The sequence below is a fragment of the Lissotriton vulgaris genome, chromosome 1_2 (genome assembly GCF_964263255.1).
Source record: "Lissotriton vulgaris chromosome 1_2, aLisVul1.2, whole genome shotgun sequence".
Lineage (NCBI taxonomy): Eukaryota > Metazoa > Chordata > Amphibia > Caudata > Salamandridae > Lissotriton > Lissotriton vulgaris.
The window spans coordinates 169,637,595-169,925,952 of NC_141686.1; the positions used below are offsets into that span (position 1 = coordinate 169,637,595).

General features: G+C 46.6%; 1 protein-coding gene across 1 annotated transcript; it reads left to right on the forward strand.

Moving 5' to 3' along the window:
• Positions 1-33,174: 33,174 nt before the first annotated feature.
• On the forward strand, positions 33,175-209,119 carry SLC37A3 (solute carrier family 37 member 3). Its single transcript, XM_086953054.1, has 15 exons — positions 33,175-33,274; positions 72,475-72,801; positions 82,479-82,593; positions 116,860-116,952; positions 122,089-122,172; positions 122,658-122,803; positions 144,979-145,075; positions 145,544-145,628; positions 157,502-157,686; positions 162,171-162,312; positions 163,685-163,786; positions 167,572-167,619; positions 193,694-193,845; positions 195,790-195,855; positions 207,181-209,119. The coding sequence occupies exons 2-15, from the start codon at positions 72,704-72,706 to the stop codon at positions 207,271-207,273; spliced, it is 1,506 nt and encodes a 501-aa protein (XP_086809180.1). The 5' UTR covers positions 33,175-33,274; positions 72,475-72,703; the 3' UTR covers positions 207,274-209,119.
• The last annotated feature ends 79,239 nt before the right edge of the window (positions 209,120-288,358 follow it).

A 288,358-nucleotide genomic window follows, 5' to 3' on the forward strand; every position in this document is an offset into this window, starting at 1 on the left:
TCAGGGTGAGATATAGTGAAATGGAGCAAGTTGACCAAGTTTGAGGTTCTGTGATTGACACTAACCTCTCTGAATGTGTTGAAGGGAATAGTTTGGATACTGAATGTTTCAAGTTCAGAATTGCTAAGTGAGGTGTGGTAGGATAAAAGAAGGGTGTGAATATCATCTTCAGACAGCTGTTCCATATTCCTATGTGGCTTGGAGCAGTGATTAGAAGGAGGCCTAGTTTTCCTGTGTAAATCTAATTTGCTTTCAGCTGTTCACTCAGTTGATGCTTGGCAATGGTGGGATGAGAAAATTAGTCGTGGAGGATAAGAGGAGGTTCCAACACTTCTCCATTTTATAGAGTGAAGTGATAGGTTTTGAAGCTCCTTGTTTAATAGATGTAATTCCTTCTTGAGGTCTGTCAACTTATTCTTAATGTGGAAAGGGTGTAGGTAGGGTGTGGATGGGTGTGCTGACAACTCACCACGGAGGGAGCTGTGAACAACTCAGTGAATATCATGTAGTCAGGAAGGTTAATCAATGGGGAGGTGTTGGAAGGTTGAGTGCTAATGTTTATAGGGGGTGACCGATTGGGTATGGGGGGCCAGGAATCAGGATGCCATCTTCCCTGGGTGTCTTTTGCAATGGCTCTTTAGAAACCTGAGTGTTAGTGTGCATACTGTGTGTGTGTGCGATGTTCCTTGGGGCAAGGGTGGGGCAGGGGAAGAGACAATAGCTGAACTCATAGTATTCGCATTGTTACTGAGAGCTGTTTTTTGACAACTACAGAATTCATCAGCTTCAAGACACCTCGCTTCCGCAACTAATGATCTTCCATTGCTTATTTGTAATTTTGATTCATACTTGTATATGACTCTGTTCCTCCCTTTTTTATTTTATTTTTAATAATTCTTTTTATTACAGAACATCGACATATCAAGCGATTATTATACACAATTAGGAGACAGCATAAATATCAGGCATTTAAACTAGTAAACAGAATTTCTTGTACATAGTGCAACATGTACAACACTTAGGGGTGTGTAAGGTGCATGTCTTCTTCTTGCGGTGCTGGCGGGGAGCATATGTCTCCCCTGTCAGAGTTCTACAATCCCCAGACCCTGTTCCATTTCCCAGGACATCGCCTTGCTACATAGACCGACTTTCCGCGAAACATGCACCAGTCTAAATCATCCCTCCACTTCCCAATCCTAGGCACTTGACGGGCTCCCCAGTTCTGTGCAACATTTCTTTTTGCAATCATTACGGCTAGTGTTGCCCATTGCTTAGGGCTTGAATTGAGGTCAGTTGGCTCCCAGATGTTTAAAAGGCATCTTCGAGCTTCAGGGTGCAATTCTATCGTTAGGACTTCGCTAAGTGTGCGGTGTATAGCTTCCCAATAAGATTGTACATGTCCATGTTCACACTCCCATAAAATATGGAAAAAGGTGCCTTCTTTCCCACATCCACGTCTGCACTCCCCACTCTGTGCTCTACCCATACGCACCCATCTGGGGCCATCTACATATACTTTGTAGTGAATCTTAAGCTGTACCAACTGCAGTCGTGGCTGGATTGCCACCTACCTCGGGATGAGATTGCGACCTGCCAGTCCTCCTCATCTAGCTCCAGCCCATCTCTCTCCCATTTTCCTTGAGTGACTGAAGTGGATCCTCCATGTTGTTAATTAGCTTTTTATATCAATGAAATAGTCTTTTTTGGCAGATGGCCACAAAGAATCCTGTCTTCCAAAGGACAGCTTTTGAAGTAAGGTATGTGTGAAGGGCATGGCGGACCTGTAGATATCTATAATGTTCTGTGTCTGCCAGGCTATATTGCGTCTGGAGTGAAGTGAAGGGGACGATTGCATCCCTGACCCAGAGATCTTTAATCTGGGATATCCCAATCAGGTCCCATTCATCGAAACCCTTGGTTTGCCACAAGTTCCCCAGCTTTTGGGAGTTCCAAAGAGGGGTTGCCAGGGTAAGTCGCCCCTCCCACCCCAGATACTTATTCACGACATGCCAAACATGTACTGCATGCGCAGTCGGCCAGGTTAAGTGATGTTTACCAGGTTTGAAATAAAGTGCCCTGCCATAGTCACCCCTGGTGAGGATCCATCTATCCATGGTGTATCCGGGATCGCCCAATTTCCCATAGGTCCCCTGGTTGATGGCCGCCAATTGGGCTGACCAATAATACTTTTTAATATCGGGGAGGCTGATGCCTCCATCAAATCAGTTCAGGGTAAGTTTGGTCAGTGCAATACGAGGTTTCCCATCCCACAGAAGATCCCTCTGCAGACCCTCTGTTTCCTTAAAATACGATGCTGGGACTGGATCTAACGTATTCTGCAGGGCGTAAAGGAGGCGGGAGGGCCTTCATTTTAAAAACGGTGGCTTTACCCAACAATGAGAGAGGCAAAGCTTTCCAATGTTTTATATCCTTTTTCAATCTTTGTATAGGTGGTAGGAGATTGCTTGTAAAACGGGTCAAAGGACTCAGGGAGACAAAGATTCCCAAGTATTGAAAGCCCTCAGTCGCTATCTGGAGTGGGCAGTTCCCTGGAAGCGCAGGAGGAGCCCCCCGTACGACATAGACTACCAACTTTGTTCGATTTATAGTAAAGCCGGAATATCTGCCAAAGACTGCAAGGATATCAAATAAACATATCAAGGAAGCCCTTGGGGAAGTTAAATACAACAGAATACCATCCGCATATAAGGATATTTTGTCCTCTCAATCTGGTGACCATGAACTACTGGGTCCTTGCGGATCCACGCAGCGAGAGGCTCCAGGGCCAGAGCAAATAATAAGGGGGACAACAGACATCCCTGTCTTGTGCCCCATTGCAATTGGAAGGCTGGTGACGAGCGGTTGTTCACCACTACTTGAGCCAAGGGTTTTGAGTACAATAATTGGATTCAACTCACAAAGCTGGGTCCAAAACCCATCTCATTCAGTTCGGCGAACAGGTACGGCAGCTTCACCATGTCGAACGCTATGGTGGCGTCCAGCGAGACTAGGACCACCGGCTCTTGGATGGTTTCCACTGTGCCCAATACCCCATGTACTCTGCGCAGGTTCAAGGCTGTATTACGGCGTGGCATGAAACCCGATTGGTTGGGATGCACTGAACCATGGGTACTCACAAACTTTCTCTCGGGCCGAATTTACAGTGTGGTTTGTGGCCAAGGGCCGCACCGGTGGGGGCGGGATCAGTGGGGAGGGGGGCGGGTCTAATGCAAAAAAAACTGTGACCATGAGGTTGAACACAGGTCCCTGCTGCGGACGCCTTCGTCCATTGAGCCACCGGACCCGGCACACACACACACCTCTCTCTCTCTCTCAACCTCTGTCACACTTACTCTGACTGTCTCCCTCTCTCTCTCTCTCTCTGTCTCACTCCCTCTCTCCCTCTATCACCCTCTGTCACCCTCACTCTGACTGTCTCACTCCCTCTGACTCCCTCCCTCTGTCTGTCTCCATTTGTCTCCCTCCCTCTGTCTTCGTCTGTCTCCCTCCCTCCCTCTGTCGCCCTCCTCCATCTGTCTGTCTCCCTCCCTCTCTCTGTCTGTCACCCTCTTTCAACCTCCCTCTGTCTCCTTCCCTCTGTCACCTTCCCTCTGTCTCCCTCTCCCTCTGCCTCCCTCCCTCTGTCTCCCTCCCTGTCTCCCTCTCCCTCTGTCTCTGTCTGTCTCCCTCCCTCTGTCTCCCTCTCCCTCTGTCTCTGTCTGTCTCCCTCCCTCTGTCTCCCTCTCCCTCTGTCTCTCTCCATCTGTCTCCCTCCCCCGTCTCCCTCTCCCTCTGTTTCCCTCCCTGTATTCCTCTCCCGCTGCCTCCATCCCTCTATCTCCCTCCCTCTGTCTCCCTCTCCCTCTGTTTCCCTCCCTGTCTCCCTCTCCCTCTGCCTCCCACCCTCTGCCTCCCTCTCCCTGTCTCCCTCTCTTTCTGTCTCCCTCCGTCTGTCTCCCTCTATCTCCCTCCGTCTGTCTCCCTCTCCCTCCCTCCCTGTCTCCCTCTGTCTCCCTCTCTCTCTGCCTCCCTCTCTGTCTCCCTCCCACTACCTCCCTCCCTCTGTCACACTTGCCCTCCCTCTATCTCCCTCCCTTTGTCTCTGTCTGTCTCCCTCCGTCTGTCTCCCTCCCTTTGTCTCCCTCCCTGTCTCCCTCCCTCTGTCTCCCTCCCTCTGTCTCCCTCCCTCTGTCTCCCTTTCCCTCTGTCTCCCTCTGTTTCCCTCCCTGTCTCCGTCTCCCTCTGCCTCTCTCCCTCTGTCTCCCTCTCCCTCCCTCTGTCTGTCTCCCTCCGTCTGTCTCCCTCCACCTGTCTCCCTCCATCTGTCTCCCTCTCCCTCCCTCTCTGTCTCCCTCTCTCTCTGTCTCCCTCTCTCTCTGCCTCCCTCTCTGTCTTCCTCCCTCTTCCTCCCTCCCTCACCCTCGCCCTCCCTCCCTCTCCCTCCCTCTGTCTTCTTCCCTTCATCTGTCTCCCTCCGTCTGTCTCCCTCCCTCTATTTCCTTCCCTCTGTCTCCCTCCCTCTGTCTCCCTCTCCCTCCATGTCTCCCTCTCCCTCTCGCCCTCTCTCCCTGCCTCCCTCTCTGCCTCCCTCCCTCTGTCACAACTCTCCCTCCCTGTTTCTCACCCTATGTCTCCCTCTGTCTCCTTCCCTCTGTCTGTCTCCGTCTTTCTCCCTCCCTCTGTCACCCTCCTCCCTCTGTCTCCCTCCCTTTCACTGTCTCCTTCCCTCTCACTGTCTCTTCTGTCTCCCTCGGTCTGTCACTCTCTGTCTCCCTCCCTCTGTCTCCCTCCCTCTCTATCTCCCTCTCTCTGTCACCCTCTGTCTCCCTCCTTCTGTCTGCCTCTCTCTTCCTCCCTCCCCCCCCTCTCCCTCTCCCTTTGTCTCCCTCCCACTGCCACCTCACCTGGCGTGCGTGTGGGGCTGACATAGCTTCCCGGCCGCCCCCAAGTACTTCACAGGTCTTTAAAAAACCATGTACTTGCTAATGAGGCTTTGTTGTATTTCACCTCTTCTTAGCGCCCCTGCATCTCCACTCTGACCTTAGCTGGAATCGCCCAGGCCCCATAGAGCGCTGCTGCAACCGGCAGTGCTTGCGGACTATCTTTTTAAAAAATTACAAAAACACAGGTAGGATGTCTGCAAGATCCGCGGGCCGCCAAGGAAGGCTAGTCGGGCCGCTGGCAGCCCGCGGGCCGTAATATGAGTAACCGTGCACTAAACTACCTATCACCTTTACCTGATTGCCAGGATCTTTGCGCTGATTTTGGATTCTGCGTTGAGTAGGGATATTGGCCTATAGGAGGCACAACTAGTTCTGGGTTTCCCTTCCTTATGAATAACCACTATACTGGCTATCCTTTGGTCCAAGGGGAGAACTCCCTTGTCCCTGCTGTCTTTAAACATCGAATGGAGATATGGGGCTATTTTGTCTGGCCTAGGTTTGTAGAGTTCGACTGGCAGGCCCTTGGGGCCTGATGCTTTCCCAGAAGGCATCGCTCGTATCGCTTGGGCTACCTCTTCATTAGTGAAGTCAGACTCCAGATATTCCCTAAAGTCGGTTGTCAGTGTGGGTAGTAAGATATCTCGGATCAAAGAGCAGTTCTCTTTAAATGAGTATTTCCCTTCCGCAGCATATACTGTTTGGTAGTATTCAGCAAATCGGTCAGCGATTTCCTGGGGTTCAGTGATCAGGCCAATTCCCTCTACATGAAGCTCAGGGACCAGGCACTAGTCCATTCCTTCCTATCTAGCCATGCTATCAGCTTTCCTGCCTTGTCCCTGTGCTAGTAGATCCTGTTTTGTGTTTCCCTTCCTTGGACTTTGGCTCGGTCTGTTGCAATGGCTTTGTATTTGTCTTGTTTGAGCTGCAAGATGTGCAGCTTCTCAGGGGTAACTGATTTTTCTAAATCACTCTCTAGTCTGAGTACTTCGTCCTCTACCTTTAGCAATTCTTTCTGCTTCTCTTGCCTGCGATCAGCGACAGGGCTTGTCCACAGATCACGGACTTATAGACTTCCCACAATATTTAGGAGGACTCCACCGTGCCCTCGTTTTCGTGAAAGTATAGGACTGTACTTGGTTTCTTTTTTTACGGGTGTCAGGGTCTCGGATGTACCCTGGGTTAATGGGGGCAACCTTCCCCGCTCTCCTCTGGCCCAGGACTACTTGCGTCCAGATCGGTGAATGATCCGAAATACCTCTATTCAGATATCGTATGTCTAGCGCAAGAGCAGCAGGAACAATTATATAATCAATACGAGAGGGACTACGATGGGCACCCGGCAGTTAGGAATACTGAGACATGCCTGGTTATATGTCCTCCAACCATCTACTAGTCCCATGGCATCTAAAAAGTCAGGCAACCATCGATGTGCGGGTCTGATGTCCCACGGAGGGTGACGATCCAGTGTGCCAGACACCACTGCATTGAAGTAGCTCCCCAACAGGAGGAGACCTTCTGGAAATGTCAATAGTATTGAACGTAGATCTTTAAATGTGTTGCTCTGAGTGCCAGGGGGGACATATATTGAAACAAATGTGACGGTTCTGTCCTCCCGGAGACCAGAAATACCTATATATCAGCCCCTTTTATCGGACCTTGTGGAGTGCAGAGCGAAGGGAAATTCGTTTTTAAGTAATATGCCCACTCCCCGCGACCCAGTCATAAATCCTGCATGCGCTAGCAGCTTATATCCTCCCCTATTCGTAGCCTTACACAAATTCCCAACCAAGTATGTCTCCTGTAAGAGAACAACGTCTGGGGCTTGCCTCTTGATGTACTGAAGGACCATGCTACGCTCGTAGAACTGAATCTGTGTTCTAGACACTGACTGTTATTCAATTGTATCACCTCATGTGCTATAGACCAACGTTTATTGATCTTTATGAAAGACGAGATATTTATCAGCATATCTGAATTGTGTTGTTTTTGTACCAGTCTTTGCACATGTTTTATGGCGTAGAATGATTTCAGAATGCATGTAGATACGATTGCTGTGCGAATGTAAATTACATAAATATTTATGAGGTCTTCTTATAATATGGTGTTGTTCTCCCTATATGTTCATGTAAAGTTATATTATGTTAACTTTGTTTACATTTGAATTGCCCTAGGTGTCTACACTATTTTCCATCCCGTTAGATTTGGGGGTCTCTAGTTGGCACAGTTAGGTACTTGTGACAAATAGGGACCCTCTCCTCCAGTCAGGATAAGGGGAATTACACTCCTAAAATAACCCCTCTTCACCCCCTTGGTAGCTTGGCACGAGCAGTCAAGGCTTATCTCAGAGGCGTTGTAAGTTAAGCAGTTGTGACCACATTCATTAACCCAGTGACAACACTACAAATGGACACCACACAGGTTTTATATAGAAAACTAGCAGCCCGCCCCAGCGTTGCCCGGGGCAGAAGGGGGCTGGGGGCAGCATCGCAGCAGGAGAGGCGCAGCAGAGCGGCCGGGAGCAGCAGAGCGTACTTACAGTGTTTCCTTGCTCTGGTTTTGTTGGTCCTGGCCGCTTCTGCCCACGCTCGTGTCCGCTGTTTCCCCCGACATCCCGACTTTGTGGAAAAGGCTTCCGAGCACTCATGGCCCCCGCCCATCCCTCCGCCCGTCCCTCGGTGCGCACCCGCGGCTCTTGTCCGCTGTTTCCCCCGACGTCCTGACTTTGAGTAAAAGGCTTGCAAGCACTCATGGCCCCCAGCCCGTCCCTCCGCCCGTCCCTCGGTGCGCACCCGTGGCTGCTTCACTTACCTCAGCCGCCGCTCCTCCCCGCGCAGCTGAGTTTACCCTCCACTGCTCCTCTGCTTCTCGACGCTCCTCACCGCTTGTCCGCCACTCGCCGCTCCTCCCCGCCTGTCCGCAGCTCCTCCCCGCGCTCATGTCCGCCGCTCTTCCTCTTGCTCCTGAACGCCGCTCCTCCCCGCGCTCCCGCTGTCATCACACACGTCGCGGCCCGCGCTACTTGCAAGGGACTACTTTTTTTTTTATTCCTACATTTTTTAAAGAACGTATATTTTTTATTTTTATATAGCCTATGTCCTTCTGCTTACCCTGAGGTTTTCAAAGATGTCTTGGTGTTTGGATTGGTGGTGTACTTTTCGAGTTTACCTGGCTAAAAGGACACAGTTCTCTCTTTATAATAGTAGTATAGATAAGTAGACTTTATATAGAGTTACCACAAGACCATAAACGACAAAAATACACAATACTATTACTTTAAGATGGTAGATTTAAGCTTAGTTCAGTTCAGTTCTTAGATGTGACACTTTGTGTCAATGTACCTTAGGTTCCGTTGCGCTTCCACGACACGCAATGTTGCAGCGATGGGAAATGCTGCAAAGTTCAGATACAAAGAAATAAAGACGTGAAGATCTTCCAGATGCGGCACGCTTCTCTGGGATACGAGAAGTTCTCGGTTTGATGAGTGGACTACAGCGGCAACATCCAAGATGCGACGGCAGCAGCTCCAGAGGCGACACTCTTCTCCCACGATGCGTGAAGCTTCCGCACGATGCGACAACTACAGCGGCATTATCCTGCTTTTACTCGACCTTTTAGGTAAGCGCCGCTTGTGGAACCTCCCCTGACCCTTAGATATCTCGCGTTTTTATTTTGTGTGAACCTACCTTTTCACCATGCCATGTATGCTTTGACCCTCTAGTTGCCCATCACAAGAAGGCTTCTTTGAAGGGATATCCCTATTCTACCTCGGAATATAACATACTTCTGCAACATCAAGTTAACCTAAGGTAGATATTGTGCCTATTCAGAATCGCCATATCGCTATGTTAGGGATTTATTTTCCACCTTTCCTTCGTTAAATGAACTATTTATAATATAAAATATTTGGTTCTCTTTTTTACATTTGGTCTTTAGATTTTATCGCCTCTTATACCTACCAATTCTGTGGACATTCTCTATTATAAAGCTTCCGGTAGCGCTCTGACGATACATTCAGGTGCGTAAAATGTGTAGTGTGTAAAATTGTCTCTTTTTACCTTCTTAGACGTTTATTTTTCGTTTATTACCAACCGGCACCCAGGTTAATTCTGTCAGGTGTTGGTTCCATCTGTGTGTTGTCACATAACTCTAAATCTATGAGCCATTAGCTTCCCTTTATCGGTATGTTAGTGATTATGAAATATGGAAGTTTTGTTTTAGAATTCCCCACACTTTATTTTTGGCTATAAATAACGCAAGCCCTTTACATGTAGCGTGACACTGTTTATTTATCGATTGTCCTTTATCTGATACTGATCACACCAGATATGGGTATAGATCCGCCAACAACAAGAGGCATCATTATGTCATCTCCTCTTATTTGTGATTTTGGCAGACCTCGGTCATCGTTAATCCGTTGTTCTTTCCATTTTGATTTCTACGCTCCACATGTCTGTGTTATTTGATGAAATGTCCACTTGTTCTATAATAGTCTATTGCTCATTTAGCCCAGAAACTGCACTTCATTTGATTGTTTGACATTTTGTATACTTTAGGAACACAATCGGTTTGGTGATCTTTGTATTTTTGACTACTCAAGAAACTGATCGCTTACCAAGTGTATACAGTTTGGGCCAAATCTCTGACAATAGTGAGTAATCTGTACTATACTATATATGTCCATTTTTTAATAACATCCATGTATAAAGGAAATGTGAATAATTTGGATGGCGATATATATGTACAAATTGAATGAACTTATATATATAAAGGAAAGAGTTCCCATCACTATCATGATTGCAAATTTGCTGCATATTACATTCTCTTATTAAATTGTAAAATAGGTTTCCAAGTGTTTGTAAATAGGTCTGTCTATTCTTGTAATTAGAACCCCCCCCCCCTTAGTTCCTGAGTACGGCACAATCGTCTTCATGATTATATCAAATTGTTGTGGCAACAACATATTACATTTAATCTCTTGACAGTGATTACTTTGGTCTTGTGTATATTCTTGTTCATGAATACACGTTTTAGTGTGTCCTTTGTGAATTTTTTACATAATGTAACATGAGGTGTAAATACATTGTTTTGATATTTTTTAATGTGTGTTTCAGATATCACTACTTCTATGTGGCTCCTGAAGAAGGCGTCCTTACGCCGAAACGCGCGTCGAGTTTTACTCGCCACAGTGTGATTTTTATAAATTTAGTGACATTAATTCTTATATGTATGCTTAAATAGTAATGAAATGTATGTTTTTTAAGTCTTATGTTTATATTGTGCGGTTATGGTTATGCCATGTACCTGTATGATTTTTTTATTGTCTATATTAAAGCTTTGATTATTTTTAAATTTCTTTTCTTACCTAAAGTTTCTACTGTCATTTGATATTACTTGTTTTGCCACTGTTGTTGACTGCCTAGGCTTTTTGCTCACACATTATTGTCCCTGCCCTAGGAGTTCACTGCTATCAGTGTCCAGGGGGTCCTTGTTTTTCGCAATCCTACAACTACAGCGGCGACATCCAAGATGCGACGGCAGCAGCTCCGACGGCGGCACGCTTCTCGGTGAGGCGAGGTGCTCTTGGTCGATGCGGTGCAGTGTGACAGTTCCAGCGGCTACACCCTCCTTCGGAGTTGCGACAGCAGGCACAGCGATGGCGACACACTCCGACCTCGTTGCGAGATTCTTCTCCTGATGCAGTGCAGTGTGACAGCTCTAGCACCGACACCCTCCTTCGGAGTTGCAACGGCAGCAGCAGCGACACTCTTCCTCTTTGTTGCAGCACACTTCTCTCCAATGCGGTGCAGTGCGACAGTTCCAGTGGCGACACCCTCCTTCGAAGTTGCAACAGCAGGCCCAGCGACAGCGACACGCTTCTTCTCGTTGAGTCGCGCTTCCAGTTCCTTGCGACACGCAGTTCCTCAGAAGGCCCAAAACAGCAGCAGGCACTTCCGAAGAACTCTGGGGAGCTGGGGGGTGAAGTCTGTTCTCCCTGAGACTTCAGCAGGAGGCAAGCTCTTTTCCAAGCCCTTAGAGATCCTTCACAAATTGAAAGCAAAGTACACAAAGTTCATTTCTCCTTCCTTTGGCAGTAAGGCAACCACTGCAGGCCAATCCCCCAAGTAGCACTTCAGCTTGGGAATAGTCTCTCCTCAGTTTCTTCAGGTTCCTCTCCTCAGTAACGGTTTCTTCTTGTGGTCCAAAAGTGATCTAATTTCTTGGGATCAGGGTCCCAATATTTATACCTCAAAATCCTTTGTTCTCTGAGGGGAGAGGGGCCTTTGCCCAGTCCAAACCAGATCCTGAGCACTCTGTTTACCAGACTTCTCCTTTCCTTTCACAGGGCAGGGCAGAAACATCAGACCCCCCCCCAGGAGGTGGAGCCAGCATTGTGGAAGGCAAGTACAGTCCTGGAGCACTTTGTTTACAGGACTCCTTCTCTTCTTTCAGTGTGCAGGGTAGAGACATCAGCCGCTCCCCAGGGGGTGGAGCCAGCATTGTGGAAGGCAGGCAAAGCCCTATATGCAGATCTCTCTATTCACCACTGGGCGACTCAGCCTGTCTCTTGGAATCCCCCAGCCCTGTCACTCACAAAACCAGACAAAGGAATACACAACCTAGCAGAGGCTGGTTTGAATGGTTAGACAAGCAAATACATACTTTCTAAAAGTGGTATTTGCAAACACAGAATATCAAAATAAAGTTCACTAAAAGGTGTATTTTATTATTCTGATTCCAGGCATACTAAACTCAAATTCCTACCATGTTCTCTCAGTCTGTTAGGATTATAAACATGTAATAATCTAACAGCCCATTCTGGCCTATGGAGAACAGGTAGCCTTGCAATAGTGAAAAACAAAAATGGCTGTAATTCACTATTAGGACATGCCACACACATCAGGGCCTGTCCTACCTTATACTTACAATGCACCCTGCCCTTGGACCTACCATAGGGGTGACTGATATGAAGAAAAGGGACGGTTTAGGGACTGGGAAGTGGGTGCACTTGCCCAGTCAGCATGACAGTACCAGACTGCACACAGGCTCTGCAATGGCAGATCTTAGACACATTTTACAAGGCTGCTTCTGTGGGTGGCACAACCAGTGCTGCAGGCCCACCAGCAGCATTTGGATTGCATGCCCTGGGCACATTCAGTGCACTGTACTAGGGTCTGACAAGTAAACCAAACATCCAATCATGGAATCGCTAATCCATATATCAATTTACAACAGGGAGCACTCGCACTGTGGCACTGGACAGCAGTGGCACAGTGCCCAAAGCATCTAACACCAGCAAAAATACATGAGGCAACAGCAAAAATGGAAGAGAGACCCACGCCAATGGTGCCAGGTCTAACACATCCGGAATTTCAAAACATGAACAAAAGCCTGGTGTTTTTCTTTCAGATAGGTGGCACCCCTGAAGTGGTCCCTCTGCAGCAGGAAGCCGACTTCCACAAGGTCCCCAATGATTTTCATAAAAAGAACAAAATTGGATACCTGAAGGAACATTTTAGTCTGCTGACAAACCAGAAACCTGTGGTTGAATATACGGTATTAGGAAGGGTGTAGACTTGCTGTGGTATCCACCTTTGTTTCTACGCTATGCTTGGATGTCCTTCTACTTCACAGTTGCCTAATTGTGAGCCTTCGGAAAGAAATGTTTGAAATGATAAGAATTCCAGAGGCAGTATGTGAGAAGTCAGGTACACAGAAGAAGAATGCAGTCTACACCCAAACAGGCTCTGAGACTAAACCTGGAGAACTTGTCTGCTACTACTGCAACTGATGGAGACTCTCTTTTGTTACGACGCTGGAGCCAGTCCCGACAGCTACCACCTGACACAACCAAATGAAGTTACTGAGTCCCTCATCACGTGCTGCCAACAAGTCACCCACGAGGGAGAGTGCTCAGTGACGCACCAATGCCATGGTGATGAAAGAAGACTAGACTGGAAAGCCTAGGGTGGCAATGCTTCAAGTGATGCACGGCCGAAACTTTGCTAGTCGATAGAGCTGAGGGATGCTCTGGAAAACTAGGGTGACACGGGGACAAAGCAGGTCTGGCTCCAGGAATTTTTATGTGGATGGGTCAATGATGCATTTGGGTGGGCCACTGCCCACCCAAATGTCACTTATATGACTTGTCACTTATATGTTTAGCCAGGCCTACTTCAGGGCCCTCCTTTATCTCACCTTAGTGTTACAAGGGCCCAGGAAAATGTATCCTTTTCCTTCCAAATCTCTTTCTAAATGTAATGTCCGTTTGATGGGAAGACAAGGTTTCTGAGGTGGGACTATCAGGCAAGTGACACTTCTCAGGCTCTCCCTCATTACCCCCTCCTCGGATTCCCTCACTGCCACCCTCCACCAACGCCCCTCTTTTCTCCGTAGCGCCCCCTCATGGACCACCTTCTTGGATTTCCTCACTGTCCCCCTCCACCAGCGCCCCTCGTCTCTCCGTAGCCCCCCCATTAACCTCCTCCTCAGACTCCTTCACTGCCACCCTCCACCAGCGTCCCTCGTCTCTCCGTAGCCCCCCTCATTGGCCTCCTCCTCAGATTCTGTCACTGCCACCCTCCACCAGCACCCCTCATCTCTCCGTAGCCCCCCCATTGACCTCTTCCTTGGATACCCTCCTCCAGTGCCCCACATCTCTCTGTAGCCCCTCCCCCTAGTAACCTCCTTCTCAGGCACCCTCACTACCACCCTCCTTCAGTGCCCCACATCTCTCCGTAGCCCCTCTCCTATTGACCTCCTTCTCAAACACCCTCACTACCACCCTCCACCAGCGCCTCTCATCTCTCTATAGCCACCTCTCTCATATGCATTTCATTTGTTGTATAGCGCTACTCATATCCTTGAATTCAAACCTCGTCCACTCTGTGAGGCTTATTGGGATAATATAGAGGGTCCGTTTGACCGAAAACTGTATTTCCAGTTTAGAACTGGGACTCTTCCTGTAAAAGCTTTTAGCTATAAATGGTCAGCAATCCGGGATAATAAATGTCACAACTGTAAAGATCTGACTGAGAACATAGCCCATATGTTGTTTGTATGTCCCCTTTATACAAGCCCTCGTCGTAAGTGGCTAAAACCAACGTGTATTAACTTGGGCACCCGGAGGTATATTGAGGCTCTAAGGATATTAGAGTCAGATTGTTCACCCTGTATAGCGATTGCTGTTGCTAAATTTTTAAGGTGGGCTTTACACTTTTCAGTCCCTAGAAGCTAGCTAAAGAACTCTAAGACATCTAAAAACGCAAGAACGATCTTCATTTTATGCATAATTTTTAGTTGTTTAAAATACTCTTTTAAAATTTTTAATTCTGTAAATGACAGCAATTAAGATTTAATATACTTTTTAACATTGAATTTTGCTATGTAATATTTATAGTGTTTGTGATGGGATCTTTACCCTGCTTTTATGACATGCTGTCGAATAAAGCTTTGAAAATTGAATTGCTATTCATATTAGTGTAGGGTGTCACAGTACTTCTACACCACACACACACTATACAGAGACAATGAATCATAAAAGTATGTGAATCAGTCTACAGGGAATGTCACATAAGCCAATGAGGATTACAAGGTGTAGGAATCACGTCATCCACTGGTGGGCAGTGTATTTTAAGAGGGTTTGGTCTGGAGAAGCGCAAACACAGGATTTAAAGAGTACTCCAGTGGTTGGGGGTTAGCTTTACTGATAAAAATGTTTATCTGCCCAAACAAACTCATTTCAGCAACATTAGAATGAAAGACTGGGGAAGTTCCAACTATATGACAACACAAAATAACAAGCATTTACAAAAGCTATTGGCATTGTAAATGACAACATTTTTATTTATGTGTTGGTTTTGAAAACAGATAAATAAATGGCATTGTCATTTACAATGCCAATAGCTTAATCTCTCGCAATGCCACACACACACACCCACAGAGAGCCCCCCCACACACACACAGAGCCCCCCCACACACACACCCACACAGAGCCCTCCACACACACAACCACACAACCACACAGAGCCCCCCACACACAGCCCCCCCACACACCCACACTGAGCCCCCCCCACACCCACACAGAGGCCCCCCCACACACCCGCACAGAGCCCCCCCACACACTGCGAGCCCCCCTCACACTGCAAGCCCCCCACACACTGCGAGCCCCCCCACACAATGCGAGCCCCACAAAGCACATATTACTGCAACCAATTGAGGAGATAATAGGTGCAGTAACAGCAAATTTCACAGCGCCTTACACTGGGGCAGAACTAGCCCGTGAGGATGGCAATGATGCTCTGAATGCCAAACCAAAATGTAATGAAGGTGGGGCCCAACTAAAGGGGGTTTACTAACAAAATAGGCGTAAAGTCACCTGTACAGCCATGTGTCTGCGATCGCCTACAAGAGGCGGTGTGTATGCAGGCAGGCAGGCACAGGGGGGTAGGTAGGGGCACATCAGACATGCAGTGGGACAGGCTTCTCATGAGATGTCAGCTCTTGGTTGCGTGCTGCCAAGTTAAAAGAAATCCCCCCCCCCCCCGCTGGGGTCTGCATGGGAAAGGCACCGATCGCCCTGTGCGCGGTTCCAGGCGCTCGGGGGTGCCCACTGTACTGCTCTCAAGCGGCAAGCCCATGTGCCTCCTGCAACCTTCCGAGCCCAGACCAGACCCTCAAACAGTCATGTATGCAAGCAAGATATACCTCGCTCACGTCAGAGAAGTGGCAGGGTCTGCAGCCAGCCCCGCCCTCCCACGCAGCTGCAGAGCCACCCGGCAGCTTTGATTCACAATTCTCCCGTCTCGTCTACATTCCCGGAGCTGGGGGAGGGGGCAACTAGGAATGTAAAATGTCACTACGCTTCAGTAAAATCTATCTGCAAGAGCTGCCGACTTTGGAACGGGAACTAGGTTCAGTCTCTGCGCCAGCGGGGACACGTCAGTGGCTGGGAGGCCGCATTGGGCGAGCCGCGGGTTTTGCCACCCAGGAAAACCGGGCGAGCCAGGCACAGGAGTGCAGTCCGGACCAGTCCCAGGGATCGCTATTGCCCGGCCGCCATCTTCGGAGGAATGACAAAACAAACCTTGGAGAGGAAAAAAAAAAACATCCGCCCACCGCCGCATGGCGTTGTAAAAGGGGCGGAGAGAGAAAAAATCAGCGGAACGCCCACGAATCTGCTCGGACAATTACGGACAGATCTCTCTTCCAATGGCTAGTCTCCATTTATGGAGCTAGCCAATGGAAGAGAGAGGTGGGAGAAAGCCCCGTACTGCTAAACAAAAGATTTCGCCTGCGCGACACTGCTGCGCAGTGGACGCCAGGCAAAACCTAAAAAGCTATGTTCTAAGTATACAATTCAGGTTTGCATGCAGCTCTTTGATGACAGTTCATAGGTCACTGTAATATGATAGGATTGTAGCTTCTCAACTGCAAGTAAAACAAACAAGAATCCCTGTGACAAAGGCAGTTACCCACTGAGCTACCCACATAAAATACAGTTTATCTGCATTTCCAAACTGCCAACATAGAAATGGTTGCTCTCCAGCAGGATCATAAATCACCAGAGTTCTCTGGTCATTTTTTTTATTGTAAATGAAGCATACACGAAGTATGTGTCTTGCTGTGCCTACCCTGAATTTAAAAAGAAGAACAAATAGCCACACATTATCTTACCTGCTCAATTCCTCGTCACAGCCCAGTCTGCTAAGCAATTGCAGGGGCTAGGAAAGGACAATCAGGATAATTAAACTTTTTCTCTCCAGCATGGAATAGAAAATGAAATATTCACGGAGCAAGAAGGTTAAGGTTACACGGTGCCAAAGAAAGGATTTGTCCCCTTCCCATGCCTCTATTTTACCTGCACAAGTGGGTGGGGACATAGTCTACTTTTCTAAAAGATGTGTGATTGGGGGTGCCTGTGAGAGAGAGCCCTGGCCCAATCACTCAACTCTCAGAACAGGAAGCAAAACAACATTCGGAGGAACGTTTTCAGTCAAAGTGGCCATTTCTACTGGCCTTCGTGCCGGCACTTCCAGGGCCAAAGCTCATGTTTGGGTGGGCCAGGCTCATGCTTGGGTAGGCCTGGCTCACTCGGCCCACCCTCTAGAACCGGGCCTGGGAAAAAGTGGGGGATATTTAAGTATGGCGACATGCCTTTTATTGCTAAGAGGCTGAGTATCCCAAGATTCCTTGGGTTCACCGCAGGAGGGAGAGAGAGTGTGTGTTCTTATTGAGATGAGAGCCAAACTATCCAGTTCTCGTCGCCAGTGTGGTAATTAATGAATCACTCGAATGACCGGCTTTAGTTTAACAGCATATTAGATTCTTTATTAGTAGAAAGAAGATCCCATTCAATCCATCAATCAATCAATCAATCAGTCATTTGTAAAGAGCACTACATTCCCGCGAGGGTCTTAAGGCGCTGGGGGGTGGTGGGGGCGCTACAGATCGAACAGCCAGGTCTTGAGCATCCTCCTGAAGGTCAGCAGGTCTTGGGTCAGTCGTAGGCTCAGTGGGAGGGTGTTCCATGTCTTGGCAGCGAGGTGGGAGAAGGATCTGCCGCCTGTGGTTGTTTTTCGGATGCGCGGGACGGTGGAGAGTGAAAGGTCGGCGGAGCGGAGCTGGCGGTTGGGGATGTAGAAGGAGAGCCGTCTGTTGAGGTAGGCTCGGCCGGTCTTGTGGAGTGCCTTGTGTGCGTGGATGAGGAGCTTGAAGGATATCTTTTTGCTGACGGGGAGCCAGTGCGGGGTCTCAGGTGGGGGGTGATGTGGCGTGGCATGGTACCTCGAGGATCAGTCGTGCAGAGGCGTTTTGGATGCATTGTAGTTGTTTGATGAGCTTGGTCGGGGCCACCACTTAGAGAGCGTTTCCATAGTCAAGTCTGCTGCTGATGATGGCCTGGGTGACTGTCTTTTTTCTATCTGTTGGGATCCATCTGTAGATCTTGCGGAGCATGGGGAGGGTGTTGAGAGAGCGCAATTTGAATGTCGAGTATATCGTAGCCATATTTAGACGTATATGTTATAAACGTAGGAATGAAACGCATATCGTAATGTAAAGTTGACAATTATAGAATGAAGGCCAACTAACGTGATAATATAGTATAGGAAATGTAAATGTATTCACATGTTAAAAATGCATTAGATTTAGAAGGCCCGTATACATGATGGGTAGATATAGGAATGTGTAGAAGTGTTTACGAAATGTAGAACGTGCACAGTAGAATTCGTATACATGTGTAACTTTAAAATGGAGAAGCGGCGAGAAATATAACGTGGAGGAATATAACGTGGAGTAATGTAGAGAACGTACATGGCAATGTAACCAAGGAGAATGCACAAGTTATATTCTATGCAGTCGTATTCTATGTATTACATATATTTGATGTAGAATGTATTTAAGTATAACTAGGGCTTTTGCTAAAATACGAATATATAAATGTATGCCAAAGGTTATACTGTGTAGAGGGTTTCTGTAGGAATGCTGGAAGAAGTTTAGGTCATTTGTGATTGTAACCTGACTGGTCAAGAGTTCGCAGGAACATAGTCAAATGTATGTAATTTAGTGGGCTTGTAAAAGTCGTAAATAGTTTGATGCGGACGTGAGAGCCAAGAAGTCTAGCACTTGTTAGATTTAAGGTGACAATGCCGGACGGAGCTTATTGCTCGAACGTGAGGAGAGACACTTTTGAGGTGGACTATGTTTTGACAAGACCATTTCACAGGATCTAGAAGGTTAAGAAGTTGTACAGATAAGTTAAAGCCTTGTCTAAGTTCATATGTCATGCGATCTGAAAGAGTCAATAAAAGTCGACGATGAGATGATGAAGATGACATTCAAAGAGAAGGGTCAACTTAACGGACGACGCAAGGAATGGACCAATGGAAGAAGCAGGAAGTTGACATCATCGGGGGAAGTCCGTGGTGGGCGTCAAGGGGCGTTCCACCCACACGGTGATTGTGTATTTTAGGGACAGCACCCCGGGGAGAAGATAGCAAGAACAGCGAAGGGCTCAGGGCAAGCAAGAGCGCAGATGACTTGAGCAGATGCGCTGAGACATCAGAGCGCAAGGGAGCAGTAGGCCGAGGACCCTTAGAGAGAGCGGATGGGTAGGCAGATAGGGTACTGCTTCTGAAACTTAAGATTTCCTTTAGAGGCTAAGAGAGTTTGAACTTCTTTGGGAGTCAAACTGCTGACACCTTTTTAGGGAAGAAACTTGCGAAGTAGGGTTGTCACATAATATAGAGTAGGGACAGATTAACTTGATGATTTTATCTTACTGCAGATGACGCAGAAGGAACCACTTCACACCGAAGCTTAAGCGGCTGATATTGTAACTGATTTTGTATTTTGTATACTTTGAGATTTTATCCTGAGTGGATTGTATCGCATTCAAATTAACTCTATATAAAACTCTTAAACTTTATCAGTTGTAAGTGGTTCTTCAGAGTGGCGTCAGTTAATGGGGTTTGTCTAACCGATGCGGGGGTGGTCCTTTCCTCAATGACAGATACGAGCGGTCCAAAACAGATGAATGGGATTATTTATTAAATTTATCATAATCATAAATTGATATCAAAATCTCATTCCCCCCAGTTGGTAGCAGAGTAATGATGGTTATCTTCTTGAGGAAGACGACCTAGGCTAGGTTAGTTTACCCCAAGGTCCCTAGTCATCGTCGACCAGAAGAAGAATTTCAGCCGAAGACGGTGCTGACGGTGCGTCGAGAGAAAAAGCAGCAGAGTCGGTCGAGAGTGAGTATAAGGGTCATGCGTTGTAAGATTGCGGTGTTTCGTGTTGTTCCTGTGTTGTAATGTCAAGCGGAGTTGAATGCCTGTAGTGTGATTGGGGGAAGGTTGTGAGCGCGCGCAACCGGATGAAATCTTATGTCCAGAGGACTTAAGTGGTTCGGGTGTATCGAACACCCAGAGTAATTTGTCTACCATTGAAAGGGGGTCATGAGGTACCATTGATTTCCCGACAGACCGATGATAGGGGGAGCGTATGTGTGAGTGAATGAGTAGCGGACGCTGGTCGTACGTTTACTGTGTGTAAGTAACCTATCAGTTGAGGCAAGTGTCCGACCGTAAGAGGAAAGACGCTGTGCCAGTTGAGGTAGCAATTACAGTTAGACTGTGGCCGTACAGTCAGAGAAAAGTGATCGCTTGGACGGAAGTAGTCATTTTTCAATGTATGAATGAAAACGCATGTGAGATCGTGAGACGAGTTGAGAAACGAGAAAAGCTGCTGAAGAAGAGAGAAGTGACGTCAGCGTAGAGCCGCGCTGAGATTGGTCGGTTAGCATAGAACTGTGCTGAGATAGGCTGATTAGCGAGAGTCGTACAGGGATTGGTGGTTGTTATCAAGACGCAAATAAGTAAGAAATATCATACGTGATCAAAATGAAGTGTTTCAAGGGTTTAGGAAAAATCTTTAAAAGAAAAAGGAGAAATTTATATGCCGGAGAAGAAGCTCCACCAGAAGGCACACCAGCATATCATATGGCAACCAACGTAGGCTTACATTCGATATTATGGATCTCCGAGTGGCACAGGCTAACCGAAGGACAAAAAGAACTGGCGTTTCCAAGATTCGGAACGTTTAAGTTAGAAGTGTTGAACCAACTGAAGGCGACGATGCTTTCAATGAGACCTTTACCGAGGCCAACACAATTTGAAGCTCTTGGTGTGTGGTTTAGAACAGCACACGAAAGGGGCGTAAAGAGGCGCCAAGAAAGAGTGAGAAGATCGGTAAAAGCAGTGCAGGATGCTAAATGGGACGATGAAGCTAAGAAATGGAGGGTGCAGAAGATAGAAGCAGATAAACTGTACCCGATGTTGGAAGTTACGGGAGAAAGGAAACCTATAGAACAGGAAGATGAGGAAAGCGAGTCGGAGGAGGATCTGATAGAGAGGCTATTAACAGACAGACCACCTCCATACAGCGGTGAACTTGCGAGTCCCATATTACCGCAAACAGACGGAGCTAGGTGGGGGGAATATAAGTCGATCCCGGTAACAGAGTGGGACGCTAATAAGACTGAGGAAGTACCCCAAACTAGTTCTGAACAGAGAGTAGTGGGAAGATTTGTGGTCCAGAAGGTTCCAGAGACGCAATGCGCAAGGTCGTACCAAATGCCAGACGCGTTGCAGGTTCCGGTTACCATAGGGCCTATTGTGTCAATCTACAACCCGGAAGGAGTCCAGCAGGAGGAACAGGCACGATGGGACAATGAGAATAAGAATGCCACAATGAATCCCCACAGGCAAATACGAGCACCAATAAGTCGGAGTACCCCATTAGATTCTGCAACAGGTCCCAGGGTAGAACAGGGAGGTCGAAGAGGACCAATGGATTTGAGGGGTCCTAAACCGAAAACCCATAAGGAATTAAGGGAATACCTGAGAGAATGGGACGCTGCCGAAGAAGCTCGGAATAGAAGTTTAGAAACGGGATCCGAGTGGAGAGAGCAGGATAACAGGATTCTCTCTCATTGTGGAGCTGGCGAAAGCAGCCCCGAGTGGGAGAGAGGAAGCCAAGAGAGCAGAAGAGATACCTATCCTACTGATAACAGCAATAGGCTAATGTGCGAAGACAGAAGTGCAGGGTGTGGCGAAGTGCCTCGCGTCACCTTCAGTGAAGGGGAACGTAGGACACAGGAGTACCGGAATACTTTTAGGTGCACACACCATGCCCCAGGTGAGGATGTGAGACATTGGAATCGCGGAAACATGGAGAGTCGCGAAGCGTCTCGACATGCATCCGGTGATAGTGGAAGGAGTCATGAGAACCTAGGGAGTCGCGAAACATCTCGCCATGCATCCGGTGATCACGAAAGAGATCACGGGAACACGGAAGACCGGCGAGGGCCTTTCATTTTATTAAGCGACACCAGACAACAAGCAGGGTATAAAGGGTTAGAACAGAACGGTGGATCCTATCTCACATCTGGAGAAACCGAGCCTAAAAATCGGAACCTAGGGTTGGGGGACGGAGCATTATTCCACCATACCCCACGCGAAGATGGAAAGGCTTGGGATCTAGAGGGGTGGGAACGAAGGGAAGAGAGGAAGACTCCTCATAACTCACCTGTGCTCAGGCGTAGGGCGCATAGCGGAGGTGAGAGGGATATGAGAGAAGAACACAGAACTGAGATGCTGAAAGCGGAAATAAAAGCAAAACGGCTTGACGTAATGAGTTTGAAGGCAGATCTGGATGAATTGATTGATGGTACAGTGTCACTAGAGAGATTAGCCTCGTATACACCAGATGAGATACTGTTCCTATCCAAAGATATTACTCGAAGAGCGAGGTCAGCTCATGAGAACTTATCTAATTTGGCAAACAGGTACATGGTAGACCTGTCACGAACTAAGGCTTTACAGAGTAACCATAGGCTAACTTGCACGGATCAGGATTTGGATGATCGCAGAACGATCGCGCTGAAAGTACACATAAGGGAATTGATCGTAAGTATCAGAATTTGGAGAGATCTGGATAGATGGGAGGAAAGATGGTCCAGAAAGGGCTCCGTTAGACGGAGTGTGCTTGAGGAGTCCCAGGACGCAGGCTTGATGCGAATGGAAGCCTTCCCTTTGCGAGAAATCGCGAATGGAAGCTACGTTCACGTGCCCTGGAGTAGGGGGGATTTGGCGGCATTCACCAATTCCTTCCCAAAGCTTAGAGATAATCCCGTCGAGTGGTACAAACAGGTAGAAAGATTCGTGAAGATCTCGAAGGTACTGTGGATCGATTTGAACACACTGTTCGATATCGTAGTACCCGGAGACTTGTGGACGGCATGCAAGCTCAGTGTTGAATGGCCCACTTGCGAGCCACCGAGAAATATTCGGACAAATGGTCCATCAGTTAGAGTCATGGAAAAGTACGAGAGGGTAATAACATGGCTAAAAGAGAAAGTGCCGGTGCAAGACATCGACTGGGTAAAAATAGATCGAACTACTCAGGAGCCGAAAGAGACAGTTCATGAGTTCTATGAGAGATTACTGAAAGCATTCAAGCAATACAGCGGGTTAGATGTGATGGATCCCAAGGACATAGGACAGTTTGTTTCGAAGTTTGTCCTCGGATTAAGACCAGAAATATGCCTAATGATCCAGCAGCATCTGATCTGTTGGCAGAACAAACCTTTAGACGAGATTCTGAGATACGCAAGGTACTGTAGTGACGAGATAGATTCTAAGGCCAAGAAGCTTAAAGAAAAGTTAATGCTAGTGCAAATGCAAGCTGCTGGAAAGGATAAACAGCGGCAACAGGGAACAGGAACGCAAGCAAAGAAACAGAACAATCAGAGCAGAGATGAGGAAGAAAGACCGAGACCGAGAATGGATATCGCGACACTGAAAAAGACGACGAGATGCCATCAGTGTAATGAGGTGGGACACTGGCGACGCGAGTGTCCTTACAATGTTGAGTCAGGAGAATTAGAGCAGGAGGAGGAAGAGGTTCAGAACAACGTGGTTAAGGGAGCCACAGTCCCGAAGGGCAGGTTTGTCAAAGGGGGGACTCAGACTCCTCGAGCCCCGTTTCCTCAACCACCTCGCATCTCAACCGGAGGGAAAACCTACAGACAGATGCCATTGTTTGTAGGAGGAGAGGAATGCTACTACGTTGATCCTCTTACAGGGCAGCGGGCGAATAGGGAGGAAGATTGTACTCTAGGAGCCGCTTTGGAGGTAGATCAGAGAGGACCATACGTAGAGGCTGAAATAGCGGGATGTCCTACAACCTTTTTGGTGGATACGGGGGCCACTCGATCCACGTTGAGATCTGCGGTAGTCCCGGGTCTGCCAATATCAGGAGAAACGGTACAGGTGGTAGGAGTTGCGAACAAAAGGATGACAAATCCCTTGACCGAACCAGTGTCAGTAAGAATAGGGAATTACAGCGACGAACATCAGTTCGTGATCTGCGATTCTAGTCCTTTGTGCTTACTAGGGAGAGATTTGCTGTGCAAACTGAATTGCACGATACATTGCACACCAGAAGGAGTAGAAGTGCAGACTAATGATGAGGATGCAGATTTTAAAGTCGTAAACTCAAGGGAGTGTGTGGAACTATATCCTACCTTAACAGTGGAGGAGCTTCCGCAGGACTTGAGGGAGAAAGTCTCAGCTGAGGTATGGGATTTTACGGGAGAAGAAATAGGATTGATCAAAGGAGTAGAACCGGTAAAAATCTTGGTAAGACCCCATGCTGAGTATCCAAGAACACCACAGTATAAGCTAACGCCAGAGACGATTGCAGGAATAAAGCCTGTGATTGAATCCATGATTAAACAGGGAATACTGAAAGAGATCGTGGGTAGTCCATGTAACTCCCCGATCATGGGTTTGCAGAAACCTAGTGGAAAATACAGAATAGTGCAGGATCTTCGAAAAATTAATAACATTGTTGTCTCATGTTGTCCAGTGGTACCGAATCCATCAGTGATATTGTTTCAGATACCGTTCCAAGCTGAATGGTTTACCGTGATAGATTTGTGCCAGGCTTTCTTTTCGATACCGTTAGACGAAGAGAGCCAGTATCTTTTCGCTTTCAAGCTGGAAGATCGCGTCTTAACATGGTGTCGTATCCCTCAGGGGTATACAGAGAGCCCATCGATCTTTAACCAGTTATTGAAACGAAATCTTGAGAGTCTAGTACTGCCCAAGAAGTCAGTTCTGGTCCAGTACATAGACGACCTCCTAGTTGCGTCAGAAACTGAGGAAGCATGCAGAGAAGACACCATCACCTTGTTAAATCACTTGGCCGAGAACGGACACAAGGTGTCTCCAAGTAAATTGCAATATTGTAAGACTGAGGTGCAATACTTGGGCCATAGGATTGAAAAGGGAAAGCGGAAGGTGTCTCCAGACAGAATAGAGGCGATTATGAAAATGAACGCGCCTACGACACAAAGAGAAGTCAGGATGTTTCTAGGCATGGTTGGTTATTGTCGACAGTGGATAGCAAACTTTTCACTGAAGGCCAAACCGTTATTACAACTGACGCACAAAGGAGTAAGTGATCCGGTACCATGGGACAAAGAGTGTTTGATGGCGTTTTTGCAGCTGAGGGAGGACTTATGTCGTGCCCCGGCTTTAGGAATGCCAGATTACACCAAACCATTTTTGCTTTACTGCTGCGAAAGAGAGGGATGCGCTTTAGCAGTTTTAGCTCAGGTCCATGGAGATGCGCGCAGGCCAGTGGCGTACTTTTCGGCTACATTAGATCCAGTAGCCGCAGCGTTGCCCGGATGTCTCAAATCCGTAGCTGCAACGGGTGTCAGCATTGAACGATCTGAAAGCGTAGTTATGGGTCATCAGTTAGAAGTGTATGTACCACATTCTGTAGAACTGTTAATGACCAGGACGAAGACTCAGCATCTGACGAATAGCAGGCTCACACGCTACGAGCAAGTCATACTGGCTGCCGAGAATGTGACCCTAAAGAGATGCTCTGTCTTGAATCCTGCAACCTTGATGCCACTTCCGAATGAAGTGGACGATGAAAACTGTACAGATCATGACTGCCTCGATGTGACTGAACTATGTACCAAACCAAGACCTGATATCGTAGATGAGCCATTGACAGACCCAGACGAAATTTTCTTCGTCGATGGTTCATGCGTAAGAAGCGATGTCGGTCAGCTGAGAGCAGCTTATGCAGTATGCACGATTACCAGAGTTATAGAAGCCGCTTGCCTGGAAGGAGTACACTCCGCACAGGTAGCTGAAATTGTGGCTTTGACTCGCGCTTGCTTAGCGGGCGACAGACTTCGAGTCACCATATACACCGATAGCCAATATGGTTTCGGGGTAGTTCACGATTATGGGCAGTTATGGTCTCAAAGAGGTTATATGACCTCCTCGGGTTCTCCCATTAGGAATGGAGAATTCGTGAAACTACTGTTAGAGGCTTTGCAAAAACCTATGGCCATAGCCGTGGTCAAATGTGTTGCGCATACTAAAAATGTTGACTTTGTATCACTTGGAAACAGATACGCAGATGAAGTAGCGCGTTACTGCGCAGAGCAGGGATATTCTCACACTGATGCAAAAGTGGGGGGAATCCAGGAAAGAACTGAATTGACCATGTTACTAGATACTGTAGATACATGGGATGAATTGAGAGCAGTACAGGAAAATGCACCAGATGAGGAGAAAAGGAGCTGGGAAACAGCAGGTTGCGGGAAAAGTGAGATGAACTTTTGGGTTTCTGCCGACGGAAGGGCAGTTTTACCAAATGAACTCATTAGTCCAATGGCAAGGAAATTGCATGGATCAGCACACATAGGAAGAGATGCTATGGTGAGAGTATTCAGACAAACGTGGTTCAATCCTAAGTTTAGAATAGCGGCAGAAGCAGTGTGTCAGCGATGTACGATCTGTCAGCAACTAAACGTGGGAAAGAGAACACCAGTTACCTTGAGTCACATAGGAAGGTCGGGGGGGCCTTTCAATAGGATGCAGATTGACTTCATAGAAATGCCTCCATGCAACAGACTCAGATACGTGTTAGTGATTGTCTGCATATTTTCTAGATGGGTTGAGGCTTACCCTACACGTAGGTGCGATACACTTACAGTAGCAAAATTGTTACTTAGAGAGTTGATACCGAGGTTTGGGGTGCCATCCTCTTTGGAATCGGACAGAGGAACTCATTTTAATAGCGAAGTGGTGAAGATGCTGTGTTCAGCTTTGAATATCGATCAGAAGTTACACTGCAGCTATCGACCAGAAGCTTCAGGGATTGTAGAGCAAATTAACAGTACTATCAAGTCCAGACTGGCTAAAGTTTGTTCATCGACATCCCTGAGTTGGCCAGACGCACTTCCAGTAGTTCTTATGAGCATACGTAGCACACCTGATAGAAGAACAGGTCTCTCTCCACACGAAGTGCTAATGGGGAGAGCTATGAGATTGCCATCGGTTCCGACTGCAGCGCTAGTGAACATCACAGACGATTTGATCTTGGACTACTGCAAGGGACTATCTGATGCCGTTAATTCTGTGTCCCTCCAGGTCCAGGCTGCAGAGGTTCCATCAGTACAAGACTTGTGCCATGACCTGAGTCCAGGAGACTGGGTCCTGGTGAAGAAGCATGTCAGGAAGAACTGCTTAGACGTGCGTTGGCGAGGACCGTTTCAAGTCATACTTGTAACGAATACCGCAGTGAAGTGTGGAGGTCTGCCAAACTGGATACATGCCTCACACACCCGAAGAGTGCCAACACCTCCAGAAGAAACAGCTCCCCTCTCGGACGAAAATCCGACAGGAAGCGGAGAAGCCATAGAGGGGGAAAGCCAAGCTGTGGAGGTGATCGAAGAAGCTGAAACTGTGTTGGAACAGGACGACGAAGGTCAGGACACTAGTGGGACCGAAGTCGCCTCAGGAGAAGAAAGTAATTGGGAGTCCGACACAGATATCGAGCAAACTGAGAGTGACCAAGAGACGGGTCCTGGAACAAGGAGCGGAAAGACGAAAAGTAACGAAGCCAGTTGGCCGGAGAGAAGGAAAAGGCCAAGTTCGGAAAGGAAGAAGGAAAGAACTCTTGCCCCGATCGCTGAAGAATCGGATCAGGAGGAAGAGACGACAGATTCAGGAACTGAGAGTCCACGAAGATCGAGAAGGGTACGTGTGCCCTGCAGAAGGTACGCCACCCCAGAGTGGACTTATCTAGCAGATGTATTGGGGACAGAAATCTGGGAGAGTGAAGAGAGTGAAAGTAATCGATCTCGATCCATTTGTGGCAGTGGAGATATGGATGTTGGCGCCTGGACTCGAGACTGAGGGGTTACTGACTTTCACACTTCCCATACCCCCACGTTTGAGTAAAATTCAAGATCTAGTGCTAAAAAGATTACAGTTTCCAACAGCTGGTCAGCAAATGACAGAAGAAGAAGAAAAAGTTATTCGCTTTGAACTATTGATTATTGTTGTGAAAGCTGCAGGTCCGAAAATAATTGTTGATGCATAAAAGACCTTTGTACGTATGTTATAAAGAAGAAGATAACCTAGCACCGAGTGGAAAGAAGAATAAAATTAGGGATTACATTTAGAGGACGGAGAAGGGCTAGGGTTGTCTGTTGCTAAGAAGAGAAAAAGACATTGTGGTGAAAAAGATACCTGTTGATAAAAAGCACTTTTAAAGACTGAGAAAGCAAACAAGCAACCAAAGACTGGAAAGAGAATTTTCGCTAGAGAACGAGGTACACTGTTTGACAACATGGAGAACGGCAACCCAAACAGAAAAACTAGATGTATAGTAGGTACACTTATAGCAATAGTGATATTCCTCATAATCATAGTAGTAACGATATCTTACATGACAGGACATGAGAATGATAAAAGAATAGCGAATGTAAAAATTGTAACGACCTTGAAACCTGCTCTTGTGGGAAAGAAGGAGGAGAGCACTGTTATACGTGAAAAGGCGTTACTTGCGGATGAAGCTCGTAGATTACATATAGACGAGTCACAGGGAAACTTTAGGTCAAATGCATATGCCAAATTATTGTACGAATATATCGATGCCATGGAGGCCAAAGATTGCTACGTTTGTATGCAATTGCCGGCTTCTGTAGACGAAGGCATTAGATATCACCATCTCCCATTAACTTATGGGATAACATGTAGTTTACTGCTTAGTATATTTTATGGTAGAGAAGGATTTGAGTACTACTTTTCAAATTATGATTCAGTACTGCCTGAAGTTCCGAATTATAAGCAGATGAATAAGTGGGACTATTACAAAAAGGAGGATAGACTAGCTAAATTATTTCTTCCTTGGGACACATTAGATACATCATATGCGCGTAGAAATAATCTGACTTGCAAAGTATCTGAGGTAGAGAAAAGGTTTATAGCACAAGTAGATGACCGATGCAGACGGCAGAAGATTCTAAAAATGTCAGGACAATGGAAAATAGACTGGACAGAAGAAGAGAAGGCACATAAAAAGAAAGGTAGCAATGGTCCAATAGCATTGGATAGAACGCAGAAAGGAAAGTTATGTTTAGCTCGAAGCAAAACGTATTATGAGAGTGAATTTGTAGGTGAAGTTAGTTGCGAGCACTCGTTTAAACTAGAGTACTACACGAAAGATTTTATGAAAGGGATGCAAGCTATTCCGAATGTGTATTTTGTATGTGGGAGAAATGCCTATGTAAAACTTCCAGACAATTGGTATGGTTCGTGTTACTTGGCAATTGTCTTCCCCAAAATATATCATGCAAAGGATTTAGCGATCATAGAAGGAAAGGCTTCGAGGAGAACGAAAAGGGAAGTAGGAGATGCAGAAGTAGTAGGAGATGTATTTGGAGCGATGTTTCCATTGTTAGGTTTGATTCTTAACGATGTTAAGATTAGAAGGTTAGCGACAGTCGTGGATAGATTGTCTGCCAGTACTGCAAGATCATTAATGTTAGTAGAGGGTGAGATGCAGTCGATTAGAGCAATGGTTTTACAGAACAGACTTGCTTTAGATGTGATATTAGCAAAGGAAGGCGGAGTTTGTAAAGCTTTGAAAGTTCAGGAATGTTGTACTTATATTCCTGACAATTCAAAACCACTTGAGAAAGTCATACAGAACATTACACAGATTCATCAAGAAATTGAAGATTTATCAAAAGTAAATGTTTGGGAAAAAGTAGGAAATGGAGTGGGAAAGGTTGGAAGTTGGTTTGCAAATCTTGGCAAAAGTATAGTTTGGTATATTTTAAAGCCTGTGTTAATAGTATTAATTTGTATAATTACATTATTAGGATTAGTAAAATTGTATAAGTGGTATAGGTCGAACAAGTTACAAAGATCGATGAGAGACCAGGAAAGGACACTAGCTGTTCTACAAGATCAACAGTATAAGAGTTTGAGAACACTTGAGTCGATAAAGAGAGGAACTGATGTAACGAGTTCTGTATAAAAAGACGTATTCAAATTGCTTTTAGTGATGACTCCTAAAAGTCATCAAAGGGGGGAACTGAGAGAGCGCAATTTGAATGTCGAGTATATCGTAGCCATATTTAGACGTATATGTTATAAACGTAGGAATGAAACGCATATCGTAATGTAAAGTTGACAATTATAGAATGAAGGCCAACTAACGTGATAATATAGTATAGGAAATGTAAATGTATTCACATGTTAAAAATGCATTAGATTTAGAAGGCCCGTATACATGATGGGTAGATATAGGAATGTGTAGAAGTGTTTACGAAATGTAGAACGTGCACAGTAGAATTCGTATACATGTGTAACTTTAAAATGGAGAAGCGGCGAGAAATATAACGTGGAGGAATATAACGTGGAGTAATGTAGAGAACGTACATGGCAATGTAACCAAGGAGAATGCACAAGTTATATTCTATGCAGTCGTATTCTATGTATTACATATATTTGATGTAGAATGTATTTAAGTATAACTAGGGCTTTTGCTAAAATACGAATATATAAATGTATGCCAAAGGTTATACTGTGTAGAGGGTTTCTGTAGGAATGCTGGAAGAAGTTTAGGTCATTTGTGATTGTAACCTGACTGGTCAAGAGTTCGCAGGAACATAGTCAAATGTATGTAATTTAGTGGGCTTGTAAAAGTCGTAAATAGTTTGATGTGGACGTGAGAGCCAAGAAGTCTAGCACTTGTTAGATTTAAGGTGACAATGCCGGACGGAGCTTATTGCTCGAACGTGAGGAGAGACACTTTTGAGGTGGACTATGTTTTGACAAGACCATTTCACAGGATCTAGAAGGTTAAGAAGTTGTACAGATAAGTTAAAGCCTTGTCTAAGTTCATATGTCATGCGATCTGAAAGAGTCAATAAAAGTCGACGATGAGATGATGAAGATGACATTCAAAGAGAAGGGTCAACTTAACGGACGACGCAAGGAATGGACCAATGGAAGAAGCAGGAAGTTGACATCATCGGGGGAAGTCCGTGGTGGGCGTCAAGGGGCGTTCCACCCACACGGTGATTGTGTATTTTAGGGACAGCACCCCGGGGAGAAGATAGCAAGAACAGCGAAGGGCTCAGGGCAAGCAAGAGCGCAGATGACTTGAGCAGATGCGCTGAGACATCAGAGCGCAAGGGAGCAGTAGGCCGAGGACCCTTAGAGAGAGCGGATGGGTAGGCAGATAGGGTACTGCTTCTGAAACTTAAGATTTCCTTTAGAGGCTAAGAGAGTTTGAACTTCTTTGGGAGTCAAACTGCTGACACCTTTTTAGGGAAGAAACTTGCGAAGTAGGGTTGTCACATAATATAGAGTAGGGACAGATTAACTTGATGATTTTATCTTACTGCAGATGACGCAGAAGGAACCACTTCACACCGAAGCTTAAGCGGCTGATATTGTAACTGATTTTGTATTTTGTATACTTTGAGATTTTATCCTGAGTGGATTGTATCGCATTCAAATTAACTCTATATAAAACTCTTAAACTTTATCAGTTGTAAGTGGTTCTTCAGAGTGGCGTCAGTTAATGGGGTTTGTCTAACCGATGCGGGGGTGGTCCTTTCCTCAATGACAGATACGAGCGGTCCAAAACAGATGAATGGGATTATTTATTAAATTTATCATAATCATAAATTGATATCAAAATCTCATTCCCCGCAGTGTTGAAGCAAGAGGAGACGGCGATGATCTGCTTCGTCATTGAGAGCGTTGAGTCGGGATGATTCTCAAGTTGCGTGCGTGGTCGGTGGGTGTCGGGGCTATTCCCAGTACCGTTGGCCACCAGGAGTCGTCCCAGGCTGAAGGGTTGGAGCCGAGGGTGAGGACCTTCGTCTTGTCCGAGTTCAGCTTCAGGCGGCTGGTCTTCATCCAGTCGGCGACGGCCTTCATTCCTTTGTGGAGGTTAGATTTGGCGGTGATGGGGTCCTTGGTGAGGGAGAGGATCAGTTGAGTGTCGTTGGCGTAGGAGATTATGTTGAGGTCGTGCTCTCAGGCGACGTGTGCGAGCGGGGCCATGTAAATCTTGAACAGTGTCGGGCTGAGGGAGGATCCCTAGGGGACGCCGCAGATGATCTTGGAGGTTTTGGACCATTCAACTGTCTCCTGGCATAGCCTCTCAGTTTCTCCACTACTAACATTCCATATCATCCCTACACATTCACTCTGACAGTATAAGTTCTCTAATAGATATTACCCATTTCATACATAATGGTTCACCATATATGGGACGTGAGCTTAAGTGGAACCGTTCTTCCCTTGAAGTCATTCTTCATTGGTTTTAATATCAGCTCCTTTAGGGACATTCCTCTGAGTGAAAGGCCTTCTTTTTTATTGCTTCCAACATGCGACTGTTTTGTTTTCGTAGTTTTATATCACACGAATTCAACCCGAAGGCACTGGAGCGCTTTACATGAGCACGTGGTCCTACTGATTAATTCAAGAATGGGAACATCAAGTTATTCATACAAAATCAGCAGATGTCGTGTCAACACCAGAACTCGAACCTGACTTTTAAAGTTTATGTATATATTGCGTAATAGTAAAACATACAGTTCACAGTGTTTAGAAACAGCAGTGCGGCGAGAAGCGCTATGGAAAAAAGGGACGTAAGGGTATAATCTAAGCAGGTTTACTAGAATGAATGCGCTTCGTTGCAGAGTAAGAAACTTTGAAAACCCTAACCTAAACAAAGTGCAACCGCAAAACATAGTGTTCGACCATGTAAAGTGATTCAGACACTTTGCATCCTCCACAGTAAGTCTGAAAGGTACACTATTCTTTACACTTGTTATTTGTTTGCACATTTACATAGCGCGAAATGGCCCGAAGGCGAGTTCCAGTGACAGAAATTAAACTCGGGCGTATACATCGATAGATTCGTATAGTACGAGATACCACATGAGAAATTTGCAGCAGTTGGTAAAAGGTCGAAAACAGTTAAAGCATCATATGGAAATCCTGACTCCGGGTCGGATTGGGTCAGCACTAAACAGCAATCGTCCAGCCTCTTGCTTGGGTTCTCAGGATTGCGACACTGAAGACTTTTTAAAGCTAGACCGCACAAGTCACATACAGGCGGCCATGTTGGGTGTAGATCTCGGCGGGCTATTTGTAGATTAACGTTTTTGGGGGGCCCTGGTTGCTCATTTTTTCTTGCTATATAGAATACTCAGGTCGTGATTTCCACTGGTCAACCGGGCTCAGCGCCCCCGACCAAGGAATCTACCACGGCCGCTTGATGACTACAACTCCCAGAGTGCAATGGGACTGAGCCGGAAGTACTTGATGCGAACTAGTCAGCCGGTTACGTGGCTGGGAATGTTATTTTATTTGGATGGCTCCACCAAACCAGAAGAAGCGCCGGAGAGGAAGGAAGGGATGGTAAGTGGGACAAAGGGATGTGCTCAGTTCCGCCGTCCGTGGGGGCTTTAGGTGGGCACCCACTGATAGCTGGAGGAGAAGGTGTGATTGGAGGCATCTGTGGAGGCGCGTGATAACAAGCCAAAATTAAGGTTCTTGTGGGAAATACTAGACGCCAGATGTACGCACTGGGAAAACTGCATTTTCCATGTTACAACCCTGTTTTGCTATTGGTAACCTATTACCAACTCGCAAAATAGGGCGTGCGTCGCTTTTAAAGCGTCCCTTCCAAATAGCCAGTCGCACTGGTAGGTATGTATGTATTGTGAATGGGAGTGCCAACATTTTTTCAGAGCCGGGCAGTGGTCCCACGGACCACTGCCGACTCTAAGAAAAAAAAATGAAAAGAAATCTTTTATTCTTATTTTTGAAATGCATCCTGTTTTCCTTTATAGAAAACAGGATGCATTTAAAAAAATAAAACTGCTTTATTTGAAAAGCCCTCACAGACATGGTGGTCTGCTGACCCTATCAGACCACTATCCCTGTGAATGTCCGCAATTCCCAATGGGTCGCAAATTGCGAACTGCCTCATGAATATTAATAAATCAGGTCCCTTGCGACCCATTTGGGAATCGCAAACAGTGTCTGAGACAGTGTTGTTCTTCTGGTTTTGCGAGTTGCTAGAAATCGCCATTTCCGAGTCTCAAAACCTTGCGTTCTACATGTGGCCCTAGATTTGATGGACATTTTGGAGCCAGGTTAAGGAGGGGTCAGTTAGAGCATGGGTTCATGAGGAAGGGGCAAATAGAGACAGGGTTGTGTAGTAGTTGGAGGCCCATCAAATTCAGACGCACCATCTGAGCCATGAAAACGTTTGCCATGTAAATTACACAGTTAACATTATGTAAAATATGAAGAAGTTGCTGCACAATTAAAAAAAGTGTATTTCTTTAGCGTATAGAAGCTTGGACATTAATACATCACGTTATAGAACAGCATTGAGAAGTCCTAATTAAAACTGATTTTCAGATCTCGACCTACAATATTGCTTTAGCAATATTTGTTTGTCGAGATTCTAATAAGGGCTTTTAAAAGTCTACCCAAACTGCTTCGGATTCAGTACAGTTCATGTGAGCCAGGCGTGTGCACAGGGCCAGCCACATCCCACACCATCTGTCTGAGCCTCGGCAAAGGAATCCGCTCCCCCGCGCATCGGACTTCAAAGGAACGTGCTCCCCTGCCCCCTTCCGTGCAATACCAGAGCACCCTCACACGCTCTGCACCCTCAGACTCTGCACCCTCACACACTCTGCAATGGAACATACACTCCAAATACCACTCAGTGCCACATAATAACACGCCACATAATTACACTCCACTGAATTCAACACACACTCCATACAATACCACTCAGTGCCACATAATTATATGCTACATAATTACACTGCGCTCCATGCAACATACACTCCAAATACCACTCTGTGCCACATAATTACACACCACATAATTACACTGCACTCAATGCTACATACACTCCAAATACCACTCAGTGCCACATAATTACACGCCACATAATTACACTGCACTCAATGCAACATACACTCCAAATACCACTCAGTGCCACATAGTTACATGCCACATAACTACACAGCACTCAATGGAACATACACTCCAATTACCACTCAGTGCCACATAGTTACACCCCACATAATTACACTGCACTCAATGAAACATACACTCCAAATACCACTCAGTGCCACATAATTACACACCACATAATTACACTGCAGCCAATGCAACATACATTCTAAATACCACTCAGTGCCATATAATTACAAGCCACATAATTACATTGCACTCAATGCAACATACACTCTAAATCCCACTCAGTGCCATATAATTACACGCCACATAATTACACTGCACTCAATGCAACACACACTCCAACTCCCACTAAGTGCCACATAATTGCACCCCACATAATGTCAGAGCACTCCATGTAACATACACTCCAAATACCACTCAGTGCCACATAATTACACTGCACTCAATGCCACATACACTCCAAATAACACTCAGTGCCACATAATTACACGCCACATAATTATACTGTACTCAATGCAACATACACTCCAAATACCACTGAGTTCCACATAATTACACACCACATAATTACACTGCACTCAATGCAACATACATTCCAAATACTACTCAGTGCCACATAATTACACGCCACATAATTACACTGCACTCAATGCCACATAAACTCCAAATACCACTCAGTGCCACATAATTACACTCCACATAATTACACTGCACTCAATGCCACATAAACTCCAAATTCCACTCAGTGCCACATAATTACACTCCACATAATTACACTGCACTCGATGCAACATACATTCCAAATACCACTCAGTGCCACATAATTACACACCACATAATTACACTGCACTCAATGCAACATACACTCCAAATCCCACTCCGTGCCACATAATTACACAGCACTCCATTCAACATACACTCCAAATACCACTCAGTGCCACATAATTACACGCCACATAATAGCACACCACATAATTACACACCACTCAGTGCCACATACACTCCAAATACCACTCAGTGCCACATAATTACACTGCGCTGAATGCCACATACACTCCAAATAACACTCAGTGCCACATAATTACACGCCACATAATTACACTACACTCAATGCAACATACACTCCAAATACCACTCAGTGCCACATAATTACATGCCACATAATTACACTGCATTCAATGCAACATACACTCCAAATAATACCACTCAGTGCCACATAATTACACGCCACACAATTACTCCACTGAATACAACATAACCTCCCCATAATACCACTCAGTGCCACATAATTACACGCCACATAATTACACTGCACTCAATGCAACATACACTCCAAATCCCACTCAGTGCCACATAATTGCACGCCACATAATGTCACAACACTCCATGTAACATACACTCCAAATACCACTCAGTGCCACATAATTACACGCCACATAATTACACTTTTGGCCGCCATAAGTGTGGTGGGGTATGCTCAGACGTGAGTCCCTTGCTCACTTTGCCACTGTATTCAAGAAAGCCGGGCTGAAGGCGGTTGGAATACCAGAAACCGGTCCTCGGAAGCTTGTTTCCGGTCCAGGAAGACATGGCTTGGCAGTTCGGGCTGGACTGTTCCCATGAGGCACAGGGTCAGACTGATTTGCATATAGCCATGTCTGAACTGGGGTGGCAGAGTGGGCTAAAGAACGGTGATGGATTAAACCCAGATCTTTTGACTGGGTGTGAGTGTTTGATTGATTAGGATGCTCCCTCCATCACCACCCCCTTTTGTACCACTTTTGGCTGCCATAAGTGTGGCGGGGTATGCTCAGACGTGAGTCCCTTGCTCACTTTGCCACTGGATTCAAGCAAGCCGGGCTGAATACGGCTGGAATGCCAGAAACCGGTCCTCGGAAGCTTGTTTCCGGTCCAGGAAGACATGGCTTGGCAGTTCGGGCTGGACTGTTCCCATGAGGCACAGGGTCAGACTGATTTGCATATAGCTATGTCTGAACTGGGGTGACAGAGTGGGCTAAAGAACGGTGATGGATTAAACCCAGATCTTTTGACTGGGTGTGAGTGTTTGATTGATTAGGATGCTCCCTCCATCACCACCCCCTTTTGTACCACTTTTGGCCGCCATAAGTGTGGCGGGTTATGCTCAGACGTGAGTCCCTTGCTCACTTTGCCATTGGATTCAAGCAAGCCGGGCTGAAGACGGCTGGAATGCCAGAAACCGATCCTCGGAAGCTTGTTTCCGGTCCAGGAAGACATGGCTTGGCAGTTCGGGCTGGACTGTTCCCATGAGGCCCAGGGTCAGACTGATTTGCATATAGCCATGTCTGAACTGGGGTGGCAGAGTGGGCTAAAGAACGGTGATGGATTAAACCCAGATCTTTTGACTGGGTGTGAGTGTTTGATTGATTAGGATGCTCCCTCCATCACCACCCCCTTTTGTACCACATAATTACACTGCACTCAATACCACATACACTCCAAATAACACTCAGTACCACATAATTACACTCCACATAATTATACTGCACTCAATGCAAAATACACTCCAAATACCACTGAGTGCCAGATAATTACACACCACATAATTACACTGCACTCAATGCAACATACTCTCCAAATACCACTCAGTGCTACATAATTACATGCCACATAATTACACTGCATTCAATGCAACATACATTCCAAATAATACCACTCAGTGCCACATAATTACACACCACACAATTACACTCTACTGAATACAACATAACCTCCCCATAATACCACTCAGTGCCACATAATTATATGCTACATAATTACACTGCACTCAATGCCACATACACTCCAAATACCACTCAGTGCCACATGATTACACTCCACATAATTACACTGCACTCAATGCAACGTACACTCCAAATCCCACTTAGTGCCACATAATTACACGCCACATATTACACTGCACTCAATGCCACATAAACTCCAAATACCACTCAGTGCCACATAATTACACTCCACATAATTACACTGCACTCAATACAACATACATTCCAAATACCACTCAGTGCCACATAATTACACGCCACATAATTACACTGCACTCAATGCAACATACACTCCAAATCCCACTCCGTGCCACATAATTACACAGTACTCCATGCAACATACACTCCAAATACCACTCAGTGCCACATAATTACACACCGCATAATTACACTGCGCTGAATGCCACATATAATCTAAATAACACTCAGTGCCACATAATTACACGCCACATAATTACACTACACTCAATGCAACATACACTCCAAATACCACTCAGTGCCACATAATTACATGCCACATAATTACACTGCATTCAATGCAACATACACGCCACATAATTACACGCCACACAATTACTCTACTGAATACAACAAAACCTCCCCATAATACCACTCAGTGCCACATAATTATATGCAACATAATTACACTGCACTCAATGCAACATACACTCCAAATACCACTCAGTGCCAGATAATTACACACCACATAATTACACTCTACTGAATGCAACACACTCTCCACACAATACCACTCAGTGCCACATAATTATATGCTACATAATTACACTTCACTCAATGTAACATACACTCCAAATACCACTCAGTGCCACATAATTACCCTCCACATAATTACACTGCACTCAATGCAACATACACTCCAAATACAACTCAGTGCCACATAGTTACACTCTACTGAGTGCAACATAAATACACTACATCTATCGGTCTATCTATCGCCCTCACTCTATCTATCGCCCTCACTCTATCGCACCATCACAACATCACTCTGCACCACCCAGGGGCACCACAACATCACTATGCGCTACCACAGCATCACTGAACGCTGCAGCATCACTCGTCGCCACCACAACATCACTCAGCGCCACCACAGCATCAATCTGTGCAACCATTCAACAACAACAACTGGTTCAAACATGTTCTCTCAATGTTTCAAGCTTTATTACAAATGTAACAAAAAGATGTTAATATTTCACTTCTGTTCTTGGATTTTCATCACAATAAAATACACTGAACATAATCTCAACACATATTGCATTACAAATGCTATAGGTGTCACATTTGCGAAAGTTAAAACTTTTGACATTGTAAATGACAAAGCTATTAATTTTTTACTATTTTCAAAACCAATATATAAATAAAAAATGTGTCATTTACAATACAAATAGCTCAAACTTTCCTAATGCGAGACCTATTGCATTACAAATGCTTGTTAAACATGAACTTGGAACTATTCTCGACCCGTCCTGACGAAAATGCATTGGTGAACAAAGAGGCAAGACAGGTTTTCATGTGAACCCCTTATGTGGCTCAGGTTCTTATAGATGGAGGTAAAATATAGTCTATTAAATCAAACAGAATAGGTTTGCATACAGCTGGTAGTCTGAACTCACATATTTGGATGTCCTTTATTGCAATAATGAAGAAAAAGGAGAATCCATGAAATGAAATCTTTGCCTATGATCACTCAGTTTGGTAAAGCTGGGAAGCAGCGATCAATTGAGGTTTAACAGTTTCACTTTGTACAAATTAGCCATTAAAAAAGTATCTGTTTGTCTCACCTTTTTAGGTCTCGCTGAGCCAGGACGCATGCGCTGCTTGGAGAGATTTTAGTAGGTGAGTTTTCAAAGTGCTACTGGCTGGCCTAGCACTTGCGTTCACGCGCGAACCGCCAGCCTTCAGCGCCATCTGTCTCTTTCCTCTCGCTTTGTCCATGCCTCTGCCCTTCGCCCTTACAAGCGTAATACCCTTTTCACTCTTGTTTTTCTGATGCAACAATGTCAGGCGATCAAGGAATTGTTGCTTTCCGTACTTGCTGGGGATACACAAGTCTCATGCATACAACACATTATGAAAGAACGGTTTAAACTGTGCCAGAGCTACGTAATATCTTTCAAGGACCATTCCACGGGCCCCGTGTGATATTCTCCGGTCTCTTGAAGTGACGAATGGCGAGGTGCAAATACTTACGGAATATATTGATAAGTTATAAGTTTGTCGTCCCTGAGGTGCACAAACTATCCCTGTATCTGTAGCTCAGACCCTACATTTGTCCTCAGCCATGTTTCTCAGAGCCAAACCAGCTGGATGCTAACCTTCACCATAATCTTGCACTGACTGTCCTCTGGCCATCTCCCTCCCACGGTTGGCACCTCCCTCTGATTGACCTCCGTTCCCTTAGATTTTTCCGCCGCCAAGTTTGCCAGTCGACGCAGTGATCTCTCTGGGGGTGGGCTCAGCCAGGCCGCCCCTCCTCCAGCGTCCGTGTGATGGTCGCAGCTCATAAATGCACTGGTGTATCCTGGCCAGCGCGCCTTTGGTGTGTGAAGTCTGAAGGGCTTTGATGTGAGGGCCGTGTGTACAATTAATGAAGGCAAAAGCTGTGGGATATTTGTAAACATGGAAATAAAATGAGGGCCGTGTTCTGCCTTTTGGATGTCTTCGTCCTTGGTATGCTGCTGTTGCCTCCACCAAAGCAAACGGCAAGGCACAACAAGCACTGGTAATGCTAGCAGATCTGGCTTCGAAGTGCAGCCCCCTGCACTCACAGGCTCACCTGTTCACCCTGCAATTTCCCAGGCACACCCCCTCAGTCACACAGGCAACCCCCTCAGGCACACTTATCACCCCCACGCCTCTCTCTGCACTCATACTGGCACACCTCTCACTCGGAGTGTGAAGGTGGGGCGCACACACGTTACTCTCACACAGCGCTTGCATGAAAAAAGCGTGTAACGGGTACACACCAGGTTAAGCAGCACAATGCTTTGGTTTTCTGAGCTAGGAGGTGAGGGTGCCAGCATGAGACCTGTAGGTGACGTCACATGCATCCACTTGTGGCTCAGTACCCCAACTCTCCAACAATTGGCAGTGACTTTATCGTAATAATGTTGACATGTTTTCACATTGGCTAGGCCTGTGTCTCAACTTGCCTTTTGAAACATTTTTGTAACAAAGTACTACCCTTTTTTTGCTGAAAAGCATCTTCAAACTTATTAGCGATTTAAAACAGGACTGAAGGCATAACGTTCAGTAACAGTACATCAAATGTAGCACCCCAGGTATATTTGTCAGCTATGCTGCGCTGGTACCCACTTATTTCTCAGTTATAGAATTGTCAGCGATATTGTGATTGGATCCCTCAGGGTTGGTTCGCTGTCCAGTTTGGTCCACCTCTCGACCGCCTCAATTCTGGATGCTATTAACACACAGAAGTTTGAGGTGAACAACTGAGGAAAGGGATTAGCGGGGAAGGAGACCTGCTACAAAAGCACACTTATCAAATTGCTGGACAATCTATATAATACGCTCATTGGCACTTTTCATAACTTATGCAAGTGTCCCTGTCTTTCCTGTGATTTAATTAACCACTGATAAACCAGCACTCCGAGGTGATTAAAAAACAGAGAGCAGCCTTCAGTGAAAGGCAAGGGATTACGTAATTTCCCAATCACATTACTTAGAATGCTCACTGCTCCTTGCTCACTGATACCAGAGATTTGGAAGAACAACAACCCCTTACCAAGAGCTACTGCTTAAGGCAGTGGGGCCTCACTTTCAACTTACTTCAACCGTCCAGTCAAGGAAGGTGCATTATGGGAATAATCTCTGTAGCCTGACAATCAGGAAGTGGAGTACCCCGGCCTGGTTGCTGAATATAGAAGATGGCGGCCGGTGGTGCTGCGGGTTTCAACTAAGGTGGGTAGAGGAAGACTGTCACATAGGTGACTAGGATGGCAAGCAATGATGAGCTCCTGGGCTCGCCTAATTGACAGTCTGGTGGGCTCCCTGCATTAAGGTCCACAGATTGTGTAAAGCCTGCTCGCACCCTTCCCATGCAGGCGGTGGTCTCAGCAGGTCCCGTTGTCCCAATGGGGCAGAGCCAGATGACAGTAGGCAGTGCTTGCTGATTGTGCCCACTGTGTTTATAGATGAGCCCGCATCTGTCCAAGAAGGACATTCTTATGTATTTAGTCATGAAAATAAAGTATGACTGGGTAAATTCCATGCTTTAAAACGTATGAAAGAAAGAGACTGAAAAAGAAGCAGCCTATATAGAAGAAGAAACCCCATTAAGTACCATCATCTTGGTTTGCTCATGTGCACCAGCTACTGCAGCTCTACTATATCATCAGGTTTCAGCTTGATTGCAGTCATGGGTAAGGAGAAATCCCTCAGACCTTTAACACCATGGTGGGGAGCGAGAATTATGCCTTAAACCACAGAAAATGAGGGGGTTTACCTAAGCCTCTACTGTAAATTCAAACAATGAATGTTGGTTTGAGGATAACCAAAATTGTCTTAGTTTATACTGACATCGATTTATGTCATTTTTCTTTTTACTGAATCATCAAATTCATTTTGTAACTAGACAGAACAAAGATTGTCGTCAACCTCATGTGTTGCCATATAATTGAACACACTAGAAAACAAATCATAAATATTTACAGTTACAAAACTCAAATGGTGGACATGTGATTATACAAACAACATAGTGTTATTAAAATTTTGCTAAAACATGAAACAATCATGACTGAAAAATTCATTGATCAATCATCAGAACAAAACACAAGGTGTGAAGGAACTTATCAAATATCACCCCAATTCCTGATACAATGTCAATCTATTCGTATTCAAATCAGGAAAATAAATGCAAATTAATGAGCAAATATCGCTGGCATTGAATGTCATTAAAGGAAGAAATGCCGACGCGTTTCGAGTCCCACTCTCTGATTCAGAGGACTCTCATCAGGGCGGTATTAATCAGGTCCTTGGGAACTTGTTTCTCCGTGGCCAAGGGTGTGCTTGCTTTAAGGTGTAGTCAATGCCGTGGGTGTCAACTAAAATCATCTTGCTCTTGCTGCGTATCTGCTGTCGTGTGGATAAATAAAATTTTCAGATCGGGTCACGTCTTCGTGGAAAAGCCGGGAGGCGCGGGATAGGATGCCGCTGTTACTTTGCAAAGTTTCAATTCGTTAAGGGGCACGGCTGACAGCGTTAATCAGTATCACTCCAGCACGGATTCAATCCGTGCTGGAGTGATTGTGCTTGCTGTCCTTCCACCCCTTTCACCCTCTCATTGCTTGTGCTTGCTCTCCTGCCCCCCTCGTTGCTTGTGCTTGCTCTCCTGCCCCCCCTCGTTGCTTGTGCTTGCTCTCCTGCCCCCCCTTGTTGCTTGTGCTTGCTGTCCCGCCCCCTCGTTGCTTGCGCTTGCTGTCCTGCCCCCCCTCGCTTGTGCTTGCTCTCCTGCCCCCCCTTGTTACTTGTGCTTGCTCTCCTGCCACCTCGTGCTTGCTGTCCTGCCCCCTCGTTGATCATGCTTGCTGTCCTGCCCCCCTCGTTGCTCGTGCTTGCTGTCCTGCCCCCCTCGTTGCTCGTGCTTGCTGTCTTGCCCCCTCGTTGCTCGTGCTTGCTGTCTTGCCCCCTCGTTGCTCGTGCTTGCTGTCTTGCCCCCTCGTTGCTTGTGCTTGCTTTCCTGACCTCCTTCGTTGCTTGTGCTTGCAGTCCTCCCCCCCCCCCCCCTCATTGCTGGTGTTTGGTCTCCTGCCCCCTTGTTGCTTGTGCTTGCTGTCCTGCCCCCTCGTTGCTTGTGCTTGCTCTCCTGCCCCCCCTCGTTGCTTGTGCTTGCTCTCCTGCCCCCCCTCGTTGCTTGTGCTTGCTCTCCTGCCCCCCCTCGTTGCTTGTGCTTGCTCTCCTGTCCCCCCTCGTTGCTTGTGCTTGCTCTCCTGTCCCCCCTCGTTGCTTGTGCTTGCTCTCCTGTCCCCCCTCGTTGCTTGTGCTTGCTCTCCTGCCCCCCCCTCGTTGCTTGTGCTTGCTCTCCTGCCCCCCCTCGTTGCTTGTGCTTGCTCTCCTGTCCCCCCTCGTTGCTTGTGCTTGCTCTCCTGTCCCCCCTCGTTGCTTGTGCTTGCTCTCCTGTCCCCCCTCGTTGCTTGTGCTTGCTCTCCTGTCCCCCCTCGTTGCTTGTGCTTGCTCTCCTGTCCCCCCTCGCTGCTTGTGCTTGCTCTCCTGTCCCCCCTCGCTGGTTGTGCTTGCTCTCCTGCCCCCTCGCTGGTTGTGCTTGCTCTCCTGCCCCCCCCCTCGCTTGTTGTGCTTGCTCTCCTGCCCCCCCTTGTTGCTTGTACTTCCTCTCCTGCAACCCCGTGCTTGCTGTCCTGCCCTGCTGTCCTGGCCCCCCTCGTTGCTTGTGCTTGCTGTCCTGGCCCCCCTCGTTGCTTGTGCTTGCTGTCCTGGCCCCCCTCGTTGCTTGTGCTTGCTGTCCTGCCCCCCTCGTTGCTTGTGCTTGCCGTCTTGCCCCTTTGTTGCTTGTGCTTGCTCTCCTGCCCCCCCTCGTTGCTTGTGCTTGCTCTCCTGCCCCCCCTCGTTGCTTTTGGTTGCTGTCCTGTCCCCTCGTTGCTTGTGATTGCTCTGCTGCCCTCCTATTGGCATTGTAAATGACAATGCGGTACAAAAGGGGGTGGTGATGGACGGAGCATCTGAACCAATCAAACACTCACACCCAGTCAACAGATCTGGGTTTAATCCATCACTGTTCTTTAGCCCACTCTGCCACCCCAGTTCAGACATGGCCATATGCAAATCGGTCTAACCCTGTGCCTCATGGGAACAGTCCAGCCCGAACTGCCAAGCCTTGCCTTCCCTGGACCGGACTCAAGCTTCCTAGGACCGGTTTCTGGCATTACACCCATCTTCAGCCACAGGGTAAAGGATGATTTGCATATGGCCATGTCTGAACTGGGGTGATGTGGAGAGCAAAAAAAACGATGGAGTTATGCCCAGATCTCTGCACTGGGGTGTATGACATTGTTCTGCATTCTGTCCATCAATTGTCCAGCAGCGTGGGGCGCCTCTCGGCATGCTGTGATAATTATTACTTTGGGGCCTCATGCTGTGATAATTCTATCCCCCTTGCCCTCTCTTCTCTCAGCACTTCCTCTCGCTGTCAGTCTCTCCCCCGACTCACTCCCCTCTAGGTCACTGCCTCTCAATGCCCTGTCTATCTATCTCCAACCCGCCTTTCTTAGTTCCTCCTTCCTTAGTTCCTCAACTTCTCACACGGACTACAACTCGCAGATTCCAAGAACATAAACTTGATAGATAAGCTGCAAACTCACGAAACTGGAAAACCTGATATCTGTTGAAATGTCGAAACCTCCATGGCTTTTCTTGCAGTAGAATGAACGATGCTTCACTTTTGCTCTGTTGTTCAGAGAGACGACTGACGTCCTAAATATATATATTGGAAAGTGTTTACATGTTCCCAATTAAAAATGGACGCTACGCTTAACATTGCTTCAGGGGGTGTTGCTGTGCAGTCCTTTCTCTAGTTCTTTAGTTCGCCTAGTCTCCTATGTTACCGTGTTTGTGTCAAGGAGTAAGTAGTAACACAGCGCTTACTACCCGAGACGGGACTCGACAGTGAGAGAAGGGCAGAACACCGGACAGGGTAGTGCCGTCCTGGCATGTTTGTTAGTGGTATGTTTTTTAATATGATATCCTTGGCGCACCCAGTGTGCGAGGCCAGCTGTCTGTTGTGATCGCTTTTCTACCCCCCCCCCCCCCCCCCCACCCCCCCAACCCCTGCTTTGGGGGTGCAGGGACTGTATTCGTATAAACAAATAATTGATTGCGGAAACTACACGTATGATGCTCGAGTCTCGCACTTTGAATGAAGATCGTCATAGAACAGTCTTCAGCTCTGCCAGTTTCAGTGGGGCACCATTATAACTCTAATTTTGATAGCGCATATCTGTGAGTCTTCGCTTTTCGCTTTAATCTTACATTTTGATTTCTCATCCTTAGTCTTAGTCACTTGTTTAGAGCAATGGATCCTGAAATCCAAAGGTATTTGTAAAAAAAAACCTCTGGCTTTTGATAAATGATAGAAGTATGTCTCCGCATGCGATCCCTCGTATGAAGTCTCTTGTTGTGTGTATGCCCCCCAACCCCTGTTGCTCACTTTTCTCCCCCCCATCCTCCTGTTGTGTGTGGGGGGGGGCTCTGTGTGGGGGGGCGTGTGTGTGTGTGGGGTGGCCGTGTGTGTGTAGTGGGGGGCCGAGTGTGTGTGTGTGTGTGTGGGGCTGTGTGTGTGGTGGGGGGCTGTGTGTGTGGTGGGGGGCTGTGTGTGGTGGGGGGCTGTGTGTGGTGGGGGGCTGTGTGTGGTGGGGGGCTGTGTGTGGTGGGGGCTGTGTGTGGTGGGGGGGCTGTGTGTGTGTGGGGGGGGGCTGTGTGTGTGTGTGGGGCTGTGTGTGTGGGGGGGCTGTGTGTGTGTGTGGGGGCTGTGTGTGTGGGGGGGGCTGTGTGTGTGGGGGGGGCTGTGTGTGTGGGGGGGCTGTGTGTTGGGGGGCTCTGTGTGGGGCTGTGTCTGGCTGTATGTGTGGGGCTCTGTGTGGGGGGGCTGTGTTTGGGGGGGTGGCTCTGTGTGTGTGTGGGGGGCTGGCTCTGTGTGTGTGTGGGGGGCTGGCTCTGTGTGTGTGTGGGGGGCTGGCTCTGTGTGTGTAGGGGGCTGGCTCTGTGTGTGGGGGGGAGGCTCTGTGTGTGTGTGGGGGGGCTGTCTGTATGTGTGGGGGCTCAATGTGTGTGTGTTGCTCTCTCTCTCTCTATGTGGCTCTCTCTCTCTCTGAGTGGCGCTCTGTGTGTGTATGGCGCTCTGTGTGTGTGTGTGGCGCTCTGTGTGTGTGTGTGGGGGGCTCTGTGTGTGTGGGGGGCTCACTGTGTGTGTGTGTGGCTCTCTGTGTGTGGGGGTGCTGTGTGTGTGTGGGGGGGTCTCTGTGTGTGGGGGGCTGTGTGGGTGGGTGCAAATGCAATAGGTCTTGCGTTTGCTTGCAAGAGCTTAGGCTGTTGACATTGTAAATGACAATGCCATTTATTTATCTGTTTTCAAAACCAACACATAAATAAACAAACATTGGAAATGCAATAGGTCTCGCATTAGAAAAGTTGGAGCTATTGGTTTCGTAAATGACAATTTTTTTTAATGTGTTGGTCTTGAAAATAGCCAAATTAATAGCTTTGTCATTTACAATGCCAATACTTTAAGCTTTTTCAAATGTGGCACCTATAGCATTTGTAATGCAACATGTTTTGTATGTACGTGACTTGGATGTATTCATCTAACAAATACAAATGGCTTTTAATTTTTTTAAATAATTAATACTGAAATTAAAAAAATCGTAATTTATAATAGCAATAGCTTAAACTATTGTAAATAACTGAAATCTGACAGCAGGTTCTGTTGACTATTAGTCTTGGGCACTACTGTTAAATTCCCTAGTGGAGAGATAATCATGATTAAAAAGATGGCAATGAAATCAGTTGGTGTTCCTTGTCTGTACAACTGTGCAGATTTCTGCATTTCTGTATATGCATTCACGTTTTCTAATGCCATATATGGGAGTCTATTACATTCATGCTTTCTAATGCCTGCAACATCTGTGTAAACGTGGGGGTCATAAGTTCAAAGTCTGTCAGGACTGAGGTAGCCTTTCATCCCTTTGAAGACGTTAAGATTTCGTGCAAACAGGACACTGTATAATCAAGCAGCCGAGCAATTTGATGTCTTCAGACACAAGACACTCGGAAAGAAGACTGGGAAAGCGGATGGGTGGGGGAGTGCACGCGCGCGAAGTTGTGAAGATGAATTATAAAAAAAAAAAGACTGCCACGCTCTTGAGATTGCTCTGAAGTATTTTAAACACCACCTCAAACAGAGACAAGCTAACGAGGGGGGAGGGGAAAAAAGGAGGGGGGAGGGGGTAGTGAGAGCAAACAGCAAGAGGGTGGGGCGCATGTATTTCCATCGGAGGAGGGCTGCTTTGGGTTTCCAGTCCAGCCCTGGATTAGAGGGAAAAGGTAGAGCAAAGACAGCCTGTAAGTATAGAAGAACAGCGTAAGACTGTGAGGTCATGCAGAGGGCTCGTGCGGGGTGGAGGAAGGCCAGGAGGGCGCGAGGAAGGCACAGTGAACCTGGGGCTAATCTATTCATGTCGAGGTTTTCCATATTGCGCATCACTGCAGAGGACAATGTATCACAGCGTGTGACAACATGACATTTCAAAGCAGCACATGGTGCAGGTCAGGTTAGCCTGTAACCGCGTGCAGTAAATACAGCGCCATGCAGACATTTCCACCTCAAACTAAAGACGCTGCAAACACGTGCGGCCATGTATTTATTTTATTTAATGCCTGCTGAGCACGCCTTTGGGCCGCATGCGGCATGTGCTCTGGGTGGCCGGATATACTGTTTCTGAGATCCGGGGCACAGAAGGGGTACATAACGGTGCTGCCTAAGGATGGTGCACATCTGTTTTACAAAAATAGCAAAACAAAAAATAAACGATTGAAATATAAATTAATTAAAAAAACTGCAAATAATATTATTAAAGAAAACATAAAAGCAGACTTTGGCCCACCAGCCACGGCTCTGATCTGGACTACTTTCTAGGTTGCCTGCACATGTCTAAGAGCAAAATGCTGTCACTCTCGGTGAAAAAAACAAATGACCAAAAGGGGCGGACATGTTGCCCGATGATGTAGGCTAAGCTGCCAGAAGCCAAATGTGAATGGCGCTTGATTTCAGCAATGGCCCTTGAGAGTTCTGTGTGGTTATATACATGTGCGTTTTTTTTATTTATTTTGAAAAATATGAGGCTGGTTACACAGGTACAGCCGACTCTGTGCCAAATAAAAGAGGGGGACAAATGGCACAAAGAGAAGGGGAAACAAGGTAAACAAGTAACGCTCTAATCTGCGACTTACTTTGAAAAGTAAACGCTCTGGGGGTCCAAACCTGAGCGGCAAGGTTGTGCTGGGAGAGAGAGAGTGGGGAGGGGAGGAGGGGGGAGGAGAGTAGGAGCAGGAGGGGGGAGGAGAGTAGGGGAGGCACGGCCTAGCGGCCGTGCAACCAAGAAGTGAGGGGGCGGAGCTGGGGGAGGCTGTGAGAGAGAGAGTGGGGAGGAGAGTAGGAGGAGGAGGGGGAGGAGAGTAGGAGGAGGAGGGGGGCCAAAAGAGACAAGACGGAGGGAAGGCACAGAAGGGGAGGGGGGAGGAGAAATGCGACACGGCGGGCAGGGGAGGGGGCGGAGCGGGGCGGGGAGAGGATGTGAAAGCAGCAGGGCAGGCGGCTGGGGGCATGTGCACGCGCTTTCAAGCTCAATGCGCATGCGCATTGAGCTTGAATTTCACTGGCACTGCAAGGAATCGCCACGATTCCTTGCAAGTTGGTTAAAGACTGTTTAAGCCCCCATAGTCTCGCAAGCTCGATGCGCATGCGCATCGACAGGCGAGACCTAAAAATGTGTCATTTACAATGCTAATAGCTCTAACTTTGGCAAAGGCGAGACCGTTGCATTGTAAATGCTTGTTGTTTTTGCATTTGTCACCCCGAGTGGGATGGGTATGCTCAGACGTGAGTCCCATGCTCTTCACACCACTGGAGTCAAGCTATCCTGGCTGAAGACGGCTGATAGCCAGAAACCGGTCCTAGGATGCTTGATTCCGGTCCAGGAAATACATGGCTTGGCAGTTCGGGCTGGACTGTTCCCATGAGGCACAGGGTCATGGCTGATTTGCATATAGCCATGTCTGAACTGGGGTGGTGTGGAGTGCAAAAAAACGATGGATTTAGGCCCAGATATCTGTACTGGGGTGAATGTATGACATTGTTCTGCATTCTGTCCAGCAATTGTTGTTTTTGCATTTGTCACCCCGAGTGGTTTGGGTATGCTCAGACGTGAGTCCCATGCTCTCCACCCCACTGGAGTCAAGCGAATCCGAAAAAGACGGGGTTTGAACAGAGTGATGCCCCTCTCCTCCAATGGCTGGCCTCCTTTTAGGAAGCCAGCCAATGGAGAAAGGGGCGGGTTCAAGCCCCACTCTAGGAGACATTAAATCTCGGAGTGAGACTGAGCAAGCGTATCCTACGGTCAGAGACCTAAAAAGGTGGGGTCCACATTCAGCATGCAATTCCAACCCAAATTTCACAAAAGCACTTATGCGAATAAGAACTTTTTCAGCAAAGAATACTTTCTGCACTACACATGCTAGAAATTACATGGAATTTCATAACTCTACGTGTGCACGATTTTTTATTTTTTTATTTTTTTTAACAAGTTCTTTCTGAAACTCATTTTGATATCAACACACTAACCTGTTTAGCCCCGAGCTACATTGTAAAACAAGGGGAGGGGCAGGAGTAAAAGCAACACGAGAAGGGTAGTAAACAAACAACGCGAGTGGTGCACGTGCGTGAGAGAGAGGGGGAGCAGGAGGTGAGCCCGGGAAAGGTGCGTGCATGCGCAGTCTGCTCATTTTCAAGCACTGCACTTGTGCTTGTGGCGTGCCCCTGCTCGCTCCCGCAAGGTGGATGCTGCCACAAGCACAAGTGTGTGCTTGAAAATGAGCAGAGCGATGGCTAAAGGCCCTTCTACATAGGCGAGACCTAAAAAGCCCGTGAGTGGTGTGCGCGCTTGTGTGAAATCCGACACAAAACAGAAGGCACACTGCGCGCCTCTGCTCTTAGCCGCAAGCCCTAGGCCTATTCACATGCACAAGCGCGTGAAAAGTCCAGACTGATTACAAGAAGTCGCTTTCCTAGAGCAGCGCATGCGCGCTGCGCTAGGCTCGACTTACTAAAAGGCGCTTATGGAGTAGCTGGGCATGGAGAATTGCTTGAAACGGGGGTTCCCTGGGAGCACACACCATTAAGATAGCTTAGTGGGCTGCTCACATGCTGTATAAACCTGTGTTTCTAACTCACTGGTCACGCCTCGAATCTCAGCAGGCCCGGCTGAGGCGTTCATTCTTCCTAATTCTATCACTGTGAAGTTGAAACACTTGTTGTTCAGAGCACCAAGAGGCTGTTCACTTTACTGTTGTGTGCCTTTGGAAAGGCCAGTACAGCACCTCCTCTAACGCTGGGTTAGAGTCTGAATGATTGATTCCGCTGAGGATACGTTGTAGGTCTGAACATCCATATACATAGCTATTGCATTCCAGGAGTTGTTGTTACAGTGCTTCGAAAATGAAGGACCTGCATAGCAATTGTGGGGGTGATAGAACTGCAGATCTGGGCCTGACAGGCCGCGTACGCGGTGACTCAGTCACTTGGTAACCCTATCCCTGTTTCACACCAGCAGCTCCCTCAGACTAGTTATCTGACAGGATGAGCAAACTTATTTTCTGTCATTCCTGCCTGATCCCAGGGTAGGACCTCTCCTCTGAGAGGAATGTGCCACACAAAGCGATGGCTCAGAACAAAGGCAGCCCTCTGCGTGCAGGCAGTGGTTATTTTTAGGTTTTGACTGGCCATGCGCGTTGCGCATGTGCCAAAAAACCTCTTGAGTTGTGTGTGTGGGTTTGGGTCGGCCCTCGTCATTCATTGGCTGGCTCCATAAATGGAGCCTAGCCATTGGACGAGGGGCCTGTCCGTCAATGCCGGACCAGACACTGGGGCGTTCCCGACATTCTTTGGCTTTTGCCGACGTCACGCGACGCCTGGAACGCCCCCGAATCTGGTCCGGCATTGCCGGCACTTCTGCGTCTCTCCTCCCCCGTGACTGGCCGGCCGGCCAATCCTAGCGCGGCCGGCCGGAAGTGCCCGCCCCCCGCAGCCCGGGGGAAGAAGGAAGACGGCAAGAAGTATGGCGGCGCCCGCGGGGCTCCCGTGGCCTGGAGGGAACCCCGGGAGATGCGGAGGACGTTGCCGGTCTCCCATGCCGAAGAGGGAGACCGGAGAAGTGCCAGAGAGATTGCCGCCGTCGACGTTGCCGGTCTCCCATGCCGAAGAGGGAGACCGGAGAAGTGCCGCCGTCGCAAGGTGCAGGTGAGTTGCTTTTCTGCACCCTCCTTTCCTCACGCCTGTCTTGTGCTCAGATCACCGGTGCTAATAGTAGTATATTGCTGACTGCAGTATTGCCTTGATTTGGGAAAAACCAGCTTCAGTTTATACAGCACTGCATAAGAGTGCATTCCAAAAGTCTAGCCTGGAAACGACGAGAGCATAAACAGCTAATTTCAGGTTTTAAGATTGTAATTTGTTAAATAGCATGAATCAGGCTCATGCACGCCTTGGAACAGTGTAGAACCGAAAGTATACCACAACGAGCAATCTGTCAAGAAATGAAAGAGCAAGTACGGGAATGGAAATTTTAAAATGTAAACTTAATTACCAACATTCACTGAAAGCTAAAAATGTAAAAAAAAAAAAGTTCTGAAAATATCTTCTTCAAGCCAAAGGCCTGGAGTTCTGGAACTAATTGTTAGTGTGTAGGTAACACGTTTCTGAAAGATGGGGCAGGCCATTGGAACCGCTCTTTCGGAGTGATCGGTTTCGAAAGGCGGTTTCATTCTCACACTTTAGGCGAATATTGAACCTTCAGAAACGGGGTATTTTTCAGCCGTAGGGCCTGCTCGATTAGGTAAACGAGCCTGGTACAATCTTGGCTTCCAGTGGTAAACTGTGTTACGCTCTGAAGTCTTTTGTGCTTGCACAGTCAGTCGGTGGCTGCTGTGCAGCCCGGAGCCATCATCCGTCCTGCTGCAGTGTTGCGCTGGCGAGAAAACATGGTGCACAGATGAGGACCATGCCCCCCGCCACATCTGGGAAACTGTGACTGTGAATCTGAAGCAGTGTTTGGTGTTCTTGCGTCGTCGCATCGACGCACTGATGTCATGGTGACAATGCCGTGCGTGTTACCTCACAGTTGCAGGTTTTTGCTGTGTCCGTGGTGCCCACCTGGCCTTTGGTGATGTGATAGCGCACTGCGGCGCTTTTAACTCAGTTTTACGAGTCTGTGGTTCTTACTAGCCTAATTTCAAGCTCATACTTGTATGTGTGTGTATAGGCCGCCACCGATCCTGGCAAAAGGTGCGCTGGGGGGTGGGGGGCGGGGTGGGGAGAGTTGTGGCCTAATGGTCAGAGCTGCTGACTTTTGAGAACCAAGTCAGAGGCATGAATGGCATTGGGCCAACATACTGTGATTCTGGGCAAATCACCTAACACCGACGTTCCTCAACATAAAAGGAATCTGACCCTGTGTAATGTAAGCTGCTGCTCATGGAAAGCGCTCTAATGCATATGTCCACACTATACCAGGATTGGTTTGGGTTAAAAAACCGTCCCGGGCACAACAAAAACAAGCATTGGAAATGCAATAGGTCTCGCACCATTAGAGTTAGTGCTTGTAGAATTGTTTATGGATTTATTTTGTAAATGTTTAGCATTTTTGTTTCCTGTAGCCAATGCTAAAGTATTACAAATAAAAAAAGCCATAAACATTTCTAAAAGCTCTAACTGAAATGGTCTGAGAACTATTGCACTGTGTGAGGGTGAGTGAGGGTGAGGGTGAGTGAGGGTGAGGGTGAGTGAGGGTGAGGGTGAGTGAGGGTGAGGGTGAGGGGTTGAGGGTGAGGGGTTGAGGGTGAGGGGTTGAGGGTGAGGGGTTGAGGGTGAGGGGTTGAGGGTGAGGGGTTGAGGGTGAGGGGTTGAGGGTGAGGGGTTGAGGGTGAGGGGTTGAGGGTGAGTGAGGGTGAGGGGTTGAGGGTGAGGTGTTGAGGGTAGGTGAGGGTGAGTGAGGTGTTGAGGGTGAGTGAAGGTGAGGGTGAGGTGTTTTGGGTGGGTGAGGGGGAGTAGTTGAGGCTGAGTGAGGGTGAGTGAGAGTGAGGGTGAGGGGTTGAGGGTGAGGGGTTGAGGGTGAGGGGTTGAGGGTGAGGGGTTGAGGGTGAGGGGTTGAGGGTGAGGGGTTGAGGGTGAGTGAGGGTGAGGGTTTGAGGGTGAGTGAGGGGTTGAGGGTGAGGGGTTGAGGGTGAGTGAGGGTTTGAGGGTGAGGGGTTGAGGGTGAGGGAGGGTGAGTGAGGGTGAGGGGTCGAGGGGGAGGGTTCGAGGGGGAGGGGTTGAGTGAGGGTGAGTGAGGGTGAGGGGTTGAGGGTGAGTGAGGGTGAGGGGTTGAGGGTTGGTGAGGGGTTGAGGGTGAGTGAGTGAGGGTGGTTGAGTGAGGATGAGTGAGAGTGAGGGTGAGTGAGGGGTTGAGGGTGAGTGAGTGAGGGTGAGGGTGAGGGGTTGAGGGTGAGTGAGGATGAGTGAGAGTGAGGGTGAGTGGGGTTGAGGGTGAGGGGTTGAGGGTGAGTGAGGGGTTGAGGGTGAGTGAGGGGTTGAGGGTGAGTGAGGATGAGTGAGAGTGAGGGTGAGCGGAGGTTGTGTGTGTTTGTGTGTGTCATTTGCGAGAGATAAAGCTAGTGGCATTGTAAATGACAATGCCATTTATTTATGCTAAAAAAAACATAAATAAAAATGTCAAGAGCAATGCCAATAGCTCTAACTTTAACAAAGGCAAAACCATTGCATTGTAAATGCTTGTTAATTATAATCCTCAAACCGGGCAAGCAGATATTATCGAGCCGTCTGGGCCGCCACAGCTTCCTACGAATCTCTGGGCTCGACTTGTGGCAGGAGAGCTGGCGGCGGAGATACCAGGCCGCTGCTGGGGGCAAACAATGCGACAGGGAAGGTGGTAATGAAAGACGCTCTGATGTCTAGAGAAAATACTTATCATGAAGTTGGCGTAACAAACGGTGCATCCTCCGCCGTCACCATGCAACTCTAAATCTGGCCCGGCGTGGGAACGGGCCACACAGAGCCTGTTATGAGATTGAATATGCCCCAATCTCCCCTATTCCCCCCCCTCTCTCCCCACTGCCCCAGAGTCTTTCAGAGATACCTGCCTGAAGGTTGTCTGCCTGAACGTCTGCTTGCATGTATCCGCCCCAGCCCTACTAGTCTTCCAGATGCAGTGGCGCAGCACAAAATTACCCCCCTCCCCCCGTGCAGGAGCGGATTATGAGCCCCCTGAGTGCCCTGTATTCCCTGGCCTTTGGCTGAATAGCGGCCCTCCCCCAGGGTCAGGCCCCTCTGTGCTGCATGGGCTTGAGTTACCCCCCTGATCAGATGTACTTCTCTGACGTGTGCCTGTCTGCCCCATCTCTACAGCTTACTTATGTTCAGAGGGACTGACTAGATTGCGACTGACTCTACCTCAGCCTGTCTCATCTTTAAGTGGGACTGGTCCATGGATGGCACCTGAATAAATGAATCGAGTTTTTTGTTTTGCGCTCAACCTTCACTTCCTCTGATGCATCTTGTCTCGGGGTCATGAAAGCAGCAGCAGTGACCCCAGCTTGTACTTTACCCTGCTCCTTCCTTGCACGTCTTCTAACTTTACAGCAGCCAATTGAAGTGTTTTTTGGGCTACGGGTGGGTCAATGGGTCAAGTCTATGGTGTCATGTGGGACCGGGTGCCTGCTGGCGTTTTCTTGACTCTACGCCCATCCACTGCCCTGACATACCTAACTGTTCTCAGCTATCCTGGCTGAAGATGGCTGATAGCCAGAAACCTGTCCTAGGATGCTTGATTCCGGTCAAGGAAAGATATGGATTGGCAGTTCGGACTGGACTGTTCCCATGAGGCACAGGGCCAAGACTGATTTGTATATGGCCATGTCTGAACTGGGGTGGCTTGGGGAGCAAAATAACGATGGATTAAACCCATATCTGTGACGGGGGTGAATGTTTTGAAATTGTGCAACATTCCGTCCGTCATCTTGTTAGTTTAACTATTCTCAGAGGCACCTTGGCTGAACTCTCTGGCCCAGCCCTACTGGCCTCTCTGCAATCCATCTCGTTTCCTTATAGACCAGTGTAGCAAATCCTTGACTGCATTCCTATGCCGAAGCTGATGCCATCAGGCAGGCATCCTCTCTGGCTGCCAGGGATCTGGTGTCAGGCCTATTGTGTGTCTGATCAAAGCAACTCTGTTCAATATTATATCATGCGAGTTTCCACCCAGCCAGCCCTACCAGGAGCAGGAAGGCGTGTGAAACCCCTGCGAGAATGAGGGTGTTGGGCAGCAGGGGTTTGAGCTGCCCCTCACCCAGTCCTGGGTTTCACTTTGCATTCTGGTATAGGCCACCACACGTTTTATAAAAGAGGAAGCAAAAAGCAAAATGCAAACCCAAAGTTTGTTTGTCAATTTTCTGAATGATCACATGTAGTACATTGTGCACAGCACAAATTAATATTTTCTCTTGGTCATTTTAATTAATATATTTCCAGGCAGTTCTTCTAAAAGTAGACTGACAAATGGCGGAAGCCTCCCATGTGTGTCACCTTTAGCCAGTCCTCCCATGTGTGTCGCCTTTAGCCAGTCCCAGCTTTTAGGCCTAGCACTTTAAATTCTGTGACTTGTAGTTTCGAATTTGCTATCCTAGGCACTGCTTCCCTAGTCCCCACCACCTCACGTGCTGTTAGCTAAGCCAGGGGTGTGGAATTTAATAAAATATCTACTTGTCCATGGGGCAGGTTGCTTCATAAAACTACTTGTCCTGTAACAAAATCCACTTGCCCCTTCTGTGGCATGTAATGCGGTGACAAATTACGGCAGCAATCTAATTAAATAAGAGTTCTGATATAGCCTCTTTAATTATGCCAGGGCTCGTACGATAGTAGGGTTTGAATACTAGCCATTCCCTTCTGTTGCTACGTTTCAGCAGGTCTACATACTGGGGCTGAAGGTAGTGGTAAGCAATAGTTCAAGGGTTGGAATGCCCTTTTGAGTCTGTGCAAACCTACTAACGTGCATGTTTTAAGGGGGTTTAACCAAGTCTTTTCTTATCTTTTCCCATACTGACAAAGGTTAGAATGTTTTCTTGACAGTGGAAGGCGTAAATCTTTTTCCAGGGTTGGGAAAAATGTGGTTGGAGGAAAAGTGAACTTAAAACATTCAGATTTTCACATGAGCAAATCTACACATGCACATTTGTTCATGCTAAAATGTAGTTCACAAATATTTTCGAGGAGTACTATTTCTTGGCCTACTTCTGTAAATTCTTGTGAATTCACGGATTTAATAAAATTCTGCCTTTCTCTCGCTCTGTCTGTCTACCATCTGGCTTCACTGTGATTTAGAGTATTCCTCTCTTTTACAAGGAGCATATTGGAACACAATGTAGTTTGGATCAGTGCCAGGAACTACTGGGGTGATGTGCTTTTTGAGACCGAAAATATATTTTTGCTTTTGACAATGCTTCTTAGAATTCTGCAGGTTGAGCAACTCCCACACCAATAAGGTTTTACAAAAACCATCCATGCTTAAACAAGTCACACATTGATAAAACCAAAGGGTGACCACCAATGTCAGACCTTCTGGCTCTGCCAATGCTTGTTTATTTCTGTTTCCCATAGTCTTATTTAAACTTGTTGATTTTCCATTATGAATATTTTTGGGAAATACAAGCATATGTCAACATGTTACTAAATGATGCTGCAAAGATATGGTAACTAAACTTATAGTAGTTTAGCAAAATGTTTTTTTCTTACTTGCATTTTTTGTGAACATTTTATTTTGAAAGCAAAGAATTATCACTCTTGCTTTCAAGCTTCTGCAAATATTTGCATATAATTAGAGCGCATTCTGAGAGCATTATACATAGCCTCATATTACTAAACTTTGAAAACGTGTGTACACATTTATACTGGAACCACGTTCAGTAGTGCAGGCCGAGCTTACAACATTTACTTTTAGTGCACGCCCTAATAATAAAGGCTTTACATTAATCAAGCATAAATACAAGTTTGAACAGCATTAATACATGGACACACATATTACCTTAACTGCAAATATAGTCCTTCCCTTATCCATAATGTGGTACTGCAAGCTGGCAGCCAAAGGTTGGGCCTACTGGTCCCAAGGACAAAATACACATGAAAACGTGTTGCCCTTGACCCCAAACAATCTGTCCTGGGCGTCTAACTCGGTCTGCGTTAGCACCTTAAATTAACAGACACAGCCCGGTATTTTATTTTAAAGAGTTTAGCTTGTAGGGTGCAATAAGCAAAAACAAAAGAATCTGGTGCAGCCAGACTGCAAACTGTAACCATTAGTTGCTGGAAGATTAGGTGGCTGTGATGAGTGACGTGGCGGGCAGGAATGTGAAGGTGACCTAAAGATGGACTACATATCCCAGTGGAGCAGCACAAACTACGCTACAGAAGGACACTGACCAGTTCAACAAGCTGTTGAAACACGTGAAAGTCTAAACTTCAAAGTGCTGTGAGTTGAATTGCTATCTCTTCGAGCGCTGCGTTAAGTGACAAGTCTGTTGAGGCGCTCGTGGCCTCAGTGGCGTGCTTGTTACTCAAAGTTCTACGTCATATCATGGTGGCTTTTGCCCAGAGTATCTGCATTCCTACAAACCTCTGCCTCAAGAAGCGTAGATGGCGACTCGGAGCAGGGGTGCTGCTATAGTTCTTTGGATGACGGATAGGTGATCAGACGCGCCAATGAGCTGTGAACAAAATAAGCCTCAGTGTCTGGTGTGGCGCTGTCGTCGGAGTAGCGCCTCGGCGTGTAGCGCCAGATGGCTCTGAACAGCGCCTCTAATTAGCCTCCATTCACTGACATCATTGATACAAAGTGTACAGGTTGGCAGCACAGCCAACCTGCACACTTTGTATTGTAAATTACAATGGTTTATCATTTTTAGGTCTCGTCTTTATCAATCAATCAAAGACATTTGTAGAGCGCACTACTTACCCGGAGGGTCTCAAGGCGCTAGGGGGGCGGGTGCTGCTACTGCTTGAACAGCCAGGTCTTGAGCTTCTTCCTGAAGGAGAGGTGGTCTTGGGTCAGGCGCAGGTCGGTCGGGAGGGAGTTCCAGGTCTTGGGAATGGGAAATGGGGAGAATTCAAGTCGGCAAAATCCTCTTCAAACCACGGGCTTTCAGCCGCGGTTTTCTGTAAGTTCACGTGAATCACGTGATTAAACATGCACGCGCATCGGCAGCATTTCTCCTGCAGGCTCGCAAAAGGCTCTCCTCCCTCCCCACATCAAAGGGATCAATCACCCTCCCACAGGCTTCCCCAGCGCTGCCCCGCCCCCTGCTTCACAGCCAGGCCATCTGTTCCCTGCCAGACCTCTCACACCTCCGTCACAGCATGCCTGTGTACTTCAAAGGCTTATCACTTCACACGGCCGGCCGCAGGCCGTGCAACCAGAGCACTTCAGTTGGTGTGCAGCCCCCTTCCCAGCACTGCCTTGTTACTCTCGGCAGCCCTGAGTCCCTAAACACTTTTTATATTTAATTAGCAGCAGCAGCATTTCTCCTGCGCCAGGCCACATCAAAGGCTCTGTGCCACTTTCACCCACACAGCAACACTTACAGACACGCAACGCCATTCACACCCACGCAAGCCCACTATCATCCACGCAACACCACACTCACCCACGCAACACGACACTCACCCACGCAACGCCACTCACTCACTCATGCAAAGCCACTCACGCCCACGCAGTGCCACTTTCACCCACACAGCACCACTTTCAGACACGCAACGCCACTCACACCCACGCAAGCCCACTATCACCCACGCAATGCCACACTCACCCAAGCAACGCCACTCACCCAAGCAACACCACTCACCCAAGCAACACCACTCACCCAAGCAACACCACTCAGCCACGCAACACCACTCAGCCACGCAACACCACTCACCCAAGCAACACCACTCACCCAAGCAACACCACTCACCCAAGCAACACCACTCACCCAAGCAACACCACTCACCCAAGCAACACCACTCACCCAAGCAACACCACTCACCCAAGCAACACCACTCACCCAAGCAACTCCACTCACCCAAGCAACTCCACTCACCCAAGCAACACCACTCACCCAAGCAACACCACTCACCCACGCAACTCCACTCACCCACGCAACGCCACTCACCCACGCAACGCCACTCACCCACTCACCGCCACTCACCCACTCACCGCCACTCACCCACGCAACGCCACTCACCGCCACTCACCCACTCACCGCCACTCACCCACTCACCGCCACTCACCCACTCACCTCCACTCACCCACGCAACTCCATTCACCCACGCAATGCCACTCACCCACGCAACGCCACTCACCGCCACTCACCCACTCACCGCCACTCACCCACGCAACGCCACTCACCGCCACTCACCCACTCACCGCCACTCACCCACTCACCGCCACTCACCCACTCACCGCCACTCACCCACTCACCGCCACTCACCCATGCAACACCACTCACCCACGCAACTCCACTCACCCACGCAACTCCACTCACCCACGTAACTCCACTCACCCACGCAACCCCACTCACCCACGCAACCCCACTCACCCACGCAACCCCACTCACCCACGCAACCCCACTCACCCACGCAACCCCACTGATCCACGCAACCCCACTGATCCACGCAACCCCACTGATCCACGCAACCCCACTGATCCACGCAACGCCACTCACACACGCAACGCCACTCACCCACGCAACGCCACTCACCCACGCAACGCCACTCACCCACGCAACGCCACTCACCCACGCAACGCCACTCACCCACGCAACTCCACTCACCCACGCAATGCCACTCACCCACGCAACGCCACTCACCGCCACTCACCCACTCACCGCCACTCACCCACGCAACGCCACTCACCGCCACTCACCCACTCACCGCCACTCACCCACTCACCGCCACTCACCCACTCACCGCCACTCACCCACGCAACACCACTCACCCACGCAACTCCACTCACCCACGCAACTCCACTCACCCACGCAACTCCACTCACCCACGTAACTCCACTCACCCACGCAACCCCACTCACCCACGCAACCCCACTCACCCACGCAACCCCACTCACCCACGCAACCCCACTCACCCACGCAACCCCACTCACCCACGCAACCCCACTGATCCACGCAACCCCACTGATCCACGCAACCCCACTGATCCACGCAACCCCACTGATCCACGCAACCCCACTGATCCACGCAACGCCACTGATCCACGCAACGCCACTGATCCACGCAACGCCACTGATCCACGCAACGCCACTGATCCACGCAACGCCACTGATCCACGCAACGCCACTGATCCACGCAACGCCACTCACCCACGCAACGCCACTCACCCACGCAACGCCACTCACCCACGCAACGCCACTCACCCACGCAACGCCACTCACCCACTCACCGCCACTCACACCCACGCAACGCCACTCACACCCACGCAACGCCACTCACACCCACGCAACGCCACTCACACCCACGCAACTCCACTCACCCACGCAACGCCACTCACCCACGCAACGCCACTCACCCACTCACCGCCACTCACCCACTCACCGCCACTCACCCACGCAACTCCACTCACCCACGCAACTCCACTCACCCACGCAACTCCACTCACCCACGTAACTCCACTCACCCACGTAACTCCACTCACCCACGTAACTCCACTCACCCACGCAACCCCACTCACCCACGCAACCCCACTCACCCACGCAACCCCACTCACCCACGCAACCCCACTCACCCACGCAACCCCACTCACCCACGCAACCCCACTCACCCACGCAACCCCACTGATCCACGCAACCCCACTGATCCACGCAACGCCACTGATCCACGCAACGCCACTGACCCACGCAACGCCACTGATCCACGCAACGCCACTGACCCACGCAACGCCACTGACCCACGCAACGCCACTGACCCACGCAACGCCACTCACCCACGCAACGCCACTGACCCACGCAACGCCACTCACCCACGCAACGCCACTCACCCACGCAATGCCACTCACCCACTCACCGCCACTCACACCCACGCAACGCCACTCACACCCACGCAACGCCACTCACACCCACGCAACGCCACTCACACCCACGCAACGCCACTCACACCCACGCAACGCCACTCTCACCCACGCAACGCCACTCTCACCCACGCAACGCCACTCTCACCCACGCAATGCCACTCACACACGCAACAACACTCACACATGCAACGCCACTCACCCACGCAACGCAACTCACTCAAAGCCACTCACACCCACACTGTGCAGTGCACAATAGGTCTCGCAGTAGGAAAGTTGGAGCTATTGGTTTTGTAAATGACAAAGCCCTTAATGTTTTTAAAATGAAAACAAAAATAAAAGGCATTGTTCCACCGCAGCTTGTGCTGTTTGTTGTGGAGGGAGTGTCCAACGCGGTACAGAGCCCTCCACCCTCACTTCCGGGGGCCATCTTGGAGAGCTGACGGTCTAGTGGTTGTACTAGGACCGTCAGCAGCCTCCTATTTAGGGCGAGCACTTCCTGCCGCGATAGAATCTAGAATTTACCGATACTGATACTGAAACGCTGTTCTCAGTCGCGCTGCTGACCACGCTAGCACGCATCTGTTTGCACTTGAAACTGCATTATTTTAAAATCACCGCTTTGCTGCATACTTGCTAATAGCATTATTTTAAAATCACCGCTTTTGTGCTGAAATTGACTATTATTTGCACGGTACATTTTTAATTGATGTGGGCGCATTAACGAAGTCACCTTGCTAGATACTACCGCTTACCTCCCCGTTCCACCGCAGCTTGTGCTGTTTGTTGTGGAGGGAGTGTCCAACGCGGTACAGAGCCCTCCACCCTCACTTCCGGGGGCCATCTTGGAGAGCTGACGGTCTAGTGGTTGTACTAGGACCGTCAGCAGCCTCCTATTTAAAGCTCACATGGAGCAAACGCGCAGCGGTGACGCGCAGCGGGCGCGCCATTGGTGCGCCGGAGGTTCGCCAGAGGTGAGCCCATCTTTGCCCATCCGTGACCATCCGGGGCCTGGGGCCGGAACCCCTGCCCAAAACGTGTTATATTCTAGGGATGACTTATTGCAGCTCAACTTGGGCAAGTCTCATCTTGAGCCAGCTACTATACATCGGCTGGCTTGTGAGGGCTTGTTAATCTCACCCAGGAGCATTAGAGGGCGGCAGCGTTCGTCTAACACCCATACCCTGAGCTACGGCTTACTGAATACTCGCTCTCTGCAGAGCCATAGGTTGGAGGTCTTCACACTCTTGGAAGACGGGGAGTTAGATGTCCTCGCGCTCACCGAGACATGGCTGGAGGATTGCTCAGCGCCAGATTTAGTGGCGGCCCTTCCAGATAACTATCTAGCCATTCATCTCAACAGGGCGGGGGCCAAGAGAGGAGGAGGAGGAGGAGTAGCCCTCTTATATCAGTCATGCCTCCATGCGGATAGGTTCCTCTCTGAAACCCTTGGAGGAGCCGAGGTCATGGGGGTTAAGCTTAGGAGGGGAGCGGTCTGTGTGGTGTTCTTGGTGGTTTATCGGCCACCTTGGGCGTCGCCAGATTTCCCCACGCTCTTTGTAAAATTGGTCCAGGACCTATGCACAAGATATGATAAACTGGTGATCGTTGGGGACTTCAACTATCATTGGGAAATATCCCCCAAGGAAGGACAAGCGCTACAGATCGAGGAGGCGGCCTCCTCACTAGGTCTTATTCAACAGGTGAAGGAACCAACACATGACAAAGGTCATGTACTCGATTTAGTCTGGACCAATATGCCAGTCCAGGGCAGCACGGAAATTCTACCCTGTGCTTGGTCCGATCATTCTTTAATAAAGGTCAGACTTATACTGAAGGGCCCTCCGCTCAAACCTGGGGAGGGCTGGAAAACGGCCCGCAAATGGAGAAATCTAGATGGAGAGAAATTGGTCCACCTTTTAGAACACTGCCCTCCAATAAAAGAGCAGGATGCCAACGTTAACGCTCTATGTGGTCACCTCCAGCACAAACTGAGGAGTGCCATTGATGTGGTAGCACCTCTTCGCAGGATAAAGAAGGTGGCAAGAGGAGCTGGGGCACCTTGGTACAACGATTCCCTAAGGGAGATGAAACGTGGGGTGAGGAAGAAAGAACGGGCATGGCGTAAAAAATACAACGCCATCTCCAAACAAGAATATGTCTCATCCTTAGCCCAGTATAAACTAGCCATACAATCTAGGAAGGCTATTTTTTTCGAGGAGAGAATAGTGGCTGCAAAAAACCCACAAAAAGAAATCTTTCGGGTTTTGGCAGAGCTCAGGGTCAACAAAGAGCAAAGTCCCGAGTTTACTCAGGCGGACTGCCAGAGGTTTCAGGATTTCTTTGTAAAGAAGATATCTGACATCTTACACGAAATTGAGGAAACTGTACCCCTCGATTGCCCTTGCCTACCGGACCTTATCACCCCATTAAACATCCCATCATTAGTTGAGTTCGCCCCTATGTCCAAACTAGAATTACTTAACATCATAGGCCGAGTTCAATCGGGTTCCTTGGTAGACCCCTGCCCTCCTGACATATTCAAGGTGGCAATGCCAGGAATAGAGGAAGAGGTCCTGCACTTATTGAACACCTCTCTTCGCACAGGACAGATCCCTCTAGCCTTTAAAGAGGCTCGCCTGATCCCCTTATTGAAGAAACCCGGTGCAGACACAAAATGTCTGAAAAACTTCCGGCCCATCTCTCAGTTGCCTTTCTTGGCCAAAGTGATTGAGCAGCATGTGTTAGCTCTTCTCTCGGCCCATCTAGAGAGTAACAACCTGCTGGAGACCAATCAGGCAGGGTTCCGTGCTAATCATAGCACGGAACTAGTTATGCTATCTATTCTAGATGAGCTAAGAACCCGGGCTGATGTAAAAACACCAAGTGCCCTGATACTATTGGACCTCTCCGCGGCGTTTGACACCGTGTGTCACAAACAGCTCCTGTCGCGGTTGAGATCCTTTGGTGTCATGGGCACAGCACATGCATGGCTTGCATCATTCCTGCAGGGTAGGACACAACGAGTGCAGCTGGGCGATTTACTCTCCACCCCCGCGCCGATCACCTGCAGGGTCCCACAGGGCTCTGCTTTGTCACCCCTACTTTTTAACATCTACCTGCAGCCATTAATTGCTCTCCTGAACAGGATGGATTGCCTAGTGTATAACTATGCCGATGACACCCAGATCATCATCCGGCTGGATGATGGCCCAGGAGCATCCACTAGGCTACAGGACATACTGAAAACCACAGTTAACTGGATGTCTGAGAACTCTCTGAAGGTCAATCCAGACAAGACGGAAGTGTTGCCCATTTCCATCTCGGGCAACCCCTGGAGCGATAAATTCTGGCCTAAAGAGTTGGGTACACCACCAAAACCGGCAGCCGCAGTCAAAAGCTTAGGCCTATATGTGGATAACAAATTATCCATAGAAAAACAGGTTTCCACTGTAGTGGGCACCTGTATAGGCCTCCTAAAACAACTAAGGAAGATCTCTGCATTGCTTTCATTCCCTACTTTGAGACACGTGGTCTCAGCCACAATTCTGGCTAGGCTGGACTACGGGAACTCCCTATACCTAGGCTTGCCTCAGCGGCTGCTGGACAAGCTTCAGGGAGTTATGAATGATGCAGCTAGGCTCATATTCAAAAAACCCAGAACTGCCCACGCCTCTCCCCTGATGCAGGAGCTGCATTGGCTCCCAATACGTCAGCGAATTGTATTCAAGGGATTGTGTATTGCTCACAAGGCTCTGCACGGCAAAGCACCCAAATATTTGAAATCCCGAATATCCCCCTACACACCGGGTAGGACTTTGCGTTCGTCGGACGCCACTTTTCTGTCCCAATCTCGCTTCAAACTGACCACGGTGGGGGGCCGTGCGTTCTCCAACGTGCTTCCAGCTTTGTGGAATAAATTGGATTCAGATCTCAGGAAGGAAAGTAATTTACTTCCCTTCAGAAAAAAACTAAAAACTGTGTTGTACAAACAAGCATGGAGTAGCTCTTAGGTGCACAGCTGATTTCAAGTGAATGTAACATCTCATTACGTAACATCTTTCACGTAAATCTGGACAGACAGCGCTTAGAGACCCCTGTGGTTATAACGCGCCATACAAATTAAATAAATAAATAAATAAATAAAATATTTGCAATTGTAATAGCTCCAACTTTCCTACTGCGAGACCTATTGGCAACGCCAGTGCTTGTTTTTAAAGGCATTGCCATTTACAATGCCAGTATCTCCAAAATTCGCAGTTGTGAGACCTATTGCATTGTAAATACTTGTTTGTTCTAAGTATTTACTTTTGTTACAATCGTGGCACTTGCACTAATCTTTACGATGTTGAAAGCTACAGCTTTGGTGCCGCTATATCATAAGGGCTCGCATTTGCGAGAGTTGAGCTGTTGGCATTGTAAATGGCAATGTCTTTCCTTTGTGTTTGCAAAACCTGCAAGCTATGTTTACGCACTGCTTGCAGGTTTTTTAAACACACAAATAAGCAATTGCATGACCTATTGCATTGCAAATGCTTGTTTGCATTGTAGGTGGTGAAAGTAAAGAGACAAGGTTATGCAACTCATCCGGTATGTCTATCTCTCACACCAATCACACACCATATCACTAGGCTCTAGGTCCCAAGACAAGAAACGTGCGCCTCTCTGGTCACTTCCACATCACACAACAATTACAACGTAGGCCCACAAGTAAGACAGCACTTTTCCAACTGTTCAAGTATCTTGTTGTTGGTCCTGGAAGGTGCTTTTCCGCCCCACACAGGAGAATGAAGCACTGTGTAAATGCCTCAGTCAGCCTTTTGGAGATAAAACAAAAAAGACACAACGGATGAGCTGGTTTAAACAATCTAGGTGTTAAACGGCTCCATATGTATGAAACCCTAAGCCAGTAACGGCCTTCTAATTGTCAGCGTTTTTCATTCCGGGATGATAAAAGCGTAACTTCAAGTTGCAGTGTGCTATGCACATAAAAGGTCAGGTCGAAGATGAAGGTGTCACGTGTAATGGGGCCGATTGTCAGTTGTAAGACAATTGACATGCTATGACTAAAGAGGCGGTACATTGTAGATATTGCTGGTAAGTGAGTACCTGTATTTGGGTGTTAAGGATCATGAGCTAAAATACTGTTGTATTTGGGTATACTTTAATTCTGTTGTTCGGGCGGACTGAAGACTAATGTGATGGATTTGACTGCACGCTGCCTATGATGTGTTCAGTAGTAGACCACTTATGAATGAATGATGTGGAATTTATATAGCGCGATGGCTACCCTGAGGCCTCCCCGCACTGCGGACGAGTACAGAGAGACCGAGAAGGAGAGAGTTATGTATGGCTCTTAAAAAGAACGGTTTTTAGGAGCCTACAGAATCGCAGCAGGTTAGGCTCCTTCTGCATATGCAGTGAGAGGGCGTTCCAAGAGATGGCAGCATTATGCGAGAAGAAGCACCTGCCCCATCTGGCTTTCCTGATTCTGTGTGTGGCGACTAGGAAGGAAGACTTGAAGCGAAGATCTCTGAGAGGTTGGTATGGGGAAATCATAGATTGAATTATCGCTGGGCCCTTCCTTTAGAAGGCCCCGTGTGTCAGGTACCTGGCTTTAAACTGGATTCTGCCTTGATTGGCAGCCAATGAAGGCTCCTTAGTGCTGTTTTTTTCAGGTTGTCGACGAGGGATCTGCAGGAGCATGCGAGCAGCACAGTTCGGGAAATTCTGGAGCTTATAGATGGTAGATTGGGGCGCTCCCAGATAGAGGGAGTCCTGTAATCCAACCGAGGGAGGATGAGAGCTTGGATCATGATCATTCTTGCTTGGAAAGGGAGAAGGGGGAGGATCTTGCGAAGCATCCTCAGAAGGCCGTAGCAAGTGGCAGAGATCTTAGCAGCCTGGTAATTAAAGCTGAGCGCGTGGTCGAGCCACATGCCAAGGCTCTTAATCTGGATCTTCTGGTCTGATGTCGGTCTGAGGCAGTTAGGCCAGAGCAGAGCAGGATTGAAGGAGTGGGAGTTGCCAAGGAGCATAAGCTTGTTCTTATCCCCGTTGAGCTTCATGCAAGAGAGCTCCATCCATCTGGCAACTTCCTCTAGGCAGGGGCCTAGGGTGTTAGATGACCTCTCTGGGTGGTTCGGTGCCACCACGAGCTGTTTCATCTGCATAGGTGATTAAAATGTAATGCCAAATGGTTGGACAATCTCCGCCAGGGGTGTCATATAGATGTTAGCCTGAGCCCTGAGGCACCGCACAGCTGAGAGGCAACTGGTTGGACATAACATCCCCTGCAAATACCTGAAAGGATTGGTCGCTGAGAAAGGACTGTAGCTAGGTTATAGCAGTGTCAGTCACTCCCACATTCTTTAACCGGAGGATCAAAGTGGTATGGTTGACAGTGTCGAAAGCGGCACTAAGGTCAAGGAGGATGATCGCTGCCGTACCGCCTTGATCCAGTATCCTCCTTGCTTCCTCAGTTACAGCAAGAAGGGCAGTCTTAGTCCCTAGTTGAGGGCAAAAGCCAGTTTGGGAATGGTGACGGTCATTAGATTCCAGAAAATCTACTAGAGTAGTATTTGTTTTTCTAGAATCTTGCTCATCCAAGGGAGGAGCGAGATAGGGTGGTAATTGGCTAAATTGGACTGGTTGAGGTTGGGTTTCTTTGAAAGAGCCTTTACCAGTGCACATTTCCATTCCAAGGGAACCGTTCCAGATGAAATGGAGGAGTTGATAAGATCAAGGACTACCTGGAGAATGGTGTCGGTAACCAAGGTGAGAGGCTGAGCCGGGGCAGGGTCATACGGGGAGCCCGAATTTATTTTTGCCACGATCCAACCTAAAGAGATCGGATCCACATGGGGGAATTGCCCTAATGACGTTTGTGCTCCTGCAATTGGCTCTGGGGTCGGAGTCACAGAATGTTGATTCTGGATGGCCAGAGGGATATATATATGTTATGGATTTTCTGTTGGAAAAACTCTGCCAAATTATTGCACCTTGTGAGAGCCCCCTCTGATGTAGGTGGTTTCTGCGGTAAATTGGAGAGGGCTTTAGCGATTCAAAACATTTCTTTGGGGGAGTTTGCAGCTGAGATGCTTTTCTGCTCATAGAAGGCAGCTTGTGCAGCTTTGATTTCAGATTTATATGATCTGATCGCCTCTCTATTTAAGTTTCCTGGATTCTGAGTAATTTTGTCTCCAGGATCGTTAAAGTTTCCTACACGATTGCTTTAGTTCTCTTAGCCTTGGAGAGAACCAGGGAGCAGTCTTCTGTCTGCTTTTTTGTGAATAGATGTTTTAGGGAGAACTAGATCAATGGAGCTTTGGATCCAGTGATTCAACTTTTCGTTGCCTACAATGGAGATTGCGTCACTAGCTGGTCTGGTAGCTTCAAGAACTGAGATCCAATGCTCTGTTGGAAGCTTGCACCAATTCCATTCCAAGGCTGGGCTGGTAATAAGGGAAAGCGTGGACCTATGAATCTCCCAGGTTATGGGGATTAAGAAATGGTCCGACCATGGAAGTGGGGTGGGAGTGCCTATAGTAAGCTCTCGAAGATTGCTAAAGACAGGATCCAATAGATGACCTTTACTATGCGTGGGTTCAAGTACTGTTTGAGTAAGCTGGAGTGCAGAGAGATTTGATATCAACTCATTAGCTGAGTGGTCAGAAGGGTCATCGAAATTGAGATGAAGGTCCCCCAGCACCGTGAAATTGGATGGTGTGCAGGCTAGGTTAGAAATCGTGTTGGGGAGGGCAGTGAGAAATTGGCCGGGTGATCCTGGGGGGCGGTAAATTAGCAGCCCATGATAGGCATTGGTTGGGGAGTAATCTATAGAAAAGGCCAAACTTTCACAGTCCAATAAAGGTTCTGTAGTGATACGACAGTTAAAAGTGTCCTTAAAAACAACAGCTATACCCCCATTTCTACCGATCTTATCCACCCAATATCGCAGCTCGTAAGTTGTTGCCAGACGAAGGGGAGAGGGTTCCTTTGTGGGGACTATGGGGTATATGTCCTTTGGCAGATCAGGCTATGTTGACACTTCTGTGCTACCCAATAGGGCCAGTTTGCAGGATTAGTGGGAGGCAAGGCAACTTCAGAATCTCTGCAGTTTGAATTCCATCAAAGGCACTCACTTGGTCCTTTCTAAGTGTTTGATTTGTTCAGTACATATCAATACCATTACAGTAAAAATGTAACTAGCAAAAATGGTGACAATCATCAGTAAAATGCTTTGCTCAATGCACAAAAATTGCCTAGAGCAAAACATGAAGCCAAATTATTCGTGTATGCAGCAGTAAAAATAACTGTGGCGCATTTATATACAACATCCTGTCGGGGACAGGAACTAAAATGTTACAAAATAAAAAAAAATTCTGTTGCTCTCCGCCTGGACACTTGCATCTTTCTAAAAAAAATACATATTTTGCACAACGATTTTCTGTGAATGCATTCATTATACCCTGGTATTTTCCACCAGAAGGAAAATAACAACTTTGACACACATTTCATTAACTTTTTTTCTTTGCACAACATTGTCATGCACGTTCTTGTACCCGAAAGTAAATACTGCACCAAATATAACAATATGAGCACATTTTCACTTCCACCAAAACACAGTGCAGACTTTGTCCTTGTGATATAACATGTTAGTTTTGAAAAATACAACACACCAGCAGGACGGGCAGTTTCAACTAATTCATATTTTTAGGTCTCGGACTAACGTCCCACGCAGTGGGCGGAGTCCGAGATTTTATGTTTTGGCAGTATGGGGGCTTGAACCCGCCCCTCTTCTCCATTGGCTGGCCTCATAAATGCTGGCCAGCCATTGGAGGAGAGGGGCGTCACTCTGTTCAAGCCCCGTCTTTTTGCGATTCGGTGGCGTTTTTTTTGCAGTTTTTAAGCCGAGACGTCATCCGTCACTCAACTGCTAAATACACGCCCCTGAATCGCGAAAATGGCGGCGCTTTTGTTCTGGCATTTCCCCCCGACCGCCGCCAGAAGAAGTCGCTGAGTCCTCCGCCCCAGCTGAGTTTTCTTTCTCTTCTTTCTTTTGGGGCAGGTAAGCCATCTTGTCTTTTGTCCCCCCCCCCTGTTCCTCATTCTGCTCGTTTTTCGTCCCCCCACCCCCCTGCCCCTCGCCCCGCTCGCTTGTCTGCCACCCCTCCACCCCCCTGTTCCTCGTTGTGCTCGTTTTTCATCCCCCCAGCCCACTGTCCCTTGTCCGCTCGCTTGTCTGCCCCACCCACCCCCTGTTCCACGTTGTGCTCGCTTTTCATCCCCCCTAGCCCCCTGTCCCTCGTTCTGCTCGCTTGTCTCCCCCCCACCCCCAAGCCCCCTGTTCCTCGTTGTGGGGAAAAACCACCTGGTGCACAGGAGGGAATTACGAGACATTTGCTAGAGGAGGACTAGAGTGCATATTTGAACCTTTTTACCTTTGAAACTCCTATGAATATTGACGTTTAGTGGATATGGTTGGTGTAGTCTAGATCATTTTTGCATTACTGAGCAACATTAATATACGTCATTTTCACCTTCCTTTCCGCATAGTTCTTACTCCACTGCCCCAAATTTGACCTTTTACCTCACACCACCATGATAAAGCGTGCACATATTTTTCCCGGCATTTGTTGGAGAGCCGTCGTTTAGGACACAACTTCGGCATGTTTCAAGACCTTCCCTTCTACTGCCCCGTTGATTGCTGGCTGCTGCTTGTACAGATTTGTAGGGAGTGAAGACTTAGTACTAGCACTACAATTTCCGCGAAAATGCTTCAAAGTGGAGAATTGGGTCGTTTGAAAAGAAGGCTCTGCTTTTTCTTTAGTTTGGAGCTTAATGTGCTTTGATGCCTCGAGAGGCATATAAAGCGCTTTATAGATCCAACTGCATTATAGTTCATCACAGTTGCGCCTCATGGGGAGGAACAGGTCTCATGTTTCGAACTTTATGGGCGTTTGGGTAGACTAGTTAACTATTATCGCTTGGAGCCGTCCCTAGCGGGGTTACAGCCAAGCCCCCTCATAGAGGTTGGCGAGCAACTGAAGGTTTGAGCAGAAGCCCGGCTGTGGCTCGGACCTCGTCCTCGTGGACCCTCGAGTCTAAAACGAGCCGAGCCTTCGTCTGCCTTCCGCGCCCCTTTCGTGCACTATGGCCTCTTACTCCTGTGAGTAGCAGAGGAAGCGGGCGTTGAAGTGACCGGGTCCATCCGGCCTCAGGCCCAGTAAGTAAAAGCGACATTGAAACGGGTTTCAGACCTTATTTCATGTAATTGAATTTACTGGCAAAAAACACTGACAGATTTCTGAACAATTTGTGTTAAAACGTTAAGGGAATACATGTCAGTGATACCGGTCGAGGGGCACTATTAGATACAATTCAATGCAATACACTATTAGGATCACAAAATGTCAGCTTTCGTGTTTGAGCCACGCCTCTTTCAGACCCCCGCCTTTCTATACTTACATAATAAACATTCAAACCCCTTGGCGCTGCCCTCTTCTCGGATACGATGATGTGAGAGTGGCTAGTGGAGGAGAGCAGGGTCGAACTGGCCAATAGAGTCATCAGGCAGGGCCCGATTGGCAGGTCTAACAGGTCATTGCGATTAAGCTATTGGTAATGTAAATGACAATGCCATTTATTTATGATTTAAAAAAAGAGAGAGAAAAAAATCATGAGCAATGCCAATAGCTCTACCTTTAATGCTGCCGAGACCATTGCATTGTAAATGCTTGTTTCTATTTTCCAGAGAAAGAAACGGTGCACATTTATTTGTCATGCACATTTATGTCCTACTGTGTAAGCAAGTACAAACTTATGACATGTACATTTTTAATATAATTAGCTTTCTCAGCTGAAGCTTAATAAACTTAACTTCTTGTTTTTAGCACACAGTGTGAATACTGCCCTTTGCCTCCCTGCAGTGTCCACCTACACCATACAGATGAGGACTGCTTGAGGGCTGGTAATGGTTCTGACTGAAGAATCTCCATGGTAGCAGTACCAGATGAGGACCTGTACAGTGCTGATCCAGGCTGATGAAAGACTGTCCTTTTTGAGGCTACACCAGATGGTACACATTGACAACACTACCTTAATTAGCCGCTCTTTGGAAGGATGGCAAACCCTGACATTTTTAGAAGACCAGCTGCACGCGGCTTCCTGGCAACCTATTCACACCATCACATCGCAGTTTTTCTTCTTACTTTCTTCAGGTATCTCTAATGTTTTATTTTTAGTTGTAGAGGTGTGTATCACATGTTGTACCATTAATATGGCCTTGGAGTGGGAGTTCGGGTACCTTTGTGGCCTGGTGTGAAAGGTTCCGTTATAGACCGGAGTTTCATTTCTTATTTTTGAGAGTGAACAATCAGTATTGTGGGTTCGAATCTAATGCTGCGTTTGGGTATATGTGTGGGCACACGCGGTAGGAAGTTGTATAAGAAAGTGATCACTGCCTGGAAAGAAATCCTTGGATTACAAGCCTGGGATGCTCTCCAGGAAGTATATCCTTGGGATGACCAGAAGTCTTTCTGGTCTACTACTAAACCGCCTTTTCTTAAAGATAACAAGGATCGCTTGACCGACTCTTCCATTACCGGTCTTGACTGGTCTATTTTCTGTTTTCTGTAGGGAAGTTTAATCCACTGGGAAAACCAGTGCTTCATCTGTGGTCCCAGAGGTGGACTTTCACCCCAAGTACTGCCCATCACTGGAAGAGGTAATCAAGTCCAGTCCGGGCTGCAAAGCTCCTGGTCAGGATGGGGTCCCTCTGGACCGCTTTACGTGCAACCTAGAATTATAGACTCCTGTTGTTGCCAATGCCCTTAGATAAGAGAGCCTATCCATAAAGCACCCTCCTTGGTCTACACCTCTTATTGTCCTGATCTTTAAGAAGGGTAATCCAAAGGACCCTTGCAGCTACTGTCCCATCTCCCTCCTGCACTCGGTTGTGAAGGTATTAGACCGCATCCTCCTAGCCCACAGGCAAGTCTTTTGTAATGTACTGTGGTCTTAGTTGGATCCAAGGCCAGTTTTTAAACTCCAAGCATCCCCTGTTGCAGATGTGGATTATTTTAATTATGTGCTAACTTTATATTGCAGGGGGTTTTGGTTTCCGCAGATAGTTATCAGTAATCAGTTTGCAAGAAGTATTAATATAGTCTTCCCCTTTGCTGCTAAGCTAGGTGTAGGAAACTGGTTCTGTATATGCATACCAAAAAGAGTTAGTGTGCACAGAGTCCAGTGAGTCCACAAAGGTATAGCAGAGGATGAAGTAGACCTGTTAGAGGCTGGCCTCGTATATGATGTCCACTAATCTAAGTGGGCACCTTGCACCAGTCCAGACAACCCATATGGTGATTCAAGAGTTTTCAGACAACCTTGGAAATCTATCAAGTGGTAGCTGTGGAGAGCAACCTTCAGGCTTAGTCTTGAAGGAGTGTAAAGCAGCTTGTTTTACCAGAATGCAATCTTATAGTCTAGATTAAATGAAAAAGAACCACACAAAGTATTTATAAAAATATGTATTTATTATATAACACTCTCTAGTAGGTTACAGTGTCTCCTAAACGGAGATAGACACAAAGCACACAATACTTTAGCAAACAAATCACAGTAAATAGCACTAATATCATCAGAGGGCCCCAGGAGGAGAGCAAACCATATACTAAGAAAGTGATATAAAAACCATGACTCGAGTCAGGACAATGTCGAGAGGACTTAGAATTGCTGGGGACCCACAGAACCACCTAAAGTAAGTAAATGGGGACCCCACAGAGAGCGTGTACAGTGTGTGAACATGAGTGCGTGCTCCTTACAAGTCTATGTGCAAGTCGCGGTTGGATTTTTAAATATTAGGGACCCTTCCCAATGGATCTTGAAGAAACGCTGTGGAAGACAGAAGGTTGGAGAGTCATCCCACCCCACCCGTGGATACAGTAATACTCAATGACTTCAGGAAAGTGCTGCTGCTGGAAGAGGAGAAAGTGTCCGGAGGAATCCAAATGTGGATTCTTGAAGAGCAGTACCTGAAAGCAGAGGGGACAGCGTCTATGTCACTCAGGAGTGATTAGGAGACTTGAAAGACAGATGCCCTCCGATGTCGGGTGCTTCAGGAAGGATGACGGTGACCATGACTCTGCTGAGAGGACCAGGCGACGCTGAAGACGACCAGGACCCAGATACGAGCTGTCCCACGAAGGATGTAGAGTGCTTGGGGGTTGGTGTCCGACGGGAGCACCAACAAGCCTTGACAAATGCAACCCACGCAGGCAGTCAAGGTGCACGGTTGGGACCAGCAAGGTCCAAGAGACTCGCCACAAGCAGTGGAGTCGGGGCAGGCCCGAACACTCTGGGGAGCCCAATGAAAACAAAGGTGACCCTCAAATGGACCCACAGGCCGGAGGCACAAGAGTCGCAAGAGTACCTTGAGCAGGTAACCAACAGGAGCAGGCCACGGTGCCTACAAGGCGGTGTGGCTGAAGATCTTGGTAGAAGAAGTTGCCTGAGGTTGGGGCTACTTGGAGCCCAATGTACTTGTCGCAAAAGTTGCCAACAAGCGTATGCACTTGCAAAAGTACGCGGTGCACAGGGGTTCGGTAATCCAGCCCCCTGGGATTCTGACCGCAAACTCGGTGAGAGGACAGCTCAGGCTTCGAGAGACTTAGATAACCACCAACTCTGTTGTTGAACCCTACTGAGTCCGCGGGAGCTCGGGATCAGCAGACCGATCAGCAGTGTTGAGGTGCCTACAAATGCAGGGAAGTGACTCCTTCACTTCAAGGGAGATTATCTTCAAGTGTCTTGGATGCTCCACAGGTCCTGCACGGATCCTGAATGGTGATCAGATGATGCAGCAGACTGAAAGGGAGATTAAGTCAGTCCCAAACGAAGTCCTGAGTGCCCAGACGGTAGAAGTGCAGTGGTGTCAGTTCTGAATCTGGTCAACGACGAAACTAGGGACCTACATTCAGGTAAGCCCTTAAGTACCCTAAGGAAAGGGTTAGGAAGATTCAGGGGACCCTCCCAGGGTAGGGTCCGGACAGGGGGGGTTACTCTCATGTCCTTTGTCCAGTTTCACTTCAGAGCGGGAGCCAACTTCCAGCAGCACTGGTTTGAACTGGACTATGCACAGGGACACCAAATGTGCACCTCATGCAGACTTTAAGGCGCTGGCATGCACACTCACCCAGCCCTAATACAGTAAATCCTGTCTGGATGGTGGTCACACCTCCCTGTGACAGGATACCTATTGTTCTGCCTTCCCCTGCTTGAGCTTGCTCAGCAGCAGGAGAGCAGAAATGTGTCTCAGGTCGGCAGCAACCATTTTGTGCTGTCTGGGACTAGAAGGCTGGTCCCGGTAACACTGAGAGCCTAACGGAGGGCTCTCCTGGTGCTTGGAATCATACCTCCTACACAGTTACGATGTGGGGGTATGATTCCAATATGTTTAAAACTAAACATGATAGGATTCGTAGCAGCTGTTTTCGAGATGGTCATCGTGCGGTAATGCGATGCTCCTTTATATAGTATATGGCTGCTTCACTGACAACCCAGGAGAATGGACTCCGTAGGCTGCAGGGGTGTCCTCATGCAGGGGGACCCTCTCACTTAGAACCAAGCACCCTGCCCTTAGGATTGTAAAGGCCTGCTAGAGGGGTGACTTATAGGTTTTAAGTGCAGTGACCCTTAGATCTAGTAAACCTGTATGTCTAGTAAGTGGTGCAGCCACCAACTTACACAGGCTACAATGGCAGGCCTATAGTTCCATTTTAAATGGTCTCCCATGGGTGGGATAATGCATGCTGCAGCCCATGGGAGACCTCTGTGGTACCTATGCCCTGGGTACATGGGTACCATATGCTAGGGACTGACACGGGTACCCTTGTATCCAATCTGGCATGTACCTAAGTACTGAACTCAACAGTTTGGGGAGAAAGCAGATCGACTCGGGTCCTGATTAGCAGGATCCCAGTCAGACTAGTCAAAAACAGCATCACATCAAGCAAAAAGTGAGGGTAACCATAAGAAGCAGATCCTACAACACCTTACTCCTAATTTAGTGGTACAGGGGTGAGCAGTTAGGCGTATCGGAGGGCAGTGTGAAAGCATTTGTTGTACATACTCATTCAAGGTTGGAAAACACACTCAATAACAAAATTCCAGACCAATAGTTGTAAAAATATTACTTTAGTTAATTTTATTTTAGGCAAAAGTTGCACTCAGTTATAGCTAAGTAGACTTGTCACTTATGCAATACTTTCAAATTATTATTGGCAAAAGGTCTGTATAGCATCAAACAATATTTTACATGTATTCCAATGTGGAAAAAGATATTTTGTATTCAGGATCAACACTGAGTATAATACAGTGAGAGACCAATGCAATCCTGTGAGAGGAAAGACGGGCGAGTAACTTACCAATAAGTAAACGGTTTTCAGGTTCAGTCTCCGAGGGTTTTGGTCAACACTGGGCAAGGGTCGGTCCAAGTTAGGTACTGCACCACCAGCGGCACTGGGGCGGCCGGGTGCAGAGGTCACTGGGCCAAATGTCCATATCCTATGGAGGCTGGGGGCACCTCGAAGATGCACAGGTTGCAGGCAAGTAGCTGCGGTTCAGGGACACAGGCCCTGGGAGTTGAGGTCAGCACTGTAGGGGCCACCAGGTAGCACTGAGTGCACCACCTCAGCGACACAGGGGTGGCTGGCTGGGTGCAGAGTGCAAAGGAGGCGTCAGATGCCCTGTGGGAAGCAATGGAGATCCTGGGTCGGGGAAAAGGAATGTAGGCTTGTTCCAGAAGACCGACTGAAGGAATCCATTGATTCGAGAGGTAAGTTGGATATTGGGGAGGGGAGGCCGGGGCACCGTTGGTTGGGCACTCCAAGGCCTGGGGGCTCCGGGTGCAGGGGTGTCTTTAGGCGTCGGGTTGTCTTACCGAACATTTCCGGGGAGATGCTGCGGGCATCATGGGGAAGTTCAGAAGAGGTCATCAAATGCTGGATCCTAGGTCAGGATTGCCGGGGGTACTTCACTTGATCAGTGGGCCACCTGGACTGTGGTTGTGGGCATGGGATGCAGAGTGGTGCAAGGGTTGCAGATCCGTCTGGATCCGGATTCCTTGGGTTAGTTTCTTGCTGTACAAATCAGGTGTCCTCTGGAGAAAAGAGTCTTTGTTGAAGACAGCCCAGGTCTCTGGGGTTCTTGGAGGTTGCTGGCTGTGGGCCCAGCGGATTCTTGGAACAGGGTCGCTGAAGGAGGAGTCAGACCGGTGGAGCTGGAGCCAAATCAGTTGTTGTTGTCTTCTTCACTGCTGCACAGCTTTTCAGTCCTTCTTTGTAGGTAGTCACTGAGGAACAGGGTTCAGGGAAGTCCTTAAATTCAAAATTTAAGGTCATTACTGGGGTTGGAGGGCAGTAGCCAATGGCTATTGTCCCTTAGGATGACTACACCCTTCACATATCTCATTCATTTGGGTGGAGGGGCACAGCCCTATTCCTATTTGGCCTAATTCTCCAATCCAAGATGGCGAATTTTCAAGAGGGGTTCGCGTCTCGCTCTTAACTGCGTTGGATGATTGTGTTTGTTCTGTTGGTTGAGTATTGCGATTGCTAATTCTGGTTAGTAGAGTTGTAAGCTCACTGACAAACAACTGCATTCTATATCTGAGCTTTGTTTTGTCTGTCGTCAGTATTCTATTTTATGCGTTCAGTCTGATGTTGCGTGTTTCATAGTGAAAGCATGATTGCACAGCGACCTTGGTAACTTGGGATTCAAGAGTGTGTTTGGAGGTTTGTGCTTGCCTCCGATATGAGAGAACCACCAAACGTGGCAAGCATGGAGGAATAGCCTCTGCTTATTGCTGCTGGGGCAGGCCCTGGTCTGGAGCTTCTCCTGTGTCTAAACTTAAAAATAAATCATTACTCACGAAAAAACTACATGTAGTTTCCTTCCAAACTGGATTGACTTGCATTTCTGTACACTATACAGCCTTCCTTGCAGTGTTCTGTGCTAATTTGCAAGGTTTAGTGTGTGTGTTAGGGGGTAATGTCAAAAACAATATGTGCAAAATATGTATGGAATCTCCCTTAAATGCAGGTCATGACCTCTTCCTGCTGACTGCAGTGCTTGCATCCATCCCTCATATGAGCTTCAGCTGAAGTCTCTACTACTGCCCTCAGACAGCAACCAACATTTGTGTCTTATTATACGAAGTGCCGTTCCTCGGTGGCCATTAATTTTAAATGGGTTTTTCTCTACAATTTCTTCATTTGACCTAAGCCGTATAGCAATTGGGCTTGTTCTGAAGTCTGGATAAGATTGCAAAAATTGTCTAATTGTGAACTTTATTCACATTAATAAATTACAATGCAAATGTATCAAAATAAAATCCGAGAGCAGCATTTGTAAAAGGCATAAGGTGGTGGTGGCTTAGTTTGTGGTTACTGGAGATACGGACAGTGTAAAAGAGCAGAAATCGTAGCTGGCATCATTATAGACTGACTGCTAGTGGGCATAGGGATAGTGCTGCGAAGTTGGTTGTGGGTCCTTCACCACACTCGCTTCTTTGCCTAGCACCTACCTAACGTACCTCTGAAATCTTCGGCATTCGCACATGGATAATACCCTTGAGGGATGCACACCAGAAGATGCAGGGAGATTCAAGCTTTTAGTTCATTGACGTGCTTGGTCTTACATTTATTAGCCATGTTTCACCTGTTTTACTGTGCTTTATCAAGGTTAATACATTTAGTATACTATTGGCTTAGATGTTGACAACTATGAAACATTTGCATTTGAAAAGTAACCTCATTATCTTAAGGTATTACAATTGTTAGTTTGAAAGTTTAATAGTTTCCAAGTTTGATGTTGCATTATAAGAGGCATACACCTGTTTCTGATTGTAAGAAATGGGGCGGATTACGGGTTGAGAGAAAAGTGGAACTTTCAGTAACCGGTTCAGCTTGCCATTGTTAACCATGCCCATATGCTCTTCGCGTAGGAGCTGACTTTCAGTGGCTTCACACATTTCCCCAATGGTTCTGTTAAAGCGATTTATTGAGTGATTGATTACCCGGAGGTGTCTTGGCGCTAACTGCTCAAGAAAACAGGATCATACCACTAATTATCAAAAAAGCCATCTTTCTAGCTCCTTTCTAACTAATATTAGGAAGGGAAAAGTCCAAATGTAAGAAGGAAGAAGATTCCACATCTTGGTCGTACCTGTTTTTTTCTGCTGGGTTCATACCATTTAAAGGCCTCCTTCAGACATTCAGGGCAGATATCATGCAATGCCTTATAGGCTATGCAAAGGGCCTTCAACTTGATATGGTTTCTAAGTGGTCACCAATGCAGCTTTTGGATTGCACAAGAAACGGATTTAAATTTGTGAATTCCCAAAAGCAGTCTAGCTGCAGCAATTTGCAAGGTTTGTGATTTAATAAGATGTTTTCCTGTATATTTAAATACAAACCATTACAATAGTCAAGTTTTGATAGGACTAAAGCCGCTATTACAGTTTTTTTGTGTGCATCTAATGGAATATCTTTTTTTTTTTTTTTAAATCATTCTTAAGGTGTAAAATTAGCCTTTCTCACTGGAATGATAAGTGATCCCAACTCCTCTGGCCACCAGTATGGGGAGCACACACAAGTGGAGTTTCCAAAAAGGATCATCTCTGTTCCAAAATGCAACTTTTTGGGCAGTTTTTGCTCCTCCATTTGCTGAAAGCTAGCATGCAACCATGAAACCTAATGCCAATGTTATTTTCGTTGTTATATACTGACACCACAATTTGTGTGTTATTTGCATAGGAGGGAAGGGTGAAACCAAAGGATTTAACACTTTCCGTGCTCGTGACGGAACTGTTCCGTCACAAGCCTCGGGTGGGCTGTGCTGGTGACGGAAGGGTTCCGTCACGGCCCGCTCGCCGCGCTTGCGCGGCTGGAATTCCGAGCCTGTGCTGACGTTCTAAAGAGCGGGCGGGACCGTGACGGAACCGTTCTGTCACAAGCACAGCCCACCTGAGGGCCGTGACGGAGTGGTTCCGTCATGAGTACGGTAGCTCCTCGCGGCCCGCCTCCCCCTTAGCGCTGCGGCGGAATAGCCGCCTCAGCTAAGGGGTTAATCAAAATTGGCAACACTGTAACATAAACGTTGATCAACGTTGGAGTAAGCGAGGATCCTTGTGGGACTCCGCATGGCAGAGAGAGAAGTTTTGAGACAAAATTATCAAGAACCACACACAGTTTAAAGCGCCCTGATATTATTAGATCTTTCAGCGGCGTTTGATACTGTCAGCCATGCACTGCTCCTGGACAGACTGGCTAGGTTTGGGATAGGAGAGCAAGCCCTCAAATGGTTAACAGCTTTCTTAACAGGAAGGACGCAGAAGATCCAGTTGGCAGACCAGGTCTCAGACGTGGGCATGTTAGCCTGTGGAGTCCCGCAGGGATCAGCGCTCTCTCCGCTCTTATTTAATCTTTACCTACAACCATTGATAGAGTCCCTGGCAAACATGAACTGTAAAGTTTTTAACTATGCCGACGATACTCGGCTGTTGCTGAGTATCGACAATACACCATCGGCTCAGTCCATGGCCCAAGACATACTACGATTTACAGTGAGCTGGATGTCGTCCAATTTGCTGAAAATCAATCCAGATAAAACGGAAGTCCTCGTAGTCTCAACCTCTACTTCCCCTGGAATGATTTGTTTTGGCCACAAGAACTAGGACCCACCCCAAAACCGTGCCCTAGTGTCAAGAGTCTTGGGATGAAAATCGATCAGGAACTCTCAATGGCCAACCAAGTATCCGCTGTAGTTGGTTCCTGCACCAACCTGATCAGGCAACTACGTAAACTCGCCGCCCTGCTCTCGAGGAATATGCTGCGAACCATTGTCTCAGCCACAATAGTGTCTAGAATAGACTATGGCAATGCGTTGTACCTCGGCCTTCCAAAAAACTCCATCAACCGTCTTCAGGTTATCCTGAATGACGCAGCACGTCTGATTTTTGGAATGCCGAGGAGGACTCATGCCTCCCCTCTGCTCTATAGGCTACATTGGCTGCCTATAGTGCAAAGAGTCAAATTTAAGAGTATGTGTATCTGCCACAAAGCAATCCACGGACAGGCGCCAGCCTACATAAAAGAAAGGCTCGAAATAAACTAACCTAAGCGCGCCCTGCGATCGTCCGGATCTTTTCTGCTATCCTGTCCACGTTTCAAGCTAACAACAAAAGGAGGCAGATCTTTTTCAGTTCAGGCTCCTACCATCTGGAATAAGCTACCGGAGGCGCTTCGCAGAGAACCCAATCTTCTCCACTTTAGGAAGTCCTTGAAAACCTTACTCTTTAAAGACGCATTCCCATCTCAATAGTCGGTTACTAGATCAGACACCTCTATATCCTTATTTCATCTTTGTTGCTGTACTTGGTCAGTAGCGCTTTGAGACCTGTCGGTGAGTTGGCGCGATACAAAACCCAGTTACAAATTACAAAGTTTACTCTCTACCAGCAAGAAAATAGCTCAACAGGGCAAGCGCCTTCCCTTTGACACCTATGTTCCTTAAACGGTCAACCAAAACCTTAAGGCGGTCTCAGTTCTTTGTCCAAGTCTGAACTCAAATTGAGTTGGTTCAAGAAGTTGATCTTGTATAAATTGTGTCAGCTGTTGATTCATCACTTTCTCAGTGTTTTTTGCATTGGCTGATCTTTTGTTGCTGTTTGCAGGCTTGCTTCTAGCGCGGAGTATTACGCTTCACTTCCCTGCTTCTTGTTTATATGTTTGGGGTGCTGAGTGCAAGGTTTCACTTCTCTACAGTTTCTTTGCATTTCCTAATTCTTTTTCTGTAGAATGAGTTCTGTGTAACCTCTATTGGTTCTCTTTTGTAGTTATGCATTGCTCCATGCATCCAGGAAAACATTTAGTAATGTGAAGGTCAGCATCTCCAGCCAGTGGACTCCTTCCAGCCTAAATACCTCAGTCTTCGTTCTTCAGCCAAATGACGTAAGTATAGCTTTCTACAGTTTTAAGCCAATGTTGTGCTCTTCTCAAGGTTGAGAGCCCTCCTGCTTCCTGTGCAGGGTTTGTTGAATTCCAGCCACAGCATTTACCGAGCTAGTATTATTTAAACTTGCTTGGGTCTGGAGTCCTCCTTGTGCCTCCTTACCTGGATTGTGTTGGGTTGCATCCCCTTTTGCTGCCAGTGGTACCTGGCTTTGGTTGGTGCAGGGGTAATCCTCATGATGCCATTTTTAACCGGCGTGGAATAGGGTACATGCCATGATGTTGGTTGATTGAGGGATAGTCTCTTTAATGCCAGTGTTACCTAGTTTCTTACTGAGACCAGGTGGTGCTACTGTTTCTCATTTTTGTTTAGGGGAGCTGTTCTTACGGGTGTAAGTATTATTGCATCAGGGTTGTGACTTCACGAGATGCTCAGTGCTGATTGGCTTCAATTGACTCATTGCTGAAGCTCTCTTGCTATTTTTGTTTTTCATATTAGGACACATTTGTAAGTCCTTATGTTAAAGGTGCTCATTGGAACCTGGCTTTACATTGTTGCCCACCATATTTTTTTAGAAGCTGATGCGCTGTTTTAATCCAATGGCTGCATTGATCCAATTGTGCACACACTTCATGCAAGCTGTTCCCTGTAGAAAATATCTTGTAATGATGTATTTGTTATCACTAAAAAAGTCTGGTACCCCATATTTGAGGTTGCTGCTTGTATTATGTTAAAATGCTGCATGCCCTGAGCAACACTTAAGCTGGTAGATCTCTCGTGTGTTTTTTTTCTTTTTTCTTTATTGGCTGTTTATCACCAGATCGATTTTCATGTAAACATACAGCTGTGAATTGTGAGAAAGTATACAGGAATCAGAATGTTCACAGCCACTGGTGTAGAAGAGTTGTGAGGGTGTTCCGTGCTCCAGGGTATCACTCTCTGAATGTAATGTATATCAATAAGGCACATCCCCATATCCATGGGGTGTGTCCCCCGGGCACTGGAAAAAGTCCTTCCCAGAGGTTTCAACTTTTTAATATGTAGTTCAATGAAACACGCTATTTCCGTTGGTTTCAGTATTTTTTAATATTGTTGTAACATCACAATATTATCTCATCACTTTCTCAAGGACTTCAATTCCCAGAATACAATGTCTCTAGTGAGTTTGTTTCACAAATCCCAAAGTACTTCAGTCCCAATGCATTTCGGCCATTGGCCTTCGTCTGGGGATTATCTGAAAATTAAATATTGTCTACTTAAAGTCTATTCATACAGAAGAAGGCATTTGAGTACCAGAATATAAACAATCATAGCCGTTAAACCCATGAGTGACATGAAGGCGATAATCAATATAATGCTATATATTCAGTGATGTGTGTAAACTAGTCACTCCGCGAGTGATAGGAGGTGTGTCACATGCCGTTATTCTCCAATGCGCATGATTATTGGTACACCGATCTACCAGAAAACTATTGCTGTTGAAGGCGTGTTTAAAAGCCTGAAACTAGTGACAATGGTGCCTGTTAATAACGTGCAAAGAGCTTTGCGTTAATCCACGGTTTCAAAATTAATGATATTGTATGTGAGACGAGGGTGCCATTAGGGACATAAGTCCCGTGCAGAAAACAGAAGGGAGTGCTCTACATTAATCCGCGTTCTCACTTATGAGAAAGTGTCATCTTTTTTGCATGGTATGCCCCACTTTTTCCTGAATTGCTGATGTACTTTGACTGAGTGTGCCCTGGGTTCCTGCCAACCAGGTACCCAGGGCCGGTGTTCTTAGCTAAAAACTGTATTGAAACCTAAACCCCATTGGGTTTTGTGGCACTTTTTTGTGGCACTTGTTTCATGATTTCCCCCCCCCCCCCCCCCCCTTCCCCCTCCCCCCCCAAATTGCTCACTAAAGCGCCGGGACACCTCAGTGGAGGTAGCTGTTGCGCTATATAAACTTCAGTATTATTATTATTGGCATCTCTGGCCACAGGTAGGCCCCTGGTAAATGGTACCCTGGTAAAAGGACACTGTGACCAAAGAAGACCCCTAAGGGCTGCAGCACTTATAGTGCCACCCTTAAGGGCCCTGTACCCTCACACACACACACTGCCTTTGCAGGCTGAGTGTCTGTGTGCAGAACTAAATAGAGAGTCGACATGGCACACATACCTGTGTGCCATGCCCACAAACACACTGACCTGGCATACTTCAGTCACCCCTCTAGCTGGGTGCACTATGCCAGTAGTGTGGGCACAGGTGCGTGAGCCCTGTGCCCCTACAGTACCCAGGGCCATTCCTGGGCACTGTAAGGGCAGTGATGCCATTAAGAGTATATAGTGCTGGGAGGTTGTCATTACGAACTCCACCGCACCATAATGGCTACACTGAAGACTGAAGTTTGGAGATGCCCCCTGAAACCTAACCCACTTCCAGTGTCCTGACTGGGTGGCTGCCGAGGCTGCCACCACCAGACATGTTTCTGGACCCCTGGGTCGAGAGCGTGCCACTCTCGGGGGCCTGAAAAATGCACATCCTGGGACGAGGTGCCAGGCCTCCTCCCCCAGCTTCAAAGGTATGCCACCTTTTGTGAGCTTCCCCAGGCCAATTGCTGTACTCAGCAACTGCCCCCCCACCGGTTCTGACCCCCACTCTGGCGGAAGACATGTGGTAAATCCTAAGTGAGGAAAGGGGGTGTGCCAGCCTCTGCCAACCCCACCCCTCAGGTGGGAGAGGCGAGGTGAAGCACATCTCCGGGCTTTGGCCATTTTGAGGATGGGGAGCCCTGCCCAATCAGAGGTAGGCTCCTTTTCCCCTCCCAGAGGAGAGGAACAGGATAGGGGGTGTATTCACCCCAGGACAGGGACCCATTGGTCCCTGCCCTTACCCTACCTGTAACACCCCTAAATTTAGTATTTAGGGGCATCCTGAACCTTCCTTTGTCAGATCCCGATTTGAAATCAAGAAAGAAGAACAAGAAGAAGGAAGACCTGCCGTGCATCTGCTAACAAGAGGACGACACCAACTGACTTGGTCCCAGCCCTACAGGCCTGTCGATCCTTGAACCTGCTCCTGCTAAACTCTGGCGTCTCTTGTGGACAGCAACCTCGAACCCTGGAAGACCTGCCTGCCTTGCTCATCTAAAAGACTGGGACGCCCACGAGCAGTGGTTCTGCTCAAAAAGCAACACCCCTGGTGCCAGCCAGCATCCGCAAATCCCGCACACTCTGCACCCGCCGAGCCCGGCCTGTGCCTGTGCCTGAGTGAACAAAGACCCTGAGGAAGTCCCCCCGGCGATTGTGACCTGAAATCCAGTGCCCAAAGACCCTGCTCGACGACCCAGACGACGCCTGCAGCCTCTCAACCAGGGACCCTTCCAACCGTGACCAGCTGAGGGTAAGATTTCCAGACGTCAAAAGACACCCCTGCACCCGTCGCCCCACGGCCCCTGTGCCCAGCTCCTTGGTGTCTACCTATCCTCCAAGATCCCAACTTACATCTCAAAGTGGTGGTCGCACCTGAAGAAGCTCCGTCCCCGAGCCTGCAGCCTTTGTTCAACTTCCAGCTTTCCCATTGAATAACATTGAGCTCCGAACGGCTCAAAAGCACCCTGCACCCACCGCCCGAGTGCCCCTGGGAGTGCAGCCATGGTTCCAATCTACTTCCCCATTTGCCATGAGCAAGTGACCAGGAGCCAACCTCCCACAGCCGCGTGGCCTGTTTACCAGCAGCCACCAACCAAAGGCCCCCTGCCGCCCATAGGCTAACATTGGGCCTAACTCTATCTGCACCCGGCTGCCCCTGTGCCTCTGAGGGTGTACAACTGTATCTACCTGACCCTGGGAGACCCATGAGTCTATGCCCAGAACCTTAACTCTGCCAGTCGAGTATCTACCCAAAAGCCGATAACTCACTTTTCTTCTATAGAGTAACATTGACTCTTTTCACTTGGAAATTCTTCTAAGTGTGGAGTTTTGAAACTTTAAAATAGTCATCTAAAATCCGCCAAATCACGAAAACAAAAATACTCGCCTGTTATCAGGAGAGATCCCAGTGCTGGATCTTGGTGCCCAGCACAGCACCTGAAGAGTAATTCTAACCGTACTTACCAGTAACTTGGCTTTCCTTTTAATAGGATAACATGCCTGGTTTTTGCTGAAAAAGTTTCTAAGTGTCGATTTTTGAAACTTACAAATATTTGCTAAAAATTGCCTGTCTGACATAGAGGCATTCTTTTAATTGTTTACAGGAGATGCACCAGTGCTGGATCCAGGATCCAACACGGAGTAAGAAAAAGTTACAATAACATTACTTACCTGCTAAGTGAATTTCCTCACATAGGATCACATTGGTGATTCTATGTGAAAAAGTTTCAAAGTGTCAACTTTTAAAATACAATAATATTCCTTGAAAATCACAACTGTAACCAAAACGCTTTTATTCAACTGTTTACAGGAGATGTCCCAGGACTGAATCTAGGATCCAGTCCTGTGGATAGACCAGTAATCCATAAAGTAATTAATTGCATTTAACTAGAAATTCCCATTGAGCTCAATGTCACATTGTTTGAAATGGTGTTGCCTATTGCAACAACTGTAACTACTGTACTGAAAAGTATTTAACTATAGTAACTCATTCTGAGAAAGTATATTTTGATACCTATTGTTGGGTCTAAAATAAAACAACTATATATTTTTTATACAAACCATTTGCCTAGAGTTCAGTTCTTGAGTATGTGAGACCATTTGCTCAACAAATACTTTACACTATCCTCTGATACTGCCTTACTGCTCGACCAAGCTACCACTTTAGAGAATAAGGTTATATCTAACTTTAGCCTCTGCCACACCTCTGGGGACTGTGGACTCCCTTACTTTGGTCCAGTATACAGAGCCACTTTCTTACATGAATCATTGTTAGTTTTTTTCAAAAACATGTGGTCCTCTGAAATCTTACAGGATTTCCAGAAGATTAGATCTGTAGACCCCACTCACTCTCTCTAAAAGCCTACCAATATGAAGTTGCACTAGGAGACATCTTTTCCATTTTTTGCAAAGACAGACTGTCTTAAAACGTTTATAGCAAAGATTGGCATTCATAAATATTTCTGTTGCTCTCCTTCTCTCGGATACATGCCAGACTTTCAGGAAATCTGTACAAGATGCATTTTACCAACTATGTATCTAAATACAAATGAATTACATAGTTAGCGGTTTGCATGGAAAATGGCAAGCAGTTGACACATCTGTATACTCATGCATCATAATTTTTTTTAAATAGGACATTATGCATTAGCAGCATCGGGGCAGCTTAACCTGTTTCACGCTCATGACCAGGCCAGCTCGTCATGAGGCACGGTTGAGCTGTGCTTATGACGAGCTGGCCTTGTCATGAACAATGGGTTTTTGCAGATTTCAGCGTAGGAGGGGAATATGCTCCGCAGCCAAGGTGTTAATATTTTTTAATCTGAAAATATCGTATGGTATAAACCTATTGTCGAATTAGAGTTGATACCATTTTGGCTTTTTGTTTTGTAGCGCTCCTGCCCTGACCTCTGGGTTGGTCAGTAGATCCCCACTGAATTTGAAAAGTCATATACCACAAATTGGAGCATTTTGGTTTTGAAATTGCATTTTCGAGAGTGACTGTTAGACCTGTCAGCCTTAGAGTGGTCTTCTTCCAAAAGTTATACCTGCTTACCTCTTTTCTGCTGGTTCTTTTTGTTGGACTTTTGACTTTGAGCACTTGACCACTGCTGACCAGTTTTAAAGTGGGCATGCTCCTCCCCTAAACATAGTTACATTACGTTATCCACAAATGGGATATTTAATTTATCTGTAAGTCCCTAGTAGAGTCACTGTTGGGGCCTGTGAATTAAATGCGTCTAGTGGGCCTGCAGCACTGATTGTGCCACCAAGACAAGTAGCCCTTTAACCATGGCTTTGGCCTTCCACAGCAGAGCCTGTGTGTGCAGTTTTACTGCCACGTTGAGTTGGCATTTAAATCCCCTTGACAAGCTTTGATCTCCCCTTTTTATTACTCATACGTCACCCCTAAAGTAGGCCCTAGGTAGCCCATAAGGGTGCTGTGTAAGTAAACGGTAGGACATGTGATTTTGAGCTTTGCATGTCCTGGTAGTGAAAAACACCTACATTTGTTATTCACTACTGTGAGGCCTACTCCTCTCATAGGTTAAAATTGGGAATTCCTTATTACACCTTTAATCTGTGATTCCCGTCATATTTTATATATTTGGAATGGTAATGATAAATCCCCTTTACTGGTAAAGTTGGATTTAACATTACTATTTATGCCACTTTGAGAAAGTTAGAAGGAACATTTTCTCTAGCTGTCACATTAAGTGCAGCTTTTTACATGAACAGACTCAGACCAATCACTGATTACATTGGTCTGTAGTATTTATTTACATCTCAGTCTGTATTTTTTCTAGACCATCTACTTTTTAGGTCTCGGCTATAACGCGCTGAAAGCGCGTTCTCGCCAGAGAACTATTGTCGGCGTCTCAGCAGTCTGAGAACACCGAAGTGAGACAAGACCTGGCCGCGCGCAGCGTTTCCCCATAGGATAACGTTGTGCGCGCGCGGCCAGGTCTTGTCTCCACAGTGCTAATGCAGCCCGGATCACGACGCACGCCTGCTGGAATGCAGGGGGAGTCTGCATACCAGCGCGCGGCGCTGATAAACAGGCAGGAGTTGAAGGGCGTCTTGCTTGAGCTGCGCTTTTCCGTCATCTACTGCTGACTTGAAGAGACGCCATACTCCGGTGTGCTTCAACATTCCGAGAACAGCTAATCCTGTGGTGACACAGGACGACCGCTCCTCCGCACGTGCTCCGGCTGCTCGCGTCGCTCTGCGAGGAAGGGCACGCGCCTTGCAGCCCCTCACTAACCTCACTCAAAAGGCACGCCGGTTTTAAGGAATGCGCGTTTACCCTGATAAACGACCACGTCAGAACAGAAGATCTTATTAAGAAGTCTGCAACGCATTAAAACGTAGAAATTCAAACCCCCCCAAAAAAGGGTGACTCGAGCCTTTCTCTACGCTTAGTGAACGATGCCCAATGATGCCTAGCCTGCTCTTGACCGGCGCGCGCCAGTTTTCTATCGGACACGTCTAACCTAACTGCCCCCAGCGGTGCCGAGAGAGAGCAATGAGTCACCAGTGGGACTGCTTGTCATAATCTGAAAAAAATCCATAATGTTTATTCTTGTTCACTAAACCGTGATACGAGTGAATCCATCTTCTTTGATACCTCAGCGTGGTTCGATGCCAGCACAGGAGGAATACATTATTAGCCTGGAAATATGGGAACACTCGCCTTTCAGCGCGTCAGATTTCAGAGTGTCAGGAAACTGGAATAAAGTTGACAACTGCTGTTGTGCAAACTGCGAAACACTGGTAATAAGCAATAAAAGGTGCATGCCTGAAACCAGCGGACAGCTGACCTGACCGGTCCTTGTAATGCATATTGCGATGTATGAATGACCGTCTAAAATGGCTTATCCAGAGGAGCATTAGGCGGCGCTGCACCCACTTTATAAATGTACAAGTATGAACGGGGGTGCGGCCCTTTTTATTACTCGGGTGACCTTTAGCACCATTCCAAACCTTCTATTATACCTATGCTTGACGAGCTACACTTTTAACCAGTGCCGGGTTTCTACTTCCCTGGGCGGAAAGAAGCATTGGCAAGAGGCAGACTGTCTTGAAAGACTGGTGGAGAAGGGGCAAAGTCAGCCACTGTCCGATGGCAGAACACCGAGGGGCATATTCAGAAAGGCATATTGGAATATATGAAGCAGCGCTCCTCTAGTAGTCTTTTACGTACTTACTTTTACATGCCATTGTGAACTGGCTCCAAAAGATTTAAAAAATGAATAATGATACACACTTGGTGCACATAAAAAGCTCTACACTCTGTGTGTGCACTTTCACTAATATGGAATTGGACGTTTGGGGCCGTTTCACAAAAGTGCAATAGCATGTGAAAGAGCACTCGTCCATTACTACTTCCTGGCCTCATAAATGCCTTTGTAAACACACCTCTCTATCCTGTAGTATGTGCCTCCCAACAGCCTACACCGAAAATCAATTGGTGCTGGGGTGCGTGCAGGGCGGCTGGGGCCTCTCAAAGTATAAAGTCCACTCTGTCGAGCAACTGTTGGATGGAAAGTCCCATGCAGAACCAGAAAGAAGCATCTCTTATTAGCGCTCAAACTTAACGTTAAAAATCCTTATTCATGCCATTTTCACTTCATTCTTTCTTTTTCTTAAAATTATCAATATCAGGATTTCCGTCCTTTTACAGCATTCTTTCCATTTAACAAAAATTTGAGCTCTAGCTCCTCCCCAGACTCTTGACAGGCATCCCTTCCACAGGAGTTTAAGTGAGTCATGCATTAAACCGAGTCAATGCCCTCCACAGACTTTTAAATCACTTATATTAAACAAGCATTTGCAATGCAATAGGTCTCGCGTTTAAGCCATTGGCATTGTAAATGACAATGCCTTTTATGTTTAAAAACCAAAACATAAATAAAAAGCATTGTCATTTACAATGCCAATAGCATAAACTAGTGTAAATGCGAGACCTATTGCATTGCAAATGCTTAATTTTAATTTTTTAATATTAGCAATGCTTAATCATTTATGACAAATCAAGCAGTAACTATGATCACAGAGAAAAATGTAATATGCCTTAACCCCATCGCTGCTCGGCCCCCCGACTCCCTCCCCCACCCCCTCCCGTGGCTCTGTCTGTGTGTGTGTGTGGCTCTGTGTGTGTGTGCGTGCACGGCTGTGTGTGTGTGTGCGTGCACGGCTCTGTCTGTGTGTGTGTGTGTGTGTGTGTGTGCACGGCTCTGTCTGTGTGTGTGTATGTGTGTGTGTGTGTGTGCGTGCACGGCTGTGTGTGTGTGTGCGTGCACGGCTCTGTCTGTGTGTGTGTGTGTGTGTGCACGGCTCTGTCTGTGTGTGTGTGTGTGTGCACGTCTGTCTGTGTGTGTTGTGCACGGCTCTGTCTGTGTGTGAGTGTGTGGCTCTGTGTCCGCGAATACTCTCTAGTACTCTAATGCTCACCTATTGCCATTGTAAATGACAATACTATTTATTTATGTTTAAAAAAAAAAGTCATTAGCAATGCCAATAGCTCTACCTTTAATAATGCCGAGACCATTGCATTGTAAATGCTTGTTTTCTTTTGTGTCCCTACCAAGGAAAGACACTATTTGTTATGACAATAAATATGTTTGTTTTGAACAGAGCTGCTGTTCACAGGTGATCCCGTCTTTGTTGAAGGCAGTGGGTCCTCCCAGGGGTTCTGGAGGTTGCTGACTGCAGGACAAGGTGACTTTTTGGCACAAGATCTCTGGAACCTGCAGACGGGCCGGTAGGGCTGGGACCAAGTCGGGTCTTCTCTGCAGTCTCCTCTGCTGAGCATCTTCTTTCGTCCTTCTTCTTAGGTTGTGTGAATCTCACTTCTTGGTTCAGGGCTTCCCCTAAATACAGTATTTAGGGGACTTTTTAGGGGTACTTGAGGTCAGTAGCCTCTGGGCTACTGACCTTAGGGTCACTACACCCTTTGTGTGCTCACCCCACATGGGGGAGTAGGCCCAATCCCTAATCCTGATTGGAGTGCCTGCCATCTGCAGAATGGTGGGCTCTGAGGAGTGGGCTTCACCTCTCCTCCCCACCTGAGGGGTGGGGTTGACAGAGGTGGGCACGCCTTCTGGCTTGTGCAAATTTTTCGGCCTGTCTTCCTGCCGAAAAGGAGGGTAGACAGGAAGGGGGCCTGCTCCTGATAGCGGGAGGGCTGGGGGGTCGCATTACAAAGTCGGCAAGGACTTTAAAGCTCCCCTGCCACAGATGGCTCCTCCTGGCCTGTGGGAGGTGTGACCACCTCTGTCCAGGAAAGGCTTTGTTTCTGAGCTCAGGGAGCGAAGGCTCCCATCCTAGGGGTCCAGAAACATGTCTTGTGGTGGCAGGCTGGTGGGTACCAGTCAGCGAGCCCACCAGAGGCTTGTCGTTTTTCAGGCGGCTTCTCTAAGATGCCCTCTGAGTGCATTGGTTTTCCTTTCTGCAACTCTTCCTGCAACGTGTCTGATCAATTTGCCAAAGCTTGTTGGTGGTCCCGTTCACCACTGACCCTCCTGCAATTCATTGAATGTCATGGGATTGCTGGTGGATGGCTCCTGTGATTCTACATCATCGCCTAGTCTCCACAGCTGCAACTCTAATGCCTCCATCCTACCTTGAATTACCATCAAAGGGTGGGCATTGTGCTCCTGCACTTCCTGATGACTTTGGTGGTTTGGACTCTTGTCTCCTCTCTCCTCAGGCACTCCATGTCCGGAATCCATGCCTAGGTTCCCCGACCTGGTCCATGGGTCACGGTAGCAGCTAGACATCTGAAGATCCCCATTGATTTTAACGGGTGGTTCCGACACCAATGACACCTATGCACCCGGGCTCCCTGGTGTAGGTATCCTGCTTCTCTGGGTGTCCACGAGTAGGGGTGATTACCCAGTCTTCCTGGTTACAAAGGGTAAGTCGGGGTCATGTGTATCCTATATGTGGGCTTTGGGATATGTATGGAGCAAACGTTCAGTCTATTAAATCAAGCAAAATAGGTGTTTGTACAGCAGGAATGCTCAACTTGCATATTGGAAGGTGCTCTCATATGTGATGATGAAGAAAAAAGTGGCTTTGCGTAAATAAAAGATTTGCCTAAGATGACATCATGAGACCAGTTTATGGGTCAAGTACATTGCAGTCAAGTCGATTAGTCAGGTTACTGGACCTGCAGTCTTAATAAAATTTTTATGATTTTTCGAGGCCTGACTAACAAGTTCTAATTAACATCTATAGCCCAAACCTTCAATTTTCAGTATTTAATATACTTTTATCTCCTTCATGTTCTACAATCAAGACAAAAGCGAGGAGTTCCTGAATATTTATTTGATAGAAAAGAAATGGAGTTGTTGAATATGAAGCCCTTCCCATGGAGAAGGCTAAAATAGAAGAGCATTGAGGTGTTAAAGCAAATATGAAACCAGGTGTTAAAAAAAAAAAAGGAGGTAACATATGGATTTTCTGGTTATTTATGGCTTAATATAATTTTAAATGGCTCTAAATAATTAATTGGAGAGATGCCTACCCTAGTCACACATCACCCTTTGTCTGTTTCTTGAGATTATCCATACTCTTTCGCTTAATACCTCCATAATTTTAAAATAGACATAAAATGATTTTCTTTGTTCATTTAAATGAATGGGAGTAGTTTTGTAGTGGTGCAGTAGTCTATTTGCACACTGATCTCACTACACTTTAAAAACAAGCATTTTTAATGCAATAGGTCTCGCCTTTATGCAAAATTAAGCTATTGGCATTGTAAATGATAATGCCTTTTATCTATGTTTTAAAAACAAAAATAAAGGCATTGGTATTTGCAATGTCAATAACTCAAACTCTCGTAAATGCGACCCCTATTGCATTGCAAATGCTTGTTTTAAATACGTTGTCAAAAGCCGTCTGCAAATGGAGGACAGGGGGTGGCGTCAATCTAGGCTGCGCTTGGGTGGCGTCCTGGCTTACAATAAACCCCAAACGCGCAATTCAGTATACACGCACGAAATAAGCACTTATTATTTTGCTCCCTGGGTTTGTCTACTAAGAGGCCATGAAATGTAAGGTTACTTTCCCAGCTGTATGGCAATCTGCTCCTAAACATGAAAGGCTGATTCAACACTCCTATTCGATGGTTGATCCGGGCAATCTTCACTTGACATCACGACCCGATGATACTCTTAGCCACGGGCTCATGTAAGGCACAAAGGGGTCACAAGCATGGACCATCCCCGTCTTCTGTCCCCAAGAACAGCCAGCCCCCCCAAATGCACGTTAGGGGCAAAATTGTTCAAGCAATTCCTTCACATGTCAAACTGTGAGAAGTAAAGTTCAACAAAAGCATTAAAAAGAGAAGCAATAGTAACCCCGCCCCCTCCTACAACCAATGAGGAAACCACCCCCATTAGTAAACACTACATAATAGGCACAAGAAAAACAAAATCCATGAAAATGTCCCAGAAAAAGGCACAGTTAAAGGGACAAGGTGGGTGCATCATTCACAGCAGCTGCAGGGCCTGGAGTGGGCCGAGGGGGCAAGTAAAGACAGTGATTTCCCCTCCCTCTAACCTCCACAGCACTCTTTGCATCCCTGACTGTGAGAGACCAATGCATTCTGGGTGTTTGAGTCTTGTGTGCTTCCATTGAACTGATTAGATCAACACACCTGAAATCAATTACTTGTGGGTGAAACGTTCAGCACTGGAGACAGTGTCTGTGGTGACCCCAGGGAGGGTGGTCAGGACTGATACCCTCAAGGATATGCTTCAGGTGCATCCTGCTGCAATCTAATGTGCTAAAACTGCACCCAGTACAAGAGAGAGACTGGACTCCAAACGACTAACACGCTGCGCTGGGCTTCCAGGCACATAGGACACCCTATAGTTGCCCTCCTAAGTGTACCACTGCAACGCCCACCCACCATGCTTCTGGCATTTGGTCGACAGTGTGGGTGGGTAGGGGCTGTACTCCCAGAGGTTCCAAATCCAATGGACCTTAATAAAACCCATCAACCATCTCATACATGCTGTGATTGCCGAGTGGAATCTGGCAGTTGACTAGTTAAAAATGTTCACCAGCCTTGTGGCCAAAGTCAGCCGATGACTCTATGACCCTCCGAATGCCATGTATTCCTGGACTTGGGTCTTTTTAAAATTATTTTCAGTTGTTAAGTTCAACTGCAGAAAACCTGGACTAAAAGTCCCAGAGTGCAATAGTTTGCAAACTAAAATGTGGAAGTGGAGTCGACTGCCAGCCCTACTTATGGTTGGTTTATTTTTCCCATGTTGGGCGGCCTGGGCAGATGACTGACATCGAGTGACGACCACACACGTGGTAAGGCACCTCCACGCGCCTCCTAAACATACTCGCACCTCCGCATGCACAGCATTTTACCCATGCAATTTATCGGGCACGCGCGATTAACTCTTGAACTCACGCAGTCACTGAAAGGGGTTATTAAAAAACAATTTAGAAAAGGTATCCATTTAAAAAAAATAAAAGGCAATGGTTTTGAAATTAGACTCCCGGTCCCTCACGTCAAATAAAGGGAATACGAATTGTAAATGAGACATAATTACCTTGACAAGGTTGAGGCAGGCGCGCGCCTTGTGTGGCGCGACAATGCCAACTAATCACGCATGGATCAGTAACATTACTTCTAATTACCAGCGTTGTGCTTTAAAACCTTTCTCGCGCACGGACACCGCGAAAAAAAAAAGTGTGACCGCGAAAGATAAGATCAGGGAGGAATGCAGCTGGCACAGTGCGCGCCGCTGCTCTCTCCCGAGACCCCTAGGCCATGGGAGTGAAAGTTTTGAGGGAAGGTGGGACCTGCACCAGTCTTTGGCCATTTGCGTGCTTTTAATTCCTTCAACTGTTGTTTTTGCATTTATAACCCTGGGACGGGTATGCACAGACGTGAGTCCGGTGCTCTCCATGCCACTGGAATCAAGCTATCCTGGCTGATGAGGGCTGAAGCACGAAACCGGTCCTAGGATGCTTGTTCCTGTCCAGGGAAGACCTGGCTTGGCAGTTCCGGCTGGACTGTTCCCATGGGCCACAGGGTCAAGACTGATTTGCATATGGCTGGGTTCAAACTGGAATGGCATGGTGAGCAAAAAAACAATGGATTTAGTCCCGAGATCTGTACTGGGGTGAATGTATGACATTGTTCTGCATTCTGTCCATCAACCGTGTTTTTGCATTCAATTATTGAAAGCCACACGCAAAGGCTGTGTGGAAGGAGGCCAACCCTCACGGAGAGGGCTCTTGGAGGTCTGAAGTGATTCCAAGAGCCCTCTCCTAGTGTAGCTCATGCGCGCTGCGCTAGGCGAGACCTAATGAATGAATTTGAACTTCCGTAGATTGTAAAACCCTTTAAATGTAAAACCCTTTAAATGAGTTGCTTTTCGGACATTTAGTATTTCTTTTTACTCTTTCCCTTTTCTGTTTGTCAGTAATTGTACCTCTTTTCACGGATACACAATGGATACAAAATATGATGAACACATTAAAAAATATATTTGTATCTTTTCAAATGTTGTTCTGTGTACATCCTGAATAACAACATTCAAACTTAGCCCCATAGCTGCTATTAAACATTCCTCCCCAGTGCTGCGCTGTCCATTAGAACTAGTGCTGAATGGACGTTCAATGGTCGTGCGCAGCACTGGGGAGGTAGTGCTGCCGTCGGCCAATGCACCGAGGCAGCACTTAAGGGGTTAATTAAGACATTTTAATGTAATATGTTAAATCCGACAGAACAATGAGGCTACTATTTTTAAACTCCCTCAGATGGTCGTAGACTACGCAGTTTTCACAAATTTCAAACACTTTAAATGTACAATAGAAGCAAGTGGAAAGGAATGTTTTCAGGGACATGTTTGTTTCAAGAACTTGTAGCAGTACAAATGAGAACCATTTTCATGTACATTGTACAGGAAAGTGAATGATTCAAAGCTGCTTCTCCAGCAGCATGTTTTTCTATTGCAAGCACATTGTTAGTCAAGTAAACTTTCTAGTTCTTTTTTGTAGGTTTGTGATCTTCACCAGTAGGTGTTCTAGGAAGAAGGCATGTTGATATATTGCTTGATGCTTTAATGAGATTTGTCTGAATTCCAAGTTGTCAATATCCCAGTAGACATTGACTGCCTAAAAGCCAATCAAAATGCAGTGTTATGGTACTTTACAGCGATCTGATTTACAATTTATATATTTGAGGTTTGAATTAAAACTACCTGGGGCCGCATTATACATACTACGCACTTTCTTTCATTGCGCTGGGAGCAATGAAGGAAACTGCAACGTATTATGATGAATGTGCTGCCCTCAGTGCAACTTTAAACTCTCGCTCCTAGCCCATTCCTGTGAAAAACAGAGCGGCTGCTTTGAAACCGCTCCATGTTTTCACAGTGCAGGCAGCAACCCCTGCACTTTTAAAGGAGAATAGAGATCCCCTTGCAGGCTGGTGCACAGTTGATGTCTGGGGGAGCCATAGGACCCCCTTTCTCCCCTTAAGAGGGCTGCTCTCTGAGGGGCGCACTGTAATGCTCTTGCAGGGGTATGGAATTTAATAAAATATCTACTTGTCCATGGGACAGGTTGCTTCATAAATCTACTTGTCCTGTAGCAAAATCCACTTGCTCCTTTTGTTCCATGTAATGCAGTGACAAATTATGGCAGCAATCTCTTTATATAAGAGCTCTGAAATAGCCTCTCTGATTAACTTGTGTGATGGAACCACTCATTCCTTAGCAACGCGTGCCTGAACTACGCGGTCTTAACCTCAACTGAATTTTTACCACGCTTGCCTTTACAACGCATACCTTTACCATGCAATTACGTGGTAAAGACATGATTGGTAAAGGGACTTGTGTGTTAATGAGCACACTCCTGCCCTGAGCCCTAAAATTCGGCCCTCCTCCGGTCTATTTTATCCACCACAGCCCTCTAAACTTCCCTGACCCCCTATCCCTATACGCAACCGCCCCCCAGTCCCTAAAAACTACTCCGACCACAGACCCCTTCCCTGAGCACTAAATCCAGGCCCCACCCCCAAAAACCTACCCCCAGTACCCCCCCAGCCCAACTGCCCTCTTGACCTGAAAACTGTTCCTTTTCTGTCCCCTGGCCTGAGCCCTAAAACTACTCTGACCCTAGTCCCCCTCCCTGAGCCCTAAAACCAGCCCAACCACTAAAACCTACCCCCTGCCCAACTTATTTATTTATTTTATAGTTTTATAGAGCGCGAACCAGACCTGTGAGGGTGTCGGAGCGCTTTACAGGATTAAGGGGTGGTATGCAAAGCGTAAGGACGGGAGGGATCACATTGGGAATTGGGGATACATTATACAGGAAAAGCATACCGTCTAAAGTCCAAGCTACATGTGGGATAAAAATTAAAACCGGTAGATCTATTATACTAGAAGGCACGCAGTCTCAGCTCTTGGGGGGGGGGGGGGGGGGGGGGGGGGGGAGATGCCCAGGAGTGTAGAGTAGGTATCATCCGTAGAGGCCGTGGATAATGCCGAGGTGAGGGTGGAACATGTCGATGGGGCTATTGTAAAGTATTTATTAGATGAGGTATTTTCCCATTAAGAAGGTTTTGGTATCTTTCTTAAAGTGTGCCAAGGATGGAAGTCTTCTGATGGTGGGTGGGAGAGAGTTCCACATTCTTGGTGCGACCCCAGAGAAGGCCCGATTGTAGGTTTTTTCCCCCCAAAAGCGTGCTGGTTGCAGCATCAGGTCTTTGGCAGATCGGGAGTTTCTGGCTCCTCCGAATACCACAAGTTTTTGTGCGAGAAATGTAGGGGAATTGGAGTAAAGAGCTTTGTGAGTAATGCAGGCCAGTTTAAATTGGATTCTGGCCTCCAGGGGATGCCAGTTCAGAACTTTGAGGTGGGGAGAGATGTGGTCGAATTTCTTTGAGCCAGTTACGAGTCTAGCGGCGGTGTTGAGACAGGCTTTCAATGGGGCCAGAGAGTCTTGGGTAGCCCTGCGAGTATAGCATCCATATTCTAGTTTGGAAATGACTAGTGCCTGAGTTGCCGTTTTAAGGTCAGACACATCGAGGAAGGGTTTTAGGTTTCTTAGGTAACTCAGGTGGAATCTAGCCATTTTGGCCATCGAGTTTATATGGCCATGCATGTTCAGGCTGCCGTCAAGGGTTATTTCAAGGGATTTTGCAGAGTCAACAATGGTAGGAGGGCAGTTTAGTGCTGTGATGGTCTTGATCCATTCCTGGATGTCTGGATTAGGTTTGGGTGGGGGATCAGAAGAAATTCAGTTTTATTTGCGTTGAGTTTAACCCCTTCCATGCTGATGACGGCCCCCAGCCGCCATGCACTGCGGTGCTCGTGTGCTGATGACTGCTGGGGGCCGTCATAAACCAGCCCACTCGCGATTATGCCGCACAGGCGCAGAATCGCAGCCGCATGGAAGGGGTTAAGCTGGTTGGCGGTGAGCCAATGGACTGTCAGCTTCAGGGCCTTTTTCAGAGAGAAAATGTCTTTAGTGGTAGATATTTTTATGTAGCTCTGTGTACATAAGGTAGGAGATGTTGGCGGCACGTAGCTCCTCGGTGAGAGGTTCAAGGTAAAGGTTGAAGAGGGTAGGGGAGAGGGTTGATCCTGGGGGGACTCCAACCCGAGAGGGGGCGGATAGATCACCGTTGATGAGGACTCTCTGTGAGTGGGTTGGGAGGAAGGATCTAAATCATTCAAGGACGGTGCCATCCAAACCCCATCCTGAGTTTGAGGCATTCAAGGAGAATTTCATGGTTAACCGTTTCAAAGACAGAGGAAAGGTCTAGGAGGATGAGGAGACAGGTTTTGCCTAGGTCGAGGGCTTGGAGGGCGTCATCCACAATGTGGAGTGGGTGGTTTCCGTGCTGTGTCCAGGTCTGAACCCTGATTGGAAGTTTGGAAGTCATCCAGCAGGTGAAAGTTGTTGATGTGTAGGCTTAGCTGCTGTTGCACACATTTTTCCAGCACTTTGGCTAGGAGTGGGATGTTGGATATGGGTCTATAGTTCCAGCGTGTTTTTTTTTTTTTTTTTTTTTTTTTTTTTTTTTTTTTTTTTTAGGATGGGGACAACTTGGCCAGCCTTGAGCGAATTAGGAATTGAGCGCTGTAGGAGGGAGGTGTTGATTATTGAGGTCCAGGAAGGGATGATTGCCTGAGAGGCGGCAGCTAGGCAGTTAGAGGGGAGAGGATCATTAAAGTGATTGTTCGGTTTAAGTTAATTTTCTAGGGTAGAGATTTTGTCGCAGAAGAAGGAAGAAAATTCCTTTGCTTGATATTAGGGGTTTTGGTGTTTCTTTGGAGTTTTTCGCTAGTTTGTTGTATTGGTGTTTGACCAAGTCGAACAGCTTGCGCGCTCGATTTTTGGCGTTTTCCAGTTCAGTTCTGAAGAATTCTTTTTATTGTTGAGGATTTTCTTATTGTAGGCATTTCTGGCCTGGCGGAGAAGTTTTAGATGTGCTGCTGATGGGTGTTGTTTCCAGTTTCGTTCAGTCTGTCGAAGGGATCTCCTCTCCTTAATGAGGGATCCATTGAACCAGGGATTTCTGTCTTTGATCTGGGTTCTTTTTAATTTTAGTGGTGCCGGGTCATCAAGAATGTCGGATATGGTTGAGGAGTAATGATCCGCTAGGTTGTCGACCGAGGTGCACTGAGGGGGGAGGGGGGGGGGGAGATCGGACTCTGCAAGTTTCTCGTGATCAAGGTTCTTGGGGTGTCTAACCTATCGTTTGGGAATCACAGGTTGAGGTGTCCATGTTTTGTGGGTGCTGAGCAGGAGGAAGGTGATGGGGTGGTGGTCAGACCAATCACAAGGGTCAATAGAGAAGTTTGACCGCTGATTCCTTAGCAATGAACCAGTCTAGAGTGGTGCCTTTCGATTGAGTTGGGAAGGAGCAGGCTTGGATAAGGGCTTGATCGGCCACGAAGTCTCTGATGGCATTGACCTGGGGGTCCTTAGGATCGTTCAAATGCAAGTTAAAGTTGCCAAGGAAAATGACTTTGGAGTTTGGAGAAACCTTGGCTGTGATGATTTCCATGAGGAGGTCCGTAAAGGTGTCGTTCTTGCCTGGGGGGTGGTAAAAGATGTGGAGTTTGCACAGCTGTGAGGTGTTGTTGGAGATGGAGAGTGCAAGGTATTTGCAGGAGTCTGTGGGGTCCACCGGCAGTTCAGTAAGAAGGAGGTTGGAGCGGTAGATACAGGCAATACCCCCCCCCCCCCTCTTTTTAGGTCTCGCACCTGGCGATGCAGCGCGAAGCGCTGTTACCAGAGAGACTTATTGTCAGCGACTTGCCTTTCAAGTGGTACAGACCGGAGCACGCGCGGCGATTGGGGTTTGTGGACGCGCACGTACAGTCACGCGCACATGTCCTGTACCGCAGGCAAACCAGCATGCAGTTTCACTTTCGGCAATCACTTTCGCCCCATCGTTGGAGCGCGCCGCAATGGCGGGTCCGCTAAAGAAATAAACATTGATACTGTGCCTTTATCGGCACAAATTGAGAATCCCCCACTCACCCGGTCTGCAGGGGTAGGATCCTCCTCAACGGCAGCGGATGGCGTTAGGGAAGGCTCTGCGGGGTGGAGCTTGGACTGTATAACCACTGCCCACATGGGTTCATGCAGCTAAACGTACGTGGCTAAACGTGCTCTCCGGCTGCCTGTAGTGCAAGGGCCCGTCTACCAAGGCTTGCAGGCCCGGGCATGCGTCTTCCAAAGAGCGAGCATCGGTTACCGCCCACTGCGGCGAGGAGATGCAGTAATAGAGCCCGTGCTAGTGCGCGGGACCCTTGAGCCAACGAACAACCTGCAGAGATGCATCTAACGAATCCCAAGCCAGGCTCTAAAGGCTCAAAGCTAATGAACATCGGAGAAGATCTCTGAAGCCCACCCTCTCACGAGTACCTAAACCTATCCCAGGCAGCGACTAAAATGGACACTAGAATATGTATCCGGCTGTCTGATTGGTGATGAGGCTGTAGCGCTTGGTTTAACTAAGGAACCAAGCAGCCTGTTTTACGCTGTAAACATCCTGTAGTAAATAAATGACGCATTCTCCAGGAAAAATCCTGACCACTGAAGCTGCAGATCTAAATGTGTTATATCTAATCAGCAGTTAGTGCCGTAATTATGGGAGTCCTTTGAGCACTGTTGTGCTAGATTAATAATAAACCCTGTCTTCACTGTAAAATATAACTGCCCGCTTTTCTTCCGAATTCTGCTGCTGAGCGATGTTCCTTGGTTTTATGCACCGCACGCTCTACTTGCGTTCCTTCCCTCGTTGCCTTTCGATGCCTATCACTTCGATTGATAAATTGCCCTCACGGTGCTAGTAACACTACTGCAGCAGGTTCACAAGCATTGGCAACTCGCCATTATCAGCCTGCCGCCATGTAGCAGAGGATTCCAACCAGCTGCTGCCCCTGGACCGGTCCCCGGTAGCTTGTCTCCTTTCTGGTGAAGAATTGGCTTGGTAGTTTGGTCTGCCCTGTTCCCATGATGCACTGGGCCAGGGACAGACTAATTTGCATATAGCCAGGTTCTGAGCTGGGATGGGGCAGTGAGATAAATAACGGTGATGGATCAAGCCCTGATCTTTGGACTGGGTAAGAGTGGTCTGCTTAATTCAGACACTCTGTTCATCACCACCCCCTTTCTGTATCGTTTTTGGCCACTATAGGTGTGGCAGGGTATACTCAGACATGAGTCCCTTTCTCACTGCTCCATCAGGATTCAAGCAAGCCGGGCCGAAGAGGCTGAAATGCCAGAAACCGGTCCCCGGTAGCTTGTCTCCTTTCTGGTGAAGAATTGGCTTGGTAGTTTGGTCTGCCCTGTTCCCATGATGCACTGGGCCAGGGACAGACTAATTTGCATATAGCCAGGTTCTGAGCTGGGATGGGGCAGTGAGATAAATAACGGTGATGGATCAAGCCCTGATCTTTGGACTGGGTAAGAGTGGTCTGCTTAATTCAGACACTCTGTTCATCACCACCCCCTTTCTGTATCGCCTGGACCAGCTGAAGCGCCTCGGCACCACCTAGAACCTGGTGAGTACCGCAGCGCTACTTCCCTTCTCGACTGCTTGCTTCTTATGCTGTGAACATGCCACCAGGGGCTGCCATTTGCTACCCCATACCCATCTTCCCCATGCCAATGTGTCTCTAACTCACTGCCCATCCTTCTCCTCGTGTCTATAATCCTGCCCGCTCTTATCCTCGTGTCTGTGTCCCTGGCTGCTAGTATCCTCGTGTTTCATCTCATGTCTGTGCCCCTGCCCGCTCCTCTCTGTGCCCCTATCCGCTCCTGTCCCCCTGCCTGTCCCTGTAGCCCTGCCCATAAACCTATACCCAGCTGTGCCCTATGTATGTGCCCCTAACCCCAAGCCCCCTTCTGTACTCGTGTCTGTGTCCCTTTAACACTACCAATATCTGTACTCCTCCACCCCCTAACTACTACTGTCCTCCGTGTTTGTGTCCCTGCCCACTCCTTCCCCGGGTTCCTGTAGCCCTGTCAAAACACTCTACCCACCCCTACCTGCTATAGCTGCGCCCTGCCACAACCTACTTCTACCACGGGCTCTGTATGCCTGAACCCACCCCATGCACACTCATGCCTCGGGGTCTATTACCCATAATCACCAACCCGACTGCTCCCTCGTCCCTCCACTAACTCTGCCCTTCCCGCATCTGTGATTCTACCCCCTACTTCCAATAACCACATTTAGTAACTACGCCCTCGTAACTCAAGGGATACTGCCCTTTTTGCCCCACTGGTTCTATCCTATTACCCCCCAAACACCGCCCCAGTAACAGCTCCCTCCTACTTCCAGTCGCTCTGCTTTTCCTACCTCGGTGATTCTGCCCCATACCCTCAATAAATGCCCCTAGTAACTGTGCCTTCCTAACTCCAATGATACTACCAGCGTGCAATATGCAATATACTATTTCGCTGGTATGTGTTCCGGAAGCTGCCGTGTTAATGTAGGTGGTGTGTGCAGGACTGTTTGTGAAGGGAGCTCCTATTAGTAACATGGTGAAGCCTTTAGCATATTGATATTCCGAATCTCTTTAATATTTAAGAACACTCCAACCCTCTATTATGTTGTATTTTTTTATGTGTTCTCTATAGCTTACATCATAATCACATATCTTTTGTTTACCAAATACGAACTCCCATTGTTCTGTCATCTGTGTGTGCACTTTGTGCCATAGTGGCATACTTAGGTCTCGCATTACTGAATATTACAGCTATTGGTGTTGCATTATTATTTGCAATGCCAAAAGCTCAAACTTTTACTAATGCAAGACATATTGCATTGCAAATGCTTGTTTCTTTGAGTGCCTGTCCGTTCTTACGATTTTATAGTTGGGCGGGACTAAGAGGTCTAGGCAGGGCAATGAGGATTCCTTGAGCCAAGATTCAGTCAAGATCGCTAGGTCCAACTTATGACTCAGGATGAGGTCGGCGACATCAGATGCATGCTTTACAGCTGACCGGCAGTTTATTAGGAGGCCTGCTAGGGAGCGGTAAGAGTGAGTGTCGAGGGTAGAAGCAGAGGTGGGAACTTTAGCTAGATTGCTATTGACTGCCCCCTTGGCTGTAAACTGACCCTTTCCTGTCCCGTGCCCTGAAACTCCCCTCCCCAGCCCTGATAACTAACCCGACACCTCCCAGCCCCCAAAACTACCCCCAACCCAAACAAACTACCAACGTCCCCTGCCCTGAGCTCTAAAACACCTGACCCCCCAGCCCTGAAAACTACGCGGCCCCCCCAGCCCCCAAAACTACCCAAACAAACTACACCCCACTCCCTGCGTCCTAAAACTCTGACCCCCTCCAAGCCCTGAAAACTATCCCAATAAACTACCCCCAAACCACACTTACCTTCTCGATCTTTCCTCTTCCTACTCTTCTGCCGAGCTGCAGCCACCAACTTGACCACACATATTCCTTAACCACGCATATGTGTAGTTAAGGCATATGCATGGCTGAGGCAGTGATACCCTCTGATTATACCAGGACTCCTTCCATAGTAGAGTTTGAATACTAGCAATTCCCTTATGTTGGCACGTTTCCGCAGATCTACATACTGGGGCTGAAGATAATGATAAGCAATAGTTCCAGTATTAAAATGCTCTGAGTCTGTGAAAATCTACTAACTTGCACGTTTTAAGGGTTTGCACCAACTCTTTTCTAATCTTTTCCCATACTGAGAGGTTGGAAATGTACCCCTGACAAAGGCTGACATAAAACTTCTTCCAGGGTTGGGGAAAAAAAGTGGTTGGAGGGAAGTGATCTTTCAAACGCAGATTTTCGAATGAGCAAATCTACACCTGCATATTTGCTGATGCTAAAATGCAGTTCACAAATATTTTCTAGGAGTACTATTTCTTGGCCTACTTCTGAAAAGTCTTGTGAATTCACGAAAGTCTTATATCTGCATTTAATGCAAGGACATGGGTTAACTTTTGAGACTTTATTTAATAACTGGGCCCCTAATTAGGTCTGGTGTTAACCATGACTTTTGTGTTTATTACATTTGTCTCTCTCTCTCTCTCTCGCTCTCTCTCTCTGCTAGCTTCACTGTGAGTGACCGCATTCTGTTCTTTCACAAGGAGCATATCGACAGTTGTTTTGTTCAGTGCCAGGGACTACTGTGGCAATGTGTGCTTTTTGATACCAAAACAATTTTTGCTTTTGCCAATGCGTGTTATATTGGTTAGGGCCCAGCAGCTCCACGCCAATACGGTTTTACAAAAACCATGCCAAATCAAGTCATGCATTGACAAAACCAAAAGGCTAACCAACAATATCAGAACTACTGGCTTTACCAATGCTTGTTTATTTTTGTTTCCCAAAATCTTACTAAAAGTGGTTACACTGATTTTTCCATTATGGGAATCTTTGGGAAATACTAGCATACATCAACACATGTTACTAAATGATGCTGCAAAGAAATGTGTTGTAACAAGCCTCCATAAACCAGCACAGAATACTACAAAATGGTACCTAAAATTTTACAGTAGTTTAGCAAAATGTTTTTGCATTTTTTGTGAACATTTTACTTTGAAAGTAAGGAATCATCAATCTTGTAGTCCAGCTTCTGCAAATATTTGCATCTAATCAGAGAGCATTTTGGGAGTATTATACTTAGCCTCCTATTGCGAAATATTGAAAACGTGCGTACACATTTTTATACTGGAACCACTGTCAGTAGTGCAGGCTGAGCTTACATTATTTACTGAGAGTGCTCGCCCTAATAGTAAAGTCTTTGCATTAATGCACCATAAATACAAGTTTGAACAGCATTAACCCATAGATAGAAATATTACCTTAACTGTAGGCAATGCCTTTCCCTGATCCATAATGTGGTACTGTTAACTGGCAGCCAAAGTGTTTGTGCTGTCGGGGGTTGGGCCTACTTGTCCCAAGGACAAAATACACATGAAAACTTGTTGCCCTTGACCCTAAACAGTATGTCCCGGATGTCGGGCTATAGGAATTTCACATCCCTGCTCCTGAGAGCTTCTTTGCCTTACCTGTTACACCGCCACTGCCAGGAGTCAGGAGAAGGGCCAGGTCCTCAAGCCGCCACCGCCGAGAGTCACTCAGTCACGAAGCCTCGCGCCGCCGCCCCGGGGACTACATTACCCGGCAGGCCTAGGGGCGGCGCGCTACAGACGCGGCGAGAGCGCGCCAGAAGGCGCATTTAAACTGCGGACACCCCCGCGTCGCGGGACGCCGGGCTAAGCCCGGGCAAAGGGCGGGCCCTCTACGGCAGGAAGAGACAGGGACAGGGCTCAGAACTCTGCCCAAATTATTGTCAGTAAGTTATTCTTATCTATATTGACGCTGCATTTGCTGAAAAGACGTTCTGTGTTCTGGTATCACACAGCACTATTTTGGTGATATTTTCTACGTTGCCCCTCATCATGTCTAAGGCAAAATCGACTCTAGTTGTCAACACCATTGAAAATTACATGGTTCAGAAGGTTGCCAAAATAAACAATGACAGGAGATCCTCACTGGGGTTGAGCCTTACACCTGAACTGCCACCTGATAACACGTCTCTAACTACACCTGCTTTTGACATTAGTAATGAGGTATTTCAGACACCCGAGAATAATCCACTAACTCAGCTACTAGTAGCTATTGCAGATTCAGTCTCTGAGAGTATACCTGATGATGAATTAATACTGCTAGAAGAGGAGCCCACAGCACCGGTACCAGCTCCAAGAGCTGCTAAGGGAGGGGAGAAAAGTCTTTCAAAACGGGGCGAGCTTCGCTCAAGTAAAAAACGCCCAGATGTATCCCCATTGAAAAACACCGGAGAAGATACAAGGGAAATCTCTGGAGGGAAGCTACTCTTGGACGAAGACCAATTTAAGAAACTGTTAAATGCCCTAGATAGCAAAATTAAAACTATAACTAACTAAACCTCTCCTAAGTAAAATAGACCACCTCACGGAAGAGGTGAATAGGCTGGGGGGGCTTCTGCAAAAATCATTAGAAGAAGCAGCAAACGACACCAAGCAGAAAACACTTAAAATACCCAGACAGCTCCTAGGCTAGAATTATTGGAAAATACTCCCTTTATCCCTATGTTGACTACTGATATAGGGGGGGGGGGGGCTCTAGGGGATTAGATACTAACATTGGTGATCCTGAAGGACCAAGTCAAAGGGACAGACTGGCAGATTCTAATATAGAGAAGGGGCCTGTAGAATTAATTGTGGAGGCATCCCCTCTGATACTGGTCCTAGCAAATGTTCCCCTCTTAGAACCTGGGCTAGTAGAGAATACATCTTCCCTGATAAATAAATCACTCCACTGGCTATCAAGGAATATGGCCTTCACCAGTTGGCACAAGAAATTGTGAAAGCTAGAAGAGTAGATTGGATCGGGGGTGGTATCAAAAAATTTAACGGGGATTGTGGGGTGTTACACCTTTCTGACCCCGAAGTGCTGCCAAACATCCTAGCAAATATATATCCCCCCCAGCGTAGATCCACAGAAATAGTCCCGTTAACGCTAGATTTTTTCTATGCAAAAAAAAGGGAATATCCTAAATCCTACAGTGCTTAAAACAAAATGAAACCCTGTGTTAAGAAAAAGTAAACCCCTCGGTATAAGAAGCAATTGGGGCATACCAAAGCAGAATAGATACTCTGCCCTTTCTGGCCTCAATGAGTGTGATTGACTGAAAGGGTGGATGAGTATAGGCAAGGATAATACAGCAGGGATCCAGGAGAGGGGAATAGGTGCTGTTAGGAAGCTTACTACAACAAATTTTAGTATTGGTAGGATACTCCGTTCTAGTGGGGATTCTTTTTGTACTGTGGGGCAATTGACCTCGATTCCCCACATTATTGAATGTAGTGGGGAAATTAGCCCCCCACCTACTTTGATCTACCCCCCGCATGTAACACCATTACATGGGAGGGCCAGTCAGTCGAGGACAGGTCTTAAACTTCTTTCTTGGAATCTGGCGGGAATTCATCACAAACTAGAGTCCCCTGAATGGTGCGAATTTGTTGACAACTGTGACGTACTTATGTTCCAGGGCTTTTAAAAAAATTTTGTCCCTGCGAAAAAGAACCCAAAAGGGCGGCCCTCAGGGGGGTTAATCACATGGATACGCCAATCATTAAAATGTACTATTAAAGTACTATTAAAGCTAGGCCCGTTAACAACTGTGACTTACTCCCTATCGTGATAACATGGGCTGATGGCCAAGATATGGCCCTCTACAACATCTATGCCAGGGGAACACAAGGGGGTAAAGCTGCTGAGGTGGTAGTAGCTTTAGATAATGATTTAGAGAATCTTCCATCTCATATCACTATCCTAGTGGGGGGAGACATGAATACTACATTCGAACCACTAGGTCACGAGGATAACGAAATGTCCCTAGAGGAAGATACTAAATGGGGAATCCCGCAATTGGATCTACCTGTGGTAAAGAAATGGACTGAGGTGGCAGTACAGGTGAAGAGCTTGTGTTTGGCCAGGGGGTTGAGGGCAGTAAATGGTCGCACCCCCTCAGACCTTCAGGGTGTGCACACCTTTGACAATACAAGGTCAAGTAGTCGGATAGATTACATCCTTGTAGATGTTAGAGATTGGCACAAGATAATAGATATGAAAGTGTCATCTAGATTAGAGAGCGACCACAATCCATTGTGTTTACTCTTTAATCTGGACCAAGGAGAAAGCTCACCTAAACAGGAAAGGGGCGTTATGCCGCTAGATGTCATTTCAACTAACAACCTCCGCCACATTAGATGGGCAACATTGCTAGATAAGCCAGGGGATAAGCAGGACTTACTGGAGGCTGTTGCAAAAGAAGTCAGCAAATTGCAGGTTTATTGTAATGATCCAAATTTTAACAAACTAATTGAAGAGTCTCATCCTAAGTTTTTTGCTAACTTACAGGGGTTTTTCTTAAAAAAAAGTACAGCAGAGGAAGGGTGCTGCCCCCCAGAGAAATCGAGGATGGTATGACCATTCTTGTAGAAAGGCACGGCAGAACCTCAGCCTAGCGTTGAGGACTAAAGAAGGAGTGTTGAAGGCCAGGGATGATTATAGGAAAGCTCAAGTTAGGGCAAAAAGGCTTTGGGATGAAAACCAATGGCTAGATCTTAAAAAAGCCTGTGCAGCTAAGCAGCAGAAAGAGTTCTGGGCTATTTTAAAATGGGGCAGGGGTGGGATTGCAGAGTGCCCAAAAAATCATGTAGCAAAGGAAGCATGGGTGGATTTTTTTAAACCACAGTATGCTGATAGTTTGACTTCGCTATCCCATCCGTGCCCCAAAATGGTATTTTATAGCCACGAAATATTCACATTGAAAGATGTGAATGTAGCATTGGACGGGGTGACTAGAGGTAGGGCTCCAGGAATTGATGGAATACCGGCAGATGTATTTCTATCTGACCGGGTTAACTGGTGCCAATATTTTGTATGGCTTGCGAATTCTATCGCACAAGGAGCCACGATACCAGTTTCATGGAAGGGTGTGGAGATAATCCCAGTTTTCAAAAAAGGGGATAAGGCTTTACCAAGTAATTACAGGCCCATCAGCCTTATCGATTCGGCGCAAAAACTGATGGGTAGAATGATACAAAATAAAATACAGGCCTGGATAGATGATAAGGATATCCTTTCCCCGTACCAAGCTGGCTTCCGACCCCTAACTAGCTCCGTCGATCAGGTATTCCATTTTTTAACCCTATACTGGAAAAACGTGACTTTGACAAATGGTCCATTATATGCTGTTTTTGTTGACCTTAAGTCAGCATTTGATTTAGTACCCCGACAAAAATTATGGATTGTTTTGAGTGACCTTGGTATTAGCCCCGAGTTATTGACTTTGCTCGTGCGTATGCACGAAAGCAACTACGCAAGGATTAGATGGGGTGCACAGGGGGACGTTACAGATTCTTTCCCCGTGGAGCGTGGGGTAAGGCAGGGATGCGTCCTGGCCCCCGCCTTATTTTCCCTTTATATTAATGGCGTAGTAGACTTCCTAAAGAAATCTCCAACAGATGTCCCAACGCTAGATGGGGAGCGGGTTCCAGTACTAATGTTTGCTGATGACACTCTATTGGTCTCACGGACCCCTAGCGGATTACAAAAGACAATTGATGCATTTGGAGATTTCTGTCGGATTCGGGGTTTGGAGCTTAATACTACAAAGACAAAATTTATGAATCTGAATCCCGCTAAGCAATTCAAGGGAAAAATACATTTTAATGGGTCTTATTTGGAAGAAGTGAACGCTTTCACTTACCTTGGTATCTCGTTGCAGGTTAGTATGAATTGGAAATCTCATATGGATTCTGTGGTCTTAAAGTTCCATCAGCTGGCTGGGGCCATAGCACAGAAATATAAATCCTCATTAACAAAACCCATTCAGCCTATAATGGAGATTTAAAGTATGAAAGTGCTGGGCGCCTGTCATTATGGATCAGAGCTATGGGGCTTCACCAATCTGAGCGGTTTGGCAACCGCAGAGAACAAATTCCTTCGCCGGTTGGTTGGTGTCCCACAGAGTACTCAATCGATCCCGCTCCTATACGACCTTGGGAGAAAAAAGATCGAGGATATGGCCCGATTGCACCCACTTTTATATTGGAGGCGCATAAATACTACTCCTGAACTAGGTCATTATGCATCTGCTCTTATGGACATTATTAAATCTGATCGGTTCCATAAAATAACCTGGCTTAAAGAAATTAGGAACTTGCTTCAAAAATTGCACTTAGACCACTTATGAACTACCACTGACCCTTCCGCCTTTCCATCTAAGGCGTTACTGAAAAAAATGTATTGGGACATGGTACATCACTCTGTTTTAATTTCCAATCAACCCTCTATGTTGACATCCCAGTACTTGGAGTACAAAATAACCCCAAAATGTGAACAGTACTGGGACTTGATCACAAAACCCATGGATAGAAAGCTGTATTTCCAGTTTAGAGTTGGGTCACTACCTTTAAATGCTTTTACTTTTAAATGGTCTCCAGGCAATGTAAATACATGTTGTTACTGCAAGGTACACGTTGAGGACATCCCACATTTTTTGTTTGCTTGCCCATTATATGCTGCCCCAAGAAGTGGATGGCTAAAACCGGCTTGCAGGAATTTGGGTATAAGAAAATACCTAGAAGCACTAAGAATATTAAGATCAAATTGTGCCCCCAATCTTGCAATCGCCTTGGCCAAATACTTGGGATGGGCCTGGATAATTTGCACGCGCACTTTAACTGCAATTGATTATGTATGATGGAAAACACTTAATTTTAAGATCAATCCCATTTTTCATGAACTAGGCACTGTGACTCTGATTTTTAAAATGTATGGATCTTTTTAAAGTTGAAAGAATTCGCTAGCATTTTTGTATCTGATTGTATTTAATGTGTATTTTATGTTCATCTTAAACTTAGTGTAGTATTTATATTTGTCTAGAATAGGGGATAGATGCTTTTATGACAATGCTGTCGAATAAAGTATTGAAACTTGAACTTGCTTCTTTGCCTCTGCGCCCACTTCTGTAATATGGCGCAGACGCAAAGGGATTACCTCATTTGCATGCAAATGAGGGGATGTCCCCTTAAGATAGCTCTTGCGCTAAATGTGTGCTAGCATTATCGGTATTACAGAAGGGGCCGCAGAAGCCTCTGCGGCCCCTTCTGTAATATCAAAATGCCCTGTGGGTGTGCAAATCAGGCACAAACGCCTGTTGCGCCCCCAGGGCACTTTGTGTAATACAGCCCGTGATGTGCAGTCATCTGTTATCTGCCTGTTTGAACCTCTACTCTTTCAAGAGAAGCCTTTTTCTGATCGTACAGAACTATGGTAATCAAGTGATTTTATTGGACTTTAACTCGTTCTTGAAGACTTTGGTTCTAGAAGAGATTAGGTAATTCCACCAGTGTGGAGCAGTACTTCAGAACACTTGCAACTTAAGCTGGGCTTTGAATGCCTCAATGCATTCACTTTTTGGAATGTTCCTGCTGAATGCTTCTTTATCAACCCTGCCAGCTGTGAGACTCCATTACTTGCAGATCTGTCAAAACCTCCTCGCCTGGGTAATGTATGTAAGCAAGGACCCTTGTCCGCTTTATTTTGGGCAAGTAGTCCCACTGTGTTTTCGTGAAGGTTTGGCACTCTACCCAGTGTCCCTTATTGTTAGGTGTGTCTCCCACATATTATTCTGGTTCTAATAAGTGTGGGATATAAATTATAGCATATTGTGCCACTTAGCATGCCTACACAGCATGCTGTTGCATGAGGTGCATTTGAATGCGAGCCACTTTTTTCCTGACTATTTGCTCACAGACTCTCTTAATGCATTGTTGCTTGGTACATTCTGTAAATCGTTCCTTTGGTTCAAGAACAATCCCCAAAGTCTGTATGTGAGCAGGCATTGAAAGGGTATTGTACTGAATCCGAATCTCCTCTTTGAAGATAATGAATTTCTGAAGTGCTTGAGAACCAGTTAGATGTAGTATAGAGTAGGGGAATGAATGGAATTTGTATTCCCCCATAGTGTTGAGAAAGTGTCTCTTTTGACATGGTTAGCTCCCCACTTTTTGCCTGGAAAATGATGTGGTTTTGATTGTAAGGGCACAGGGTCCCTGCCAAACAAGTACCCTGTGCCCATTCCCTAAAATTGTACTACAATGGGCAACATCCTCTCCCCTGTAAGTCCCTAGTAAATTCGTACCCTTGGTACCTAGGGAATGTGGACTGAAGAGGGTCCCCTAGACATCCCTCTCCAAGGCCATATCACTGCCACTGCAGCTTGCATGCCTTGGTGCAAAGAAAAGCGACAAGGTCGACATGACACACTGCCTGTGTGCCATGTCCAGCAGCACTGCCCAAGGTATAGGTAAGTCACTCTTGCAGCAGGCCTTACAAGCCCTAAGGCAGGGTGCACTATATTTGAGGTGTGGGCATATCTGCACAAGCAGATATACCCCTAGAATATTTAAGTTTATTCTTTAATATTGTAAGTAGCAGGGAAGCCATTAAGTGTACATAGGCTGGAAACTCGACAACTCTAGTTCCCCAGCACCATTATGGCTTCACTGAACCCAGGAGTGTTTAATACCAAACCACTCCTCTTAATAAACCCACACAGATGCCAGGGTTGGATTTATCAAAACATGTACTCAGAGGGCACCTCAGAGGTGCCCCCTGAAAACCAACCAAACCTGGTGTGGTCTCTGACTGACTTTAGGCAGCCTGCCACCACCAGACCTGTCTCTGACGTCATAAACAAAGCACATCCTGGGCGGAGTTGTCACACTTCCTCCCCCATGATAGGCTCAGTGCTCGAGAGGGAAGCTTCGAAAGCCTGCCACCTTTGTAATACGACCGCAGCTTGTGCTGCTAGCTGCAGAATGCCGCCCATGGTTCAAACCCCCACTTTTGGTGTGAGAACCGGCGGGAAAACGTAGAAGGAATAGGAGGCGTGCCTTCCTTTGCCAACTCGACCCCCCCACTCAACCCCCCAGGTGCTGGAGGGGAAGTTATGTACACTTTTCAGTGCCCACCATCTTAAAGATGGTGAAACTTATCCAATCAGGGCTAGGGTAGCATAATATTGAGTGTAGACACCCCAGCTCAGAAACCCTTTGGTCCCTACCAGTTACTCCCTTGAAACACCCTTAAAACTAGTATTTAGGTGGCTCCCCCAGACCCTGAAATCAACTGTGCAGCAGCAAGGACTGAAGACACCCACTGACTTAACCCCATCCCTGGAGTCTTTGCGCTTTCTCTGGTCCTCAGCTGTCCTAGCCACCAGGAAAATTTGACCGTGGCCAACTATTTTTCAGATATGGGCATCCAAAGTTTGGTACAATCTACGGGCCTCAGAGTACAGGCTCAATATTCTATTAGTACCCCCTGGAATACAGCAAGACCAGTTAGGCCCTTAGCTGGTTCTTCAAAAGCGTAACTAGCACCCCCAATCCTGTATCTTCCTATATTCCAATTTTACCTGTCTTTTTACTTGTAAATTAAAGGTGTATTATTCTCTGGATATATAGTACTGGCTAGACATTGAGTGTGTTACTTTTTTTTTATATTTACCCTAAATGTACTTACTTTTTGCATACCATTTTTGCTGAAAACATTGCCAATCATAGGTAAATTAGTATTGAAGAAAACACTTGCAAACCCAGGCCTATCACAGCAACATATTTTCAGTGTTTACATTCCACTGGTTCTACAAGGAAAAAAACAAGACCCAAATTAATATGCAGACATCAGCCATAGTTATAGTAAAATGGTAATTCTCTCTAAAGGAGGTGTGGTCTCTTTTACTTTCCTAAATTCTGACCACTTAATATTTATTGGAGCCTTTGAACCAATTTTTGTAATGAAAATACTCGACACCCACAGCTAGTGCTTCAGATTTGCAATTTTGGGTCTCTGCTATTGTGCTGGCTACAGTGCGAATAGTGCTGGGTATTTACAGCACTTTCAGACTGCTATGTTTGAGTGGACTAAGTTTTCGGTCTTTACTAATATCCTTGCCACCTTTTGATCCTCAACTTTATTTTTGAACTTCTGCTGTTAGTATTCTACTCTGTCAAATCTCCACCCTCATCTTTCAGGTAGTGATTTAACCACCACCACCACCACCACACCACTAATGCTATTAACCCCTTCCATGCTGGGCCGTTTCCGCCGCTGAGCGGTAAACAAAAGAACAGGGCGGGCCGTGACGAACCCCAGCCGTCATCAGCACACAAGCGCCGCAGAGCGTGACGGCTGGGGTTCATCACCAGCATGAAAGGGGTTAAGAAAAATTTATTCGCATACTGCTGCACGCAGGTGAAGAAGTGTTTAATCCCAAGTTTTTTATGATGATTGCTTGATATTTCAGAAGTAGGTAAAAGTTGGAGGAAAAGCAAAAGTTCATCACCCTGTACATCATATTCCAAGAAATATCACAACATAGAGTGGCAGAGAATGGTGGTTTGTAAGCTTGGGATTTGACGTCCATCAGCTGATGGTGTGTAATTGAAATGGCAGGTGACAAGACAGCCAAGATCATATGAGCGATTATTGATGTATGTGAAAGAATTAGTGCTAGACCCCTTGGTGGCTGACTTGCAGGCATTAGCTCAAAGATTGTGCCAGGGACAAGGCTCTCCTAATTTAATGAGATATTACATTCATATAATATGCTATGTTTTTGTTGTGCTGTTGACAGTTCTTCGAGGGATCTTGTTGGACGTGGTATTAATTTTGCCCATGAAAGATATTAGAGAGGTGGTGAGTGGTGAAACATAGGCCCAAGGGCAGTCCTGTATGGGTCTGAACACCTTTCCTTCCATCCACTTGAGTTTTAAAATTTGCAGATAGTGACTGTAATCAAGATTTGATTTGGACTAGCAACCTAATGAATGGTGTGTGCCAGTCCTTCCGGGATAACATAAAGAAGTGTCCATCCACAGGGTCTTGGATGGAGTCCAGTCTAGAGCCCTCATGCTGTCCAGGGTGTGTGGTCAAATGGAACACTGCATGGTACCTGTGCTATCTTGCTCCTTGTGTTACTTGGAGAGTGCCTATGCCTCTAGATAGTGCCAGGATTAGAGATCACATGATACCGCACTGTTTCTGTATTTGGTCTAGACATTTTAATTTGGTTGTTGAAAAGCGCTGCTGATTCCTTATTGTTGCCTCTGTGCGCTTTCAGTACAGACTTGATAATGGAAAGTGTGCTACCCTTTGTAAATTGGTTTCAGTCAGTCTTTGGGATGTGCATAACTTTCATCGTACTTCTACAGAGCCTGTGCTGCTTGCTATATTAAGCTATAGACAATTTGACATTCCGGTTATCTGGAGAGAGTAATAGTTGTTGCATTGAATCATATTTGGGTGATGCATTCCTGTATTTGCAATTTTCTTCTCAAAGTGCATTAGGTGGCTGGTCCAATTCATATTCCAACCAAAGGCTCTTATGAGTCCTTTTAGCCCCCGCAGCTTCTGAAGATGTAAAGCATCCTTGATGCACCTCCGATGCATGGTACGTAGCAAAGTGTTTGTGCCTTAATTGGGTGAAGGGCCTTAAACTGTGTTTTTTTTCTGTTCTAGGTCTGGAATAGTAGCCATCTATTTCCAGATGCGGATGCTGCTACCCTTTTCTTGGGGCTGTTGGACACCATCTTTCTCTTTTCCTACGCAGTGGTGAGTCACAGAAGTGAGACAGTAGTCTATGTATGGATCACCTTTATGAGCACTTGTTATGTGTATGAGGTCACCTAGGAGGCGGCCCTATTTTATAAGCCTTGTTCACTCTGATCCTGGAGACCATCTTCTTGCATTCAGTAGTAACCATTTTGTCTTTCTGCGAGTATTGTAATGGTGAAATCCTTTTCTTCCTAATATTATTCAGTATCTTTGAGGCAGGGAGGCTATGATTGCTTGTGGTCTGCTCTGTGTGACTGTTGCCTTTCCTTGCAAACCTACATCCACCCCAGCTGTGATTCCCTCATAACGCTCTTTTGGTATAATCCGGGTCACTAAAAGGTTGTGGCAGGGAAGCCCCAAATTATGCGGCTGGATTTTCTAAACTATGCGGCAAGAAAAGGCAAATTATGTGGCATAATGCACACATTTTTTATAGTAATACTTCATTCTTTTATAATTTGTGCACATAGCAATACTGTCTGGAGAAAGAGTTCACCTAATTGGTACCTGTTTAACAACCAATGATAGAAATAAGCCATTGAAAGACGACCAGTTAGCCTTTGTGAAGGATCGTCCCCTATGTACAAATACGCCACAACGTTTTTAGTAACTTTTGATCCGTTTGAGCTAGAAACTGTTTTTTTAGTGGGAATCGGCAAAATAAGTGACGAATCCATAATTATGCTAAAAAAGCTTTGACTGCAGAAACTCGTAATTCCAGTGTCCCTGGGTATAATGAAGGCCTGTGTGGTGAAGGGTAGTCACCAGTTTTAGTCATCAGTTTTGTAAGTGTGCAAGCTGAGAGCCTCAGTGAAAATAGACCATTTGTGTGGTGGGTAGATGGAAGACCAGATTCTTTTCTCTTTTTGCCTATAGGGCAATTTGTGTAGTGAGTCGTCCCCACTTTAATCACCCTATTTAGCCCCAGGTTTTGCTTTGGGACTGTAACCGCTCCGGCTCGCCTGGGTGAATGATTGTCATCTATTGACATGGTCTGTGGTGTTACTTAGCTTTCCCACAGCTGCTGCTGACCCACAACACTTCAAATGGAGGATGGACAGTATGACAGTGATTTAAAATGTGTGCTTTCTAGAGTCATGCTATTTTAAATGGCTGGGACAAGTTGATTAATGCACCTTAATTTTTATCACTAGCAATGTATTTAATTGGTACTGACTGCAGGCCGATTTTATTTTATATTTATTGTCCTTGCATATTTATTTTATTGTTTGTCATATTACTAAATTGCTATGCGTGGTGTAGGGCAAAAGCTAACGGGTATGTTACTTATGTAGCATATGCGAAATATGCTGACCCTCTAACTTGTGCCAGAGTTTAGGCTCAAAATGCATTGGGTGTACAAGAATGATGTTTATGGATTAACTTATGCGCACTGTCATGGCGCAGGAGAAGGCCTGGATGGGCATTCCTGTACCAATAAGAATATAGTGAAGGTGTAAGCGTCCCTTTTGTGACATGAGAACTCGAAAAAAAGAAAAACATTGGATTATATTTGGAAAATAAAATAATTGGACAAGAAGAAGAAGTTCGTGGCATTTTTCAGTATGCTAGTACACTAAGGCTGTGCACCTGGATGGGGGCGGAGTTCCGCTCCCAACTTTCTTGTTTATATCTTTGGCGTGGCAAAGGGCTGACCACGTTTTCCGGGGAGCACGCAGTTTGACGAAGAACATTAATACAAATAAAATATGGAGTTAAAAGATTAAAGGAGGTGTGCACATCGTCGCTTTTTCAAAATGCGACCCTCTAACTTTGCCATGCTGCTCTACATTTATGGCCATTATGTGAGATGATTTTTGCTTTTTGTTTTTTTTCTCATGCCGAATACTAGAGTGATCTCATGTGGGCTTATGTTTTTTTTGGGGGGGGGGGTTACTAAAGGTAGCTCTCATAATTATTTTTTTAAATTCTGTGCATTTTCTAACAAACAGTTTCAGGTGTACAGTTACAATTTAAAGTCACAATATTTATATATATAGCGCGCTTCATCTTACAGTGGTTCGTTCTTAAATATACAGTTATTGTATTTAGCATTTTGGACAGTGTTTGACATTTTTTCCACACTCACTTGTTTAAACTCTCATTTTGATCTGATTTGCTCGTAGGGGTGGCTCTGATTTTATTTTTCCGAAGTGCTGGTCTTAAGACAACAAGTTTTACAGATAGGAGTCCACATGATCATGTCTGTTGTCCATAATTCATGTGGAGTTATGAGGATATAATTTGACTATGTTGAGTGTCATTTTGGTGGTTAGCAGATGAGACTTTGTTCTTATTGCGTTCAGTAGTAGCCAGAGAATTTTATTTGAACATTTTATTAAATGTTTTTCCAGTGTAGTGATTTTTGTTATGTTTTGGTCCATCTAACTGTTTTCTACACATACGTATACACGCTGACCGTGGCCAATCTGGAACAACAATTAGACATTTTCGAAGCTTGCATAATAGGTAAAGCGTATCACATTGCAATTGTTTTGAATGTGAGGATGATATGTGAAGGGCATTTTACAATGCGCTACTACACCATTTGGCTGATCTACTGCTGCGTTTTTTTTAATCTATTTTTTTAAATATGCCATTATGAGTTGTAAAGCACACGAGTACCCGAGTGGCCCTCTTGTTGCTAGACCAAACTGTAGGGAGCAAATTAACCGCATGCGCGCTGAAATTTAAAAATCGCGGGTAACGTGACAAAGCCAGCTCGTCATGCGCGCAGCGCAGGTAACGCCCATGACGAGCTGGCTTTGTCATCCGCATCGAAGGGGTTAAAGCTAAATTCAAGAGAATCATTGATTAAATAACCAGGTATTAAGAAGCTACCCATCCCCATCACCCCCAAGTAGCACGCCTAAAGAAGGCAGCATTCAACAGGTTGGCTGAGCCAGACCTTAAAACTCTACCAGGAATATACTGCTCAAAGCTCTTCGTAAAGAAGGCAGGGGGGTTTCCATAAACAGTTTTATAGGCTAAACAAAGAGCCTTAAAAGTATTCCCATGGCAGACCGGAAGCCAATTAAGTTGTCTAATAGTAGCCCTGACTGATTGATGTATAGGAATTCCCTAAAGAGAACAGGCTGCTGCATTCTGGATGGTTTGCAATTTTTTAAGCTGAACTTTTGAGAGGCTATTAAAGAGGCTATTGCAGTAGTCCAGTTGCGACAGAACTAGAGCGATAGCCACGCCTTTCATTGAATCAGCCAGTATAAATGTTTCAATTTTCTTTAAAATTCTAAGATGAAAAAAAGAAGTTGAGGTGATTTGGTTGATTTGATCTTTGTATTTAAGTTCACTGTCTAAGATAAAACCTTTGGGAATCGGTTTAGGTGCTGCACTTATGTCGGATGGCCACCACAGGGGAAACCAAATGGCTGGATTGTTCCCGAATTGGATAACTTCAATTTTGGAAGAATTAAGCCTTAAGCAATGATCGGCCATCCATTTGCTCACTGTCCTAATGCAGTTGTTAAACGTGGCACCAGCAGCGCTGACATCTTTAGCCAGAGACACTATAATCTGAGTGTCATCAGCGTGAGACGCTAATGACAACACAACAGATTAAATCAAAGCTGCAAGAGCGGTGACGTAAAGATTAAACAGAGTGGGGGGCGGGACGATCCCTGATGGACCCCACACAGCAGACAAAAAGATCCTGATTCAAAATCACCAAGTGACAACACTTGTTGCCGTCTTGAAAGGAAGGATTTAAGCAGCACGAATGCTAGGTCTTATCTCGAATTCCCTCAAACGGTCAATCCGTAATTCATGGTTGACCATATCGAAGACTGCAGAAAGATCCAACAGAATCAGAACTGCATTGCGTCAGCAGTCGAGAGATGAGCGAATTTACTCAGTGGTTGTAAGCAAGGCTGATTCAGTGCTATGATTTGCCCTGAAACCAAACTGTGTGTCATCCAGGAGATGATTATCCTCCAACAAGTAGGAGAGGTGGCGGTTCATGAATTTTTCTGCTTCTTTCCCCGGAAAGGGAAGTCTAGAAATAGGTCGATAGTTGTTGGGATCAAGAGGATTGCGCATGGATTTCTTTAAAAGGGTAAGCACTGACGCTGCTTTCCAGGTAGTAGGGAAAACACCAGTATCAAACATAGAAGACAACCGTAAAAAGGTATTGTGCTTGGACTTCAGGAGCCATAGTAATAAACTGGGTGGGAGGTATGAGGGGGGGGGGAAGCACGGTTCAGCAGGAGATCCCACTTTCACCTGTGAAATGAGTTCAATAATCTGTGCTACTGAGAGCATTAAAATGCTCCAGGATGATTAAGTTTAGGACTAGAATGAGGTGTTCCTTTTGTTGCCTTATTACTGCCCTGGGTATAAGTTACTGGTGTAATTTAGGAAAATGAATCGACCATTATTTTTTTGTCTAGAGCTTCATGCGGAAGTCCCACCTAACCACGGGGTAAGACACAATTATTTGCAGGAAATGCTTTGTGAATCAGGGCTGCATGTTCAGGAGATAATACTAGCCGAGTTCAGGAGTAGATCAAAACTATTCATAGAAAAAGCATTGTCAGTTGCCTCAGTGATGTGATGAAGCCTCTCCTCTGCAGAGGAAATCCGTCCTATTTCTTGTTTGCGTGGGCAGCCTGTATTGAGTGTTGTTGTGAATCTGGTTTCTGTTCCTTATCGTGTGCTGAGGCAAGAACATGGGATATCCATTGCACAATCCTTTGTTTTGTTTTACATTTCAGTGTGCTAAAAAGTGGGCTCTATTTTATATATTCCAATCCTGGGTCTCACTACAGTGGAAAATAGCTAGCCCTATATATACGCCCCACCAGACTTTGAGGGGGCAATTGCAAGCCCATTCTTAGCAGGCTCAGGTGCCTGTAAGCCACAGCTGTAACAGATGTGACTACAGCAAGGATATGTACAAACAAAGACTAGAATGAATGCATCATTTCTAATGGCTTAAAGCTCAATGGCACTGTACTCCCCTTCCTAAAACACCATGACTGCATTGCACTTCCCAGACTAGTTTTGCGATTACCTAATTATTGTACCGGAGGATGGTGACCCTCTTCCAGGTAGCAGAGGTGTATTTGTTTTGGCAGGTGATCTAACCACTGTTTTTTGTTCCTATGGTTATTCTAGGGGCTGTTTGTCAGTGGCATTGTTGGCGATCGATTGAACATGCGCTTTGTGCTGTCGTTTGGCATGTGCTCCTCTGCTGTCGTGGTGAGGCCCGTGTAGGAAGGGATGGGGCTGGTGAACTGTTGGGGGCCGGGCCATGAAAGATAAATCAAGGATATTTGTGTGTCATTCTCTTTCGGTGTTGTCCTCGATATTATATAATTCTTACTTTTCTTTTCGTCCTCTCTTCTTCCCTCTACTCAATTGTTATTTATCAGTCTCTGTTCTTCCTTCTTGCTTTTCTCTCATTCTGCCTTTATCATTATCAATCGTGTTATCAATCATGTCTGTCACTCTTGTTAATGTTTACCACAGCTAATGTTCTATTTAACTCTTAGTCTTTCTGTGTCTTCCTATGAGCCTGTAACCTTTTTCCCACCCTTTTCTCGAACTACTTTTTGTGCCACTTTTCTCATCTTGTTTCTTACTGTTTCTCTCTGTATGTTTCTGTTTCTCCCATCCTTTTTCTTGCATTCATTACTCTTTTGATTTGTCCAGAGCTCACCCTTTTTCTTATAATTTCATTTCAGGTATTTTTGTTTGGCACACTGACAGAATGGCTGCATTTCTATAACAAGATTTACTACTGCGCACTCTGGATCTTGAACGGTTTGCTGCAGTCCACCGGGTGGCCCTGTGTGGTAGCTGTCATGGGAAACTGGTTTGGGAAAGCTGGGTGAGTCTTTTCTGTTGTATTCTGTTTATTCCCCTTATACATGAGTAGTTCCTGTAATGCCAATAATGAGGGTGAGAAGAGGCTGCCGCTTCTCTGCTTTTTTTTAGATTTTATCGGAACTATGTACATTCCCACTCCTTTTTAAAGCATTTTTACTAAAGGGATTTTTTTCTCTCTGGTTTTGGAACAAGGATATTTCATAGTGATTTCCACTGCCCTTCACTAAGTGCTGCCATTCAGTCTTGTAATACACCTCTCCTTGATGTGCGCTGCAAAAGTATCCTTCGCTATCTTTCACAGCCACCATCCCCCCCCTTGCTTTAAAATATGTGTGTAGCACGGTCAGTGATGTATGCGTCTGACCATACCTGTGCTCACTTACCTGTTTGACATGATGAAAGCAGACCACAGTGATCTATGCTGCATAGATCTGTCAGATATAATTTGTTCCAAACTAATTTGTTCCCTTAGATGACCTCTACCCTGTCCAGGTTACATTACAATCCAGAGTCCGTCCAGGGTACATACAATCCTGATGGAAGAATATTTTGGTCCGAAACAAAACAAATAGTCTGTTAGTTTAATAAAATTATTCACACAGTTCTTTGTTCCTTCATTCTTATTTTCTTATAACTCTTCTCAGTAGCCAACGCATTTCGTCCTGTTGAAGGACTTCTTCATGCCTCCTCAATCTGTATGTTTGTCCCACTGAGTGTCCTCTCCTCTTCCAAGTCCGGCAATAAAAATCAGATCCCTCTTCGGATTGAGGAGCCCTGAAGTCCTTCAACAGGACGAAACGCGTTGGCTACTAAGAAGAGTTGTAAGAAAATAAAGATTGAAGGAACAAAGACCTATGTGAATAATTTTATTAAACTAACGGACTATTTATTTTGTGTGCGGACCAAAATATTCTTGCATTTGTCTGTTGTAGAAGGTTTTTCACAACAAAGGGAACCAAAGGGTTTGGTTTTCTTTGGCCAACGCACCATATGTGACTAAATTTCCCACGAGCTAAATAAGTGCGGTACTATATCCTAGATCCTTTTTGTGTAAATCCTTAGTCCGTCCAGGGTGAGCAGCGTAGAATTCTGATCTAAGGATTCAATATGATTCAGTTGTTTTTTTATTTATGTTCAGCTGCCGTGTAGGTACTTGGTTAATAGCTCAACCAAATATGCTGGAAAGAGGCCAGTCAAAATGATGTGCAGGATTATTGCTTTATAACAAAACAATATATTGAGATGGTGGATACTGGGGTAATGGGATAATAATTTTCTATTTTTCAGGCTAATCCTGTTGAATGGATCTAATTCAAAGTAGTAATAACGTTTTTTAGAGACAGAAATAACATTAAATGCCTGCCATGATACCCGATACAGGAGCGTAGGTGATAGACATAGACCTAGGAAGTGACTTTATAGTAAATGTTAAGATAATCCTGACTTATTTTGGTCATTTGGTGCCACCTTTGGGGCTGGAGTGAGGAGGAGGCAGAGTTTCAGTCTTTAGCTTGAAGGAGCTGGGATCAACGGTTGTTGGATTCTCTTAAGTTTGCCTTTGGGGGGCTGGTGTAAGGAGAAGGGTGACAATTTTGGTGGGTTCAAGTACGAAAAGTTTGAGCTGTCTGAAGATTGGGCAGCAAGGGCAACTGAATTGTAGAAGGCCAAGAGGTTTATTTTGATTATATGATCAAATGATTTGGGTTCTAGTCTGGAAGTGGTGGTAGAAATGACTTGGGGAGATCGTGCCCATCCCACATTTTTATTCCTTTTATTATTTCTTTGTAATTGGGGCTGGTGGAGTGGGGCACGTGTGCAGTTGGTGTTAAGTACTGCTGGTGTCGCTGTATTGTTTGGGTAGATCCACGCCCCAGTCATTTTGATAAATTGAAATGCTGATATGTAAGGAAAGAGTTAAGTGACCAGTGATGAAAGATATCTTGTTACTGATGTAGGTTTTGCCCCAAAGGCAAAATAAGATCTTTGGAGTGTATTCCGCATTCCTGAACTAGGAGATCAGCATTTCATCCATGGGATATGATGAATGGGCTTGTGCTGGCTCTGAGGCGTGTGGTTTAATGAAGTCTTTAATGTTGATGGCAGGAGGAAGGGACATGATGGATACCTAGGCAATAAGAAGAAAGTGAGAAGGGCAATAGAGAAGAAGGTAGAAATCTTGCGCACATCATTAAAGAATTGTATCCAAGCTACTCAGACGACTCAGTGGATTGGCAGAAGTCCCTTCTTCAAAGGAGTGCATGGAAATTTAGCCCAAGTTATTTTAAGGGGAGTATTTGGGCAGCTTCTGAGGGCAAACATGAGATGCTGTGTGAAAAGTTGAAAGAACAAGATTCTTGTTGAGTAAAGTATGGTGACCTTGGTACAGGATCGCGTTAAGGTGTCTGTTGCCTTCTTTTTAAAAATATAATTGCTGTTATTATTTTTATCTGTTTTAAAGACGGTTCTTAACTTGTGTTTAACTTGTGTCATTCTCAGAGGAGCTGCGTTCAATGCTCCGGGGTGGGACGTAAGGGATTCGCACAATTACAAGGGCTCATGCTGAGTAGGCGCCGGGTCAGCGTTCTAGTAGCAGGACCAGACGCCCAGCTGACGGCATGAATACTCCAGAAGGTGCGATGGCGCATCTGTCATTAGAGGGGTTCTGACCTTAGTACAGAATCGCGCAAAGGTGTCTGTTGCCTTCTTTTTAAAAATATAATTGCCGCTATTATTTTTATCCGTTTTAAAGACGGTTCTTAACTTGTCACTACTGTTTAACTTGTGTCATTCTCAGAGGAGCTGTGTTCAATGCTCTGGGTTGGGACATAAGGGATTCGCAAGGGCTCATGCTGGGTAGACGCCGTGTTAGCGTTTTAGTAGCTGAACCCAACGCACAGCTGACTACATTAATACGCCAGATGGCGCGACCTCGCAGCGGACGCGCCAAAGGCGCACCAAAGGCGCACCAAAGGCAAACTCATCTGCACCCATCCCCGCATGACCAGACCCAGGGGCCAGAACCACTGGATCTGTGCGCCCAGAAAGGCTCTACTGTGCCAGTTCATTGCTGAAGCAGTTAAACAGGGTCCCAGGTCCCAAGTGTACTCTTATCATCTCCTTGGAGGAGCATCAGGATAGGTGCTCACATTGTGTCTTCAGACTCGCCCCACAAGATCTCCCCGTACTCCCAGCGGGGCCCACCTATAAACTACTCTTACTCAATTGTAGATCCCTGCCCAAGCATACGACTGAGATTTTCATGCTGCTAAAGGACTTTGGTCCAGAGGTTCTGTTCCTCACTGAGACCTGGCTCAATGTGAGCTCAGAGCCGGACATTGTCCAATCACATCCTCCTGATTACTTAATCCAGAGGAAAGACAGAACATCAGGAGTGGGCGGTGGGATCGCCATTATCTACAAAGACCACTTGACCTGTAGACTACTAGAGAGTCCATTATTAGACTGTGAGCATGTTCATTTTCCAATGGAATGTACTCCCTCATTGTCATTCTCCGGTATATTGATGTACCGTCCACCTGGGTCAATGGGCCAATTTGGTAAATCTCTGTTGAAAACAATTATGACCTTGGCTAGCCCCTCGGCTAATTTCACTCTCCTTGGAGATTTTAATCTTCACTTTGACGATCCCCTGGCATCTTCGATGACTGAACTAGCACAAGACCTGTTGGAATGCCAACTTCACCAGAAGGTCTCCCAAGCAACTCCTAATAAAGGGCACCTCCTTGATCCAATTTTTTCTAACCTGGCGGAACTAAAAGTTAAAAGGCCCCATCCCCATACCATGGTCAGATCATTTTTTGATTTCTTCAATTTGGCCCCCACCATCCCCTGTTTTGCACACAGTCAGCTCGAATAATAACCCGTCCTAGGTCCAAACTCCCGGTGGAAGGATGGATCCAGGAAATGGAAAATTCCAGACCAAATCTGGAACTTAATCCAGTCACGGATTACCAGAAGTTTGCACACTGGATGGAGGAGTCACTGAACACGGTGCTCCCAAAGAAATCAATCCAGAAGAAAGCGGGTTACAACAAGTCTGCATCATTCGTTCCAGAGCGGCGTACGTTAAAACAATAATGCAAACGACGAGAGAGGACATGGAGGAAAGATTTCTCAAATATTAAGAAACCGGATTTAGGACACCTATTGGAAAATATAAGGTTGAAATAAAACGAGCCCAGGCCACTTTTTATGATGAAAAGATCGAAGTAGCAGCCAACTCCTCCAGAGAGACCTTTCTGATTGCAAAAAAACTTCTCAAAGTCCCTGATTCCCCCTGCGGCACCCAATCCTTCGGGACACCGCTGTAACGAACTTGCGGAATACTTTGCCACCAAAGTTCATAACATTCTCAAGCATCTCCCACAAAGAGACAGTGATACACTTGAGCCGACCACCGCGGGCCCGCATGGAAATAAACAACACCATCTGGAGATTTTTATTCTGCTGACGCAGGAATGATTCTTAGCTACCTTAACTTCTGCCAAACCATTGGACCCTGCACCACCTAACATTTTAAAATTGGTAGCACCTACAGTGGCCCCCATTATGACCAGTCTGATCAATTCCTCCCTCTCATTGAGGATAGTTGCCCCCGAATGAAAGAGGGCAATGGTAAAAGCTCTGCTTAAAAAAATCTAACCTGGACCCTGCAGGTCTGGGCAATTATCACCCTATCTCGCTCCTCCCGATAATTGGCGAAATTGCAGAGGAATATGCTAACCATACAGTCTCCACGTTCCTTGAATCCAACAACCTGCTCCATCCCTCACAAACTGGCTTCCGCCCTCGTCAAGACACCGAGACCGCCTTATTAGTGGTGGTGGAGGAAGCGAGAAAAATTCTTGATTCAGGAGGTACAGCAGCCATAATACTCCTCGACCTAAGTGCTGCCTTCGATACGGTGAACCACCGTACCTTGGCTCACCATCTCAGGAATATAGGAGTGTCCAGAAGGCGTTATTGTGGCTCCAATACTTTTTGGAGGACAGGTGTTTTCAGGTGTTTGAATGTGAGATCTTTACTAATTTAGTGGAGTCCCACAGGGCTCCTCTTTGAACCCGACCTTTTTTAATGTCTATATGTATCCATTGGTGGACGTTGTTGCCCCCTTTGAGATTCATTTAGTCACATATGCCGATGACATTCAGTTGGTGGTGGCACTGACCCAGGCCAACCATACGCCCTCTGATCTCCATTCTTGTCTTGAGGAAGTTACTAAATGGATGAGCTTGTTATACTTAAAACTTAAGGGAGCTTATGTTGCTTGGCAACAATTAAACTTTAAATAGATTACTATGTTGCCAGCTTGTATGGGACCGGTACCCATCCCAAAAACTGATATAAAAAGCTTGGGTGTCTGGCTGGACCAAGATCTCTCATTTAAAGTCCAAGCCAGTAAGACCGCTGCTCTGTTATGGCATGTTAAGAATGATACGCAAAGTGCTTCCACTCCTACTGGACCAACTAAAAAAACATTGATCCAGGCACTCATCCTTTCCGGGATAGGTTATGGCAATGCCCTTAACCTGGGCACCCCTAAGGTAGTCATCACAAAACTGCAGATTGTACAAAATTCAGCTGCAAGACTGCTCATGGGAACCCTGAACCGCTGTTCAGCAAAGCCGGCACTACGTGTGCTCCATTGGTTACCGGTGCAGGAGAGAATTAATTTTAAGGGCCTGTGTGTTGCCCATAAGTCCCTAGGAGGAAATCGGCCTCCTATTATCAAATCCATGATTTGCCCTTACAAGGCCAACAGAAGCCTTCGCTCAGATGAGATGTACCTAACAGTGGTACCGAAAGATTGAGAAGGCCAGAAGTGGCGGCCGGCGTTTTTCATACAATGCCTCAAAACTGTGGAACGGCCTGCCACTGCATCTGCGTAGACAATCCAATCCAAATCAAATCCAATATAAACTTTATTCGGTTTCACATAGACAAAACCTCAAAAGTTACTTAAAATTCAATAAAAATAACATGATTCCATAAAATAGTAATCCCAATAAAATATGAACAAATACCATTGCAAAACCTCCCAAACTAATCTCTAGCAATAAAGTGCACAATGGAAAATCAAGCAGTTTCCCCCTTGGAATAATTCTGCCCTACATGGGTGATCTAGTCCTAATAATAAACATTTATCTCTTTGATGGATCCTCAATCAAATAGCTAATTATCCAGACAAGCCCTAGTTCTCACAGTACATTTCAAATAACTGACTATGAAGAATATACAGTCCACCTTCAATAATTGGAGGTACAGGAGAGCTGGGCGAGTCTGATTTAAAATTAATTCTTTTTAAAATGGACTATAAAGTGCTTTCGGGGTACCGCATAAAATTTACGAAAAAAGCATAAAATGTAGCAGGTCCTGTGGAGACTGTCCGTCGCAGCCTCAGGGTTCTAACAATTGACCTTTACTGCACCCTCTTGGACTTGCAAGCAGGAGGTGAAAAAGATCCAGGCGAAACCTGGTCAATAAAAAACACTCATAAGTAGATAAAGACCCCAGGAGATACGGCTCAGCAGAAGGAGTTGTTTTAAGCATTAAAAATATGCGGACACTCAGTTTGCGCAATTCCCGCTCCTCTCTTTCCAGCTTCCTTAAACTACTGAAGGATGTCCTAATTGTCTTTATGTCCTTTTTAGGTCTCGGACTAGGCAGCTCACGCGCTGTCTCGTTGAGAGATGTTGTATACAGTATAGTGGGGGAAGCTCCGCCCACTTTCAGTCCAGGTTTTCCATTGGCTTTAATCAGAAATGCTGCATTCTGATTTGTTTCTGGCTTGTCTGTCCCTCCTCCTGATGGCCATGTCGTCATTTTAATCCTTACATGGCTATCAGCCCCTTTACTTTGCAAACTGTTTTGTTCCTCTGCCCCCCTCCCTTCCCTCCCCTCCAGCAGTCTGTAACTTCTCTGCCCACCGACCCCACTCCCGATCATGCGGTCTTGGAGTCACGCACTTTTGTTTATAATGCAATAGGGCTCGCGTAATAAGAGTCCTATTGCATTTAGAAAGGATTGTTTTCTCGTATGATTGGCTGGCTGAGTCTCGCACTTTATTTTGCCTGAAATGTCCAGCCGGCTAGATTGCGCATGCGTCGTCCAGCAGACGCTAAACAGACGCCACTGCGCATGAAGAATATACAAAACACCGACATTGGGGCTAATTGTAAGTGTAATTAGATGCATTTTTTTTAACGCACAGTATCGCCTGCTGTGTGAAATAAATTGTTTTCTGACAAGCATAAATCAATCAACTCTGTCCGCTGTCCAAAAATCGGGACATATGCCAAATTCAGTGTAATTTAGGGGGCAAACAGTGAAAAAAACTGGATTGTTTAAGCATATCCGGCCCGCCTGGTGGCGCGTCAAAGGATCGGAAAGGTGGGGTTACTGAGGAGACGGCCAGAAGAGGACTGTAAATGGCGTGCAAAGACAATTTTCTACGAAAAATAGTTCTCATGCGCAAACATGCAGAAATGTTACAGTAATGATAAGAGATGGCTCTCAGCGCCTGGATCCGAGCACGCTTCTGCAGGTTCAGTGCACTTCATGAGCAGTGTAGAGGTGCCAGGCAGGTTAAAAGTTCTTATTACTCTTTAGAATGAAATAGAGAGTCGAAAAAGTCAACGGTTTTCCAAACATTCGAAGGCGCAAGAGTTATCACCACTACATGAAAAACGCTGTGAATAAGCAAGCACGAAGCACACGTGACATACCTTAAAAATCTACGTAACGAAACCTATGCAAACTCCTCACATATTTAATTTACCTTCTGCACAGCGGCAGAAGCAAAGGCGGGTCGTGGTGGACGGAGTACTTCAGAGCGCTGGTGGGAAACATTAACTTAACAAATTGCACACAACACCCTCCACCATCAATGCCCTGTGTTTTGGAACTGCTTCCATCTGCCGCTCCATCCGAAGGCTTGAAGATTTCCTGATACAAATTAAATAATCGACAACATATTCTTCCTTAAAATGTCTGGTCCTAGCACACTCCAACGCGCTGTAGCCCCACGGGTCACCCCTCGCATGGTTACAGGTGTGGGGAGTGTGTGTACCCCGAATCTTAGTTCAGGGAGTTGTTACTTACACCCACCCCCGTGCTCAGGGCTACGAAGGGGTATTCGGGGCGCACCATACAAAACAGAAGAAATACATACAATGTAAAATATGAAAACCGTGAAAGAAGGGGGTATTTAAGTGCGGGGTGTGGGGGTTTGTGATATCTGGTGCGACAGGCTAAGCAGCGGGGCCATGCATATATAGGCAGCGCATGAAGAGGAACACACAACTGACACTTTGTGATGGTAGTCTGCACCGGAAGTCACGAGCCACCTCGGCCCCTTTTATTTATGCTCTCTGGCCAAGCCTGGCCTGAGAGTGATACATAGTGTGGAGGTTCTTCTGGGGCCTCATCTCCTTAGATGAGCAACTAGACCGCTACATCCCATCCCAAATTGTTTTTTTTTTTTAACGAGTAACAGAAAATAGGTTTCAACATACATAATCAGCTAGTCTCTTACTAAGCCGGGTATTCCGCCTGAGATTGTACGGATGTAGGCGGCTCTCTTGTTCTTGCCGGGGACTTATCGGTCCTTGATCATTACCAGCGTCCTCGAGACCGGTGGCTTCAATAGATGGTGACTTTACTGGACTTTGAGGTGGAGTCTCATCAGGGTTGCATTCAGCATCAGCCGGTTGCAACTCTGCGGTTCTTGACTGTCCTTTCCCTCGGGATGGTCTGACTGGAGGCAGAACTCTCTTGAACCATGACTTTATGGTCCACAGCCCCGGCTCCTAGGGAGTTCGGAACTTCCCTCCACTCCACCGATTCGGTAGCAACACGGAACACCCATGGATCACTACACGGACTTTCGCTCGTCGTCGACGACTCGCTTTGTCGCTGGTCTTCTGTCGTCTTGCTTGAGCACTCGCTGGGTCGTATGGCTCTTGCTTCCAGTTGTCGGCTATGGTTAGCATGTCTCGCCGAGGTCCTGCCAGCATAAGTGACCATGGGGACCGTTGTGTGGTACAGTGAGGCGTGCTGCGGTATTCTCTCAGGAATTGTTGCAGAGCAGTGTCCGGATCAGTGTTCTCGGCCATCGCTATGCGTAATATTTTGTTGGTGGTGTGCATGAACCGTTCGACTTCACCATTGGCTTGTGGCCACTGAGGGGTGATTCGGTGGTGCTTGACTCCTACTCGTGCCAAGAAGTCTTTAAACTCACTGCCTTGGAATGGCGGTCCATTGTCTGTCTTGATGACATGTGGTAGACCAAATAGGACAAATGACTTTTCCAAGACTGGTTGTAGATTGGCAAACGCTGTGGATGGCAGGATTTTGACGATTTGATATTTGGTGTAACTGTCGATGAAAACAGCTGTGACTCCCGTCAGGGAAACTTCCGAAATCCAGGCTCACCCACGACCACGGCGATGGGGCTGGATCTTCGGTGATCACGGGTGCTGGAGCTTTGGCGTTGCTTGTGAGTTGACAAGCTCTGCAGTTGCTTACTACAGTGTCTACGCTGTCCTCTAGATCTGGGAACCACACCTTTTACCTCATCCTTGACTTCATTCTCCTGATGCCTTGGTGCCCTCATGTGCGAGGATAGTCGCCAGTTCTTGCAGACTTTGCCGCATGACGATGCGTGAACCTCTTAGTATGATTCCGTTCTCTGCTGAATTGAGTTCATTTCGAACTTTCCAAAATTTGCCCAGGCGGGTCCTGTCAGGCTCACTCCACCCTTGGATGTTCTTAAGGAATCCGTCCCAGGATCCTTCCTTTAGAGAGTCAGCTACTCGCTGGAGGATCGTGTTCTTGTTCATGTGTGTCTTGACTTCCTCTATTGAGAGAGCTCGCGGACACGACCACTGGTTGACCATGTTGACAAATTCTTCTGTATTTGTTTCTTGATCACCGCCTACATCTGCTGTCAGTGCTGGGTGGCGAGACAAAAATTCAGCGGGGTTCTTCGCGCTTGGTCGATACATTAGTTCCATCTGGTAATGTTGCAATTGGATGACCCATCTTTCGATCCTGGGGGGTGGGTGAGGCGCCGTTCCTTTGAGCAAGGGGAGAAGAGGTTGATGGTCTGTAATTACTCGAAAGGGGTGGCCGCTCACATATAACTGAAAATGGTTGCATGCCCATTTGATGGCCAGTGCTTCTCGCTCTATTTGGGAGTACCCGGCTTCTGTTGCCGTGAGCGCTTTACTTGCAAAAGCTAACGGGACCCATGTTCCTGGTTCAGTCTCTTGGGTGAGCAGTGCCCCTAGGCCTACCGGGCTGGCATCTACCAGCAACTCTGTGGGGCGAGTGGTGTCAAAGTATGTCATGGTTGTACTATCTAAGAGAGCTGACATTACTTGTTTGAAAGCTTTGTCTTCCTCAGGGGTCCACTTCCAGGGGGTTTCTTTCTTTGTGAGGTTTCGCAGTGGTTCTGCAATTTTTGCCAGGTTTGGGATGAATCGCCCGCAGTATGTTGCCTTACTTCAGAGGCATTGGTTGGAGCAGGAGCGAGGTGAATTGCTTTCGACTTCTGAGATCTACTATGACCCCCTCCGAACTAAACACTTATCCAAAGAAGTCAATCGGTTTGCGGAAGAATTGGCATTTTTCCTTGTGAAGAGTCACGCCATGTTCTGCCAGCCTCTGGAGCATGGCTCGGAGCTGTCGGTGGTGGTCTTCAAGAGTTTTAGAGTGAATAAGGATATCGTCGCTTATGTTAAGGACGCCTTGGAGGATCTCCCTCACAGCGTTCTGAAATATCTCTGCTGCAGAAGATATCCCAAAATTCAGTCTTTTGTACCGACGAAGCCCAAGGTGAGTCGAACATGTGGTAATGTACCTGCTTTCCTCTGCTAGTTTCAGCTGGTGATACCCAGCGTTTAGCTCGGTTTTCAAGAACCATTGTGAGCCATTGAGGTCGGCTAGAATGTCGTCAACCGTTGGTGTTAAATGTCTCTCTTGTCTTATGGCTTGATTGGGCATTCTCATATGGATGCAGATCCGGATCTTCCCTCGCTGCTTTGGCTTTTCAGCGATTACCATAGGGGATACCCACGGAGTTGGACCCGTTACTTTGATTACTCCTTGTTGTTCTAGCTTCAGGAGTTCTTGCTCTACTAGTGGCCAGAGATGGAAAGGGATTTGTCTGGGTCTTCGCGCAACAGGTTGCACTGCCTTATCTATATGCAGTTTTACTGGTGGTCTCTTTATATTCCCTAATCCTTTAAACAATTGTGGGAACAAATCCAGAATGTCATCGGTCTGGAGGAGTTTCACTGCATTTGCAAATGCAATTAAGTTGAGGTCTTCAGCGGTGTGACTCCCAACTAGTATATCTGCTTCTCTATCAACAACATGGAATGTTGTTGTAACTTCTTGGGTCTCCCGACTTCACTTGGACTGTCATTTTTCCTTTCAGGGGAAGCAGCTTTTGGCTCCCATACGTCAGAATCCTGATTTTGGATGGAGTGAGTGGTGGTCTTGGGTTTAGCCTTTTATAATGCGCTCCGGTGTCACTTAGGCCAGTTACTGGGGACCCATCAATCTCAACGTTGCACTCGGGTTGCGCCCGTCGTCTCTTTTTTTTAGGTCACTTGCAAACGATACGAAGTAGCATTCTTCGTCTTCTTCCGTGGAGAAGTCATCCAGGCGCTGGTTGTTGCGAGTGGAGGTTCTTGTTGATTGTGACGTTGTGGGTTCTCGCTCCTCTAGCGATAGGTATCTTACAGATTCTGTCGGTATCCTCCTTCCTGGGCTGCCTCTACCTCGCGAACCTCCACGACATACGCTCGCGAAATGGTTGGAGATACCACACTTGGTATCGGCTGCTCTTGCTTCCGCGCATGCGCACACAGCTCACGGGGTGTGCGGGAGCCTCAGGCGGCGCTGTGACTCCGGCGGTTAACGTGCACAGTGTCCTCCAAGGTTGAGGCACTTGTGACCGTCGGCTGGGTCGTGCGCCGCTCACCTCTGGGTCTGCTGACGATGCTGCCCCTTCTTTCAGGCCTCCTTGCTGCTGGGCTTGCGCGCCCGCTGGTTCTTCCTTTCACTTCAGGTGAGCGTCGCTCTTTCAGTGTTGGTGCTTGTCACATGAAGAAATCCCACCCTCGTCGCCAGTGTGGGGGTTTGTGATATCTGGTGCAACAGGCTAAGCAGCGGGGGCCATGCATATAATGGCAGCGCATGAAGAGGAACACACAACTGACACTTGGTGATGGTAGTCTGCGCCGGAAGTCAAGAGCGACCTCGACCCCTTTATTTATGCTCTCTGGCCAAGCCGGGCCAGAGAGGGATACATGGTGTGGAGGTGCTTCCGGGGCCTCATCTCCTTAGATGAGCAACTGGACCACTACATGCGGGAACGGGTGCTGCAAAAATGAGCACTTTAAATGAATAAACATCGATTTTCGATCCTTCTGTAATTATAGAAGACAAATAAAGAGACGCTAGGAGACTTTTCGGCTAAATGTCTGGCATATCCAGATATATATGGTTGAATGCTCCTATCGTGTCCACCCGTCCTCTGACATTAACCTGAGAAGTACCTCTTTAATCATCCTGACCAGGGAGCCCGTCTGCTTCAAAACAAACACGAGGCAGGGAGGGCTGGCATCGCTCGTTTTGAGTTCTGCAGAATAAAAGCAAAACAGGCTTGAGAACAGCGGAAACATTCAATCCTGGACAGAGCTTTTCTTTTTATAGTTGCAGAAATATCCCATGGTTTGATAGAAACAGAGCCTGCTGTGAAATAAAAGGTGCAAGTCTTTAATTCTGACACCTTTACAACTTTTACATTCTGAGGCGGGGTATTCTGCTGCATCCGATATACTTGTTTATGCAATTGCATTAGACGTTCGCGTCCCAGCAAGCGGTTCACCCCACTGATGCCCCTGAAATACTTACACAGGCATTGTGATCCCCAGCGAGCCATCAATCCTCCGATACTCCTTAAACGTGCCACTAGTAAATGCTGGAACGTACCATATTATTAATGTTAAGACTGGGTAAAGAGAAATGCTTTTTTTTCTCTGCACTGGACGACCCCCTTAATTGCTCCTTCTTCCTCTTCATCATTTAACTTCCCTCCTCTTTGGAACCTCCGACTTAGCTCTCCACTTGTCCACCAATTCTCAGATCTTACATGTGTCCTTTTAAGCTCAAACTCTTTCCTGTGTTCCGCCTTACCAGCACCCTAGAATCTTTCTCCCAACTTTCTCCAAGTGAATCTGTGAGGCTTGAACCATAATACATTTCGAGATTATTTAAAGGATTTCTTTTTTTTCTACCATTGCACACAAAATTCCAATTTCACTTGGATAATCCATCTTTATTCTCTTTGTTCGATTAATGTTGAGTGTGCAATCGGTGTGTATTTTACACCTAAAACATTTGTTTGACTCTGTGTCTCGTTCATGCCTTTGGGTGTTAAGGCTTGTCATCTATAAATTTAGATTATATTCTTTTGAGTCGTTCTTTGTTCTAACTCCCCTTCTGGGGGGTGATTATACAAGTTTAAAATATGGAATTTCACTTCAGCGATGCTGTGATGAATTTAGAAAATATGTATTTCCACTGGATAATTCATATGTTTAGTCTGACTGACTATCACTCTCCTGGGGTGCTCTGCTCCAAAATCAGAAATCATGCTGCAGGACCTGACAAATGTCAGTTGTCACGCTAGAGGCTGTTACAAGTGCCTGGGGCTCTGCTGCAGGCAGGCCCTCAGACATGGCAGGAAGGAGTCCTGCTGCAGGCCCATACAGTAGGCAAGATCCACAGGCCACAGAGGAAACTGCCTCTTGTAAGGAGCCACGCTACAGGTTGAGACACTTTTCCTGGAAATTATGACATGCAGGTTTCTTAGCTGTCTGCTGTGTGCATTCAAGCTTTGGAAAATGGATGGACGTCATTTCTGGAAATCAAAATAAAGGTACGGCGCTTTAATCTCTTTCATGTGCCACTCTGCTAACTTCTATTTTGCAGTTGTTTGTCTTAAGCATTGAAATATAGGAGATTCTATCCATTTCATTTACTTGTAGAAGATTGAGTAAAACGTGACTTATGTTTGTGCTGTGATTGGTGTTTATCGACAATGTTTCTTTCCCTGTGATCTGTTCACTGTGAATTATCTGATTTAATTCACTGCACTGTGCCTGGTTACCAATGTTCTCCACTGTAGTAGGACTTCTGTACTTTGCAGCAGTGTGCGCAGTGTCTGATCTACTTGACTGCAGAGTTCATTGTGTCTGGTGTACTTGACTGCAGTGTATTCCGTCCCTATGCTTTTAGCTGCTGTGCTCTGTGCACTCACTGGAGCAAGCTTTGCGCCTAATGAATTACTCTGCAGTATGCTTGCTTTGTGTGACTAATACTCCTCACTGCAGCATGTTTTATGCTGCCCAGTGATCTATAACCATTGCCTACTATGCTTATTATAACAGGTGCAGGACATGTGTTAATTAAAAATAAAAACATAAATAAAAGGCATTGTCATTTACAATGCCAATAACTTAAACTCTGATAAAACTGAGACCTATTGCATTGCAAATTCTGGTTTACAATTGTTTTGGGGTTGGAATATAGAGCAGCACAGCCTAACTCTTCAAAGCTATTTTAATATATTTAAGCCACGGTATTCGAGATGCGTTATCAAGGGACATCCGTTTTTTTAAGATCTGGTGGCTAAGACTTGGTTCTTTATTCATCCAACACTTTAACCAAAACACAAGGGGGCGCAATGCCAGAATGTAGCTTAAATAAGGCATCCCCAGTTCCTCGTCGACCACCAAGTTAGAGAGGCCACGCAGGACACACAATAGGCGCTTCAGGTAAGTGTTCTCTACTACCTGTGATAAATTTACCGAGATATGCCCCCAGATTTCGCGTCCGTAACTAGCTATAGCTACACTTTTAGCTTGATAGATTTTCAACATGGCTGCAATTGGTCTCTTACCAAGCTTAGAATAGAAGTTGAAAATGGCTGCGTTCACCCGGGCCAGGTCCCATTTTATTCGATCGTCCTATAACACCCCTAGGTAAGAAAAGACGTCAGTACGGGGGACTTTAGCGGAACCTACTCTAAATTGAAAGCTTCTTTTAGGACGAGTTCCCACCTGCATTATGTAGGATTTTGAGTTATTAATTGATAAATCTCGTTCCGACATAAAGTTTGAAAGGTGTCTAACAGATTGCAGCCCTCTAGCAGTCCTTGATAAAAGAACTGTCATCCGCATATAATAGAACAAGGAGGCCACGTCGCCCTGCATACGGATAATCTACCTCCGTACCTATTAAGGTACTATCAAGGTCATTGATATAGAGATTAAACAAAAACTGGGCCAGAATGCAGCCTGGCAGTACACCCCTCTTTATATCAAAATACTGCAAAACACTGAGGTCCTGGGAGAATCTCACATTGGCCTTGGTTGCACTATGAAGGTCCTCAAGGAAGTTGACAATATTACTATCTTCCCCCATAGCCCTCATGGACTGCCACAGTTTGGCCCTATTCACGCAATCAAATGCGGACGACCAGTCCAAGAAGGCATGGTAGACAGACAATCCAACCATCTAGCATTCTGGAAACAACTAAAAACCTGGATCTTTCATTATAAGGCAGGTCCTACTCTGGTGACCACCACAGCGCTGGAATGCTCCCAGGTAGCCATGCGCTATACAAAAATCCTTCTATTCTATTCTATGGGGTGATGCAGTGGTTGATGCTGTGTGATGGATAATGATGATGCATGAGTGGGGAACATCATTTACCACGAAGGCATTACCACTGATAACGTTTACCACGGGTCACTTACCACGCAAACGTCTTTTCAACGAGGGTGCCTTCCACGACCGTCTGTACCACGCAAGTACGTTCTGCGTGGGCTGGGGGGGAGACGTGGTATTCCTTCCAGTCGTTCTGCGTGGGCTTGGGGGGGCTGCGGGGTTTGCTCGGAGGGGGACTAGGGGGGGGTCTCCCCTCCCCCCTCCCCCTCCCAAAAAAAACAAACAAAGGAGCGGGTTACTTAAATTAAAAAAACGCACTTCAGTACCACTGAAGTAAAAGGAAAGTGCCTCCACCAAAGACGTGCCGTGTTCGTCAAAATAGCAGTCCTTTTTTAATTTTGGTAGACTTGTTTTGACGCTTGTTTCCATGGTGGATGGAAGTAAGGGCTGCTGGTGAAAGACTGGAAGGTGGCAGGTAAGAAAATAATCTTTATAAAAAATATATATATATTTAAGCGCACAGTAAAATAAAAGAATAAATAAATCTAAGGTAATTTGTAGTTTTTAAATGTTGAAAAAAACGATCAATTGGGTTGTAAAGCAGTTACTACATACTCTAGAAATACTTTTTTGCCGATCAGTTTTATTATGTTAATTACAGAGACATTTATGCTTAATGGACGTTTCTACGCGTGGAATAATCCTTCGTTGAAAATTCCAGCGTGGTAAAGCCACTTGCGAACTAAAATTTGCGTGGTAATGCCATGCGTGGAACTAGTAATCATGAAAAAATAATATATTCGCATGAGTGGGAGAGATGGTCTCTGGCTGCATGAGTGGTGTGCAGCCTAACTCAGGCCTTGGGAATAGTGATTATTGTTCCTGTTAGTTGCTGAGGAGCTGTTGGGTATTAGCTGGTAGTGTTATTTCAGTACGTCTGTGGGATGGCATCTTTGAGGATAGTTTTACAGTGCTACACGGATCTGATATTCATCTTTGCTTAAACATGGTTTGGAACAGGCACATTTTTCTGTGAAGAAGGAACTTGCAGGATGACTGTTCTGTACTGCTGAACCCCCCCCCCCCCCCCCCCCCCCCCCGCCCCACCTTTTTATCACCTTTGAATAGTCTCCTGCTTCTCGATCATCACGCGTCCTCTGGCAACCTGGTTTCCTTTTTAAAAATGTTATGTCTAGGATTAATCTAGAATGTGTTGTAATCAATGCCGTGGGCCCTCTGCAGGCTTCAGTGTATATGTATTGTGAGTTGCTTAAAGCTGAGTGGTGTGTGCAGTCTAGACTATATATTTGGAGTTGCAATTCATTGTGTTCTAACCATGTTATTTGGGCTGGTCGGAGTGTTATTTTAACAGTAGTGCGTGGCCTGTTAAAGAAAGAAGTTAGTTACAAAGTACCACGTTTTCTAGTAAAAAGTGGACATAAAGAGCAGAACTGAATAGGAACCTCCGCTCTTCAGCCTAGAGCGCCTTAAGACACCTTGCTGATTATTCCAATAACAGCACATTATTTATTTGCTTTGCCTACAGCAGTTCTCTGCATCGCTTGCTGGCCAGTTGGATTTACCACTTTAAAAACAGGGCAGTTCTTCTGCTTCCTTTCTTCCTGTCAGTGGCATCACTTATAGTTTGAGTTAACACTGGTTTAGCTTAATTCATACCTATTTTATTAACTTATGGAATAGCTATAGCGCATTTAGCCAACATGCTTTCAAAATGAATTGGACTGTACAGTTTTAAGATGAAAAAGAAAAAATGGAGATAAAAGAAATGACACCGAACACCAGGAAAAAGTCCAAGGTGAAGAAACTGTAAAGATTTACTGCTTTAATAATAATTGACACCATATTTAAATCTGTCTCTCCATACCTTTGACATGTGTAGAAATAAACACCCCTTCTAGAAGAACCAGTGCCATGAGCTTAGGGAACCCAGTGTTTCCATATCCAATGGTAAGGCTTTGTCTGGTGGTAAATACAATTGTCGGCTTGAATAGCCAGCACAAGGAGCCCACAGGAGCTGTCAAGGTGTCAACTGAGAGTGATCGCAAACCCTAGAAAGGTCGCATAAAGTGAAGGCAATAATTGGAGCATATAGTCGTGACCCACTTTCTGTTCCCCATGATGGAACTAAATGGTAGAGATGGGGAAGCACCATCAGATAGGAGGAGCAGCTCCCTTACCAGTGGCATGTTCGCTTTGCATGAGTCAGAACAAGCGCATCCTCGTCGTTTGCTGAAGTGGATACGGCGCATCGCCTTCGGAACCAGTGCATCGCCTTTGGAATCAATGCATTGTCTACTGTGGGATCAGCTGCCACACACCGCAGTTAGAACCCTCGCTTTGCACTCAAAACCTATGCATTGATGCATTTGAGTGGAAAAAATGAATGCACCTCGTCCACTGCGTGGCTCGACACAGATGTATCTCTTCGGCTGCACCTCACATCTTCGTCGATGAGGATGCATCCTGGGTCAATGTACTTTGGATCAACGTGCCCAAGTGGTCTAGTGCGACCACATATCTCATTTGGTCACTTATTGCTTCTGAGCACTATTTTAAAATGTTTTCTTTAAAAATTCATATCACAACTTCGTGATCTATTTTTCTAACCTAGTGTGGCGTCTTTTTGTGATGTTTTCACTGTTACTGCTTGAAGTGTTGCACAGATACTTTACACATTGCCCCCTAAGCCTGACTGCTGTGTGCCAAACTACCAGAGGGTGACCATAGGATAACTTGGGGTGATGTGACTTAACCTGACTAGGATTGTAGTTCCTGCTTTTACAAGGTGCATACCTCTGCCAACCAGAAACACAATTTCTGACAGTACAAATAAATAAAACTACTTCTAAAGAAGAGTGCTGCAGGCATTCATCTAGTGAACTGAAAATGGGCCTGTGTGCCAAGAGCAGGCCGTAACCTGGATGACTGAATGTAGGACAGTGTGTTTATGTTGCAGTAACCCCCCCACTTTTTGCCAGATTACTGATGCACTTTTTCTTGGTGTGCCCTGTGTCCCTACCAGTCAGGTTCCCAGGGTCTGTATCCTCTTCCCAAAACGAACCCAATTGGCATCTCGGGCCACAGGTCAGCCCCTAGTAAATTGTACCACAGGTACCCATGGCACTGTGACCAGGGAAGACCTCTAAGGGCTGCAGCACTTATTGTGCCACACTTAGAGACCATGTACCTTTATACAAACACAAACTGCCTTTGCAGGCAGCGTGCTTTGGTGCAGAACAAAGTAAAGAGTCGACATGGCACCCATCCCTGGGTGCCATGCCTACAACCCATTGCCCTGGCATAGATCACCCACACCTCTAGCTAGTCACCGTATGCCAGTGGTGAGGGTACAGGTGCATGAGCCCTGTTCCCCTACAGTGTCTAAGTCCATTCTTGGACATTGTAAGTGCAGTGCTGTCATTACGATCTCCACCGCACCATAATGGCTACACTGAAAAGTTTGGTATCAAACTTCTCATCACATTAAACCCACACTGATTCCAGTGTGGGATTTAATAAAAAATGCACATAGAGGGCATCTCGGAGATGCCCCCTGAAAACTAACCCACCACTAGTGTCCAGGCTGAGTGGCTGCTTGCAGCTGCCACTCCCAGACATGTTTCTGCACCCCTAGGTCGAGAGCCTGCTGCTCTCTGGGGCCTGAAACAATATACATCCTGGCATGAGGTGCCAAGCCTCCACCCCCAGGATGAGCAGGGTTCACGAAGGGGAAGCTTCAAAGGCATGCCATCTTTAGTGAGCCTCTCCAGACCATTTGCTGCTTTCAGCAACTGGTCCTCACTGGTTCTACCCTCCTCACTTTGGGTGGGAGAACCGGTAGGAAAAACAAGTGAGGGAAAGAGGTGTGCCCACCTCTGCCAACTCCACCCCTGAGGTGGGGGAGGCGAGGTGAAGCACAACTCTGAGACCCCGCCATCTTGAGTATGGAGGGGCCCAACCAATCGTGGACAGGCTCCTGCCCCCTCCCACTGGAGGGTGGCACGATAGGGGGTATACCCACCCCAGGGAAGGGACCCATTGGTCCCTGTCCTTTACCTACCTGTAATGCCCCTAAATCTAGTATTTAGTGGGCACCCTGAACCTTGCTTCCTCAGATCCAGAAACGACCAGAAGAAAAGAAGGACTGAACAGCCGTACAGCCAGCTAACAAGAGGAAGACGCCCACTGACTTGGCCCAGCCCTACAGGCCTGTCTCCCCTCGAACCTGCTCCTGTGAAATCCTCGTGTGTCCTGCAGCCAGCAACCTTGAAAACCCCGGAGGACCTGCCTGCCTTCACTTCCAAAGACTGCTTCTCCTGTGAACACCGGATTTGTTACACTGCAACCTCTGGCAGCAGCCAGAGACCACGAATCCAGCCCACCCTGCACCCGCCGAACCCGGCCCGAGCTCGAGTGGAAAAACACCACGTGAGGTCACCCCGCGATCCCGACCCGAGATCCTGCGACCCATGACCTGCCTGAAGCCTCCAGCCAATGCCTGCAGTCTAAATCCGTAAGGACCCCTAACCGCGACCAGGAGCTGGTAAGAAGATCCGACCCGAAAAGGCACCCTTGCATCCGATGCCTCAGGCCTTGTGTGCCCAAACATACAGTGCTTAACCAACCCTTAACTTCCCAATTTACCTCTCAAAGTGGTGGTCGCTCCCAGAAGTCCTTCGTCTCTCTGCCTGCAATGCTTTTGCAAACCAGAGGTTCTCCATAGAATACAGAGCACCCGACGTTGAAACAGCACTCTGCACCCTGCCGCCCCAGTGCTGCAGAGGGTGCACCTTTTGTGCTACTTTCTTTCTTCATTTGCCCTGACCCACAACCCAGTCGCCTGCTTGCCAGCAGCCACCAACCGGAGGCATCCTTTCCCCCATTGGATAACATTGGGCCTCAACACTCTGCACTCGGCCGCCCTAGTGCCGTTGAGGGTGTAACAAGAGTGCATCACTGACCCTGAGGGACCCATGAGTCTAACTACAGAACCTTAACTCCCACAGTCGATAACTTACCTGTGAACCGATAATCTGTTTTTTCTCAATCTGATGACATTTACAATTTTCTTCCAAAAAGTTTTTGAAGTTGGAGTTTTGAAATCTAAAAATATTCTTTAAAAATCGCACGAATAACCAAAATGTATTTACTTACCTGTTTGCAGGAAATGTCCCTGTGCTGAATCTAGGTATCCAGCACTGAGTTAGAAAAGTGATGTAAAAAGTAACTTACCTGTCATTTAATGAAAAAGCCTATTCATTTCAATGTACTGTATTTGCTAAGTATTACAACCTGTTTCAATCCCTGTAAATCGAAGAAATTTCAAGTCCTATTGCATTTTCAAACTGTTCTACATTCAGAAGCTTATTACTGTAAAGTATTTATTGCTTACCTGTGCCAGGCTTGCATGGTTCTAAAAATAAAACAGTATATATTTTTATACAAAAACAATTGGTCTAGAGTTCAGTCCTTGAGTGTGTGAATTCATTTGTTGACTGAGTGTGTACATCAAATGCTTAACACGGTCCTCTGATACTGCCTTACTGCTGGACCATGCTATCACTTTAGAGAGTAAGGTTTTGCCTAACTTTAACCTCTGCCTACCTCTAGGGTCACCTGGACTCTATACACACTATACTCATTTTGGTGTAGTATATATAGAGCCCGTTCCTTACACTGAATAGATCCGTATGTTATCAATGTGAAGCTCCCAGTATTGCTGTATTGCATCCAAGTCGGTCAGCTTGAGCCAGCACTTTTAGTACGCATCGCTTCATTGTTGCTGAGTCACCATCCAGTTAGTTAAAAGATCTTTTCGTCTTAATGAATATAGTTTCTCTTGCCATCCAGGTCTTACATTGTTATTTCAGTGGCAAGATAGACATTTCAGCACTTCCTTTTGGAGGATTGAGAGCTTCTACATTGTTGTTTGTGTGGTGAGTGCGAGATCAAAGCACCTCCTTGCCATCTTTCGGGTTACTGGGTGCTGCTCTATTGTCACATGTCAGGCAAGTGGAACCGCCTCTGGGGTGAAGTTGGACTGGCCTATCTCCATATGTGTCACAGAGAGGTAGAGCATTGTTAATGGTCGCATAAGTGGTGAGTGCCTTATTGCTGTCTTTTGATTGGTTGGAAGTTGCCTGATCAACTAGTGGGCATCGGAAAGATCTGCCTGGATGCTGCAATCAGGTGATTTGCTACAGCTCAGGCGCAACCTTTTGATTAAGACGAAGTTTGCTTGTGGCCAACTTCGATCACCATTTGAATCATGATTTAGAATAGTGTTTATATTGAATAATCTATTTACAATTTGTATTCATAATGTTATGGTCAAGAGGTTGACACTCCACTTGTAATGTTTCATTTTTTGTATTCTCTCACTGTTTTTAGGAGGGGGTTTGTATTTGGACTCTGGAGTGCCTGTGCATCAGTGGGGAACATTCTGGGGGCCTTCCTGGCTTCATCTGTGCTACAGTATGGCTATGAGGTGAATATAGCATCATCATCCTTACCTTTTACAAAGCATATTGCCTCTTCACAGTGCAGAAGCCATGTGCCTTCCAGTCCATCTACAGCCCAATCTTCCAAATGGCTATTGTTCTGGTCCTGTGAAATCTGCCTTTCTTTCCATTTTTGTCACTTCTCCATAGCTATGATTTACTACTCTTTTCCCCTTTCTCACCTTCTCTAACTGTTCTGTGCTGGTTCCAAGACTGATCCAATACCATTCTCTCTTCTGCCACCATTCCACTACGTCCTCTTCTCTTTGCTCCCACTAAACACCTCTTCTCAGATTTATTACTTTGATGATTTCTGACACCGCTCCTTTTCTCTGTAGCCTTGCCTGTTTATCCAGTCTACCCCTCTTCACTTCTTTGTTTCAGTCCTTCTTTCAAGCTCTGCTTGTGATCATATTACTAGGTGCTAATGGTAGACTCTGTGCTCTTGCTTTCAGTATGCATTCCTGGTGACATCGTCTGTGCAGTTTGCTGGTGGGATAATAATCTTCTTCGGACTTGTGACTTCTCCCAAAGAGCTGGGTATGTGCATGTCTACCAAAATTAAAAGATGCTCAAGCAACATCAACAATCGCTGTCAGTGCCAAACGTCTGTTTTAAATGTTTTAGATTGGTGCTTAAATGTATTTTATTCATTTTGCGAGTATTATCTTGTATTGTTTAGTTGTAGTTAAATATTTAATTTTGGCAGGTCTTACGGGGGGGGAGGAAGTATCATGTTCATATTGAGCACAAAGACTCCCTGGTGAAGTACCACTGCACATGGCATCCGGTTGTTTTTTGTTCATAGTTACAACCTAGCAAATATTTTTGCACATCGTATTGCCCCCCCCCCCCCCCCCCTGAACTCCCCCGGCATTATTTTGCCTGCCCAATTTCCTCTAGGTAGGACCTATAGCAAATTGCTCAGGCAAAATTCTTGCGTTTCTGATGTTGTGCCAACTCTGAAAGAGAGGTTTAGAGTTTTATAGCAGCCATCCAATTCCTCTTGAAGTGGTGCATGCTAAAGAGAATTCCTGTCCTGCATTCCATTTGCCAGTCCAGTGACTAGTTCCTGTAGGATTGCTGTGCCTTTAAGATGCTAGGTTACCATCTTTTCATAGGAAAGGAAGTAATCCTTGACAGCAGAGCAGTGGAGAGGACTCAGAGTAGGTTGACCTGGTTTGTGAGATGGTGCGGACTGAAAGATGTGATTCACCTTGCCTCCCCACCTTAGGCTGGAGTTCACCGGGCTGAGTAAACTTCCTACTCTTGTAAGTTTTCCTGACCTTTTTCCCACTCAAAGTGGTGATTTAAACAATGGGCTGCCATCTGAGACTGGGGGGGTGGAGGGGGGGGGGGAGCGGGGGAGCAGGAGGGGGGAATTCCATTACAAAGGCGGCTTGCCTTTGAAGCTTCCCTCTCAACCACTGTGCCCATCCTGGGTGATAAGGTGTGACACTTCCACTCCGAATGTGCATTGTTTCTGGTCGCAGAGAGCAAAGGCTCAGGGGTCCAGAAACATGTCTGTGTGTGGCTGGCAGCCTACAAACAGTGTATGACTGGGTTGAGATTTGACCCGGGTTGAGATTTTCTGGGGGTACTAAACACTCCTGGTTTCGGAGACGACCTCAAGGTGCTGAGGAACTCAAGTCGACGAGTTTCTAGTCTATGTACCTACAATATCTAAGAATGGCCTTAAATATTCTGGGGGCATATCTCCTCATGTAAATATGCCCACACCTGTGGTAGAGTGCACCCTGCCTTAGGGCTGGAAGGCCTGCTTGAGGGGTCACTTAACTATACTTTAGGCAGTGCTAGTTGGCACAGCACACAGGAAGTGTGTCATGTCGACTTTGTCCTTTTTTGTCTGCACCAGGTCATGCATGCTGCATTGCTAGTCTGCATGGCCTAGGTTGGGCACTCTTAGGGGACCCTCTTCAGTCCTAATGCCCTAGATACCCAAGCATCATTTACTAAGGACTTGCAGGAGACCTGAAGGGCCAATTGTGGAATAGTTTGTAGGGAAGAAGCCCTGACACAGGGGACCTTCCTGGCAGGGACCATGTGCACTAAAATCAAAACAAAATCAAATACCAGGCAACCAGTGGGGGCTAACCAAAAGAGGCACTTTCTCACAGCAACAAACAGAAGCATCATGAAGAAACATTGCAAAAGAATTTGGACATGTAAACTGGTGTGATAATTCAAAGACAAGTTTTGAAGTATTGCATATTCTTACTTGCAGTAGTCCTCGAGATTTGTATCAAGAACTGAGTTTATTTAATCAAGGAGACTGTGTATGAGGACTATTATCTGGAGCAAGTTTCTATAGAAGTGACCCACCTTTTTCTAGAATAGTAGGTTGCGAAGGGTTTTAGGACCAATAAAAACTAGAACACTTGTTAGGTCTCAGCTAGACCGTGCATGCTCTGTCTCTTCGAGACATGTTTACAATCTGTGTGTTAAGGCCCACCCACATGCTTACCATTTGTTTGCTTTAACGTAGCTCTCATATCCTTCATTCCCATTTGTCTATGGCATTCATGCATCATGCCTTTTCTTGTGTTTGGCCCTCCCCTAGATCATGGACCAAGTACTTGTGTCCATCTGCTGCTCCCGCTTTTGGAACTACTTTATTTGTCTTTGAGCGCCCAATATTGGTGCTTGTGTTTTTCACTCGCTCCGTCTCCTCCAACCTTCTTCATTCCCTCTGCAGATCGTGCTATAATGTGTCTTTCTTTATCTCCCTCCTCACCCGCCCGTTGCTCATGTTTCTTTATTCATCTAGGTCCCTCACACCCAAGGCACCCTTACGGTGAGGAACAAAATATCTCCGATAAGGAGCCCCTTTTAGGGTGCCTGTCGGGCATTGCAGCGCCGGACCGACGAGGAGCAGGCTCATATGATGAAGCATGACACCTAGCTTGCTGGGTGTGTGAGAGCCCTAGTTCTGAAAGGAGGAATTCCCCCTCCTCCCCACCTGTAGTACCTCATTGTATAAAAATAGCTAACTAACTTTGTGAGTGATTACTATATGTAGAGTCTTTATTCCCCCTTCCATCCACCCTCAAGCTGTTTCTGGACATGAAACCGAAAACCTCTACAGACAAACCATTTTGTTTCGTATTTTAATGGCTGCCCCTGCAGATGCGTGTAATTTAAAGGACATACAACAAAACATCAATGCTGACAAGCTGCTACTGCCATGGTCTAGCAGGAGGAATAGAATGACTTTATTTCTGCTCCTCAAGCCAATGCACGTTTAAAGTAAACATTGTTCTACAGAGAGAAGAACTGCAGAAACGCCACTGGCTCGCCGACTAAATAAAGCGTGACTGTAAAAAAGTGGCTCTATATATACTGGACCAAAGTAAGGTACAGTGTGTATAGAGTCCCCAGTCTCCAGAGGTATGACGGAGATTAAAGTCAGATATGACCTTACTGCTCTACCAAGCTACCACTTTAGAGAGTAAGGCAGTGCCGGAGGACAATTTAAAGCATTTGTTGTACACACTCAGTCAGCAAAAGGTTTCACACACTCAAGAACTGAACTCTAGGCCAATTGTTTTATATCAAAAGATATAGTTGTTTTATTTTAGAACCAACAGGTATCAAAATATACTTTTCTCAATATGAGCGACTTTAGGTAATTATTTGCAAAAAGGCAATAGACTTTGTAAGAACAATAGCTACAGTGGTTGCAATAGGCAATACAATTTCAAACACAATTTAACATTGAGCTCAATGGGTTTTTCTACATAAATGTAGTTGATTACTTTAAGGATTACTTTTCTAACGACAGGACTGGAAAAGGTACAGTTGTTACACCCTCAGCGGCACAGGGGCAGCTGGGTGTAGAGAGAGTAGGCCCAATGCAATCCAATGGAGGGTAGAGGGCCTTTGATTGGTGGTTGCAAGCAAGCAAGCAGGCCACGCGGCTGTGGGAGCTGAGCTCCTGGTCACTTACTCAGGGCAAGTGGAGGAAGTAGAGTAGGGTAGTAGTTGCACTTCCAGCGGCACTCGGGCTGGGTGCAGGGTGCTTTTGAGCCGTCGGGCGCTCAATGTTATCCAATGGGAAAGTTCAAAAGTGAACAAAGGCTGCAGGATCGGGGACGGAGATTCTTCAGGTGCGACCACCACCTCGAGAGGTATGTTGAGATCTTTGATAAGAGGTGGGTACCCCAAAGGAGGGCACAGGGGGCCGTGGGGCGCCGGGTGCAGGGGTGTCTTTTGGTGTCGGGAAATCTTACCCTCAGCTGGTCGTGGTTGGAGGGGTCCCTGGTTCTGAGGCTGCAGGCATCGTCTGGGTCGGCAAGGAGGGTCTTTAGGCACTGGACTTCGGGTCCCAGTCGCCTGGGGGACGTCTTCGTGGTCTTGGATCACTCAGGCACAGGCCGAACTTGGCCCATGCAGAGTGAGCTGGATTCGCGGTTCCTGGCTGGTACCAGGGCTATTGCTGTTTGAGCAGAGCCACTGCTCGTGGGAGTCTCAGTCTTTTGGATAGTTCAAGGCAGGCAGGTCCTCCGGGGTTGTCGAGGTTGTAGGTCAACAGGCCTGTAGGGTTCTGGGGCCAAGTCAATGGGCGTCGTCCTTTTGTTAGCAGCTGCACAACAGGTCTTCTTGTTTCTTGTTGTTGCAATCTGGATCTGAGGAAGGAAGGTTCAGGGTGCCCTTGAATACTAAATTTAGGGGTGTTACAGGTATGGCAAGTGCAGGGACCCATTGGTCCCTGCCCTGGGGTGGGTACACCCCCTAGCCTGCTCCTCTCCTGTGGGAGGGGGGCAGGAGCCTAGCTGTGATTGGGCAGGGCTCCGCATCTTCAAGATGCCCGGAGCCCGGGGTCGTGCTTCACCTTGCCTCTCCCACCTGAGGGGTGGAGTTGGCATAGGCTGGCACACCCCCCTTCCTGACATAGGGTTTCCCACCAGAGTGGGGGTCTGAACTGGTGTGGGGCCAGTTGCTAAGTACAGCAAATGTTCTGGAGAACCTCACAAAGGCGGAATGCCTTTAAAGCTTCCACTGCCCATCCTGGGGAGGAGGCTTGGCACCTCGTCCCAGGATGTGCATTGTTGCAGGCCCAGGAGAGTGAGGGCTCTCCACCCTAGGCAGCCTCTCAGACAAGAAGTGGATTGTAGGTTAGGTTTCAGGGGGCATCTCTAAGATGCCTTCTGTAGTGCATTTTACATTAAATCCCACACTGGTATCAGTGTGGGTTTAATGTGCTGAGAAGTTTGATATCAAACTTCTCAGTCTTCAGTATAACCATTATGGTGCTGTGGAGTTCGTAATGACAACCTCCCAGCACCATATACTCTTAATGGCATCACTGCACTTACAGTGCCCAGGCATGGCCCTGGGTACTGTAGGGGCAGAGGGCTCATGCACCTGTGCCCACACCACTGGCATAGGGCACTCGGCTAGAGGGGTGGCTGATGTATGCCAGGGCAGTGGGTTTTGTGGGCATGGCACACAGGGATGTGTGCCATTTTGAATCTTTGTTTAGTTCTGTACTTACACTCAGCCTGCAAAGGCAGTGCGGGGTGTCAGGGTACAGGGCCCCTAAGGATGGCACAATGAGTGCTGCAGTCTTTAGGGGTCTTCTCTGGTCACCTTGCCCTGGGTACCTAGGGTCCCATTTACATGGGGCTGACAGGTGGCCAGAGATGCCAATTCGGTTTTGGTTCCAACACCGTTTTAGGGAAGGAACACAGGCCCTGGGCACCTGGTTGGCAGGAGCCTAGGGCACACTCAGTCAAGCACATCAGCAAAACAGCAACAGGTGGGGGCATACCTATTCAAGAAAGATGGCACTTTCTCACAGTGACTCAGCATGCCATATCTGCCACTGAAAAGACATCAGGAGAACATGTCTGCAGCGAGAAATGAACCAGCAGAACTCATCTGCTTTTAGCGACATGCTCCTCAAGAAAATAAAAGCTGTAAACAGGCTCCCTGAGTAAATACAGAGGAGGCATAAACAGCTGCTGAGTAGCATTCGTATTGTTTTTAGGCAATTGCAGTGGTGAGATTATAGGAAAGAGAAACCACATCATCTCAACTCCCATGAAGGTGGTCCCTCAGCACAGCAGTAGGTATGATGCCTACATTCTAAGTCCACAGCAATGTAAGCTCCACTGAGCTCACTGGACAATATTGACAACCTATGCAAACTGTGCCCTGCACTCGGCTGACCCATGAAGACAACAAGCATTTTACTCCCCTTAATTCAACACACCACTTTAATGCTGCGTAATTCGACAACATACAAATACACACCGCATAATTCCACTACTCACACACACACACATTTCAGCATCTCATAATTCTGTTGCGCAGTGAACTCCACGCAATTCCACTCCATATCATTCCACTCCGAACCACATAATTACAATCCAACAAATTCAACTCCACATATTCCTACTCTGCTCCATGCCACTTCACATAATGCCACTCCACGCAACATTATTTAACTCCACTCCAAACCATTTATACTCCATGCAACACAATTCAGCTCAGGATAATTCCATGACAACCTACAAAATTGCACTTCACGCCTCATAACTCTGCACTCTAAATATATCCACTCTGCTCCAAAACACACAATTACACTGCATAAAATTCAACTCCGCACGTGACATATAATTTCTCTTCACATAATTACACTCCACGCCATAATACCACACAATGCCACACAAATCCACAACATAATTGCACTATGCAGGAAGCTGGCTCTGTATATACTATACCAAAATGCGGTATAGTGTGCACAGAGTCCAGTGGAACCTGAGAGGTAGGCAGAGGTAAAAGTAGATGGCGCATTACTCTCTATTTGTGGTCGTGTGGGTGAGCAGTAAGGCTTTATCAGAGGTTAGTGTTACACATTTTTCTACACACTCCATGATCAAAGATGTCATACAATCAAAGACTGAACTCAGACCAATTTAGTTTGCAGAAGAATATTATTTTATTTCTAGAACCAAGCCAAGTCTGGCACAGGTAAGTGAAATAAATGCTTTGCAAAATATTATGCAGGCCGTTGGACTTCTGGTGCAGGGGTGTCTTTAGGCGACGGATTTTCCTTACCAGCTTTGCACTCTGTTGTGGGATCCTCCAGAAAGAGGCTGTAGGATTCGCTTGGAGGGTCGTGGCAGGTCAGAGATTACCAGATCTCAGATCAGGATCACCGGTGAGACCGGCGCATGGTGTTAGGCCACTCGAACTCAGGCTGTGGGTGTTGGATGCAGAGTGGTGCAGACTCGCAGTTTTGGCCGAAGCCAGAGTCTGTGGTTGAGTAAATCAGGTGCTCGCGGGAGACGGATTCTTTTCTGTGGAAAACAAGGCAGGTCCTCGGGGTTCTTGAGATTGCGGGCTGCAAGTCAAACTGGAGTTTTGCTTCTGCAGCTTCGAGATGGGGACAGGCCGGTAAGGCTGGGGCCAAGTCAGTGGGTGTTTTCCTTCTTAGCTTTGACATGACTTCTTTGGTTCTTTTTTTCTTAGTCGATTCTTGTCTGAGGAGGCACGGTTCAGGGGTGCCTCTAAATACTGGTTTAGGGGCGTTACAGGTAAGGAAAGGTTGGGACCAATGGATCCCTTCCTTGGGGTGGTTACACCACCCTCCAGTGGGAGGGGGGTATATACCTCTCTCTGGTTGGCTGGATGCCCCCATCTGCAAGATGGCGGGGACTGAGAGTTGTGCTTCACCTCGCCTCCCCCACCTGTGGTGTAGGGTTGACACCTGCCAACCTCACTTGGTTTTCCCGCCCAAAGTGGGAGTCCGAACCGGTGGGGGCCAGTTGCGGGAAGTAGCAAAATGCCTGGGGAAGCTCACACCGTTGGCAAGACTTTGTAGCTTTCCCTTTGTGGACCCTGCCCATCCTGGGGGAGGAGGCTTGGCACCTCGTGATAGGATGTGCATTGTTTCAGACCCCTGAGAGCCGCAGGCTTTCGACCCTGGGGTCCAGAAACATGTCTGGTGGTAGGAGCTGGCGAGCAGCCACTAGTGTTAGGCCATTTTTCAGGGGGCATCTCTAAAATGCCCTCTGTTAGCATGTTTCATTAAATCCCACACTGGCATCAGTGTGGGTTTAGTGTTCGTAGAAGTGTGGTACCAAACTTCCCAGTTTTCAGTAAAGCCATTATGGTACTGTGGAGTTCATAATGACAAACTCCCAGCACCATATACTCTTAATGGCATTAATACACTTACAATGTCTAAGAATTGGCTTAGACACTTTATGGGTACGGGGCTCATGCACCTGTACCCTCACCACTGGTATAGTGCACCCAGCTAGAGGGGTGGCATATCTATGCCTGGGCAGTGAGTTGTAGGCATGGCACACGTGCGCACGTGTGTGTGTGTGTGTGTGTGTGTGCGCGTGCGCGTGTGTGTGTGTGGGTGTGCGCGTGTGTGTGTGCGCGTGTGTGTGTGTGTGTGCACGTGTGTGTGTGAGCACGTGTGTGTGCTCAGTCAAAGTGCATCAGCAGTTTAGCAAAAAGTGGGGGCAACCATGCAAAAAGAGGGCACTTTCTTACACACTCCACATAATTCCACTCACCACCACATATTTCAATGCCACATCATTAAACTCAACATAATTTCACTCAGTGCCACACCATACAATTCAACTCCACCCCAAACCACATAATTCCACCACTCGCCAAATCTATCCAATCCACACCCCAGAATTCATATGCTACATAATTCAACACCATGCCATACAATACCATGTCACATAATAACTCTATTACACACAATCCCACTCCACATAATTCCACCTCACACCATACCACTTAATTCCACTCCGCGCCACACAATTCCACAACAAATTTTCCACTCAACCCACATAATTCCACTCCACGCCACATAATTGCAATCCGCACAATATAACTCAACATAATGCCATAAAATTCGACTCCACGCCACTCCACCTAAATCCAGACAATGCAAAATAATTCCACGCCACAATTCCACTCCCCACTATGCCACATATTTACACTACAGAGTGCATCTCCACTCCACATTCCTCCTCTTCACTCCAGGTCACATGGCTATTTAACATTGACAACGCCAATAGCTCTCGGATTGCCGAGAACTATTAGCTTTGCCATTGCTAGTTAGTCCAAGCTTCGAGGGGCTCGTGGGGACTTCTTAAAAACCAAACAGTCCCAAATCGGCTTACTCAGTAAATGCTGTTATGGTACATGCAGATAGCTAGTACTTAAGAGAACCCCTTATATGTATCATGCGTTGGCTGCAGATACACATGCTATGCACACTCCTAACATCTAGTATTGGGCGCAAACTCTGCAAGTTGTTTATCCTCAAGGAAGTGTTCTGATCGGCATTGTGTGCTGCCTTTCCTCCCCCTTGAGGTGAAGCATTGTGCATGTTCAACAACACCTTTGTTAGTAATCTTTTTTCTGTCATCGAGCTCGGACGGACTATGTCGGAGCTCTTGAATATTTGACACCTATGGTAAAGAAAGATCAACCAGAGATCCAGTTAACTACATCCAATGGATCTGAGACGCTGGGAGGCGTAGCTTCACTGGGGTGTTTGGGGAGTGACACCTCCCACCTCCCTACCCCACCACCCCATCCCAAAAAAACACATTCTTGGTATAGTAGTTGGTTGTGAGAGCCCTAAGTTGGGTCTACTATATCTGTGTTGGTTTTTCTTATCATTCTCATTTCAGTAATAGAAGGGTTCAATTGGAAACTTAAAAATATATAGCGCTTGATTTAGAGTTTGGTGGAGAGCGTAGTATGTCGCAAAGGCAATAGTTACCCTCTGTGCTAAACTTTAGGTCTGCCTGCCCAATCTAGAGGTGGGCAGATCACTAGGTAGATGCTGACCAAGTAAAATTCACTCTGTCAGCGCAGACCTTCCTCATACGCCTTAAGGGGGTGGTGGTAGATGCCTTCAGAGATAAACCATCCGTCCAGCAGCCCTATTTAGATTACACAGTTGGTTGGAGGGATAGTAAAAAATAAATAGATAATCCTGATACCATTGTAAGGGACTGATGTGGGAATTATTCATTTTTTTATTTTTCGAAAACAAACCCCACTTTGGCAGTTTGTTTTTGAAAAATAAACTGTGGAAAAGTTTGACAGCCAGCTGTTTTGTTTGATGTAGCTGGCTGCAATCTTTTCCTACACTGACATGAACAACCATGACTATAGTTCCTCCCAATGTTATATTTAGAAATGTCCGCTGGCCAACAGACAGCTATACATTTGATTGGTGGGGTCAAGGCAGGGTAGCGAATGTAAAGTTCTCTGCCAACCAGTCCGCCAACCCTGTAATCATTCTCATAGTGACCGACAAGTATTCCCTGAGCTGATGCAAATATACAACTTTTTAAATTCACTAACTTTGACATAGGTAGCTTGAAAAGCTGTGCTAGTTTTAGTTTTTAAGGCATACCACTGGCATGGTCATGTGCCTATTTTGGATCTTATATTTTAAAAGTGCAGCTTGTACAAACGTACATTTTCTGATTAGGAGCGAGAGCAAAGCCAGACAATCTGACGCTATCCAGGTGACTGGATTATATCACCAATAAAACATGGAACGGATTTGTGGCTCCACATTTCATAAGAAAACCACAATTTCCCAGAATGTTTATTGGATTAAAAGTTCTGGCCAATTAACAAAAAAAAAAAAACAGAAGCTGCATCAACAAGTTTCCAAACTCTCATGGGTGCTGTACCGCATAGTCCTCTCATCCCTCCAACTTGCCACCCCTTTCTTTGTTAGTTGGGAAATTTTAGAGACGCACCACCTGAATCTCACTGATTAAACCACACCCCCGCATGTGCTGTACATGTAACTTACCTGCAAGTTTGTTATAAATGGTGCCTAAAGAGCACCTATGGCATGTAAAGTTAAATGTCCATACGGAAGCTGCAGTATATACTTGCACCATCTACATATGTGACAACAGCTATTTCTGCTAGTAGTACCACTGTGTTGTATTGTAATTGCATTTATATAGTGCTCACTACCCCTGACTAGGCGCAAAGCAATTTTTGGGCGAGTTGCATTCTACTCCGGAACCCATAAAGGATTAGTAGTGAATTAGTATAGTGAAATATGAAATTAATTTGAGTGGTGAATATGTTAGTCAGTTATTTGGATTGAGAAGGATAGTGGAGAGATACGAGGTAAAAGGTTTGCATTCATATAGCGCTTGCTATCCCTGATGAGGAGTTGAAGCACTTTTTCAGCAAGTAGGGACTTTAATCTTTAAATATCTAATGAGGGCAAGAATTCCGATATTCTCAAGAAACTGACCAGGAATTAGTTTCAAGGTGGGGCATGACTAACCGACTTCCTTGTACGGTGTCTATGCAGAATGGCATACCGTATATGGCAGTTTTATGCAAACGGTACATCCGTGAGCAAATTTCATTTTGCACTTAACTAAGTAAAACCTACCCAATCCTACCAGTAGGCTGACCCTGACAAACTGACCTAGTTAACATTTACTCGTTAAAACTTTAAACCCTTTGACAGGAGAGAAAGAAATAAAAGAGTAAGTTCCCAACAACGCATTTAAGTAAACAGATTGGCAATGATGTTTCTGTCCTACGTTGGGCAGTAACATGGAAATGCTTTAACAGGACTGTTAATTCAGTGGTGGTTAAGTTCCTCAAACACCTCCCAACCCCTCATCTGCTTTAAAGGCTTATCCGGTACACTCTGACAGCGTCCTGGATAAGCAGGAGGTTGTGAGTAGAGTGCTTCGGAGACTCACAGCAGATTATACAGGCCAAGATCCCACCATCCTCGCAGAACAGTTTCAGCCTCTCGTCATGCTAGTCACATTTCAAATTGGGCTTCACATCCTTATCTTTGACTCCTGTTGCTGCTTCCTTCACTAGGTTATCGAGGACTCGGTTGGTGGTGTACTGCATTCACACTAGGCTGTAGTTTAAAAGTACTAAACACAACAACATGATGGACGGAGTGCTGAAACTTTTCAACACTTCACCCCCAGTCTCAGATCTGGGTTTAATCCATCGTTTTTTTGCTCTCTATGCCACCTCAGTGTGGACCCAGCCATATGCAAATCAGTCTTTACCCTGTTCCTCATGGTAACAGTCCAGCTCAAACTGCCAGGCCAGATCCTCCCTGGCATGGAAACAAGCATCCTGGGACCGGTTTTGGAGTTTCACTCCCTCACCAGCCAGGCTAGCTTGAATTCTGTGGTACAGTGAGCACCGAACCCACGTCTGGGCATACCCATGGCCCCACAGGGCAACAAAGCAAAGCCAACAAGATGATGGACAGAGTGCTGACATTTTCAACTACTCACATCATGTGTTAAGAAGGAAGGCAAGGGAGTGTTTGTAGCACTTTAGGTGACCTATTCTTGTTATTGACTAATAGTGGTTGTCTTCGACAGGTCTTCCTGTACCAGGAGAGGAGGAAAATAACAGTCCTGATGAGGATGCTCACAGACCACTAATCAGCAACTCTGATATAGAAGATGACGACGACCGGAGTTATTCCATTCAAGCACAGGATCCTGTCCAAAAACCGCAGGCCATTGGCTTCTTCCAGGCTTTCTGTTTACCAGGAGTGATTCCGGTGAGTATTGTCTGAAAGAGAATGTGTGATATTGTACTCTTCAAGTTGCTTGCAGAGGACATACAAAACCTGTGCTGTGCCTATAGTGGTGCAGTGTTTGTGGGGTGGGGAGGTCTAAACACACTAGCATGCCCATTCTGTGAATGTTGTGGCTGTTCTCAGTATTTACTTGTAGTAGTAGACCGTGTGGTTTGTAGCATCCACTGCTACATGTGGAAGTTGAGAGTATTTGATTGTGATACAGACACTCAAATTAAAAGTAACATGCAATGTTCACTTGTACTTTCTTGTGAAGAGTTGAGGAATGTTGACCTAAGAGTGTTCGAGTGAGATTTGCAGGCTTGGCAAATAGGAAAAAGGTGGCCACTCATTGTTTCTCTTCTGTGGAAGCCATGAATTAAGGGACACCCTGATGACTCCAGAAGGAAATGGCTTGTTTTTTCTTTCTTCTATTTCCCTAATGACTGAAGAGTTGATTCATATTGTGTGAAGCCTGGCTTACCATTTGTCAGAGAATCCATCTAAATTAACTGAATATGGGTGCTGACTTCATAAATGGGAATAGTGAAACCTGACCGGTTAGTATAGTTTTCAGGTAAAATTATCTGCTTAAACTTGATAAGGGGCATGTGTGTCATTGGTAATCTATCAAATTCTAGTACCTTCCATAACCTAGCTTTCAAAAAAGCATATTTCCAATAAAAAAGTAAATATCATAGGGACTTCAGAGTTAAGTCTCATTTTGATCATGTAATTTATATACATTCCAAAATCTTCAGCAGTAAGCCTCTTAACACAGATCCTCATATTTGCTTTAATAATCTTCCTGTGTTGGTTTTTCCATAGTACAACTGTCTTCGCTTGCACCGTAATTTGTGACTATGCTCACTTTAATGTATTGCCAGACAGACGCCTCTTTCTGTAAGGTTCTTGCATCCATATTGCATTCAGATGAGCAGCATTAATATTAATTAAAATACAGCTCTTATATTTCAGAACAACGGCTTAGCCTGATCAACCCAACTTTGTAACAAAAAGTGCATTTTGGCCGACACAGCCTTTCCAATTATATTCCTGTTTACGGGGCTCTATGCAGGTGGTTAAGACAGTAACACATTATCTGAGCAGAATTCTGGCACCCTTCCCGAATCCATACCTGCTCTGTCATTAGTAGCAGCACAGGACAGTAAATGTGCAATTAAATTAATTTGGTTGGGCCTTTGTTTGTGTGTTTTTGTTCTGTGGGATCTTTTGCTTCAGAGCCCCGAACAATAGATTCTCATCCTTTGAGCTTGCGCGCCCCTGACCATGTGCTTGACTGCATCCTGAGAGATGCATTCAACTGGCACAGCACACACAGTTTCTAATAAAGGACTGAAATATACCACCAGAGAGCAAAAAACGAAAGTACCTAACAATAGTACAAATTGAATGGCGCTAAGTTAAATTTAAAAGTAGATCCGTTAAGAAGACCGAATTTTGGAATCGGCAAAGTAAAGAGGCCACATAATGCCAGTTGGTGCTCACTGTGACAAATCTGAGCTGGTTCAAATATATATGGAATAGCTTCTTCTGGGCTGCTGTACGATACAGAGATCTGGCTACAGTCCACCCCTACCCACTAGGTGCAACCAGTTTTTGGGAGTGTAACTAAAGATATGTATGTACAGGCTGTTGTGCCTGACATGGAATTTGGCAGCCAAGAAGGGAAACCACTAGCTATTCCAGTACAACCATAGAGAGTCAAAGGACCGCAGCACTCCACCATCCCGACACAAATGTCAATTCTTGCATGCATGCTTTTCTTGTAGTTCCTACAAATCTATACAGGATCTGCATGTTTAGACAACATAAACTAAGGGATTGGTGTCCAGACTGATTCCAGACATCCCCAAAGGATATGTTAGTCTGTAGACCAGCTAGCTCACAGTGCCGCTATAAGCCCCACAACCTTACCAAGGAGCAAATAGTTTCTGGCAACTAGAACATGACAACCCTGACTCCTCCTCGTGGAAACAGTACAGTACTTTTCGCTCAGTCACTCGTGCGCACTCGGTCTCAGAGACAAATACAGAATAAACTGTGGGGGCGTTTTCAATAAGCATTTATTGAACCTGCATTATTCTAGTAATAAAATGTGTGCTGCAACAGCCATTTGACAGAAACAGATGTATACGGTTATAAGCATCAAAAGATTAAATGAAAGGTAGAATTCTACCAAGGCGCTACAACAATGAATATATATGCAGACTTATAGATACATAGCAGTAATAACAAGTGTTCCTAAGATGCAAACCCTAACTACATGTACCTAAGTGTACCTAGCGTGTATGTAGGCATAGAGCCAAGAATCTCCTTTAATAAAGAGCCAATCCCATTACCTGATGGGAGAAAATGAAGGACCCCGTCTTGATTTCGAGTTGGACACCCCGCGAGGGATGTCAGAACACTGCGTGCTGGAGTGTCTGCATGCAGGGACTTCAGCGTCTTGTGTCAGCATGGAAGCTTCTCCTCTGGTTTGCCCAGCGAAGATGTGATACTTATATACCTGAAAGGTACCCTCAGGGGTTCTACCTAGATGTCATGGTACTGTGAACCTGTTGGTCAAGGATGATGATAGTGGTGACTTTAGTACAGTTATTGTGAAAAGAATGGCAATCCTACTGTGATACTAAGAATCCTCATGCATAACAAATGAGGCTAGTTTTTGGAGAAAACCACACAACATTTATCAACCACTTAACTATGTAAAAGGTCAGCACCAGAGCTGTTATGTAGAGTAAGTTAGATAGGTAGGTAGAAGGTTGTGTAACTACCTCGGCCTATATTGGGGTACATTGGGGCTCATAACACTTTATACATGACCCAGATATTATGAAGGAGAAGGGCACCAGTTTGGGTGACTGATCACACCCTTTACAGGAAGTGCTGGTATGCAGTCCACCACTAGACTATAATGAAGAAGTATTGGCAGAGCCAATGGGTCTAGGCCATGAAACCTATTGGCTATGCAACAACTTTTTAATTGTTTTTAATCCTAGATAGCTGCAGTGAGTATGCATGCATTGAAGGTGCGATCTTGAAACGGGATATGTGAAAATATAAAGTGCATAAAAGATGGCTTCCATGCATGCACTTACATCCATGTTAGCCATATTTGAATACATTTTGTTTTATTTTTTTTAAAAAAAGGTTCAAAGAGGACCACTGTGTAAACACTCCCATTCACAATGGCCACCTTTGACTCAAATTTGTTCCGATAAAACTTAAAACCATTGGAAGATGTATGCCACTTTGAGAAGGCTATCTTAAAATGATCAAAAGCATTTAAGATGGCTACCTCTGATAGCGCAGTGGGTCATGAAAAGTTAGCAGTGAAGATGGATGGGATATAATGGGGGTGTTCAAGTGGGGATAAAAGAGAGAATGGGGATGAAAGATAAGGAAAAGGGAGATGGTTCATCCCATTTAGTGCAAAGCAAGGGCTGAAGACCGCAGTGGAAGAATGCCCCGTCCAATCGAAACACTGAGGCCAAAATGCTCTTGGGCGGGACAAATATAGGAAAAGGAAAGAAAGCCTCTAATCGGGGACAGGGTAGTTAGAAATGCACCAAATCTATTCAGTCATGAGCAGGGGTGATCCAAAGCCTACTTGAAGTATATGTAATGCATCTGAAGCATTTGGTCTCCTTCTGTAGCAGAGACCTAAAAAGGCCTGTGCCTAGACTAAAATACACACAAGGCTAGCCGTAAGTAGCTGCTGGTCGTTTTAGAATTCTACTGTAGCCCTTTGATTTCCTTGTATGTTTTGGGGGCGCCTGCCCCACAAAGCTCTGTTTACATTCTTAATGTATTGCCTTAATGTATGGTGTCAACTATCACAGTTGTTATTTTAGCCAGAGAAGCACTCGGACGAGGATAAGACCCCTAGAGTCCAAAAGGTCCAGTCTCAGTTTACCACATTTCAGAAATATCTGCATCCTTGTTTAAGATCCATTTTTGTCTGAGTACATTCAACTGAGTCTGACCTCTTTGACATAGTGATAAACATTCCCTCCACCTTCTCCCCACCCTGCTCATAGCACCAGGTTCTTGCCAGTTCATGGGCCCAAAATGCTGCAATCATATATTTCAAAATTATAATTTGCAGCTCCATATTCAAACAACATTTTTCTCCTTCCCTTCTTTGTAGCTCTCTGTCTGTTTGTCCTACAACTACATGTAATGCTCACATTGGTCCCTTGCAGTTGTGTCCTTGTGCTTCTACATACACCAGTAATGAGGCTGTTTGCTGTCCCGCACACAGATGCAATTCTGCTGACTCCACTTCCATGTAGTGATCCCAATTCCATACATGCACATACATAGTACAATATGCTCTCCTGTATTTGGACAATGGTATTGATTATTCTGTTTGTCGTGATCTTGCATGTGGTGCTCTGAGCATGCTAAGAATAATCTTATTTATGCTGTTGCCTTTCTAGTACTCTCTGGCCTATGCCTGTCTGAAGCTTGTGAATTACTCCTTCTTCTTCTGGCTCCCTTTCTACCTCAGCCATAAATTTCAGTGGAAGGAGGCTGAAGCTGACCAACTCTCCATCTGGTATGACGTTGGAGGAATCATTGGTATGTTTAAGTAGGGTGTCATAAGAAGAAATGTTGTGCTCACATTTGCTGTGATATGAACTGCATTACCTACTTGCCCTATAATATGATCACTGATATATGCAGAGAAAGACAAGTCTATTAGAACCTTCAGCTTCCTACATTGGCTCAAATTGGAATTTGGATAGTTACTATGCAGGCAAATTTAGTGTTTCTGCACAGTCCAGTAAAGACTACCCTCCTTAGTTAAGAACCTGCCCCATATCTTATGTTTCTCTCATGGGGTGTGCTTCCATGCTGCTTGTCTGAGCAGCATAGGGTCCTTGAAGGTCTTCCCTTCAAGGACCCTATACCAGCTCCATATATCGTACAGATAATTATCTTGTCCTCAACACAGTGTCTACCTTCTCTCTTCCCGTCCCAGATATTCCTTGTTTAGCTAAAATCGCAACACCCCTGTTCATAACAGACTGTCTGGTTGCTGTAATCAATGTATATCCCAACTCATTCTGTATCTTACGATTAATCCAGGGCACATGTGTCTCTTGTATACACAAGATGTCAGGATTTATCAACCTTACATCGGCAGCTACTCGCTTTCTTTTATTTACATTATTCAGTCCACATACGTTGAATGTACATATGCGTGAGCCCCTATCAGTCCCCTTAGCAGCCATTTATCAAAGGGCTTTCCCAATTGTATCCTTTTACCATGAATGTCTGTGTGAGTCTTATTATCTCTGTTCTGTTATATATGCTATGAATTGATTTTTTTCCTATAGGTCAATAAGGGGCGAGAGGGGGAATTGAGAATGTAAACTCGGTAGTAGGATAATACTCAGGGATGGTGAGCACTAGGTGGGCTATTCGCCAAGCATCACAGGGGCGATTGGCACTAAGGCCTCTATAATGGGTAAGGGTCACCGGGGGGTGGGATCCAGGGGTAGGTGGTGGGTTTGACTGGGGGGGGGGGGGGTGGGAGCACCTGGGGGTAAGGGGAAGGTGGGGCGAAAGGTAAAGGGGAAAAAATCACTTTGCTGTGGTTCCTTAAGGGAAGTTCTGCTCATTGCATGTCAGAGTGTAGACAAATGAAATCTTAAGCCTCACTTCCCTCAGCAGATAGAGCCCAAATAATCCCACATTGCCACTCCCAAATGGGCAGTGCTTCACTTTGCATTGCCTTCTTTTGATGTTTCACTCCTTGTATACTTGTTAGATGGTTCGTTGCAGGGAATGTTAACCTCCGTAGAGGATTCTTCTAGATCAAATGTATAGGTTCTGTTGGAGTCAGCATTAAGGGTATTTGTGCACTGTGAGAAAGTGGGATGTTTACTTGTGGGGTTCTGCTTTCGTTTGCTATTCTGTGCTGAGGATGTTTGTTTTATTTTTGCAGGTGGAACAATCCAAGGCTTAATCTCAGACCTGCTGCAAAACCGTTCTCCGGTCCTGGCGGTGAGCCTCGTATGCGCTGTAGGCGCTCTCTTCGGATACAGCCGTGAGTATAGAGTGGGGTGTTTCATTGTTTGACAGGACACGTTCTCTAGAGAATATTAGTTTGAAGCATGTGCAATCTCAATCACCTTTGAATCCTGCCTTTGAATAATCAGCAAAACACACAAGGCGATGGACGGAATGTTGCACAATGGCAAAACCGGTCCTAGGAAGCTTGTTTCCGGTCCAGGGAAGGCATGGCTTGGCATTTCGGGCTGGACTGTTCCCATGAGGCACAGGGTCAGACTGATTTGCATATGGCCATGTCTGAACTGGGGTGGCAGAGTGGGCTAAAGAACGGTGATGGATTAAACCCAGACCTGTTGACTGGGTGTGAGTGTTTGATTGGTTCAGATGCCACGTCCATCACCACCCCCTTTTGTACTGCTTTGAATAATCAGCAGCAGCATTTGAAATGTATGATTCTATGTGACTTGGTGAGATAAATATCCAGTTCAAATGAACTTTTGTTTGCAAATGGATCAGAAATGCCATTTATATTGAAATTGATATTCGTTCCAATCACTTGAAGAAAAAAAAATGTAGTTCATTTATTTTTCTGTCACTTCTTTCACACTCAAACCTAAACATTGGACTTGCTGTAAACTAATCAATCCTATTTTTTTATCCACACCTTTACACTAACCCTAAACCCAACTTAAACTCTATTACTAACTTTCTGCTTTTTTCATCTGCTCTCCCTGATGGCGGAGGTGGAGGTGTGTGTATAGGGGTCTCGTGCAAGGCTTGTGCTTGGACATCATCCTTCCTTTTAGCATGCTTCCTAGTTGGTATAGCAGATGTTGGATGAGGGTTGAGCGACGCCTCATGGTGGGGTTGCAATGGGACAGTTTACGGTGCACATTGGAGCAAGGGGTTTTGTTCAAACCTCCCCTTCAGACTATTTCTCCCATTGCATGCCACCATCTTGGGTCTCTTCTTTCACTTTCTTGGTTGAGAGGGATAGGATGTTGCCTTACAGCTTGAGCTGTCGACCTCGGAGCTGGGCAACTGGGTTAGAGTCTCGACAGGGACACTCTACTACCTGTGATTCTGAGCAAATCACTTAATCTCCCTGCTCCACCGAAAATGAATGTGTCTATCTGTAACTACACTGGTGCTCATGTAAAGCGCTCTGCTACCTGATATCTTCAGGTCAAGTTTGCACTATATAAAAATAAAAATAAAAAAATAAAAATTTGAGTAGCCGTCTTTCTGCCACAGAAGCAACCCCTGAAATATTTAGCAGATTCCACAAGTACAAATCAAAATAGTGAATTTCACATGGTTTTAATTTGATCTTTGTGGGTTTCCTCATGTGCAGTTTGTTAATGCTTTCGCTAAAAGCCTACTTTTGCCTCTCATAAGTCTAATAGCTGAAAGTTTTTCAAAAGCTGTTCTTTCGACAAGGCTGTCTCTGGTCTCCTTTTCTCAGACCTCTTGGTTAGATGCCAAAGCAGACTGTGAGAAAGTGCCTCTTTTGATATGGTTAGCTGCCACTTTTTGCCTTTTATTGATGTGGTTTTAATTGTGCAGTGCTTCTTCCCTAAACTATCCCACAATTGACTGTTCAGTATTGACCCCAGTAAATGGTAGCTGTCTACCAAGGGCATTGGGACTGAAGAGGGGTCCCCTAGGGACTCCTTACCTAGGCCAAGCAGACTGCCACTGCAGCATGCATGGCCTGGTGCAGACAAAATAACAATGCCGTCATGCACACTGCCTATATGCAATGTCAACTGGCATTGCCTAAGAGATAAGTCATTCCTTCAGCAGGCCTTACCAGCCCTAAGGCAGGGTGAACTATATCACTGGTGTGGGCATATCTGCATCAGCAGATATGCCCCTACAATATTCAGATCTATTCCTTACCTACCAACCCTGGTGTGGTGACAAACTGGCTGTGGCAGCCTGCCACCATCAGACATGTTTCTGCACCCGTTGGTCCAGAATCAATATACATCCTGTGATAGAGGTGTCACACCTCCACCCCCAGGATAGGCACAGTGTTCGAGAGGGAAGTTTCAAATGCCTGCCACCTTTGTAATGCGACCCCCAGCCTTTGCTGCTAGCAACAGATGGCAGCTTCTGATGTACACCTCAACATTGGGTGGGAAAACGTAGGAGAATAGGAGGTGTGCCCACCTCTGCCAACTCCATCCCTAAGGTAAGGGAGGAGGGGTGAAGCACATCTTTTAGTCTCTGCCATCTTGAAGATGGGGAACCGCCTCCAATCAGGGCTAGGTCTTTGCCCCCTCCCACAGCAGGTTGGCATAATTGAGGGTGTAGTCACCCGGCTAAGAGGCCCATTGGTCCTACCTGTCACTCCCTTGAAACGTCCCTAAATATATTATTTAGGTGGCTCCCCCAGACCATGAAACTAGTTCCTTCCGACCGAAGCAGGACAAAGAAGACACCTGCACAGAAGACTGTCGACGGCTACTGACTTGGACCTAGCCCCACTTGCCTGTCTGCAACTTCAAAGACCCTGCGAAAAGAACCACACCTGTCCTGAGCCAGCAACCTTTTCAACCCCTGGGAGGACTGTCGCCTTTGAGAAAGACCAGAACTCCCGAGGACAGGGTCTCTGTCCACAAGAAACCAACCCAAATTACATTGGTGCCTTCCGGATCTGCGATCCTTGACCACTCTGTACCAGATGCCTCCGACCTGGCCGACTGATCCAGGAAAGGTTCCCCCACCAATTCAAGTCAAGCTTTGGCAGACACCTCCTGGACACGACACCTGAAGTGTGAATCCAAAGACTCCACCTGACTGCAACCAGCACTAGTAAGAAAACCTGACTTCAAAGGTCACCCCTGCACCCAAAGCCCCTGGACTTTGAGGAGCTCGACCGACTGTGTCCCTACGACCTACAGCTTCCCAAACAACCTCTGCTCTCACTGATTTCCTTCGTGCAGCCTAGAGTTTGTTACCTGCAACCTGTTTTCCAAATCAAGTTTTTCTGTTGCATTGCATTGGGCGCCCAACACAGTCTTTGCACCCTGCCGCCCCTGTGCTGCTGGGGGTGTATGTTTGGTGCTCCATTAGGAAACATTAGGCCTCATCTTCAACTTTGACCTCTGCACCCAGCCACCCATGTGCCTCTGGTGGTGCAGTGTTTTAGCATATCTGAACCTTGACCACTGCTGACCCTGCAACCTGAAATCTGGATTTGCAAGTTGGTTACTTACCCGTAAAATCGCATTATTTTTATTTCATAAGTTAACGTTATGTAATTTTTAGTTTTTTGAAAGTGTCCACTTTTGAAAAACTAAAGTATTTTTCCTGAAAAAAATGTAAGTTTGCAGAAGAACATTGGTCTTAAAATAAAACTCAAAGCTTTTTTTTTTTTTGTTCAAATTGGTGTGGATCTTCTTTTTGAGTCTTGTCTCGTTTATTGGTCATTGTGTGCACAACAAAAGTCTTACACTCCTCTGTGTTAAGCCTAAGGCTGCTCGCCCACACCACCACTAATAGAGCACTTTGGATTTACATAAAGCCCTGTACACTTCTGGGGAAATCACTGGAATCCATGCAGGAAATAATCACCTAGTGGAATACTATATACAGCGCCAGCTTCCTACTGACAGCATCTGGTTTTTGTGGTTAACGGTCTGGATTTGAATCCATACAATGAATCTATGTATCTGCAGATGAAGTGATGAGCGGTCTGTGAGAACCAGGTTGGGTACAGTCTGGTCAGCACTGTAGCTGTTTCTCATAATCCTGTTCTATTTCTCTCAAAACATGCTAATGCCGCTCCTATTTTGTTTTTGTTTTTTATAGGATCCCCCAATAACAAGCCAATCAATGCCCTTATCATGGCCATTACAGGTACGTGCATTGGTCTGTCTCTTAGAGAAATGTAAATATGCTAATGGATGATAAGCATATTAAGTGAGTTGTGTTCTACTTTTATTTGTTGCAGTTTAGTACAGAATGAGTCCCATTCATTGCTAAGTTCCCTTGCTCTTTACAGTGGTGTTAGTTTACTCAACCTTTGACATTTAATTTGTTTGTTGGCACACATTTCTTACCTATATTGGCAGCAGTGACTGATTAATTCACAATCGACTTGCCCATAATGAGCTTTATTCTGCCCTGGGGATGTTCATGCAAAGCACTGGACTCTAATGTAGAGGGAAGGAGGGCATAGCTGGGAGAGGTAGCCTTTGACACTACTTTAACAGGGGCTGAATTCGCTCATGCCTCCACATGCTTAACTGTACACTTTTCCTGCCCATGTGGTAATTGATGTAATGCTTTTTCTTTGGGTGTGTCAGGGAGCCAAGCTACATCATTTTTACCCAGCAGATTTGGTGTGGCATTTTCTCTTTTATTGATCTGAGCAGGGTACAGTAGAAGGTCTGTGTGCTCTGTCCTGATTTTGAAGGTGATGCTGCCTTTTATGAAAAGCAGCTTGGCAACATTAACATAAACATTGGGCATTTGATATTATTTAGGTAATAATTAGACTGAAAGTATTTCTTTTAGTCAACATATTAGAGGATTGCACTGGTTGAATTGTTATAAATAAATGTAGGTGACAAAGGAATGCTCTTGCCAGGATTTGATGTAAATGGAAAATGCCCCCTCAAGGAGACTATCCAAGCGTTTAGGGCTAGCCGTTTTCAGCTAAGGAGTTTTAACCACCAGTACTGTGGACATCATATCCCCTGTGTATGGAAGTTCTCTTTCAAGAGCCAAGCAATGGAGACATTCGGATCTCATAGCACACATTGGATGAGATTGTCCTAAATGTGGTGGCCAATCATGAAACAAGTTAAGCAGAATTTTTAGTATATCCTATAATAAACCTAACTTTGTATTTAAATTAAAAATATATTTTGAGTGGAGTGTATGTTAGAAACTTTATTTAGGAAAATCATGTTATTGCTGTGTTTTCTTTGAAGTTCAATTCTGCATGCCCTTCCTTAGACATGAAAACAGTTTTATAAATTAAACTGCCATTTTATTTTTATAATTGAAATATAGTATACATATGTCTGTAAAAGGTTAAAATACTAGATGTAAGACTGTAGAGCAACTTTACTCTCTTTACAACAGAACAAAACCTCCAATGCTCTGAGAAACAGTGAAGTGGTAGCACCGACTAGTCCTTTGTTTGTAGAATTAAAACTAAATCCTTTTTTGAATTTACAATGCCAGATTCAACACTTCTAAGTGTTTATATGAGAAATGTAAGAGGCCTGGGGACACGTACATTTAAACTCTTGAGTGTGAAGGATGAGACGTTCACATTACCTTTTAGAATGCAGAGGCCGTCAAGGTCTCATCCTCTACATTCAGTGAGAAAATCCTTCTGATGGGATTACCAGAAGGATTTGTTTTTTGAAAAATGTTGGAACTCAAAGGAGGACCTTCTCTTGTGTCCTAACATTATTTTATTTCAGTTTGATCGGTGTTCGGGAAGCACATCTCAGCACCGCGAGCACTGATCCAAGCAAGGCAATGTCTCCTCATTCTGTTTTGGGTCTTTTTTGTGGCAGGCGACAGGTCCTGCTACACAAGTGGGGTATAATTTTTATAGGAAGAAGTGTTGGAATACAGAATAATATAACTTTTCTGTTATCAATTGACTTTCTCTTGATTAGTGACTTCTAAATGTGTGCAGGAAAGAATGTTGTTTGTAAAATGCCCTATGAATGACATGATGGTATAGGTGACCCCAAATATACGCTACTCCTACACTCCACATCTCGGGCACATTTAAAAAATGCAAAAGTTTCCTTGATGCCCATTTTTCATTCAGTAGCTTTTACCTTATGAATTTTTTCATGGTCAGGGCACTTAAAAAAATTCATAAGCTGCTGCTCAGTTGTTAGCTGTATTGGTTTTCTAAAACTAAGTTCTATCCAAGTGCTATATTTCACACACAAACTTGAGCTCTCTGGTGGCTCTAGATCCTTTAGAAGTGCCAGCACCTTTCTGCTCAAACCACAAAAATCCCATAAAAAGAAAACATACAATCGAGACTTCTCGGGTATCTCCCTGAGATTCTGGAACTCCCTGCCCCCTGAGGTCAGACTGAATCCCAGTATTGCCTTTATCAAAAAGGAAGTTAAATCAATATGGATGAAGAAACTTCTGTCTTAGAACCCTAGTTTCCAAGACTCTTGAGGACACACTCATTTCTATGAGACGATTGTTTGTTGATCTGTTTGTTTTCTGTTACTTCCTCCTTTACCTTTCCCGATTGCTAAATTGTAAAGTGCTCTGATAACCCATGTGGTCCTGTTCAGTCTATATAAAATCTTTTTAAATAGGAAAAATAAAATCCAAACACTATAGATCCATGCAAGCATAATAGTTGATCGATACAACAGTATATTACTTCTATCAATCTGCTTTTGGGACAAAAAATTACAGATGAAGAAGTAGCCGATTTTCCATTTTTCATGCATATTTTCATTATTTTTTTCTTATTTTAACAATTAGCTTCCTAGGGAAAAATCATGAGTGATCTACACAGTTAATACCATGCTGAATTCAGGATTGCATCTACTTTTTAGATAGGTTAATCTTTCAGAGCTCACAAGAGGGTTTCACACTTACAACCACTAGCAGCTTGTAGTGGAAATATGTCAACACAACGCAGGTTTTTACCCCGCGTGCCATTACAAAGCAGGCTTTACAACGCAAGTCATTACCACGACTTGCGCTGTAGGGTGCTGGACTTAGGAATAGTAAGATTTACTATTCCAACACCAGCCTACGTACAGTAGGGAAGGTTTGGAATAGTAAATCTACTATTCCCTAGCCTAGAGCGCCCTCCAGCGCAAGTCGTGGTAACGACTTGCGTTGTAAAGCCCGCGTTGTAATGGTAGTGCGGTGTAAAAACCGCATGGTAATGGATGTGCCCCGCTGCTAGTAGTACAAATCACAAAAAATAGAAACATTCTACTACCACTTAGAAAGATGTAAAACCTTTGATGACAAAACAAATCTTTTGAAACTCTGCTTGTTCATGGAAGCTAGGAAGATGGTGTTCTTTAGTGGTAGAATTTTCATGGTGATGGAACAGAAATGTCCTTGCATGGAAATGGACTTGTACCCCTGCCCTGAGTGCACAACTGTACTGTTGTATGGATCCCTATTGCTGACTTTTGTTGTAGTAGGCAAACCCTGATCATGTGTACGCATCATGACAAAGGCCTATCTCACGGATTGCGGTCCTTTTGGACTAGGAGGTGTGCCGAAAGTGCTACCCTCGTAATGGTGGAAGGTTTGCCACCTTCACTAGAAGTTAAGCAGCACAATTGCAATGATGGCAGCATACCATGTAGTGATCTGTAGGAGTGAACAGGTTCTTTTAGGTCATAGCCTACCAGACAGCAAGGCGTGGCTTGGACGCCGATCGGGATGGCGGCGTGAGCTCGCAGCTCCGCGCGGAATCCCGCTAATTCTCCTGATTCCTGCACCCTGGGCGACCCATGGTCGACACTCTTGCCCTACGAAGTGTGGGGGGACCACCGGGCGTTGGTAGGAAGTTGCTGGGGGACCGCTGGCCTCGAGGAGACCCAGATGTACGACGACCGAGGTGTCGCCGAGAGTGAGAAGAAAATGGCGGCGGAGCGGACCGGCGGCTCCGGACATCGATATTGAGCAGCCTTGGCGCCGACTGGTGGGGGGCTCTGCAGCCGTGAGATCGATGCTGTGGGGACTGTGGAGACAGTCCTGAAGATCGGGGGACAGGGAACCCGACACCGCTCGGACTTCGGGGACAATTGCTGGCCGCTATCCCTTCTCCCTCCCCTCCTCCTCCAGACTCCTGAGGGGGCAGGTCGGACAGTGCTAACCCACTTGGCCCCTGGAGCCGCGGGCATCAGCGGTGGCACTTGATCCTGCTCAATATTGGGAAGTTTGCGCCGTCCCACGAGTGCCGGGACTGGACGGGTTTCTTGGCCTGTGACGCAGTACCCTAAGATGGCGGCTACGGGAGGGCCGGTGGCCGTGGAGCGCGGACAGGGGGACCTGGCGGCGCTGTCCCAGGTGGGCGAGACCCCCCTGCCGGTGTTGGACCAGGAGCAGCGGCTGAACCGGCGCTTGGATGCCATACTGGACGCAATTACCTCGACCAAGGAGGCATTGCAGCAGGACATTGCGCAAGTGGCCACGGGGCTTGGGCTTTTGCGAGCGGACCATGCGAAGCTGGCGGATAAGGTCAAGGACCATGATCAGCTGCTATTGGACCTGAAACCGTCGGTGGTGACCGCGGAGCATAAGATCACGGACATCCTGGCCCGGTTGGATTCGCTGGAACGACGTGCGGAGGATGCTGAAGGCCGCAATAGGAGGAATAACGTGCGGGTCGTAGGCCTGCCGGAACTAATTGAGGGGGAGGATGCGGTGGCCTACATGGAGGACTGGTTTCGAACTGTGGTGTCACCGGAGGGGCTTACTCCTTTCTTTACCCTGGAATGAGCCCACAGGGTGCCAGCTCGCCCGCCAGGGCTTGGTCGCCCCCCCCCCCCCCGACCGATGGTGGTGCGGCTCCTCCATTATAAGGACCGGGACCTCCTCATCCAGAGGGCTCGGACATCGGGCCCGTTTGAGGTGGAGAACAGCAGGGTTACAATCTTCCCAGACTACACCCAGGCGGTCCAAAAAAATAGAGCATCGTTTCTGGCGGTGAAGAAGGAGCTGCGAGAGGAGGGCATTCAGTACTCCTTGCTCTTCCCGGCCAAGCTGCGGGTCATTCTGGATGAGACCACGCACTTCTTGCAGACTCCGGACGAAGCATGGCAGTGGCTGGAGTCGTACAGAGCGGGGACGGATAGGTCTCACATAAGTAGGCGAGATCAGCCTAAACATCCTCGGATCAGACAATCGCAACGCATCCGGTCCCGCAATAGGCGCCAGCGGGAGAAACGGGAGGCCCAAATGGCCGCGGACAAGAGAGAAGCGCTCGCAGCGACAGCGGCCATCACGAGGTCGCAGCAGGAAAGCGAACTGGTGGAGACGGACTCTGGCAGCGAAGGCAGCAGGACAGGAGAGGACCTTTCGGAAGCGGAGAGCTCGAAGGGGCCGGTGGTGACCCCTCAGACTTCTGATGGAATATTTCACGGTTGAGGCTGTATTGGGACTTGGAAGAGATCTGATGGTAGGGTGGTATCCTGTTGGCGATGGGTGGGTTGCCGGGTAGGGTGCCTCGTTGGCGGGACGGGATGGGGAGCGCGGGGCGTGGGCTCCGCTGGCTGGGGTCGGCGATAGCTCACCCCCCCAGGGCCCTTAAGGCCTTCTGTGGTGGCTACCACAGGTTAGGAGAATGTGTGGTTGGTTTGAGGTTTGGATCGGGGCTGACACTGGGTTTGTAGGCTCTGTCCTGGGGAGTGGGGTTTGGGGTGTTTTTCTTTTGAGAGTTTGTTTTGGGGGGGGGCAACTGCTTTGGTGGGGATGTGAACTGGCATTGTTTGACCTGGACTGTTCTCTGCTGGTATGGGGACGTTACCTAGCTTAAAATGCCTAACGTGGAATGTCCGGGGGCTACGAACCATGGTCAAGCGCCACAAGGTGCACGCGTATCTGGTGCGAAGGGGGGTCCAGATTGCTATGCTACTGGAGACCCATCTGACAAAAAAGGAATGTGCTGCGTTGCAAAAAAGATGGCGGGCCAGGTGTTCGGCACCACTTATTCAGCATATGCCAGGGGGGTATTGATATGGGTGAGAGCGGGGATACCGTTTCAGGTGCTGAACCAAGTGGTGGATCCTGAGGGCAGGTTTGTGGCGGTGGAGGGACGGTTGTATGGTAGGGATGTGGTTCTCTGTTGTGTGTATGCGCCAAATACTGAGCAGGCCCGATTCTTCGATGGCCTTTCCGGGTCCTTGGCCTCTTTCCTGGCGGGCCCGGTGTTACTGGGGGGGGGATTTTAACTCGATTACAGATGTGGTCTTGGACAGGTCTCACCCTCCCCTTGTTGATTCCCCGGTACGCAAGTTAGCCATGCACAGGAAGGATTGGCAGGACAGGTGGGGGTTGCTGGATGTGTGGCGGGAACAGCACAGGGACACCAGGGACTATTCCTTTTACTCAGCTCTCCATGCACTACACGTGAGGATTGATTCAGTGCTCTGTGGCGGGTCCCTGGCCCCATTGATCTCACACACGGAATACTTGGCTAGAACCATATCGGATCATAATCCCCTACTGGTACATGTCCAGTGGCAACGGGAGCGCTCGGCGATTCCAACATGGCGGCTCCGGCCAGACACGTTGGAGGACTCAGTGTTTAGTGAAGCTGTCCAACAGGGCATCGATAATTATTTCGGTGAGAACGAGGGTACTGCCACGAGTAGGTCCACTGAATGAGATGCGATGAAAGTGGTGGTGAGAGGGGTATGCCTGGGTCGGTTTTCGAATGCACTTGCGAAAGCGGAAGAAAATCTGAGGGATTTGGAGCGGTGCAGGCCGGCCAGCCCGGACTTGCAGGGCCGGTTGCTGGAAGCGAAGGAGGTGGTCGCTACCGAAACGGAACGGTTGAGGTGCTACGACTATAGGCAATACGCCATCAGAGCGCATGCTGAACGGGATAAGGTGGGCACGCTCCTGGCCAGACTTGCTAACCCTGAAATTAGGGGCTGCCCGGTCCTTAGCATCAACAACGCACTGGGGGAGACGGTATATTCTCAGGCAGCGGTGTTGGAGTGCTTTCGTGTGTACTATGAGGAATTGTACCGGAGTCAGTTGGGAGTGGAGGCCCAGGAAATTGCGGAGTACCTAGAGGCGAGGCAGCTTCCGGTCCTTGACGAGGAGGACGCGAAAGAGTTGGGCGGGCCGATCACGCTTACTGAAATAAGGGCGGCCATTAAAAATATGGCTCGGAATAAAAGACCCGGGGTGGACGGGTTACCAATAGAGTTCTACCAGCGGTTTGTGGATAGCTTGGCACCCAGACTGCTGGTGGTGTACACGGAGGCTTATGAGTCAGGGGGTTTGCCTGGATCCATGAGGGAAGCTTTGATTGTGCCGCTCCTAAAACCCGGCAGGGATGCGACGGATGTGAGGTCCTATCGCCCGTTGTCCATGTTAACGGTGGACTACAAAATCCTGAGCCGGATTCTGGCCGCCAGGCTGGCTCCACACATGACTGGCCTGGTGCACAGGGATCAGGCGGGGTTTATCCCCACGAGGAGCACGGCGTTGAATATCCGTCGACTGGTTGGGATAATGGACGCTGTCCTGGATGAGGATGGGACCCAAGCGGTCCTATCAGTGGACATTGAGAAGGCATTTGATAGTTTGGAGTGAGTCTTTCTGGATGGAGTGTTGGAGAGGTTTGGCATAGGTGAAGGGTTCCGCCGGTGGACGAAGGTTCTGTATTCCTCGGCGACGGCGCGAGTACGTTTGGGTGGCTTGGTGTCTGCGGCTTACCCGGTGGGTAGGGGCACGAGACAGGGGTGCTCCCTTTCCCCCCTCCTGTTCGCCCTGGCGATGGACCCCTTGGCGGTCCATGCTAGATCGGGAGACAGATATGCGGGGATAGACAGCGGCGGGCGGGTACATCACATCTCGCTGTATGCGGATGATCTGTTGCTGTATTTAGACGATACGGAGCGGGCCTTGGAAGGAGCGATGGACCTGTTGTCGGAGTTTGGCCAGTTGTCGGGCCTTAAGGTCAATTGGGCGAAGACCTGTGTGTTCCCGCTGAGAGCGGAGTCGCCCTGCCCTGCTCGTGACATAGGGGTGGTCTGGGAGCCATCTTGCTTCACCTATTTGGGAGTCCGTATCTACCACGTGACCGCGGACCTATTAGAAGGCAATATTGGAAGGTGCATACGGGCGCTGAGGGGCAGTATGTCCTTTTGGTCGACCCTCCCGCTGACGGTACTGGGTAGGATTGCTCTCTTGAAAATGGTGGCGCTTCCCCGACTCCTGTACTACTTCCGGACGCTACCCATTTGGATTCCTCAGAGGATCTTTAGGGACCTGAGGACGATGATTATTGGTTACCTGTGGGAACATGGCCGCCGTAGAGTGGCTCTGAGCACGTTGCTACGCCCCAAGATTGAGGGGGGGATGGCTGTTCCCGACTTTGAACTGTATTACTTGGCGGCGCAACTTCAGGTTCTCACGCAGCATGTGGCCCGGGTGTTTAGGGGACCGGAGTGTGATCGAGAGTTGGGGATACAGCGCCATGTGCTGTCTTATATCGTTATGCAGCAGAGGCTGGAGCTGCGGGGCCTCACTATGGAGGAACGGACGCTCAGGTTATGCTCGCAGAGGAGTCTCAGGAGGGCGACTCGGCCTTATGCGCCGGAAATTCCGATTGGCATGCTGACAGCCCTACCACACGGGGGCGATTGGTCCCCTTTGCTGGAATGGGAGGAGGCGGGACTTCAGGTGGTGGGAGACCTGTATGTCGATGGGACTTTGGTGCCCTTCGGAGTACTTCAAGAACAGTTCGGGCTATCTGACGGGGGTTTTCTCTTGCATGCGGCGGTGGTAGCGGCTATACAGAAGCATTGGAAGGGAGGGCTCATAGAACCGGACACAACTATGGCGTGCCAGTATGTGGTAATGGCGGCGGGCACCTTTAAGGCGGTGACATGCCTCCATAACAGGATGTTGCACGAGGGATTGGAACCGCTCCAGGGGCTCAAAACGAAATGGGAGGAGAGTGTGGGTAGGCCCATTCCAGACACGGCATGGAGCCATATTTTACGGCGCACATGGAAAGGCACGAGGAATGCACGTTTCCAGCAAGTGCATTTCTTTGTGCTACACAGGGCCTATCTGACTCCGGACAAAATACGGCGGTACTTCCAGGTGCAGGACGCACGGTGCCCGAGGTGTTCGTCACCGGAGGCGGACATGGATCACTTGTTTTGGGGTTGCCCGCATTTGGAGGCCTATTGGGCAGAGGTGGGGGACCTTCTAAACGAAGTGACTGACAGGGAGGTGGACTTCGACATGGCGGCGTGTCTGTTGCTCTGGTTCCCGCACACCAAACACACTAAGGTGACGAGCAAATTTATTGACCTGGGTTTGATACTGGCACAAAGAGAGATCTCATGGCATTGGAAGTCCAGGGGCGGGCCGTCAGTAAGGAGGTGGAAGAATGAATTGCTGCGGTGGTCTGAATGTGAGAGTCTGCTCCGAATGAAGCAGGCTGTCAAGCTTGGTAATGAGAGAGCCTTGGATGCGGCGCGTGCGTGGGAATTGGTGGTGCAAGCCTTGCGTGATTCATTAGTAGAAGATGAGGACTGAGTGGATGGGACCTGTGGACACTGCGAGGCATACTAGCTCAGAGTTATCATTGACACTGTAGCGGGATCCATACTACAATTAGGGACAGGACACACACCATTAGCGGTTGCCGGGGAGGGGACACTGGGGGGGTTGTTTAGTGGGAGTTCGGGGTGGGTTGGGAGCCAGGGGGTTGACTGACCGCGGTGGCGATTCTGAGCTGAGAAGGGCCTGTGGGGCGTAGGTGGTGAGCGGGAGGTAGCAGAGGGGTGCGGGTCAGGTATGGTGGGCCCCATGGAGCACGGGGGGTTCGGAAGCGGCTTGTAGCACTGACCTGCATATGTGGGATGGCTGATGTTGTTATTTGTTGTGGGTGGGGGGGTAAAATGCAGATACGTAAAATGTTCTTTCGACCATGGTCCTGTAGGGACACTCACCGTGATGCCTTCCTGCTGTTTAGGGCACTACGCCGCCCGGCCTCTGGGATGCGGGCTGAATGGCTGTGTATGGTACACGTTCTAACGATTGAAGCGGGGGGACACCATGAGTGGACTAATTTAAAAAAAAAAAAAAAAAATAGCCTACCAGACAGCACAGCTGTCTTTTTTGCTAAAGACATCTTGGGGACTGAATGCATTCTGTCCATTGCTAACCATTATGTTTGTAGCTCACATTTTTCTGTCTTTCTATTTGCTAGATTTATTTGTTTTAAGCAGTTCTGCTTGAGTTCGTCCCTCTTGTAGACCAAATCTTTTTGACTGTTTTCTTCCACAAACTCACTTTCTGTAAACAGCCCTTTAAATCTTGTTCTTATCTTGTCACATTTGCTGTGCATTCAAAGACCGAGCTCAAATGTCAAACTGTTTTCTGAGGGAGCTTAGTGTTAACCTTTCGTTCTCTAACTTCAAAGTGTGAGACATTGTGACAATCCTGCTGAGTACCCATGTAAGAGGAGAGGGTGTAGAATTGTTTATTTTCTAGCACACAACAACAACAAAAAGAACTGTGCTGATGTTTTAGAATAGATCAGAAATAGTACAAACGAAGCACAGTTTCTGTAATTCTGTAGTGTGGTGGAAACAAATATTGGAATACAATCAAAACACATCAATAAGCAAGCAATCTATCCCACCCTACTCCAAAACACCACAATCTACCCCACTGCAGTCTCCCATTCCACTCTGCCTTCCCCACTCCACTCTGCCACACTCCTCAAATATACCCTACCCTACTCTACTCCAATCGAACTCAATTCACCCCCTACTCGAATCTATTCCACCCCATACCCTGCCCCATTCTACTCTATTCCAATCTACCCCACCCCACTCCACCCTACTCCAATCTACCCCACTCCAATCTACCCCAATCATCCCACTCAGTCTATCCCAATCTAATTTACCCTACTCAATCTACCCACTCCACCCTAATCTACAAAACTCCTCTTCAGTCTACCGCACATCTACCACACTCTAGCTCTCTTCACTCCAATCCCCACTCCAGTCAATCCAACTCCACTGTACCCACCCAGTCTACTCCTCTCCACTCTACCACACTCATTCTACTCTACCCAATTGACCTCACTCCACTTCACTCTAATCTATCGCTTCACTCAAATCTACCCCAGTCCAATCTAACCCACTCCACCCCACTCAATTCCAATCTAAATCTGCCCCCCTCTTCCCCAATCTGCCCCTTTTTCCCAACCTGCCGCACTCTACTCCAACCTGCCACTCTACTCCAATCTGCCACACTCCATTTTACTGCACTCTGCCCCCATCTGCCCCACTCCGCTCTACCCCCATCTGCCCCACTCCGATCTACCCCCATCTGCCCCACTCCAGTCTTCGCCATCCCAATACCCCACTCTAATCTACCACAATCAACCCCATATCAGACCATTAACGTTTAGATATGCTGAACAGCAGCCACCATAGTGTGCAATATGGCCAAAAGACTCTGCCAATAGCTCTCGCATAGGCGAGACCTATTGGCTTTGCAATTTAGCGTTTCCATGTGTCACTGGAGTGAGGCTTACAGGTTCACTCATCTTTTTAAAGTTCTGCAGCAGCGTGCTTAAGTCGCCCCATGGCCTACAACAGTTAGATGTAAAGTGGAGGAGTAGGGACTCTGCATTGGTTGTATGTGTCTCTGGAGAGGGTAAAGTACAGGGATAGAGCAGTGCTGTCCGGTACCTGCATGGTGAGTGCCTGTACTTTGGTGTTTGTGTGCATGCATGAAGTACAATACATGAAGGATGTTGTTTTGTACATTGTGCACATGATGAATGTGTGTGCTGGGTGTATGTGTGCCTGCAAGGGGCACAATACAGAAATGGTACAGTGCGGAGTACTGTGCGTGGAGTGAATGTGTGTGCTGAATGTATCAGTCTGTGAAGTCACAATACCTGGAGGGAACCATGCTGGACTGTGTATATATACTGGGTGCAAGTGTGCCTGTAATGGTACATTACATGGATGACCTTGGGTTTCATTTTGGGAAGCCCAGGCCTGACTGCCTGACTGCATGCTGAAGACATGAGGAGGTAAAGGAATCCCACCAAGACAGAATTGTGTGTTCCTTCATTCCTGTAAGCTGGGTGGAACACACTGAAGAAGGGAGAGAGAGAACCATCCCTCCCCCTGTGTACTTCTAAAGGGTGTTCTTTGAGTCAGTGAGAGATCACAAGAAGGGGCCTGGACACATCTCAAGAAGGAGATGGGTCCGATGAGGGAATCATAAACCGTAGGGCTGGGGAATCCTGGCGTAACATTTTGATGCACCTACCACTGTGACTGACATCCAGGTGTGAACTCTATCCACTCCCATTGCCTGTGCTGCGGTGTTGTGCATTTGGGTAGAACCAACAGCACATTATCTGTCTGGGTGGCCTTATGCTGATCTGGGAATGCCCACCCCATTCATCAACTAGAGGAACCAATGTTTGATAGTGTATGTTTTGTGTACGGTTTGGTTAGTAAAGGGTTTGTTCCGTGTTTATTTAAAATAGTTTCTGTGAGTTAGTGTGAAAGTGCAGTCTTGGAAGATCTTTGTGGTGTTTTGTGTGTAGTGAGGTGTGCTCACCACAAAGGAAGTTGTAGCTCCAATACTCTATTGCTCAAGCAAGTTATATTCTACATATGGATTACAATGTAGGTGTTAGTCTTATGATGCAGTTTTGTTAATCTAACAGTGTGTTAAGTGTATGCTGTTTAATCTGGGTATTTGTAGGGTGTTAAGGGATATGTTGTGTGACAGCATCTGTAGTGTGTCCCGAATGAGTAGGACTACAATTCGTATAGCCTTAGAAACTCAATCGTGCAGAATGCGTTTGGCCATACACTCACTGCTGCATGACAAAACTAAATGTGTAATAGATCCACTGTACAAGGTCACCTATGCCCCTGTGTGTTTATGTGTCTGCATGGGTCCCTGTATGTGTGTTGGTCTGTATGCTTATCAAATCCTGTAACAATCTTGTATTGTGCGTCTCTCTGAGGATGCAGTATACAAAAGCCAAACTTGTTGGTTTTGTTGGTACATGCTTCACAATCTTTATTAATGTGTGAAAAAAAAATTTATTTCATATTTTTAATATTTATTATTATACTTGCTTGTGGAAAAGACAATAGTGCATTCTAATCATGGTAAAATTAAAAACCAGATTCTGTGCTAATGAAAGTATCTGTTAAACAGAGATTCCTTTAATATCCACGTGCCCTCCATAAAGCAGTTGACCTAGTACTCATGTTGTCAGACATTTGTTATGGCACTAATCTGTTAATGAAGTAACCAATGATTTATTTATAGAGCATCAACTGCGTGTATTAAAGTGCATAGAGCAACTCCATGTATGGTTTTTAGGTCTCACTAGAGCCAGGGCATGCGCTGGTCCGGCGAGACATTTAGTAGCTGGCTTTTTGAAACGCTACCAAAAGGCTTCCTCACCAGCGAGCGGGTGCGCGCTTACGACCACAGGCGCCATCTCGCAGGCGCCCTTACAGCCGCAACTTTCACTTTCGCGCCGCCGCCATCTGCCTTTCCTCGCTCAAACTTTTGTAGTAAGAAGTTACAGCTATGGGCGCATCTCCATCCGAGTAACTCCACGCTGCTGCAAACCATGGCGCCTCTCCGAACTTGACGAATGACGCCTTACTGCAGTTCGGTTGCTGAGTTTTTGGGCTTGCTGATGGTTGTTGGCCTGTTTTGTCGCCACTGCTCCCAGGGCAGCCGATTGACATAGCGTGGTAACTTGATGCACGGCTGCGTTTTCGCACCTGAGCCTCTGTGACCTACCAGGAAAAAGAAACTTAGCAGTAAACATGAAAACTCACGGGGGCTGGCAAGCACTTCTCCCCCCACCCCCCTCCACACAAGAGTAACGGCGATCTCAGGAACAACACGGTGTAGAAAATGTGGCATGTAATGCACAAGCACTCTTATTTTGGGCCGTACATCGGCCATTTTTGTGTATATACGGATTTATTTATTTGTTACGTCTTTTTATTGGTTGAAATTTACACCAACTGTTTTTAAGTGCCATATTTTACCCGACTTGCCTATTGATGTTAGATGTTAAAGGAGCCACCAGATTAGATTGGTTGATTTGTAAAGTGCTCATTCATACACCACTGCCACGTTACCTCCTTGCGCTAGGAGACGAACAGCGAAAAAATCCCTAGACATAAAAGTTTCATAAAGGTGACCGTCACACTTGTAGGAGTGCAATGGTAAGTAGTTGCTTTGTAACTATATTTGACCGCATGGCAGAGGCAATGTGTGGTGCAAGCTGCAGTGGCCTCCTGACGAGAGCACTAGCATTTATTTTTTACAAATTAAGCACTGGCCGTTGCAGACCAAGTCACGTTTAGAAAGGTTCTCATGACCATTCTGTTCTGTTAATCTACCAATTAGGATTGCTAATGGCTTGGGCGTCCGGTAATAGTAATTTTTAATGTATATTAAATTCATAATTGGCTGGTTTTGTGGTTATCACTAAATTAGCCAGTCATCGCCACCTTGTGAACCAGGGAAACCAGGCAAAGTGCATGAATATGGAATTCTATGAGACTTGGATAGAAGTAAGCTGGTGGGCAGAATAAAAGGTATTCTTGTAAATTAATCAAATCATGAAGAGTTGCAGAACAACTCCCTGCCTCTCAATCCTACCACTACAGCTGCCTAAAGTGTGGTGCCTCCTTTATGTGAACCTTCATCGTCTGTTGATTGGGGTACCTTACTCCAGGACATTATCCATTTGCGGGTCTCCGAGTGACTGATACAGATTTTTAATGTTGACGCATCTTCCTGCCATGCTTCCACTGATTTCACTGGGATGAAACTGGTTAGTTTCCACACATGTGCATTGTTCCCACAGATCCCGGGGTCTGCGCTTACTGCTCTGAGACGGGCACTACAGGCTTGGGAAGCTCTCAGTCTTTGTTTTGAGTCTCTGAATTGTCTTTTAAGCAGATCGCCGTTCCTTGCCAGGTTGCATCCTCGTGTGTGTTCACTCACTGTACGGTACAGGACGGGTTGTTTTCTTTCCTGGCATTGATCTAGCCTGCCCCACTATGTAAATAAAGAAGCAAGCAGCAATGGCAGCCTCATAAGGTTAGTACACCGTGTAGACATTCTATGAATGGTTTGTTTTCCACCAGTTAACAACTCGCTCCTCATTTCCTTTTTCAGCTAGCCTTCCCAGAGGTTTTAGACTAGTCGCATCTCCAGCACAATCTACCCTAAAACAGTGTTGTGTTTAACCGGGTTCTGGTTGAACTTACATTACTGAACCGTAAATATGGGAAAATACTGTTTATTTATTACAGTATTGCTAGAAGGCCTCGCCCAATGGCAGCAGTTATTTTACATTGCACATAGGTACACGTTACTCAGTTGCACATACTTGCATTGCATTTTACGTGTTTCCAAATCGAGGCAAAGGGAATGAAGGAGCTTTGCCGAGGAGAGATGATTTTTGGTCATGTGCTGCATATAATGACACATTTGCTGATTCTCTGCCTGCGAGTATCAGGGTGGTTTTTCAGGACCATTGGCCCCAGGGCCGGCTTTAGTGCTGGTGGCGCCCTTTGTGACAATCTTTTTTTGTTGCACCCCTTCTGTCCTCCTCCTCGGATTCCTCCACTGTCACCCTGCAAAAGTGCCCCTCATCTCTCCATAGCCCCTGTCTCACATACATTTCACTTGTTTTAAAGCGCTGGTGTAGGCTGCTATTACTAATCCGCTCAGCTACCCACACAAAAAACAGACCTGTTCTTTGCAGCAGCCACGTTAACCCTCTGCACTACTTTTATGTCGAGTCTAAACTGCCACTAGACAAAACTTTCATCTCTCTCTAGCCTGAACATTAATCACAAGAGGTATCTGACATTTTAATTACTGACATAATCCTGGAAGCATTAGCAAATCTGCACCAAATGCTTTTAAAGCCTATGTTATTGCCAAACAGCGCCCCCTCTGAGGTGCGTGCCCCCATTCCCTTGGTCAGCGCCCAGTGCAGCCGCACCAGTCGCACTGCCTTAAAGCCGGCCCTCCTTAGCCTGTTGTCACTGTGGGAACTGTTTTTCAGTGGCTCAGCATCTTGGTCGTTGTGGGGTAGAAAGAGTCATGTTAATTGTCATAGCACAGTACTGTTCGCGGACATGTCGTCCGCAGGCAAGAGATGACGCAAAGGCCCATGGGAGAAATGCTGCAGTCACAGGAGTGTAGGCTGTAGGGGAGTGAGGCAGTGAGTGTGGTAGCATATGTAGGACCAGCCGTGTCTAGCGTCTTTCCTTTGACACACATACAAGGCTCTTTACAGTATGAAATGGAATACAAAAGAAAGTGTTTTTTTTACACTTTAGTAACTGCTGGGGCATCATAGCTTTAGCTGATATTGGTTTATATTTCACAAATGTAGTTTACTCCGAATATTGTGAAGTAAATATTTCAAAATCACATACAGTAGTGTTGAAATTCTGACACTTAGCACATACTTGTTACTGGATCTGCTCTTTACCCGTCTACCCACCAACACAGGGACCCCATTTATTCTGCTGTATTGAGGTGCACTTTTGCTACGATAGTATTTTTCTCATTGTTTCTGGTTAATATTTATTGATATGTGTTTGTGTGCCCCTCATAACACAGTCCTCCGTGTTTAGGAATAGAAGACTTATTTTTTTTAAAACCAGAATTGCATTTTAAAAATATCAGTGGCGGCACATCCTCTGCTACACCATTTTAGGCCAGGCAGTTTGGGGGGCTGTTACCATTAGCGGAGTTGGTACTGATTTGCATGAGGTGGGCCTTTGTCTAGTGTGGCATGGTGGGTGTAGAACGGTAGACTGGAATCTAACTGACCGATCGCCAGTGGCTAGGATGAATTGAAGCATTGCATCCATCACCTTAATGCTGTTGCAGTTGACACCATTTTAGGAAGCAGTTGCCTCAATTTCTCGTTGATTGCGTTTTTCTGTAGTGCCCAGGGCTGAGAAGGGTGCCTAATGTTATGCAAATTGAGGGTGAGAATAAAAAGCAACCAGAAGTGCTGTGCAGTGCTGGATGTTCCGTTTCAATCCTTCCTTTCCGTGGGAGCGGGACATCATCCTGTGTTTCAGTGTGACCGTCTGGCATCAAACGCATTGAACAAGCATTGACGTAGCCAATAGGTCTCGCCTTTGGGACATTATAAGTGTTTAGCCATGAAACCGTTGATGTTGTTGCACCAAGGATATTGTGCTGCATAACTAAATACTTACAAGGTTGCAAAAGCGAGACCTATTGGCTATGCCAATGCTTGTTGTTCATATGCTAAAAGTTACTTCAGTCTTTACATTAAAATGGTGAATATGTGTTTAGGATCCCAGTGCCGTCAACACATGGATTTTTGTATGCTCACCCATAAGAATCACTTGTTTTCTATTTGTAAGCAAGGCCCCATTAAAGGCATTGTTTCAATAATCATGACCTTGCCTGTAAGCTATTAAAATATTTATGGGGGCGTGGTTTGGACGCCGAGAGAGATGGCGGCTCCGTAGTTCTCTCTGCCCGTGCGGAGGTCGATTACTGAAGGTGGAACGTGTCCTTATGCCCTAATACCGATACACGTCGGTGAATTGGCTCCCGGGATGTGAGGGGAGCACTTAGAAGGTTAGCCAGAAGAGTTCGGTGGCTGGGAAGCAGTGTTTCAGCTGCCTCGAATGCTCCGCGCCGGAGGCTGCAGTAAGTGAGGTGGAAGAGAAGACCGCAAGAAGACCGCGTGGCTGCACGGAATATCGGCGGACAATCTATGAGGTCCTGACTGGTGTCGGGGAACGATCACTGAGAGCAGCGGTGGAATGGCAGACCTCGGTGGGAGCCGTGAGTAAATGTGATCGCTAACGGGAGACATTAGACCCGTGAGGAAACGCTAGCGACATTAGCTTACGCAAAATGGCGGCATGTAATGCCTCTTGAGCGAGGACTCCCTGATCTGTGTAACTGTACATCGGCACGTGAGGAATAACCTGTTTAGCGCTGATCCTACCCAGGGTGCGATGGTATAGCTGTGGGACAGTAGCGATTTAAGGAGTGTGAATTATGCTCAACTCGAGCAATGTGTAATGGAGGCATTGCTGATTACCGGCACCCGCAAAGAAGGGATGTGATAAGGTCGGCTCACTTGACCGGACAGTGGCGGCTGGCGCATGTACAAACAGCGCAATGGTAGCGATAATGGCACGATTGTAAGGAAATGCAGCAGTGGGATATTAGAACGGAAACAACAACAGAGTGATCGGCTGTGATTATTGTGACACATGGATGCTGGGGCTGCTTTGATATGGAAATGAATGCGGATTCCATGAATGGGGACCCACAGACCTGTGACTGAATTCTGTGCTGCACTATGAGTTTATAGTCCTCATATCAGACCCCCCGGGGCACAATCTAGATTGGTCTCAATAAGTGGTCTGCTGACGTGTCTCTGATAGTGCAAGGCTTCACGCGAAGGGTGGCTCTCAAAATGGTGGGCAGGGCTACGGCGCTGTATGAGTGTGCGCACTTCTCACATGACGGCTAAACAGCCACGAGAAGAGAACGGCTAGTGCGATCTTCATACCAGCTTTTAGGAGGCTTCACCTTGGGACTATTCAGTTACTTGTATTGCGCCAGAGGAAGGAATAGGTGAGACATATACAACACACAAGCGCACAAGCGCACACAGTGCTTAAAAGAAAGAATCTGCGCCACGAGCAGTCATGGCAGATAGTAAAGAGCTAGCGAAAAGCTTGAAGAGACTTAAATATGATCAGTCGAATCCGAATACGCCCATCAAAGGGGGAAAAAACAACTCTGATCCGGTCGACCTAATACTCAGCAGACTGGATGAGGTGCGGGACATGGCAAAAGCGACCAAAGAAGAGGTGGCGGCGATCAGGCAGGATAATCGCGACACCAATGCGAAACTGCTGGAAGCGGAATCAAGGATTAGCAAGCTCGAGGACATGGAAGTCAAGTCTTGTGCTGCCATCAAACGTCTGTGTATAGCTGCAGATCAAACGACACGTAAACTCGCGGAGTTGGAGGACAGGAACAGAAGGGGGAATCTACGCATTTTTGGGATTCCGGAAGGTTCGGAGGATCAACATGGAAGTTGTGTGGCCTTCTTAGAATCCTGGTTTACTCAAGCTACCAACTTGTCCTTTCATCACCCGTTGGAATTTGATAGGGCGCATAGAGTGCCGGGCAGGATAAGTAATTCTCAAAAAGGGCCTAGAGCTATTGTTTGCAAGCCACTACGCTACCAGCATGTAGAGCAGATTCTCACCTTCATGCTGAAAAACAACCATATCCTGTGGAAATCAGCTAAAGTCTACATCTCACAAGATTATAGCAAAGAGACGGTGGACATTAGGAAAGCGTTTTTGGCACTCCGACCGATGTTGAAGAAAAGGGGCTTCCAATATGGTTTTATGGGCCCAGCAAAATATCGTGTGATTATCCAGGGTTCTCCACACATCTTCTCCGATCCACTGAAACTGAAACGCATGCTGGATGGCCCTGAGGACCTTGACATGGAAACGAGTAACCCCGAAGGCTCAGCGGACCAGGCTTCGGCCTCAGGCTACAAGTGAATGATCTTCATCCTCGCATTCCATGCAAGCTTTCATGCATGTTCCTTTTCCTCACTATGGAGGGAGGCTAATAGTTCTAAACTCTACTTCAGTTCCTTGCAATCGAATGGTTTTTTCAATGTTTGCAATGGTTATTGACCCATTGGTAATGAGAATGTTCTGTTGTTGCATATTAGTTTAATGATCGTTAAGCAATGTGCACCTGTATGCAAACGGAGACGCTCCCCATGGGGTATTCTGAAAGTTCTTGTTAGTCGATACTGTTGTTTTATTGAATTTGCAATAGGTTCAGCAGGTAATTCAGTCATTCACACTCCTGTCCTAAGGGGTCCCTAGATGCAGGTCCCTAGACCGCTACTTTGCCTAAGTTGCCTTAGTTAGTTAACAGCGACCGCAGGTCTGCGGTGTGAGTTCATTGTTCCGCTCATGTTTTGAAGTGTATAAGCACGGGGAGGATGAGTTGCAATCTCTCTTCAGTCACCATGCCTACTACGTACAGGTGGGGTGGGGAGGGTGGGGGGACGTGGGGATTTGGGGTTGGGCTGTGTGTTCTATGTTCCATTATTTTTCTTCTTTGTGCTTGCATAATCTTTATCGTCTCAATGCTTGGTGGTGGGGAAGGCTGTGGGCTCTACTGTGGCGCTGTCGTACATATGAGGCTTGTGGATCTTGATGGTCGTTACCTCCCGGTCATGCTAATGTTCATACCTTGTGAGTTGTATAGCTATCGCGATGAAGGTATGCCCTACTGATGTCACAGAATACAATCAATACTCCTTTGGGGGTGGGTAATGTGGACAAACTGAAGGTATTATCTCTTAATGCTAAAGGTCTGAACCAACCTGTCAAGAGACAAAAGATTTTAGACTACATAAGGAGATTAAAGGGTGACATTGTTTTGCTACAAGAAACAAAACTTGAGAGTAAGCAATTCTATCACCTGAGGAATAAGTTTTATAATGAGGTAGTGGGCGCAGATGCTGTGAACAAAAAGAATGGAGTCTTGATACTTATAGCAAAAAAGTCTAAGGTAGAACTTTTGTCTTCTGAAGCGAGTGATGATGGTAGGTGGGTCACGGCCAAACTAAGTAGGGATAATACAGAGTTTTACGTTACGAGTGTGTACGCTCCCAACACAAGCGACCTTAAATTTTGGAGGTTTTGAGTAAACATATTGAGAGTATCCCGGATAATGCTGTTCACATTTTGGCTGGGGACTTCAATCTTCCGATGGACGCAACACTGGATAGGGATTCCCACTGTCCTTTTAAAGCAAATAAGTCACATAAAGCCTTTCTCAATTTATGCCAACGCTTCCACTTGGTAGATACGTGGAGGCTACAAAACCCCACAGGGAGAGACTATACTTTTTACTCCGCACCACACGACTCGTACTCCCGAATCGATTACATCCTCATATCGCAGAACGGTGTCCCTAGAATAGACTCGACTAACATAGAACCCCGAGTGATGTCTGATCACTCTTGCATCTCCCTATCCATAGCTCATGTCAAACCCTCCTCTCGTCAGACGTCTTGGCGCCTGAATGATGAAATCCTATGTAATGATCACCACCGGACCACGATACAAGCTGCGATCTCTTCATATCTGCAGGTCAACAAGGAGGGAGACACATCTGATCTCATTAGATGGGAGGCCTTAAAAAGTACCATAAGGGGGGTATGCATCAAAATTAGATCTGCGATGAACAAAAATTATAATGCAAATCTGGAATCCCTAGAGTGTGAAATTGTACACCTAGAGAATAAACATCTGAAGGACAGGGATGATATGTCTCTATATGCCTTGGCGAATAAAAAATACGAATACAATAAAATAGTTAGCGAGAGAGCGGGAGTCTGGTTGGACAAGAGAAGGAGATTTAAGATCTGTGACTCCAATAAAGCTGGTAAGAGTCTAGCCTCGTACCTGAAGTTTAAAATTCAAAAGAACACTATTAGTGTCATTCAGGACGCTCTAGGATCCTCTCACTCGGATCCGGACAAAAAATAACTGAGGTGGTCAGAGTATTCTACGAAGACCTATACGCAAAAAATAAAACAGTGGAAGAAGATAGGATTGATAGCTACCTAGCTGAATGTGATCTTCCACGTCTCTCTGCTGAGGACCAGGTTAGTCTTAATGCCCCGATTAGTGCACTAGAAATAGGAGATGCGATTAAAAGTCTGAAATCAGGGAAGGCACCAGGCCCGGATGGCTTCACGGCCAAATTTTACAAATCCTTCCCCTCCCTACTAATAGAGCCTCTTTTACGTTTGTTTCAAGAAATAAATAAATCTGGTGAGGTTAGAGGCACACTGGCAGAAGCAATAATTGCAGTTCTCCCCAAGGATGGGAAAGATCCCTCGCTCCCGAAAAATTATAGACCTATTTCACTGATTAATATAGACTGTAAAATCCTGGCTATGATACTGTCCGCCCGCCTTCAGAAGGTCCTTCCCCAATTAGTCCATTCATCTCAAGCAGGCTTCCTCAAAAATAGGCTATCCAGTGATAACACAAGGATTCTGGCGCATGTTCTAGAAAAGTCGAAATTGTTAGGTACACCCACAGCGGCAATAACACTGGACGCCGAAAAAGCCTTTGACAGGGTTGACTGGTCCTTCCTTGAAGCAGTTCTCCGCAAATTCAACCTAGGGGACACATTCACAAGGTTAGTAATGTCACTGTACTGTTGTCCTCTGGCGAGAGTTAGAGCTGGTGGATCTTTCTCTTCCGCCTTTTGCCTAAAGCAGGGCACGAGACAGGGTTGCCCCCTGTCTCCCTCATTGTTCTTATTGGCAATTGAGCCGTTCTTATATCATATTAGACAGGACCCTAACATTGCAGGCATTCCATTTGGAGATTGTACGGTTAAATTAACGGCGTATGCAGACGATGTGCTAATCCTATCTGAGAGAGCTGACGAGGCCATACCTGCGCTCATGACTGATATTGAAGTATTTTCTAGGGTTTCTGGGATAAACTCAATAAAGACAAAACGGAGGTCAAACTCCTGAATAACATCGGTGATAAGGGAATCATTGGGGACTCCGGTCTTTCATGGCAGCCCAAGTGCTTTAAATATTTGGGGTTGGACTTTGATAAAGATTTGATCACCACCCTGAGAATAAACGAAGAATTGACTCTTAAAAAGATATCCACATTACTTGAAGGGTGGTCTCCAAAATTCATCTCCTGGTGGGGTAGAGCGGAGACGCTTAAAATGATGTCCACTCCGTTGGTGAATTACCTGGCCAGCATGCTCCCTATGACATTCTCGAACAATTTTGTCACGAAGATAGACCAGCTGTTTGGTAACTTCCTGTGGCGGGGTAAGAAAGCCAGGGTGTCGCTAAAGAAACTGCAATTAGCCAAAGATAAAGGAGGCCTGGGTCTGCCTTCGTTCAGGAACTATCAGACAGCTTTTCTTTGCAGGCAGGGTGCTCAATGGTTAACGAAATCACCAATCTACACACCATTATGGATTAATATTGAGGAATCACTAGTGAACCATGCTCCACTCGAAACCCTACTCACTATGGACCTGTCACACTTACCACACTCCAAATATATAATGCTAAATACTAGGCGGGCACTGCTTAGGCTTGACCAAACACACAAAACCAAGTTGACTTTTGCTAAGTCATCTTTTATGTCCTTATGGAAAAATCCCTATCTCAAGCACAACGGTAATAGTCTCTTCTGGGACTCGTGGTCCAAGAAAGGCATTAACTTGGCAGGAGATCTATATGAAGAAAAGGAACCACTCCCGTTCTCTACTTTGCAGCGGAAACATGGTCTTACTCCGATGGATTTCTATGATTTCCTGAAAATTAAAGCTATTCTGACTGCACGTAATTTCTCTCCCTACACACCATGGTTAATAACTCATCTTCCACGTCTTATGCATGCGGGTCACTTCGTCTCGAAGGTGTATAAACTTTTATTGCCCTTGCCCAAGAAAACTCACAGGAATGTGGAATTGAAATGGGAGGCTGAGCCTAATTTAACAGGCATAGATTTCGACTGGGAGGTAATTCATAAAACAGCTCTTGCCCACAAAGTCTCGCCCATCCTATTCCAGACAAAGTACATGCTAATAAACAGGGCATTTTGGACTCCAGATAAGCTCTTTAAATGTAAATTACGAGATTCTCCTACATGTTGGAACTGCCAATCAGGTTCCGGTGATCTAGCACACATGCTATTCAACTGTCCTTCTCTAAGTGTATACTGGTGGAAAATATTTGATTGCATTCACCATGTATTTAAGATAAGGCCTGTACAGGACTTCGTATATGTACTCTTGGGGGCGCTCGATCCACAGTTATCAAATGACCAGGACCGCATGCTTTTAGACTTAATGCTAACGTTGGCATGTAAAGTGATTCTGTGCAAGTGGAAAAGTGCTAAGGAGGTGAACTTCAAAATTTGGCAGGAGTGGTTAACATTTCTGAGAGGTGCCAATAATCCTGCGCTACAGGCAGCCACATGGAGCCCGTCCAATAGAAAGCTGTGGAAATCATTAGACGTATCCTCGTTCCACTACGAACCTCCCTGATGTGCTGTATGTGTTCCTGATACATTAGCCTGTGCTATCCGAGAGTACATTTGTTGTTGCCCGTTGAGTCCTATCCTGCTGCCTCCACACACTGAGTGTTATGTATGTATCTGTATTACAATGATGCAAGCAAGAGTTGATTTACTTTATATTTCATTTCATTTTTTGTAACTGTCTATCAATAACTGAATCAAGTAATCTATGTGATGGAAGAGTTATTGTATTGTTTTTCCTTTTGTTTTCTACTTCAATAAAAACGACTTGAAATTAAAAAAAAAAAAAAAAAAAAATATGTATTATCCGCTCTGCTTCTAGCTTCCGAATCTTTGAGACTACAGATGAGGGCAAGACAGCAGCCCTGAGTCTGTTGGATTTAAGCTCCACTTTTGACAAGGGTTTCCATGGCCGCCTTCTGGAATGCCTATGGGATTTCTTACATGACCGTTCATTCTAGGTCGTCAAGCAGTCCTACAAGTCCGAGATTTGCTCCATGTTGCAAGGGGTGCCTCAGGGTTCGGCTCTGAGTCCGACCCGGTTTAATGTCTATATGCGCTTTCTGGCGGACATAGTAGAACGTCATGGGGTCAAGATGGTTTCATATGCTGACAATATTCGGTTGATTATCACCTTGGTACATGACCGAGTTGATGCTGCCCCTAAAATTTAGAGCGTGCCTTGTGGACCTGGCAAAATGGATGACTTCCAGCGGCTTGCAATTAAATGATGGAAAAACTGATATTCTCGTGGTTGGTAAGCAACCATCCATTTGGTCCTCTGTTGAGTGGCCACGAGAACTGGGGCAGGTCCCTGTCCCTAAATCTAAAATAAAATATCTGGGGGTCTTGTTTGACACCGCACTATCCTTTGACCACCAGCCAGATCTCATCTCTGACTAGCACTTGCTCCGGCATCTTGAAGATGCTTTGCAAAATCTTAGTTTCTGCCAGAGTCAGCCAAGAAAACAATCATCCAAGCGTTGAAAGTGTGTCACCTGGACTACTGGAATTTCCTTTATCGCGGGGTCTCCAAGGGCAGAATAAGAATGTTGTGAGAGGGTGCAGAATACCGCCGGCCATATGCTCCTTAATATTCCTAGGCGCTCCCCTCTAAGCTCTGCTCTTGTAAAGCTCCATTGGCTCCCAATGCAGGCTAGAGTGGCATTCAAAGGCTTCTGTTTCTGCCACAGAATTGTAAATGGGAAAGGTCCTCATTTCCTGTTCCCCCTGATTAAACTCTATTGGCCGAATCGCAATCTTATATCGTCGGGAACAGCTAAAGTGACGATTCCCAAAGTTCACAGAGGTTGTCTGGGGGCAGATCTTTTAGTCTGCTTGCAGCTAAAATTTGGAACCTTCTCCAACTGGATCTCAGAATGCAGCCCTCAGAAATGCTGTTTCATAGAAATTTGAAAACCTGGTTCTTCAAGCAATCCACTATCATTTATTGACTATGGCCGGCTTGTTGGATACTTCTGAGTAACGGTAAAGTAGAAAACCTAGCGCGGGGATACTCCGTATTGGAGTAACCAGGCGCTTTACAAATTTCTAAATAACACACACAACACATTATGTCACTGTCTCAAATGTATATTTATCATATTATTAGTAAGGTGCCTTTGGCATCACGTTCCAAGATGGCCTGCAGTTAGGACTTTCTACATGCATTTTAAATAAATGCCTAGATGTTTGTTTCTGTATGTGTTTATGCATTTGTAAGAATCGTCCAGCTGGAGCCAATAGCACCTCGATGGATTAACATCACTGTAATGTCTTTAAAAAGTAAAATGTTTGTTTCAAACTCAAACTAAAAAGTGGATTTGCCTGGAGTTATGGGCTGCTGAGTAGCAGTCGGTTTCAACTTTTGCTGCTTGCTGTTCGCAAACATCATCAAATGACAGGTTATAGCCGCACTATTTAAGGAACCCACAGGCAAATTCTGCTTCTGCCTCTTTTTTTTCTTGTTCATATACTTTCTGCTTCTTGTGTTGTAGTCCTCATCCAGATGTTTGTCTCTCCCCCAGGGTTTTTCATTGGTGGCCCGTCCAACATGATCAGCTCGGCAATATCTGCTGACCTTGGACACCAGGAGGCAATCAAAGGGAGCAGTGAGGCACTGGCCACTGTCACTGGCATTGTGGATGGCACTGGCAGCATTGGAGCTGCTGTGGGACAGGTGAGCCCAGTGGGATATACTGGCATTAGGCATAATATGCAAATGTTGGCAAACCTTTTTTACATCTATGAAATATATTAATTTGTCTAGGAACTATGACATTTGTACAAACATTTTACAAAAGCAACACTGATAGAACATAGAATAATACGAGAAAGATGGCTGACCTAAATGTTGAAAACAAAACAGATATGATTTTGATTAATTGCACCAGCTATGTGGCAATTGCTGGTAAAGGCGCAGGTACATGTAGAGCAAATAGAACCTAGTTGACATAAATAGCAAGGTGTGAAGTATACACACATCACATTAGTATGAGTAGAGATTGCCACTCATTCATGTCCTTCTGATTGAATTTGTTGACATTTCAGTGCCATTTTTGAACACCTGAAGAGAGGGGCATAGGCCAAATGTTTGGTGGAGGGAGTTCCCATGGAAAGGTTGTGATAGATAGAAGGCCCACAGTTTGGGCCCAAAGCAGAATGCATTGAAGTTCGCTCTTTAAACAAACCAGTCTTCTATTGGCAAACCGAATTTCTTCTTTAGGCTTTTAAACCAGAATGGAGATTTCTTTCACTGACAGCCGACTAGTGATTCCCAGATAGAACCAATGGCTATACTGGCATATGATTGAACACCTCCCACTATCACATTAAGAGTGATCTTTCAAAAAAAGGGCTGAATGATCATGAACATTTGACTTCTCTCCAGCCCCCTCAATAGCTGAGCCATTGAGAAGGCATGCACCACCACAGCCTATGCTGTTATAAATACATGGATCTATTAGGTCTTCATTTCACAGGGTCAGACTGATTTGCATATGGCCTTGTCTGAACTGGGGTGGTGTGGAGTGCAATAAAACGATGGATTTGGGCCTAGATCTCTGTACTGGGGTGAATGTATGACACTGTTCTGCATTCGGTCCATCAACTGTGGTTTTTGCATTCATTTCACAGCTTAGCAGCTTAAACTAGTGCAGACAATATTACAATAAAGCTTGTGTTGTTGAGAAACCCATAAATATATTCTGATCGCCAATAGCATTTCAAGAATACAATGCATCATAGTTGCATGTTAAAAAAAAAAAAAAAAAAAGGTGTTGTCGTCTTTGCGCACGAACCTGTCGACAGAGAAGTAGGCACAAATTGAGACTGCTAAAGGATCCCGGAATGTAGGGACCGGGTAGGATGTCAGGTCTCGGCGGTGCTAGGCACAACAGTGGCTCACACACCACAACTAGTGTCTTTAGTAATTTTGGAAGAGGCAGCAAACAGTAGTCTGATACATGTCCCTCTTCTGTAATGTTGTTCTGTTGGTTGCTCGACAAGATATGTTACGTGTGTGCGGCTGTGCCGTTGTCCCAACATTACAGGAGTGGTGATCTAATATGGACTGGTGCACGAGGGTCGAAAAATTGGTGTATCAAGCTAGGGGATGTCGCAAAAATTTTGAGAAAGTGCGGTGCCCTTTGAGAACTGTGGAAGACTCCTATTCGTGATGCTGGCTGGATGGCCCCGGGTGTGGTGCAGGGTTGGAGTACGGAAATAGTGAGGGAGCAAAAAAAAGTTCATCTTTACACTGCTAGGTCCTCCAAGGGCACATGCCTGCCGAAATGTGTGTATGTTCTGTGGCTAGAATGTGATGTGTTGATGATTGGACCGGGGTGCCTCAAACTGTTGTTTTGTGCTACCAGCTGTTTTGGTACTCCTTTAAAATATTTTTTTTAAATGTAAAAATGTCAATTGAAAAATATATATTTTTAATAAAAAAAGTTTTGTTTTAGACCTCTTCCAGTGAAAACGTGTGCCTTTAAAAATCAGTACATATTAGTATGGTTAGATTAATAGAAACGGTAGTCTCTATCTAGCATCTTTTACCATCTGCCTTGTTGCTTGTATGTTTCCCTTAAAATTCTTGGTTTAATTCTTCTCTTTGATATTTCAGTATCTCGTGTCTTTGATTCAGAACAGCCTGGGCTGGATGTGGGTTTTCTATTTCTTCATTCTTATGGTAAGACTCATTGTGTATCTACATTTCAGAAGAAAATAACCAGTGGCTGGACGTTGAAAAGAGTGTAGTTTGTGGAAGGATAGCATGAGTGGGCTGCCTGTGGAAACAAGTTGATGGTGACCGACGGCAGGAGAAGGAAAGGAGAACCTATCAAAATAAAGAATCACCAGAGGAATTATTAGTGAATGAAAACCTTGTTAATCATGTTATTATGTATGAGGTTAGAGATTTAAAGGTTGGACAGACCTTAAGAAACCTGATAATGTACGCTTAAATATCAGCGCTATTATATTACGTGGGTGTTAAGAAAGAAATATCGATGGAAATTGCAGGGGATAGAGCAGTAAAGGTGGTGTGTTATCCTCTTGCTTTCTGTCCTACCAACAGCTTTTGAACTTTATGCTTTTGTCAGGCAACAGTTTAAAGTTTCTCTAGAAGAAAACTTTTCTATAAAACTGTACTGTTCAGTCCACTGGGCAGGGCTTCTGCATATGAGCCCTGCCCGGTGTACCCAACACATCCATCCATTTCCTTTTTTTTTTTTTCTGCCTGTCGGCTGAATTTAAAACTTTGCTTCTCTTGCAAACTCCTTACATTTCTTTGTTTGTTTTTCCAAACAATTTTATTAGTGTAATCCATATTTGACATTGCAACATATATTGTTAAGGGATAAACCAGTACAGAAATAAACCCAAAAAGTTGAGTTTACTTAGAATTTATGTAAGAAGGGTTCAGTACTAGGATTGGTCAGTTTGTCAGGAGCACCTTTGTCCTGTTTAGTCTCCAGTCCCATGCCAGGGCCTGTGTTCTATCCATTTTTGAGTAGAAACTCTGGATGCTTGCGTGTGTGCTGCTTGAAAGAAAAGCATATAATCGTAAGGCATGAAGTTTGATGGTACTCGCTATAGAACCAAATCCACCAAGGATATTGTCCACTAGTTGGCCGAATCCTAAAGTTGGGTGTTGTACTAGTTTCCATGCAGGAACAGCCTACCGATTCGTCAGTGCCAGTGTTACCTGGGTTTGATAAATCGACACGGAGTATCCACAAAATGCCTGATTTTGCACCTATTCCCCATAAGACAACCACAAGGAGCTTAAAAGAAAGGCTTTAAAAATCAAACTGGGACTCAAGACAGAAATAGACCTACTTTTACTGTCCTTTCTTCAATTTGCAAACATGGAAAAGGTGAAAGAAAATTAATAAATCGGTGTGGGTACTAGACACTATTGCCCTGGATACCAGTCAAGTCAGATATTTTGTCTCGTCCAGTTATTAAGGTTATAACCCAACCTTCAGTGATGTCCCTCGAGTCCTTAAACATTACCGACTCTAGGAGAAAGGGAATGTTGAGATTTACTCGTTGTAACCTGGCATGTGCATGAAAGAGATTAGATGAAACTCCTCAATTTTCCCTCAATGAGCTTGAGTCATCCCCACAGCATTATCTGAGGCTTTCTTCTTCAAATCCTTACTCTGCACATTATACCTTCCAGTTGTTTTATCTTAATGTTGAGGTGCCCAGGTTTGTTGTATTAAATTGTATCATGATGCCCTTCTTTGGCAACTTTAAGAACAGGACTTCCAGCAGCTACTTAAGGCTCCTTTACTTCTTCTGTACCTTCTGGAGAACACGAGATTCCTGTAGGACCCTTTTACGTTGCAGAGGTGGAAATGGGGTAAAGGCAGACCCGTTTCTATACAAGACCTGGCTTTGTAGTGAAGATTTAGTTCCCTTGCCTAGGTCTAATCCGGTTTTAACTCCTAAACAAAGTGAGTCTTTGAATCTTTAACAGAGTGCATCAAAGACAAATCTAGACTACCCATTCTGCCTTACACGACTAAAGAAAGCACAGTTGGTGCAAAGGTGGTCACAGGTAAAGACTCTCCTAATTAAGTAGTCGGCGAATCTTTGACTTCTACAAATAAAGTTGATGCGCTTTGACCTAAGGCTATGGAGTCCTTAGATCATCTTCCCACTTCAAAGCCTACCTCTTCAGCTGCTTTTTGCAACACTTTTTTACTAGTGAAAACTGCATCGGGCATGAAATAATTTTTAATTGATCAATCTATTCTAATTTTGTGCATTTTATTCTTAAAGCTTTAAACAGCGTCTGCTAGACGCGCATAGGTGAACACTACAGTACTGGAGGCAATTAGCCTGTGCAGCCCGCTGTTGTCACAGTAGCAGTAGGTGAAGGGAAAGGATCAGCTTAAGCTTCTCCTCCACTTCCTTAAGGTGGGAAGCTGAAAACTTATTTTTTTACTAGAATGCTGGTCTTCCCTCTCTCTCTGGCACGTCAGTGCACCGCATACATGAAGAGCCACAGCTTGCAAAACTGGGATATGATAGACAAATTTAAATCCTACATGCTTTTTGATGCAGCAGAGAAATAATTTTATTGGCTGTCGTAGAGAACATGAGCTGCAAGTTAGCAAAGACTTGATAGCCTCTACAGCTTGAGCCATGAACTGGTATGAATTTATAGACCTCGTGGGCGTTTACATACCTGCTCATTGCAAATTGATGTTCAGGATAAAGTCCTGAACTATTTTCTGATTTTAAAACTTTTTTTTTTCTGAAGAAGTCCACCAAAACCAATTGAATATTTCACTGTCATATGGTTTGGCAACATCTTATCTGTAGAAACATAAAATAAAGGTCCTACCAGCATTCTTGGGTCTTTAAAAAGCACAACAGCGTAAAGGTCATTAGTCTGCTGTTGATAACTGATTTTATACAAATCCAACTCAATTCCAGTAATCTGCAAATCAGGGCTGAGGAAAATCAGGTTAACTTTCTCTCTGATATGCAGGAAGCACCTCCTGAGCATCCTAGAACCTATATTACCAGTAAGACGCAATGTCTTCTCTTTTTGAACATCTGTAGACACTTGAGTGCCGACCAATATCTGAGAGAGCTGTGATTTAAACTGACTCTGAGCTCCTCTTTCCTGTCCTGCAACATTACAGAAACCTAATTCTGATCTTCTCAAGGAAATATAAAAATATCATGTTCGAGGCAAAGGAGCTGCAGAATGCACACTGTGCATAGATCGCCACCTAGTGTTGGGCCCAGGTGTTTGCAGTTTGTTGTTGTCCTAAAAATTTCTTTAGAAGTTACGAGATAGGTGACTCCTCCTTTGGACCACATTGCGCATGGGCATCGTCTCTATCCCCGGATTCTTTTTTTTCTACCATCGGGCTCTGATTCCTGCGCTCCGGTTTGGAACCGAATTTCCTTTGGCGCGCAATCCTCATTGAGTTCGGTATTGTTTCGACGCGATTCTTCACCACTTCAAAGTCTTCGATTCGGGTCATTGACAAATGCCTTCAGGCCTACCTAGGCCTTACTTTCTGGCTCATGGAAAAGACGCCATTCAAAAAGTGTCCTCAATGTGGGTCGAAGTTTCCCCACACCGACCTACATGAAGTGTGCAACCTTTGCCTCTCACCAGGGCACGAGGCCAAAGACTGTTCCGCTTGTTCCTCCTTCTGCTCCAAGAAGACGATCCAGGACCGACTATCTCGAAGAACAATGGCTCGCTCGTCCGCTTCGATCCCGGACGACATCTCCGAAGAGGGCGTCAACGTGCCAGAACACCAGCACGCCGAAGAGCGTACCAGCTCCTCAGACGCCGACGTCAAGAAGTCCCTCCAGCTCAACGGTTCGTAAGTAAGATCGTCATCCCCAACCCTTCTGTAGTAGGGGATCTCTGTGTATAGTCATAATCTAGTGAATAGTCCGGCCCATGTGCGGGGACCCCGGAGCAATCAAAAAATAATCTCTTAAGCGGTCTTCTTTGCAGTCCTGCATAGACACTTAAAAGAGAAAATCAAAGACAAATAATGCAGCCTATAATTACAAGGCTACACTGGCCAGTACTTAAAGTGAAAAGGATAGCCAAATAAAATCTAATTTTACACATATTGCCAAGTTTCACCCATAGAGAAACTTACCTTCACCAAAATCCTTGAAATTATAGAGAGGAAGGGTTGGACAGACAAGCCCCCATAGGCTGCCATTATGTGTCTGGAAAAGGATACCGTGCCTTTAAGGAACTCTCCAGAGACCCTCTGTATCCCAGGATGCACAGCCTAGTAGCTATTACTTCTCTGCGGAGAGTTGGTGAACTACAGGCACTAACCATTCAAGAACCCTTCTTGCAAATGCATCACAATAAGGTAGTTCTGCATACTAATCCAAAATTCTTGCCCAAAGTCATTTCTCCCTAATATGCGTGAGACCGATAAAATGCACTGAAAACTCTTCAGTGGTAGAAATGACAGTTTAGTGATGATCGTACTTTCTCTGCCACCCTTAGCGAGAGCTTCCCAAAAATGTTTGAAATAACTTGTGGCTGCGGCGGGGTCAAACCGGAAAAGGGAGAGGACATCACAGCGGAGTTGGGTCAGGGCTATTGACATTTAAAGAGTAATCGGCTACTTGGTTCTTTCATAGCCTTTTTAGCTTCTGAAGGGTATACTAAATACTGGGGGATTATTCAGGCGTCTTCCAGTTAGGAAGCAGTCTGTTGGTTCCAATCTTGTATGCAAATTCTCATAATAGTTTTTTATAAATATTGGACCCAAACATTACCATAGCGTACTTTATATTTGAGACTGGCAATAAAGCATCAATTGGTTGCTTTTGGTGGCACATGGTGCATATGTAATAGTCATGTTTTTCCTACTACAGTCAATGTTAATGCTCAAAGGCATTGATGTTTTTCACTACACGCACAGTGTGGTAATTTGAAAGTGTAGGACGTTTATCTATTTCCAAGTGGCCTCTGACCGGTGAGTGGCCCATTACTTTGTGATGCTCCTTAAATATAGACCCCATTTGAGTTTCAATCATTTAGCTGATCTGGATCCATGTTCTCAATTTGTGTAACATAATTGCATATATGTGTACTGGCTGATGGTCAAAGCTAAAGGCATCTGGAAACCCCACTTAGATTACAATTCTGGCCCTGTGCATTTGGTCAGGCATAGAAGGAATTTGATTCGGCTAAGAGTGTCTGAAAACAGGGGTAGTCTTAGAAATCTACACTTTCATTCCATAGTTGCAAGTTTAGCTTTTTCTAACTTGCAATAGAAGTGCTGGCTCTGCTACTTCTACCTGAAAACCTTCTTTCCATCTACTTTGGGAGCTAATTATGGTCAATAAATATTCTTGGGATGTTTGGATGGTCTGCTCCCACAAGCTCTTCTAACACCTCTCGCCACATTGCTACAGTGAGTCGTTGAGATGCTCATTGCCACCAGATATAAACCCTCATGCATCGCATTGTCAAACGCCATCAACCTTGACCGTATTCTCTTGACACCTGTAACACCTGAGAGGACAAGGTAGCTTTAGATTGACAATTTATGCCAGTGGCCAGTGCTTGGTGTGAAACTGGAAGAAGATCTTATGAGGGATTCTAATGGAAATGCAATCCTGGGCTTCCAGTGAGACAGCTGTCATTTTATGAATAGACACTCCACAAGAGTCTTGGACTTCTTATCAACCCCCCAATTTCACGATCTGTTAGACGTTCTATTTCAAGCAAAGTCCACACTGTTCAGGATTGGATCGGTTTTGACGACAAATGGAGCAAACTGTGTCCCATCAACCCCTCCCGACGCACTGCCTACACAGAGGCTCTTGTCGTTATAGGACTTGTGATGTTCTGTTATTGATGCTACATTTAGTAATGAGGAGGATGTGGTTGGATGTGAACAGGGAAGGATGTAAGATTTTTTTTATTTGAAAAACTGTCTGAAAGCATTTTTGTGGACTTGTCAGATGACCTTTGCATATTGTGTAATATTGCATATTGTGCAATATTGTCATCTACCGGTAATGTGTTAGATTTCTAAATTAATTTTGCCTTGCATGTTAGAGCTGATTCGGCCTCACCCCCTGAAACAAGACTAGTCCCTTGCCTTTTAGATGGCCTGAGATTTTTTTTTTTTGTTTTTTTTTCAATTTCTTTTGGCTATGTTTGGGAAATAAAGCACATTGAGAAGTAGAAGATAGTCAGAGGCCTAGGTTTAACGACTCCACAGGATATATAGCCCCAAATTAACGTCACAATAAACAAAAAATATCCTGCAGTCGACAATTAACAAGACAAAAAAGAGACCGTGTCAATCCATATACTGATAGACCAAAAATACGCAAAATTTGTGCGGATTCCCATCACTCACTGAGCCTGGTGACATGCTTCATCGTCTGGGTCTCCTTTTTAGGGCTACAACTCCACCCTAATGATGGAGGAGCCCAAGGATGTTTTTTTAAAGGTATAGCATCTTACAGATGTGAGCGAGTATAGTAAACAGGTATGGGAAATTAGTGCAGTGCAGAAAAAATGTGATGTGAATATTAAAATTGAAGCAGAATCAGACTGTGATTTTATTCTTGTCTGACCCTGAACAAATATTAAAAACAGTGCAGGGACGAATTTAACAAATAATTGTCCATGAACAAGAATAGGTCGACATGTTTCAGCACCTACAGGTAAAGAAATAACATAGTGCTTTCATCAGGACCTCTTGTATAAAAAATGCTACTGCGATAAAGTGATGTGAAAAAATGAAAAGTGAAAGGATACACTGCGAGCTTGATTTCTCACAGATTCCGTTACTCGCGCCTCTTGGACAAATCTAAAAGAAATATAAGAGGTGCATATAAACAGTTTAGGAGCACAGTCTATAATTGTCTTGAATCAATACATGTAGCGTAAAATTGCCATCGTATGTGTGCAGAAAATCTGCAAGCCACTCCAATAAAGTCTTACCTCAAGAGATTGGAGGAAAAACCTCACCCCACCTGGCAACAGCTCAGGACAAAAGGAGACACTGCTCTGGACAAAACAACCAATCCTACTTCAGTCTGGTGTATAGGCTCTTCTACACGTTAAAAACACAACCAATACCCAATTGCAAAGTGAAACCCTACCCTCTTCTTACCAAACAACCTCTCATTCCTAAACCAATGGACAGACCATTTTAAATACTATGGTCACATGTTATCATGGTAAAACATACTGTCAACCAAGTTCTTCCTTGACAGGTATTTGTAGTCACCTGTTAAATGTAACGTCTGTCCATTAACCACCAAATCCAAATCAGTAGACATTGGGACTGGTCGCCCGTGGATCTAAAAAAAACTTTACCAAGTGTATCCTTTCACTGTTCATTTTTTCACATCACTTTATCGCAGTAGCATTTTATATCCAAGAGGTCCTGATGAAAGCACTAGGTTATTTCTTTACCTGTAGGTGCTGAAACATGTTGACCTATTCTTGTTAATGGCCGATTATTTGTTAAATTCGTCCCTGCACTGTTTTTAATATTTGTTCAGGGTCCAACATGAATAAAATCCGTCTGATTCTGCTTCTATTTTAATATTCACATCACATTTTTTCTGCACTGCACTAATTTCCCATACCTGTTGTTTACCATACTCGCTCACATCTGTAAGATACTATATTTTCAAAAAAAACATCCTTGGGCTCCTCCATCATTAGGGTGGAGTTTTAGCCCTAAAAAGGAGACCCAGATGATGAAGCATGTCACCGGGCTCGGTGAGTGATGGGAATCCCCACATATTTTGCGTATTTTTGGTCTATCAGTATATGGATTGACACTGTCTCTTTTTTGTCTTGTTAATTTTCGACTGCAGGATAGTTTTTGTGTATGTTTGGGAAATAGCAGCAGCAGACAAATCCTATGTAACAACTGTTCAATAGCTCAGAGTTTGCATTGAAACTGAAGTTATAACGGCACAGGTTTTGTAGAATACTGTGCATGTTTGCAACTGGGAGTACGAAGAATAGGGAATTTCAATCTTTTATATATAGTATGTATAACTGCATCACTCTCATTATTGATCCTCTGCTGAAGGTGAAGAGTATAGGAGTGGCAACAGCCCCATCCATAGCCGTCCACCAATAGCACTCTTTGAGGCAGTCCAGAGGGTCCTGTTTTGGCCACTAGGGTGCCATGTAATAACTGCGGCTCTGGCTGCACCCCATGCTAATGTTCCTAAACTCTCCTCCCTTGTTCTCCCCACTGGACATGAGAGGATGTCCGCCACACAGAAGATGCCAGCGATAAAGCAGACCAAGATGAACTGCCTGCCACAGTCCCCACCAGACTCCAAGATGGTCCAGGTCTAGTTGCAATATGTGATTTCCCACAGACACAGCATGAGGGTACCTGATAAAGCAGGCTGTGCAGGTTGATAGACTGGCTACGTCCTCTCAACTACGCAGATCTTCCCACTAGCATCATAGCATCCTCCGTCAGAATCCTTCCCCTACTAACGAATTCTAATAATACATTTCTGTTACCCATAATCCTCTTCTGGACTTTGTCTTGTTTCCAGATGTAGGAGAGTAGGGTCTGCAATCCTATGATCACCCAGATTTTTTGCTTTTGTTTCACTGGTTTACGACTTTCTCTGGCTGTGGGCCTGCCAATCAGACCCACAGCCTGGCTGTTCTTTCTAAATTACAACATGTACCCTAGGTGCATTTACCAATTGGTACTGGGCCACCTTATCAGACCCTGTAACTCAGGGCATAGGTGTACCCAGGGCCTACAAGGGGCTGAAGCACGTATTGTGCCACCCCTGGCTGGCCTCCTAAATTTGACAAACTGGCTGCATGACAGCTGGGGCAAAGTCGTGTAATCACCCTTTGCTGTAGATATAGTATACCTATATCTAACCCTAAAATGGACACACAGATTCCTATCAGTCACTCCTATGGCAGGCCTTAACAATCCTGAAGGCAGAGTGCTTGGAATCGTGTGAGATGGTGCTCTGGCATGAGCTGAGCCTGTCTGCAGCTTGCGGAACCAAGTCCTAATAGCTGTTCCATGATATCGCATATCATATACTCTTAAGTGCATTATAATCCTCGCGGTTAAATGCTATCTTTGGTATTGCTTTATCAAAACATGTCGAGTAAGGTGTCATACGAATTGGAATACTAACCCCTCGCCAATTCTGGCGACGGGGTTAGCATTCCACCCTTCTAGAGGGACACGACATGGATGTAATTGTGAACCCCGGTTAAAGTTAAACGAAGCCTCAGCTCCACAAAATGGATGCTGCCACCACAGACACGAGTCTGACCCCTGCAGCTGGGAGTCCTTCCAGCGAGGGGAGCCTGGACAAAGGGTTTCCTGTCAGGGGCGGTGCTAGCACCGTCCCAGACATGGTTTTGTGTATCCTGGGTAGGCAGGGCTTTTCAGGAAGGTGACTGCTGAGTGGCACCCCGGTGCTCACTACGCATAGGCCGGTCTGAACCAGTTCCAGGGGCACACCAGCCCCTGGCCTGGGGAAAGTCCGGCATGGCAGAGGGGTGTAACCACCCCCCTCCTAGTCCCACCCATAGGCAGGACCTAGTCACCGGGTCAGCCCCTTTCTTAGTATAAAGATGGGAGCGGGCCCCCTGTTCAAATTAGATCATCTTTGGAATCAAGACACGACTTTCTGCGAAAGGACTTTAAGATTTCTTCCTCAAGATTCTCCCTTGTGGCTAAGGAGTAGTCACCCTGCATCCGCAGGCACCATCCTAAGAACACTGCGGTCTGCTGCAAGTCCTTCATCACGAATCCGACGACCCAGCTCGACGAGACCCGGCTTCCCTGGCACCTCTGACCTCTACTCACCTCTACAGCAAAGCTGGGAACTGTGAGTGCGACGAGACCTCGAGGGACCGACGATCGCCAAGACTGCACGACTTCTTTGTAACAAGCCCACCGAGTCTTCCACTGGTGAGTGCTTTGGGGTCCGAGAAGCCCCAACCCTGAGCAGCTCCAGCACCGAAGATCAGCCCTCCAGCATCTCCACGATCTGCGTGGGGCCCTTCTGCTTTTGCGTGCTCACCGCGCTGTGTGGCTACTAGCCGGCTGGCTTGTGGCCTTCTTCACGACGCCCGACGACATCACTGCTGCTGGTCTGGTTGCTCCAGACTGGCCCTTGCTTCCTTCTTCAAGAGAGGCAACCCGGACCCTCCTGGTCCACTCCAGACGCCATTTTGAGTCCACCGCGTGGGCTTGAATTTGCCAAGGCTTTGTTGCCCAATCCTGGGTCCAGCGACGCCGACAGCTTCAATCTTCGTGGGACAGCTCGCTCCTCCATCCTGGTCGCCGACAACGCCTCCTGGTCCGTGAGATCTGCGAGCACAGCGTCACCCACTCACCTAGTCGAGGTGGCTACCATCCGGTGCCCTCCTGGTGCCCACTGACTACTGGCTAGTAGTCTCGAACTTGGTCCCCTCTGCTTTCAGGTGTCATCTTCCTTCGATCCAGGCTTGGATCCATCGAACTTTCTTCACTGGTCGCCTGCCAGCAACTTCTTTCTTCCAGGCTCCTGGTCCGTCAACGAGGATTCCCGACGTCTTTTGAGACCTATGCAGCTGCAGCCCCTGGGCTAGGTAACTTCGGCATTTCGGTGCCCCAGCATAGCCTCACTATCCAAGGGTCAGAATCTACTTTCGTTTTCCTCCTACCAGGTCGGGTTCGCCCGAGAACACTAACTTTGCAATTACTAGCTACCATAGACTTTGTCCCGCATCACGCGTGAGAGTGCACACTCTGCACCCGAGTCCCCTGGGTCTCCTAGAAGTGATCTAACGATTCTATAGTCAAGTCCTAGCGATTCCAAAGGCTATTAGTACTGTACTTACCTGCTAGTAATTTCGCATTCCACTTTCAGAGTATATGGTTTTCCGTGCCCCTCGGGCATTTGTATATACTGTGCTAACTTAAGTATTTTCGTAAGGGTTTTGTTTTGTGCTTAGTACCCTGTCCTCATAAAGAGTACAGGCTGTTGTGATTCTTAATAAATATCTTGTTTATTTTCATAACACTTGTGTGGTGTCCTTTCACTTGGTGTTCAAGGGGTATATGTGGTATAACAGCTGGCTTAACGCGCCCTCTCGAGTCTTTAGCCTTAGACTGCTCGTATCCACGCTACTAGGATAGCTGGTCTATAAGGTTGACTTACAACCAATCATCAATAAGGGTTGCTGGACTGATACATAGTGTTCACTAGAATAGTGAGCACTGCATATCAGGCCACCTTCTCACACCAGATACCAGCTCTTGGGTTACTCTGATACTGCTAAAAAAAAAACGTGATCAGGAGAATTATAACCTAAAATCTAGAGTGACCGCATTCTTTTGTAGAATCACTTACTGCTCCAGCCGGTGATGCACACGGAATGCCAAGCTAGTTGTGTAGAAGGATGGAAGTACTATAGAATAACCATAAATCTGTGCAACTGCCCTTTACTAAAGTATATCTACTCTTTCCACAGACCAGCCTCACAGTTGTGTTCATCTCTCCATTGATTGTACGTGAATTACGAACACTGGTGCAACTAAGACGCTCCCGAACACTCACAGAGTAACTGGCCTCCTGAGTAGGCTCAAGTAAGGCCAGTGACCCCGTGTTAAGAAACACTACAGACTAATGGTGAAGAAGGGACCCCACGCCAGACGATAGCCAATCATCTTCTCAGGAGCTGCCTGATGTGTTTAGCTCATCCACTTGGCCATCATAGCGCTTGAAGCCAAAAGCTAGCACACCTGGCCATCGTGTCTATGCTGCAGTGTGAAGGCCTTGCCCGATGTATGTACTGTAATGAAGCTTCAGTTTCATCTGGAGTTTGCCCCGCCGTGCACCTGCATGTGCATCATCATTCCTCTTGCTATTTCAGAGCATTCGATCAAAGGCCAATTTGACTTTTTTGTTGATTTGCTAATGAAGAAAATGATTTATTGATAATTTAAAAATGTCATTGAATGATCAAACTGTGCTGTATGCAGGCGATGTTTGGTGTGCACCATCAGGACAGACGTGCCTCCTTGTCAGCGTGTTAGCATTGCTACTACTTCATTGGCAGCATGGCTATTGAGTTGCTATAATGGTACGGTAGATGCTGCCTTGTAGACGTAAGAGATGGAGAGTGGGCTTCTACGGTTAATTAAGTGGCACTTACTATTGATTACGAAAGTTCAACCAGGTTTTGATTTTGATCGCAGGGAATGCGACCGTTGGTTTCAGAGAATATATGTAAATCATCATGCTTGAACAGGTGGTATAAATGCAGTGTGGTTTCTTTTGCCTAAGTGAATTTGAGAATGTCAACAAATCTATTGAGTATAAAGGGTGGAGGGTGTGTGTGTGTGTATGTATGTATGTATGTATGTATGTATGTATGTATGTGTGCGTGTGTGTGTGTGTGTATATATATGTGTGTGTATATATATAGATATATATATATATATATATATATATATATACTGGCTCGGTCCTCATAGCTTGAGTTAACCTTGTCAGAACCAGACAAACACAATCATAGTGAGGACCTATCCTCGTAGTGTGTTTTGGTACTTTCGAGCAAGTGTATTAAAAAAGTAAAAGGACAGTTGGATTTGCCTCGGTCCGCTTCGTAACCTACCCTACTATCAAAGCACACATGGAGCTAGAATAGTAATTACCAGTCCTCATAATAATGGGTATGTTATGTTGTGTGTCTCTCCGTTGACCTTCAAAGAGAGTAGTGCCATGTGAGAGAGATAAACAATGAAATAGATTGTTCTGAAATGAATAGTTGTGTGCAAGCTGGTGCACCAGTACCGAAGCTTCATGCCAAGTTCAGTGGGTGAGTGTTTTTGAGCAATTCGTGTTGAGAGTAGTTGAGGATGTGTTTTTGAATGAGGCGTGAGGGTGTCGTCTGCTGCCGATTAATGTCATTAACTTAAAGATGTAGATCCCAGTTGACTGAAAACCATTGCACATTCATAATAGTATGACACTGTATGACTCTGCAAATGATCAAAACTGTGATTAGTTCTAAAGCGATTGAATGAGGGAACTCTGTGTTGAAAACTGGTTTCTTTCCCAAGGGTTCAGTGACAATTGATTAGGGAGGAGTTGATCAAGAGTCCTGTCATGTGTGGTTGAAGAAAAATAAGGATTTGTCAAGATTCCTCTACCTTTTGCTGATGTGACCTTGTTGATGTGATTTTCTAAGTTCTGAATTGTATGCGTGGCTTTTTTGTTTTTTTAAATCTAGTCTGTTTCTAATTGATTAGGGAAATTTAGGGACCGCTTTAATTAAGCCTTATAGATCTTTGCTAGGAGGATAAAGAAATGACTACATTTTTTATAGCTGAATAATATGATGGAATGTTTTTTTACTATGTCTACTTGATGTCAATGTTTCCTATCGTCGGAACTATAAAAAAAAAGACCTGTTGAAAATGGTTTGTATGTTTTGTAAAAGCTAGTTCTATTAACTTTTGTGAGCAACTGAATAAGCAAGACTTTGACATGCACCATCTGAAAGAAATTACTTTTCTGACCACAGTGAACTGAGTGTGGAGGTTGTGTTCCTAGAGAAGAAACAAAAGACACACCAAGTCACTCTATGCCTGGTTTTCTAGCTGCTCCTTCTTCCATTTTTTGAATGATATTAAAAAATACTAGGTAATTCATTTGTGTAAACATAACCTTGCACATCAAAGATAGTGCTGATTTCACACCCCTTAGTTATGGGCACAACTGCAAGATGCCTGCAGTGCCTACAGTGCATTCAGAATGCAGCGGCTAAACTAGTTCTCAGGCTCTCTAAAAGGGCCTCACCGACTGGTGCGCTGGCTTCTCTGCACTGGCTCCCCATTAGGGAGAGGGTTAGGTTCAAGGCCTTGTGCGTGAGTCATCGGATCTTACAAAGAAAGGGCACCTCATATCTTCACAATCTTCTTATACCCTATGTACCGACCAAACTTTTAAGGTCCGGTGGGAAAGGCACTGTACATGTTCCCAAAGTTAAGAGAGCCAGGATGGGGCGGCGATCGTTTCGATACTTGGCTGCCCAATTGTGGAATTCGCTCCAGCAGACACTCCGTATGGAGCATTCTGAAACGATCTTTCGGAAAGGTTTGAAGACCTACCTTTTCCCTGTGTCCTAATCTGTGTGATTGGCGCATCTGTTCTTTACAGCCACCGCAGCGCGGGGACACACTGGCTCTGTGTAACCAGGCGCTTTACAAATGTAACTATTATTTAGTATTATTATTATTATTATAGTGAACTCAAGTATGCCATCTGAAACCATGACTTAGTTGATAAATAAGCCCATATACGGATAAAACACTACAGAATGACACAAGCGATTTGAAGTAATTCAACTGGTGTGTTTCCTCCCACACGAGTCATGAAAATGGTCACATAGAAGGGTGCACATTTAAAAAAATATATATATATTCCCATTGAAACGTAATTTTGAGTAGCCACAATTTAATGCCTTACTCTGTGTGGGGGAGGACATAGGGGGAGACGACACATTCATGTTTTAAGGGCTTGGCTGTGATTTTCATTAAGTTGTAGGACCTGAAGTATCTGATACCAACATTCTGTGTCGCCCATTTCTTTAACTATCTTAAGTACTGACAAATGTCAGCTGTGTTAATTGAGCGAAGGACTTTTAACTAACTCCTGTACTCTATTGGCAGCCAGTGGCCTATTTTCAGAGTTGGGAATAGTATTCACAATCAGAAGTCTAACACAGTAGAATCTCATCCTCCCCAGCTAGTTTATGTAACATTAAAACAAACTGGAGTAATGACTGTGTAGCTAAGTGTAATACTCTAGACAAACTGTACTTTAAAACAAGGCTGAAAAAACATTGGATCTCTGCCAGAGTGACTTCAGTGCTACAAAGAGAGACCTAAACCTAATTTTCTGGATGATTTTCCTATCGATTTGTTCATCAAGTGACACCACTGCATTTCCATCATCCGTTTGCACGGTAAGTTGAATGACTGTATTACAAGTCATCCATCAGCGCACAGTGACATCACATCCTGCCTTCTCCCTTCTCCAGTCAACTCTTCAGGGTGTCCCATCGCCTGCACTTCTCCAGCAAAGGGTGCATACAGACAAGGGTATTGCCTGTTTGGTCCTGTTGGGGCCAGATAGCACCTTGTTTATGAACCCCAGTTCCAATGAAATTTTCCAGGTAAGGTAAAATCATGTACCCCATACTGCCATTCTCACCCTGATATACACTTGCATAACATTCACGCAACACGTAGACCCAACAATGAACACATCCTACTAACTACCATAAAGCCTCAAACTACAGAACACAAATTCAGAGTATGCTCATCTTATGGAGACTTCTGGCCACAGATTGATTACCTTGGAATATTCCCCAGTCATCAGACTGGAACTGGAAATGTTTTAGCTGTTCCCTGTACTCCAGTAGGTGGCGTCTTTTGGCTCTGTGCTGGATGAGATTCATGTAGGGCCTCTAGAGGCACCACCAAGCATGCTGATGTCAGTTATTTTGTTTCCGTGCCAGTCAGAACAGATCTGGAGAGAGCTACCCCAGTCTTTTTTGTCCACATTTTTTCTCAACATTTTGCTGAGGCATTTTCCAACATTTCATCTCCTGATGTGCGAGACTTGTGTCCCAAAAAGACTACAGGCTTCAAACACCGTGGTGTCTGTTAAAGGCAGGTAGCTGTGACTGACTCGCATCTGGTTTTCCTCTTGTGCTTGGAGTGGGACTACGACTACAAGACCTGCGAGGATTGCCATGCCATGAACCCCAATTTACTGAGTGAATGGACCCTCAAGCTCCTGGCCACCTGATATTGGACCACCCGAGACTCTTTCGATTCCTGTCCCTGAGATAGTCCCGGATCCGCTCACGGAACCGCTCCAGACCATCATCATCTCTATTTCAGTCATCGGAAAAGTTACATACACAGAAGTCGAAGTGCTCTTCAAGTTCTCCGCACTGGTCCAAGTCATTGGACCCAGTGCAGGAGCGCCTGTAGTCTAGGCCTCGCTCCAGGATGTGCCAGGATCGGTTCTGCACCTCCCAGAGTTTCCTGGAGCCTGAGTGACCACACCCAATTGAAGGGGTTTTATGATGCTATGGATCTCCTAGTTGGGCGACCCGACCTTTCTGGAGTGTCTACAGGCCCCTGGGATATGGGAGGGATCCCTATACATTCTCCAGCCGAGGGGTTAGCCCTCTGCACCAGTCAGGCCACTTGAATCTGGAGCGGCACCGCACATGAAATCTCAACCCTTCCCGATGCCAGCTCCAATGCCATTCCTCTGACGCCCCACGGTGGCGCAACCCTTCATTATACCAGACTGACACAGAGCCGGATGGGCGAAAGTACAATGCGCTCCGAGCTGGAGCCAATTCCTTTTTCTTTTGACCAGCCGGGAGGCGACGATTTGAAGGGGTCAGAGGACACTTATGGTTACCATCACACCCTGGATGATACAGAGGAGAACTGGTAGGAGGAACTGGTGAATGCCAGTGGTTTGGAAACCTCACCAGAAGCAGACCTGGTCTACCAGGGAGAGGTGTGGCGCCGCGGCCAGGGCGACTGACGCTGGAATCTGGGGATCACGGTTCGATCCTCGGCTCCGGCGGCAGGTTAGCCCAGCACCATGTGACTCTGGGCAATAGCTTGCTTAATCTTCCTGATGGCCCCCAGCGCCTAGAGACCCTTACGGGTGATTGTCGCGCTTTACAAATGTGGATTATTATTATTATTACCATACCATACTGTGGCTACAAAAGAGGGTGCCTCATTCGCAGTGAGGGTGCAGAGGGCAGCTTAGATCTTGGACCTTCGTCTGCGCTCAGTGGCAGTTGAGACACAAGTCTTGATAAAGGTGCTCTAGCCGGGCGTTGCCCCTTCAGAAGCCTTACTCCCATTCAATGAAGCCCTTACAGATGTCCTCCTTACAGAAGCCCTGCACAAGATCTCTTGTGCGCAGGACAGTTGCCAGCCTCTATCGCCCCGCTCCCGGGGACACAAGTTTTCTCATCCAGCACTCCACCCCGGAGAACTTAGTGGTCCAAGACTCCACTTCTAGGATCAATCCGATGGGTTCCCTTCCACTCCACCGTATAGGGAATCCAAAAGGCTGGATACCTACAGTAAGGGGATTTTCTCGTACTCCAGTCTAGCACTACAGTTGGTCAACGCCGCATTATTATTGAGTCGATACCCACACAATGTGTGGGTTTCGGTAGCGCACGTGCTGCCCATGGTCTCTGAGGAGGCCCAAGCCATACTCTCACAAGCAATTGCTGATGGGCCATCAGATGAGGACTTGACACGACTGATTCACTTGGAACAGCAATTTCATCGTCCATTGCACTGAGATGCCATGTCTGGGTGAGAACCACTGGCTTTTCTTGGGTTGTCCAAGCTTTGCTCATTGATATATCCTTTGATGTCTCTTTGAGACATGGTTCCCATAGAACACGTAGGAGCACAAGCCAGAGGTAGAGTCAATCCACCATCCCACTTGTGGCAGCAGTCTGAAAACCTCATTAGTATGCCCATATACCAGAATGCGCACCCAGGGGAGGCTGGATCCGCCATTATTTGCTCCACTCAAAGTCAATAACATTCGACAAGTGGGTTTTGCAAATTATACTGGAGGGCTCCTCCATCAATTTTCCGGAAACCCATGCCATCCACCTATGACTTCATTTATTTATTTTAAGGTTTTATAGAGCGCGAACCAGACCCGTGAGGGTATCAGAGCGCTTTACAGGATTGAAGGGTGGTATACAAAGGGCATAGGAGGGGAGGATATCAATCAGATACAAAGGGTTATGTACATTGTGCAGGAAAAACAAGCAGTCTCAAGTTCTGGATACATTTGGGATAAAACTGGTAGTGTCATTATACAAGAGAATAAGTAGCCTCAGCTCCCGGGTGGGAAGCCTAGAAGGGCCGGGAGGTATCATCCAGGAAAAGTCAAGGATAATGCCGTAATGGAGGGTGGTACAAACTCGTAGAGGAGATTGTAATGCGATCGTTAGGCGAGGAATTTGCCCATAAGGAAAATGTTGGTCTCCTTTTTGAACTGAGCAAAAGATGCCAGTCTTCTGATGGTGGACGGGAGAGAGTTCCATATTCTTGGAGCGGCCCCAGAGAAGGCCCGAAAAGGTTTATTTTTTTGCCGGAAACGAGCTGGTTGGAGCAAAAGTCTCTGACAGACCGGGAGTTTCTGGCCCCTCCGGATATCACGAGTTTCTGGGCAAGGAATGCAGGGGAATTTGAGTATAGAGCGTTGTGAGTAATGCAGGCCATCTTAAGTTGGATTCTGGCCTTCAGAGGAAGAGACGTGGTTCAATTAACTTGAACCGGTTAGGAGTCTGGTGGCGGCGTTGAGGCAGGCTTTCAGTGGGGCCAGAGAGTTCTTAGGTAGACCTGCAACAGTAGAGCAACCGTATTCTAGTCTGAAGATGACAAGTGCCTGGGTTGCCATGTTTAGGTCGGGAGGGTTGATGAAAGATTTCAGGTTTCTTAGGTAACTCAGGTGAAATCTGGCAGCTTTGGCCATCGAATTGATCTGGCCATGCATGTTCAAGCTGCCGTCTAGAGTTATTCCCAGGGATTTAGCAGAGTCCACCATGGTAGGAGAGCAGTTTAGCGCTGTGATAGCCTTGATCCATTCTTGGTTGATTAGTTTTGGGTGGGGAGAGAAGAAGAAACCAGTTTTTCTTTACGTTCAGTTTGAGCTGTTTAGAGGTGAGAAAGTGAACAGTTAGCTTCAAGGCCTCATTCAGGGAGAGAATGTCCTTTGGAGAAGAGATTTCTATGTAGATCTGTGTGTCGCCAGCATACATGTTGTAGGAGATATTGGTGGTGTGTAGCACCTCTGCGAGTAGTTCCAGGTAAAGATTGAAAAGGGTAGGGGACGGGGTTGATCCCTAAGGGACTCCCACTGTAATCGGAGCGGGTAGGTTGCCGTTAATTAGGATTCTCTGTGAGCGATTCTGGAGAAAGGACCTAAACCATTCAAGAATGGTGCCATCCAAACCCATCCTGAGTTTGAGGCGTTAAAGGAGTGTTTCGTGGTTGACCGTATCGAAAGCCAAAGATAGATCTAGGAGGATAAGGAGACTGGTATTACCTTGGTCCAGGGCTTGAAGGGCATCATCCACAATGTGGAGGAGGGTGGTTTCGGTGCGGTGTCCAGGTCTGAACCCGGATTGGAAGTCGTTCAGTAAGTGGAAGTTAGTGATGTGTAGGCTCAGCTGCTGTTGCACTCCTTTTTCCAGAACTTTGGCTAGGAGTGGAATGTTGGATATAGGTCTATAGTTGTCAGGGGAGGTAGGATTCAGCGTAGGTTTTTTTAAAATGGGGGTGACTTGGACAGCTTTAAGAGAGACGGGTATCGATCCCTGTAGGAGGGAGGCGTCGATTATTGCAGTCCAGGAAGGGATGATGGCCTGAGAGGCGGCGGCAAGGCAGTTAGAGGGGAGAGGATCATTGAAGTGATTATTCAGTTTTAGGGAGGATAGAATTTTCTAAACTGAGTGTTCGTCATAGACTTTAAAGCTGGACCAATGCGCTTGATTTTTGGGTGATGTCTGGGAGGGCAGTGCGTAGAGAGGAGGTAGAGCCAACTGAGTTAGGGAGAGCATTGCAGATTTAAGTTCGATTCCTAGGGCAGAGATTTTGTTGCAGAAGTAAAAGGAGAATTGCTCCCAAGATATTAGTGGTTTAGGGGTTTCTTTGGAAGTTTTTGCTAGTTTGTTGTATTGGTGTTTGACCAAGTCGAATAGCTTGCAAGGTCTATTTTTGGCGTTCTCTAGTTCTGTTCTGAAGAATTCTTTTTTCGAGTTAAGGATTTTCCTATTGTAGACATTTCTGGCCTGTCGGAGAAGCTTTAGGTGGGCTGCTGACGTGTGCTGTTTACAGTTACGTTTTGTCTGCCGAAGGGATCACCTCTCCTTGTTGAGGGATTAGTTGAAACAGGGATTCCTGTCTTTGATCTGGGTTCTTTTGAGGTTTTGTGGAGCAAGGTCATCTAGAATGTTGGATACAGTAGAGTAATGTTCAGTAAGGCTGTTGACCGAAGTGAGGGGGAGAGGAAGGGGGAGGGGAGTCGGTCTCACAGCCCGCAGCCAATTTTCTGTGATCTAGGTGTCTCTAACCCTTCGTTTGGGGATGACTGGTTGTGGTGTCCATGTCTTGTGGGTGCCGGGCAGAAAGAAGGAAATAGCGTGGTGGTCGGACCAGTCACATGGGTCTATAGAACTAAGGTTGACCGCTGATTCTTTGGCAATGATCCAGTCTAGAGTGGCGCCTTTCGAGTGAGTAGGGAGTGTGCTAGCTTGGGGAAGGGCTTGGTCGGCCAGGAAGTCTCTGATGGCATTGACCTGCGGGTCTTTGGGGTTGTTCCAGTGTAAGTTGAAATCACCAAGGAAAATGCCATTAGTGTTAGGGGAAGCCTTGGTTGCGATGATTTCCATGAGGTGGTCAGTGAAGGTGTCCTTCTTGCCTGGGGGGTAGGGGTGGTGTGGTAAAAGATGCGTAGCCTGCACAGTTGGGTGTTGTTGTTGCAAATGGAGAGTGCGAGGTATTCACAGGAGTCTGTAGGATCAGTCAGTAGTTCAGTAACAAGGAGGGTAGAGCGATAGATGCAGACAATGTCTGGTCTCACGATGTTGTAATTGGGTGAGACTAAGAGGTCTAGGCAGGGCGATGCGGATTCAGTGAGCCAAGATTCCGTCAAGATCACAAAGTCTGATTTATGGCTCAGGATGAGATCAGCGATATCCGAGGCGTGCTTTACTGCCGAACGGCAGTTAATTAGGAGGCCTGATAGATGAGGTAGGAGTGTGTGTCGTGGGTAGGGGCAGAGATGGGTACTATCGCTCGGTTGCTATGGACCACTCCTCTGTTGCGGAAGGTAAAGGGTCTGTTGGGGTTGGCTGCAACCGTGCGGATAGGGTGTTCGTCATTCAGGTCTAAAGGCAAAGGGCTTGTCGGCAGATTCGTAGCCGGAGAGGAGGGCTGCAACTTCTTCCTCTGTGAGGTTTAGAGAGCTAGGCGTGATAGGGGTAGGATTTTAGGTAAGGTGGAGGGCCAGAACTTCGTTCTCCAAGAGGTGGCAGGGCTGCTTGCGGGGCGCAGGTGTCTCGGGGATAGCGGTAATGGGTGAATGAAGGACTCGGAGTAAGGGGGGAGGATAGAGTTCTGCGAGAACTTGAGATTTGAGAAAGAGAGTACGGTGAGGTGCAGGAGGTTCTTTAGATCCAGAATGGCGTTGTGGATGCTCAGGGTTAGTTCAGTGCCTCTGCGGTGGAGAGTATCAACATCCCTATAAGAGGGAAGCACTTGTGGGCAGGGTGCCGATGGGATGGGAGTGATTCTGATGAGGTGAGCTGGTAGCCTAGTGGTGTGTCTAAGACGACCAGTGTTGTGAGCCCTTGCAGGAGTTTCAATAATCATATGGGAGGGAAGATTTTGCGGGCAGGAGGTTATGGGTTTGGGACCATTTATGTTGGCGTGTACTGGTAGCATGGTAGTGGGGCTATGACTGCTAGAGGCGTGAGCCGTACGGGGAGTTTTAGGAGCCATAGAAGAGGTGGGAGCTAGCAGGCCCGAGATCGGTGGTATAGGCACACAGTAGTTGGTGGCATGGTAGTGGGGCTGGGTCGACCTGTGCCGTGATCTCCAGCATGGGAGGTTTGAGAACGGCTAGGCACCCTTGGCGGATTGGGCGAGGGGTGTTGCGGGGGGGATCGTGGACAGAGGAGGGTCGTGCACGTATTTTTTAAGGCGGGTGAAGAAGTCCGCGAATTTAGTGAGGTCTCTGGGAGGAGCTTGTATAAGGATGATACCGTTTTTGTAGATGGTGATGGTGAGGTCAACACGCAGGTTTGCGGATGGAATGATCGCGAGTTTGTTGACTTGGTGAGTGAGGACCATCTCTTCTTGCTCTGTGTGAAAGTGTTTGCTGTTTAGGTCGTTTTAGCCAAATGAGCCATCACGAGGGTGCCAGCATCAGAAGTAGGCCATGGTTGCTATTCCCTCTACTTTCTGGTGTCCAAAAAGGACTGAGGCCGTCGTCCTACCTAGACCTGCGCCTTCTCACCTTCTTTCTGTAAAAGGAGAAGTTCAAAATGCTCACCTTATCTCAGGTTTTTGAGTAGGTTGAGATCTGAAGACTCTGGTCCCCAGAGGAGTCTGGACTTCACATCAACCTGCTGCAGCTCCAGGCGATCCAATTGGCATTGAAAGCCTTTCTGCCTTTGATCTAGGAATGGCTTGTGCACGTGTTCACGGATAACACAACCGCCCATGTTTTACTGCAACAAACTGGGTGAGGTGAGGTCATGGACCTGTGTCAAGAGGCCCTGTGCCTCTGGACTTGGCTAGGACGTCGGTGCATTTCCCTAGTCGTTGGACACCAAGCAGCTCTCTGACTGTAAGGGTTGTTGGACACCAAGCAGCTCTCTGACTGTTCGGGTTAACAAACGTAGCCGTCGATGCCTAGCGGATAACGAATGGCGTCTCCACCCAGTTGTAGTGCAAGGTCTCTTTCAAGAATGGGGAGAGCTTTGGGTGGATCTGTTCACCACTGATGAGAACGCCCTAAGTCTGCAGTTTTGTGCACTGCTATTCCCAAGGCGGTTCTCGCTTGGAGACGCTTTTTGTCTTAAGTGGCACTCTGGCCACTTGTACACCTTTCCGCCAATACCTCTCCTGCCCAGAGTTCTCAAATAGATCAGGAATGATCCGGCCCATGTAATTCTTGTGGCTTTGGATTGCGGAAGAAGAGTTTGGTACCCCAAACTTCTGAACATGAGCATCGGTCCACTCATGTCTTGAACATCGGTCCAGCCTTCTTTGTTAAAGTTGTGAATAGGTTCCTGAAAGGACTTCAACGCATGTTTTCCCCAGCCCATTCATCATGCCTCTATGGGGCTTTAACCTGGTTCTTACGTTCCTAGTTTGTGTTCCCTTTTAGTCATTACACAACTGCCCACTTTGCTTGCAGACTATCAAAACAGCCTTTCTAGTTGCCTTAACATTTGTTAGGAGGGTCAGCGAACTGCTGGCCCTCTCGGTACACACTCCTCATACCACCGGTTCACCAGACAAGCTGGTTCTGAGATCCTGTGCCTCCCTTCTTCCGAAGGTTGGCACACCTGTTCATGTAGGCCTAAACATCACCTTGCCTACCTCCTTTGCTCTACCTCATCCGTCTAAAGAAGAGGAGCTACTCCACCACCTGGACCAAAAAAAGTTGTGTTCTACATTGATTTAAACAAGTGTTCCAGATGGACGATCTACTCTTTGTAGGATATGTTGAAGCTAATAAAGGGAAGGCAGTGCAGAAAAAGACCATCTTATGATACAATGGATAGTACTCTGCATCAAGATCTGCTATGCATTGGCCTAAAAGCAACCCCCTGAGTGCTTGCGTGCTCATTCTACCAGAGCCAAGACTGTGACCTCTGTGTTAGCTCTCGGAGCCCCGGTCTTGGATATCTGCCAGACAGCAATGTGAGCATCCATCCCCACATTCAGTTCAGTTCAAATTCTTTTATTCGGTTAGACAATTAGTTAACCATAAAAAGTACATCATAATTTTAAAAAACATATTCACATAAAAAAGAAACAAATTAATGTTATTACAGTATTATAATACGATTTAAAAAGCCTATAACGTTACAGAAAGAATAACAGAAGGGAAAAATACACTTTCAGTCAACTACCTAGCACAATGTTTCAATGTGTTAGATCTTCGTTCTTTATTGTTTTACGAATTATTATGCATGATTTCAAATACATGGCCAGGCTCTTAGCCTCGTGTTGTGAATTTGGCTGTTGCAATGCAAGAAGCGCTGGTCGGCAGGTCCTCAACCCCATCTGACGCAACACGGGCAAAACCCAGCGTTTGCGGGGTATGGCGTAAAAATAACAGAAAAAGGCTACATGCATGGTGGTTTGGGATGAGACCTTGTCGCATGGGCATTTCTCTAGGTCGTGGGACCAGTTTAATGGGTTTGGGAAGGTTACCAATCGGAAAAACAAATTAAAACGAAACCTGGTTAGAAGGTATTTTTCGTAGTTAGACAAATAATAAGTGAGATAAGGCTGTAAGCCTGGAGATACTTGTACCATCATAACGTGGGCATTTGATTGCTTGGGTAATTCGCCGCTCAAACGAAGTTCCCTAAGATGGTTAAGACAATGGCACTTAAAGGTTTTTCTACTTAGCTCACTGATTAGTGACGGCTCTGTTACATATTGGTTAAGATCCAAATCTTCCAGGAAGTTAACAACGTATGCCAACCATGGGATCTTTTTCCAAGAGGTCAGCCCCAGGCAGTCCGAGATCAGGGCACGAGTAAGGTGACATTCAGGCTTAGACCAGATACGATGCCATAGCAGCATTGGTTGACATTTGATGTAATCAGCTAGGTAGTCAATCCCAAGCTCAGTATGGCATCCGTATGTGGGGGCACTCTGGGGGAGGGCCAACAAATATTTTACAAAGCCATTTTGAATTTTTTGGAGTTCAGCCGTATTTACATAACCCCATACACCAGCCCCATATGTGGCAATGCTCTGGCACTTAGCTTGGTGGATTTTAAGTAGTGCGGGGGGAGATGGCTTACCCAATTTTCTAGAAAATGAGATTAGGGCGGATGTAGCACGTTGGTACAGCAGTTTTCTAGTTACCAGTGCCCTTTTCCACATTAGCTGATCATCTATTAGTATACCCAAGTAAGGGTATTCCCTGACTCGTTCTAATTTTGATTGCTCGATAGAAAGATGCTTCGAGCTTGTCACCTTGGGCCCCGTTTGCATGACAAAGGTCTTGGTCTTGTTCACCTTTAACCCAAGGGAAAGCATATAGTTGCAGTATTTGTCCAGTTGCTTCTGCAATTGTACCAGGGATCTAGCAAAGATAACTGAATCGTCAGCGTAGAGCAATGCTGGGATAGGGCGATGGTTAATGGTAGGTAAATCCTGGCTCCCTTCAAGCATGGCTGCTTCCAAACCATTGGTGTATAAATTGAACAAGAAGGGAGCCAGGACGCAACCCTGCCTAACTCCACGTGTTATTTGAAAGGAAGATGTTAATTCGCCACCTGTTCCAAACCTTACGCGAGCCGAAGCTTCAGAGTAAAGCTCGCGCAAGAATTTGATTAGCGGCGGATCGACCCCCAATTTCTCCAGGATGGGCCATAGCTTGGCATGAATTACACAGTCAAACGCCGCACTAAGGTCGACGTAAACCATGAATAGGTTTCCCCGTTTGGCTCCCACATACTTTCCTATTAGAAGTGTCAGATTTAAAGCCTGTTCAACAGTGCCCAGTCCCTCCCGGAATCCATACTGGAGGTCGGTAAAGATGTTATTCTCTGCCACCCAATCCTGCAAACGGTCAAGGATTAGGCGACCTGCGACTTTTCCCAATGAATCCAGGAGGGAAATGGGCCTGTAGCAGGCAGGGTTATTTCTATCCCCTTTTTTAAAAATAGGAAGAAGTATGGAGGAGGACCAAGAATCCAGAAGGCCGGTGCTTAGCACTACCGTCATTAGCTGGGTGATAATTGGAGACCATAGGTTGATATTGGAGACAAATATATCTAATGGGACGCCGTCCGGGCCAGGGGCCTTTCCAGTTTTTGAGGAGGATAGTGCGCATATAACCTCCCCCAGGGTAAAGGATAGATCAATTGGATACACTCCTTTTCTTGGGGACCCAGGTTCTTGATTGCGTTGTGCCGCACTGTCCGGGGGGAGATCACTAAAGATCTTAGAAAAGTGAGTCACCCACTCATCCGCGGACACTGCTACGTCTAGGTATTGATGGGAATTGGCCTCAAGCAAGAAAGGAGATTTTACTACCTGCCAGAACTGAGAGCTGTCCTTTGTTTGGCAGCTCTCATGTAGCTGAGCCCATAGTTTTTCCTTGATCTCTTTTTTGCATCTGATTTGGGCCTGCTTATATTCAGATCTTAACTTAACTATTTTGGCCTTGTCTCTAACTGGATTATGGAGTTCTTTCTTTAGGGCGTTTAATGCTTTTCGACATGCCGTGTTGAACCATTTTGGACCTGGATGGGTTCCTGATTTATGGGTTCGGACTAGTTCACTCTGGATAGTTTTGAGGATTTCCCCAAAACTGGAAATGATTTGCTCGGGGGTAGAATCCTCATCAAGGCAGGAATTTATCCAGGGGAGTGCTTTAGTTACAATTTTAGTTGTTGTTATTTGTGGGTCTACCCGAGACCATTTCACCGAATAACCATTGGTTCTGTCCATAATTAGTGCATTTTGGGTCAGTAAACTCTTCAGTGTAGGGTGGGGAATATTAGTAAATAGCTTCAATACAATACTGTTAGAAAAGTGATCACCAGATACTTCTGTTCCTGTAGTGAACTGAAAAAGCGTACCCTTTAAAGAATATGAACACAAAATAAAATCTATGGTACTAAAACAGCCCCGACCGTGGAAAGTAGGTTTGAATTCCACTGGGGGGTCGACAAGTTCGTTGGCATACAACAATTCTAAAAACATTAAACTTTCGTTAATGGAGTCTCCTACCGCGGAGTGAGTAAAATGTGTCAGTGGGCAGTCGTTTTCATCTGAAAGGCCACAATCAGTTGTCCTATATTTTGGGCACAGTTGTACATTGAAATCGCCACCCCATATTACATTACACAATGTAGGTGAATGTTTAGCGCGTTGTTCGCTTATAGACATGGTAATTGAAGACACAGTTTTCGTACAGTCTATCGGAGATAGATTATTATAAAAGTTGATTATACTGTATGATGTACCGTTTTTAAAAATGATCAAAAGAATTTGGTAATTCGGGGTAGTACATTTTATAAAGGTTTTTCTTACTTCAAGTTTGTTTGAGATATATATAACAAGGCCCCCCATCGGTCTACCATGAATTGATGGGCAGGCCGGTGAATGAAACGTTAGGTAACCCTGTATGTGCAGTGGGTCAATTGTCCAAGTCTCTTGCAAACAGATTATCTGGTGTGTGGTAACAAAGTCCAGCCAAGGAGTAGATAAGATCTTAGTTCAGAGACCTGCCACGTTCCAGAACAATATTGATACTAGCTGGAACGACTCTGTTTCGTTGATAGGTACAGGGCTTCTTATCTGTGCAGAAGGATCCAGGGATGCACGATTGACGTTGTTAAAGGGAGAAAACAAAGAAACACCATTGTTGGCGTTAGTAGCGTTAATTGCATTAGTAGAGCACCGGGACGGGACTGGTTGGTGAGAACCTTCCGCCTCAGTATTATTTATATCTGTTGCGATTGTGTCTACTGTGGGAGGTAAGAGCATCATTTTAGCCGGTGGACTTCAGGATTGAGGGAGGTTTGCTAGGGTTGAGGATGGTAGATCAGGTAGGGGTGAGATCTCATTATCCAGTCCCTGGACTGCTGATGGTCAGTCCACCATCTCCAGGCAGTCAAACCTGTTGTAGGTGGAGACACCCCTCCAATCCGGGAATGACGTAGTTTCCCTGCCTCCTTGTCCTTGCCATGTTGACCAGTTCGTTTTATTGTTCCAATTGCCAACCTGAGTCCAGTTCCATTCGTGTCCTGGTGGTAGGGACTTAGCTGGTGGGTAGAAAAAAGCTAATCTTTTTGTTGAAATTCCTTCAGGGGAAGTTTGAGGCCCCCATGAGGAGATAAGTTCCACGGTTTGGGGGTCTTCAAAGTTTATTATTATACAGTCCCCTGGGATCAATTTTGGCTCCTTCCCTACCCACGGAACTCTACGGACTGATACAACTCTGTTGTTTGCGTAGGGAGGAAGTGGACGGTTCATTGACAGCCAGTGTAGCACCTTGTTTTTTAGGGACCATCCGGGCTCATCGGAGTTAGTATGTAGCTCTGGGACCCCAGTCATAATAATGACGTAAGGCGTTGCTTCTGGTGGAAGGTAAGCTGGGCGCGCACCATTGCGTCTAGTATTATAGGCTGCGTTCTTTGTAGCGGGTGTCTTGTTGGGTACAGTCGTCTTTTTAGGGGCTGGTGTCTTTGCTGGAATTGGGGTGGGTGGATGGTTGGTAGGTAGGCCCTCTGGTACAGATGGGACAGGAAGGGAAAAAGAAGCAGAGGTAGTAGGCTTGTTTGCAGATGTATTGACTAATGTTTGCTGCAAATTAGCATGGGTTGTGTTTACTGTTTTTTGTTGGGTCGCTGTTTTTTGTTGGGCCACCGTTGTAGCGTTAGCCGCTTTGGGTGCTTTGTGTATTTGTGTAAGATTTGTTCCCCCAGCGGTTTTTTGTTTTGAATTGCAAGTTGGGGCTGCAGGAAGTGGGTGCGTAGGAATTAAGTTTTTCTTGGGTTTAAGGTCAGAAGTTAGTGTGGCTAAGGATTTTTCAATTTTAGCTAATGATACCATGAAAGGTTGGAGGTGTTGCTTTATTAGGGCCTCAATAGAAGCTAGCATATTGGTATCATGAGTAACTATGTCCTGCCTAGTGCACATATTGCCACTCGAAAACAGGTTATGAGTGTCAGATGAGAGGTTTATGATTTCTGAAGCAGGAATGTCAATCGGCTGTTGGAGCGTGGCCGAGTGATTTAAAGCTGCTGAAGAAGAAGAATTTTTATCTGGTTGTATCGTAGGATCCTGTCGTGTATTGCTGGTATTTTGAGGGGAGTTCTTATTTCCTTTTCTTTTTCCCTTGCTTTTTTTCGGGATAGCACCTTCTCTCTGGCCCCTCGTAGAGGGGGAAGGAAGGTCCTCATCTGGGGGGTTTATAAACAGGATCGGGGTTCGCTCAAGTGATGGGGGGAGATGGGATACAGAGGTTTGAGATATTTGAGTTGTGGAAAGATCAATAGACACGGACAAGTCTACAGTCCCAGGGACCGTTGGGGTCTCTTGTTGTGTGCCAAAGACGAGAGTACGTTGAGGAGTTACGGCGGATGCAAGTAGTCCCAGTGAGGAACGCCTTGCTGCCGCTAAGTCCTGCGAGACCCTCCTTTCTAAAAGGAGGACTCCTTGGTTAATGGCATTGTTCGCCTTGGCGATGAATTGGTCAATTGGCCCTATGACCTGAGCAGCATGAGTAAGCTTGCTATTTCTAGTGATTCTGGGTGACATTGTAACAGATTCAAAAGGGCACAGTAAATAAATACAATGAAACAACACCTAGATGTTGGTATTAATAAAGAACCACTACGAGATTAAATGAAATGTCAAGGGGTTAGCCCAGTCCAGTCTTACCCGGGCTTGAACGGGATTAAACGGGCCCGCCCTTGGCCCGGGCTTCGCCCGGCGTCCCTCTCGCGTCCCGCGAGACGGGGGTCTCACGCTATTTCAACGCCTCCGGGCACGCAGATGAAGCGGCGTGCGCCGCACTGGGTGCTGGGAAGTGTAGTTTTCCCGCCTTCGACCGCGCTCCCCACGGCTAGCGGCTCCAGCTGGCAAAGGAGTCAGGCTGCGGGAGGCTAAACTGCTGGAATCAGGTCTTCTTGGCGATATGGGCAAGCGTCAAGGTGCTTAGCTGCAAGGGCTTCGCTCGCACAGTAATACAGTGGTTCCCCCCCTCGACCGGGGTCTCACGCTATTTCAGCGCCTCCGGGCGCACAGATGACGCGGCGTGCGCCGCACTGGGTGCTGGGAAGTGTAGTTTTCCCGCCTTCGACCGCGCTCCCCACGGCTAGCGGCTCCAGCTGGCAAAGGAGTCAGGCTGCGGGGGGCGGGAGGCTAAACTGCTGGAATCAGGTCTTCTTGGCGATATGGGCAAGCGTCAAGGTGCTCAGCTGCAAGGGCTTCGCTCGCACAGTAATACAGTGGTTCTCCCCCCTCGACCGGGGTCTCACGCTATTTCAGCGCCTCCGGGCGCACAGATGACGCGGCGTGCGCCGCACTGGGTGCTGGGAAGTGTAGTTTTCCCGCCTTCGACCGCGCTCCCCACGGCTAGCGGCTCCAGCTGGCAAAGGAGTCAGGCTGCGGGGGGCGGGAGGCTAAACTGCTGGAATCAGGTCTTCTTGGCGATATGGGCAAGCGTCAAGGTGCTCAGCTGCAAGGGCTTCGCTCGCACAGTAATACAGTGGTTCCCCCCCCCCTCGACCGGGGTCTCACGCTATTTCAGCGCCTCCGGGCGCGCAGATGACGCGGCGTGCGCCGCACTGGGTGCTGGGAAGTGTAGTTTTCCCGCCTTCGACCGCGCTCCCCACGGCTAGCGGCTCCAGCTGGCAAAGGAGTCAGGCTGCGGGGGGCGGGAGGCTAAACTGCTGGAATCAGGTCTTCTTGGCGATATGGGCAAGCGTCAAGGTGCTCAGCTGCAAGGGCTTCGCTCGCACAGTAATACAGTGGTTCCCCACATTCACCAAGCACTACTGCCTGGATGGTCAGGCCCAATGTGACAAGCACTTTGACCGGTCTTTCCTGCAGGACTTTTTCGTCTAATCTATTTGCAGACCTATCTCTGGGCAGGCATTGCTTGGGTATCTTTTATAAGGTAAGGAATTTGCAGCTAGAAGTCTATCAGATTACCAGATATGTCCTTACCAAAGGTAAGTAACTTGTTCGAGACTATCTAGCAGCAGATTCTGTACCAACCTCCCATCCTCCCGTCTCTGCCAACTGATTCTGTAGTGTCTCTCATCTGAGGGCCTTAGTAATACACACCAGTATGTTGGCATTGTCTGTGGCTCTGCGCTTCTAGCATGGAAATCACGAAAAGAACGGACGTCCGCGTGCTGCGGTGGCGCCTAAATAGGCACCGCACACATCACATCCAGTATGGACATTGCTGCGTAGCAGAACAACGCCATCTACCAGCATGCAGTTACTGCTCGGAAATTTCTGGTATCTAGTCTGACACCTAGGGAATATTTTAAGGTGAGGAATCTGCGGCTAGATAGTCTCTACTAGATAGTGTGTTCCTGAAGGTAAGTAACTTGTACATTAATGCTCATTCTGCAGTAAATTGCAGACCTTCTTCCATATCACAGGCTTGATAACCTCTTGATCACAGAAACATATCTCCACTGAAGTTCTTCAGCCCCATGATAGCTTTACTGATCCCAGGAGTGTTTGGTATCAAAGTACTCAGACGGTACACCCACCGTGATGTGTGGGATACCCAGCCTGATGCCAGTGTGGGATTTAATGTTGCAGGTACTCGGAGGGCACTTCAGTGGGGCCCCCTGAAAACCTACTGACCCCGGTGTGGGCAGCCTGACGCACACAGACATGTTTTTGGGTCCCTGGGTGGACAGCCTCTGCTCTCTGGGACCAGAAACAATGGATATCCTGGGCAGAAGTGTCACATCTCCTCCCCTAGTTTGGGTCCGTGCTCGAAGGGAAAGCTTCAAGGGCCTGCTTCCTTTGTGATGCGACCTCCAGCCTCTGCTGCTAGCAGCAATTCGTAGCCCCTGGTTTACACCCCCACTTTGGGTGGGAAAACTGGCAGAAAAACTCTGAGAGGCTAGGAGGTGTGCACACCTTCGCCTCCTCCACCTGAGAGGTAGAGTTGGCAAAGTGAAGCCCACTTTTCAGTCCTCATCTTGAAGATGAGGGGACTCCTCCAGTCAGGGCGTGGTCTATGCTACCTTCCACAGGAGGGTACAATAATAGTGGGTGTAGTCTCTCTAGGTAAGTAGCCCATTGACCCTACCTGCTACTCCCCTAAAATGCCCCTTACATTTAGTAATCAGGTGGCTCCCCTGGACCTGGAAACTAGTTAGCTGCGACCTAAGAAGGATGAAGAAGAAGCCATGCAGCGAAGCTTGAGGATGACTAATGATTTAACCGCCGCCCTACTGGCCTGTCTCCAGCTTCCACAACCCTGCGAGAAGACCACGCCTGTCCTACAGCCAGCGGCTTCCAGAAACCAGAGGAAGACTTCCTGAACTTTGAAAAAGACCAGAACCCCTAAAGACAGCGGTTCTGTCACTAAGAATCCAACCCTAAAGACTCTGGTGCTCTGCAGAGCTGCAAGTCCTCGCCACTCTGGCCAGATGCCTCCGGGCCATGTCCAGGTGGACCACCAATCCAGAACAGGTTCCCAGGTAATCCTGACCTCCAGTCCAGCTTTGGCTGGCCCCTCCTGGACTTAACGATGATGCCTGCAGCCTGAATCCAGAGGCTCCACCTGACCGCGACCAGCTCCGGGAAGAAGATCAACAGCTAAAGGCACCGATGCACCAGAAACCCCTTGGCCTTGGTGGGACGAATTGATGGTGCCCCTTCGACCCCGCTCCCCCCATATCTGTACTTACCTCTGCTGTTGGTGATCTCCCTTCTGCCAACTCCAGTGCGACGCCTGCAGCCTGTTTGTCAAAAGTGAAGTGTCCATCAAAGAGAATTGGGAGCCTGAAATCGAAGTTGCACCCTGCACCCAGCTGCCTCTGTGCCGCCGCTGGTGGTGTAAGTTGGGTGCCGCCTTGTTGCCCCGCTTCCTTGCTCTAACCCTCAAAGCTTGGCCCCTGCCATCAATTTACTTACCTGCAAAGCAGTGGGTCTAAGAGCACCCCAAGTCTCCATTGAAACACATTGAGGCAACCTCTGATTTTGACCTCTGCACCCGGTCGCCCCTGTGCCGCTGGTGATGCAGTTTTGGTATTCCTCTAATCCTTGCCTTTTGCTGACCTTTGGTCCTGACTACTGGAAGTGTAAGTTGAGAACTCTCCTGTTTAACTGCATTATTGTTTTCCTCCATAGGATAACATTTTGAACTGTTAAGAAATTGCACTGTCAACTTTTGAAAGTGAAGAATATTTATATTTAAAAACGTACTTGCCTTATTTCGAGTACCCTAGTCTTAAAATGAAGTACAGACTAAGCTTACGGCCAGATTCATCAAAGTGAAATCGGCTCGCAAAGGGCCAGATTCTGAGAATCCGGCCCTTTGCGAGCGCTATTTGTGCATTTGGGATTCATCATCCCAGATGCAAAAATCGCAGTTACAGAACTCGCTATATTGCGAAGAATCGCATTTAAGGAATCTCAATTAGAGATTCCTTAAGTGCTATTCATGAACCTTTTTTTTTTTTTGTTTGAAAGCTTTATTAAATCAACAAGATATTAAAAAAAAAACACAAGGTGACATCAGTAGGAACAAAATGAATAGGATAAAATAGGCAATGATAATGAATATAAAAACTACTGGTGTCACAAAGAAAATCCAAGCATTTTCTAATTTTTAAGGGGGGGGAGGGAAGAAGGGAAGAGAGGGAATAAAAAACCATGTTAAACAGCAATCATATATATATGTAAGTATAGAAATAAACAATTATCGGCATAGTAAAGCAAAAACAAGTGCACAATAATTAAAAGCAGAAGTAGAATTATAACGTACGTGAAAAACCTAAACTGTGAAATTTAAGGAACGAAACTGCAGGCAGAAGTACATATGTTCAAGGGGGCTTAAAATTTTCAGAGAGTGGAGTATAACGTTTGTTGACACACTGATCTAAATACAAAGTAAGGGGTAACCAATAAAGCTCAACATTGCAAGGAGGTTTGCAAGAGCCAGCAAAGGCAACATCAAGTCTGTGGGAATTACAGAGAAGATTCCACCAACCACGAATGGAGAGATTTGTAAGGGACTTCCAATTGGAGGCTATCTGTTGAAAAGCGTGGGCTAGCATGAGATCAAGGAGACCCAATGAGTGTGGAAAAAGATCCAAAGAGTCTGAAAGACTTCCTAGAAAGATAAGGGAATTGGAAAAGGGAACAGAGTGTAAAGATGTGTGAGATGCGGGACCAAACTTGTTTCCAGAAGACTTGAACAGAGGGACAAAGGAAGAAAAGATGAAAGAGATCAGCTTCAGGGGCATTACATGTCCAACAGTTAGAGGAGGAAGAAGAAAGGAAACCAGATAGGGAAAGAGGAGAAAGATAGTCTATGATAGAAGAAAAAGATGGACTGAGTAAGGGATGCAGAGCGAGAGGTCTTCAGAGTTTTAGTCCATAATTTATCGCAGAGAGAGATAGACCAAGAACAAGCCAACTCCTTCTCCCAGGATAATTCTATCTTAGATTTGGGGCGGTCAGGATTAGGAGCAGAGAAGAAATGGTAGATAAGAGAGGCTTTAGGAACAGTGGAGAGTATGGAAAGAAGAGTGGGGGGGAGTCATTTCTGAAGAAGGGAGAGAATAATAGCAGTCAAGGACAATTTCCATAAGGATATATTTCTGTGCAAATGAACGAGGGCAGTGAAGCTGCAACTGAAATTGAGGAAAGGAGCAAGGTGAAGAGCCATCAAAGAGATGATGAACCCAAATAATACCTTTCGATCTCCAAGAGGACCAGGAAATGGGTCTATTATGCAAAAGGATAAGCGAGTTGTACCAAATAGGTAAAAGTAGAAAAGATTCACGAGAGGTAGAGATGCTCAGTGGGGAAAGTAAGGGCTTCAAAAGAGAAGAAGTATATTTGAACAGAGGAGGGATAGTATAAGGAGATTTGGAAGTAAAGCGAAGAACATTTTGAAATGAAAAAGGTAATAACAAAGAACGTTCAACATGAAGCCAAAGAGGAGAAAAAGGGGATAACTCTGATGAAAGCCATCGGGAAGCTTGACGAAGAGAGAAGGATTTATGATAGAGTTGAAAGTTTGGAAAATTAATTCTTCCATTTGATTTCGGCTTGCGAAGAGTTGCCAAAGATATACGAAATTATTTCTGTTTCCACAGAAATTTGGATATGATAGAATCAATGCGATGAAAGTAAGTGGCTGGGATGTGGACAGGAAGCATAGAAAGTAAATCAAAATAGGTGCAATCATCATCTTGACAGAGTCAAGACGACCCCACCAGGAAAGGAAGAGAGGATTCCAAGAGGATAGTAAACGTACAATTCTAGAGATGACTGCTTTCATATTAAGTTTGATAGAAGAGGAGATAGAATTAGTGAAAAGAACCCCAAGATACTTTATCTTATGACTATTCCAAGCGAAGCCTGTGGAGGTAAAAAATTGTGGGAGACCATATTTATTTAAGGGAAGAATTTCGGAATTGATTTTATAACCTGAGACAAGAGAGAACTTCTCAAACTCAGCTAACAAAGAAGGGACAGAAGAAATTGGATCAGAAATAAATAAAAGAATATCATCAGCATAAGCAGATAACTTGAGTTGATGTGTAAGAAGGGTGCAAAGACAACCAGTAACCAAAGACCCTCTTGTGTTGCCCGGCGGTGTCGCCTCTATGACCCACCAATATTTAATCAATGAAGAAGCAGGCGCTGGAGACTGAAAGGCAGGAAACGAGGGTTTATTCTCTCCGGAGGAGAACACATCAATTCAGACAGCAAGTATCGTCACGAGGTGCTCTAATCGCATCTCTGAGGCCTGGCCTTTTATACATAGGATTAGGATCTTTATTACACGTAACACATTCTTGTAACATTTTGGCATGTGAAAGAACATCCTCGGAATCTCCCCTTCAGGCCCGTTCCCACATATATTTGCAGTTGAATTCCCCACCCCGGTCACAACAGGTGATGATTATCGCGCAGCTGGACATTCCGCCGATTCACGGAGGTGTGTTACCGTTAAAACGCATCTTTTACAACGCGTTCCGTTACAACGCGATTTTTACATCGCAAATACCATTACAATGCATGCCATTACAACGCATGGCATTACATAGCAGATGCTATTACAACGCATGGCATTACATCGTAAGTATTGGTATGTATTTAATTTTTTTTAAAATTTTATTTAATATTTTATAATTGATTTAATTATTATTAATTATTTAAAAATATTTATTTCGTTTTTAAATATTATAAATTAAATATATTAATTTAAGTATTTTTTAAAATAAGTATGAGTATAGGAGTATATGTTTTGGGGTACTGATGTATATGTTTTGGGGTGTTTGGGTATTTTTAGGTTTTAGGGCAGTGTTTGGGTTTTGGGGTAAAGGGGTGTTTTTAGGTTTTAGGGCAGTGTTTGGGTTTTGGGGTACAGGGGTGTTTTTAGGTTTTAGGGCAGGGTTTGGGTTTTGGGGTACAGGGGTGTTTTTAGGTTTTAGGGCAGGGTTTGGGTTTTGGGGTACAGGGGTGTTTTTAGGTTTTAGGGCAGGGTTTGGGTTTTGGGGTACAGGGGTGTTTTTAGGTTTTAGGGCTGGGTTTGGGTTTTGGGGTACAGGGGTGTTTTTAGGTTTTAGGGCTGGGTTTGGGTTTTGGGGTACAGGGGTGTTTTTAGGTTTTAGGGCTGGGTTTGGGTTTTGGGGTACAGGGGTGTTTTTAGGTTTTAGGGCAGGGTTTGGGTTTTGGGGTACAGGGGTGTTGTTAGGTTTTAGGGCAGGGTTTGGGTTTTGGGGTACAGGGGTGTTTTTAGGTTTTAGGGCTGGGTTTGGGTTTTGGGGTACAGGGGTGTTTTTAGGTTTTAGGGCAGGGTTTGGGTTTTGGGGTACAGGGGTGTTTTTAGGTTTTAGGGCAGGGTTTGGGTTTTGGGGTACAGGGGTGTTTTTAGGTTTTAGGGCAGTGTTTGGGTTTTGGGGTACAGGGGTGTTTTTAGGTTTTAGGGCTGGTTTTGGGTTTTGGGGTACAGGGGTGTTTTTAGGTTTTAGGGCTGGGTTTGGGTTTTGGGGTACAGGGGTGTTTTTAGGTTTTAGGGCTGGGTTTGGGTTTTGGGGTACAGGGGTGTTTTTAGGTTTTAGGGCAGGGTTTGGGTTTTGGGGTACAGGGGTGTTTTTAGGTTTTAGGGCAGGGTTTGTTTTTTGGGGTACAGGGGTATTACGACTTTATATAAATTAAATTAATTAAATTACTTTTATTTATTTTAATTAAAATAATTACTATATTTACAATTATTAATTTAATTGTATTAATAAACGATTATAATTAAATTATATTATTTAAAAATGTTTAATTAATTAAATTCTTTTAATTTTATTAAATATAATTATATTATGTATTATTTATGACTTAATTAAATTATATTTATTGTTATTAATTACATTATATTATTTTCTATTTATAAACTTTTTATATATCATTAATTATATTATTTTAAATATATTACATTAATATCAATTTTAATATTAATTAAATTACTATAATTAAATTAATTACTGTTTTAAAAATGTTATATTATTTTTATTATTTTAAATTAATTTAATTAACTTTATTACATTTTTTTTAAAAAAAATATACTTACCTATACTTACGATGTAATGCCATGCGTTGTAAAAGTATCTGCTATGTAATGCCATGCGTTGTAATGGCATGCATTGTAATGGTATTTGCGATGTAAAAAACGCGTTGTAACGGAACGCGTTGTAATACATCGCGTTGTACTGACACCAATCCATTCACGGAATGTGTGGAGTTTGATCGGATCTCATAGGGTGGGGGCTTTGATCAACTCGAAGGCCCTTTGATGGGGAGGGGAAGCTTCCTACTGTACGGGGTAATAAACAGTATCCGCAGGGCCAGGTGGCGGCCTGGGAACAAGGAAGACAAACGGGGACACAGGAAAAGGGGGTTTTGTATCAAAGGACCCAAGACCATGAAAGGAATGAAGGGAGGTGTCGCGCTGGGAACAGGATGGGATTCTGTGGCAGAGCTGCGCTGAAGAGGGGTTTATGGCCCAAGGCATGTGAGAGCGAGGGGGTTGTCAGCGTGCGGGGGATACCTGCGTGGATAGGAGAGCGAGAGACGCGCTGGCTATCAGGAAAGGGGCAGGGAGGCCATATCGCTTAAGATGGCTGCCGCTTACGCGCACGAATGAGCTCGAAGAGGGCAAGATGGCGCCGATAATGTTGACGTTTGCAGCCTAACCTTTAACAGTCCTCCCTTTTCAACATATCCTAGCCAACTTGCTCACTCAATGTCAATCTTCATCAAATTCTTAACCTCGGCATCATATAATGCTCCCATACGTTCGTTTCCAAAGTCCACAGTCTTAGGGCAGATACAATTCACACATAATGAACACAGAGGTGGCAGGCATTGAATTCCCAAGCATAAACCACATATTATGACCACAGGAATCAGGATAATGGTGAATAGTCTCCAGCCCCAGTTCTTAATGGTGTTCCAGAACCAACCACCAAGCGACCATTCCTCTTGTTCCTGGTGGACTTCCGAAGAAAGTCTGTGGAGATGTTCGATGGCTTTGTACACTGAGGGTGAGTTGTCCGGTATGTATGTACAGCAGCTAGACCCAATGATGCGGCATGCTCCACCACGGTCCGCAAGAACCACATCTAGGACAAGGCGGTTCTGGAGGGCCACCAAGCGGACCGCTTGGAGTTCGGCGGTGTTGTTAGCAAAGATACCAGCTGTGATGTTCATTGTGGTCTCAACTGCCTGAGTTAGATGTCGGATGGCACGGCTGTTTGCCATCGGGCCCCAGAGGGGAACGAGTCCCTTCATAGCATCGAGGAATTGCGCTCCTGTGGAGTCGGCTTGTCCAAGATCCCCGGCTCGTTTTTGTCTATGATGATTCGCTGGAGCCACATAAGTCGGGGGGAGGACGAAGGAGATGAAACAGGTGCCCCCCCAGCCTTTGGGGAGCCAAGTGTAAGCCTTCGTGCCACAGACGAAATACATGTTTGGGGATGACACAAAGGAAGGTGGGTCGGCGGAGTCCAAAGTTCTGGTAAAACGACAAGCACTGTGGCCTACCAGCTGTGTCCCAAGCCCTTCTATGCACAGGTGGCCTGTGACGTTGATGACTGACAGGGCCACGGTCAGGGTGGCGGCCGTTCGTTTCCGCAGGTAGGAGAAGGTGGGTCTGGTTGGATTGTTGAACACCTGCATTTCAATTTGCTCTTTAGCAGGAATGTCCAAGTGGATTGTGTTGTTGGTGGTCTGTGGACAGAAGTGTGTCTTTGTTTCGTTCCGCCAGACCCCGTGGTAGAAATGCGCTATGGTTTTGCTGGAGGTGGCATTGTCCTTAAAGCTTTCTTGCAGAAGGATCAGCCAAGCAAAGCAGGAGCCGTGAACTGAGAAAGGTGAAGGGATGAATGGTATCGAGTGTCCAGTGGCGTGGGGTAGCAACCCACAGATCCAACAGTTGGTGGCATTGGTGGCGAGGTTGTGCTGGTGAAGTAGTTGTACGAAAGAGTTATTCCAAAACTCCTTTCGCCTCTCTCTGAGTTGAGGAGAGAGCGAAATCAGATAATGTTCCTTCATGGTGGTAGGTTGAGCAGTGGTCAGGAATGTTTCGTGAGCAGGTGCATTTTCTTCCACAATCCAGAGTGTGGTCATGAGGAGAAAGCAGAAAAGGATCGTGATGAAGAGTGCAATTGTCTTTAAATTGTGGAGTTTGTCTGCTCTTGGGTTTCTGTAGTGGGTATTTCCTGTTGCTTCCATCATCTTCTTATTTGGCGCTTCCATCATCTTCTTATCTGGCGCTTCCATCATCTTCAAGGTGCTCGGTGGTGGGCAGAACCTCAGACTTCGTTTAGCTTCTCTCCCGGTAACCCTTGGTTGTGTTTAGGTCACCGTTCTGAGATTCAACTTAGTCCGTGGTCTGCTTAACTGGAGCTCCCTCCCTTCGGCGCAGGAAATACCCTTCTCTGGATGGTACAGTAGGATCAGAGAATTTTGAGAGTTCAAGTGCTTCGGTATCAGGATAGCAGGCTAGTGACGGTCGGTCTTTGTTCAGGAGCTCTTCTTGGTTGTCGATGTGTTCTGTCGTGGCCAGGGTCGAGGAGATCTTCTTACAGTGGTGTGCATGCACCCAGTTGCGTTTTCCTTCCACTCGAAGTGCTGTTCGGGTGGTGATGAGGACTTGCCAGGGGCCCGTCCACCTGGGTTCCAGACTCTTGGTACGCTGGAAATTCCGGATCAGGATGAACTCCCCAGGTTGGATGGTGTGTCCGGGACCCCTGGAAGCGTCAGGGATGGCATGCAGCACCTGTTGATGGATAACAGACAGTGTTTTAGTCAACTGGCATAAGTAATCAGACATTAAGACGTCCGGGACGTCATGAATGGAAGTTGGTTTCGGTGCAGACCAGACATTCATAGGTCGGCCGAATACAACTTCGTATGGTGTCAAGTGGTGTTTGGTAGGGGTGGAACGCATTGAGAGCAATGCCAGTGGGAGTGCGTCCGGCCATTTCAGTCCTGTGGTAGCCACTATTTTGGCCAATTTTAGTTTCAGTGTGGCATTATGTCGTTCAACTAGACCAGCAGATTGGGGGTGGAAGACTGCGTGGAATTTTTGTTTTACACCCAACCCTTTCAAAATAAGTTGGATAACTTCTGCTACGAAGTGGGGGCCGTTGTCGCTCCACAAAATTTGACAAAGGCCGTAACGGGGGAAGAACTCCTTCAACAGAACTTTTGCTGTGGCCATAGCAGTGTTGTCACGGGTTGGGTATGCTTCCACCCATTTGCTAAATGCGCAGACCACAACAAGTACGTATTTCAGGCCTTGACATCTGTCTAGTTGGATGTAGTCCATCTGCAGGACTTCAAACGGGTGATTTGGGACTCCAAACCCTCCCCGGGGTACTACAGTTCCTTTCCCGGGGTTGTGTTGCAGGCATATCAAGCATTGTTGAACCAGGCGTTTGGCGGAGTCTGTGATTTTATCGTTGTGCCAAACTCTGGAGACAAGTTCAATCATGGGGGCTGATCCTATGTGGGCAGGGGAGTGTGCCATAGTCAGTATGGGAATCAGGTACGAGTCAGGTAGCAACCATCTGTTTGTGTCTTTTGTCCGCCAGCAGCCTTCGTCATCTTTTAATCCCACCCGTGTCCATTCTGTTAGTTCGTGCTGTGTGCTGGCCATTTGAATGTCCCTAATAGTGTCCCTAGCATCAGTCCATTTTTCTGCTTGTGACCTGGTCACGTACATATGTGTTGTTGTCCTACTCTCAGCTGTCGTTCGGGCAGTGATGTCAGCTAGTGCATTTCCCTGTCCTATAATGTCTGTCACTCTTTTGTGTGCCTGGCATTTGATGACTGCAAGCCTCTTAGGGAGAAGGACGGCTTCGATCAAGGCGGAGACTAGATCCCCGTGCAAAATGGGGGTGCCGTGTGAGGTCAAGAATCCCCTCTCCCTCCAAAGGAGCCCAAAATGGTGAACCACCCCAAAGGCATACTGGCTGTCGGTGTAAATGTTCGCTGTGGTTCCTGCGGCTAGAATGCAGGCTCGTGTTAGGGCAATCAGTTCCGCTGCCTGGGCAGATCGTTGTGTGATGCGGGCTGTCTCGACTACAGTTCGAGCTGTGGTGACCGCATAGGCAGCTGAAGTGGTGCCATCGGGGAGTTTGATGCAAGAACCGTCCACCCACAGCTCTCCGCCAGGGTCAGGAAAAGCCGTGTCTCTGAGGTCAACCCTGCTTCTAGTCTGTTCGTCCGTAAGGGTTACGCAGTCATGCACAGGGTGCACATTGGGATCGTTTTCTGGTAAGGGTAGCAGTGTTGCTGGGTTCAGTGTGGTGCATCTCTTCAGAGTGATGTGGGGTGCGAGCAGAGTCAGTTCGTATCCAGTCAGTCGGGCACTCGTCAGGTGTTGCGTCTTGGTTTGGTTTAGGAGGGTGTCAACTGCATGGGGTACCAGTACCGTGAGGGGATTCGAGAGCACGATCCCCTCACTCTGTCGGATAGAGATCGCAGCAGCCGCTACGGCTCGAAGGCAAGCAGGCAGGGCTCTGGCTACAGGATCAAGAGTGGCTGAGAAGTAAGCGCATGGTCGTTGCTTTGAGCCAATGGATTGGGTCAGGACAGATAAAGCGCACCCCTCCCTTTCGTGAGTGTAAAGGGAGAAGGGCTTTGTGTAATCGGGGGTACCTAACACAGGGGCCGAACAAAGGGCATCTCGTAGTTGCATGAAGGAAGCCTGACACTCAGGGGTCCAAGGGAGTGGGAAAGGGATATCCTTAGCTACCAGTGAAAGCAGTGGTTTTACTACGAGGCTAAAGTTGGGTAACCACTGTCGGCAGAAGAAGGTGAGGCCTAGTAAGGAGCGAACCTGTTTCTGAGTCTTAGGGATGGGAGTGTCGAGAATGGTTTGGATCCGGTCAGGAGTCAGTTTCCTTCCGTCTTTGGACAAAAGGTGGCCTAGGTAAGTGACCTGGGGTTGGCAGAATTGCAACTTCTTCCTGGAGACCTTGTGGCCATTTTCTGCAAGGAAGTGCAGGAGTTGAATGGTGGCTGTGACAGCTAGTGGAGTGGTGTCGGCTGCCAAAAGGATGTCATCGACATATTGCACTAACACCACTCCATCGGGTAACTGGACTTGATCCAGTTGTCTCTTGAGGGCCTGGCTGTAGATGCTAGGGCTTTCTGTGTAGCCCTGGGGTGCTCGGCAGAACCTATATGAGCGGGCCTTTAGGGTGAAACCGAAGAGATATCGGCTGTCTGGGTGGATGGGGATGGAAAAGAATGCGTTTTTGAGGTCAATAACAGTGAAGGTGGTGGCAGTGGAGGGAATCAACGTCAGGATGGTAGTAATATCCGAGACCACAGGGTACTGGGGTACCACCACTTTGTTGATCTCTCGAAGGTCAATGATAAAGCGGTATGCTTTCTCGTCTCCTTCTCCCTGCTTCTTAATGATGGGCAAGATTGGGCTGTTGCAAACGTTGCTAACCACTTCCTCTACCACTCCTGCGTCTATCAGTGATTGGATGATTTTTACCAATGCCTTCTCGGGCGATATCCGATATTGTGGAAGTTTTGGGAGTGTTGCATCTGGCCGGACAGTAATGTGCACTGGGTCAATCATCATGCGCCCTACATCCGAATCCGTTTTGGCCCACAGATACGGAGGCAGAGTGTCAAGCAGGGAGGTGTCAGCGTCGGTAATGGAAAACATGTGTCTGGGAGGGCAATGTCTAAGCAGAACAGGATTGTCGTAAAGAAAAACTCGGACTCCGTCTTGGGAACATCTAATCGTTGCTCGGAAGTGTTTCAATAAGTCAAGTCCCATAATTGCGTCAGGGCTATTGGAGGAAAGCAAAAACGTGGTGTCAGTGGTGTTGTTTTCTAAGTCAAAGAAGATCGGGCGGACAAAGGGTTAGTGGAGGGCGTTCCATCGAAACCTGTCGATGTTATCAGTGAGCCAGACAAGGGTGCCCTTGGAATCAGTCGTTTTGATAACGCACTACGTGTTGCGCCAGTGTCTACCAGAAATGGAGACTTTGTACCCAGGACCTTAGCAGTGACGTAAGGGCCTTGCTGGTCAACATAGAGCTCGACTGGATCCCTCCCTTGCCCTAGGCAGTCCTATGCAAAGTCATGAACATCATCGTAGTCGGATTGCTGGCATTGGTTCTGTCGGGGTCGGTCGAATGTGTTTGGCCTGCCTGATCTATCATTAGCTGCGTCGTTTGGGGGCCCTCGCTGTGGTCCCCTATTTCTTGGTCCACTTGCTATATCCCTAGGATCTCTATTTCTGATGATTTCCAAAAGAACTGGGCACTGAGATTTCCAGTGGCCCGTTCCTTTACAGAAAGCACACTGGTCCTCTCTAATGTCTGTACGTCCAATGTGGGGAGTCGAAGTGCGGTCCTTGGGAGGTGCAGTTTTAGGGACGTTCATCTGATGGTTTCCCCGGTATTGGTCTCGTCCTATAGTCACCCCTTGCAGTTGAGCAATCATCACCCTCTCCTTTAAGTCTTTCTTCTTTCTCTCTGTTGCTCTATCGTTTTTCTGATGTTCATAATATTGAGCCATCTGGAGGATAGCCGTAGGCTTAGAGGCTGCCCAGCTACTCTCGCTGGCCTGCAGTTTTTGTGAGACCTCTGGTGATAGACCCTTAACGTAATTCTGGACAAACAGATGGTGTCCGGTTGCAGTGGTCAAGTCCTGGCCGCTGTAATCGGAAAACACCGTTTCAAACCGGGAGAAGTATTCCGATACAACCTCCTGAGGTTTCTGGCGACAGGCCGTTACTATCGACCAGTCCACTTTCTTTTCTGGGATCAGGGTTTTTAATTTCTGTACGATTTTATCCGGGAGGTCTAAAATGGCTTTCAAAGGTTTTTGTCCGGGTTCTCGTTGTCTGTCTATGCCATCGAGTTGTGACCAGTTATGTCCAAACAGCTCAGAGTGGTCGACTTTCCGGATTTGCTTCCACACATCAGCTGGTAGACATAACCCGAAAAACAAGTCGATGTCAGCCAGGGTCATAATCGTCGATCCTAGGGCTGTACCCAACTCAGTATAGAAGGCAGTGGGGTTTTTACGCAGGTCAGGCAGAGATTTTCGGAATGTCAGAATCTCTTGCCGGTCCCATGGTTGGTAGACCCAATTGTACACTACCCTTCCCTTTGCATCTTTGTTGTTTGCGTCATCATGAGTCCCTTCACCTCGTGGAGGAACCCAGTAAGGGGCAGCCTCTCGTATCGGCATCATGGTGTTAGATTGTTCAGTTTGTGGTTCGGTCACTACGGATGTTGTGGGTTCGATTTTCGGCTTTCGTTCAGTGAGGTGGCGGAAAACCTGAAGCATACGCGTAAGGAGGTCCGTCACATCACTCTCACTCTCATCCCCGATATCGACCTTCCGGTACAGATTCGTTAGGCTCTGGGGACCTTTGTCTCGATATCGGTCCTCGTATGCGTTTAAGACGTGGTAACACAGTTGTACAGTAAAGTGTCGCCTGTGACTCCCTGTATAAGAGTTAAACACCTCCGTGATGGACTCTTCATCTTCCCTCTTCTCTACCAGTATCTTTGCTATCTTGTCAACCCCTGCTCGCTCATTCTTGCTTAGTCTGTATGTTCTTGCAGAACCAACCCTTCGGGCCTCTGGGTCGCCCAACGTTGTCGTTTGCGTAGCATCTAATACAAGGAGTTCGGCCGGCACAGAGGCCACGGGGGCCGAAGCTGTGGTGCTACTCTCGCTTGTACCTGGGGGTAGTGGGTGCTGCGCTAAGGGTTGGGAAGGGGCATATGGAGGGGGCATGTAGATGATCGGAGGACCTAGCAGTAGATCATCGTTGGCCCGTTGTTTCGAGGGTAATTCAGGGTAGAGTGTGGAGGGCGTCCTAACCGGACACTGGCTTGACGTTTCTATTTCTGGTTTCTGTTTGGCTTCCTCTCTTTCTTTTATTTCTTTTTCTAGTTTCTGGGCCGCTAGATGGGCTGCCTTCCGCAGCTCCTTCCCCAGCCTACTCTCAGTTCTCTTTTTACGTTGTTCAGTTTCTTTGCGCCACATGCCGAAGCTATCAAGCATAGTGGGCGTCGTCTTGTTTTTACCAAGGGCCGTTTCTAGTGCATTTATTTTATCGTCATCGAAGGATCCTATCAGTGGCCACTGACTTTCTCGATCCTTTTTCGTATATTTATGCCACAGCTGGCTATAGGCTATAGCGATCAATCCATGCTTCATGAACATGTCCTTATTAGGGGTGCCTTCCAGCGGAGCCGGATGGTTCATCTCTAATAAGCGGTCCGGGCTAAACAGGCTACTAACCAGTGGGGAGAAGACAGGCATGACGGATCACAATGGGGATAATAGTCAGCACTACCTATCTTATCACTGCGTGCAAAGACTAGACAGAATATTTCTATTCTACGTTGTTTGCAGGCAGTGAATACCTCATGAACCAATTTTGGGCAATCAATGTTAGGTCAATAAATAAAAATAAAAATGGTCAATGGGGAGAATGAGTAGGTTCGCAAAGGTCTGCGTCACCTACCCTTTCACTATCTGCAAAGAGGGGACCTATTCTTCCCTGTTTGCAGACAGAGAATCTCCAGAAAACAATCTGTAACAGTTAATCAATGGGGAGGGGCAATTGTTCAGTGGGGGAGAAAGATAGGTCCGACGGATGCGTACCTATCCTTCACTGTTTGTAAAGGGAGAGCCTGTTGTTTCTCCGTTTGCAGACAGTGAATCTCCAAATAAATTAACAAAAAGTAATACTAGTATTTTCTCATCAATTATCAATCTTTTTTCGCAATTCGTCGTGTTTACACGACCTTACCCGGACCGCATGGACAGTTTCTTGTCTTCCGAATCCAGCGCCCGATCGTCCTCTTCTCTTCGTACTCCTCGTGGCACTCCTGATGGTTCCCAGTCAGGACCGTAGATCACTCGAGAGAGGTCTGTTCGGAACCAGTGAAGTTCGGATGATCGGCTGTCAGACGAGGGTCTATCGGACAGGGTACCTTCCGATCGTTGCAGTCGTTCACTCTGTCGTCAGGACCTCTCCCACTGGATCCACGAGTCGCTGATGGGCCCCACATTGGGCGCCAATTGTAAGAAGGGTGCAAAGACAACCAGTAACCAAAGACCCTCTTGTGTTGCCCGGCGGTGTCGCCTCTATGACCCACCAATATTTAATCAATGAAGAAGCAGGCGCTGGAGACTGAAAGGCAGGAAACGAGGGTTTATTCTCTCCGGAGGAGAACACATCAATTCAGACAGCAAGTATCGTCACGAGGTGCTCTAATCGCATCTCTGAGGCCTGGCCTTTTATACATAGGATTAGGATCTTTATTACACGTAACACATTCTTGTAACATTTTGGCATGTGAAAGAACATCCTCGGAATCTCCCCTTCAGGCCCGTTCCCACATATATTTGCAGTTGAATTCCCCACCCCGGTCACAACAGGTGATGATTATCGCGCAGCTGGACATTCCGCCGATTCACGGAATGTGTGGAGTTTGATCGGATCTCATAGGGTGGGGGCTTTGATCAACTCGAAGGCCCTTTGATGGGGAGGGGAAGCTTCCTACTGTACGGGGTAATAAACAGTATCCGCAGGGCCAGGTGGCGGCCTGGGAACAAGGAAGACAAACGGGGACACAGGAAAAGGGGGTTTTGTATCAAAGGACCCAAGACCATGAAAGGAATGAAGGGAGGTGTCGCGCTGGGAACAGGATGGGATTCTGTGGCAGAGCTGCGCTGAAGAGGGGTTTATGGCCCAAGGCATGTGAGAGCGAGGGGGTTGTCAGCGTGCGGGGGATACCTGCGTGGATAGGAGAGCGAGAGACGCGCTGGCTATCAGGAAAGGGGCAGGGAGGCCATATCGCTTAAGATGGCTGCCGCTTACGCGCACGAATGAGCTCGAAGAGGGCAAGATGGCGCCGATAATGTTGACGTTTGCAGCCTAACCTTTAACAGATGCTCTCCATATGGAAAACCAGAAATCAAAGAATTGTTACGAATAGAGGACAGAAAGGGTTCAAGAGCTAAAATAAAAAGAAGTGGGGAAAGAGGGCATCCTTGACGGACTCCACGTTGTAGTGTGAAAGATGAAGTTAGCTGACCATTTACCAGAACTGAAGCTTTGGGAGTAGAGTACATTAAAGAAATAAATGAGATAAATTTGGGACCAAAACCATGCCATTTTAGGGAAGCGAGTAGGAAAGACCAATCAACTCTGTCGTAGACTTTTTCAGCATCTATAGAGATGGCTGCCAGGGGGATGGAAAGAGAAGAGGCTTTATTTAAAAAATTGAGGAACAATCTGGAATTATCCGATGTGAGACGACCTTTAACAAATCCGCATTGTTCTTTCCCAATAAGGGATGACATGAAGGGGTCAAGACGGAGGGCTAACAATTTAGCATATAGTTTTTAGTCAACATTAACCAAAGAGATAGGGCGGTAATTTTTACAGAATTTCGGATCGCGACCTTCCTTAGGGATAAGACAGTGGCATCTTGAAAGGAACCTTGGGCAAGACCAGTAGAGCAAAAAGACTGAAAGAGAGAGAGAAGTTTGGGCAAAAGAAGATCAGAGAAGTTAATTTCGATTTATAGCGCGCCCAATCACCTGCAGGCCTCTAGGCGCTTGGAAATCGATGTCATACAATAACTTGGTTCACTCCTGAGAGAGATGCAGCTACAGGACTACACTGTGGTCAAGGCTCTTCTAAACAGCAAGGTTTTCAGAGATTTCCTGAACCGCAGGAGATTCATCTCCCTGCGTAGCCCCTCAGGCAGCTTGTTCCATAATTGGGGGGCCAGGACAGAGAAGGCTCTCCCTCCCTTAGTCACTAATTTGTAGCGGGGGCAGACCAGTAACTGAGCGTCTGATGATCTGAGTGCTCTTGTCGGGTTGTACACTTCCAGGCGGGCTTTGATATAGGCCGGCGCATGGCCGTAAATCGCCTTATGCGCTATACAGAGGCTCTTGAATTCAACCCTCTCCTTAACAGGGAGCCAGTGAAGGTTTTGAAGAAGAGGGGAGGCCTTTGTTCGTCTGGGCACTCTGAAAATTAGCCGTGCGGCGTCGTTCATTACGACCTGGAGTCTGTTTATCGACATTTTTGGGAGGCCAAGGTACAGGGCATTCCCATAGTCGATCCGGGAGATGACAGTTGCTGTGTAAATAAAATTCAACCGGAAAGCCATCGGGACCTGGAATTTTCCCTTTGGTGAGGGAAGACAATGCAGTGGAAAGTTCATGTAGAGTAAAATCTGTTTCTATGTCTGAGAAGTGAAGTTGGGATGTATCAGGTTTAGGCAAATTATCGAAGTAGGATTGAAGGAGAGTAGGTGAAGGGGGATTTTCGGGAGTATATAAGGATTCATAAAAGGACTGAAATTGGTTCAAAATATCCTTATCGGTGTGCAGGAGAACATTAAAAGGAGAATAGATGGTATCTATGAAAGTATGTTCTTTCCGCGACTTGAGGTAGTTAGCAAGTAATTTACCTGATTTGTTACGGCCCCCATAGTAGCGAGCGCTGCTACGGAGAAGAAAGGAAGAACCCGAATCAGTGGTGAGTTTGTTGAAGGCGATTTTAGCTTGGAGGAGTTCCGAAGGCATATGTTAAGGAGAGGAAGTATAAAACCGATGTTCCAAGGATTTAATGTGTGCTAAGGCAACAGTACGTTTATGGAGAAATTTCTTTTTTTTTTAGAGACAAAGTCAATAATGAAACCTCGGGCTGTAGCTTTTAAAGAATCCCATAAATATGTGGAGAAAGAAGAGGGTCAGAGTTAAGTTGAAAGAATTCAGTAGTAAAAGAGCGGAAGGCTGTTGAGAAATTAGGGTCAGCTAGTAAGGAAGAATTAAAACGCCAACGAGATGATTTAGGAAGAGGGGGAAGGAGGTCAAAGTCTGTAACAATAGGAGAATGGTCAGAGATGACAATTGGTTCAATAGAGGAAGATACAAGATTTTGGGATAGAGAAGCAGAGAGAAAAATATAGTCTAGACGAGAGAAGGAGACATGTGGGGGAGAGAAGAAAGAAAAATCTAAGGTGTCTGGATGAGTGAGTCTCCAAGAATCAATAAGGTGGGCCTGTGCAATAGTATCCAAGAATTGTTTATGGGGTTTATGTGGGGTGAAGCGTACAGAGGACTTACGATCCAAGAAGGGATCAACTACTTGATTACAATCGCCACCTAGAAGGAAGCAATCGTCTTTATATTGGATGCATTTGGAGGTGATTGTGGGCCAAAAGGAAGAATCAAAGTGTGTGGGGCCATAAACATTAAACAAGGTAATAGGAATTGCATTGATAAGTAATTTAGCTAATACCCAACGACCTTCATCGTCTTTTTCTTCTAGTACAATCTTGCATTTGAGTCGTTTGTGGATCAAAATGGCAACTCCATTCTTTTTATGTGGAGCCGGAGAAAATAACACAGTACCAACCCATTGTCTTTTTAACTTTAAAGATTCAACATCAGAGAGGTGGGTCTCTTGGATAAGAGCAATGTCAGGGTTATAAGAGGAGAGGTGAGATAGTACTTTCTGCCGCTTAATAGGATTATTAAAACCTTTCACATTCCATGAAACAACTTTAAATATTGAAACAGAGTAAACAATTCAAATAGAAAAAGTGCAAATATACAGTAATAATGAAGAAACCAAGTATAAAAAAAACGGAAGTAAGAAAGGATGCGAAAAGAATACGGGAGAGGTGGAAAAGAGGGGAGAGAGGAAAGGAAGAAAAGCTAGCGCGAGAAAAGGGAGAAAGAAAACAGAGAAGACAGTACAAATCCAGAAGGATGACTGCAAAAAACATAACTGAAGATGGATACAAGAAGGGATATGGGGAAGTGGTGACGCGTAACAAGACGAAGCAGACCAGAAGCAGAAACAAGACCGCACCAAGACTTCACAAAACTAGGTAGGGATGACATAGGATGAAGGGGATATTCGGTAAGGCACAATTCTGCAATAGAAGGAAACAAAAAACAATTAATAAGAAAATCGAATTGAACAAAAATAAATGGAAGATAAGATATAAACATTGTAAAAGAACAGAAAATACAAGAAAGCGGATTGAAAGCGGAATTAAAAAAAATAGAAATAAAGACTACAGCATACTAGACGAAGTAAATAAAGGGAAAAAGAACAAGAAACATAACATGCATGAAATACATAAGCACACGAAAGAGCAGATCGACTAGAAAGTAGAAGCAAGAGAATAGGAAACCAGTTAGCCACTATTCGAAGAGGAGGACTCCATACTTCACCATTCTGCAGGAGGAGGAAGTTCCGAAGTTCACCAGGTTCTTGAAAGGTCCAAGTCTTATTTTGGTGAGTCACACTGAAGGTGCAAGGATGAAACAAACCATACATTGCTCCCATGGAGCGCAAAGAGGGGCGAAGTGAAAGAAATTCCTTGCGTCTAGCGGCAGTTGCATTAGATACATCTTGGGTTAGATATATACGTTGACCTTGCCAGGTTACTTGTCGTTTGGCTCTAGCTGCAGAAAGAATGGATAGAAGATCCGTAAATTTCAAAAAAAGGATGATGACACCCCTAGGCTTTGTAGATGTAGTTGTACGCGGTCCAAGTCTGTGAGCCCTTTGGATGCTGATGGTCGTAAAGGATAGCATATCCAAAAGTTTTGGAAGGAAAGAGGTGAAAAAAGTGACTGGGTCATCCCCCTCAAGAGATTCTGGCAGACCATAAATATGAAGGTTATTCCTTCTATTTCGATTTTCCAAATCCTCCCTATGGTGTTGAAGGGAAAGTACAGTCTTTTCCAAGGAAGTAATGCGTTGTGTGTTAGATTGGACCTCAGGGAGTTGTTCAAGTGAGGAAATGCGAGCATCCATGGTCTCCCACTTATCTTTTAAAAGTTGCATGTCTTTACTGGTTTCCTCCACAAATGGTCGTAACGCCCGGATTTCTTCTAAAATCAAATCTATGGAGGATGAGGAGGAAGATTTATCTGGCGAAGGAGGATCCTGTTTTAATCGTTTGGAAGAAGTCGCTGGGGGTGAAGATTTATTTGAAGAGGTCTGCAATTGTGAAGCTCGCTGAGAAGCAGAGGTCGCCATCTTGAGAGTCTGTGAGGGAGCGAGCAAGTCAGTGGGAGAACCCAGAGGTGTCTTCACAGAGGAAGGAAAAATGAACTTAGGCTTGCGTAACTTGACCATACGAGAAAGTCCAGTATTAATGATAACACGAAAAGAAGGTGTGTAGTGAACACTTCGTCTATTGAAAATTAATCAAGTACCGTTACCATAGGCAGGAATAGGAACTGAACAGAGACTTCCACAAAGAAATTAAACCGTGCTCATGGACTTACGAAAAATCACTAAGAAACACAACAGTCTTGTGGAACATTGTAGAGCTCAGAGCATAGAAGGACCATCCATGACATGAAAAGTGGCCAAGGGCGTTCAAAGGCGTTCAAAGGCTGGAACGCAGTTGAGAAGGTGTCGCAAAACACAACATGGAAGGCACAGTGGTCCAACACAATACCAATGTTGGAAAGCTTCTAATAGATAGGTACACTGTAGGAAGCGTAGAGGTGCAAAAGTAGAGATACTGCTATATATCCAAAGGAGAGTTCATCGTAAGGAATGTTCATACATTAAACAGAGAGGCAAATGTTGTACACTGCAGTATGTAACAAACATTTCGTAGGTCAGGAAGCAAAATCGTTGTTGAGGAAGGTGCAGCACGTACAAGACGCGCTCAAAATGGCGGCTTCCTGACAGGCAACAAGCGCATTCTGAGTAAAAAGTGAAAGTTAGGGCATATTACAGGCATCAGGAATCTCTTCGGCGTTTACCACAATGTCCGCAAAGTGAATGAGGAAGAGAGCGGAGAGTCAACGTTGAAGAGGGCAGGTAAGCGGAGAAGTCCATTGGTGCTGCGGTAGCGCGAAATGGTGGCTTCCCAAAGCGCGCGTTTTGCAGTACGCGACAGGCTGCGTCATGAATTACACTGGAAAAACGGCTTGTAAGGGGTCGTAAAAGAGATGTAGGTGCTCACCGCCAGTTCCGGTGCCAGATGTTGTATGCTACTGCGAAAACAGGTCCCTTCACATAGGGAAAAATGTTCAGAAAGTCTTTGATGCGGTGGAGCTCCGCAACTAGCCGGCCATCGTGCACGGCGTCCAAGCCACGCCCCCCATTCATGAACCTTTTTAAAAATTGCGAATTCGCAATATGGGGCCGCTACTTACTGCGAAGTGTAACTTCGTGGTAAATAGCGAAAACTTAGAAAAAAATGCACTTTAGTGAATTTTTCTAAGTTGTATGTTACACACACACACACATGTCCTTTGGACATGTGTGTGCGCAACACCTGCGTACATTTGCATTTCAGGGGTGCTACAGGGTGTCCTTTGGACACCCTTGCACCCTTGAAATCGCATCCTTAGTTGCGATTCGCTAATCGCAAATAAGGATTGACTCCCCATTCTTTCCTACAGGCCTTTAGGCCCATCGGAATGAATGGGAAATCGCATCCTTATTTGCGATTATCAATTTGCGAATCACAAATAAGGAAGCAGTAGAAATCGCAAAAAATATTGCGATTTCTACAAGCATCCCGTTTTGCGAGTCTGTAATGGCGATTCCTTAATAATCGCTAATACAGACTCGCAAAAGGGGACTTTGATGAATCTATGGGTTCGTTTTCTAAAAATTGGTGTGGATCTCTTCTTCTTTTTTTTTTAAAATGTTAAAAACCTTCTTTTTTTTTTTGTCATGTCTCAGTTATTGGTCAGTCTTGTGCAATAAATGTCTTCCACCCAGATGAAGTTCTTGTGTTAAAAAAGAACGAAACTGGTTGGCTGCGTGGTGCTTTGTTTTCAAATTAAAAAGAAGAATTAACAGCTAGATTCATGAAGCATTTTTGCGGGCGCAAACGGTGCGAATCGCAGAATTCGACCGTTTGCGCCCGCAAAAATGGCATTTGGAATTGCGATCTCATTTAAGGAATCTCAATTTGAGATTCCTTAAATGCTATTCATGAACCATAAATAAATTGCGATTTCGCTATTTTTTTCCGCAATTTACCGCAAAGTCTGACTTCGTGGTAAATAGCGAAAACTGAGAAAAATGCACTTTTGTGCATTTTTCTCAGTTGTATGTTACACACACACATGTCCTTTGGACATGCGTGTGCGCAAAATAAGTCTAAATTTACATTTCAGGGGTGCTACAGGGTGTCCTTTGGACACCCCTAGCACCCTTGAAATCGCATCCTTATTTGCGATTAGCCAATTGCTAATCGCAAATAAGGAATAACTCCCCATTCATTCCTATGGGCCTTTAGGAATAACTCCCCATTCATTCCTATGGGCCTTTAGGCCCATAGGAATGAATGGGGAGTTATTCCTTATTTGCGATTAGCAATTGGCTAATCGCAAATAAGGAATGTGTAGGAATCGCAATTTATTTAGCGATTCCTACATGAATCCCGTTTTGCAAGTCCTTAATAGCGATTCCTTAATAATCTCTATTAAGGACTCGCAAAACGGGACTTTGATGAATCTAGGGGCTAGTCCTTTTCCTGGAGGGAGGTGCTCACATACACTTCTCGGTGTGTGTAGGGTTGTGCTGTTTCTTTTCTGGTTGTAAATGTCTTACACCCCTCTGTGTTAGGTCTAAGGCTGATCGCACTACCACTAATAGAGCACTTTAGGTTTTACAATAAGCCTTACATTAAGTCTTTAATTCTTCAAGCCCTGTAAAGTTTCTGGGAACGCCTGGACACTGAACGGCATAACCACCTAGTGGCATACCATATACAGAGCCAGTTTCTTAGAAGGGCCTTTTTATTTCTCAGCAGATTGTTTCCTGGCTTGGGCAGAATCTTTCTGAGCTAAAGGTAGACCTTACCTGCGGCCCACATTGTCTGTGCTGTGGTTTCTGTATGGTCGTTGTGAAGGCAATATTCCTTGATTAGTTAAGAAGCTTCTGTTTTTTTCTCCTGCATTCAGAGAGTCAATATATCCATTCTCCAGGTCCTGGTTGTAAATATTACCTTTTGGACATTGAGGGTCATCAATATTGGGGCAGGGTACAACAGCAGTCCACTCCAATCATACAGAATGTGACTACTGGGAGGACTTTGGTGTGAGATAACAAGTAATCAATCCTAGTTTCTGTGCATTGAGCACAGGATAGAAAGGAGTATTCATGCTCTGAAGGGTGCAACAGGTGTCATGGTTTCACAAGACTGATCATCCAGCAAGTCACAAAGGACTCCCCAAACCAGGTTTATTGTAGTTTTTTTTTAACTTTATATCTGCATTGTTAGAAACTGTAAATAGTAGAGTGTTGCACAGCTAGGCTAGTCAGCTGATTATGAATGAATTTAATATATCACGTCACGCATCCTACGAGTCGAGTCCCCCTCCCTTTTTCTCCTGTTTAATTTCCTCAATTTGAAAGGTCAGTTGAGTCCTCTTCAGGAGTTTTGGGTGTTCATTTGGGTTCCTTCAGTATCCACTGTTTTCACCCTCATGCTGCCCATGTTTAATTCTATTTCCTGGGGAATCCCTGCCCTCCTAGATTTTGTTTTTTTTTGGTTAGCATATACCAATCCATGTCTCTGTTCCTATCCTCCAGCGTTCTGGTTTCCTCTGCTCAATCTCTGTTATTCGTGATATCTGGTGGGCCAGACCAGTCCAAGACTAGGTCTAACGTTCTATTTTAATCTCCCCCTAAAATTGGGGTATCCCCAAATTCAGTCAGGAGCCTTCTTGAATCGGAAAAGAAATACAATTATGAATCATTTGGCGCCTAGACTGACTCCAAGATCAAGGTATGAGATAGTATACTCAGTTTAACAAATCTAGATTTGCCATCCTCTTCTTTCCAGGTTTTTCAGATTTTGACTATAAGATTCTTATGAATAAGGATAACAAGTCTGTGTTTTTTAGAATGATACGGGAATCTGTTCAAGAGTATCGGCCTCAAAGGTCGACCGGGATGCATCTAATACGTGGTCCACCCAGTGTTGTATTTTGTCTCCTTCAGGAAAGGAAATGTGGGGTTTTTGTAGCAGCACTTTATCTGCTTTTGTGGTTACAAAATAAGTTATTTGTTCCATTTAACATAGGGCCAGATGTGTTAAAGGTTTTTTCCCATTCTGTTTCTATGGGGAAATGTGTTTGTACATATAGTCCTTTAGACCATTCACCTTGAGTGACCAGAGGGAGAGATCTTGAATTTGAGACATGGAGATAGTATGAGTACAATTGTAGGAGTATCGAGGAATGGAAAAAGAAAGTCAGTGGAATAGTAGGTGTCAAACTAGTACTTGTTCAACTTGCGTCGCTTTGCTGTTCGCCTGTAAAAAGTAAAGAGTAGAGCGGTTCTTCTTTAGAGATATCACTCTATTGTATTAACTTTGAGAGATACCCAGGATTGAATAGAAAAATGTGATGACTGGAAAGGCAGGGCTTTAAAGTAGATCGGGATTTATCTCGTACCCGTGTGGATGGTTTATCAGCAGCCTTGTCTGATGTAGGGTGTCTTCTGCTTGTGGCAAAAGTTGCTAACTGTTCCACCACCCATGGCCATCTCACAGTTGAAGTAGTGGGAACATAAGAGTCCGTGTGTTGGTCAGCTTGAAGATTGTCCATTGATGTATCAAGATCCCATTTCCTTTGGATATGGGAATGTTCTCGTTTTATCTCAGATTGTTATCAACAAATATGGTTGCGGATCAAGGAGGAAGTTTTCTATCCCTTTTCATTTACGGCATGATCTAAAAGAGTAATTTTCGCATTGGTCGAACTTGTCGCACTTAATGGTGTTGTAAGAGGCACAAAATGGAGGGTCTGGGGATCAGCTCTGCTGTATTATATCTGGTGCGTAGTCTGTGCACCCTCTGAAAATTCTATAAGATGGTGGAAAGAGATGCCTAATAGTTGAGGTATGTGGAAAGGAACGCTGTCATATTCTGTTCTTGTTCCTGTTCCAGAATACCATTCAGGTGAATATTGTAACTGTGACTAAAATCTGGTGGAAACAAGGAGGACCACCTCGAAACAAGCTGCAGAGGCAGACTTGCCAAGTCCGGTAGCTCCATTTGAGGGGCTGGTGTCACAAGAGTCCTGGGAGAAAGGAAGTGCTGTTGGTTCGTCAGTACCCAGGCTGAAGCTCTATGGTGCAGAGTGGATAGGTTGGCTGGGCTCTGTGCATCCCAGGCCCTTGCTGTTGTCGGCCTCGCCGTTTGAGGGTTGTAGGAAGCTGGCTCTATATATAATACACCACAACAAGGTCTAGTGTGCACATAGTCCAGGAATCCCTTATGAGTGGAAAGGGGTTACTCTAGCAATCCCAAGGTGCTCTGTCTAGAGGTAGCTGCGGCCGAGCAGCCTTAGGCTTATCGGAGAAGGGTGTTACGACTTTCACTGCGTACACCAAGCACCAAGTCAATAAGTGAGACGCACTCAAAAAGGAGATTCAAAAAAGTTTAGAAAAATACTTAGTTATTTTTATAAATATGCTTTAGAACTCAAGAACAGGTAAGTTCTGTGGCATAGAATCACTTTTAGATATCTTTTGCAGGTTACAAACACAGATCGCACTTTTGCATAATTGCGCACAATACTATACAATAGGACATATAGAATACTTATATTAGTTTGTGTTCTCGGTGGGCCCACTTCGGTCTTGGTGTTGTAAAGGGTCCAGGACCAGAGCTCTACCTACAGATTGGTCGGGGCTGCTCACTGTTCATGAAAGTGCGCTTGCATAGAGCAGGGGCCACTTAGGCAAGCACAGCAAAGGGGACTTGTGTACAAGTCCGAGAGATTCCAATGGGGGGGCTTGGTGCAGGAGGAACTTGACAACAAGGGGCCCACACTTGATTCTGTTGTTCCGGGCTGTGTGACTCGGTTATTGGGCACATGCGTGTCAAAGTGCCTCCTTTACCTTCCGTCTTGTCAACAGTTTGAGCGCCAGCTAGGCAGTGGAGTCACTCTCTGGGCTACCTCTGCAATGCTTTTGTCCCTCGTTGGTTGGGCCAGTTGGAATCTGGACTGGACGCGGAAGACAAGCCTTGGTTGTGGAAAGTTGTCTGTACTCTGGATATTGACACAGCTGGCCTCTTCAGGGTCACATAATCTTCAAGCTTGGCAGAAAGACTCTGTAGGCCTCTTGGAATCTGCTGACCTTTTCCTGGGCAGCTGCTGCTCGGTGTTTGCTGTGGGCAGCAGTTGCAGTGTACTGGGTCATTGTGGTTTGTGCTCGCAGTTGCAGGAGAGCTGTTCCTCTTCTCCAAGGGAGATCTTGCTTGATCTGCCGGAGGACATCGGGGTTTTGTGGAGGCAGACTGCACAGGACAGTCTACTTTTGTGAAATTGTTGGGAGCAGGCAGTCGACTGGTGGAGTTGGCATCAGGTTGGTCTTATGCTCCTCTGTTCTTCCTTTTTGCGACTCTGCAGTGTCCTGGTTCTTGTATATTTCTCAATAATTCCTCGGATTCCAAAGTTAATCTGAGTTCCTGGGCACAGGGGACCCCCTCAATACTGAATTTAGGGGTGTTAGGGGAGTGAAGGGCATTAGCCAATGGGATACTTGCCCCTGAGGTCACTACCTACATGACCAGTGGGCTTATCCCTGACCCAGTGTCATACATTCTGCCAACACAAAGCTGGGACACATCGGGCAAGACACCTGAGGGGAGTGCCTGACCGGTGTGATCGTCACACCTACGATGCGTTCTAATTTTCCCGCCTGTTCTTGCTCCAAAGGTTGGCAAGATTAGGGGGTTGGTATCTCCCAGGACTAGGGCATAGAGCCAGGGTCGCATCACAAAGGTGACTTTGAAGCTGCTGGCCCTTTGAATGCTAATTGCTAGCCATCCTTTTTGGAGAGGGTGTAAACACCCCAGCCATGATGGGCTTTGTTTCCTGACCTCTGGGGGTGAGCCCTCGCCTCCTAGGGGATCAGAAGCACATCTGTGGTGTCAGGCGGCAATGGATCAGATTGCCCATTGTAACGACCGGATTTTTCGGACCAGATAGAATCAGACTAGAACACCACTAACCCAGCCGAAACGTAACCACCTCCCTCCTCAGGACCCATTTATCCAGGCACCTGGGTACCTACCTGAGGATGGGGAATTAGCAATATACAAGCTCATATCATCAAAAACACCACTAAATCTATAGGGATTACTGGGAATACTCACTGATTACTAAGGACGTCCATGCTCTACACCACACTCATACCTTATAGTCTCGCGGCAACCCAGACCCAGACTATGCTACCCTCCTACTCCTAGTGAAGGGGGCAGTTCCGATAACTTACCATTACACACTGACTACAACCAGTGCTCTCTCAAGCCACAATCTTGTGGGTATATACACTGTATCCTCCCAGTGCTCTCACTATTTCATACAGACACAAGCCACAATCCTGTGGGTATACACATTGACCGCAGTCAATGCTCTCATTAACGCCGCTTTCCCTAGAGGCGATCTCGCTACACACCGTATCCTCCCGGTGCTCTCTCAAGCCACAATCTTGTGGGTATACACATCGACTATAGTCAATGCTCTCATTAACGCCGCTACACAATGACGATCACTTTCCTATGAATATCTTCAGCTCTCCATGTTGGGAAATCTCTCTCCATCTACTAGGATTACAATACTATAGATCACACAAGAATGGCCAAATTACACTGTGTAAGAGTTATTCCCTATTTCAAGAGCTCCTCTCCCCCTCATTGTTCAGTTACCATTTACCTGGACGGGAGTCGCATCCGTTCACATAACAGCATCTGACTAGAAGAAAGGTTAACTTTACCATAAGAAAATAACAAGTACACACTAGTTCACTAAGAACTGGGGTATCTTTATTCATTAATAATATCAACACTATAACACTACAATATCACACATAGCCTGAAAAGTAAAAGTGGAATAGACACATACACAGGTCTGCGGGGTCACTTTATTATAATGGAAAACTTTATTACTATAACACATCCACATGTAGATAGCTAAAAAGGGAATGGATTATACTGCACACCGCTGAAAGAAAAGGGGTTAGCAATACAGTAGGGAATCTGGCCTAGGAAATAAAAGACAAGATTAATGTACATGGGCACTAATATAACAGGACAGATATCACCTGATTAGTATGAAGTCTTGTTCTAGCTGTCATCTGGGTTCCTCTCTCGTCTGTGCCTTGGCTCATCTCAGATTCTCCCCTGCACTCTTAGACACACATCTGCGCTGATCACTCTGCACTGGATTCCTCTCCCCCACGAACTGTCTTCACCTTTCAGCTTCAGTCTAATGATATAGTTTCTGCCGCTCTGATAACCGTCTGCTTCACTAGCTTGTCCAACTCACTCCAGCTGCTCCCACAGACCAATCCACTATATAACTTCAGTCTCTTCCAAAAGGCATCACTCCAGACTCCAGCTGTTAACTGCCTGCTCCAGCTGATCACAACTCCTTCTGATAAGTAACTGCTTCTGACTGCTTTCTTCAGCTCCAAACATCATCTGATCACAACTGCTTCTGACAACTCCAGCAACCAACTGACTGCTCTCTCTCTGGTTCCAACTCACTGACTGACTTCTCTCACTCCAAGAACCGACTGACCTCTCTCTGTTCCAAACACAAACTGACTGCTCCGCCTCTTCTGCACTTCGCTAATATGGAATGCTCTCTCCTAGTGGAAAGTTCCAGCCAGTAGCCTCCTCCCACCGATTCCATGCACCAGGCTCCCTGCTCCAGACGCCCCCACAGTGAGCAACTGCTTGTTTCGTCTAGAGACTTGAGCCCAGGGACATTTCCTGATAAGATTCAGCTCCGGCCGGTTCCCTCTAGTTTGCAAAGAGCGAACAACACCTCATAACTAAAACATCACCTTTACCCTGCAAGCATCTCAGTCTGCAGGGACAGAAAGCAAAATGGAGTCTCTCTGGTTCTGGGCCTTGTAGGCCCGAAAAGGATGAAATAACACTTAGCTCTGTCAGAGTACATACACAAACCATACCAATATGTAATCTAAAGTCAGGATTACAGGATCCACCCTCTACTATAGGTAGGATGATGAAAGGACACATAATTATGTCAAAGCCAATAGGCAATAGATGGATTAGAGTCAAGAATGAGGGATCTATCATCATATAAAGCAGCTATCCTCTAGTTTATGCTTCTAGGTCTGAAAAGGGGCCTAAAAGGACCAAAACAAGCTAAGAATAGGGATCCAGGATGGTAGCAAGCTTAAAGTCACCATCACTCAGAAATAGAGCCAAAAACCCGGTCAGAACACCCATACACTAGAGGACAGTGGCTTTTTAAGGGGGGGCCTCAAAGAGACACTCTAGGTTTAGGTATTAATAAATCCAACACTGGCATCATTGCGAGTTTATTAATACGAGATGTTTGATACCAAAAAGTCATATTTCAGTGAAGCCATCATGTAGCTATGAAACCCGTTTTGGCGAGTGTCCAGCACATGTACTTACAATGGCTTCCCTGAACACTGGTAATATCTAAGAAGAGCTTAGATATTACAGAGGACATTTGATCATGAAAAGATGTCTCCTCATGTAGCATAGTGCACCCTGCCTTAGGGATGTAAGGTCTCCTGTAGGGGTGAGTTACCTATACTGCATGCAGTGTCTGCTGGTATAGTATGCAGAAGGTGTCATGTCGAATTTTCGTTTTACTCTGCACCCCAACTTGCAGGCTGCAGTGGCAGTCTGTGTTGGTGCTGAGGGGTCCCTTGGGTGGCACAAAAAGTGCTGCAGCCCTGGGGTCACTCCTTGGTACCCAATACCCTAGGTACCAGAAGTGCTATCTACTAGGGACTCACTGGGTGCCAAAGGTTTGCCAATTGTGGGAACAATTGTGCAGTTTTGGTGAAAGATCTGGTGCTATGGACCTGATCAGCAGGTGTCCAGCACTCTTTCAGTCAAAGGGGCACCAATTACCAGGCAAAATGTGGGGGTGACCATGACAAAAGGGCACGTTCCTACATGACTTTCTCTCAAACAAAAGTGAATGAGATTATCCTTTCCCAAGACAGTTTTCATCATCAAGTAGAAACAACTGGAAAGGCCATCTGCATTGGCATGGTCAGGTCCAGGTCTGTGTTCCACTGTGACGCCCATACCCTGCAGGGAGATGGACCACCTCAAAAGTTTGGGGTTTCACCTTTCATTTGTATTAGCCACCTGAGAGGCCTGTGGTCAGTTTGCACAAGGAAGTGAGTATCAAAAAGGCATGGTCCCAACTTCAAGGACCAAACCATAGCAAAGGCTTCCCTATCAATGACTCTCCAAACGCTCTTCCCTGGGGAGTAACCTCCTACTAATGAAAGTAACAGGCGGGTCATGGCCATCATTGTTGGTTTGGGATAGTACAGTTTCTATCCCTTGCTCAGAGACATCAGTCTCTGCCTAGAATAGTCTGAAGATTTTAGAATGGGTGCTGAGCACATTGTTTCATTCAGGGTGTCAATAGCCTTCTGACAACTCACTGTCCAGTTTACCTTCTTTGGCATCTACTTGGAGGTAAGTTCTATGAGGGGTGCCATAGCCCTTCACAAACCTCCTATAGTACCCAGTCAAACCAAGGAATGCCTGGAATTTGTTCTGGGTGGTTGGGGCTTCTTAGTCCAGAATTGTATGGATTTTGGGCTGTACAGGTTAAACTTGGCCTCCACCCACAAGGTGGCCCAAGTATAAAATTATTCCCAGGCCTATCTGGCACTTGGTTGCCTTGATAGTGAGGCCTGCAGTCTGCAGAGCCTTCGGGACTTTCCCCAGGTAAATCGGGTGATCCTGCCAAGTGTTGCTATGTACAGGAATATCATCAAGGTATGCTGCACTAAAGGCTTCCAACCCAGCAAGGATTTTATCCACCAACCTCTGGAAAGTGGCTGGTGCTTTCTGTAGGCCAAAGGGCATCACAGTGAACTGATAAGGCCCATCTGAGGTTGAGAATGCTGATTTCTCTTTTGCTCCAGGGGTCAGACCAATCTGCCAGTATCTTGATGATAGATCAAAAGTACTGAGAAATGTGGCTGCCCCTGACCCATTAGCTCAATAGCTCTTGGAATTAGGCGAGCATCAGTCTTTCTCACAACACTGAGACCCTTATAGTCCAAACAAAACCTCATTTCTACTTTTCCATCCTTTGAATGAGGCTTTGGAACTAGAACAACTGGGATAACCCAGGGGCTCTCTGAGTGTTCTGTGACACCCAACTCCAGCATCTTGCTGACTTCAGCCTAGAGGAGGTCCGGGAGATGTTCACTCTCTGCTTCCTGGTCCTCATCAGAGGCCATGAGCATAGCTATATAAGCCCTGTCAAGTTCAGGTCTTAGGCGGTTAACGTTGTTCACCCTGGGAGGGGTCCTGCTAGTGCCAGAGTTCACCAGATAGGTGCCCTTACCTTTCCTTTGAAGGATAGAGTATGGTCCACTCCACTTGTCCTGGAGGGAACTAGGTGCCACAGGCTCCAATACCCACACGTTCTTCCCTGGTTGGAACTCCACCAGTGCAGCCTTTTGGTCATACCAGAACCTCTGGAGCTCTTGCTGGCCTCTAGGATTTTGTATGCTTTCTCCATGTATTCAGCCATCCTGGCACCTAGGCCACGTCCATGATGAATAGCTTAGGCTCTTTGAGAGGTCTCTCCCAGCCTTCCTTCACTAATCTTGATGAACCCCTAACAGGAAGACTGAACAGATGTTCAAATGGGGAAACACCCACTCCCTTCTGTGGCACTGCTCTGTAGGTGAAAAGCAAGAAACGTAGTAAGATGTCCCATCTCCTTCTGAGTTTTTCAGAGAGTCCACCAATCGTGCCATTCATAGTTGTGTTGAACCTCTCAATTAAACCATTTGTTTGTGAATGATATGGGGTGATAAACTTGTAAGTCCTGCTAAACTCATTGTTCATGTTTTAGGTAACTAGACATGAAGTTTGGACCTCTGAAACCACCTCCTTATGAAACCCCACTCTAGTAAAATTCCAATCAGGATCAGGAACTTCGCTACTGCAGGAGCAGTAGTACTCCTGGGGAGTATTGCTTCAGGGTACCTAGTAGCATGATCCACTACTACCTGTATAAATGTGTTCCCTGATACAGTTGCTGCGGCAAGGGGACCCACAATGTCAATCCCTACCCTATCAAAGGCAAGCAGTGGTAGTAGAATTAAGGAGGTCTTTGGGTGGTTGCCTGTCTTGCCACTGGTTTGACAAGTAACACCGGACCTACAAAACTCGGTCACCTTCTGGGTCATGTTTGGCCAGTACAAGTGGCTGACAAGCCTACTCCATGTTTTGTCTGGCCCAGATACTCAGCTAAGGGGATGTCATGTGCCAATGTGGGGAGAAACTCTCTCTCCTGCTGAGGCACTACCACTCTTCTAGTGGCACCAGGTTTGGGGGCTCTGGCCTCATTGTACATGAGCCCTTCCTCCCAATAGGTCCTGTGGGAGCCACTAACATCTCCCTTTTCCTGATCAGCGGCTTGCAGACTCAGGCTTTCAAGAGTGGGACTGTTCCTCTGCCCCGGGCACAGCTCTTCCTAGAGGGTCCCCCTGCACTTAGGAGTTCCTGGGGTTTAGTTCCCTCTGGGGATGACAGGTCTTCTCCTTGAGATTAAAGGGGCATATCTGTTCATGCAGATTTGTCAATGCATGTAGTATACTGCACCCTGCCTTAGGGCTGTAAGGCCTTCTGTAGGAGTGGCTTACCTATACTGAATGCAGTGTCCGTCGTGTCTTCACTTTTCTCTGCACCATGCAGGCAGCCTGCAATGACAGTTTGCATGTTGGTCCTGAGGGGTCCCTTTGGGTGGCACAATACATGCTTCAGCCCTTAGGGACCCTCTTTAGCTTCCTAGCCCCAGGTAACATGGTTTGCAGAGTCAGGAGGGAGTGATCCTGAATCGAGGTAAGAAGGAGTAGAAGGATTAGGGGGGTTCCACGCAGTTAGGAGGGGATGCAAGGGTCACTCACTCCTGCATGATCTGACCTCTACAGCACTGCTTCTGCCACATACTTTCGGTGCTGGACGGTAGGAAGTTACAATAACAAAGCAGTGTAGGGGGTGGCTTGCAGGTGGGGTAAAAAAACAAGGGGAAGTCCCAAAAGACTCAGCTAAGAAGAACCCTTTTTGTTGTATATACCTATTGTATCTCTGGACGCCCAGTAACATCAACGGATGTACAGTCTTATATAATTAACACCATATGCTACGTGAATCAAAAAATCCTAAACAGTGTGTGAGTTTATAAAAAATGTACAGTTTATTACAAATCAATTAAAACAATGTTAGACAACCTGATAATAGTGCCAGAAAATCAAGTACAATTTTAATGTAAACATAAAATCATTAAAATACACAGTTAAAAATGATCAAGAAATCACAGTTGTTGGAGTAGTCGACGCAGCGTTTCGGTGTGTAAGGATACCACCTTCTTCAGGACAAACAATTCTATATAAAAAAACATTACAATTAGATACACATCTTAGTTCACGAAACCTAGTACTCTTAAGGACCATATAGTTACTACTTTTTTTTGGGGCACATTTTTAACACACACTTAAGTAGATAATTTCCCATGATCAAAAAGGACTTCGCATTAGTACATCTTACAGGTATTTGAGATACAACAGGCTACACACGTGGTTCTTAGCTTTGGTGACTGAGGGTCACCAACTAGGTAGCTTCTGGGGGGAAATCGAAAAGCATACCTGTGAAATGAATATTTACTATTCCTCTTGTATAAAATTTAGGAGGATGACTGAAGCGATATCTCTCAGTTTTGTAGAGCATCTGGGCTGTTTAATTCCAGTGCGAGTTTCATTTCTGTAAGGAATATAGGGTCACAAACGCATGTTATTTTAAATTATAAACATAAAGTTTGCTTTATCAAATTAAACCCAATGGTAATAATGGGCCCGATTCTCTTTACCTTATTCTCTCTAGAACTTTGTTTGAAGAGGATGATGCTGGAGGGGGGCCACCGTATTTATCAGGATCAAATCACTGCTAATGAAATGGATTGTGGTATTTAATTACCAGGCAAAGAGTGTATTTTTTGTTACTTTTCTTACATAAACTCTGCGTTGTAACGCCACAGTACCTGGTTATGCCACTGATTTGTGGTCTGTTACCATTAGAAAAAATATTAACCCTGGGCAAAGAACTACGCTCCGTTCGCGGAGTTTGCGGAGTTTCGGCAACTCCGCGCTCCGCGGAGAACGCGAAGTTGTCGAATACTCCGCAAACTGCTGCGTAGCGTAGTTCTCGCGCGCTCAATAGCATTTTCGCGTGCGCGAGGATGCTTGTCGGTAAGATCGAGTTGCCGAACACGCAGAAACTGCAATCTGGCACAGAATAACTCGCGAACACGTTAGTAGTGACCGGAAATAAGGGGACGCGAGCGGGTGGGACAAACCTCATGGGTAACTTCGCGCGCTACACATCCCGAGCATGCAGGCAATCAATCAATCAATCAATCAGGATATTTGTATAGCGCGCTACTCACCCAGAGGGTCTCAAGGCGCTTGGGGGAGGGGGGTCCGCTACTGCTCGAACAGCCATGTCTTGAGTTGCTTCCTGAAGCAGAGGTGGTCTTGGGTCAGGCGGAGGTGGATGGGGAGGGAGTTCCAAGTCTTGGCTGCCAGGTAGGAGAAGGATCTTCCTCCCATGGTGGATCTTCGGATGCGTGGCATGGCGGCGAGGGCGTGGCTGGTCGATCGTAGCTGGCGGTTGGGAGTGTTGAAGGTCAGGCGGTTGTTGAGGTACCTGGGGCACAGGTCGTGGAGGGCCTTGTGTGCGTGGGTGAGGAGTTGGAACGTGATTCTTTTGCTGACGGGGAGCCAGTGAAGGTCTCTCAGGTGTCCGGAGATGTGGCTGTGTCGGGGGATGTCCAAGATGAGTCGTGCGGAGGCGTTCTGGATGTGCTAGAGTCTTTTCTGGAGTTTGGCTGTGGTTCCGGTATGGAGGGTGTTTCCGTAGTCCAGTCGGCTGGTGACGAGTGCCTGTGTGACCGTCTTCCTGGTTTCGGTGGCGAGCCATCGGAAGATCTTTCGGAGCATGCGTAGGATGTTGAAGCATGATGATGAGACGGCGTTGACTTGTCTGGTCATCGAGAGGGAGGAGTCCAGGATGAAGCCCAGGTTGCGTGTGTGGTCCGTTGGTTTGGGTGCGCTGCCCAGGGCAGGGGGCCACCAGGAGTCGTCCCAGGCGGAGGGTGATGATCCAAGGATGAGGACTTCCGTCTTGTCTGAGTTCAGTTTCAGGCGGCTGTTCCTCATCCACTCGACTACGTCTTTCATCCCTTCGTGTAGGTTGGTTCTGGCGGTTCCTGGGTCGTTGGTGAGGGAGAGGATCAGCTGGGTGTTGTCGGCGTAGGAGATGATGTTGAGGTTGTGTTGGCGTACGATGGCTGCGAGGGGGCTCATGTAGACGTTGAAGAGGGTGGGGCTGAGTGATGATCCTTGTGGTACGCCGCATATGACTTCGGTGGCCTTGGATCTGTACGGGGGGAGGCGGACTCTCTGGGTTCTTCCGGTGAGGAACGAGATGATCCACTCCAGTGCCTTCTCTTGGATTCCGATGTTGCTGAGGCGCTGCACTAGGGTGCGGTGGCAGACCGTATCGAATGCTGCGGAGAGGTCCAGGAGGATGAGGGCCGCTGTTTCCCAGTTGTCGAGCAGGGCTCGGATGTCGTCAGTGGCTGCGATGAAGGCGGTCTCGGTGCTGTGGTTGGCGCGGAAGCCGGACTGCGAGTGGTCGAGGCTGGTTGGGCGAGCGCAATTGGTGATCCACTGTGTGAGGTTGTTGGCTGCTTGGTTGGGGTCCGTTGAGCTGGCGGGAGGGTTCTGGCTCAGTGAAGTGGTGAGCTGGTCGGTGGTGATCTTGTTCCAGTTCCTGCGGGGAACCTGTTGCGGGTGGTGGTGAGTCGTGGTCTTTCTGAATCTGAAGTGGACGCAGCTGTGGTCTGTCCAGTGGAGTCCGGTGGAGTGGCTGAAGGAGATGTACTTGCTGGAGGAGAAGACTGGGTCAAGCCTGTGTCCGGCGTAGTGGGTGGGGGTGTTCACCAGTTGCATGAGTCCGAGGTTGGCGAGGTTGTCCAGCAGGGTGGTGGTGGTGTTGTCGTTGTTGTTCTCCAGGTGGAAGTTGAGGTCCCCTAGGAGGATGTAGTCAGCGGAGGCGAGGGCGTGCGGGCTGATGAAGTCTGCGATGTCTTCGCTGAACTGTGTGCGAGGTCCTGGGGGTCTGTAGATGAGGGTGCCTCTGAGTGTGGTCTTGGGGTCAGTGTGTATCTGGAAGTGAAGATGTTCGGCGGCTGTGAGGGTGTCGTCTGAGTTGGTCGTGATGCGGATGGTGTTCTTGTGGACGATGGCGATGCCTCCTCCTGTCTGGTTGACGCGGTCTCTCCGGGTGATCTTGTATCCGTCCGGGGTGGCGACGGCGATGTCGGGCGCTGAGGAGGCGTTCATCCATGTTTCCGTGAGGAAGGCGACGTCTGGAGATGTGGTGTTGAGCAGGTTCCCGAGTTCCACGGCGCTCCTGAAGACGAAAAACGGCTCGCGAACGGGTCAAGAAAGCTACTACGCATGTTCGCGGAGTTATGCGTAGTTCGCGGAGTGCAAGTGCATCTTCGCGTAGCTCCGCGGAGTGCGGCTACGCGAACTACGCCCAGGCTTAAAAAATATGTACTAATGCCACATTTCCTATTGCGGGTTCTTACTCTAGGAGCTTTAAGGTTTATAGAGTTCTACTCACCCCTGATGTGGGGTTATGTGTCCCACTCTGCAGTGCCACTGGATGCCTTTAATTCAGCAAATAACTTCAAAGTAAGTTCAAACAAGGTCTTTCTTCAATGTGACCTGTGGGGGGTTACATTGCGAGTGTTGATTATTTATTTAACAAAGATAGGATGCATTGATATATATCGATAGAACTGTATACTTTATTTATAGGTATAGTATGTTTAAGATAGATATTGGACTCCTCACTGTTAAAGTTAAAAACAGAAACCTCTGTCTCAAGTCGACCTGTGATTACTTCGGTCGTCGTTGGTTGTCGTTCTAGTTTGAATACCCTAAGGGTTGCGCTGGAAAGAGAAGCTAAAATTACAGAGGAGAGTTTCTTTAGCGCACACTGCCATTTACACTTTTTATTTAATCGGCATGTGTCCCTAAGAGTAATATCATGGGAACAAGAACATATTGTTATGACTTACGGGTTACTTCTCAAGGAAAAATACAAAATTGTATAGTCAATTGTATGCTATTTATTGGATTTGTACTTTTCATTTAGCAAAAGCCTTTTTTCAAAATAAGGGAAAATTAAGGTTAAAGTTATACATAAAAGGGGGGTAAATCTGTCTACGGGTATAGTCGGTTCTGTCCTTCGCTAACGGGGCTGCTCTCACCTTTTCACTTGTAATCGGCCTACCTGCTCCCCTCGCAGCTCCTCTCGTATCTTCTATCGTGAATGCTCCGTCAGTCGGGTTTGGGCTGGCGGTTACCGGCTTGCTATTTAATCACAAATTCGCGGGAAATTTTCAATTAGGTCTACGTGGGAGATCGTGTGCGTCACCTTCCATGCGCCACTGGTAGGCATTTCAAACTACAATTGTAGTTCTGTTTGTTTGGGTCTCATAACTTTTTGGCTATTGGGATTGGCGGCTCGAATGTGTCACCTCACACACGCCACTGGTAGGCATAACAAACTATGATTGTAGTTCTGTATAATCGGGTCGCATCGCTTTATAGCTTATTGATATTAGCTGATCGTCTGCGTCACCTTATACGTGCCACTGGTAGACATTGCAAACTACAATTGTAGTATTGTTTTTTCGGGTCGCATCATTTTCTGGCTATCGAGACTAGCGGATCGTGTGCGTCACTACCCACGTGCCGCTAGTGGCAATAACGTACTACAGTTGTAGTTCTGTTTATTTGGATTACGTCACTTTTTTGCTATTGTCGCGATGTGTTTATGCCGCAAGTTATCCCTTTTGTTTCTAGTCTGCAAAAGCAATTCTAATAATAATTTTGTCTGTCTTGTGGGACACCCCCGCGCCGCACGGCCACCAGCTGCTGCGTGTGTTCCCCTCTGCCTGCCTTCTGCCTCGCCGCCGGCCTCGCTGACGCCGTGGTCGCTCCCCTCTGGTTTCCCAGTTGTTTTGCCCTAAATTTGTGCTTGTCTGTTTCTGCCGTCTGCTCGCGTATTTTGCTGTTTTTCCTTGTTTTACCCTAAATTTGTGCTTGTCTGTTTCTGCCGTCTGCTCGCGTATTTTGCTGTTTTTATTTGTTTTGCCCGTAATTTGTGCTTGTCTGTTTCTGCCGTCTGCTCGCGTATTTTGCTGTTTTTATTTGTTTTGCCCGTAATTTGTGCCTGTTAATTTCTTTGTATCCCCTGTGCCGTGTCCAGTTTCCTTCCTGATTGGCCACCTACCTCGCCGCCCTCCGCTCTCGCTTCCCGCCACCGACATTGGCCCCGCCCCTTTTTCTCTTCTGTTCCCTCCCCGCTCCCGCCTCCCAGCTGCTCCGCCCACCCGCGCACTTCGCCTTAAATGGCGACCGTGCGGACGCGCAGCGGTCACGCGCAGCGGGCGCGCCGATTGTGCGCCGAAGGCGCGCCAAAGGTAAGCCCGTCTACGCCCGTCCGCGACCGGATCGCGACCAGCGCCAGGACCCCTGGCCCACGAAGACCCCGACCGACCCGCCTGACGTACTCCGCCGCCACCCTCACCGCTCTCAACACCGGCCGACTCCCAGAATGCCATCAAGCCTCTCCACGACGTACCCACGGACCCTTCAGCTGCCACGCCTGCAAGTTCACCTGCATCCGGACCTGCCTCGCACCAGCACCCACCAAGCCGAACACCAGCAGTACCCACCTCAAGTGCATCCTGCTCAACACCCGCTCCGTCCACAGACATGCCATCGAACTCTGGAACCTCCTCGACACCACAGCTCCAGACGTTGCCTTCCTCACGGAGACCTGGATGAACGCCTCTTCAGCTCCCGACATCGCCATCGCCATCCCAGAGGGCTACAAGATCGTCCGGAGGGACCGAAACGCCAACCAGATGGGAGGAGGCATCGCCATCATCCACAGGAGCACCATCCGTCTCACGACCAGCACCGACGACTCCCTGACCACCGCCGAACACCTGCATTTCCAGATCCACACCAACCCGAACACCACCCTCAGAGGCACCCTGATCTACCGACCCCCTGGACCACGCACACAATTCAGCGAGGACATCGCCGACTTCGTCAGCCCACATGCCCTCCCCTCCGCTGACTACATCCTCCTGGGAGACCTCAACTTCCATCTGGAGAACAACAACGACCGCAACACCAGCACCCTGCTCGACAACCTCACCAACCTGGGACTCAAGCAACTGGTGTCCACCCCCACCCACCTCGCCGGACACACACTCGACGCTGTCTTCTCATCCAGCAAGGACATCAACTTCAGCCACACCACAGAGCTTCAATGGACAGACCACAGCTGCGTCCACTTCACCTTCAAGAAAACAACGACCCACCACCACCAGCAACAGACCGCCCGCAGAAGCTGGAACAAGATCACAGCAGACCAGCTCGCCACCTCCCTGAGCCAGCACCCTCCTGCCAGCTCAGCGAACCCCAGCCAGGCCGCCGACAACCTCACGAAGTGGATCAGCAACTGCGCGGACGAACTCGCCCCACTGAGGACCCCGCCCAGCAGACCCGGCAGCAAGAAAGCCCCATGGTTCACCGACGAACTCAAGAGCTCCAAGAAGAACTGCCGAGCCCTCGAGAAAGTCTGGAGAAGGGAACCGACACCGGACAACAGGACCTCCTTCAAACTTGCCACCCGGAAACACCACCAGCTGATCCGCGCCGCCAAGAAAACAGCATTCAAGGACCGGTTGGACAACAACGCACACAACTGCAAGGAACTCTTCAACATCGTCAAAGAGCTTTCCAACCCCAGCGCAGGAAACAACGACATCACCCCATCGCAAGACCTCTGCAACTCCCTGGCTTCATACTTCCACAACAAGATCGCGGACATACACAACAGCTTCAACAACCAACCAACGCACACCATGACCGAACAACCACCCCCCACCACCACCCTCCACGCCTGGACCCCGATCAGCACCGAAGACACCATCCGCACGATGAACTCCATCCACTCCGGATCACCGACCGACCCCTGCCCTCACCACGTCTTCAACAAAGCCGACGCTGTCATCGCACCCCACCTGCGAGACATCATCAACACATCCCTCGACACCACCATCTTCCCCGAGAGCTGGAAACACGCCGAACTCAGCGCCCTACTCAAGAAACCAACAGCGGACCCCACCGACCTCAAGAATTACCGCCCCATCTCGCTCCTCCCGTTTCCAGCCAAAGTCATCGAGAAGACCGTCAACAAGCAGATGGCCGCTTTCCTCGAGACGAACGGATCCCTCGACCCCTCACAGTCCGGCTTCCGAGCCAACCACAGCACCGAGACCGCCCTCATCGCCGCCACCGACGACATCCGAGCCCTGATGGACAATGGAGAAACAGCGGCCCTCATCCTCCTAGACCTCTCCGCGGCATTCGACACGATCTGCCACCGCACCCTAGTACGGCGTCTCAGCAACGTCGGAATCCAGGACAAGGCGCTGGAGTGGATCACCTCCTTCCTCGACGGGAGAACACAGAGAGTCCGCCTACCACCGTACAAGTCAGAGGCCACCGAAGTCATCTGCGGCGTCCCCCAAGGATCATCTCTGAGCCCCACCCTCTTCAACGTCTACATGAGCCCCCTCGCAGCCATCGTACGCAAACACAACCTCAGCATAATCTCCTACGCCGACGACACCCAGCTGATCCTCTCCCTGACCAACGACCCCGCCGCCGCCAGAGCCAACCTGCACGAAGGGATGAAAGAGGTAGCCGAGTGGATGACGACCAGCCGCCTGAAACTGAACTCGGACAAGACGGAGGTCCTCATCCTGGGCTCCTCTCCCTCCGCCTGGGACGACTCCTGGTGGCCTCCCGCCCTGGGCACCGCACCCAAACCGACAGACCATGCACGCAACCTGGGCTTCATCCTGGACTCCTCCCTCTCCATGACCAGGCAAGTCAACAACGTCTCCTCGGCATGCTTCAACATCCTACGCATGCTACGGAAGATCTTCTGGTGGATCCCCACCGAGACCAGGAAGACCGTCACCCAGGCCCTCGTCACCAGCCGACTGGACTACGGCAACGCCCTCTACGCCCGGACCACCGCCAAGCTCCAGAAGAGACTCCAGCGGATCCAGAACGCCTCAGCCAGACTCATCCTCGACATCCCACGAACCAGCCACATCTCCGGACATCTGCGAGACCTTCACTGGCTCCCCGTCAACAAAAGAATCACCTTCCGCCTCCTCACCCACGCACACAAAGCCCTACACGACCAAGGCCCGAGCTACCTCAACAGCCGAGTCAACTTCTACGCTCCCAAACGCCACCTCCGATCAGCCAACCACGCCCTCGCCGCCGTCCCCCGCATCCGAAGAGCGACTACAGGAGGAAGGTCCTTCTCCCACCTGGCCGCCAAGACCTGGAACTCCCTCCCGACCGACCTGCGCCTGACCCAAGACCACCTCTCCTTCAGGAAGAAGCTGAAGACCTGGCTGTTCGAGCAGTAGCGGCTCCCCCCCCCCCCAGCGCCTTGAGACCCCACGGGTATGTAGCGCGCTTTATAAGTGTCACTGATTGATTGATTGATTGTCAAGGGGGCATTACTGGATAGTTTGACATGGGCATCATTATGCAATAATACTTTTTTATAAATATATACTTTAGGATGAAAACTAACGTTTATATGTTCCAATGATCAGTTGCCTCTTTGACTGCGCGTTACAGAGTGTGATTGCGCTCAAGCCCGGGACACCGGCTCAGTCAGAGTTCGCTGGTGTATGAGGGCCATGAGATCTATGTAAGCAGGCATGAATCTCAATATTCTTTGAATACAAGAGAGAGCGAGGAACTAGAGTAGCTAGTTCACTTCCCCATGGGGTATGTAGTATTCAAAAAGAGCTAGCTACTTGGATAATGTTGGTGTTGTAAGTGTCTGGGAAAACCTATTGGTTTTTTAGAAAGCCCTCACCCACCAACCTAGTTGGTGGCATGCTTCATTATCGGGCCCCACCCGAGGCACTGAGTGCGCTACGACGCCTGATTACAGCGGAGCAGGTTGTGTTATGTGAGTGTGCAGTGAAGGTGTTTAGAGTGGGGTTAAAATGCTGTCCTATAGGTCCCAAACGGTTAATTTATTACTGGGCCCTAGTCAGAATTAAAAGCAAGGCATTTGGACATGGTAGGAGAGACTCCGATAGATTAAATATCCAATAGTTCATGTTCATGTATTGCTGGATCACTAGGCGGTAAAGGTCAAAAGCTTGCTTGGCTTCTTTGTGGTTTTAACAAATTTCAAATCTAATTGTGAATGAGGTGCATAGTTGTAGGAAAATATTTTCCATGATTTAAATTAACAACATCAGTGGATAGTGTGTGTCTGTCAAGCGGGAGCCAAAAAGAACAGAGGGGTTCAGGGTGGGCATGCAGGGGTTAACGGGGGTAAAAAGAATTTACCCTTGGTGCCCAGATATACCTGATTGGCCCATTCAAAGTGGTTAAGTAGATTCGGATTGGCTGGTCACAACATGGAGAATATGTTGTGGCAGGTGTTGCAGGACTCTGTCCCTGCGTCATGAAAAAAATAATTAAAGGCCACATAAGGAGACAGGGTGGGTACACCTTGATTCCGAGGGCCATGTTGGGGATGTGGAATGGGGTCCTAAACAAACTCCCTCCCCCCCCCCCCCCCCCGCCCCCCCCCAATCAGTCATTTTTTTTTCTATTATTCAATTCGAGACTACTGACATGGAGCACATGGAGGTACCCCTGTGGCTCGTGTAACACTGTATTGCGGCTAACCATTGTTCAAGCCGTAGGTCACTGGAGGTTGACTGCTTGCAGAGGATTGGGCGCCTGACCAATCAAACTATTCACACAGAGGAAGGCCATGCGCAGAAAGGGTTTAGGCGCAGGGCCTTAGCAGATGCCAGGCCTTGTGCACAAACCCTTGCTCCTCGTAGCCAAAGACCGTGCACAACGGGCGGGTTGGGTGTATGCTAAACTTTGAACATGAGTTTTAAAAGAATGGAAATTCATTGAAAAAACAAAAGTTAATGTACTGTTATAGTTAGGTATGGCAATAGCTCTTTAGCTTAGTTTAAAGATAAATAGACCAGAAATTCACTGAAAAAAGCAAGGGTTAAAAGGTTGTCATAGTTAGGTGTTGAAATGACAAAAAACTAACCTTAAAAAAAGGAAAAGCCACTGAAGTTCACCAGTTATAATTTAGTGATCTAACTAGAACGTGTGCTCCCGTTTCATAAATGAAAGTTCTTATCCTATTTCTGCACCTAACTATAACGTCACTTTAATTTATTTTTCACTGAAAACGTAGGGTTAGACTTTGCAAAGATATTTGTTTTCTCTACACTAGATAGCCTCTTAACACAAAATGGGCGAATGATTTTGCTTGTACTGCTCCTGGTGCAAATTGTATGAGAAAGCATAGATGTTAATTAAGGGCCAACAAGGGTTGCAGCTGTGACCCCTGGCTTGCCCACCCAGTACCGCTTTTGCAACTCCTGTCCTCAGAAATAGCATATTCAGTGCCAAGCAGCATGTCATCATGGGCGCTGTCTTCCATCTTTGTCTTCTGGCCATTTTTATTATTACACTACTGGTGAACAATACATTATTATTTACGAGTAGTGTAATAAGAATTGGAGCACCATGAGCTAGAACAACACCTTCAGTGGCAGATGTTGTAGGTTAAAATATTTTAAAATGTATGTAGTGTTGTGTGCTTGTGGGTGAGAGTGTAGGTATCCAAGAGAGCCTGTGTGTGTTAGCGTGTCTGTATGTGTGAGCATATGTGTATGTGAGTGAGCGTCGGTGACAGGTAGTGAGTGAGACTAAGCGAGACTGTCTGTGAATGAGTCCGAAAAAATGAATAAGAGTGAGTGCATGTAAATTTGAGTGAGAATGAATGTGAGCTAGAATGAAAGAAGGATAGGAAGAACGAGTGAGTGTGTGAGCATGAGTGAAAATGCCACTTTGTACCAGTGAGTATGAGTAAAAATGAGTTGGTGCAAGATAGTGAGAGTGGTATGCCTGCTAGTCTGCCATGGCATTCTGAAGGTCATTATTGACCTATAGAATCACCCATGGACAGAACTCAGCCGCTGGCATACTGGGGGCAATTGTTGGCATGATGGACACCTGTGAAAATACTGTTGCTGATATGCTGAAGGTAATTCTTGGGATAATGGCATCCGTGGAAAAATCTTGGCACTGGCACACGAGTAAATCGCTGGCATGGGGGCACACAGTGTAAAATTCTAGTGCTAGCTCTTGAAGATACTCCTGAGTATAAGGGAGGAAAGCCATAACATATGGGAAGGGGCAACTATGAGAGTAATTGCAAAATTCTGACACACGGATATTGTAGGTAATTCTTGGCATAAGGGGGCTCCCATGACACATAAGGGGCACTCCTGCCAAAAATACTTGCCCAAGCATAATAGAGGTGTGTCTGATAGAGACATCTAGCCGCAGATTCCTTACCTTTAAAATCTCCCCAGTGGCCAGACTGGTTCTGGAAACTTTTCAGCAGTACCTCTGCATGTCGGTAGAGGGCGGTTTGCAACTCCTTAATGAGGTTGTCCCCCAGATGGGACGTCGAAGGAGTCCATATGATCCCTCTTTAAACGCTATGATGTCAGTTTATTCATTTCTGTGCTTCCAATGCGGATCAAGAGCAGTTCTTCCGGTCGTTTTATGACCGGTCTTGAAATTTTTTTTGTCAAAGGAACAGTGTGTCCTTTCTTCTTTTTCTCATGTCCTCAGAGTTCAAACCTTGTGGGTCTTGTGGACGGCAGATGTCAGCCACAGACTCTCATACTATTTGAATATGGGACCTCGGGGTGCACCCGCACTCCAAGGATTGAGGCTCCTGCCGTTGCCTTTGCCCAAAAATTGTTACAGGAACGGTGCATGAAGATCCTAGCTGCGCGACTGGTTGAGGCCTTTTCATTGGTCTTGTTCAAGGTCCTTGGAGTGACCGCAAGACTAATCCATAGGCTGTTCCCATGGGCATCTGTGGCCCTCGACGTCGAAGGATAAGTGATCAAAGTAACAGCACCCCCTACCTTCGCCACGTAGGTTCTGCTTTTCCAAAGCCCTTTCCCAGCCTCCAGATGAGGAGTCTGTGCAAGGGTCCAACCCACTCCTCCTGCAGTCTCTTCATTGGCTCTTCATTGGCTCCCTATCCGGAAGCGGATAGTCTTCAAGGCCCTGACCTTGGCCCATAAAGCTTTACATGCTCCAGGAGCAAAGTACCTTCAAAAAAGGCTAGCTTTTTACCATCCTGCAAGGTCCCTGAGATCGGGGTCTTTGTTTCTTGCCGTGGTCCCTCGTATAAAAAGGGCACATATAGGAGGTCGATCTTTCAGACTGTTAGCTCCGCAACTTTGGAATACTCTGCCAGTGTCACTGCGTAGTACCTCCAATCTACTGGCGTTCAGGAAGGGCCTTAAAACCTGGCTTTTTACTTTGTAGATATCAGCTTTCACCGCTAGTTAGGGATCTCCCCACTTTTCTGTTTTTTTCTTCCGTTATGTTGTGATACAGGTGTGCAATAAAGTGCCGGGACACTCTTTGAGTAGCCGTGCGCTATACAAGACAAAAATAACATAACATAACATGATTTCCTTAGAGCCGAAATTACCCTAGCCCGGAAGCAGGATTACTAGAATTCCTCCATGCCATCCTTGGGCCCCACCTCCTTCTGGTGCATGGAGGTGAGAAGTGTTCTAACTGAATTCATGCTGCGGGGTTCACCCACGGCGTCAGTTAGGCCCTCTGGATCCATAGTCTGATCCGTGCTGGCCCTAATGCACCGCCTTTCGCGATTCCCACCTGCGATTCCGGAGTTTGATCATCTGACATGGACAGTGAAGTCAGCGACGTCAGTGACCCCGAGCGACCCAGGAATCTATCACCCTCTCTGAAGCAGAGATACTGCCACACCGCCGAAGTGCAGTGTCTGGTGCAGCGACATTGGTGCTGTTCAGATCGGGCACCTTCCCTCCTCCTTCTAAGCAGTCCCTTGTTTTTTTCCTATGGAAGAACAGGCTTTTGTAGGTGAAGCAGAGGAGCTTGGACGAGACTGCCCAGCCTCCTCTAGAAGATAGTTGGCTGATGGAGCTGGGTGACGCTAGTGGCTTTGAGTTACTGAAGAGGGCAGCTGCGGTCCTGGACTTGCAGCTCCCCTCTGTGGAGGTGACTATCCGGGCCGAAGCACTCTCAAGGTGTCAGTAAACAGGATTAGAGCCTGTGCTGCCCTACAATGAAGCATTGTATGACCTTTAAGTAGGGGCCCGGGCTAAGCCAGCTACAAGGGCCCCTCTGAACCAGTCCATAGACCCCGGAGCAACCCTGGGGACCCAACCTGTCCCTTCCAGTATTCAACTCCAAGAGGTTTTCTGGTACAGGCCGCTACAACCTCCTCTGACCCCAGCGTCCTCCCTAACACTCCTCCAGACAGGGAATCCAGAAGGCTGGAAACTTGTGGAAGAAACATCTTCTCAGCCAACTCAGTCTTGCGATCAGTAAACCCTGCATGCGTTCTGGACTACTTTTCCCCCTGCATTGTGGAATTTGGTGGCGCACCTGCTACCTTTGCTTCCGGAGGAGACCCAAAGCGAACTCGTCCAGACACTCCAGGATAGGCGAGAGGCAGCTACGTTTGTAATAAGATGTGGTATGGATACCACGGACTCAGTCGGTCATGCCATGTCTCATTCAGTATATATTGTAAAGAAACAAGGGAACCCAAGTAAGGTCTGCCAGGGACCTTAGGAATTAAGCTACTGACTAGGTCTGTATTCGTCCCCCCCCCCTGTTTTACTGTTGTTTCTCTAGGGACCACTGTTTTTAAAAATGTCTCATTCAGTGGCACTCCTGTTTTCCGGAGGCTGTCCAAGTCACTCTGGTGGGCATGCCCTTCGATGGATGGCGCCTGCCTGTTCAGCACACATGCCGATTCTGCATTACAATACTTTAGGAACAATCTGGCGGGAACACTCCTAAAAGTGGCTATTCTTCTACCGTCTGGCTCTTCACTCCCCACTTACTTGGGCAGCAAGTAGGACCCTCATCTTTGATTCGTCTTCAAATGGGCCCATACCAAAGTTCTATACTTATTGCTGAGATTATGGGAACACATCTCACCTTCTGGTGGTACTCCGTGCGGTGTTCCAGAGTTTGCAGGTATTATGCTTTCTTAATGTATTTCCTGTGTGGCCTTAAGTGGGTCAACATCTGATGAAACAGGGTTTTTTTTCTTTTCTCTGATGATGGGCTTCAAGAGACAGTTACCTCTATGGTATGTTCCCTGCCTTAAGTAGAGCATCTTCTGTATGCCTCATAGGCATAACGAGGTACATTTGTGATACTTTTAGTCTTCCTCATAGGGAACTTTAATTTTAACTCCCTGGAAGACTTTGTACATGGTTCACCGATTTGTGCAGGAGCTTATTTACGGTGCATCTCTCCTTGCTTCAATCTATAGAGCATTACTTATGCTTCTCTTTCTGGGGTTATTCTGCTTCTTCAGAGAGACTCTTAATTTCCCAGCAGAGCCGTGAGACAAGTGGCAACGCTGTAGGAAGCTGGCTCTGTATATACTATACCAAAGTGAGGTATAGTGTGCACAGAGTCCAGTGGAACCCCAAAGGTAGGCAGAGGTAAAGTTAGTTTGCGCCTCACTCTCTATTTGTGGTAATGTGGTCGAGCAGTAAGGCAGTATCAAAGAACAGTGTTAAGCATTTGTTGTACACACTTCATCAGCAAATTAATCCACACTCTCAAAGACTGAACTTTAGACCAATTGTTATTGTATGAAAATATTCTTTTAGTTATTTTATTTCCTAGAACTAAGCAAGCCTGGCACAGGTAAGTGGTAAGTACTTTGCAGTAAATATACAGATTGTAACACAGTTAGGATTGAAATTGTAAATGCACTTTGTTTTGACTTACAGTATTGTTTCTGAGAAATCCAATGCTTTGTAAATACAGTACATATACTTTGTATAGAATTTCCAGTAAGATTACATGCGAGTTACTTTTGAGATTACTTTTCTTACACAGAGTAGTATAACTGGATACTACTCTGGAACATTTCCTGCAAACAGGTAAGTAAAATTGTTTTTGTTAAATAGTACCATTTAAAAAGATTTCTTTAGGTTTTCTAACTCCACACTTAGAAACTTTTCATAGAAAACTAGTTAATGTTATCCTATGGCGGAAGTTATCAGTTTTAAGGTAAGTATTTGGTAGTGGGAGTTGAGGTTCTGGCGGTAGACTCAGGGGTCCCCCAGGGTCAGGGATGGACTCTTGTCACACCCTCAGCGGCACAAGGGCAGCCAGGTGCAGAGTGTTGAGACCCAATGTTATCCAATGGGGGCATCCCGTTGGTGGCTGCTGACGAGCAGGCCACAAGGTTGTGGGAGCCAAGCTCCTGATGTTAGGCTCAGGGCAAGGGTCATCCTGTTTAGCACAAAAAGTGCAGCAGAGCAGAGGCGGCTGGGTGCAGGGTACAGGGTGCTGTTTTTGCGTCGTGTTCCCTGGTTTTTTTTTCAATGGGGATTTTCGGTTTTGGTTTTCAGCTGCAGGCTCGGACCAGGAAGACTTCCGGAGGATCCAACAGCTGGGCAGGTAAGTTGGAGGCTCAGGGATGTAGGTGCACCTCGGGTTCTCTTCTCCAGGGCGCAGGGCGGCTGGATGCAGGGGTGTCTTTTAAAGTCTGATTTCAGCTTACCGGGTCACTCCCAGTTGGGGGTGGTCTCTGCGCAGAGGTTTCAGGCAACGTTGGGGAGTCCTGGAGGGGTCAACCCATGGTGGACTTGGACTCTGGAGCACTAAGGGACCTCGCTGGGACCGGTGGGCCACTCTAACTCGGGACGTAGGCGACAGGTGCATTTCTTCAGCAGGCTCAGAGTCTTTCTTTGGTGCTTCTTCTGAACAGAGCTGGTGTTCACAGGCGATCTAGTCTTTGTTGAAGGCAGTCAATCCTCGCAGGGGTCCTTGAGGTCGCTGGCTGCAGGACAAGACTATTTTTGGTGCAGGATCTCTAGAAACTGCAGACGGGCCGGTAGGGCTGGGGACAAGTCAGTTGTTCTCTGCAGTCTCCTCTGCTGGGCATCTTCTTTCATCCTTTTGCTTCTTAGATTGCGGTAATTAACCTTCTTGGTTCAGGGCATCCCCCTAAATTCTATATTTACGGGGCATTTCAGGGGTCTCTAGGTCAGTAGCCAATGAGCTACTGACCTTAGGGTGATTACACCCTGGGTGTGTTCACCCCACGTGGGGGAGTGAGCACAATCCCTAATCCTGATTGGGGAGTGACTGCCATCTGCAAGGTGGCGGGCACTGAAGAGAAGGCTTCACCTCTCCTCTCTCACCTGAGGGGTGGAGTTGGCAGATGTGGGCACACCTGGGATGGCTAGTTTTTCCCGACTGTCTTCCTGCCGAAAAGGAGGGGCGACAGGAAGGGGGCCTGCTCCTGATAGCAGGAGAGGCTGGGGGTCACATTACAAAGGCTGCCTTTGAAGATCCCCTGCCACAGATGGGTCTTCCTGGCCCAGGAAAGGCTTTGTTTCTGGGCTCAGGGAGCGAAGGCTCCCACCCCAGGGGTCCAGAAACATGTCTCTGGGTGGCAGGCTAGTGTGTACTAGTTGGGGAACCCACCAGAAGCTGGTCTTTTTTCAGGGGGCATCTCTAAGATGCCCTTTGTGTGCATTTTTCATTAAATCCCACACTGGCATCAGTGTGGGTTTAATGTGCTGAGAAGTTTGATACCAAACTTCCCAGTTTTCAGTGTAGCCATTATGGTGCTGTGGAGTTCGTAATGACAAACTCCCAGCACCATATACTCTTAATTGCAGCACTGCACTTACACTGTCTAAGAATGGACTTAGACACTGTAGGGGTCAGGGCTCATGCACCTGTACCCTCCCCACTTTTATAGGGCCCCCAGCTAGAGGGGTGACTGATCTATGCCAGGGCAGTGGGTTGCAGGCATGGCACACAGGGATGTGTGCCATGTTGACTCTTTACTTTGTTCTGCACCAAAACACGCAGCCTGCAAAGTGTGTGTGTGTGTGTGTGTGTGTGTGTGTGTGTGTGTGTGTGTGTGTGTGTGTGTGTGTGTGTGTGTGCGTGTGTGTGTGTGTGTGTGTGTGTGTGTGTGTGTGTGTGTGTGTGTGTGCGTGTGTGTGTGTGTGTGTGTGTGTGTGTGTAAATGTAAATGTATGTATGTATAGGCATTTATATAGCGCACTACTTACCCGGAGGGTCCCAAGGCGCTTCGACCGCTGCGAAACCCTTCCTGGCTTCCCTGAGAGATGGTCCCTTAATGGGTATCTTCAGGGTGAGACCAGGCATTCCCGGCGGTCTGGTGGGGCCGTTAGTGAAGATGAGGCAAGCTAATGCCCAGAGTTGCCGAGTGTGATCGCTGATCAGGGTGGGCACCGAGGCGAGAGAATTATCGAGTCTGCTGACCCCGGTCCAGAAACCTGCCGCGCCGGGAATCGAACCCTGGCCGTCCTCTGCTCTCGGGTCTGCCGCCTCTAACGAGAGAGAGAGAGAGAGAGATATTTTTTTTTAAAGGTACAGAGCCTCTAAGGGTGGCACAATAAGTGCTGCAGTCCTTAGAGGTCTTCCCTGGTCACAGTGCCCTGGGTACCTGTGGTACCATTTACCAGTAGCTGACCTGTGGCTAGAGATGCCAATTGGGTTAGATTTGGGGAAAGAACACAGCCCCTGGGAACCCGATTGGCATGGAACCAGGGCACATCAAGTCAAAGTGCATCAGTAGTCTGGCAAAAAAGTGGGGGGGGGGATTACTGCAACACAAACCCACTTTCCTACAAACACTATTCCACATCAGTGCGTCCTTGCACTTCTTTAGTGAACTGCTCCCTCTAGACCTCAGCAGGATGGCCACTTGCCGCTGATCTCTCAGGCGCCGGTGGTACACAGGATCAAATTCCTTGTGTTCTCTATAGATTGGGATTTTTCCTTCATCCTTGTGCCCTGCTGATCTTCCTCACTGAGGCATCTTGCCTACATTCCCAGCCTGTGCGGATCATGTTCAAGGCGCTCTCCTCTTGTACCGCCAGCCTTGTTCTCATTACACTGGCTCTTCACCGCAAGGAGATGTGTGATACTTACTTATCGCTTAGAGGCAAAGTCTTACTACCTTTGCTGCCACAGGCATTCACACACCACCCAGGGCCTGTCACGATTCGCTTCCTGCACTCTCGTGCCCACCACCAGAGCAGTGGCGGCTGGTGACATTTGAAAGTGGTGAGGCGTAAAATTATTTTCATACTGCACCCCAAGCGAGCGAGCCAGAGCAACCTATGGGAGGGGAAATTTTGAAAAAAGAGTGGACAAATGGTGCATTTTCAAGCAAATTTGAGAAAGCAGGAAGGTTAATACAGCAATGGTGAAAGTGTAGTTAATACTTTAATAAAGATCCTTCCCAAAGACAAGCCCAGTACAGAGCCATAGGTGGGCAGGCTGTTCGGTATAAACTTTACAGGAACCCCCAAGACTTAGTGAGGAATTTCCACTACTGTAAGTAACTTAGAATGATAGTTAGCATCACCGACTGCACTTGCTTACCTTGTGACACTGCATTTGAGCACAGAAAGAAATTTTTTTACTTTGCGTTCTCGCTGGTGCGAGAAGAAATATCAGATCAAGTGCATCCATTTAAAGTTTGCTGCATTTTCACTTCTCTCTGCCTAGCATTCCCCTAATCGCCGGGGCCTCTCCGGGCACACTCACTTTTACATTACTCTTCAACACTCTCTCACACTGTTTCTGCATGCCTCTATTTTTCTCTATCATTCTGGCTGTGTCCTTCTGTCTTATTTTGTCTCCCAATGTATTTCTCACTCTCTCTCTAATTCCACACCTTCATACGGATCTACGGAGTTAGAGGAGAAAACAAGTGTAAGATTGAATTCCTTTTGAAAAATTCAAAATCAACAAAAAACAAACACACAAAATAAAACTCCACTTTTCCCCCAGGAAAAGCAATACAAATGTGCAACTGCGGCGAGCTGAAAAGCCTGAGTATGGCATTTATAGTGACCTTTCCATTATTCGTCTCAGGATCTCACTATCTCGAAAGTGAATTGAAATGATTGGAACACAACATTAATGTGCAGGCAAACACAACCACCTAAATAACCGATGTTGGAACGATCAACCACTTTAAATATTTGATACATCTTGGTAGCTCAGGGCTGTTTCATTCGACAAAACAAAAATATACAGCCGGTGATAGCATTTTACAATTAAAGGTGCCCCCGGGCAAAGCTGTTCTTCTGTGAATAATACAATAATCTTTACGAATCCTCCTGCATTCTTGAAAAGACGCCACTAAGTCAAAGGCAAACGCGCAGCAAAAAAATATAAGACCAAGGTCACTCACTCAGGATGCAATAAAAAGAGCGGATTCGATGAACATTACTTTCATACATCCTATTTTATTTGTGTTATTAGCCTGGGCCTGGCACCTATCCAGGCAGGGGACTGGAGCGTGAGTGTGTTTCTGTCTCTTCAGCCAGTGATGGGAACCACACTCGTGCTAGACCACCCTTTGCTGTGGTGTTCGGGAGATAGGTTGGTGACCCTTCACAAACGTCACCTCCACTGGTGTTACCCTGAACACCTACAAGAGGGTCACTTCTGCCGCCTCCGCTGGGTCAAGTGTGAAGTGACCATCATAATGCAGCCAGTCACGAATCCTGCTCCCAATACTCGGGGCCCGGGGGTGAGGGGGGGGGGGGGGGGAAGCCCGCAGGGAAGTTTAAACAACTACTAAACGGGTCCGCGCCGCGCCTCTAGTCTGTGTGCAATTAGCTGCTGGCGGGCAACACAATATGCCTCTAGGATCCTTGAAAAACGGACCCGACCTGTTCCCATGCATCATTACATATGGAGACTGTCACTACTTAAGTTGCCGAAGATCACACAAAGCGCCAACTGAAGAGAGGAATCGGAAATAGACAATCTGTCTTTTTTTAAACTCAGAATCTTGCTGACAAATTGATCACTCACACTGGCTTGCCAGCGACCATAGCTGGCAGAGGAACGTTATTCAAAATGATTTCCCTCCCACTGTTCCTTTATATCCTCCAACATTATTCACAGCCTCTACCTCCAACCTTTTTCTCGAATCGACCGGCCCAAATTGGGGATTTAGAGACCATTAAAACAGAGCACGTATCATTTGCTAAGCATTGAATGCACCCACACGAGGCACAACTGGAATCACCGGGCTTAACAAAACTCCAAAGTGTGAGAAAAAAATACTATTAACAGCAACAGGCAGCATACCTTTGAAAAGCATCGTAATTAAAAGCATTGGCGGCCGCAAAAAAAATTAAAGAAAGAAAACTTACCTGAACGCCGGTCAGCGCTGGATCTTCGGTTCTGGGACCTTGGCGCCTACAACTGCTGAAGCGGAAATCCCGCCCTCCGTCCTCAGCCAATCCTGGTGCCAGAGCAGAGCCAGGATTGACACAGGGCATGGTTGCTTTCTGCCCGCCTGCCCATTAGGAGAGCGAGGTTTCGCTCTTTTAATGGGCATGCGAGCAGGCACAAGTGCGCATGCGTGGGCAAGGCTGAAAAACGTGCCTCCGTCCCCACTGATGCGCACCTGTGTGCTGCTGCCTGCCCCAGACAATGCCTTATGCCTGTCAGTCAACATGACATAGGACCGCCCACCCCCTTCAGACTCTGAAGGGGGTGGGCGGTCCTGCATCATGCTGACTGACAGGCATTGTCCGTCGGCGTCTTTGAACTGAAGTAAACTGAGAGTTTACTTCAGTTCAAAGCAGTATGCCGAGGGAGCTGCGGGTGCGGGCGGGGGGGCAACGCCCCAACGCCCCCAATGGACGCACCGCCACTGCACCAGAGGGGTGCATTGTGTGGTTTCCTATGTTCTAGTAAGCTTCAAGATACTCCCCTGCATGCATATCCTGACTTCCATCCATTTGGTCACTATTTAGGAATTGACATCCATTCCGAATCTATGCCAGGTTTTGTGAAAGTCAGCTTGCTCATTCTTGAAGCCAGCCTGCTAATGTTTGGCACTCTGTTACTCAGAATTCCCTGCTCATTTCCACCCCTGCAGGCCAAGGATGGGTGTGGCTGGGTGCTGCTAGCCTGCTTACACCTGATGCATGTGATTACTGTGAGCTCTTTTAATCCCCAGCTCCCTTCAGTCCATGGTTGGTCAATGTAGCTGTGTACCGGTGAGACTGACCCTTGTTTCCAGTATTTACTGAGCTTTTGATATCCTTGTTTCCATAATTCCTGAGCTATAGCTTTTTCTTGTGCCTGAATTAGCACTGCCTGCAGTGCTACCTTGTTTCATGAGTTCCTGAGCTATAGTTATTCTTTGTTCCTGAGCTTCTGCTATTTATTGTTCCAAATTTTCACTGTTTGCAGTGCTCTCTTGAGTCCTTTTCATCAGCTATATCTATTTCCTGTATCCATGAACTAGCACTGCCTGCAGTGCTACCTTGACTCCTGAGCTATTGTAATTTCCTGTCCCTGAACTAGCACTTCCTGCACAGTGCTATCTTGGCTCTTGAGATTTTGCTTAATTCGTGTTCCTGCTCCAGCACAGCCTTCACTGCTACTGTGTTTTCGAAGTCTTCTGATTCAATACTATTCTTGTATACCCTTGTAGTCTCCCCTTCTGTTTATCCTTTTACAGTTCCTGCTTTTCTTTCCATATCCTTGGTTCTGGTTCCTAGTTTATAGTCTTTCTATTCCTGCTGTCTTGCTTCTATTACCTTGTATGTTTGCTACCTGCTTTCTGCCAAGTGTGCCCTGAGATTTCCTTCCTTTCCTATTAAGCACACCTCTTTGCTAGCTCCTTGTCTACTGTGCTTGTATTTAGTTCTACCCCCTTGCTGTTACTGCCTTGCGTGTTCCTGTTTGATCCGTGGGCACAGCTGACTACCTAGGTGGTATTTCTTGTTTACTGCGAGTATGGTCTTTGAGTTACATTTATAACACCACCATAGGTATCCGCTCCACTGACCCTGCCGTTGCATGCATATCCTATATGTGAGTATTTGCAGTCAGTATCTGTAACAGCAATTGTGGGTGAGGAACTAACAGAGCTTCAGTATTACCGTGAGGAGCTCCCGAGTGCTTTACCCCACATTCCCTTTATTGTTAATGTTGTTTTGCGTGTATATATATATATATATATATATATGTATGTATATATTACCTACTGGCGTCTCGCCAGTAGGTATATATAGTTAGGATTAATTCTCTATGGAACTTTTGAAAATTCTATGTCTAATAACTTTGGCGTTTGTGGACGGAATCGGCTGAAATTTTCAGGAAAATGGCACATTTTGTTTCTGAGCAGCCCTTGAAAACTTGGGGGGGGTTTGTCAAGGGGGGGCCGAGAAAAAAGGGGTATCCCAAAACGCATTTTTCCCATGTTAATTTCCATAGGGCGGTTGGCCTCACTTTTAGCTCGAACGGCTGAATGGATTTGCACGAAACTTGGCAAAATTGTAGGGACTGTTAGCCCGATGTGCCTTTGCTAGGTCTCAATATATGTGCTTCAGTGGATTTTGAGAAATTAACATTTAAATCAAGATATATATCTGTAACAGCGCTCCGGGCAGCTATCCGGTTAGCGAACTTTTCGCGTATCGGAACTTTGCGATGCGAAGCTGATTGGCCCTCCGGTGTCTGTCAACATTCTAAACAGTCCGGAGCGGCCGCCATCTTATCTCTCGGTAGGATCGAGAGAGAAGAAGAGGTGAAAAACAAAGGGGGAATTTAATGAAAGGGGGCAAGGTATACCTCTCTTGACCCCCTAGGAATGATGTTGGGGTTATTAAAGGGTCTCGTGGGGAAAATAAAAAAAAATATATTTTTCACGGTAGAAGCGCTTCACGGGCCGCGAACTGGGCCGCAAACTGGTAGCGAAACGGGAATTCGCCATTTTGTGTTTCGTTTTAATTAAATTACTAGGTATAAGGGGGTGCGGGAGACGTATCCTGACCCCTTATGTTTTCTGAATATGTTGATACATGTCTTCCAGCGGCTGTTCGTGAGCTTTTTTTTTTTTTTTTGCTGCGTGACGTCTGTTAACGTTCGATTCGATGGAAATCAGGAAGTGTTGACCGCCAATTTGTCACTGCGAGTAAATATTTTGTTATAAATGAATCCTTATTGATAAACATTGTCTGCGCCATCTTGCCTTTTTGTCCAATGCCACAATTTTGTCGTGCACGGCAGCCATTTTAGATGCCTTGACCAGGCCCACTCTCTGCACGCCGCCGATCCTCAGCATGGCTCCCCACCCTCGCAAGCATCTCCCCCACGCACTGGTCACCCCCGCTCTCTCTCTCATGCATGGGCCATATACTTCCCCCCATCTGCGCTGCTCTTCTCTGAGAATCACACCCTGTGCCCGCCCGACACCTCCCTTTCACCCTATTCACTACCGCACCCTCTGACACTCCTCTTCCTCTGTGTCCGATTGTCCAGGCCCGACCCAGGCTATCACCTAGCCCTGCGGATGTAGTTTATGGCCCCAGCTGTAGAGTATCCAGACATGCCAACCCTCCCGATTCAGGCGTGAGACTACTGATTTCAGTGCTAGTCTTTCGCCTCCCGATTCCTGCAAGGAAAAATCCGGGGGCATATTACCAACAACTAGCGATAATTTTTGTCTCTAACTTGTTTAGAGACAAAAATTATCGCCGCACATCGGCGAATTTTATCGCACATAAACCTTGCTATTAGCAAGGTTTATCGCAAATGCGATAAAAAATGGCCGCAATGCATGAATATCGCTGAAAAGTCAACGATATTCATGCATTAGCGAGCTAATGCTCTTAGCCATGTTATCCACCTCCCATTGGATAACATGGCTAAGAACTGCTCAGGGCAGGTGTTAGCTTTTGGAGATATTCCCGCTTAGCGCGAATATCTCCAAAAGTTGGTAATAGGAGATAGCGATGGTTAGGGACTGTTTCCAGTCGCTAAAATCTTGGCACGCCCACTTTGCATGTCATTAGTGATAAATATCACTGACATGCAAAGCGGGGCCCAAGATGGTCACTATCTCCTTTTAGCTGTCACTAACTGGTGTTAGCGACAGCTTGGTAATAGGGAGATAATTTTATCTCTTTTTTTTTGCTTTTAAAGCCAAAAAAGCGGAAATAAACCCCCTTGATAATATGCCCCACGATTTCTCGGGGGTTTCAGCTGACAGGGCTTGGTATTGTGTTACGTGCTAATTCTTCCAGGAAACGTCAGAGGGTCGATGCAGGGGTTCTAGAAGGGGTGATAAACCATTTAAGCCTCATGAACAAGCGCATGGTCTTTTAAAGATTTGTGAAGTACTCGGGGCGGCGGTGTGTGTGTGCCCTCTTTCAGGACCGGGCGGGGGGGGCACTGCCAGCAACTTGCCAGGTCAGGTGTTCAACACGTGCATCACCCTTTCTCTGCCTGCTATTGCGCTCCATGCTTCGGAAAGGTAAGAAAAAGAACGTGCATTTGAGTTTGAAATGTCCGATCCTGTAGCAGTACACTTGCAAAGCCCACACATGACAATAACCCGATTCAAGGCCCCATTCACCCGATTTTTTAAAAATATATAGCACTCCAACAAAGTTTGATTTTAAAACTTTATTAACTTTTAAATATAACGAACGCAACAAAAACTGTAAATATATTTAACCATTTTTTGAAATTAACCAGAACTATAACGATAACAACAACAACAACAATAATATAACTTTTATGCCTAAATTACGCAAACATTTAGCTAATCTGCTAAAGGGGGGAGTCGCCATTTCTTTACAATAATCAATAATGAAAAATCCACATCAATAGGGTTGTCCGTTTTCTCGATGCAGCACTATAGTGCAACATACACAGCACCTGGGGTGTCAAGAGTGAACAGGTCTTTCTTTGTTCCTTAAGATGTTATCTGTGTCAACCTCTTCCGAGAATGCTGATGCGTTAGGATTTCCTTGTGTTACTCAATAGCATTGGTGTCTGCACACTTCTTTGTCAATTCTGTGAAGATGATAACTGCTTCATAAACAGACGATATCTTTGTTTAGTCATTAGTGTTAAGTGTGTCTGAAACTACAGTGCCCTGTTTTTTTTTCTTCAGGCTCTACAGAGTTTTGTGTGTTGTTCTTTTGAGCGACAATTATTCCAGAGGTTTCAGGTTTACTTGTTTTGTCCTGCAGTGAATTAACAGCTTTAGAGACTTCATGTTTATTTGCTATGTCCTGCTGTTCGTCAACTGCTTCAGAGACGTCAGCCTCATTTGTTATGTTTGACTAGATCCTGGACCTGCCCGGCCGCGCCCAAAATGGTGCCGGTGTAAATGGGACTCGTAACTGCTTGTTGTGTACTGGTTGCCCAACCTTGATATCACGAGATACATATGCAGTTTTGAAGCACATGGCAGAGGCTTGTCTGCTGTAGTGGGGCGCCCCTTTATCGTTTCAGTCGCCATTCCGCCCGCTTTTGCTACACTGTGCCTTTTCCGCCATTCAGCTGTTTAGCGCCCGCTCTTACGGCTACAGCGTCTCGCTCACCATGTAGTTGAGTTGCTCCCACTCTTGCGGTGCAGCGATAGGCGTCTTCCACAGGACTGTTAAAATGGCGGCCGGCTCTTCGGATTTGGGCCTGGTCCAGTAAAATGGCCCTGGGACACCTTGGAACTCGGACGCTTGTCTGCCAATGCTTGTGGTTCGATTCTCGAAAGCGTCCCCTCAGCCTTGAAGATTGTACAAAAGTCTTGGGGGCCGTCGACTCCTGCAGGCTTCCGGTGGGGAGCGGCTGCCATGATTGCTTGCGGAATGGCCACGACGGAGCTATGAGATGGTGGTGCTCTCATGGGGACGCCAGCTTCAGTCTGAAACTTCCAGAAACAAGGTGGGGCTTTCATCGTTTGGGAAAAAAAATGTTTTAATCCAATGAAAAGTGTTATTTTTAGGTCACATGACCTAGTCTTACATCATTAGGAAAACAAAAGTAAAATGAACCAATGAAAAGTTTTATTAACAAGTCACATGACCTGTTATGCTTACGTTACGCGCTGCGCGGCACGCTCTGGATCGTTTCCGGGAAGCTGCGCCTTGCGCACCGGAGCACTTCCGGGTGCGCTAACGCGTCGCGTCATATGACGCATTACGCGACAATGCAGGTCCAGAATATAGTCAAAATGTCTCCACCAACCAGCGGTCGGAATACAACCGCTTTCAGCAGTACAAAAAGTTCGGTTAAATCTTAAGAGCGGGAGCAACTCAACTACATGGTGAGCGAGACGTTGTAGTCGCAAGAGCGGGCGGTAAACAGCTGAATGGCGGAAGAGGCACAGAGTACCAAAAGCGGGCGGAATGGCAACTAAAACGGTAAAGGGGCGCCCCACGACAGCGTGTCTTCAGGTCAAACGGATTGTGGGACAAGGTCCAGAATGGAAGAGTCATCAAAAGGGAAAAAATTCCGCCGGACCCCGGGAGCCGGCCGCCTATGCCGGGGGCGATCTCAGGCCACACCAGGGCAACACCACTTGGGGAGGGGGCAGGAGCCAAGCGCCCCCTCTCAGTCCGCGCCATCTCACCGCCCCTCGGGGGCCTCCGTCAAGCGGTTTAGGGAGGCACTGTATCACATTGTTTTCCAATGCAGTCAGGTCCACAAATGGACCCCACTTACTTTGAATAGTGAAGCTGCAGCAGGTGCAAATAAGGTTTAAACAGTGTTCCAAGAGCTGCTTAGAACTCTGAAGTATGGCACTCAACAACCAGGACTTATGCCATTTGTGTAAGGCAGTGACATGGAAGCAACTCAGGGACAAAAAGCATGAACGAACATTCACGTATGAAAATCTTATTTGGGGAAGGGGTAGAATCCAAACGCCCCCTCCCAGTTCGCGCCACTACACCGTATGTGGAAAATCTGAAGCCATCGTTCTACAAACTCTCAACGCTTGCTATCAGTGCATGAGTTTCATGCTCGATCGATTGAGCTAGCCGGATCGGGCAATAAAAAGTATAAAATAGTTATGTAAATAGTTATTTAATAAAATGTTTTACCCTGTTTCTTTGCTGGTGTGTTGTCTATATTTATAATATTTGCATAGGGTTTGTCGTTATTTTGGGGGGGGTGGGTGGCGGAGTCGAGCTGTCTTGCAGCCCTCATGGTGTGGAGCTCAGTTCATTTCACTATTTTCGTATTTCTCATGAAGGGTTGTTCCTAATGTTTGTATTTTACCGAGGTCAAAAAGAGATCGAATTAGTGGTCTACTGATTTTGCTCGATTACTTTTATTTTTTTACACGATTTTTCACTATCTGCAAAGACTAAACAGAGTATTGCGACTTTGTGCTTGTTTGTAAATAGAGAATGATCCAAAGAGAACCAATTCTAAAACAGTAAATGCTTGGATAACAATCAATCAAATGGAGAGACAAGCAGGTACGACGGATTACAACAGGGGTAAAGGTCTGCGTTAACTACCGTTCACTATCTGCAAAGAGAGAGTACTACTAAGAGAAAAGAGGGGAGGGGGGGGCAGCGTTCAAAGCACATCAGCGTGCATAAACACGAAAACGTTTTTACCTATCACGTACTTGACATTTGACAGCTTTTGATATTTGCTATTAAAAAACCATTGAAATTCACAGAAAAAACCATAGGTTATAGTCGATATATAGTTAGGAATTTGCATTTACAAAACCTTGAAAATTCAATGAAAAAACCATTGGTTTTAGGCCATATATAGTTAGGGATTTGCATTTACAAAACCTTATTTTACTCGCATAAAACCATTGAAATTCCATATATAGTTAGATGCGCTAACTATATATCGCGCACCCGCAATCCACTGCTGATGATGTCACATATTACATCATTCATGACATGGTCAGTGACATCACTGATGACATCACTGATGACAACTCAAATGACATCACTGATGACAACATCACAGATGACATCATTCATGTGTTAATACGATGAACCTCTACAGACTCTGATATAACCTTAGATACACTCAGTGAAAACAGACACTCACAGATTGTCACTCATCCATGGAGTTACTCATACACCTAGACAGTCATGCAAAGAATCAATCACGCGTCCATTTCCTCAACTATACAGTTATACACACCTTACTTATTGAAACATATTCTAACACATATTTACTCTCTTATACAATCACTGATACAAGTTTTCAATGATCCATGCAGCCACTCACACATTCACTGGCTCTTAAACACAGTAATTTATATATGTCAACTCTCGCATGTACTGTGTTTTACATATGTACTTACTTTGACATGTAGCATTGAGATATCCAATCACTCACCAATACACTCATGCACA

Bases quoted from the DNA above. Each gene is read 5' to 3' on its own strand.
- SLC37A3 (XM_086953054.1), top strand. From the start codon at position 72,704: ATGGCAAACCCTGACATTTTTAGAAGACCAGCTGCACGCGGCTTCCTG. The intron at 157,687-162,170 runs GTGAGTATTGTC...TTGCCTTTCTAG, and splicing joins GTTTACCAGGAGTGATTCCG to TACTCTCTGGCCTATGCCTG. The intron at 163,787-167,571 runs GTGAGTATAGAG...TGTTTTTTATAG, and splicing joins CGCTCTCTTCGGATACAGCC to GATCCCCCAATAACAAGCCA.